General features: G+C 41.4%; 1 protein-coding gene across 11 annotated transcripts; it reads right to left on the minus strand.

Annotated features, from left to right (window-relative positions):
• Window positions 1–4,216: 4,216 nt before the first annotated feature.
• MAPK8 (mitogen-activated protein kinase 8) lies at window positions 4,217–139,383 on the minus strand. 11 transcript variants are annotated; one of them, XM_064269882.1, is made up of 13 exons: window positions 139,261–139,383; window positions 93,287–93,340; window positions 58,349–58,519; window positions 54,185–54,314; window positions 49,257–49,315; window positions 49,028–49,166; window positions 32,531–32,696; window positions 30,407–30,478; window positions 28,446–28,628; window positions 28,043–28,167; window positions 27,249–27,312; window positions 20,395–20,472; window positions 4,223–13,092 (listed from the first exon to the last, which is right to left on the minus strand). In XM_064269882.1, exons 3-13 carry the CDS (start codon window positions 58,468–58,470, stop codon window positions 12,947–12,949), a joined length of 1,284 nt encoding a protein of 427 aa, XP_064125952.1. In that variant the 5' UTR covers window positions 58,471–58,519; window positions 93,287–93,340; window positions 139,261–139,383; the 3' UTR covers window positions 4,223–12,946. The 11 variants fall into 11 exon arrangements, with proteins under 11 accessions (XP_023402950.1, XP_023402949.1, XP_023402948.1 ...); XM_064269879.1 differs by lacking the exon at window positions 30,407–30,478 and adding an exon at window positions 29,967–30,038 and having other exon boundaries at window positions 4,224–13,092; window positions 93,134–93,340; window positions 139,261–139,382; XM_064269880.1 differs by lacking the exons at window positions 30,407–30,478; window positions 139,261–139,383 and adding exons at window positions 29,967–30,038; window positions 96,876–97,224 and having other exon boundaries at window positions 4,224–13,092; window positions 93,134–93,340.
• Window positions 139,384–239,334: the final 99,951 nt, after the last annotated feature.

The raw sequence follows: 239,334 nt of genomic DNA on the forward strand, positions 1-239,334 counted from the left end.
TAGACACCTGCCCTCGCTCCTCCGAGCCACCCAGCCTCTGGCCGTTTGTGTTCTCTCACCTTCCGCATCACCTGCCTTCCTGGGCTGTGCCACGTGTGGGGGTGGGGCTAGGGGCATGGTGGGAGCCGAGGTGGAGAAGCCCACCCTTCACACTGTCCCACTTCCCTTCCAACTGCCAAGCTCGACTTATATCCCCTGTCCATGGCCATCTGCCCCCAGTGTCCTCAGCCTGGCAGCCCTCCTCCCCTCAGACTTCAGCATTCCACTAGGGTATGTCTCCAGACAGCCTTTCCCAGCCACCTGACCCAGCAGGCCTAGGCCAGAGCTGGGGCTGAGCCTCTGTGGTGACCAAGAAAACACTGACAGTGTCAGCCTGAGCAGTGACCTGCAGTGGACTTGGGGGGCTGGGGGAGGGCTGTGGGCGGGCTGTGGCCACCTAAGCACCTAGTTTTTAACCACTGTCTCTGGAGAAGTCCTTCAGGTCCAGCCACCTGTCTACCTAGTATCAAATATAAACGATCTCACCACCTAATGGTGCTTAGCGGCCAGAGTCTTGGTGCTCCCAGGAAGCACTAGCTGCATCGCATGAAGTGCAAGGCCACGGGCCAGAGCCAGACTGGTAGATCCTGCAGTGGTTGGGCTGCCTGGCCCTCCACTGTTCACTGCACAGCGGGCTGGCCTCTGGCCCTCAGTCCTGTCAGCACTCAGCTCTATCGGGGGTGGGAGGCCAGGTGGAGAGCAACGTGGCACCCGCTCATGGCCCCTGCAGTCACACGGCAGCCATTTGGGTGACCAGAGTTTCCCCCAAAGGTAAGATGCTGCCCTCCCTCTCTATTCAAGGAGAGAAAAAGAATTCTTCACAACAGCCCAGTAAGATAGGAATTGGTCCCACTTCTCAAAGGAAACACTGAGGCTCAAGAAGTTGTTAGGCAGGTAGTATGTCTATGCTTGGTTCCATTGAGACCCCGCGTTGCTGGATCTTAGAAAGATGCCACCAGGCTATCAAGGGAGCAGAAAAGACCAAAGAGTTTCATATGATGAAAAGGGGGTTAGTGGCTTGACCGGGGGTAGAAGCCAAACCAACTCATGAGCTGCCTGCCACCTGCTGGGGAAAGGAGGCTCTGCCAAGGGAATTTTCACCTGACTGAAAACTGCCAATATCCAGTGGAAGTTGTTCCAGCCTCCCTCACCGCACTCTCCACGTGGTTCCTAAAACTTTCTGACTGAGGGCCACAGCAGGCCGAGCAGTCTCCCTCACCGCACTCTCCACGTGGTTCCTAAAACTTTCTGAGGGCCACAGCAGGCCGAGCAGTCTCCCTCACCGCACTCTCCACGTGGTTCCTAAAACTTTCTGACCGAGGGCCACAGCAGGCGGAGCAGTCTCCCTCACCGCACTCTCCACGTGGTTCCTAAAACTTTCTGAGGGCCACAGCAGGCCGAGCAGTCTCCCTCACCGCACTCTCCACGTGGTTCCTAAAACTTTCTGAGGGCCACAGCAGGCCGAGCAGTCTCCCTCGCCGCACTCTCCACGTGGTTCCTAAAACTTTCTGACTGAGGGCCACAGCAGGCCGAGCAGTCTCCCTCGCCGCACTCTCCACATGGTTCCTAAAACTTTCTGACCGAGGGCCACAGCAGGCCGAGCAGTCTCCCTCGCCGCACTCTCCACGTGGTTCCTAAAACTTTCTGACCGAGGGCCACAGCAGGCCGAGCAGTCTCCCTCGCCGCACTCTCCACGTGGTTCCTAAAACTTTCTGACCTAGGGCCACAGCAGGCGGAGCAGTCTCCCTCACCGCACTCTCCACATGGTTCCTAAAACTTTCTGACCGAGGGCCACAGCAGGCCGAGCAGTCTCCCTCACCGCACTCTCCACGTGGTTCCTAAAACTTTCTGAGGGCCACAGCAGGCCGAGCAGTCTCCCTCACCGCACTCTCCACGTGGTTCCTAAAACTTTCTGACCGAGGGCCACAGCAGGCCGAGCAGTCTCCCTCACCGCACTCTCCACGTGGTTCCTAAAACTTTCTGACCGAGGGCCACAGCAGGCCGAGCAGTCTCCCTCACCGCACTCTCCACGTGGTTCCTAAAACTTTCTGACCGAGGGCCACAGCAGGCCGAGCAGTCTCCCTCACCGCACTCTCCACGTGGTTCCTAAAACTTTCTGACCGAGGGCCACAGCAGGCCGAGCAGTCTCCCTCACCGCACTCTCCACGTGGTTCCTAAAACTTTCTGAGGGCCACAGCAGGCCGAGCAGTCTCCCTCACCGCACTCTCCACGTGGTTCCTAAAACTTTCTGACCGAGGGCCACAGCAGGCCGAGCAGTCTCCCTCACCGCACTCTCCACGTGGTTCCTAAAACTTTCTGACCGAGGGCCACAGCAGGCCGAGCAGTCTCCCTCACCGCACTCTCCACGTGGTTCCTAAAACTTTCTGACCGAGGGCCACAGCAGGCCGAGCAGTCTCCCTCGCCGCACTCTCCACGTGGTTCCTAAAACTTTCTGACCGAGGGCCACAGCAGGCCGAGCAGTCTCCCTCGCCGCACTCTCCACGTGGTTCCTAAAACTTTCTGACCGAGGGCCACAGCAGGCCGAGCAGTCTCCCTCGCCGCACTCTCCACGTGGTTCCTAAAACTTTCTGACCGAGGGCCACAGCAGGCGGAGCAGTCTCCCTCACCGCACTCTCCACGTGGTTCCTAAAACTTTCTGACCGAGGGCCACAGCAGGCCGAGCAGTCTCCCTCACCGCACTCTCCACGTGGTTCCTAAAACTTTCTGACCGAGGGCCACAGCAGGCCGAGCAGTCTCCCTCACCGCACTCTCCACGTGGTTCCTAAAACTTTCTGACCGAGGGCCACAGCAGGCCGAGCAGTCTCCCTCACCGCACTCTCCACGTGGTTCCTAAAACTTTCTGACTGAGGGCCACAGCAGGCCGAGCAGTCTCCCTCGCCGCACTCTCCACGTGGTTCCTAAAACTTTCTGACCGAGGGCCACAGCAGGCCGAGCAGTCTCCCTCGCCGCACTCTCCACGTGGTTCCTAAAACTTTCTGACCGAGGGCCACAGCAGGCCGAGCAGTCTCCCTCGCCGCACTCTCCACGTGGTTCCTAAAACTTTCTGACCGAGGGCCACAGCAGGCCGAGCAGTCTCCCTCACCGCACTCTCCACGTGGTTCCTAAAACTTTCTGACCGAGGGCCACAGCAGGCCGAGCAGTCTCCCTCACCGCACTCTCCACGTGGTTCCTAAAACTTTCTGACCGAGGGCCACAGCAGGCCGAGCAGTCTCCCTCACCGCACTCTCCACATGGTTCCTAAAACTTTCTGACCGAGGGCCACAGCAGGCCGAGCAGTCTCCCTCACCGCACTCTCCACGTGGTTCCTAAAACTTTCTGACCGAGGGCCACAGCAGGCCGAGCAGTCTCCCTCACCGCACTCTCCACGTGGTTCCTAAAACTTTCTGACCGAGGGCCACAGCAGGCCGAGCAGTCTCCCTCACCGCACTCTCCACGTGGTTCCTAAAACTTTCTGACCGAGGGCCACAGCAGGCCGAGCAGTCTCCCTCACCGCACTCTCCACGTGGTTCCTAAAACTTTCTGACCGAGGGCCACAGCAGGCCGAGCAGTCTCCCTCACCGCACTCTCCACGTGGTTCCTAAAACTTTCTGAGGGCCACAGCAGGCCGAGCAGTCTCCCTCACCGCACTCTCCACGTGGTTCCTAAAACTTTCTGACTGAGGGCCACAGCAGGCCGAGCAGTCTCCCTCACCGCACTCTCCACGTGGTTCCTAAAACTTTCTGACCGAGGGCCACAGCAGGCCGAGCAGTCTCCCTCACCGCACTCTCCACGTGGTTCCTAAAACTTTGACTGAGGGCCACAGCAGGCCGAGCAGTCTCCCTCACCGCACTCTCCATGTGGTTCCTAAAACTTTCTGACTGAGGGCCACAGCAGGCGGAGCAGTCTCCCTCACCGCACTCTCCACATGGTTCCTAAAACTTTCTGACTGAGGGCCACAGCAGGCCGAGCAGTCTCCCTCACCGCACTCTCCACGTGGTTCCTAAAACTTTCTGAGGGCCACAGCAGGCCGAGCAGTCTCCCTCACTGCACTCTCCACGTGGTTCCTAAAACTTTCTGACCGAGGGCCACAGCAGGCCGAGCAGTCTCCCTCACTGCACTCTCCACGTGGTTCCTAAAACTTTCTGACCGAGGGCCACAGCAGGCCGAGCAGTCTCCCTCACCGCACTCTCCACGTGGTTCCGAAAACTTTCTGAACGAGGGCCACAGCAGGCCGAGCAGTCTCCCTCACCGCACTCTCCACGTGGTTCCGAAAACTTTCTGACTGAGGGCCACAGCAGGCCGAGCCTTGGGCCTCCAAGCTCTGGCCAGGGCCCCCCATCCACCTCTGCCGTCCCCAACTGAGTTACACTTACCAACCTGTTGCCAAGCCAGGTAATTCCAGCTGTGATGACGTCGTTTAATGCTCAATAGATCAATGAATTATGAATGTGGAAAGGTAGGGAATTAGTTCTTTGAAAATCTACTAAGAATACCTATTTGAATGCTTTAGCAACTGCAAGTTAATGAGTCAGCTATTCAATAACGGAAAATTGGTAAAAATCTAGACGAAATTTGCTCTCAGGTTACTTCAAGTGCGGTTTGAAATTTGTGTGACTTTAAGGAAAAGACTGGAAATTGGAAAAGATGAACTATGGTACAGTTTATACACTTCTGTTGGCGATCTTGTACCAAAAAAAAAAAAGAGTTGCCTGACATTAAAAGACGGACAAATCCATGTACTTTTTTTTAAGTAAGAATATACTCTCAAGAACGTGTGTGATTTGTTTTAAATGGCTATTGAATGATGGGCCAGCTACGGAACAGCGTATTGCCTAAGGCACCTGAATGAACGTCACCTACGTCTCCGCACTTCCACAGCCTGTGGTACTACTCTGTCCTACAGGGTCGCTATGAGTCGGAATCGACTCGACGGCAGTGGGTTTTTTTTTTAGTCACAGTGATCACGTGCTCACTGGGTAAAACCCCTCCTCTTGAAGCAAAGCCCCAGCCTCCTCCCCGCAGTCCTCCAGCAGTTCCCACGTGGGAGGCGTCTCAGGAGTTCTAACTAAGTAGATATGACAGTTGCCCTCCCCCATGCCTCGGGCACTGGAATCTCTCCTTCCACCCCATCAAATCCAGAAAGAAAGCAGCAGTATACGGTTATGATCCAGCTCTTCTGGGTATGTTTGCCTAAAGACGCAGCTGTGATTCAGAGAGACAGGAGAGGGATACTTCATGTTAGATTTTTAAAACCAGGGTTTCAAACACCTCCACAACCAGAATGTCTAGTGAGGTTGGCAGAAAACGGCAACAACATTCCTGAGAGCTCACTAGGCCCTGCCTACATATATGAACACCCCCATGAAGTTACAGATAAGAAAACAGAGCCACAGAGTGCTCAGGCAACTTAGCAACTTGGGTGCCTTGCTGTGGATGGGGGAGCTGGCAGAAGGCAGGGTTCCACTCTGGTTCTGGCAATAGAGCCCCTACTAACTTAATGTGCTAGATGCAGATCCCTTGTACCATTCTGAGGGCCGCGAATACTGTGTTTTCAGAGGATGGCAAAGGTGTAGAAGTCAGGCCCCAGACGCTAGCTAAGCCAACCGACCTTTACTGGATGCCTACTTCCCAGGCATAGTCAATTACACACTGTAACGGTTCTTCCACCCATCAGAAGCCAAGCACATACCAACAGTACGAGGCACACAACATGCCATCTTCAGTCCTTCTGTGGAACAAGGTGGGGAACGAATGAATGAAGCAAGCAAGCAAGTATGCAACGGGCATACAAGAGAAAAGGTGACTGCAGAGGTGGTTCATCAGAGAACAGACGATGTAAACTGGGCCTTCAACAACCCAGATTTAAGGCAGGCCAAACAACACAGCTGTGAAGATGTGAGTGCGGGTGGTGGAGGGATTGCCTGGACTGGTTAGGGCATGGCTAGACAACATGATTTATTTGTTTGGAGCCCTGAGCCTACCCCTTTCTTCTCAAGACACTGTCATGATTCTTCCATTTCCTGCCAAATTTCTGAAGTTCTTTCTGCTGCCTGCTTTACCACTCACTGCCTCCTCAGCCGTCAGAAATAGGCCCCCTCTTCTCTAGGCACCTCTCTCTAGAAGTCTAACGTGTTACAGCCAACAAGACTCTTTCTCCTATCTTCTTCCTCTGTCCATGCAATGGCACTGTGGACAAAACCACACTAAGGGAAGTGGTGCATGGGCAGGACGAGAGAGTGATGAGACCTCGAGAAGGACAGGCAGTTACCAAGAGCAAATCAACCGTTTCTTTTCTCCCACCCTTCAGCAGCAAGTGACACGTAGGCGCCACACTTGATGCGTGTTGTGTCATGGACACCTTCAACCTCGATGTACAAACCAGGCAATACACTGGACGTGTTTTCCCTGCAGTCTCATGTCTGTCTCCCATCAAAACCTGCCCCCAGCCCCAGATGCTGACTTGTGGACTTCACCTAGGAATGGCAGCATGTCTAAACGAGTCCCGTCTTTCCCACTCCACTGTGTTCTCCACCTAGCGTCTTCAGCCTCCCAGGCACCCATCTCCTCACCTGCACTAGCCTTCCGGCCTTTTCACTGCTGTCCGTGACCCTCCTGGATCATCACTCCTCTCACTAACTAAAATTGAGTTCCTACTGTCTACAAAATATAGAGAACTCCTTCAAAATGCTTCAATTCTGATCTTGACATTTTCAGTTTTATCTTCCATAATTACCTCTTCATACTCCTACACCCATACCAGCCATTCCTCATTCTTTGTCCATATAGCTTTAGGCCTCCTCACCATTCCCTTAGCCCAGAATACCCTTCCTCTCCACACGTTCTTTGTACTAAGGTTCAAGAAACGCCTCCTCCAGAAAACCCTACTCATGTCCTCTCATCAGTCACTCCCGCCTGGGTTACTTCTGTGCATTCCTCAGTCCTCTACACAACACTGAAGCAGGACGACCAGACTCTGAGCCTACTAAGGCAGGACAGTGTCACCCAGTTCTGTCTCTCACCTCACTCCGAGCTTCCAGCACAGGGTCTTAGACATACATGCTTTCATTAATTGATAAAATTAAGTGAAACACATGTTAGGAACTTAACATTTACAAAGCATTGTTAAAGTTTACCTTTTAGTTTCAAATGAAGCCCTAAGATAGATTGGTGTGTGTGGTCTGACTGAACTGTGTCCTCCAAGAATGCGCGCCCACCTGGCCAGGCCACGATTCCCAGTGTTGTGTTGCAGCCATTTTGTCAACTGATGGAAGTTCCCTGTGTGTGGTGAATCCTGCTCGTATGATGTTGGACGCAGTTATGTCAACGAGGCAGGACTCAGTCTAAAACGTTAGGTTGTATCTTGAGTCAATCTCTTTTGAGCTATAACAGAGGTGAGCAGAGAGAGTGGGGTACCTCCTACCAGCAAGAAAGCAGAGCTGGGAGCAGAGCGTGTCCTTTGGACCTGGGGTCCCTGCGCTGAGAAGCTCTTACACCAGGGGAAGATTGACGACAAGGACCTTCCTCTAGGCCTGACACAGAAAGTATTCCCCTGGAGTTGGCGCACTGGATTCAGACTTCTAGCCTCCTAGATTGTGACAGAATAAACTTCTGTTTGTTAAAGCCATCCACCTGTGGTATCTCTGTAATAGCAGCACTAGATAACTAAGACAATATATAACCTACAACAGCTTAAAAAAAAACCACAAAAACCAACCCTCGCCCCTCCACAAAACCAGTATAAATCAACCTTCTTTTACATAAAGTTAATGGGCCTTTTAAGGGAAGAGTGCTAAAATAAATTCAATAACTAAATTAACAAAGATAAATTATTTCATTTTATTTGGTATCTCTAGGGTATTATCACTGAGAGGGAAGAAAAGAAAGAGAAAAAAACATTACAGTAAAGACAACTTTAAACTACGTTCTGATGTCTCCTTTTGCCACTGAGTTTCTTTTCGGAGACTTCTCCAGCCACAGTGGTAGAAAAGTGCACGGGTCAGCAACCTCACCAGCTGACCACGCAGAGACGTCAAGCATGAAGCCTGCCCATCCTCTACTGTCTCCCCAGAGAAGGCGAGCGTGAGTGCGAGATGACATGGAGACTAGGGTTATCTGCAGCCAGAGTCGGGGAAAAGATGAGCAGTGTCACCGTAGAGAGGCTGGGATGACAGGCAGACAGAGTCCCCGCCCCACACACCCACGTGGCGGCATGCCCAGTGCCGGTTGAGGAGAAAATACACATGCCAAAAACTGGAAACATGCTCAAGGCTGAAAGCCCCTACTTGCTTCAAAAGAGACACTAGTTTTAAATCACTTCTGCCAAGTGGTTACGATGGCTGCTCTCTTATGTGATTCCCAAAAGCCAGGATAAGGGCACTGAAGCAAACTCCTTTTTTTAAGATAGTTTCTCCAGTGACTTCAAACACCATAAATGTAAGACCAGATAAACCAGAAAACCAGGGCAATAGTTCGGGATCTTCCAAGTCTGTGAAGTCCAAATCTAGTAGCCTAGGGATACCCCTTCTAACCCAATCCCCACGAAATCCTACTACTGCCAACAAAAACTTTTCACCATAAATTTACATTTTATTTTCAATAAAAATACTCTTAATTTCATAATTTTCATACCACTTTTTTTTCTTTTTTATTTAAAATATTATAACCAGCTGACATACTAGATAACATAGTTTACATTCCAGTGGTGCAAGGTTAATGACCAGGGCATAAGCAATTAAAAACCACAGTAATTATCTCAGCATTCCCTACAAAGTGCCCCATTTTGTCTTGTCTAGAGGAGGGGAGGGAGAGGAACGAAGAAGGAACAGCACTGTACAAGCAGAAAACAGATGTCAATTATCAGAGTTAGGACTTCCAGGTTTTCAAACCTGCTGAACAGGTAAGCTGTCCTGAGAAAACAGACGTCGCAGTCCAGGCATACAGCTAGTTTAGTTTAGCTTCACCACTCAGCTAAAAGATTTTCTCAAAAATATACCAAATATCGGGCCTACAAAAGTAATTTATTTCTTTGTAAAATTTACTATGATTTATTCCTTTTGTAAAATGTAAAGACTGGGCTGATACCACGAGCAGGTTCCTACTTACAAAAACAGACAGTAATAATTTCAATAAGTCTATCTAACACAATTTTCCAAGATACACAGTGAAAGATTTTACAGGTGAGTACCTCTTACTGATGCAAGGTGTATTTCACATACTCACTGGCGCTGTGTCAACACTGGCTATCAAGTATTTAACACAATGTATGACTCACACTCAGTGAGGGCTGAACAGTAAGGGCAGCAGCTTCCTTGGGAGAGCATACAAAACTAGTGCGAGGTAGTTCGATAAAAACCTAGTGTTATTTGTAAGTCATCGTGAGAACAGAACATTGTGCAAAACTAGTCCACAGGCGCATTTCTCAACCGTTTCCGTAACAGAGAATCTATACCACAATGGTCAGGAAACTGTTGCTCTTACTAGACTCTCCTTAAGAGCACTTAACTAAGAGCAGTTAGTTTGAAATTAGGACTTTTGTTTTCTGTATGAGTTTTCTACTTGTAACCCAAACTATACATTTCTGCTTCAATGCCCTTTACCTCTTCAGCTTTCTTGCTATGAAGGAAACCTCCGTTTCCTCTAATTAGGAAAAAACCTAAAGGGATCACAGAAACATAATGTACACTAAAATGGAAAAGGGGATGGAGGACAACACTTACGAGGGCGCTAGTGACAGAATGGCGACCTATATTTCCTATGGGTAAGTGACCTTTATCGGGGCCCTGGGGCTTCATGCATTCACTCCACAGCTAGTGTGACTAAGGAACACCACACACACGAACTACAGCAGCATTTCTAAAAGGTACAAGGCTTTTACCTCGGAACGTTGTGCAGGCCTGTGCCTAGGCAACACCGAGTGCTTGAGTCTTCATGTAGGTAGCAGGTACCGGCCGGTAGTGTCCCCCAGGTCTCATCTGTGACCATGGAGGCAGCTTCACTTGCCTGCTGCTGCTCTCACTTAGACAGTGAGGTCCTCTTCACCTTCATCTTCTCAGACAACAGAGCAGGATCAGAATGGAATAGAAAAATGAAAAGGCTTACAGGAGAGTTTGTTACTTTACATACAATTGAGCTTCTCTATCCATCAGAGAGGTTGTGTGGTGGCCTTCTCACTGAAGGGCTGGTGAGGAAGCCGGGGTGAATGAACTGCGCCTTCACCAACTCGGAAGAACAAGAACCAGGAACGATCAGCAGCCACAGGTGCACAAGCAAAAACCATTCAGCCAGTGGTACGGAAAGAGTTGCGATGCTCTATTTATGTGTATTATAATTAAGAGATCTCAACCACACAGTCATTTTACAAGTGGCCAGTATACATAAGAGGGTAAGAGAACAGTAACCAGTAAGACGTACGTAGGAAGAATTAGTGTCCCTTCCCTAGCCTACAAAGTTGAACAAAAAATCTTAGCCAAAAGAATTTTCTGACAGTAAGATTATAATTACATTAAGCGTGTAAAGTTGAAAAACTTACAAGATAAGCAAGGTGGCTTTACCTAAGTTACTGCTTGATAGAAACCTTATTTGTAATTACTATTTAAAAAACAATATTTAACAGGCTTTAAAGATTCAAAAAACTTCTAAATATATACATATATATACACACACACACACACACACATATTCCCTTAACCAACTTAAGAGGAAAAGTTGTATTTAGACGCTGTATTTTAAAAACCTAGGGCACACAACATTTAACAGCAGACTTGGTTTTCAGGATACAATCTGATAAATATTTTAGTCTATATTAAGAAATAAGAATTCATTTTCTCTGAATTTGAATGAAACATGCTGGTGGCAAGTGGCAGCTGGCGTTTACAACAAATGATACAAGAAGAACACCTGGTTTTCCTTGTTTAACCAAAACCTCTATCAGTGGAGATGGCTCTTCAACCATCAAATATAGGACGCGGAACCCTCTGAAAGTGTGTGACTGTTAAAGTGCAGCGGTGGGACAATCTGCCCTAGAGCAAATCACGCTGATTAACTGACAAGCTAATGTAAACTAAGAACACAGTCAGGCTCAAATTTTTGCTAAAATCACGAATCCAATCCTATTTCTCAATTCAAGAGGTGTTATAGTCTCAAAGCTCTAACTGGCCTGAAAAAATGAACGCACCATGTCATTTGAGTAGGAAAGGGGTGGATAAAAAGACTAACAACTTCAAAAGAAGCTGGAACTCATGGCTTTAAGACATCAGAAACAAACTACTATTTCAAAACATACAAAAAAGCTAATGTATTTTAACCTTAAATATTGCACATTAACATCTGCAGTCAACGCGCGAATCCGTGCCACGTGAACTTCAGGTGGCACGCATTGGGCTGTGCCTGCTCTCGCTACTACTGGTCGCTCATTTCAATGGACTTCTGCCCAGAGCCTGGCCACTGACTTAATTATGCATTTCTCAGTTCACTGTGTCAAATCCTCCTGTTCCAAAGATAACAAAAGGTGCCTGGGTCACTACAGATGATGTATCTCAGAGACAATTAGACTTCAATGACATTTTACTTAGGAACAATTTAGTTATAGAGAAATAATTCTGCAGATATAAAATGTAAACAGTTAACATATACTTGTCAGGCGCAGCACCATTCTTCACTATTCAACACCCACATTGCGTGTTGTACTGAAAATCAGTTATAAAAAAATGAAAGACTCAGACTAAATAACCACCATTTACGCCTGCTTTGCTCAATGTAAAAAAGCAGTCCTTAGAAAATGATATCCTAGATATGGCTGTGTGCTACTATTTTCCGATGAACGGTATATTGCTCACTTGGTACATCACCTACGGAAATCTGAGTAGGCTTTGGGACCTCCCGACAGCTAGTATTTTATGACTATGCTACAACTAGAATCAGATGGCCACAAGACCCGGAGAACTGGTGCTCCACTGACACTCCAAGTAACAGGCAACCAGAAAGGTCTCAGGGCCCGAGGCTGCAGGAGACGAAAGACCATTGCAGGGACCTACAGCCTGAGCAGATTAACTCAGTGTGTACAAAAACAGGCTCGTAGCTAGAAGTGAACCATCTGTTTATTTGCGTTGAAAGGTATTATTCATGAAGTATCCTCTTGACTTCAGGTGATCATAAGCTATGAGCATGCCACAAATCTGCAGAACATACCATATTCTTCTTACTTTACTTTTGTGGGGTGGGTGGGGGACAGGTGAGTAGTGGTTGACGCCCAGCATCTAGGAAGACATGCTCTGAGCTACTCTGCCAATTAGATGACGGGGACTTTGTGGGAGAGTCTACCAAATGTTGTAGCTAAATTAGGACTGGCAAGTAGCGAATGTTGGAGGTTTCTTAACACGTTCATCATTTACAGTAGTTATTCCTGAATATAACTGGCTACAGGTTATTTTCCCTCACTCCTCTTGGGTTATTTCGTTGATAAGCACATAACCCTGAAGGATAGTATCATGAACAAAACTTCTGAAATAAATTCTTATTAAAAAAAACTATAAAAATCTTAAATAATTCATGATATAGGCAAGTCACCACATAATAGTTGCTTTGATAAACAAATCTTACAAAATTCAGTAAAAAAAAAAAAAATCAGCAGCATAAGATAAAGCAAATATGTAAAAATTTAAACCATAATAAAATAATTAGGTTTACATTATACAGTTAATTACAGAAAAAAATACAACACAGTTTGGTTGCTGTTTTTAAACATAAGTTTTAAATTACAGCACTTGAAATTAAAAAAAAAAAACTATTACAAAATGAATTCTACATTTTTGAAAATCACTCAAAAATAAGACCACTGAATTGTTTTCAAAGTAGTTCTATAGACAACTAAGTGATTCCCCACCATCCCTCCCCCCCAAGGCCCAAGTAGTCATCTACAGCAGCCCAGAGGTCCTGATGATGCTTCCAGACTGCTGTCTGTATCAGAGGCCAAAGTTGGGTCTGTTGACATTGAAGACTCGTCATTGGCCGATGACGACGACGATGGGTGCTGAGAGCCGTTGATCACTGCTGCACCTGTGCTATGAGAAACAAAACAGCAAATCAGTCGCAGACAGAGTCACAAACCGAGCTGCTTGCACTGCGCTGACTGAGTCAGTGGTCAGTAATTTTTCTCTTGGGTTAGAAGGCTCACTAAAGATACTCACAAATGCTATTCCACACAACACCAACTTACAAACACTCTTCACTGCCAACTGTGAGGTGAGATCTGGAAAATGTTTAAATATTTGGAGCTTTGTTCTTTCCTCACAAACAACTAACAACTAATATGTTTTCAGTTCAAGACAAGACTTTTAAACCTAAGTTACACTTAGGAACGGTCCTAGAGAAGACCTATGAATGGGCTTCATGCTGCCTGTGAGCACCTGAAAACAGATGCAAAACTACCCGTCTTTGCACTTTATTTGAGAGAAGATCTCAAAGGGCTATCTATAAGACTCAAAAAGTTAAAAACTACTGCCCTGTAAGATATAACTTATATTTTACTTTATCACTGTTGTTGTTTAGAATATATACAGCAAAACATATACCAAACTTGACCATTCCTACCTGTACAATCATTGATTATATTCTCCGAGTTGTGCAACCATTCTCAACTCCTTTTCTGTCCCTCCTCCATTAACACAAATTCACTGCCCCTGAAGGTTCCTATCTAATCTTTCAAGTTGCTGTTGTCATTTTGGTCCCATATACACAGTTCTTAAAAGAGCATAACGCTCAAGGTAGACATTTTTTTACTATTTAAGCTAAACTATTGTTTGGTTTTAAGAAGACTTCAGGGGTATTTTTGGTTTAAGGTTTAACGATTATCTCAGGGCAAGCGTTGCAGGGGTCCATTCACCCGCCATGTCTCCTCCACGGACACCAAGAGAATTTAACATTCTGTTCTGCATTTTCCCCCTTTTGGTCAGGGTTCTGCCCAGAATCTTTGATCAAAATGTTCAGGAACGATAGCTGGGCACCATCCTGTCCTTCTGGTCTAATAGAAAGGAGGCAGTTGTTCATGAAATTTTAAATCTTTTTACTGAAAGGACACCCTGCGGGGCAGTTCTACTCTGTCCTATAGCGTCACTATGAGTTGCAATCAACTCAGTGGCAACGGGTTTTTTTTTTTTTTTTTTTTGCTGAAAAGGAGAAGTCTAAACGATACTTATGGTACCTCTTGTTTAAAGTAAAAGTCAAGACAAAGAATAAAATCCTGTGAATTCAAAGAGACCTTAGTTCGACTACCCTAGGTTATATGAGGTTACATGACCTGCCTGGGTCACACAAGTGGCCTAGTTTGGAAAACTCGGGTCTTGTTATTTCTATTCTAGCATATTCTTGATAAATACAAATATGGATTTATTAACACAAAAAGTGGAAGCAGACTGTTTCCTTTATCAAAAGCATGTCCCAGATTTTAAAAAGTAACAGGAATATGAAGGCAAAGGACCATAGACTTGGGGGACATCTATGCCAACTGGCACAACACAGTTCATAAAGACAATGTTCCACAGCCTACTTTGGTGAGTAGCATCTGGGGTCTTACAAGCTTGTGAGTGGCCATCTAAGAAACAACCACTGGTCTCTTCTAGTCCAGAGCAAAGGAGAGGGGAAAAAAAACTAAAGACACAAGGGAGCAATTAGTCCAAAGGACTAACGGACCACATGAACCACAGCCTACACAACCCCATGACCAGAAGAACTAGGCTGTGCCCAAGAACCACTATAGACCCCTCTGACTGGGATTACAAACAACAAACGGATCTTGACAGAGCGGGAGAAAAATGTAGAACAAATGATCAAATTCACAAAAAAGACCAGACTTACTGGTCTGACAGAGACTGGAGGAACCTGAGACTATGGCCCTTGGACACCCTTCTAACTCAGACTTGAAGCTACTCTTGAAGTTCACCTTTCAGCCAAAGATTAGGCAGCCCTATAAGACAAACAACAACAGGTGTGAGGACCGTGATTCCTAGATCAATCAAGTATATGAAATCCAACGGGCAACACCTGCTCAGGAACAGGGACGAGAGGGTGGGAAACGACAGCAAAACTGGAGGAATGGGCATGGTGAACCTGGGGTGGAAAGGGAGAATGCTGACATAATGTGGGACTGCAACCAATGTCATAAAACAATTTGTGCATAAACTTTTGAATGAGAAACTAACTTGCTCTGTAAACGTTCACCTAACTCATAATTAAAAAGAAAAAAAAGTAACAGGGATGCTTAGTCTAGAGAGAGAAATCCTGTATTAGGAGTTGAAGCAGGAAAAGGGAGGGGATGTCCTCAAAGATGTCCTTTGCTTCTTAGTTTATAAAAGAAGAATCTGAATCCTAGACAACACTGGCCTATAGTCACAAAATCAGTCAATGGAAAATAAAGGACTTCAGGTTTCTAGACACTTACAATGGAATATGCTAAAGGTGACCCACTCACTAGGTGAGTTTTCAACCACATAATCATTACAGTATTTTTACAAAAATAACGGGGTGCCTGGGATATATGTTTGTCTGCCAACTGCCCACCCCCCAGGTATTTTTGTAAGCGCTATGCTAATCTTTAAGCGCTTAGCTGTAAAAAAAAAAAATTAGCATAATACCCTCAGGAAACTACCTCAAGGTGGAGGGAGCAGTTGACAGACAAATACAGAATGCACACGTTATTTGTGTAAAAACCCAGTAAACAAGGGTTGTTCCGAATTTGACAGCATTAAATAATGCAATTTATACAAAAGTTGTTAGGAACACATTTATGCAATAAAACAGTGATTTCCAAACTGTGCACTGAGAAGAATTTCTGGGAGTGAGGTCCAGGCTGAGAACCACTGTTCCAGAACCCAGCGTATCAGTGTTGGAGACTGTCCCTTGGCTCTCTTGGAACGACTAGCAATAGAACACTTCAATAGGAAAGGTCCTCTCCGAGAATGTCTTCAAAGGCAACAAGGAACCAGGCAGGGTAGTGCGGACAGGCAGATCTTCAGGGCGCTGAGGAGGGGGATGGGAGACAGAAAGGAATGGGGCCACGAGGGGCAGAAGGGATAATGGGAGCTGACAAGAGAAAGCAAAGCAGGCTTTCCTATTTTAAGCCTAAAAGAAGAGTGGAAAAGGAGAAATGTGGTATTTCCTAGACCCAAGAAAGGCCCATTAGATTCTCAGCCAGAGTGAAATTAAGACAGTATAATTTTTTTAAAAGTTCAGTGAATGAGAACTTCAAACACACTATGAAAAGTACCTATTCTGACTGAACATTACAGAATACCTACACCACCATAAATAACTTCTAGACTTGTATTAAAACACTCAAGCCATAAAAAGGTCCACCATACCTACTTTCTTGTGCTTTTAGTTCAGAACTGATTTCATTTTATCCAAATTTCTTAATCTGGTGAGCATTAACTTTTAAACGCATCATAATTAGTTAACTTTTTAATCCAAAAATCAAGTACCTAAGAAAAGAAAAATACTGTTTTCTCTGAACTTTAAAGCAATATGGTAAATTCCCAAACATCTGAAAGGCAGTAATACAGAAAATCTCTACTCTCACATATTTGGGTCATTCCCCTCTTAAGGCATGTGAACTCGTTTTAGTATCAGCCAAACCAAAATAAAGACAGGAAGGCAATCCACTCGGAAAAAGATGATTCATTTAAAAAACAACGAAGTAGAGATGGTACCAAAACTGTTCCTTCTATTTTTATACATAATCAAAGCTGCATATTTTATAACAGCTCTTTCATTGCAAGCTATGAATTGATAATCCAGAAAATGTCTAGTAACCTAAGTCCTGTGCTTTCCAGTGATCGGTTTTGTAACCACAGGCAAGGACGGTCTAGGATTCAAATTCCTCACTTACAAGTTAAATACAACTGCTCTATTATTACACTTACTCAAACGTTACGATACGCTGAAGAATACAACTCTCCCCAGTAAGAGGCTCTCAAATCTCACCTAGGCCTCCATTACGAACAAGCAGGTTATTGTTAAACAGGAGCCCCGCCGGTGTCGTGGTTAAGAGCTCCATGCTAACCAAAGGTCAGCAGTTCGAATCCACCAGCCGCTCCCTGGAAACCCTACGGGGCAGTTCTACTCTGTCCTATAGCCCTGGTGGTATACTCATTAAGTGCTCCCCTGCTAACTGAAAGGCTGGCAGTTCAAACCCACCCAGCAGCTCTTCAGCAGAAAGACCTAACAATCTGCCCCTGTAAAGATTAAAAACCCCATGGGGCAGTTCTACTCCGTCACATGGGGTGACTATGAGTCAAAACCTACTTGACAGAACTGAACAACAACTATTAAATATCAATACAAAGCTAATTAATTAAATATACTATTAAATATTTATAATATAGCTTTTAGTTTGTTACAACTCAACTGTGGAGAGAAGGCCATTTCCAAGATAGACAGCCCTTGTCTTAGTCCATTAGGTTCCTAAAAGCTTTCAAAAATCAATCTATATTTTCAACAGGATCTGTATTAAAATTTGGAAGGTCACGTTCCTAATCAATGACTTAAAAAACAAAACTCAAGTATAACCAAAAATGTGATAAGCAGCTACAAAAATTATTTAAGCAAATATATGTCTATAGTGTAAACCCTGGTGGCGTAGTGGTTAAGAGCTACAGCTGCTAACCAAAAGGCCGGCAGTTCAAATCTACCAGGTGCTCCTTGGAAACTCTATGTGGCAGTTCTACTCTGTCCTATAGGGTTGCTATGAGTCGGTAATTTGACTCAATGGCAGTGAGTTGAGAGTTATGTCTACAGTACAACGAAACAGGCATCTGAAACTACACCGCCATCCCTCGGTATCCACGGTGAATTGGTTCTAGGACCCCTCAGATACGACAATCCGGGATTGCACAAGTCCCTGATATAAAATGACACAGTATTTTCACATAAAGCTAGAGCTGGGGCGAGGACAGCGAGGTGCCCACGGCACATGTGTGCCTACTCTGGCAGGTTTTGGTTTCCATCCAGGTGGGGTGTTGAGGAGAAAGGAAGGCTTTTTTCTTCCTGGGTGCCTCATTCCTGCTTGAGGAAGGGATGCCCAGCCTGCCCTTCCTCTGGGACTCTCCCTTGGGGACCCGCCACAGGTGCTCGGGCTGGCTTTCCTGGTGAAAAAAGGTGGACAAATCCTGATTTCAAGAGAAGGTGACTTCTAAAAATTTTGAAGGATCTAAAACTTTTGTACCTGCAGACATCAATAAAGATGAAGAATTTTTACAAGAGTTCAATAGATTAAACGCACTTGCTAATTTTCCAAGTAACTTTGTGGATCCCCCCCTCCCCCCGCCAAATATTTTCAATCCATGGTTGGTTAAATCCGCAGATGTGGAACCCGCAGATAGGGAGGGCCGGCTAGTTTAAACATCTTATCCATAAATAAGATGCTAGATATGACATCCATTTTTTGCTCAGAAGGCAAAAGAGCTTTAGAGGGATGATTAAAATGGCATAGGTCACTCAAATTCAAGAACTATCTGTTGAAATATTACTCAGCCTTCAAGGCCCACCTCAAGTTTCACCTCTTCCATGAAACTGTCCTGAGTCTTGTTGCCGGAGAAGTCCCACTGCCAGCCTGAGGTAAGACAAAATGCTAGAACACCAAGCACTCTGAAGGTATGACAAGCTTGGTTTCAAGTATTAGCTTTTTTATATATTACACTTGTAACCTTACGTTACTTAATTTTTCTGAACTTCTGTTTCCTTATCGGTGATACGTGCACAACAATCCCTATCTTTGTGTTATGGACTGAACTGTATCCCCCCAAAATATGTGCTGTAAATCCTAAACTCTATGACTGTGGTTATAATCCCATTTGGGATTGGGCTGTTTTGTTATGTTAATGAGGTGGAACTAGCGCAGGGTGTGTTCTGAGTCAATCTCTTTTGAGATATAAAAGAGATTAAACACAGGAGCAGAGCAAAGATGGGGGAAAGATAGATGCTAAGCCACATGGAGCTCTCCAAGGAACCAGGAAGCAGAAGCTGAAGAGATAAGGACCATTTCCCAGAGCCCCCAGAGAGAGAAAGTCTTCCCCTAAAGCTGGCACCTTGAATTCAGATTTCCAGCCTCCTAAATGGTGAGAAAGTAAATTAAAGCCACCCACTTCTGGTATTTCTGTTATAGCAGTACAAGATAACTAAGACACTCAGGGTCTTGGGAGCAGAATAAAGTCTATAAACTACCTAAGTGTCTGTCATGTAGTATGTGTTTAAGATGTATATGGTTCCCTGTCATTTAAATTTCACCCTCAGCTCTTTACACTTTCACAAATACTACAATTAAATACAAGGTCAGCTTATAATAAAAGAAAGTTATTTACTCCCTCAAACCAGTTTTCTTCTTAGGGAATGAACATTTTCTAATGGTGGTTTTAACGTTACTGCCTTAGTTCAACAAATCAAGAATACCAAAAAGAGATAGATGGTAAGCTGCCATCACAGGTACCAAATTTTGCAATGAAGGTATTGCTTATTCATCCAAAGTAAAGAGTGTTAAGATCATAGAAAGGTAAATATATTGAATTTTGAGAATTTTTTTCTTTAAAGACAGGGTAACAATGCCAATGAACAAGGGTTTTAACCCTTTGGTGACCCAATTATTTTCTGCTTTGAATTTTTTGTTGATACCATGCGTTTCCATTAATGGAAGCCTCCTGAATCATTTCTTTTTTTTTTTTCCTGAATCATTACGTGTGTCTGAAGTTTTGGTAGGCAGCATGGCTTTTTTCCTGTCTCTTCTCACAAGTCTGCCCTAAGTGTTCAGTGGTGCATAAGAAGTACCACAAATTATACCCCAGAGTCCCCACCAGGGTCTATTGGTACATGCGTGTAACAAATAAAAATTTTCAAAATTTCTATTTTTCCTACCGAAAATGTGGATACCTTATACAATACCCCGTAAAAATAATCATTTGCGGTACACACCCATTTCTTCGGTTTCAAACAGTCATAAAGACTGACACGCACTGTCAGTGGTACAGCAGCTTCCCAATAAACCCCAAAGGCTGACAAAGTTCATGGCTGTTGTATGTACCACCAGGCATGAAACGGTTAAGTTTCTGTTCTTTAAGGGGCTGTCAGTATCAAACAAAATGATGTGTATTTTATGAAGTAGTTACTAATATATTAGTACTTGTGTTAGTACAATTCATTGGTATAATGACGCACTGACGTCTTTCTAATTTAACCAAATTGTATTCCTTACAGTTATTAAACTTCAAATAACAATGGTAGTAAATATGGAAAGAACTGTAGGTTTCAGGTCCACTGAAGATTACAATGCAGTAAGTAAGCTGCAATCTTAACCAAGCTTATATTGTAACCAACCTAAAGGAGAGGGCTGACCCCGTATTACTCCATTCTTGGTTCTCTCCTCCAAGTCCATAACTTCCTTGTATATCAGTTCTGAAAAAGAGATGAACAAAAATCAACTTTTCGAAGTCTAAGAGCCAATCCCACAGATTATATGTTTTAAGTAAAAAACTTTACACATGTTAAGTACTTCAACAGTGCCCTTACAATGGCAGAGGGTCAGCCTAAGATTCACAGGTGTTAACAGCAATCCTTGATCCTCAACTGTGCATTATACTGGAAGAAACTAGAATCTCTGCTGTAGCTACTGTTTCTAAAGTTTAAGGACAGAGCTAGGGTTAGAAGCTTTGTCTTTTTAATCCTGTAGTAACCCACATAACACCATAACGCACTACGTACTATTTGGTAGTACAAATGCTTGTTTAGTTCTGTCTCTACGAGGGCTTGAAACACACATGCTTATTAATTTCTAGTTCCTGAGCCCCCGGATTAGTGCTTAGTACACCGTAGGTGCTCGACAGATATTTGTTAAAAGATTTAAATCAAAGAGTATGTGGAAGCTTGCTTTAATCAGAATAGAATATAAGCACCTTTTCTTAGGACAAGAAAACTGGTAGCCACACTTCTACTCCTTACAAGTACCCTAGCATGACATTCTATCACTGTTGAGAAGATTTCTGCACTTACACGTAACAATCTGATTTTATCTGTTCGTATTTTCTAAAAGGTAAATCGTCACAGGCTTTCCGTAAACGTGAAGGAAGGAAGTAAATGGAGATGCAGGTATAGACTTAGCACCCTTTAGCAGAGAAAATCCCCAAGTCTGGAAGTTCACACCTACTGCCAAAGCACGGGAATCATGCTCAGGATACACAACCTGAATCATCTCCACTCCAACTCCTAGTAAGATTTTTCACGGCCTTAACTTACAGACTAGTGAGCGACAGTGTACACAGTTACAACAGGGGAATAAACTCTGGGAGAAGTGAAGTGCTAAGTACGTCTTTTAAAATTCAGGTCATCACGTTTATGTAAAGCACACGTGCTTGTGCAGAAGAGAGATCACAAGGCTGGCCTGAGCCTGCTGTCCTTAGAAAGACCTGCTTGCAGGTTAGTTCTTGGCTGGCTTCTGGGAACCTGGATTTCAGGAGGGTCCCCACATTAACTGTGCAAACAGTATGGGTTATGCGGAACACCTGCTTCCTTCTGGGGAGTCTGGAATTTCGGTTCGTCTTAGGCAGAGGGTGACTACCGACCAACCCCAACTAAAACCCTGGGCACTGATTCTCTGACAGGCCTCCCTCACAGACGTTTCGCTTGGGCTGTCACAGCTCATTGCTGGGGAATTGTGCATCCTGTGATCCCACAAGGAGAGGGCTCTTGGAAGCTTATGCCTGGGTTCTTCTGGACTTAGCCCCACAAGCTTTTTCCCTTTGCGAATTTTGCTTTGTATTCTTTCACTGTAACCAGTCAGAGCCACGAGGACGACCATACGCTGAGGCCCACTGAGTCTTCCCAGTGAATCATCGAACCTGAGGGTGGTCTCGGAACCCCGAACACGATATACATTTGTTTGTATATGCATACAGTGAGAGGTCCAGACACCAAACTATCGGGGCTGCGGGTGGAGAAAACCTTGTATACTTGCATATATTTCCTATTCTTCTACAGTATTTGCATTTTTTAGTAATACTGACATTCGGGGAAGAAAATGTTTTATATTTTGTACTTTCTGTATGTCTATATAATTTGAATTTTTAACAAAGAGAAAGAAATACTGTCATAATTAATAAAACTGACAAAGTTACCTTGGTACAGGCCATTTTAAGACATGAGAAAGATGTCTGTGGCGTTCCTGACTCACATTACGCGATGCAAGTCAGGCTACAAAATGCAAAGGTGCACGGCCGAAGCCGACAAATCTCACTCGAAAAATCAACTTAAAATCTGTTTAAGGCCTCTTCATGAAATTATGCTTTAAAAAAGCTCTATTCTCGTTCAAATTAACAGTGACTTCTCATGAAATAGGTTATAAACTGAGAGCAGTCGCAAGTGGCTTAAAAGGCAAGTTTTACTTTATGATTATTTTTGAAGTGTTGTTTTTTTACTATAAAATATTCAAAGCAGAAAAAAAGTAAACTCTCTCCTCCCAATAAAAAAGCAACCACTGCAAACATTTTGTCATATATTCTTCTAATTTCTAAATTTGCACCTAGATTTTTAAGTTAATTGCATTTAAACCATACTGTTTTTATACTGCTTTTTTCACTTAATTTCAACTATTTTCACGTCATCATACAGCTTCATAACATTAATAAACACAATATTTCAATGAGTAGATGTAGGACAATTGATTAGTTTTTTTTTTTTTTCTGTTATTAAACATTTAGATTTTACCAATTACCTTCCTATCATAAAGAAGGCAGTAACTAACATTTTGGTACATAAAAGTTTTCTGGTACTTAGCACTATTTCCATAAGAATTAAGGACACTTTAAGGACAAAAGCAACCATTTGATTTTGTAGTTCTGCTTCTCTTGAAAAACTGAAAAAGACAGAACTTCAGACTACACAGAGCCCTGGTGGCACAGTGGTTAAGAGTTCCGCTGCTAACCAAAAAGGCTGGCAGTTCGAATCCACCAGTTGCTCTTTGGAAACCCTAAGGGGCAAGTTCTACCCTGTCCTATAGGGCTGCTATGAGTCGGAACCAACTTAATGGTAGTGGGGTTTTTTTTTTGTGTGTGTGTGTGTGGTCAAACAACACTGTTTATTATAAAAAAAGATCCAACTAATAACTTACATCTGGACTGAAAGACTATAAGCAAACTACATGCCTGAGAAGATGCTGCTGTTTCCCTGAGAGCAATGACTCTCTAATAGGGTATGTCCCTTGCAGGGACTCTTTGGAAGCTGTGCCTATGGAACTGTTATAACAGATACTTGGTCCCACTTCGGACACTGGACTTCTAAACCAGGGTAACTCCACACCCACCCCGGAAATCTTGTTCTCTCACTAGGAGGCCAAAGAGAAGAGCTGCTGGGCAGCTGTGTAGAATGCTGGGAGGGCTACTCCCACTGAGGAGAACCATGGGACGCCATCCTGCTGACACATGGGCTTCCTGCCCTGTACTCTTCTAAGTGTATATGCTGTCAAATGGGGCCTGTTCAAACCTTGTGAGTCTGAATGCCCACTTATGAACAGCCTTCTGATGAATGTTACAGACATTCATCATCTTCTCTGTGTCACGGAATCCTTTCAGAGTTTCATCAAAGCTATGAACCCTCTAAATGGACAAACAAAAATGTGCATAGAATTTCAAGGGGTCCTTGTATTTCCTGATGAATAAACTTATGATTAAAAATCCCTGATTACAGGGGAAAAGGGTAAGGTAACATTTATGTTACAAATAAAGTAACACAGAAATGGAATTCCTTTGAATGAGTAGGAGCTAGAGACATCTACATTTGCCTGCTACAGTAACCTTCTTGGGCTTCCAAACAGAAAGGTATGAAGTCTTGATAGAATTAAAAATACCAGATGTTTTTTTCTCAAAGAAACAAAGAGGAATGGTAAGCATTTAAGACAGGAAGAAAAGAAAATAGCACCCCTTTGTGAAAAGGGATTAAGGCAGAACCAGAGATAATTAAGGGTGCTAACTAGGCAAAGTAAACTGTAGTTAGTTAATGGCTTTGGCAATGGGTTTTTCTTTCTGCTATGACACTGAAGGGTCACTACAGGGTCACTACGAGTCAGAATTAACTCGACAGCAAAGAATTTGGTTTTTTGGTTTTTATGACACTAAAACTCTTAGGCATATCTTTAAAAAAGGCAGTTTGTGGGCAATTACAGAACTGTACTTGGGGCTAGGAGACAAAGATGAATAATAAAGGTAAACATTTTTAAAGAAATTAAAAAAAAAAAACCCAAATACATCCTTATAGAGACAAAAATACTGTATTTTACTGATTTTAAGATGTACTTTTCTCAGTTTAAAATCTCTGAAATTGGGCTTCATGTTATGATCAATGGCACAGTGCAACTGGCAGTATTTTCTCTTAGTGGCACATAATGGTGTGTCTGAACAGCTGGTGGCATATTCAGATTTTATGAAACACCGTAAATGTCTGCTTTAACTGTAGTGGCATATACAGGCACTAGGTTGGACATTTTAATTCGCTGGTCCACAGTTGTATCTGTGTATATTACTTATTACAGATAGAGATGCAATTCGATCATTCCGTTGGGCTCTGGAGAGTCTAGCAATGTGTTTCCCAAAGTCAACTTGGAGAAAACTGATCTCTGGTTATTCCTAAGAATACATAAATTTAGAGATTTATAAACCTGTTTAGGTTTATACGTTACCAGTGCCTTCTGCCTAATACTTTGACAAGTATCCCGTGTGTATTTGTGTGTGCACGTGCACCCATGTGCTGTAGGTGAAGGTTTTACAAAGCTAATTAGTTTCCCATTCAATAGTGTATATCCGAATTGTTTCATGACAATGGTTGTAATCACCCCAATTTGTCAGCAGTTACCACCCTGAGTTTCCTGTTTTTATTTGTCTAGTTTTCTTGCCCTTTCCTGCCTTCTCATCTTTGCTTCTGGGCAGATGTTGCCCTTTTGGTCTCACACAGATGACTGTTCTAAGAGCACTTTGCTCGCAGATATTGTTTATTTTATAGGCCTGTCTATTATTTGGCTGAAAGGTGATCTCTGGGAATGGCTTCAGTTCCAAGTGAGAAGGGTGTTTAAGGGTCACAGTCTTGGGGATTCCTCCAGGCTCTCTTGGACTAGTAAATCTGATCTTTTTTATGAATTTGAATTTTTGTTCTACATTTTTTCCCCCACTCTAACCAGGTCCTTCTATTGTGATCCTGGTTAAAGCAGTCAGTAGTGGTAGCCAGGCACCATCTAGTTCTTCTGGTCTCAGCCTAGTGGAGGCTGTGGTTTGTGCGGGCCGTTAGTCCTTGGGACTAATTGTTTCCTTGAGTCTTTGGTTTCCTTCCCTCTCCTTTGCTCCAGATGGAAAGAGATCAATAGTGGTATCTTAGATGGCCATTTGCAAGCTTTTAAGACCCTGCTAGTTACTTACCAAAGTAGGATGTAGAATGTTTTCCTTGTGACCTATGTTATGCCAACTGACCTAGATGTCCCCTAAAACTATGGACCTTAAACCTCAAGCCCAGTAACTCAGTCCCACGAGATGTCTGGTTACATCTAAGATGCTTCCATGACTGTGCCCCTTGTGTACTCTATTATAGATATGAATATACATGCAGCACATACAATATGCATGTAGAAACATCCACAGGCCAAATGTGTTCATGCACGTGGGGGTGCTCCCCACACGCCCTCCCGCACCTATTCAGTATACATATCTACCTACGTATCCACTCATAAATTGTTATTACTGTCATCACAAGATTGTATATGTTCTAGTACTTACCTTTGTTGCCTTTTATTCTTGCTTACCTCTGTCTTCCTTGCCTTGGCTACGCTGTGCTGACTTCCACCATATCGTGTAGTGCCTTTCCCTTCACCAAAGTTAACATGTGTCTACTATCTAGTTAGCGGTTTTCCCTCCCTCTCCATCCCATTCCTGGTAGCCATCAAGATTTTTTTCTTTCTGTGTGTAAACCTTTCCTTGACTATTTATAAGAGTAGTCTCATATAACATTTGTCCTTTTGTGATTGACTTATTCTACTCAGCATAATGTCCTCCAGATTCATCCATGTTGTGAGATGTTTCACGGACTCATCGTTATTTACTGTTGCGTAGTATTCCATTGTGTGTATGTACCATAGTTTGTTTATCCATTCATCTGCTGGGGGGCACTTAGGTTGTTTCCATCTTTTTGCTATTGTGAATAATGCTGCAGTGAACATGGTGTGCGTATGTCTATTTGTGTCGTGGCTCTTATTTCTCTAGGATATATTCCTAGGAGTGGAACTGCTGGATTGTATGGTATTTCTACATCTACCTTTTTAAGGAAGCGCCATACCATTTACATAGTGGTTGTATGATACTTATCTCTTAATAACAAGTCTTCTGTCTCCACTTTAAGACAAGGTAAATAAGGGGCCTTGTGATTTGCCCAAAGCCACCTAGTTACAAAAATGGTCAAAACACTAAATGTCAACAACGCACTCGGTGGTAAACAAGATCTAAAAATGACCTGGCCCAAATGTCTCAGAGGATCTTCAAAAAAGAAAGAATTTACTGTTAGTGAGGGTGGGGCTAAGCAGGGCTCCCATACAATGTGATGGATGTGTGAATGGCTGTAATTTATCACACTCGGAGAGTAATTTGGAAGTAACTGCATTTTCTCACACGTGCACAATAACACTGCAAGGGCTGTCTGTGATAGAAACAGAACTAGACACAACTTAAAATACTCTTAAAGAGGGAACACAAAATAGAAACTGTGACATGTCCATGTAGCAAAACACTAGCCAGCCATTAAACCAAATGAGGCAGATACATGGATCAAGAGAGAATAATCTCCAAGGTACACCGTTACATCAACAAAGCAAGTGCACAGAGTATGCAACCACGTGTGGTTAAAAAGGTGGGCACAGAGAGGAGGGAAACACTAAACACACACATTTGTGTTTGCATATTCCTAGACTATGGAAGAATATAAAAGAAACCTTGACAGTGTCTGTCTCTGGGGTGGAAACTTGGGAGATTAAAAGTTAGGAAAGGAAGGAGAATTACTCTCCACTTTTATAAAAATACTAACAATCTTATTACCAAACAGCAGCTGTGAATAATAGAAAATCTTTAATTTCCCTAATGTGAAGAATAAACCAGCAAAACCAGCCAGCAGTTCTTGAACGTCTTCCCTAAGAGCTGGGTGAAGGCTACCTTTCCACTCCTCGATGGTGTGCTCCCTTTCGTCTAACTGCTTGTCGGGGATCTTGGGTGGTGGCTGAAAGACACAAGGCAACGACTAAGTTCAGCTTACTGAGAATAAATACACTCTTACAAGTACTTCAACCATTAATCAGACGGGGGAGTTGTAACACGCATCAGCGGAGTCAGATTGATCAACCGACAACCTTCTTATGCAGAGAGACTAGTTCTGGAAGGCGACTCGCTTCAGGGAGAAAGGGTGCTTAGCCATCATTGTTTTTTTTTACTTCTTGCTTCTGAAATGGTCACATTTTATTTATATCATGGAAACAAAAATTATTTGTTTTATAACTGAATTAGGATGTTCCTCAAAGCAGCTCCTCTAGTCAGGTTTCAGGGCAAGAAGGCAAGGATCAATGGGAAGCAACTTTACTGTGTGTACAAAGACGCCTGGAATCTCTGAGTGATGCAAACGGTTAGTGCTCTTGGGTGTTAACGGCAAGGCTGACAGTTCAAGTACACCCAGAGGCACCTCAGCAGAAAGGCCTGACGATCTCCTCGTAAAAACGAGCCCCAAACACCCTACGGAGTACAGCTCTACCCTGACGCGCAGGCTGGCACGTGTCAGAGCTGACTCCCTTGGTGGAGGAGAAGGTGCTCCAATGTGCTCATCTGCTTAAGGCACTCCGAAAAACACCACCATCGTTTATCTGCACTTTATTTAAGTTTAAAAAGTCTCCTCAACCTAGCTTTATTCTAACTTTAAGAATGCAATATATTCCCCAAACATGAAGAAAAGCACTTACAGCTTCTGCTTCAGAAGGGTCATACCAGACATTGATGTACGGGTGCTGGAGAGCTTCGTCTACAGAGATCCTCTTAGATGCATCTATTACCAGCATTTTGGATAACAAATCCCTTGCCTGACTGGCTGCAAAGACAGGGATGTTAATGTACACACAGCGTGTAAAGGTTTTCAAGTTATCATTAAGAGACTACAATTAATTTTTGAAGTATATGTTTTTAAAAAAATACGTTTTACTACAAAATCAGGTCAAATATACGATTAAAATACATAAAATTAAGAATAACTAAAACCTCACATTGTTCTACCACCCAGAGGTAACCATGGGTTATTCCCACAGGAATTTGAATGAACGCACACACACACACAAAATGAGGTTAAATGTATATATTTATAAAAGGTACCTTTAAGTTTGTTGTGTTCCGAGTCAGCTGGGAAAAGTACATCGGGGAAGAGTTTCTCAAAGCTATATCCAGCATATTTAGGTCTGTTTTCAACATAAGTCCTTACTGTTGGTTGCAGTTTCTTCATGAATTCAGGACATGGTGTTCCAAGCTGTTCAATAACTTTATTCCACTGATCAATATCTAATATCAAGTTGCTAAGAAAAATACTCCATAGCTAATGTTCAACATATACATCATAACCATATTAAAATAACAAGAAAATGGCTCTTTTAAAAAATCCTAAGAAAGAATGTGGCAGCTATCAATTATATGTCTTACAGCCACACTGCAAAAGGCGGAGACTGCAGGTGGACAGAAAGGATCAATAAATAAGCCCGGTTAACTTTATTTATTGTGTGTGTACGTGTGGGGGAGGGGCTACTAATACTGATCTTACTACAGAAATGGAAGCGAAAATTCAGAAATTTTAAGTACAAATTATAAGTGACTCAAAGAATAATGGTAATCATCACCCACGGGACACTAAATGCAAACGGCACACAATTCCGGCCTACAAAACCTGCCTCCTCTTCCAGCTTATCAGAAATGTGAATGCATCCCCTGGAGAGTAAGGACTGTTTCTGCAAGTCCTGCCCTTGAGTTTCCTACATCAACAGCGAACGCGCAGCAGGAAGAAAATGACAGCTGTGGAGAAGGTGGCATTTTCTTTTGCCACTCTTTATGTAGCTTACGTTAATAACTTTTATTTTTTTAAAGCTCTGAGACTTCTTTGAAAAAGATCAACACTTGGCTAAGTTGTAAAGGTTAGGATTTTCTGATCTCCTTTCTCCTAGATTTTACACTCCAGGCCCTTGAAGAAGAAGGCCTATTGTAACTTAGCGAATATGGTGTTTCCATTTCTTCCTCCTAAAACAACTCTAAGTAACTCTTACTAGTTGATAAACACATGATGGATCACTGTTAATATGAGTATTAAAAATAGTCAGATGAACAAAAAGCACGAACCCAAATCTAATCATCACCATATAAAACAATTACTGTTCAAGTTCTCAGATGGCAGGATTAATGTTATGTTGTGTAATGAGACAACAAGCGAAAGACAAAGCACACAGAACATAAACAATGAAAAGGGGGGAAGGAAAACAAAAGTGTGACCAAAAGCACCAGACAGCTCCGAAATCTGTATCAAATCCGAAGTACCTCTAGACTTACTCAAGTATATAACTATTAGAAATTCTTAATGCAAGCTATGATTAATGATTTAGGTTAAATAAATCAATTCAAAGCCAGCAAGTAACTGGATAATTATAATTGAGCAGTTTTCTGAATTGACATATGAAACAACCAATAAATGAGGGGAAGGAAGGTCTGTGTTAAATAGCAGGTGGTATTTTCAAAGCGTAATTTAACATTATTATTTATTAGGGAGAGACAAAATACATTATACCTGACCAAGCTGGAGTGCTGTCATACATTTTGACCTTTAGAGGCTACATTTTAGGCCAAAGATAAGGATACGATCTGTACCTGGGAACAAAACACCACCTTTGATCATTTCTCCCATGATGCACCCAACTGACCAAATGTCAACTGAAAACAAAATGCAATGACATTAACATAAAGGTTTTGGTTAAAATAAAAAAAAAATATATAAACATTAAAAAAACACACACACACACACCATGTACAGTTTAAAATGATAAAAAGCAATATAAAAAAAAAAAATGAGTGACAGTGGATGGGCTCTGACTACCAGCAGAGACTGTATGTCCTACTGCCAGGTGCAGCCTAGAAACATTCCAGCTTCTTACCCACATAATTTTTTGAACTGTAACAGCCACAAACTTCATGTCTCTTAAGTAAAACACAGCTATGAATGTGCCGTGTTCATTTTCTTCAGAGAACACACAGAACTTCGTCGCCTCGCTAACTGAACTGCTGCAGCAGCACAAGGATACAGTCCCTTCCTGGAAAGAGGATTTTGTGGCAAACCATTTCTCCCATAATGCACCCCACAGACCATAAATCCACTTATGTTTGCAGCACAAAAGAAGGAAAAGCAAAGCAAAAGGTCATTTAAAATCAAAGAAGCATAGTATGACTGCATTATATAATATTATATAACATTATATAACAGCTGCAAAAACATCAGAAAAAGAAAAAAGTGATTTTAATTTTAGCTAATGGAATAAATTTAAAACAAAATATTTTCCAAAAGGCTTTGATTCACAAAAGAAAACAAAGTGTGGTCATTTAACTACACATCTAATTTTAAAGTGAGAGCAATGCACAGAATTACATAATAAGAAAGCCTATCTATTTTGTACCTAATAATTTGTTGATAAAGTATGGAACAGAACCAGACACAAACTTTGAAAATAAGGCTAAAAACGTACATGAGGTAGCGGGATTGTAAACGTGAAATCTTTCTGTGATTCTGAAGCGCCACTGTGCATTATACTCTTTCTTTAAGTCAAATAAAAGCAAAAAGCATGAGCAGAAAAAATTTAGCATATTAAAATATTTAACACATAGATTGTATCTCAGTAAAAAGTTAAAGCTCTTCAAAATTTTCCAAGCTAGATTAAACATATTTATTTAGCTGAGACATACTGTGTTTATTCTAAATTAAAAGTCAAATTACTTTCTTGGCAACATCACACTACATTTACCCTACTATCCCAAAAGAAACAAGAACACAGAGAATAAACAACTAAGAAAAGTTAGTAACAGCAGTGTATCTCCTATGTCTCCTACAGAAAGCCTTTTAAATCCCTCAACAACACTTCTTTTTGTTCCGGAAGTCAGTTTTGGCTGGGTGCGGCATGGAAGTTCCCACAGACTCTTTGCCAGAGTCTCCCAGCAAACTTACTCACTCTCCCAACTTCAAACGGAAGCTCTGGCCAGTGCTGAAAAGGATCTGCCAGACAAGGAACAGACAATTTGGGGATTTCCACCTGCTTTATTAAAACTAACAACATACCCTGAAATTCACACCTTTGGGTTAGAATAGCAGATAAAAAGGGGAGAGTTATGGCCACAGTTCAGGAGGAGAAGGGGGAAGAGTAAGTAATTTAAAAGGAAAAGCCTCAGAAACTCGCTTTGGTTCTGAAGTTTGAACGCCCAAATTCTTTAAGGGCAAGAATGGATGTTAGAGAGAAGTACACCCTTTACCACGTCAGAGCCCTCGGGAAGTTAGCGTCTGTACTTTCTGCTACTTCACTGAAGAGTCTTAAGAGTGAAACTGGAAATAACTTTTGGAAAACCTAAGGAAATGAAGTTTTCCTAAAATTTTAGACCAACCTTTTTGTATATTTTGGTATGATTCAACATTCATGAAAATTTAATATTCATAAATCAGTCCATTAGAAAAAATTTTTTTCCAAGAATTTTTCTGGCAAAAAGCTATTACATTAAGTCTTCCCCTACAGATTGGTAGAGAGTCATGAACTTTCATTAAATATCCATGACACAACTTCTGTACGTAATCTTAACAAAAAGATTTTAAAAGCCGCAACGAGGAGAAGAGATACCGTCAATTTCAGTGAAGGCTTTCTAAGAACATGGTAAGCCTTATTCATATACAAAACTAGCTCTAAAGGGCTCTGCTGCTTCCTCCTCCAACAGGCCACCTTAATTACCCTGGCTCCGAAGAATGACCTTATTGTAGCTCTGCAGGTTTACACCAAGTGCTATGGCTATTACTTGACAGTAAGTCACTCAGCTGACAACTCTAAGTTCAATAGGAAAAGGTGAATTAACTCTCACGTTTTATGCTGGTACATAGGAAAACCAATAATCCTAGGCAAGAAAATAGCATATATTCAGTTTTAGGGGCCACAGCAGCAATTTCTTTAGTTAATGGTGGTATTGATGGTGTGTGTATTTGTATTTAAACAGGGCCCTGAGTTTTTCCAAACATTTCGGACAAAATGTGTAGTTACTTTCAAGCTCCTGATACACATTTAAATCAGTGATACACATTTACTTGGGGACTTCAGCTTACACATTTCGCATAAAAAACCTGGTGAACAAAAGAACATAAATGAGAACTGTATTTCAAGTAAGTGAGGTTTGCTGACCGTTTTCTTTGTAGCCCATCCCCAGGATGACCTCGGGGGCTCTGTAGTAGCGAGTCACCACATAAGGTGTCATCATGAAGCTCGTTCCTGCAGTTCTGGCCAGTCCAAAGTCAAGAATCTTCAAAGTGCAGTCTGATTTTACTACTATATTACTGGGCTTTAAGTCCTTTAAAAAAAAAAAAAAAAAGGCAACAAAAAAACCCCTGCTATGATATATACGAACATCTTGCAGTTCCCAGTTGTTACCCTGTTGTTTGCACAATGATTCATGTTGACTGTTCATCTCTCTCACTGTAACAGATCTCAGTGCAGAGACTCAGCACAACTGAGAAATTAGCTTTGTGGACTTTTTTTAATTTATAAATATATAGAGTTGTTAGAGAGCTTAGTAATATTTTATTTACTAGCAATTTGATTAGCTAGAAATTTTAGGTGAAATGGAGTAAAAGATTTAAAAAGGCATCCCAAAGCTCACATAAGAGCTATTATGGTAAAAGAGAGGTGGTACTTACGGTCATCTACATATTACACTACCAGTATTTTTTTTAAACCACAATAAGCTTTCTACAGATACTATGGACCAACAATGGGTTATCCTCTGCCTTTTGTATTGTCTAATGTCCATTTATAAAATAACAGAATAGTCATTATTAGTCTTTCCATTATTAATTTCCCATGTGAAATCACACAAATTTGCTTAAAAAATTTTGTCTGCCTGTAGAAGCAGGACGTCATTATCTTAGTGTCATAATCCATATAATTACTTGCTGTTGAAACATCTTGGTGAAGAATTTTCCACTTGGCCCACTGAAAAGAAGGCAGCAGCATGGGCACTCATGGCTCATGCTCAAAGCACTCTGCCTTTAGCTCCAATGAACCCTATTATGAACCAAGGGACCAAAGAAGAAAGCAAGCATATACCCACAGCACAAATATACCCCATTGTCTGTACTGGGGTGCAGTATTTAGGACTTCGGCTCATGTGTTAAGTATCAGTGATTACAAAGGAAAAAAACACTGGCCTTAAAGACAAGATCTCTTTTGTAATGCTTGTGGTCAGGAAAGCATGTATGTTATCTTTAAGATATTCTGTCAGGCCATCATGGATGGCTTGAAAACATATATCTAACAGTTTTGTGAAATTAAACATAAAAAGATGTAAACAGGCTTTGTTTATTGTTGTTGATTTTGACTCATAGCGACTGTCCCATAGGGTTCCCAAGCAGCAGCTGGTGGACTTGAACTGCTGACCTTCTGCTGAACAGCTGTAGCTCTTAACCACTGTGCCACCAGGGCTCCTGCATCAACATGCTTAGTGAAACAAAATGAGGATTTTCATTATTGCCATTCTGTAAATGCAAAGTTGTCAGTATTTCCAAGATACATTATTTCACCAAGCTAACACTGCATGTTCAAGAACAAATATTACAAACTTGGTTACTTTTGCAATGTCTATGGTGACAAAGATCAGTGGTTTTTTGCACTAGTACATTTTGGTCTAGAAATAAGGCTCCATTCCGAAATACTTCATTTCAGAGGAATTAACAGCAACACAACTATTTTAGGAATAGATGATGTTGTTAAGAAAAAAACTATGAAAAATGCCTCAGAGAATACGAACTAAAATTCACCCTTGAATGTCGGCGTGAGTCTTCCTAAAGATGCCAGTAATGCTGCTGAATACATATGAGAATAATTCCGCAACTATGAATGTGTGGAAGAGGCTGTGGAGCTAAGCTAACAGTCTATCCCCTCCCTCCCACTCTTCCAGCCCCTTACAGTCAGGCAAGGGCACATGATTAGTTCTGGCTAATAGGATGTGAGCAGGAACAAAAACTAGAAGGGCTGGCATACAGCCTCCTGCCCTCCCTACTCTGGTGATCAGTCACGTTTCAGAGAGGGAACCCTCTGTCACTGTGCATTGCTGAGCGTCTACGTAAAGCAGAGTCGCAGCCCCGTACCCACCCTGCCATGACCTGCACTGGACATGTGGTGTGGGAGCCATACCCACCCTGCCACGGCCTGCACTGGACATACTGTGTGGGAGCCGTACCCACTCTGCCACGGCCTGCACTGGACGTACGGTGTGGAGATAGCCCTTTGTTGAGTTGAAGCCAGTGAGAATTCTGGTTTGCCTGGCACCTCAGCATATCCTAGCCTACTGTGACACTGTAGTTTTCTATGTAATTGCTGTTCCCATTATAAAACCATGTAATTGCTGTTCCCATTATAAAACCACGGGATCATGGGGCTGAGCAGCAGGTAGTGGGGAAACTAACATCAAAGACCACAACGGTGGTAGTGCAGCTTAGACAGTAGCAAAATATTTCATGAAGCTGTCGCCTGCAATTATTAGGAGGGCAGAGCACTTGCTTCATGAGCTTTGAGCTCTAGAAGAAGATGTGGCAAAAATGGCCTGGCTGTTTTAGACAAAGAGTTTTACTGGAACACAGCCATGCTCACTCAATTACCTGCTCCCTAGGGCTGCCTTCCTGTTACAACAGCAGACTTGAATAGCTGTGACAGAGACTATTGTCAGCAAAGCCTAAAATAGTTACCTGGCCTTTACCAAAAAGATCTATTGACTCTTGCTCTAGAAGATGTTAGAAGGCAAAACCTTCGAGTGTGTGTCAGTGACTACTGGCTGCATTTTTTGGCAAGGCACTATAAGAGACAGACATGGATGGACTTCAAAAAGAATCGGCCACTTTAAAAGTAGAAATAAAAGGAGACAGAGAATTCAGAATTCAGGGTAGTGTGTAGCAGAGAGAGCAGTGCTCACCAACATGCTAAAATCTGCTCTCCCTCAAGTTCCCTCATAGCTCCTATGACTAGCGTAGCCAACAGGCTTTGAGCAGAAGAGATGTGTGTCACCTCCAGGCTGAAGCTCAGAAGAGACAGTATACACCATTCAGCTTTCTCTTCCCTTGCCACAGTGACCAGTAACTACATAGATGGTGGACCCTCATTCAGCTTGTGTCTCTGAGCCCCGTCCCCAACACTGACTTGCACTGGACTCCGAATGGATGAGAGTTCAAGTTATTTCACCAGGTACACAGTCTCAGACCAACAGAAGTACAGCCTAGGGTGAAGGGAATCCAGAATGAACAGCAGAGCGGACAGATGAATATCAACTGTGGCCTCAAGACCAGCTGCAAAAGTAGGCTCTGTAATTCATTCCACGAAACGTCTTATGCTATCCCAGAAAAGAAACCAAACAAAATCCTGGAGAAAGTTTTCAGAACTTACTCTATGAAGAAAGCGGGAACAAGTGGTGTAAGGCATGGCCTGTAGTGGGTGCTATGATGCCTGCTCAGATCCTTGCTTCAAAACTGAAGCACTCCTTCTTCCAGCTTGGAGACTGCTGGAGGCTGACAGTTTTCAGCAAATCTCTCTCCAGGAACTGCCCTCAGACACCAAGAATCACCTTCTCCAAGGACATACCCCTCCTAGGACCAGCATGAACGACCACTGGAAACATCAGCTGAGGCCTCTGAAGTAGCCGCATCTGAGTTAGTTTTTACTGCCCAATTTTACTTCCTCTACTCCCTCAAGATGGTGATCCTGAAAGCACGCCCCAAAAAACTTTTAACATGTTTAGCTCCATCCTAGAGTCTATTTCCCAGCAGCCTGACCTAGAAAAAAACCCTATTCTTTGTCATCAGTAACAGATTCCAGTACGTCTCTTATTAGCTCAACATCATTATACTATATGTGTTTTCTATAGTTGTACTTTATTTTTACTACATTATCTGTCGGCACCGAGGGACTGTATTAAAATCTTCTAATGCTATTGTGTTTGTCCAGCTCTATTTTCTGTGGTTTTAGCCCATATATACTTGCCTATGTGTATCAACATATACATAATGGGAGTCCTAGCAGGAGAAGAGACAGAAAAAGGGGCAGGAAGAAATAATGGCGGATAACTCCCCAAATGTGAAAAAAGACACAAATTTACACAAGATGCACTATCGTAAAACTGTCCAAAGCCAACGAGAAAATCTTGAAAGCAAGAAGAGAGCAGTAAAAGGGATCCTCAATTACCAGAAATCATGGAACCCAGGAGACAGTGGGATGATATATTTAAAGCACTGCGAGGAAAAGATGGTCAACCAAGAATTCTATATCCAGCAAAACTATCCTTCAAAACTGAAAGAAAAGCTAAGACATTATCAGATAAACAAATGGTGAGGGAGTTCATTGCCAAAATACCTGCCCTGTAAGAAATGTCTAAAGTAACCAACTCAACGGCAACAGGTTTAGTAGAGGAAATTATAGAGGTAAATACAAGTCAGTATTACCATAATTTTACTTGTAACTCCTCTTTCTTTTCCTATGACTTAAAAGACAAATGCATAAGGCAGTAATTACAAATCTATGTTAATGAGCACATAATGCATAAGAACGTTAATTTGTGACAAAAAAAGAGCAGTGACATCTCTTCTGCTCAAAGCCTGTTGGCTGCATTAATCATAGGAACTATAAGGGAACTTGAGGGAGAGTAGATTTTAGCATGTTGGTGAGCACTGCTCTCTCTGCTACACACTACCCTGAATTCTGAATCCTCTTCTCCTTTTATTTCTACTTTTAAAGTGGCCAATTCTTTTTGAAGTCCATTCATGCCCCTCTCTTGTAGTGCCTTGCCAAATAGGAGCAGAGATTTCATATATTATTGAAGCTAATGGTTCAGTGGTTAAGTGCTCAGTTGCTAACTAAAAGGTCAGCAGTTCGAACATACCAGCTGCTCCACATGACAAAGATGTGGCAGTCTACTTCCATAAAGATTACACACTTTGGAAGCCCTGTGGGGCAGTTCTACTCTGTCCTACATGATCACTATGAGTCGGAACTGACTCAAGTGCAACGGGTTACTGAAGGGAAGGTGGCATTATTCAAATTCCATTGTTACAGAGGCGGGGCCAGATGGCAGAATAGACAGATGCTTCCGGTGAGCCTTCTTACAACAAAGACCCGAAAAAACAAGTGAAACAAGTATATTTATGACAAGCTAGGCGCCCTGAACATCAAAGGCAAAGTTAGGAAACAAACTGAGGGGCATGGGAGGAAGAAACAGTTCAGAAGTGGAGAGGAGTTATCAGACCCGAATCATAGGGAGCCCTCAGGCACCATTCCCGGGAGCAGCTGCGACGGGCTGGTACTAGGGTTCGGCCACAGTTTCCACAGGGAGCAGCAGCCACCCACACAGCCTACTCACACCTCCGGAACTAGAGAAGAACGGCGCTCTCGGCAAAAGGTAAGTACTTGTGTATATTTTACTGCACCCACCACCCCTAAGCTGGCTCAGCGGCTGTTGATTTCCCTGGGCCTGAGATACACCAAGATGAGCTCCTAGGGCCATCCTCTTGGCCCTGGAGAAGGAATAAACTCACAATTAGGGGAAAAGATAATCTGCGAGCTCCACAAACCAGGGGAGCTCAGGACAGAAGTGGCTCCTATCCAGGCAAAAACGCTCCGTGGACATTGAGTAGATGTCCCCCCTGCATAGACCTGTGTGGGCCTGTTTCAGAACAGGCTCTTCTTGGCAGACTACGACTGTTTCAGTAGTGCGGTGGAGAGGTGGGTGTTTGCTGTTTGACTCCATGCTGTCTATTAAACAGGGTCCTCACCTACCCACATCAGGAGCCTAAGGACTTGTGGATGCACTCGGGTCGCCCAGGTACCCGTGACAGGGGTCCCAGGATAACTGGTATCTCCCAGTCCCTACAATTAAAAACACCAGGTGCCCATGGTCCATCTGCAGAACCCACACACCTGTATGCCCTAGGGAACAGGGACATGTTTTCCTCAGAGACATCTGGGGGATGATTCTCACCTCCCTTAGGGCCTTGTTCAGAGCGTGACCCCCTGCTGCAACCAGGTACCAGGCCTACACCAATCACCCCTGCCCCTCTAAGACTGTAGGACAGAGCCTGTATCACATACTGATGAGCAGCTACCTGGACACCTGGGCTCAATTCATACAAGAAAAGTGAATGGACTCCTAGACTGATATACCTGATAAAAGCTCTAGCCATCTGGGGGCAGGACATCACAGCTCCAAAGGACGTCAAGCTAGCTCACTCAAGCAACCCATTTGGGCATATCAAAACACAACAAAGCAAGAAGCTACAATGCAATAAGCAAACATGAAATAAACTAATACAATAACTTATAGATGCCTCAGAGACAACACTCAACATCAAGTCACATAAAGAAACCGACCATGATCGCCTCTACAAACTCTCAAAGCAAAGAACCAAGGAATCCTCTAGATTAAAGTGCCTTCCTGGAATTATTGGAGGCAGAATACAAAAGATTAATATACAGAACCCTTCAAGACATCAGGAAGGAAATCAGGTAATATGCAGAACAAGCCAAGGAAGACACAGATAAAGCAGCTGAAGAAATTAAAAAGGTTGTTCAGAAACAATGAAAAATTTAATAAGCTGGAAAAATCCATAGACAGCAATTAGAAATTCAGAAGATTAACAATAAAATTTCAGAACTAGACAGCTCAATGGAAAGTCAGAAGAGCAGAAATGAGCAAGTGGAACGCAGAATTTATAAACTTGAAGATAAAGCACTTGGCACCAATACATTTGAAGAAAAATCAGATAAGAATTTAAAAAAATGAAGAAACCTTAAGAATCATCTGGGACTCTATCAAGAGAAATAACCTACAAGTGATTGGAGTTCTAGAACAGGGAGGGATAACAGAAAATACAGACAGAATTGTTGAAGATTTGTTGGCAAAAAACTTCCCTGATATCGTGAAAGATGAGAAGATATCTATCCAAGATGCTCATCAAACTCCACATCAGGTAGATTTTAAAAGGAAGTCACCAAGACGTATTATAATCAAACTTGCCAAAAGCAAAGATAAAAAAGCAGCTAGGGATAAATGAAAACTCACCTACAAAGGAGAGTCAATAAGAATAAGCTCAGACTACTCGGCAAAAACCACGCAGGCAAGAAGGCAAAGGCATGACTTATATAAAAGATTTAAGGAAAAAAATTGCCAGTCAAAAATCATATATCTAGCAAAACTGTCTCTCAAATATGAAGGTGAAATTAGGACATTTCCAGATAAATGGAAGTTTAGGGAATTCATAAAAACCAAACCAAAACTATAAGAAATATTAAAGGGAGTTTTTTGGTTAGAAAATCAATAATATCAGGTATCAACTCAAGACTAGAACACTAGGCAGAGAAATCAGAAGTCAACCCAGACAGAGAAGTCACAAAAATAAATCCAGATTGAAAAACACTCAAAACAGGCAAAAAGTAATGTTATGTAAAAGAAGATAACATTAAAACAATAAAGAGGGACTAAGAAATGTAGTCATAGATCTTCAATATGCAGGGGAAGATCAGGCAATACAAAGAAATAAAAGCTAGCTAGGTTTAAATTTAGAAAAACAGGGGTAAATAACAAGGTAACCACAAAGGAGACAAGCTATCCTAACAATTAAGATAAAAAAAAAAAAAAGACCCAGCAGAAAGAAAATCAACATCAAAAAATATGAGGAAAGGACAATATATCATCTACTCAGCACATAAAATTAAGTGGGAAAAAGAAACCATCAACAACACAAGAAAAAAGACATCAAAATGACAGCACTCAATTCATACCTATCCATAATTATGCTGAATGGAAATGGACTAAATGCACCAATAAAGACACAGAGAGTGGCAGAATGGATAAAAAACATGATCCATCTATATGCTGCCTACAAGAGACTAAAGACACACCTTAGACTAAGAGACACGAATAAACTAAAAGGATGGAAAAAAATAAATCAAGCAAACAATCAAAGAAGAATAGGAGTGGAAATATTAACTTCTGGCAAAACACACTTTAAAGTTGCATCCATCATAAAGGATAAGGAAGGACACCATATAATGATTAAAGGGACAATACACTAGGAGGATATAACCATATTAAATATTTATGCACCCAATGACAGAGCTGCAAGATACATAAAACAAATTCTATCAGCATTGAAAAGTGAGATAGACAGCTCCACAATAATAGTAGGAAGACTTCAACACACCACTTTCAGTGAAGGGCAGGAAATCCAGAAAGAAGCTCAAAAAAGAAACGTCTAAATGCCACAATCAACCAACTTGACCTCATAGACGTATACGGAACACTCTACCCAACAGCAGCCAAATATACTTTCTTTTCTAGTGTACGTGGAACATTCTCTAGAACAGATCACATATTAGGTCATAAAGCAAGCCTTAGCAGAATCCAAAATACTGAAATATTACAAAGCATTTTCTCAGATTATAAGACCATAATAGGAGAAATCAGTAACAGAAAAAGCAAGGAAAACAAATCAAAGACTTGGAAACTGAACAATACCCTGCTCAGAAAAGACTGGATTATAGAAGACATTAGGGATGGAATAAAGAAATTCATAGAGTGCAATTAGAATGAAAACACTTCCTATCAGAACCTTTGAGACACAGTGAAAGCAGTGCTCAGAGGGCGATTTATATCCATAAACGCACACATGCAAAAAGAAAGGGCAAAAATCAAAGAATTATCCATACAACTTGAACAAACAGAAAGAAAGCAACAAAAGAAACCCTCAGGCACCAGAAGAAAACAAATAATAAAAATCAGAGCAGAACTAAATGAAATACAAAACAGAAAAACAACTGAAAGAATTAACAAGACCAAAAGCTGGTTCTTTGAAAAAATCAACAACATTGATAAACCATTGGCTGAACTGACAAAGGAAAAACAGGAGAGGAAGCAAATAACCCGAAAAAGAAATGAGATGGGCGATATTACAACAGACCCAACTGAAATTAAAAGAATCATATCAGGTTACTATGAAAAACTATACTCTAACAAATTTGAAAACCTAGAAGAAATAGATGAATTCCTAGAAACACACTACCTACCTAAACTAACACAAACAGAGGCAGAACAACTAAATAGACTCATAAAAAAAGAAAAGACAGAAAAAGTAATCAAAAAGCTCCCCCTCCCCCCAAAAAAGCCCTGGCCCGCATGGCTTCACTGCAGAGTTCTACCAAACTTTCAGAGAAGAGTTAACACTACTACTACTAAAGGTATTTCAGAGCACAGAAAAGGATGGAATACTCCCAAGCTCATTCTATGAAGCCACCATATCCCTCATACCAAAAACAGGTAAGTAAAGACACCAGAAAAAAAGAAAATTACAAACCTATATCCCTCATGCACTTAGATGCAAAAATCCTCAACAAAATTCTAGCCAATAGACTTCAACAATATATCAAAAAAATAATTCACCATGGCCAAGTGAGATTCACACCAAGTATGCAGGGATAGTTCAACATTAGAAAAACAATGTAATCCACCACATAAATAAAACAAAAGACAAGAATCACATGATTTTATCAATTGATGCAGAAAAAGCATTTGACAAAGCTCAACACCCATTCATGATAAAAACTCTCAGCAAAATAGGAATAGAAGGAAAATTCCGCAACATAATAAGGGGCATTTATACAAAGCCAATAGCCAACATCATACTAAATGGACAGAGTCTGAAACCATTCCTCCTGAGGTCGGAAACCAGACAAGGATGCCCTTTATCACCATTCTTATTCACACTGTGCTGGAGATCCTAGCCAGAGCAATTAGGCTAGACAAAGAAATACAGGGCGTCCAGATTGGCAAGAAAGAAGTAAAAGTATCTCTATTTGCAGATGACATGATCTTATACACAGAAAACCCTAAGGAATCATCAAGAAAACTACTGAAACTAATAGAAGAGTTCAGCAGAGTATCGGGCTACAAGATAAACATAAAAAAATCAGTTGGATTCCTCTACACCAACAAAAAGAACATCGAAGAGGAAATCACCAAATCAATACCATTTACAGTAGCCCCCAAGAAGACAAAATACTCAGGAATAAATCTCACCAGAGATGTAAAAGACTTATACAAAGGAAACTATAAAACGCTTCTGCAAGAAACCAAAAGAGACCTACGTAAGTGGAAAAATATACCTCGATCATGGATAAAAAGACTTAACATTGTAAAAATGTCTACTCTACCAAAAGCGATCTATGGATTTAATGCAATTCCGATCCAAATTCCAATGACATTTTTTAATGAGATGGAGAAACAAATCACCAACTTCATACGGAAGGGAAAGAGGCCCTGGATAAGTAAAGCATTACTGAAATAGGAGAACAAAGTGGGAGGCCTTACTCTACCTGATTTTAGAACCTATTATATCGCCACAGTAGTCAGAACAGCCTGGTACTGGTACAACAGATACACAGACCAATGGAACAGAATTGAGAATCCAGACATTTATCCATCCACATATGAGTAACTGATATTTGACAAAGGCCCCAAAACAGTTAAATGGGGGAAAGGACAGTCTTTTTAACAAATGGTACTGGCGTAACTGGATATCCATCTGCAAAAAAATGAAACAAGACCCATACCTCACACTATGCACAAAAACATACTCAAAATCTATCAAAGATCCAAACGATAAAGATCATGGTAGAAAAAATAGGGACAACGGTAGGAGCCCTAAATACATGGCATAAACAGAATACAAAACATTACTAACAATGCAGAAGAAAAACTAGATAAGTGGGAGCTCCTAAAAATCAAACACCTATGCTCATCCAAAGACTTCACCAAAAGAGTAAAAAGATTACCTACAGACTGGGAAAAACTTTTTAGCTATGACATTTCTCATCAGCACCTGATCTCTAAAATCTACATGATACTGCAAAAACTCAACTACAAAAAGACAAATAACTCAATTAAAAAATGGGCAAAATATATGAACAGAGATTTCACTGAAGAAGACATTCAGGTAGCTAACAGATACATGAGGAAATGCTCACAATCATTAGCCATCAGAGAAATGCAAATCAAAACTACAATGAGATTTCATCTCATTCCAACAAGGCTGGCAATAATCCAAAAAACACAAAATAATAAATGTTGGAGAGGTTGTGGAGAGACTGGAACACTTATACACTCTGAAATGGTACAACCACTTTGGAAATCGATTCAGTGCTTCCTTAAAAAGCTAGAAACAGAACTACCATAGGATCCAGCATTCCTACTCCTTGGAATATATCCTAGAGAAATAAGTGCCTTTACACAAACAGATATATGCACACCCATGTTCACTGCAGCACTGTTTACAACAGCAAAAATGGAAGCAACCAAGGTGCCCATCAACGGATGAATGGATAAATAAATTATGGTATATTCACACAATGGAATACTACACATGGATAAAGAACAGTGAGGAATCTGTGAAACATTTCATAACATGGAGGAATCTGGAAGGCATTATGCTGAGTGAAACTAGTCAGTTCCAAGAGGACAAATACTGTAGAACACTATTATAAGAACTCAAGAAATAGTTTAAAGAGAGAAGAAAATATTTGATGGTACGGGAGGGGGGAGGGAAGGAGGGAGGGGAGTGCTCACTAATTAGATAGTACAGTAAAGACAACACACAATACAGGTGAGGTCAGCACAACTGGACTAAACCAAAAGCAAAGAAGTTTCCTGAATAAACTGAATGCTTCAAAGGCCAGCGTCGCAGGGGCAGGGGTTTGGGGACCACGGTTTCAGGGGACATCTAAGTCAACTGGCATAATAAAATCTATTAAGAAAACATTCTGCATCCCACCTTGGAGAGCAGCGACTGAGGTCTTAAACGCTAACAAGTGGCCATCTAAGATGCATCAATTGGTCTCAACCCATCTGGACCAAAGGAGAATAACAAACACCAAGGACACAAGGTAATCACAAGCCCAAGAGACAGAAAGAGCCACATAAACCAGAGACTACATCAGCCTGAGACCAGAAGAACTAGATGGTGCCTGGCTATAACCAATGACTGCCCTGACAGGGAACACAACTGAGAACCCGTGAGGGAGCAGGAGACTAGTGAGATGGAGGCCCCAAATTCTTGTAAAAAGATCAGTCTTAATGGTCTGACCGAGACTAGAAGGACCCTGGTGGCCATGGCCCCCAGACTTTGTCGGCCCAGGACAGGAACCATTCCCAAAGCAAACTCTTTAGACAGGGATTTGACCATACAATGGGATAGAAAAAGATGCTGGTGAAGAATGGGCTTCTTGGATAAAGTAGATACTTGAGGGTATGTTGGCATCTCCTATCTGGAGAGGAGATGAGAGGGCAGAGGGGGTTAGAAGCTGGCAGAATGGAGATGAAAAGAGAAAGCAGAGGGAAGGAGCAGACTGACTCATAAGGGGGAGAGCAATTAGGAGTATATATCAAGATGTATATAAATTTTTATAAGAGAGGCTGACTTAATTTGTAAACTTTCACTTAAAGCACAATAAAAGTTAAAAAAAATATAGATTGTTATAAGTTTAAGAGGATGATTGTAAAACGGAGGGTAACCACTAAGAACGTAACTTAAAAAACACACACAGAAAGGAAATGAGAAAGGAATCCAAATAGTATATTATAAACATCAATTGAACATAAAAGTACAAAAAGCAATTAAACATAAAAGAAGGCAGTAAAGGAGGAAAGAAAAAACAAAAATGGTATAATGCATACTGAAAACACACAGCAAAATAACAGAAGTCCTTCCTCTGAGCAATTACTTTCAATGTAAATGGATTAAACTCTCTAATTGAAAAGCAGAAATTGGCAGAGTGGATTAAAAACATGGTTCATCTGTATGCTGTCTACAAGAGATCGGCTTTAGAAAGATACAAGTTGAAATTAAAGGGATGGAAAAAGATATTATAGGCAAACGTTAACCAAAACAGAGGTAGGGTGGCTATCCTAGTATGAGACAAAGTGGACTTCAAGCCAAAATTGTTACGAGAGAGAAAGACGGATATTACATATCGATAAAAGGGTCGATACATCAAGGTGTAACAATTACAAACACACACTCACCTAACAACAGAACCCCAAAATACATGGATTCAAGGGAGCAACAGACAGTTCCACAATAGTAGTTGGAGTCTTCAATACCTCACTTTGAAAGACATAAGATCAATAAGGAAACAGAACTTGCACAGCAGTATAAACCAATTAGACCTAATAAACAGAGAACGCTCCACCCAAAAACAACAGAACACACATTTTTCTTCAGTCCACATGAAACATTCTACAGGACAGATAATATGTTAGGCCACAAAATAAGTCTCAATAAACTTAAATACACTGAAATCATTGAAAGTATCTTCAGCGACCACAATGGAGTGAAACTAAAAATCTGTCACAGAGGGAGAACTGGAAAATTCACAAATCTGTGGAAATTAAACAACATACTCTTAAACAACCAATGCGGTCAAAGAAGAAATCGCAGGGGAAATTAGAAAATACTTTGAGATGAGCAAAAGCACAACACACCAAAACTTACAGAATGCAGCTAAAGAAGTGCTTAGGGGGAAGCTTACTGCTGAAATGTCTGCATTAAAAAAGAAGAAAAATTTCAAATCAATAACCTAACTTGACACCTTAAAGAACTAGATAAAGAATAGTAAATAAAACTCCGGGCAAGCAGAAGGACCCCCATGTGTCTGTCAGCTTGTCACACTGTGGGGGCTTGTGTGTTGCTGTGATGCTGGAAGCTATGCCACAGGTATTCAGATACCAGCAGGGTCACCCATGGAGGACAGGTTTCAGCTGAGCTTCCAGACTAAGACAGACTAGGAAGAAGGACCCAACAGTCTACTTCTGAAAACCATTAGCCAGTGAGAACCTTACGAATAGCAGCAGAACACTGTCTGATACAGTGCTGGAAGATGAGCCCCCCAGGTTGGAAGGCACTCAAAAGATGACTGGGGAAGAGCTGCATCCTCAAACTAGAGTTGACCTTAATGACGTGGATGGAGTCAAGCTTTCGGGACCTTAATTTGCTGAAGTAGCACGACTCAAAATGAGAAGAAACAGCTGCAAACATCCATTAAAAATCGGAACCTGGAATGTACGAAGTAAGAATCTAGGAAAACTGGAAGTAGTCAAAAATGAAATGGAACACATAAACATCGATATCCTAGGCGTTATTGAGCTGAAATGGACTGGTATTGGTCATTATGAATCTGACAATCATATATGGTCTACTATGCCGGAAATGACAACTTGAAGAGAAATGGCATTGTATTCCTCGTTAAAAAGAACATTTCAAAATCTATCCTGAAGTACAATGCCATCAGAATGCTCCTTAGAAGCAAGGATGGTGAGACTGCGTCTCACATACTTTGGACATGTTGCCAGGAGGGATCAGTCCCTGGAGAAGGACATCATGCTTAGCAGAGTACAGGGTCAGCGGAAAACAGGAAGACCCTCACCAAGGTGGACTGACACAGTGGCTGCAACAATGGGCTCAAGCATACCAATGATTGTAAGGATGGCACAGGAGCGGACAGTGTTTAGTTCTGTTGGGTCTCTATGACTTGGAAACAACTCGATGGTTCCTAACAACAACCACCAGAAGGAAAAAAATAATGAATATTAGAGACCAGATCAGTGATACAAAAGAGAAAAATTAACAAAACCAAATGTTTTTTTAAAAAGATCAACAAAATTGACAAACCTTTATATAGACTGGCTAAGAAATAAACAAAAACAAAAACCAGAAAAGACCAAAATTACTGAAATCAGAATGAAAATAGGAACATTACTACTGATCTTATGGAAACAGAGAATTGTAAGAGAATATGATGAAAGCTGTACACTAACAAAGTAATTCAGAAGACATGGAAAATTTCTTAAACATAAACTACACTAAACCTGACTCAAAAAGAACAGAAAATCTGAACAGACTATATAAAAGGTAAGGAGACTGATCAGCAATCAAAAATTCCCAGCAAAAAAAGTCTTGGACCAGATAGCTTCACTAGTAAATTCTACTGAACATTTAGAGAAGAAACTCCTCAAAAAATAAGAGAGAAGGGAGTATCTCCCAACTGATTCCATGAGGCTGGCATTATTACCCTGATGCCAAAGCCAGACAAAGACATGACAAGAAAAGTAGACCAATACCCCTTACAGACACAACTTGATGCAAAAATCCTCAACAAAACACTAGCAAAGCAAATCTGATACCATACTAAAAGCATCATATGCCATGACCAAATGCGATTTTTTCCAGAAAGGCAGGGGTGATTCAACATAGGAAAATCAATTAGTGTAATACATATTAATTAAAAGAACAAGGCGGGGGGGGGAGGGGAGACCCACATGATCATCTCAATTGATGCAGGAAAGGCATTTGGTAAAATAGGAATGAAAGGAATGAAGTGCCCTTTCATAATAAAAACAGTTAAAACATATGAGCAAAGGACTTGAACAGACATTTCTCCAAAGAAGATATATACAAATGGCCAACAAGCACTTGAAAAGATGGTCAGCGTCATCAGTCACTGTTGTTGTTGTTCTGTGCACCAAGTAGATTCTGACTCACAGAGACCCTGCGTGACAGAGTAAAACCATCCCTTAGGATATTCCAGGCTGTCATCTTTACAGAAGCAGATCACCAGGTCTTCGGCCAACCTTTTGGTTAGCAGACTAGAGCTTAAAATCAACCATTGCAACACCAGGGCTCCTTTCATTAGCATTAGGGAAATGCAAATCATAACCACAATGAGAAGTTTTTGCTTAGGGTGCACTGAATATATGTCAATGGTGGTGGAATAATGCAGAAAAGTCTAGCGGCAATGGCTGCACAACTTGAAAAATGTAATCAATGTCACTGAATTATGGTGTAGGAATTGTTGGGGGGAAAAATGACACCACAATAAGAAACCACTTTACGCTCATTAGGATAGCTTTCATTTAAAGAAAAAAAAAAAAAGGAAACAAGTACGGGGAAAAATGTGGACAAACTGGAACCGTCATCCATTGCTGGCAGGAATATAAAACTGTGGAAAACAGTTTAGAGGTTCCTCAAAAAGTTAACACAGAATTACCATGTGATGCACCAATTCTACTCCTAGGTATATACTTAAGAGAAATGAAAATAGGCAGTCAAACAAATAATGGTACACGAATGTCCACGGCAGCACTATTTACAACAGCCAAAGGTAGAAACCTATATGTCTAGCAATGGATGAATGAATAAACATAATGGGATAGATGAACAACCGAGGATTACTCAGTTATGAAAAGGAAGTACTGATACATACTACTACATGGATGGCCTTGAAAACATTATGCTAAATCAAGGCAGCACATCTTGGATGATTCAACTGATATGAAATATCCAGAAGACATAAGCAGACCAGGGACAGCAGGCAGACTGGTGGTCACCAGAAGCTGAGGCAGAGGGGAAAGGAGAAGTACTGCATAATGGACACAGTGCTTGGAGTGTGAGAATGTTCTGGAGCTGGACATAGGTGGTGGCTGTACAACATTTGAATGTACTAAGTATCAGTAAATTTTACACTTTAAAATGCTTGTTCTGAATTACGTGAATTTCCCCTCAATGACAACAGAATATGATGATAGTTTTTTCTACTAACCCGATGAATAATTCCAGCCGAGTGCAGGTGCTTGATTCCACACAGCATCTGATACAGAAGGTAGGACATTCTTTCATGGTCTAGTTCCATTTGAATCACTTGGCAAAGATTTGCATCCATGAGCTCCATGACTATGTAACTTCATGGGTGAAAAGAGATGACAGCTAAAGTGTGCAGCAACAATCTAAGAATAGTGTACTAATAATAACATTTTAAATATCATACTTACACATCTTGAAATTCTTCCAGGGATTTCTGCGGTGTAAACACATTCAGAAGGCCAATTATCTGTGGTAAAAGCAGAGACGGAGAAATCAGAAACTACTTTCATTTGGGAACTGCAAATACATGGGTTAAAAAATTCTACCACCAGCTTAAAATCTTTCAAATGTTTAACTTTTAAACTCATGTAATTTCTTCCTTGATTTTATATGTTAAAACTTTATAAACAGAAGCTTCACACAATCCATTCTATTTATGAAAATATTCAATTATTAAGGACCATGCTCAGATGCTGACTGAAAAGCTGGAGGTTCAAGTTCACCCACAGGCATCTTAGAAGAAAAGCCTGATGACCTACTGAAAAAAAAAAAAAAGTCACTGAAAACCCTGTGGAGCAGGTGGTCAACTCGACAGCAACTGCTCGTTAAGTTATAAGTTATGTAAACTTCTATATTATTTGTCAGCAAATCTTAAATACCTCTCACCAGTTCTTTATCCCACTCAGTATCTCTCTATAACCTCAGGTTTTTCATAGTGCTACACACTTTGCCAGTATTCCTCATTCCCAGTCTCTCCTCACTGTTCTATCTTCAACCCTCCTCTTTCTCTGTCTGTATTTTTTCCCTGATTGGTGTTACCTATGTCTTTTTCTCCAAACATCTCTATGTGGATAATCCCCAAACATCCATTAAAACCCCGTACTTAGTTTATGAGTCTCAAATACAAATTGCCACTTCACATGGATGTCTACAAACAATATAAAGGCGAACTCATTATCATTCCCACGAGAATCCCTTAGTTGTCCACTGTGCCTTCTCTTCCCCTTTACAACAAAAGAATCAGAGGGATTTCTGACTCCTTCTTCATTATCCACACTGTAACTCAAAATAACGCTGGCCATCCTACTGTTACCATCTGAACTTCATCTCTTCTTTCTAGTCCCTGTGTTATTTGCACAGAATTTCCTGTAAGAGTCATGAACTCTAACATCTCATTTAGGTTGTTCATGCTATAATTACTTCGAAGTTTCCTAACAGTAGTTTTCTGTAAATCCAGATAACATTTTATTACCTATAATATAGTGAAGGAGCCCTGGTGGTACAGTGGTTAAGAGCTCAGCTGCTAACCAAAAGATCGGCAGTTTGGATACAATCACCCCTTGGAAACCATACGGAGCAGTGCTATAGGGTCGCTATGAGTCAGAATCAACTTGATGGCGATGGGTTTGGTTTTTTTGGTTTAATATAATAAAAGAAAAAGCTGATCGTATTACTCACCTCCTCAAAAACTTCAAGTCAACAAATTTGAAAATTCTCTAGCAGTACATTCAAGACTTTCCATGATATTAACCCACTTATTCTCCTGCCAAGGCCTCTGGTAAATTTTATAGCTTGGCCATACTAAATTCATTTCAATAGTGTTTTTAAAAACCCTCAACACCTTTAAAACATTCGATTCCCTATACTTGTGATTTACCTACTGAACTTCAGTTATTTTCTAGATCTCTTTTATAGAATCTGACAACCCCTAAACCCTTGACAGAGCTGACTATTCTCTCTACTCTGTCTCCACAGTACTTATGTTATTGTAGCATTCAACACACTGTAGTATAGTCGTATTTTCACAACAGTCTTGTCCCTACCAGGGTCCTTGTTAGAAAGGATTAGGTCTTATTCACTTTCATAGCCCTACTATATGGCATGATCCCTGACACATATTTTGAAAATGATTGCTGACGATTATATTTAGGGATGAGAATGTCTCTCTAGACAGAAGCTGTAAGAGAGTAGAAGCTATGTTATTCATCTAAACATAAAACTTTGCTTAAAGCAGCCATCCAAATATTCGTTCAGTTAATAAATTCAGAAAAATGATATCAAGACTGGAAAGGATAAAACAAATTTGTTTAAGATATGGAAAGTAGCTACTCTAAATGAACTCAAGTCCCCCAACCAGATACACTTCACACTTGAAGATTTAGAGAAGTAGGAAAACTACTCTCATTAACATCTGGGAAACACCTGAATTGAAGAGAGTTTTAGAGATTAAAGGCATATTGAGATAGGGAGTAAATTAGTGTTTGCTCAGGACTGAGGGGCACGGAGATGATAGCTAAACGATATGGGGTGTTTCTTTCTGAGATGATGAAAATATTCTAGAATTAACTGTGGTGGTGGTTACATCTATCTGTGATTATACTGTAGACCACTGTACACTTCAAATGCATGGATTTTATGGTATGTAAATTATATCTCAAAAAAGCTGTTATTAAAAAAAGATTAAAGGTAGTCAGTTGTCTCATTTTTCAAAAAAAAGGAAATAAAAAATTATATCAATTATAGATTGAATAGCCAAGCCAAAGTCAGGAAGTGATTACATGGGTGGTATACTACTACTTTGAAAGAAGTAATAATTACCAGGAGCAGATAAAAATGTCTTGAGAAATTTTATTTCCTTCTGTAGAAAAAAAAAGAGTAATAGCAGTAGATCTAAGAAATGCAGTAAGACACAGTCTATGAAGATGTCAAGATTTCAAAAAGGCTTTTTGAAAATATCTCTAGCAATAACACCCATGTAAATAAGATGAAGAACTGGGGTGAACTAGATAATTTTCATAGTTAGATGCATATGTAATTTTTTGAAATATACCCAAAAGTCGCTAACAAACTATGCCAAATATTATGAAGGCATCCTAAAGAGAACTGGGAGGTGAAGCCAACAAGTGAAAGTCAGAACAAAGAAGAAAAAAACAATCCTAATAGTCCAGACGAAAAACAAACCAAACATGTTGCCTTCAAGCTGATTTGACTCACAGTGACCCTAGAGGGCAGAGCAGAGCTGCCCCATAGGGTTTCCAAGGAGCGCCTGGTGGATTTGAACTACAGACCTCTTGGTTAGAACCTTAACTCTTAACCACTTCGCCACCAGGATTTCCAATAGTCCAGAAGAGGAACCAAATCTCCCATGTGAAGTGTAAAAGGGAGAAAGAGAAAGTACCCATGGGGGAAGAGGGGGACAGACCCCGTTGCCTTTAAGTCGATTCTGCCTCAGAGCAACCCTATAGGACCAAGCAGACCTGCCCCATAGTGTTTCCAAGGCTGTAATCTTTACAGAAGCAGATTGTCACATCTTTCTGCCACAGAAGGCTTAGTTGATTAGAACTGCCAACCTTTTGGTTAGCAGCCAAGTGCCGAAACAAAACAAACAATAACAAAAACCTCAAAACCATTTATGGAAGGAGAGTGGGAAAAACCAGCGATGTTTGGACTAATGAAGAGAGATGTGCAAAACATGAAATTGTTTAAAAAAATAAGACATTACAAAAACAACCATCAGAGAGTGGAAAAAACTGTTACCATTCCTGGTTCCCTCAAGTTTAGTTTTACATTCAGTCACTGAGCACCCACTCTGTGCCAGCACCCTTCTAGGTGCTGAGGGAACTGCCTGGGTAGATCTGCATCACCCACTACAGGGCTAATCACGTGGCACGTGCTTCCACACCGTCCATTTAGCTGATGTCACCCAGGCTCCAACTAAGCCAGTGCTGCCACTGCAGTCAGCATGAACCCAGGTCCACAGGTAGCAACAGGCACGAGCAGCTCTATCCAGGGCAGGAGGTCATCAGCAAAACCTGGAGAAGCAACACGCCTGTCTTCCACCTGGAACAAGAATGGCCGCTACAGGTTTTTCCCTCAATGCAGCTGTCACTGACTGACTTTAACCTCCACTCTCCACCATGGACATTTTCTGTTTCTCTGTCTTTTTTTATGCTACTCTATCCTTTCTGAGAGGCCCCTCTCCTTCAATAACCTAATTTTTACCCCAACTTTAAGAGTTAGCCTAGGTCCACCCCTTCTTCAAAGCCTTCCTATTTCATTCAACGCTCACATCCATCTTCTCTCCCATAGATCTTAGCATTTATCGTCTATCCATTATTATTTGGCAATTAAACTTCTATTGCTTTGTGACATTTGGTATTTAACTCTTTAAGTATTTGTTTTATCTTCAAAAGAACACTGTAAGCTTCCAAATAAGGAGCCTCAACTTGAACTTCCATCAATTTTTCCCTTCAGTGACTAACCTAAAGATTCAGAAGCCTGCATATAGTTGGCTGGCAAAATGCACTATCTGCAGTCAGAACGTACTGAGCTCATTCTACTCTATAAACTCCTTTGGACAAACAAAGCGAAATGTCTCCATACAACGGTCCCTTACACTATTCATTCCTAGGTTATTGCCTCTCAGCTTGGAGAAATCATTAAAATAATTATAAATGTATCAGTATGCTTAATTTAAGGTGAGTTAAAAATGTATAACTATTTACTCTCAAAATGAGTAAAAGTTTTAAGTTTATAATCACATCAGAGGAATATTCACTGAATTCCACTGAGATGTTTTCAGGAAGGTTTTGCTACACTACTTTATAATCACTGGCTCTCCTCAACCTTAAGTGACAAGTGAGTACTGTCGTCACTTAAAGGGGCAGAGGGAGGGTAGGGAAAAACAATTTCAATTTTATATCTAACATTATTAAATAATAACTAATAAAGCTCCAGTGTCAAATCATAACGGGTAAAATTTCACCTCTGTGCTAAGGCTCAAGTCTTCTGAAATTTCGGTTGGACAGAAAACCAAGCAGAAGATGAGAGCAAGCCCAAATAAAGTTCTGCTAAACCACTTACCTCTTTAAAGCTTCTTTTGCAAATTAAATGTCAGAAAATTACTCAGTCTAAATTTCAGAAGCCATTTTTCTTCTGCTATAACTTAATAAAGTTGAGAAAATATTCACACTGTAAATACGTATCTCTTGAAAACAAAGTTTCAATCCAGAACAATTTAAAGCCCCTAATATTTAAAAATAATCTTTAATATTCATGTACTCATGAATAAATCTTGATTTCATTTATACTTAAGAAAACTAAAACGTTCACTTACATTTTTGTGATTAACACATTTCATAAGAACTAGTTCTCTGTAAGCCCGCTTAGCATGAGTTTGATTCTGAAATGGCCGACTCAGCTTCTTGATCGCAACATTTCTTTCAAGAATGGCATCATAAGCTGCACTGTAATTAGAAATTTAAAAGCAACTAAAAAATATTAAGCAAAATCTGTAGAACTCCCCCAAACATGCCTGCAGATATCTTACTTTCTCAAAGATATACACAATAGGATCTATTTCCTGGTATGTGGTGCTTAACATGTTTCTTCTAGATCTCTATTAGAACATTCTCCAATAACGCTTCTTCAAATGTTTATGGATGCAGAAAGACAACAGACTATGAGGGCAGAGACCCCGCTTGTTCTCTGGTATCTTCCAAGATCCACCTGGCATACAATGGGCACTCAATGTACATGTCTTAGTGAGTGTCCAAGACACTAGATAGCTTAAAATGTAAATAAATCCATCACCCTGCACCTACACAGAGGAAGGCAGAGTAAAGATCACGTTGTCATGAGTCTCACTCAAAATATTTCCTGAAGAAATCTACGAAGTATGTCACTTTATCCTCTTTGGACACAACAAAATGAAGACAAAGAGGAGAGTGTACAGAAAGGTATCTATACTGACAGATTCTTTTACAATTCAGAAGGTAAAGCCCTTAAAACCTTGTTTTGAAGGAGGAACTAAAAATCTAGGTTTTTAAATATGAACATCATACTTCAGAACGTCAGAAGCTGCTTTGTAACTGCTAATGAAACACCTATAATTCTCGGTTATATAACGTCGTATTCATTACTTTTCACATCTTCATCTACCTCATGACACTGAACAAATGGCACGGTTTGCATGTGACAGAGCAGAGAAACTGAAGCACAAATAAGATAAAATCATTTAAAATGATAAAAGTTTATGATCCAACCCACCAGTACCCACCGCCATCGAGTCGATTCCGACTCATAGCGACTCTACAGGACAGAGTACAACTGCCCCATAGAGTTTCCAAGGAGCACCTGGCAGATTCAAACTGCCAACCTCTTGGTTAGCAGCCAAAGCACTTAACCACTATGCCACCAGGGTTTCCATAAAAACCAAACCCAGTGCCGTCAAGTCGATTCCGACTCATAGTGACCCTATAGGACAGAGTAGAACTGCCCCACAGGGTTTCCAAAGAGTGCCTGGTGGATTCGCACTGCCGACCCTTTGGTTAGCAGCTGTAGCACTTAACCAGCAGGCCACCAGGATGGAGACCTTAATAATCATTTGGATGTAGTACTGCCCAATACAGGGCCAAAGGTGAAGTGTTCTGCACAGGTTAGCCAGAAAGTTAAAAGCAAAGCTGAGGCTAGAAGACTAAGACACATGGCCATGCTTTTCACACTCAATCGTGTAATATACTATAAAAGTATATGTTTCTGTTATGTAATATCTGGGAAGCTACCATTATTTATTAAACTATTCTCTCATCTAACTGAAACTTGAATCTATTTTGTAGCTATCTCACCGTATCATATACAGTGTAGAAATGTATATATTAAGAAATATGTGCTGTATACATGGATACAACTATACATTCTCTACATTCCTTAACTATTACGACTATAGGGTTGCTCTGAATGGAACCTGGCTCAACAGCAATGGGTTTGGTTTACTTCATACACATACCAAAATACAAATACATAAATCTTATAACCCCTACTCAGAAAATGTCATACTTACAGGTTATGTTCTGCTCAAATTAAAAAAACAAAAACACATTAGAAGTCATGCAAACTGATTAAGATTTTTTATTGTCTTCAGATAAAGCAGGTGTTATTTTCAAATTCATTCTATTAAAATTTTGATCTGCCAAATCAAAGTAGTATTTAAAATTCTAGAAGTTTACAAGTAGCTGAGTGGATTCTGCTACTCTGTATCCAAAGAAATTTGTCTTCCCTTCCTCCCTTTTCTTTCTCTTTTTGACAAATACTTTATTGTACTCAGATGAAGGTTTACAGAGTAAAACAGAATCCCATTCAAAGATCTGTACACAGAGTGTTCCGAGACATTCGTTGCAGCCCCTCCACCTGTCAGCACTCTTCTGCTTCCACCTGGGTTCCCCATTACCTTTCGTCCAGTTTTCCTACCTCTTTCTGCCTTCTTGTCTTTGCTCTTGGGCAGATGCTGCCTTCCTGGTCTCATATAACTAACTGTCCTAAGGAACTCATTCCTCTCGCAATGAGTTTACTGTTGGGCAGAAAGGCAGTCTCCACGAATGGCTTCAATTCTATATTAGAAGGGTGTCTTAGGGCCATAGTCTCAGAGGTTCCTGTGGTCTTTATCAGGTCAGTATGTCTGGACTTTTTTATGGATTTGATTTTTGTTCTACATTTTTCTCCTGCTCTGCCCAAGACCCACTATTGTGATTCCAGTCAGAGCAGTCAGGAGTGAAAACGAAATTTCTAATGGCTGATTCCTAAATATGCACAAACCAGAATCACCCGGGAAGCCAAGAGCCCCAATTCAGACCCAATGAACCATTCTATCTATGGTTGGGGCCTCATAATTGTCCTTTTTTTTTTTTTTTTTAAACTTCTTCAGTTGATTCAGACGGTAATACAAGAAATTTAAAAAAAAAAAAAATTTTTTTTTTTGCTTAATATTAGTCTATTTCATAGTATTTTTTAATGGAAATAATTAAGTGAAACTTTGAAAGTATTTTATTCCTTAGGACAGGCATTGGTCAAGTGGGTTTAAGGTCCCTTCCAAAGCAATTTTTTTTTAAGAATTCTGGTCTTATCTGAGGATAGGTGAAGGTACAGAAACATTCATACATTTTTTAAGTATTATTAAATATTTCATAAATAATACAATCTTCACAACAATTTTGTAAATTAGGTGAGAAAACAGGCTTCGAAGTATTAATTTGGAAAAGTCACAAAGCTAGTAAATCACAGAGCTGGAATATGAATGAAGAGTTGCTTCAGAATCCTGTGATTTGACTACATTATTTTCTTTAAATTCAATTTGTGGTTACTGTTGACCTTAAAACAACAACTAGACAATACCAGTTTATAAAACGATGCTAGTTTCCACAATTTTTGGTATTATGAATTACTTCAGGAATACAGAGAAGAGGATAAAATGAATTCCAGTATTCTACTTTTCTACAGATGTATATATCCCATAAATATATGGCATCATTTTATATATCTTATATCATATATAAATGCATATAGGTTCTATACCTTTCTTTTAAACTCAACACCACCTTTCTGAGATCATTCATATCAGTACGTACAGATCTAGTTTGTTTTAAATGTTGTGACAGCATTTCACTGACTATATCACTGTTTTTCATTCTTCTGATCAGAGATTTGATAACATTTCCTATTTTGCTATTACAAACAGTTCTGCAAAGAGCAGCCCTACATGTGTCTCTTTGTGCACATACACAAGAGTTTTTCTGGAACCTTGGAGAACTGGTAAATGCTCATGATTTTTTAAGACTGAAACAAATCTAGTTCTAGACAAGGTAGTAAAACGTAATTATGCCTGAATGAGGCCCAGGATCCCCCCAAACCTTAGCTTATTGTGCTAACTTAGTGATCTAAAATCATTAGCAGAACCGTTCCAAAGAGTGTTTTGCATTTTGATTTATAAGGAATTATGCTGATCTACACCTGGGCCTTTCGTAAAAATCAGCTTGTAAATCAATTTAAAAGATAACACATGAGCTTTGAAACACATAGAGCAAGATGATATTAGCTGACTTTATTTCCCAGTGTAAAATAAGATTTCTTAAATTCCAGAGGTTCGCTGGAGTGTGAAGCTGATGGCTAAGTGAAGCTTCTTACTAAACAATCAGCTATGGGAACAGACGTACACAGGGAATTAAGCACGTCACTACCCTTTCTGATACAGGTACACATCTCAACACGGTTTAAGACCAAAAACTTAATCACTGTTTATACTGGAAGATGGCAGTATAAAGTTAAATTTTAGGAATAAAAGTAAAAAGACATTAATCCCTGAACAAAACAACTAACCATGTTACTGTTTTATTTTTTTTACTTAATTTTTTGAGGCAAGTTAAATGTTTACAAGGTATCCACATTATAAAAAAAGAAAAGGTAGCAGTTAATGATTCTTGTCTACTTTTTGGAAGTAAAAACTTACCATACAATTCCTTGAGCTCCTGAGCCTATAGGTTTTAAATTCTGGTATCGTTTCAGGACTGTGAATGTAGAATCTCCAATCTCTACGCTATAAAAATTGCTGTCACGTTTGCTTCTGCTCATGATGGCAAGCAATTAATTTGATGGCTTCATCCAAAAATTCACTAAGTAGCTGCAAAATGGAACAAAATCTGATGTTAATAAAATGAACTGAACTGAGTTACTATGAGTCAGAATCACCTCGACGGCACTGGGTTTTCTGGTTTTAACTTAAAATCTTTAAAACTGTTCATTGACGATAACATAGACAAAACTAAGTCATGTTAGAAAAGCTGCATTATTAAGAACAAAAACAGAAAGAAAAAATACCACAGAGCCTGGCAAGCATCTGCCATGCTTAAAGAAACAACTGATTGCTTAAAAAAATCAATAAATACACTTTTACTAGAATGAACAGTTTCTCCAATCTAATACAGGAAGACAGTAACAAAAGAAAACAAATAATTAAAATTAAACATGTTTTTAAAATCACCTCCAGAGTTTAAAATTTAAAACCAATGTGTTTTACATATATACATATACATATACTTATTTGAGAACTCAGGTGCATATGACCAACGCTATGGTATTTTCAATCACCTCATATGCGCCTGAAAACTAGACAGTGACTAAGGAAGATTGAAGAGAAGATGCCTTTGAATTAAGGTGTTGGCGAGGAATACTGAATATACCATGGACTGCCAGAAGAATAGCAACATCATGACAAACAGAAAAAAGACTGAAGTTGTCAAGGATTTCATTTTACTTGGATCCAACAATCAACAGCCATGGAAGCAGCAGTCAAGAAACCAAAAGATGCATTGTACTGGGCAAATCTGCTGCAAAGGACCTCTTCAAAGTGATGAAGAGCAAAGACGTCACCCTGAAGACTAAGGTGCGCTTGACCCAAGCCATGGTATTTTCAATCACATCATATGCATGTGAAACCTGGACAATGAATAAGGAAGACCTAAGAAGAATTGATGCCTTTGAATTGTGGTGTTGGCAAAGAATATTGAATATACCATGGACTGCCAAAAGAACGAACAAATCCGTCTTTGAAGAAGTACAACCAGAAAGCTCCTTAGAAGCAAGGATGGTGAGACTGCGTCTTACATGCTTTGGACATGTTGTCAGGAGGGATGAGTCCCTGAAGAAGGACATCATGCTTGGCAGAGTACAGGGTCAGCGGAAAAGAGGAAGACCCTCAACGAGGTGGACTGACACAGCGGCTGCAACAATGAGCTCAAGCATAACAAAGGATCGGGCAGTGTTTCGTTCTGTTGTGCACAGGGTTGCTACAAGTCGGAGACGACCCGACGGCACCTAACAACAACAAGCCAGAAGAACGAACAAATCTGTCTTGGAAGAAGTACAGCCAGAATGCTCCTTAGAAGCAAGGATGGCGAGACTTTGTCTCACGTACTTTAGACATGTTATCAGAAGGGACCAGTCCCTGAAGAAGGGCATCAAGTTTGATAAAGTAAAGGGTTGGTGAAAAAAGGGAAGACCCTCAATGAGATGGACTGACACAGTGGCTGCAACAATGGGCTCAAACCTACCAACTCTGAGGACAGCACAGGACTGAATTAGGGTTTTGTTCCACTGTACACAGGGTCACTGTGAGTCAGAACAGACCCAATAGCACCTAACGACAACATTAGAGAGTACCTAAATCTTAACTTTTGTGGGAAATTAACTTTCATTCAAAGTTAATTAATATTCTCATTCTAAGTGTCAACTAGAAGGAACAACAAATTAACAGACTTGGAAGTTGACTGGCACATACCACCTCCACCTACCAAATAAAGGGATCACAATGCTTTCACTGTAACAGACAGAGGCCTTTTATCCCCTCGCTCCCAAAACATCCTGGTATAACGTGTGTGTTGAGGATGCAACGGCTGAAGGGCCCGGGAGCAGGGTAGGAAACCAGAAGACCACGAGATGAGAGAGCATTTAGAACATCAGGCTAGGAAACACAAAACGTATCCTGTTCTAAGCTGTTTGGGACACCAGCAGTATAAACTAAGTGTCATGGATTGAGTTGTGTCCCCCCAAAAATATGTGTCAACTTGGTTAGGTCGTGTGTGGTTGTCCTCCATTTTGTGATTTTCCTATGTGTTATAAATTATAACCTCTGTGGTTAAAAGGATAGGGTGGGGCTGTTTAACACCACTTACTCAGGTCACCTCCCTGATCCAATGTAAAGTGAGTTTCCCGGGGTCCCTGTGCCTGAGAAGCTCCTCGACCATGGGAAGAATGAGGACAAGGACCTTCCTCCAGAGCCGAAAGAGAAAGAAAGCCTTCCCCTGGAGCTAACACCCTGAATTTGGACTTGTAACCTACCAGACTGTGAGAGAATAAATTTCTTTGTTAAAGCCAGCCACTTGTGGTATTTCTGTTACAGCAGTACTAGATGACTAAGACACTAAGTTCTGACCACAGTTCTTTACCATCTGTCAAATTAAGACTCAAGGCAGTTGTTTTCTAACCATTTAAGTATTGGTTATTTAAAAGTCTGTTACCCATCCTTACTAGCTGAAAATACACACAAGATTGTTCTACATACTCTTCTCCCCCCAGTAAACCATGAAACCAATTAAGTCTAAAGAACTGCTGGGTTTTTTTTGTTTGTTTGTTTAAGGTGTGCATGTGATCATAAGGCGGTGCAAACTGTAAAGTGCTCAACTACCAACCAAAAGCTTGGCATTTTGATCCCACTGAGAGGTGTCTCGAGGTCAGGCCTAGCAATCTGCTTCTGAAAGGTCACGGCCTTGAAAACCCTATGGAGCAGTTCTACTACGCTCATGTGGGTTCACCATGAGTGTAAATCAACCCTACGCCAACTACCAAGACAATATTAACATTAAAAAAATTATTGAAAAAACTTATATTAAAAAACTGCAAAGGATTAATTCAATAAATATTTATTAAGTGTCTACCCAGGAGCCCTGGTGGCACACTGGTTAAGAGCTCGGCTGCTAACCAAAAGGTTGTGAGTTCAAATCCACTAGCAGTTCCTTGGAAACCCTAAGAGGCAGTTCTACTCTGTCCTATGGAGTGGCTATGAGTCAGAATCAACTTGATGGCAACAAGATTTTTTTAACGTGCGTCCGACAGTGTTTTGTGCCCATAGACGGTTGTGAACTATGGTAAGGAGCTGGAAACTAATCCAGTAGGATGTAAGTCACTAGAAGGTGGAGAACAAGAGAGTGCAGTGACCAGATCCCTAGCTGTGATGTGGAGATTATTCTGCAGGAAGGAGGGGATGCAAAAGTAGAAAGAGTAAAACCAAAAAGCTATTGCATACATCCAGATGAGAGAGGTAAAATTCACGAGGGTTCTAAGATCTGATAGAATTAAAATTTTTTTTTTAATGTATAAACAGTGTAAGTTTCAAAATAAAATAAAAGATAAATATAATGAAAGCAGTTCAGGAGTCAGATAAATGACTAGATAAATTAAAGGCTCAGAGAAATATTTCCAAAATCAATAACTGAACTAGTCATGTAATCCTCCAGAGAGGCAGAAAGGCAGAATTTTTTGAAACGACATGCTTCATAAAATCTACCTGTATGGACAGAGTCCAGGTTTAAAGAAATGAGTTCTGGTAATTTAACTACTCAGCTACATTCATGGGATGATAAATGCGATTATTCGTTATCCAAACCAATCTTCTACCTTACCTTGAATTCTCTCTTCCCTATTACAGTAGGCAAACAAGAGGCAAGAGAAGTGGGAAGGGAAAGAGAGGGAAGGGTTGGGTATCGCCCTTCATTAAATATTCTACATATTTATCCTGGCAACTGGCTTGCTCAGGCACGGAGGCGGTAACAATTACCTCGGGAATCTGAGCATACCTCAGTGGCTAAGCACAGGTGACAGTACTCTCACCCGCTGGAAGGTTAAACAGGCTTCTACTCAAGTAGTCAAACTATGACATTACATTTCCTAAGCCTACGTGACCACGACATATGTCGGTTTGTCTGCTGTGGTGGCTTCTGTGTTGCTGTGATGCTGGAAGCTATGCCACTGGCATTTCAGATTCCAGCAGGGTCACCCATGGTCGATAGGTTTCAGCGGAGCTTCCAGACTAACACAGACTAGGAAGAAAGACTTGGTGGTCTACTTCTGAAAAAACTGGCCCGTGAAAACCTTATGAATAGCAGGAGAACACTGTCTGATACAGTGCCAGAGATGAGCCCCTTGGGTTGGAAGGCACTCAAAATACAACTGAGAAGAGCTACCTCCTCAAAGTCGAGTTGACCTTAATGACGTGGATGGAGTCAAGCTTTTGGAATCTTCACTTGCTGATGCGGAACGACCTAAAACGAGAAGAAACAGCTGCAAACCTCCCTTAATAATTGCAACATGGAATGTACAAAGTATGAATCTAGGAAATTTGGAAGTTGTCAAAGATGAGATAGAACGGATAAAGACTGATATCCTAGGCATTAGTGAGCTGAAATGGACTGTAAAAAAGCAAAATTTTGCTGAAGATCATTCAAAAGCGGTTGCAGCACTATATCGAAAGGAAACTACCAGAAATTCAAGCCTGATTCAGAAGACGACGTGGAATGAGGGATATAACTGCAGACACCTGATGGATCTTGGGTGAAAGCAGAGAATACCAGAAAGACGTTTACTTGGGTCTTACTATGGTAAGGCATTCAGCTGTGCGGATCATAATAAACTACGGATAACACTGCAAAGAATGGGATTCTAGAACAGTTAATTGTGTTCATGCAGAACCTGTACATACACCAAGAGGCAGTTGTTAGAATAGAACAAGGGGATATCGCATGGTTTAAAATCAGGAAAGGTATGTCTCAGGGCTGAATCCTTTCACCATACTTATTCAATCCATATGCTGAGCAAATAATATGAGAAGCTGGACTACATGAAGAAGAACATGGCATCAGGAGTGGAGGAAGACTCACTCACAATCTGCAATATGCAGATGATACAACCTTGCTTGCATAAAGAAAAGAGGACTTGAAGCACTTACTGATGAAGATCAAAGACCACAGCCTTCAGTATGATGACACCTCAACATAAAAAAACAAAAACCCTCACAATGGACCAATAAGCCACATCATGATAAACGGAGAAAAGACTGAAGTTGTCAAGGATTTCATTTTACGTGGATCCACAATCAACACCCACAGAAGCAGCAGTCAAGAAATCAAATGACCTATTGCACTGGACAAATCTGCTACAATAAGACGTCTGTGAAGTATTAAAACGCAAAGAGGTCACTTTGAGGACTAAGGTGCACCTGACCCACGCCATGATGTTTTCAGTCGTCTCATATGCACGTGAAAGCTGCACAACGAATGAGGAAGACCAAAGAAGAATTGACGCCTTTGAATTAAGATGCTGGTGAGGAATACTGAATATATCACGGACTGCCAGAAGAGCGAACAAATCTGTCTTGGAAGAAGTACAGCCAGTATGTTCTTTCGAAGCAAAGATGGCAAGACTTTGTCTCAGATACTTTGGACATGTTATCAGGAGGGATCAATCCCTGCAGAAGGACATTACGTTTCGTAAAGTAGAAGGCCAGAGAAACAGAGGAAGACCTTTAACAAGATGGACTGACACACTGGCTACAACACTGGGTTTAAGCATAACAATTCCAAGGATGGTGCAGGACCTGACAGTGTTTCAGTCTGTTTTACATACGGTCCTGAGAGCAGGAACCCACTTGACGGCACCTAACACCAGTAATACGCCTACTTGGAGCAGTGGTATTTCCCTCCTTAAGAAAGTTAAGAATCAGGAGAGAGAGAGGTACTCAATGTTGCTTCACAGGCATTGACCGAAACAGGTAACAAAAAGACCACGTTTCAGAGTTTCTCAAACTGCTGAAAATCAAAGCAAAAGGTGATCCAAGAACATGCACCAAGGCAGGTTTCCCTCTTTCCTAAAAGAATAATGGCGAGGAAAGGCTTCTCCCTATTCTTACAACAGGGTGGCCCAGCAACAGGAGTGGGGACTATGGTGCCCACAGGAAGTCCGAACAAAGCTGTGGCACATTGGCTGAGCAGTGTTAGCCACTACAACTCCCAAGAATCTGTGCCGTGGCAGCAGACAGAGGCTGAAAAATAGGCATTCCCAGCCAGCAGTACCTTCCGTGAACCACTCCCATAAGTTGGAGACAAAGGTATCTCTACTCCCTTATACTCAGTTGTGGATTATTTATTGAATACCTGAATCAAGCATTATGCTAGATACTATGACTACAATAAAAGTAGCCCTAGTGAGGCAGGGCCCTATTTACAACAAAGACCCGAAAAACAAGTGAAACAAGTGTATTTATGACAAGTTAGGCAGCTTAAGCATCGAAGGCAAGCTTAGGAAATGACCTGTAGGGCAGGGGGAGGACGAGATGGTTCAGAAGCAGAGAGGAGTTGCTGGACCTGAATCGCGGGGAGCCCTCAGGCACCATTCCCCGAGCCAGGGCGGCAGGCTGGTACTAATGATCGGCCGCAGTTTCCTCAGGCAAAAGCGGCCACCCACGTAGCCTACTCACACATCTGGAACCAGAGGAGAACAACGCTCTTGACAAAAGCTAAGTACTTGTGTATATTTTACCACACCCACAAGCCAACTTTAGCGGCTGAATTCCCTGGGCCAGAGACAGGCCCTGTTGAGCGCTTAGAGCCATCCTCCCTTCCTTGGAGAAGGAAAAAATTTGAACCTGGGGGAAAAGATAATTTGCCACCTCCACTAACCAGGGGAGCTCAGGACAGAATCAGCTCCTGTCCAGGCATAAAAGGTCCATGGACCTTGAATAACTCTCCCCTCTGCATGGACCTAAGTGGTGCCCATGGTCTGTCTGCAGAACCTGCCCACCTGTATGCTCTAGGGATTAGGGACATGCTTTCCTCAGAGACACGTGGGGGACGATCCTCAGCAACCTACCTTGTTCAGACTGTGACACCCTGCTGCAACCAGATACGGGTCCCTACACCAATCACCCCTGCCCCTCTAAGACTGTAGGACAGAGCCTGCACCACACACCTGATGATCAGCTACCTGGAAACCTGAGCTGAATTCATACAAGAAAAGCGAATGGACTCCTAGACTGATATACCTGATAACACCTCTAGCCATATGGGGATAGGATGTCAGAGCTCCAAAGGCTAAAATAATCAAGCTAACTCACCCAAGCAACCCACCTGAGCAAATCAAAACAAAACAAAGCAAGAAGCTACGATACAGTAAGCAAACATAAAATAAACTAATACAGTAACTTATAGACGGCTCAGAGACAAGAGTCAATATCAAGTCACATAAAGAAAAAGACCATGATTGCCTCAACAAGCTCTCAAAACAAGAATTAAGGGATCTTCTACTACATGAAAGTGCATTCCAGGAATTACCAGAGGCAGAATAAAAAAGATTAATATACAGAGCCCTTCAAGACAACAGGAAGGAAAAGAGGCAATATGAAGAACAAGCCAAGGAAAACACATTTAAAGCAACTGAAGAAATTAAAAATATTATTCAGGAACATGATGAAAACTTTAATAAGCTCAAAAAATCCCTGGACAGCCATCAGAAATCCAGAAGATTAACAACAAAATTACAGAAGTAGACAACTCAATAGAAAGTCAGGGGAGCAGAATAAAGAAAAGTAGAAGCCAGAATTTCTAAAATGGAAGATAAATCACTTGGCACTAATATATTTGAAGAAAAATCAGATAAAAGAACTTTAAAAAATTAAGACACCTTAAGAATCATCTGGGACTCTATCAAGAGAAATAACCTAGGAATGACTGAAGTACCAGAACAGCGAGGGATAACAGAAAATACAGAAAGAATTACTGAAGATCTGTTAGCAGAAAACTTCCCTGATATCATGAAAGATGAGAAGATATCTATCCAAGATGCTCATCAAACTACATATAAGGTAGATTTTAAAAGAAACTCACCAAGACATATAATCAAACTTGCCAAAAGCAAAGATAAACAGAGAATTTTAAGAGCAATTAGGGATAAAGGAAAAGTCACCTACAAAGGAAAGTCAGTAACTACAAGCTCGGACTACTCGACAGAAACCATGCAGGGAAGAAGACAGTGGGATGACTTGTATAAAAAATTGAAGGAAAAAAATTACCAGCCAAGAATCATATATCTAGCAAAACTATCTCTCAAATATGAAGGTGAAATTAGGACATTTCCAGATAAACAGAAGTTTAAGGAATTCATAAAAACTAAACCAAAACTACAAGAAATATTAAAGGGAGTTTTGTGGTTAGAAAATCAATAATATCAGGTATCACCCAAAGACTAGAATACTCGGCACAGAAATCAGATGTCAACCCAAACAAGGAAATCAAAAAAATAAATCAAGATAAAAAAACGCTCAAAACAGGAAAACAGTGATGTCATTACATAAAAGAAGACAACATTAAAACAAGAAAGATGGACTAAAAAATGTAGTCATAGATCTTCCATACAGAGAGGAAGATATGGTGATACAAAGAAATAAAAGTTAGGTTTAAATTTAGAAAAACAGGGTAAATAACAAGGTAACCACAAAGGAGACAAACTACCCCACACATCAAAATAAAATACAAGAAAAAATAGAGACAAAATTAACAACAAATATGAGGAAAGGACAATATATAATCTATTCAGCACATAAATTAAGTGGGAAAAAGAAACTGTCAACAACACACAAAAAAAGACATCAAAATGATAGCAATAAATTCATACCTATCCATAATTATGCTGAATGGAAATGGACTAAATGCACCAATAAAGACACAGAGAGTGATACAATGGACTTAAAAACACGATCCGTCTCTATGCTGCCTAAAAGAGACACACTTTAGGCTTAGAAACGCAAACAAACTGAAACTCTAAGGACGGGAAAAAATATATTAAGCAAAAAACAATCAAAAAAGAGCAGGAGTGGCAATATTAATTTCTGACAAAACAGACTTTAAAGAGAAATCCATCAGAAAGGATAAGGAAGACACTATATAATGATTAAAGGGACAATATACCAAGAAGATATAACCATATTGAATATTTATGCTCCCAATGACAGGGTTGCAAGATAGATAAAACAAACTCTATCAGCACTGAAAAGTGAGATAGACAGTACCACAATAATAGTAGAAGGCTACAACACATCACTTTGGGTGAAGGACAGGACATGCAGAAAGAAGCTCAATAAACACATGGAAGATCTAAATGCCACAATCAACCAACTTGACCTCATAGACATATACAGAACACTTCACCCAACAGCAGCCAAGTATACTTTCTTTTCTAGTGCACATGGAACATTCGTAAAGCAAGCCTTAGCAGAATCCAAAACATTGAAATATTACAAAGCATCTTCTCTGACCATAAGGCCATAGAAGTGGAAATCAATAAAAGAAAAAGTAGGAAAAAGAAATCAAACACTTGTACACTGAACAATACCCTCCTCAAAAAAGACTGGATTAAAGAAGACATTAAGGATGGAATAAAGAAATTCATAGAATCCAATGAGAATTAAAATGCTTCCTATCAGAACCTTTGGGACACAGCGAAAGCAGTGCTCACAGGTCAATTTATATCAATAAATGCACATACACAAGAAGAAAGCGCCAAAATTAAAGAATTATCCGTATACCTTGAACAAATAGAAAGAGAGCAACAAAAGAAACCTTCAGGCACCAGAAGAAAACAAATAATAAAAATTAGAGCAGAACTAAATGAAATACAAAACAGAAAAATTAACAAGGCCAAAAGCTGCTACTTTGAAAAATATCAACAAAACTCATAAACCATTGGCCAAACTGACAAAAGAAAAAGAGGAGAGGAAGCAAATAACCTGAATAAGAAATGAGAAGGGCGATATTACAACAGACCCAACTAAAATTAAATGAATCATTTCAGATTACTATGAAAAATTGTAGTCCAACAAATTCGAATACCTAGAAGAAATGGATGAATTCCTAGAAACACACTACCTACCTAAACTACCACAAACAGAGGTAGAACAACTACATAGACCCATAACAAAAGAAGAGATTAAAAAGGTAATCAAAAAACTCCCAATAAAAAAAAGCCTTGGCCAGGAAGGCTTCACTGTAGACTTCTACCAAACATTCAGAAAAGAGTTAACACCAGTACTACTAAAAAGTACTTCAGAGCATAGAAAAGGATGGAATACTCCCAAACTCATTCTATAAAGCCACCATATCCCTGATAACAAAACCAGGTAAAGACACCACTAAAAAAGAAAATTACAGGCCTATATCCCTCATGAACTTAGATGTAAAAATCCTCAACAAAATTCTAGCCAATAGAATTCAACAACATATCAAAAAAATAATTCACCATGACCAAGTGGGATTCATACCAGGTATGCAGGGATGGTTCAACATTAGGAAAACAATTAGTGTAATTCATCATATAAATAAAAGACAAGAACCACATGATTTTATCAATTGATGCAGAAAAAGCATTTGACAAAGTTCAACACCCATTCATGATAAAAAACTCTCAGCAAAACAGGAATAGAAGGAAAATTCCTCAACATGATAAAGGGCATTCATACAAAGCCAAGAGCCAAGATTATCCTAAATGGAGAGAGCCTGAAACCATTCCCCTTGAGGTCTGGTGATGCCCTTTATCACCGCTCTTATTCAACATTGGGCTGGAGATCCTAGCCAGAGCAATTAGGCTATGAAGAAATAAAGGGCGTCCAGATTGGCAAGGAAGAAGTAAAAGTATCTCCATTTGCAGATGACAGGATCTCATCATCAAGAAAACTACTGAAACAAGAGTTCAGCAGCGTACTGGGATATAAGATAAACATACAAAAATGAGATGGATTCCTCTACGCCAACGAAAAGGACATCAAAGAGGAAATCACCAAATCAATACCATTTATAGTAGCCTCCAAGAAGATAAAATACATAGGAATAAATCCAATAAATCGTACCAGAGATGTAAAAGATTTATACAAAGAAAACTATAAAACACTTCTGCAAGAAACCAAAAGAGACCTACGTAAGCAGAAGAACATACCTTGCTCACGGATAGGAAGACTTAACATTATAAAAATGTCTATTCTACCAAAAGCCATGTATACATTTAATGCAATTCCAATCCAAATTCCAACGACATTCTTTAGTGAGATGGAGAAGACGAATCACTAACTTCATATGGGAGGAAAAGAGGCTCCAGATAAGTAAAGCATTACAGAAAAAGAAGAACAAAGTGGGAGACCTCACTCTACCTGATTTTAGAACCTTTTATACTACCACAGTAGTCAAAACAACCTGGTAGTGGTACAACAGATACATAGGCCTATGGAACAGAATTGAAAATCCAGACATAAATCCATCCACATATGGGCAGTTGATATTTGACAAAGGGCCCAAAACAGTTAAATGGGGCAAAGACAGTCTTTTTAACAAATGGTACTGGCATAACTGGATATCCATCTGCAAAAAAATGAAACAAGACCCATACCTCACACTATGCACAAAAACATACTCAAAATCTATCAAAGATTCAAAACGATAAAGATCATGGTAGAAAAAATAGGGACAACAGTAGAAGCCCTAAATACATGGCATAAACAGAATACAAAACATTACTAACAATACAGAAGAAAAACTAGATAAGTGGGAGCTCCTAAAAATCAAACACCTATGCTCATCCAAAGACTTCACCAAAAGAGTAAAAAGATTACCTACAGACTGGGAAAAAGTTTCTAGCTATGACATTTCCGATCAGCACCTGATCTCTAAAATCTACATGATACTGCAAAAACTCAACTACAAAAAGACAAATAACTCAATTAAAAAATGGGCAAAAAATATGAACAGACACTTTACTAAAGAAGACATTCAGGTAGCTAAGAGATACATGAGCAAATGCTCACAATCATTAGCCATTAGAGAAGCGCATATCAAAACTACAATGAGATTCCATCTCACCCCAACAAGGCTGGCATTGATCCAAAAAACACAAAACAAATGTTGGAGAGGCTATGGAGAGATTGGAACACTTATACACTGCTGGTGGGATTGTAAAATGGTACAAACACTTTGGAAATCTATTTGGCACTTCCTTAAAAAGCTAGAAATAGAACTACCATACGATCCAGCAATCCCACTTCTTGGAATATATCCTAGAGAAATAAGAGCTTTTGCACGAACAGATATATGCACACCCATGTTCACTGCAGCACTATTTACAAATAGCAAAAAGACGGAAGCAACCAAGGTGCCCATCAATGGATGAATGGATACATAAATTATGCTATATTCACACAATGGAATACTACACGTCGATAAAGAACAGTGAGGAATCTGTGAAACATTTCATAACATGGAGGAATCTGGAAGGCATTATGCTGAGTGAATTAGTCAGATGCAAAAGGACAAATCTTGTATAAGACCACTATTATAAGAACTTGAGAAATAGTTTAAAGAGAGAAGAAAATATTCTTTGATAGTTACGAGAGGGGCGAGGGAGGGAGGGTGGGAGAGGGGTATTCACTAAGTAGAAGATAAGAACTACTTTAGGTGACAGGAAAGACAACACAGAATATAGGCGAGGTCAGCAGAACTGGACTAAACCAAAAGCAAAGACGTTTCCTGAATAAACTGAATGCTTCGAAGGCCAGCACAGCAGGAGTGAGGGTTTGGGTCCATGGTTTCAGGGGACATCTAAGTCAAGTGGCATAATAAAATCTATTAAGAAAACATTCTGCATCCCACTTTGAAGAGTGGCGTCTGGGGTCTTAAACACTAGCAAGCAGCCATCTAAGATGCATCAATTGGTCTCAACCCACCTGGATCAAAGGAGAATGAAGAACACCAAGGACACAAGGTGATTACGGGCCCAAGAGACAGAAAGGGCCACTTGAACCAGAGCCTACATCATCCTGAGACCAGAAGAATTAGATGGTGCCCGGTTATAACCTATGACTGCCCTGACAGGGAACACAACAGAGAACCCCTGAGGGAGCAGGAGAGCAGTGAGATGCAGACCCCAAATTCTCATAAGGTGACCAGACTTAATGGTCTGACTGAGACTAGAAGGACCCCAGTGGCCATGGCCCCCAGAGCTTCTGCTGGCCCAGGACAGGAAACTTTCCCCAAGCCAACTCTTCAGACAGGGATTGGACTGGACAATGGGTTGGGGAGGGATGCTGGTGAGGAGTGAGCTTCTTGGATCAGGTGGACACTTGAGACTATGTTGGCATCTCCTCCCGGGATGGGAGATGAGAGGGTAGAGGGGGTTAGAAGCTGACAAAATGGACAGGAAAAGAGAGAGTGGAGGGAGAGAGCGGGCTGTCTCATTACGGGGGTAGTAATTAGGAGTATGTAGCAAGGTGTCTGTAGCAAGGGTTTTGTTTTTTTAGCAAGGTGTAGGAAACCCTGGTGGTATAGTGGTTAAGTGCTACAGCTGCTAACCAAGAGGTCAGCAGTTCAAATCTGCCAGGTGCTCCTTGGAATCTCTATAGAGCAGTTCTACTCTTTCCTACAGGGTCGCTATGCGTCGGAATCGACTCGATGACAGTGGGTTTTGTTTTTGGTTGTTTAGCAAGGTATGTATTTTGCTGAAGATCATTCAAAAAACGACTGCAGCAGTGTATTGACAGGGAACTGCCAGAATCAGGCCGGTTTCAGGAGAGGACATGGAACCAGGGTATCATTGCTGATGTCAGATGGATCCTGGCTGAAATCAGAGAATACCAGAAGGATGTCTACCTGTGTTTTATTGACTATGCAAAAGCATTCGACTGTGTGGATCATAACAAACTATGGATAACACTGCGAGGCATGGGAATTCCAGAACACTTAATTGTGCTCATGAGGAACCTTTACATAGATCAAGAGGCAGTTGTTCGGACAGAAAAAGGGGATACTGATTAGTTTAAAGTCAGGAAAGGTATGCGTCAGGGTTGTATTCTTTCACCATACCTATTTAAATCTGTATGCTGAACAAATAATCTGAGAAGCTGGACTATTTAAAAAGAACCAGGCATCAGGATTGGAGGACGACTCATTAACAACCTGTGTTATGCAGATGACACAACCTTGCTTGCTGAAAGTGAAGAGGACTTGAAGCACTTACTAATGAAGATCAGAGACCACAACCTTCATTATGGATTACACCTCAACATAAAGAAAACAAAAATCCTCACAACTGGACCAATAAGCAACATCATGATAAACGGAGAAAAGATTGAAGTTGTCAAGGATTTCATTTGACTTGGATCCACAATCAACAGCCATGGAAGCAGCAGTCAAGAAATCAAAAGATGCATTGCATTGGGCAAATCTGCTGCAAAGGACCTCTTCAAAGTGTTGAAGAGCAAAGACGTCACCCTGAAGACTAAGATGCGCCTGATCCAAGCCATGCTATTTTCAATCGCATCATATGCATGTGAAACCTGGACAATGAATAAGGAAGACCTAAGAAAAACTGATGCCTTTGAATTGTGGTGTTGGCGAAGAATACTGAATATGCCGTGGACTGCCAAAAGAATGAACAAATCTGTCTTGGAAGAAGTGCGGCCAGAATGCTCCTTAGAGGCAGGGATGGCGAGACTGCATCTTACATACTTTGGACGTGCTGTCAGGAGGGATGAGTCCCTGGAGAAGGACATCATGCTTGGCAGAGTAGAGGGTGAACGGAAAAAAGGAAAACCCTCAACGAGGTGGACTGACACCGTGGCGGTAACAATGAGCTCAAGCGTAACGAGCATTTTAAGGATGGCGCAGGACCGGGCAGTATTTCGTTCTGTTGTCGCTATGAGTCGGAACCGACTCGACGGCACCTAACAACGTAACAGCAGCCCGGTGTATATAAGTTTTTGAGTGAGAGACTGACTTGATTTGTAAACTTTATCTTAAAGCATAATAAAGATTTTTTAAAAAGTAGACCTGGTGGGGCAATGGTTAAGCGCTAAGCTACTAATTGAAAGGTTGGTGCTTATAACCCACCCGGCCACCCTATGGAAGGAAGACCTGGCTATCTGCTCCCACAGAGATTACAGCCTACAGAACCCTGTGGGACTTCGAGCCCACCTGGCCACACTATGGAAGGAAGACCTGGTGATCTACTTCCACAGAAATTACAGCCTACAGAACCCTGTGGGGCAGTTTTACTCCAGGACGTGGGTCACTGTGAGTGAGAGTCGTAGAGCTGACACTTAACAACATGAACACAATGGCGTCTCCTAGTGGTGCAGTAAATGAGCTCAGCCTACCAGCCAGAAGTCTGAGTCCACGCGCCTCAAAAGAAAGGCCTAATGATCTACCTCTGAAAATCAGCCAGTGAAAACCCTGAGGATCCCAACGGTCCAATCGAGAACAGATCACGGGAAGGCGAGGAACACGCAGCTCTCTGTTCCTCTGTGCGTGGGGCACCACGCGTCAGGGGCAGACTCCACCGCGCCTGACAAATACAGCAAGCAGGTATGTAAGTGTATCTTATCCTGGCTTTAAATTTCTCTAATAGAAGCTATTGAACACTTTTTTACACGCTTATTTGCCATCTGTATATGCCCTTTGGTGACAAGTCTGCTTTCTAACTGAATTGTCTGACTCTCCACTGTTGGGTTTAGAGAGTTCTTTATATATATTCTGGATACACATCCTTTGTCAGATACATGATTTACAACTATTTTCTCCCAGTCTGTGGTTTGTCTTTCCAGCCCATAACAATGACTTTCACAGAGCCAAACACCAGAACAAACCAAACCCAGTGCCGTCGAGTCGATTCCAACTCACAGTGACCTCAAAGAGCAAAAGTTTTAAATTTTGATGAAGTCCAATTTATTAATTTTTCCTTCACTGATTGTATCCTAGGTCAAGACAATTTTCTCCAATGCTATCCTATAAAAACTTTATAGGTTTACATTTTACATTTAGACCTTTGATCCATTTTATGTTAATTTTTATGTAAGGTATGAGTTTTAGGCCATGATCTTTTCTTTTTTTACTACGAATATCTAATTGTTTCAATACCAATTGTTGTAAAGACTATCCTTTCTCCATTGAATTGACTTTGTACCTGTGTTAGAACCAAGCTGGCCATATTTGTGTGGGTCCCTAAGTGGCACAAACCGTTTGCACTCGACTGCTAAGCTAAAGATTGGCAGTTCAAACGCATTCATTGGTACTACTGAAGAAAAGCCCTGACGATCTGCTTCTATAAAGACTACAGCCAAGAAAAGCCTGTGGAACAGCTCTATTCTGTAACCCATGGGGTCGCCATAAGTCAGAACCAACTCAACAGCACCTAACAACAACATATGTTTCACCAATCTATCCCTCGGCCAATACTATACTACCCTGACTACTGTAGCTATGTTAAGTTTTAAAATCAAGGGATTCCTCCAACTTCCTTCTTCTTATTCAAAATTGTTTCCAGTTACTTTGGCTCTCCATATAAATTTTGGAACAAGCTTGTTTAAAGCTATGAAAAAACACTGCTAGGACTTTGATAGGAATTGTGTTAACTATCTTTTAAAGAGCAAAGAAGTTCTGGATTCAGATTAGGCCCAACTGATCTATTTTTCATTTAAGGTTTGGCTTTGCAGGTCTTATCTAAGAAATCACGGCCTACTCCAAGGTTACAAAGATTTTCTCCTACACTTTCTTCTACAAGTTTTATGGCTTTAGCTATCACATTTAAATCTATAACTGTAGGGTATGGCACAGCGGTTAAGCACTTAGTTGCTAATGGGAAGGTTGGCAGTTTGAACCTACCAGGCGCTCCACAGAAGAAAGATGTGATGTAGCAGTCTGCCCCCATAAAGATTACAGCCTTGGAAGCCCTATGGGACAGTTCTACTCTGTCCTACAGTGTCACTAGGAGTCGGACAGCAACGGGTTTTCTAGGGTTTTCATAAGGCAAAGCATTGATTTTGCATATGAATATTCAATTGTTCCAGAACCATAATTCATTTACAAGATTAGATTGTATCTTAAACCAATCTTTTTTGAGATATAAAAGAGAAAAGTGAGCAGAGAGACAGGGGGACCTCATACCACCAACAAAGAAGCACCAAGAGCAGGGCTTGTCCTTTGGATCCAGGGTTCCTGCGAGGAGAAGCTCCTAGAAAAGGGAAAGATTGATGAGGAGTACCTTCCTCCAGAGCTAAAAGAGAGAGAAAGCCCTCCCCTGGAGCTGGCACCCTGAATTTAAAGCTAAAAGAGAGAGAGAAAGCCTTCCCCTGGAACTGGCACCCTGAATTTAGAGCTAAGAGAGAGAGAGAAAGCCTTCCCCTGGAGCTGGCACCCTGAATTTAGAGCTAAGAGAGAGAGAGAAAGCCTACCCCTGGAGCTGGCACCCTGAATTTAGAGCTAAGAGAGAGAGAGAGAGAAAGCCTTCCCCTGGAGCTGGTACCCTGAATTTAGAGCTAAGAGAGAGAGAGAAAGCCTTCCCCTGGAGCTGACACCCTGAATTTGCATGTCTAGCCCCCTAGACTGTGAGAGAATAAATTTTTCTTTGTTGGAGCCATCACTTGTGGTATTTCTGTTATAGCAGCACTACATAACTAAGACATTATGGCACCGGTATTTCAAACACCATCAGGGTCACACGTGATGGACAGGTTTCAGGGGAGCTTCCAGACCAAGAGAGACTAGGCAGAAAGGCCTGGTGATCTACTTACAAAAATGAGCCAATGAAAACCTTACAGAGCATAACAGAACACTGTCCAACCTGCTCTCCTCGGACACGTCATCAGGAGGGATCAAATGCTGGGGGAGGACATCACGTCTGGTGAAGCAGAGGGCCGTCGAGAGTGAAGGAAACCCTCAATGAGCTGAACTAGCCCAACAACTGCAACGATGGACTCAAACATGCCATCACTGTGAGGCTGACGCACCATCAATGACCGACTCAAACATGCCATCACTGTGAGGCTGACGCATCATCAATGACCGACTCAAACATGCCATCACTGTGAGGCTGACGCACCATCAATGGCCGAATCAAACGTTCCATCACTGTGAGGCTGACGCACCATCAATGACCGACTCAAACATGCCATCACTGTGAGGCTGACGCATCATCAATGACCGACTCAAACATGCCATCACTGTGAGGCTGACGCATCATCAATGGCCGAATCAAACATGCCATCACTGTGAGGCTGACGCATCATCAATGACCAACTCAAACATGCCATCACTGTGAGGCTGACGCACCATCAATGGCCAAATCAAACATGCCATCACTGTGAGGCTGACGCATCATCAATGGCCGAATCAAACATGCCATCACTGTGAGGCTGACGCATCATCAATGACTGACTCAAACATGCCATCACTGTGAGGCTGACGCATCATCAAAATCAAACATGCCATCACTGTGAGGCTGACGCATCATCAATGGCCGAATCAAACATGCCATCACTGTGAGGCTGACACATCATCAATGACTGACTCAAACATGCCATCACTGTGAGGCTGACGCATCATCAATGGCCAAATCAAACATGCCATCACTGTGAGGCTGACGCATCATCAATGGCCGAATCAAACATGCCATCACTGTGAGGCTGACGCATCATCAATGACCGACTCAAACATGCCATCACTGTGAGGCTGATGCACCATCAATGGCCAAATCAAACATGCCATCACTGTGGGAACGACGCAGTCCCAGGCAACGTTTCGTTCTGTTACACGAGTCGCCACGAGCTGGAGCCAACGCGAGGGCATCCATCTATCTATTGATCAGATTAATCGGTTGATCTTAAGTCTCAATATCAAGCAGTGTAACCCATTTACCTTTGTTCTTTCTCAAAATTGTATTGGCTATGCTAGGTCCTTTCATTTTCATATAAATTTTAAAATTAGCTTGTCAATTCCTTAAAAAAAAAAAAAAAAAGCCTATAGAGATACTGATTGGAATTGCGTTGAACGGTATACATCAATATGAGGACAAATTACATCAATACAATTGCTAAATATGGTATTCATCTCCATTTATTTGAGTCTCCTTTAAGTTATCTCAGCAATATTTTATAGTTTCTAATATATAGGCCTTTTCTCAAGTTTTGTTTAACTTATCCGTATTATTTTTGACACTACTGTAAATAATGTTTTCATTTATTTTCATTTCAATTTCAAATAGTTCATCGTTAGTATATAGAAACACAATTTCTGGATGATGATTTTGTATCCATGACCTTGCTAAGCTTAGTTACTAGTCCTAGTAGCTTTCTTGTGGGTTCTTTGAAATTTTCTACATACTCAGCAGCTTTATTGCTTCCGTTCAAATTTGGACACCTTCAAATTGCTCTTCTTGTACTACTGCACTAGTTATAATCTCCCACACAAAGCTGAATGACAGCGTTGCGAGTGGACATGCTTCTTTTGTTCCCTAACTTAGGGGGAAAGTATTCAGTCTTTGGCCATTAGGTATGATATAACTTACAAGATTTTACTAGATGTCCTTTATCAGGTTGAGAATGTTCCCTTAAATTCCTAGTTTACTGCTACTGAGAGTTTTTATCATTAATAGTATTAAATTTTGTCAAATCATTTTTTTGAATTTATAGAAATAATCATATAGTTTTTCTTTTTTAGTTAGTTCATATGGTGATTTACACTGATTGATTTTCAAAGTTAAACCAATTTTGCATTCCTGGGATTAATCCCACTTACCATAAAGAATTGTCCTTTTTATACACCATGGATTTCGTTGGCTAAAATCTCATTAGCGGTTTTTGCATCTGTTTTTATGGGGGATATTGATCTATAGCTTTCTTTCATACTGGGGTAATGCTGACTTCATAAAATGACTTAGGAACTTTTCCTCCTTTTCTTATTCTCTGAAGACTTTGTTTAGAACTGGTATAATGCCATCCTTAACTGTTTGATAGAATACCTCAGTTAAGCCTTCTGGGATGACAGTTTTTTTGAGGGAAGGTTTTGATTACAAATTTAAATTCTTTAATGGATGTAGAGCTAGTAGGTTATCCATTTCTTCTGAAATGAGCTCTGATAGTTTGTGTCCTTCAAGGAATTTGCTCATTTCCTCTAAGTTGTTCAAATTAATGTTTACAGGATCTGTTGTCATACTCTCTCTCTTATTCTTGGCTACTTTAATTTGAATTTTTCCTTCTTTTTCACCCTGATCAGTCTGGCTAGAATTTTATCAGTATTATTGATTTTTTTCAAAGAACTAGATTTAATTTTCCTGATTTTCTCTGCTGTTTTACACTTTTCTATTTCATTGGTTTCTGCTCTTATATTTATTTCCCTCCATGGGCTAGTGTTGGTATTGCTCTTCTCTTCCAGTTTCTTAAAATGGAAGCTTAGATTACTGCTTTGAAAACTACTTTTATAACATAAGCACTTAATGCTATACTTTACCTATTAAGCAATGCTTTAGCTTCATCCTATAATTTTTTAAATCATCATATCTGTATTTTAACAATAAAAGCGAGCACTTATATAGAGCTTACTTTATGTCAGGCCTCGTTTCAAGTGCTTTACAAATATTAACTCCTTTAGTCCTCGCAATAGTCCTACGAGGGTTTTCTAGATGCTTAAGGCTACAGTGGAAATCTAGTCCCTGTTAATACACCCTAGCTAGCAGCATGAATTCCACATTCTCATTTCGTTTAATGTTTCCTTACATTAACGTAGGTGCAAAGCTACAGTAATCAAAACAGTGTGGTACTCATATAAGGATAGACATGCAGACTCACAGAAAAAATTGAGAGTGCCGAAATAAACCCATACGTCTATGGCTAACTGATTTCCGACATGGGTGCCAAGTCCATTAATGGGAAAAAAGAGTCTCTTCATTAAATGATACTGGGACAATAAGATTTCGACATGTAGAAGAATGAAGTTGGACCCTACCTCCCACCATACACAGAAATTAACTCAAAATGGATCAATGACCTAAATATTAAGAGCTAAAACCATAAGGAAACATAGGGGTAAACCTTCAGGACTTTGTATTTGGTAATAGATTCTTAGACACAACACCACAAACAGCAGTGACAAATGAAAAAATTCTATCTATTGGACTTTGTCAAAATAAAAAACTTTTCTGCATCAAAGAACATTGTCAAGAAAGTGAAAAGATGACCTAAAAAATGGGAGAAAATATGTGGAAATCATATACTGATAAAAGTTTAATATCCGGGACATATAAAGAACTTCTACAACTCAATGACAAAAAGACAAACAACCCAATCAAAAAACAAAGGACTTGAGTAAATATTTCTCCGAAGGATATACACAAAGGGCCAATAAGTGCATGAAAGGACGCTCAGCATCATGGTGGCTGCCAGGGGCTGGAGCGGATGGGGAGGGGTCCTGCATCATGTACACTGAAGTTTCTGTTTGGAGGGACAGAAAGTTTAGGAACAGACAGTGGTGATGATTGTACAACACTGTAAATGTGACAAATGTTACTGAAATGTACACTTAAAACAGTTATAATAACCAAATTTATGTTATATGTATTTTACCACAATAAAACTTAAAAAAAAAAAAAAAAGACACTACTGTTTTTCCATCGTAACAGATGATAAAACTGAGTCTTAGAAAGGTTAATACCTTACAAAGCCTATTAAGGGGCGAAGTCAGAATTTGAGTCCTTCACCAATACACTACATTAAGTCCAAGAGACAACAAAACTTGGTGGTGGACAGGAAACGGAAGAGACGGAGACATCAGTCTTAAACACGTTCAGTGTGATCTATCTTTGAAATACCAAGTCAGTAGCTAGATATAAAATTGGACCTCAGAGGAGAGTTGTAGGCTAAAGACAGAAATTTAAGAGTTGTCATTATTATTGAAGCAATGAGAGAAAAAATTACTCAAGAAGAGTACATCGTTACTAGTTTCCATTGAGTCGGTTCTGCTGACTCACAGCGAATCTGTGCGTAACAGAATGAAACATTGCTCCATCCTGTGCTATCGCCACAATAGTAGGTATGTCTGAGCCCATTGCTGCAACCACTATGTCAATCCATCTCATTGAGGGTCTTCCTCTTTTTCGTTGACCCTCCACTTTACCAAACATGATGCCCTTCTCCAGGGATTGGTTCCTCCTGATAACATGTCCAAAGTAAGAGAGAGAAAGTCTCACCAGCCTTGCCTCTAAGGGGCATTCAGGCTATACTTCTTCCAAGACAGAGTTGGTCATTCTTCTGGCATTCCATGGCATAATCTATATTCTTCCCTAACACCATAATTCAAAGGCATAAATTCTTTTTCAGTCTTCCTTTTTTATCATCCAGCTTTCACAAGCATATGAGGTGAATGAGAATACATGGTTTAAGTCAGGCGTGCCTTAGTCAATAAAGTGACATCTTTGCTTTTTAAGATTTTAAAGAGATGTTTTGCAGAAGACTTGCTCAGTCCAGTATGTTGTTTGATTACCTGACCGCTGCTTCCATGGGCATTGACTATGGATCCAAGCACAATAAACTCCTGGATGACGTCACTACTTTCTCCATTTATCACGATACTGAGTTGTGAGCAGTGGTTAAGAAAAAAGGGACGTAGGATCTAGCTTTGTGAATACCCACATTTAATGGGGAATCAGAGAAGGATAAGCTGGCAAAGAAGCAAAGGCATACACAGAAAACTAGAACACACTGCAGAAGCTAACTGAAAAGAATGTTTTAAAGAACAGAGTGATTAATATATCGAATGCTACAGAAATGTCAAATAAGCTATTTGAGTAGTGATGGAGACAGAAGCTAGGTCAGAATGAGCTGAAGTATGAGTGGGACATGATTTTAGAAACAGGGAGAGTGAGTGTAGCTACCTTTTCAAAGAAGACAAGAGAGTCAGGAAATCGATCGAGAAAGGTAAATGGTCAAGAAAAGATGATGTGATTATATATCCACATAAAATGGCACAGCAAAGCATAACATATAACAAAGAGACACCCTGAACATATTTACATGCTCATGGAAAGGACCCAGTAAAGAGAGAAGGGTGAGAACTGGGAAGCAAGAAAGGATAGTGGAGAGTAGTAATAACTCTGACAAGACAGAAGAGAATGTGACTCAGAGCACACATGTGGCCATATGGATGAAGGTGCTAGTATGGCCTAGCCATAAGAAAATACCATTGAGAGACTGAAATAGGAGGAGCTAAAAAAAAAAAAAATTTTTTTTTTTTTTAATATCTAAGATAACAGCATCAAGGATACCGGTGAAATTTTTAGAGGAAGCACTTGGATAGTGTCATATACAAGATGAAGCTGGAATAGCAAGAGTGTGAGAAGCAAACGGTAGGGACTCTGATGACTCATTTCCCTATTCAGGAAGGCTCCTTCTTGGATTAAAAATGAAGGAACTATCGTTAAAGAATTTGGATGTGAGTGGTCACAGGGGTCACAGGAATCAGAGAAAAGACACGTGTTACTACCCCACTTAAGAGATGAGTATACTTAAGCTCAAAGAGGTTAACATGCTACCCAATGCTATGGGAATAGCAAGGTTCAGCTCTAGTTTTCAAATTTCCCCTCAATTCTCCTCTGACAAGAACTCTACACTCATGCCAACATGGCTTAATTACCATTCCTCCCAAATCCTCATGCATCTGATTTGCTCATTTCCCTTCCCATTTCATGAAATATTTTCACTCTTCTTTTGTGTCTACCCAAATTCTTATCATTCATCAAAGACTTCTTAAATATGATCTTCATGAAGGCTTTTCCACTCAAACCACCTTAATACCTAAATTCTCACCTAAATTGCTTTGATGTGTATTTATATATGTAGACTTTACTACTAGACCTCGGTCTTTCTGCGGAAAAGGATTGTGTCTCTACATTTTCAGATTTCCAAAATGCTTAGGTTCTTCATATAGAGTTAGAATTTAATACATAGCAGCTAAAAAAAAAAAAAAGTTAGCCCAAAATGTGAATCTTTTTAAAGTAACAAAAGAATTCAATAAATCGTTCTGGTTATTTTTCACCAGTGTTTTCTTAAATCAGCAAAAAAAAAAGATTGAATTAGGTTTTGATGACTCAAAGTTTATTTCTGCAACAAGACTCTACTATTAACAGGTTGGCACACACTAAAATGGTTAGACTGGCAAGCTTGAACGTGGAGACAAAAAACTTAAACTAAATAGCTATATAAAAAGCACTTGGGGAGAAAAGAGTAAGTTAGTGCAGCTATACAGCCAGGACAATGGAAAATAATTCAAACAATGCAACAAGGTTCAGGATTCAAGGCGGCTCTCATGATCAGATGACCCTAGCAATAATCCCATCGCTGGGGTGATTCAGACCCTCTCCAGCTACACTTCTGCCCCTGTGGCTATCAGCAGACCTCATCTCACTCTGTACTCTGGATACTTTCACCCTTCCCCCCTTCATTTTTCTTCATAGCACTGACCACAACTGACCTTCTGCTACATGCTTACTATCTGTCCCACTCATATGTAAATTCCATGAAGGCATGAACTTTGTTCTGTCCATAAATAAATCAGCAGAGCATAGAACAGTATCTGGCAAATAATGAGCACTAAAATGAGTGCTGAATGAATAAATGAACAGCAAATGAATAAACTAAGTTTCCATTACGAACTGCCCATCATACTCTACCTCTCAAGAAGTAATTTTGAGGGGGGAGAGAGAGAGAACGGGAGCAAGGAGGAGGAAGAGAGAGGGACAGGGCAAGGGAGGGGGGAGGGAGGGAAAGAGAGAGAATTGATTGATTAGATTAATCCCCATTATTTCTGTTTGTGCAGTTTTCACCAGGTCACCTCATAAGCCACTAGTCTGCTTATAATGGATGCCTGTCCTCGGGTCTGAGGCCATCCCTGGTCCAATCAGTTATGGCCAGGGCGACAAATCCATATGGTTCAGGATCCATCCATGCCAAGGAATTGCCTGGGGCTGCTTCCTCGGCAGGCAGGTAATAACCTTTAGAATGACAGCTCTGGGTATAGTGGTCATTAATGAAGTCAGGCTGAACTAATGAATTACTTCAAGTAATCTGCCACTATATTCTGAAATACAGTAAGAGTTTTTTAGACTCACAACTACTGCAAGTCACTGTTCTAAAACTCACTTTAAGTTTAATAAGCTTAAATTTAACATCACTCCTTAGAAGCCCTCAACTGGCCTTTGTAGCAGCTCTCAACTGCCACTGTGTAAATGTATCTATTTCAGTTTCATGTATTTTTCAAGGCTTATTTTTCAATCACATTTGAAGCAATCGATATAGAAACACCACTACATCATGCACCGGAACAGCCCACTCCAACACCAGATTTGTCCACAGTTTAACTGAGAGAGGAAAAAACAATACACAAAATATAAGCATGCATCCTAGGGTAGTCTTCCCTCCCTCCTTTCCAAAAAAATAAGTAGACCAATTCCAACAACAGATTTGTTCACAATTTAGCTGAGACAAAATATGAAGCAAAAAGGTGCATTCTAGGGTAATCTCTCCTCCTTCCTTTCCAAAAGATAAGTGGCTGACTAGCCCACATGTCTCTCATGACACAGGCTTACTTCCCTCCTGAGTAGAGTCCCTGCTCAGTGACGTGCAAGGAGTGCACAGTCTCGGACTCAGCAGTTCTTCTACAACAAGGCAGTGGACCCACATGAACCCACCGAGGTCTGAGCACACCCCAGAGGACTCAAACTGGGAGACAGCCTGATTATGCTTCAGTCACTGCTGTCACAAGCAGCAAACTAAGGCAAGCAGAACTTTACCCCCATTCTCCTCAGGGCACATTCTTAAAAGAAAATTATTTTATAATCCCTTAATTAAGACTATAAATTTAACAGACAGATGATAGGCAAGGGCATGGGTTATCTCCTTGCAACTGAGGGATGTGGGGTGGGAACAGAACAGGAAACAGTCCTAGAAAGAAAATGTCTAATTGGGAGGTTTCTAGCTGCTTGTCTGTATTTTTACTCTCTGGTGGGGCTCCCACATTGGTTCCCATCGCCACCACAAACCTAAAGCGGCATACACTTCCCTTTTTCACTCCAGCTCAATCAGGGATTTGATCCCAAATATCTTCCCCTTTGCTCCCCGCTTAGTAGAGCCAAGAAGCAGGAACTCTCAAAAGTGGTTTCATTAAAATACAAAGGGAAAAAAGGGGGGGAAGGATAATGAAAACTACAATAAGACAAAGTTGCATCATAAATCTATCTAATGGCTAACCTCAGAATTTAACAAATTGCTTCAGAATCCATCTCACAGAAAGGTGAGATCCCACTAGCTTCTATAATCCTTTTAATATATTAACCATTAATAGGTATTGAGATTTAGAAGCTTAATATTAAAACAAAGTAAGGCCAGCAGGCAAGAATGAACATTTTACAATTCTCCATCTACTCTCATCTTTGAAGCAGAATGGGTGTAAGTACAGATACCGGCATACTTTTCTTTTGCTCTTTAGTCTAGCTTAGTGATTCTTCAATTTAAATATGCATAAGAATTCAGAATTGTGTGTGTGTGCACACAAAAAAGATTCTATATTGCCTTTTATAATTTAAGGAACTCGGAAGGGTGATTCTGATTTTTCCACCTACATACTGACTTTAGATTCTAACACCAGTGTGCACAAGACACCACTCTTCTAAAACACCAGTGTATACAAGACACCACTCTTCTAAAACACCAGTGTATACAAGACACCACTCTTCTAAACAAACAGCAAAGTCAAAAATTCTTGAAAATTCCATTTAGTACAATGACATTTAGGAGCCATGTTTCTATCTAAAGTAGAGCCACACTAAATCTGAGGTGCTCACCTCACGTGAGATTTGCAGGGACTGGGCCTGAGATAACACTAAGATCACATCTCCACAGGCAGCAGCTCACTGAGATGGGCAGAACTATCACAACTGCTTAAACTGTCATTTCTCTCTTTTCATTTTTCCACAAGATGTGTGTAGCTGGATATTCAAAAGTTAAATTCACTACGATAGAATGTTACCATATCATAAGCATTAAAATAATCAGGCTTCCAGGAAGAGGTGGTTGTTATCGTGTGTCACTGAGTTCATTCCGACTCACTGCATTCCTACAGAACAGAGTAGAACTGCCCCATAGGGTTTCCGAGGCGGAAATCTTTATGGTAGCAGATCGCCAGGTCTTTTCTCCCACAGAACCGCTGATCCTTCCCTTGGCAGCCAAGCCCTTAACCACTGCGCCACCGAGGCTCTTGTAAAAATTAATTTATCTGACTCAGATTTTAAATACGGGCTCTTTCCAGATAATGCCCTTCTAAATTTGAAGTTCCTCCTTCTTCCTCTGCACCATTCTCTTAAAAAGAAGAGGTAGGGTCTGCTGATTAACCGTTAGTTTGGGCCTGGAGGACAATTATTTCACCTTGTGGCTCTCATCCTCTATATAGCCACACACAGAAGGGAGCAGATGGAATCTCTTCGGACCTGAAGAGATCCTTGTCTGGCCATGAGCCAGCACAGGACAGGGGCCCTGGAAGCCCTGTGCACAGCAGGGAGGACATGGGGTTCTTAGGGAGAGGAGTGACATGCATGTACGTAGGTAGTCTCCTTGTGCGCAGAGCACAGGATGCGAAGGGAGGCGGGGGCACCAGGTGGGAGGCCTGTGCGGGAGTCTGAACAAGACCTGTGTTGCGCTGTCCATACCTAACTTGCCTAAAACGGCTGTTTAATTAATTTCAGTTTTATTTAAGTTAAATTTATAAGTACAATTAAAAAAGAAAAAGAAGAGGTTAGAGTCCTCCTCCCCCAGGCCCTCTGTAAGAAAGGAGAGAGTGAACGGCTTAAGAGCAGTATAATTAGCATGCTTCTTTAGTAATCCACGCAGAAAGAAATTCCTCCAGCCAAGAGATAACCTGGGTGCCTGTACCACCAAGGCTTCCTTCTACTAGGTATGCCCTCCTACGAGAAGCTGAACCCTACCCACTAAGGTGGTGGGGAGCAGAGACGTCCCCACCCACGGGAGGGAAAAAGGCCTGGTTTGTATTTCTGCAGTTGGGTTCTCTAATACCTACTGATAAAAATCCATTGCCATCGAGTTTAGACTCACAGCGCCCCTACAGATAAAAGAGATTTAAGTCTTAATTGAGTTTACTTGAGTAGGTTTATTACATGATAGTCACAAAATAATACTAAGACAGTCATCCCTTCACAATTCTTGTATTTTAAGGAAAATGCTTTTAACGTAATAGGGACAGCCACATTAAGTTACTAAGCCTCAGAACTTGTTTCCAGGGCTTCCTTCAGATATTCCAGTTAAAGATCTCAGGACTTTGCAGCAATGGTCTTAGCAGTAAAAAACAAACCCACTGCCGTCAAGTCAATTCTGACTCATAGCGACCCTACAGGACAGAGTAGACCTGCCCTATAGGGTTTCCAAGGACTGCCTGATAAATTCGAACTGTCGACTTTTTGATTAGCAGCTGAGCTCTTATTCACTGTGCCACCAGGGCTCCTCTGAGCAGTAAAGGACAAAATTCTGGCTATTTTTTAAATAATGACAAACTTTAAGTAATAGAACCCAGTACTGGTGTGATATTACAATAATACCATAATTTGGTTAGATGGTACCTGTTACAGATTTAATTGTGTCCCCCAAAATGTATGTCAACTTGGCTAGGCCATGATACCCCGTATTGTGTGACTGTCCACTATTTTGTCATCTGATGTGCCTTTCCTATGTGTTGTGAATCCTACCTCTATGATGTTAATGAGGCAGGCTTAGAGGCAGTTATATTAATGAGGCAGGACTCAATCTAAAAGATTAAAGTGTGTCTTAAATCAATCTCTCTTGAGATATAAAAGACAGAAGTGAGCAGGGAGACAGGGGGACCTCATACCATGAAGAAACAAGAGCCAGGAGAACAGCATGTCCTTTAGATCTGGAGTCCCTGTGCTGTGAAGTTCCTCAGCTGGGGAAGATGGATGACAAGGACCTTCCCGCAGAGCTGACCGAGAAAGAAAGTGTTCCCCTGGAGCTGGCACCCTAAATTTGGACTTCTAGCTTCCTAGACTCTGAGAGAATAAATTTCTGTTTGTTAAAGTCATCCACTTGTGGAATTTCTGTTATAGCTGCAACAGATACTAAGATGGTACCCAAGATTCTAAAAGCACTTTGTATTCAAAATGGCAAAAATCTCAAAATATTAGAAAGTTGGCCCTGGGTCACTCAACTGTACCCAGATTATTAATGTTAGTGGCTAAAAAGCAGCACCATTTTTCTCAGTGACATTGAAGTCAACAAAAACAGAGGTAATCTAATTTGTAAGAAATACTATTTCCCTAAGTACTCAAAAGATACTCTAATTTTAAAGTTAAGAAAAAGTGATATTTGTATCATATAAACAAACTTGCTCCTTGAGAAAGATTCAAATGGTTGATATTTTCAAATATTAACTTTTTACCAAATCTTTTATTAATAAGATTCCCAGGCTCACAAGAGAAGAAAATGTTGATCACATTCAACCACAAATTAGGAATAGCAAATGAGAACTGTCCCAGATGTGTCTTATAGAGAACAATTTTACCCATATTAGTTAATTCTACAAATAACCTCCACTGGTTTAATCTTGCCAGCAATGCAATTATGATCAGAATTTTTAAGAAGTACTAGGCAGGTGTTAGAAGACAAAGATTCCATGACAAACAGCTTTCTGTAATTAAATGTGCCTGTTCCTGGCGGGGGGGGGGGGGGAGCGGCAAGGGGAAGAACTTCAGAATAAATTACACCATGCTTCATAATCTGAAAGCTTAGCAATATGGGGAGAAAAACAGCATTTCTATTTGATTACAATAAGCAGATATGACAAATCTAAGTTGAAGACTTACAAGATTAGTAAAAGATTTAACTGTCCAGCTACAAATCTATAATCAATCACTCAGAAACTGTTTCAATTTTCAGCTCTAACTCACCTTCAAGCTGCCCTTTACAGGATAAGGCCTACAACTTGGGCCATAAAAATCTCTTTTTTTTTTCACTACCAACAAATTAACAAAAGCCAGAGAATAAAATCACAGTTTTCCCATAAATCTGTAGCAGATATTAATATTTCTTCTCTAATCCTCTCCCACTCATACTCTCAAAAAAGATTTACGTCTTTCTGGAGTAGTTTCATAACCTATATATCAAAAGAGCTCATGAAATCACTTAAAAGGCAATTTAAACATGAACGTCGGACATTCCAAGTCGCAGCAGTGATGACACGTCTTGGCTGCCTTTTTTTTGGTTTGGATATTTTGATTCATGAATGTCAACGGTGCTAACTGAAGTTGAATGTATTTATCTGTTCCTAAAAGAGCCTCGGCGCAGTGGTTAAGACCTCGGCTGCTAACCAAAAGGTCGGCAGATCGATCTACCAGGCACTGCCTGGACACCCTACGGGGCAGTTCCACTCTGTCCTACAGGGTCACTATGAGTCAGAATTGACTCGAGGGCAATGGGCTTTTTTTTAAAGGAGCTTTCAACAATTTTGAACTACAACACAGTGAAGTGCTTCAAAGGAAAAAGATCCTTTAATAATAATGTTAAATGGCTTAATGCAACAAGTGAAAACAGAAGGCCTCTGAAAACACTGTGCACTGGAACCACTCAGTACAAGAACAATAGTCCTGACATTGCTCAGAAGGCCCCAACGGTATCAGATCCCTGTATATGCTAATATATAATTATGAGACCTCTGAGGCATTAAAAAAATTAAATGATCAGTGTACTCTAGTTTCAGAAAGCCAGGAGGACATGGTTAATAATCAAGTTATGTTTTTAAATTGTTAGGGTACAGAGGAGATAAAAAAAAAATCACAGAAAATATACATCATTCATTGGCAAAAAAACACGCTGCCAGGACAGTCACAGTTCTTCCCCAAACCCCTGCAATCTCCTTTCCTGCTCCACTATTTCCTGAACCTTCTGGAGAGCTGCTCACCACACCAGTGCCTGGTTATCAAACATGGTGGCCTCCTCAGGTTACTCCTCTTTAACCTCTTTTGAGTTTCTCTGAAATTGCTCAAACCTTGCAAGTGTCTTTTCTGAGTACCCTTCCACTTCCCAGCCCTTAAATACACACAGCACCTAAGAAGACCATACTCCTTCATGTATTTCCCTTCCTTAGCAAATTCGTGGCTTCAATTATGATCTCCCAACTTGTGTTTCCAGCCCTGACCTCTCTCCTATATTTTTAACTGCCTCTTGGTCATCTTGGGATGGGTGTCCCATAGGTACTCAAACTCAAAATAGCTAAATTCGAACTTTCTTCCCTCCAAAGCTCACTCTTCCTTTCGAGTCTATTTCTTTTATCACCACTAACATTCTTCCAGTTGACTCGACGGCGCTGGGTACTGGGTAACATTCTTCCAGTGAGCAGGCTGGAAATCTCCAAAGAAGCTCCTGGTTCATTCTCCTTCAGTGTCACCCTCATCTTAGAGATCGCTGCCATCCTTCATCTCTCACACTGAGCCACTGTCACTTCCTAACACACAAGGAGCACTCCACCCGCCCTTTCTTGCTTTCATTTCTCGGCTTATACCCCATGGCCTGCTACTCAGACCACCACTCTGCAAACATCTCTGCCCTGCTCTCCTCCTGACACAGCACAACAGGGACCAATCTAGCTGTCTCCTTTTAAATCTATACCTGGGCTGCCGAATAAAACAAACATAATGGTACATACTGCTGCTTTTAAACTCAAGGCCTCCAATCTAGACAGGCAGGATATCCTATGTTACCCTAAACCAAAACCAAACCCATTGCTGTCAAGTTCATTCCAACTCCTATGGACCCGACAGGACAGAGCAGAACTGCCCCAAAGGGTTTCCAAAGAGCTGCTGGTGGATTCAAACTGCCGGCCTTTTTGGTTAGCAGTCAAGCTCTTAACCATTGCACCACCAGGGCTCTGCTAAATTACCCTAGTGAGCTATATTCTCTAATTTCTATAGCAGCTATTTCAAACATTCCCCCCGCTCCTTAAATCTTTAAGCTCACCTTACTTGTAGATGATACCAGCCCTTCCTAAAGTCAGAAAATACCTCAACTTCTTTTCACTAAACCAGTAGTTTTCACATGCTCATTTTTAGTTCGTTTCACACTGTTACAATGTAACGGTGCTCTGTAACTCTTATGATGTCACTCAACCGATTATTACTCTTTCTCCTAGCACTCAAACATTATCATGGCCCTATTTTTAAGAATATATATACGTATTTAAAAACCCTACTTCACTATCATGACCATCTCTAACCACTGGAGCCAAATTTCTTAAGCACTGTTTATATTTACATTGCTATTTCAATCTCTTCGCCCCTATCGTCCACAGCCCCTTGCTATCTGGCTCATGTTTTTAACACTCCCATTAAACTGCTGCACCAAGGCCATCAACAATCTCCTTATTGTGAGACTCAACAGCATTTTAGCCTTTTTTATGCTGCTCAGCACCATCTGACACTGCTGGCCATCCTCCTGTCTGGAACACCCTTTCCTTGGGTTCCTAAGAACACTGCACAATCCTGATTTTTCTCACACCCTTTTGTCCTTCTCAGCCTCCTTGCAGGCTCCTTTTCCCCACCGGTCCCTCACACAGGATTCTCCTCAGGACTTGTTATACGCTCCCCGGGAAATCTCACCTGCCCTCGTGGTACTAAAGACTTTCAAACACTTATCTGTTCTTCAGCTTTTTTCTCTGCTGCAGATGCATACAGTCAACAGGCTATCGGACACCACCACCTGGATGTCTCAAAGCTACCTCAAACTCCGTGAGTCCAAAAACGAATCTTCATCATCAACGTCCTCACTCTTCGTCATCTCCCTCAGAGCCCAATAGATCTGTGGCCCCTTGTGTTTACGACCTCCAGCTCAGGGGCTGTATCACCATACACTTGGTATTCAAGCCAGCAACATGGACGTCATCTCTGACTATCCTCCTACATTCTGTTCTTACTTAATACCCTAACTCAGGCCAACATTACCTAAAGTCTAGATTACCGTGTTTTCCTCAAGGGAAACCCTGTCTCTCATCCCCTGTCCCCAACTGTTCACTCTGCAGCCAGAATGATCTTCTAAAGTAAGTTCTTTCTGGGAAATCGGCCCAGCCCACAACTCACTGCACCCCTTTAACTATGACAGGGTGGGCTCTGAAGCTGTTATGTTTATGGTATATGACTTTGCCCTCCTGGTCACAGCTGATTAGGTTACGGGTAAATAAGTGACTTGATGACCCAAGCAGATTCTATCCAGGAGACTGGATGTGGGACAAAAACTTAAGAGTCTGTGAGTTATCTATGTAGTTAGAGAAGCAGAGAAGCCAGTACAGACAGAATAAAGCAGATACATGAGAGAAAAGCAAAGACAAGAGATAATGTTAATGTTAAGAGAGAGACAGAACACAGCCTGGCCCACACCCATACTGACTGACAGCCCTGTCTGGTTCCAGACCTTTGTGAGAGGTCCAGCTGCCCTTCCTAGCCTTGGATATACTGCACTTATCTGTATCGCTGTCTTTGTTTTCTGCTTAAGTTTCTTATTTATAAGTAAAAAAAAAAAAACTCAACTAAAATAGTCCATCCAACATGCAAATTTGATCCTGAATTTCCCTTGCTTAAAATGAATGCTCGCAGGATAAAGCCCAAGCCTTTTTCTAGGGTTAACAGGGCTCTGGATGATTTGGCCGCAGCTTCTTCTCTTACTAGCCTCCCTCTCCTATCCCATGATCTAGCCACAAAGACTTCTCTCACAGTTCCACATGTACTACAATCTCTCTCACCTCCAGGTCAACATAGTTCCTTTTTGCCTGCAACACTGTTCTCCCCACTTGCTCCCCCCTAGTCAAGACCTACTCATCTGTCAGGCTTCAAGTTTAGTCATCAGTGCACCCACTCCCAGGGAGCACTGGTCCTTCTCCAGGGCAGCCTATGCATTATCCTGAATTGTGAGTGTCTGAGTTCTCCAGTGGAATAAAAGCTCTGTGAGAGCAAAGAGCACGTGTTCAGTTCATAGTTGAGTTCCCATAGTTGCACTGCAGAGCCTAAACATTTATGAACAAATTAATCTAATCATTTGCCAAATCATGTTTGATTTTACTCTAACATTCTGATAAATTCCCTCCTTTCTATTGCCACGGATGAAACAGTTCTCTGTAATCCACATGAGTCAGAATCAACTCAATAGTAACTAACAACATCCTTGTTCAAGCTCATTGTTTCTTCTCGAAACTATTTTAATGATTTCTTAACTAATCTCTCTGCCTAATTTCACTCCATTCAAATCCATTCTACTATCTCCTGTAGCACGCAGGTATTCAAGAAGTGTGAGTTTTTTTCCTCTGCTCAAAAATGCTTCTAGAACAAAGTCCTTTCAACTGGACTACTTTTTATTTCTTGAACATATCAACCTTTTCTGCCTCTATGGCTTTGTTTCCCTTATGTGAAATGCTGTTCTCCAGCATCTCCAAGTTTTTAAATAAAAGCCACAGTTTAAGGCCAGGAAATGCTAACTTTTCATCTGAATTTTATCTGCACTTCTCATGACACTTAATATTTTCTATGTTATATCAAAAGTTATCTATATATTTAACTATAAACGTTCATAAAGTGGAGTTCATGTCAAGTTTCTTGGCTTTGCAAAGATAAAATATGTAAAGCAATGCAACACAAATAAAGAAGTGACTGAGTTATTAATGTTCCCAAACTACTGGTTCTCAAGTATTTTTCATAATAATCGTGGTTACTTAAAATAAGGTTGTATCTGTCCACAATACATACAGACTTTTCACATTCAGAATGCTTTTATTACCAAAGGTTGACACTCTGTCCCAGGTAATGACATCCCTTTAAACAATTAACTTGAAGGTTATTTTCCACTAAATAAAATGGTCTTTTTCGGGAGGATCCACAGATAACCAAGGTATCTTAATCAACATTAAATCTTCCTTTGTGAGTCTGGTACCTCAGATGTCCTTGATCCAAACACCTTGTAATCATTCAGCTGAATTTCCAAGTTCTGAAAACAAGAATGAAATAACATTTGGTCATTATATAGCAGGGAGGATTCAAGAAAGCAAGTTTTTTTTTTTTTTTTTTTTTGAAGCCAGATAATAAATTGCAATGGAAAGGTTTTCCAAATATTTAAGCTGCTTCAGAATAATCAGCTGTTAATACTGAAGGTAAAAAGTTTATCTTTTAATCCTACATGACAGTGTTTTCCAAACCATGAGTCCCAACCCACTGATGGGCCATGAAATCAATTTAGTGGATTAAAACTTTTTTATATGAAATAGAAGAGAATAGAGAATGTGAGAATGTAGCTCATGTGGTACGGATAAGTATTTGTGAAAGTTTTGTCTCCAACATACACACATACAAAACACCTAAGAGGTACTGCATCACAATAGGAGTTATTTCTTCCTAAGGATCAAAGTTAAAAAAAAGTCAAAATAGCAAACCAATACTATTTATAGGATATAAACCCCCTGCCGTCGAGCTGATTCTGACTCACAGCGACCCTAGAGGACAGAGCAGAACTCTCCCATAGGGTTTCCAAGACTGTAATCTTTATGGAAGCAGACCACCACATCTTTCTTCTGCCGAGTGGCTGGCTGGTTTGAACCACTAACCTTTCAGTTAGCAGCCAAGTGCTCAGCCACTGTGCCACCAGGGTTCTTCAGCTACAGTATATAAAAAGCCCCACTGCCATCAATTCGATTCCAACTAATAGCAATCCTGTAGGACAGAGTAGAACTGCTCCATAGGGTTTCCAAGGAGCAGCTGGTGGATTCAAACTGCTGACCTTTTTGTTAGCAGCCAAACGCTTAACCACTATGCCACCAGGGCTCCTTTACAGGATATATGGAATTAAAATACATAGAGAAAAATATTCTTTTTTTTGAAACTTGCCTCATTTCCAAATAACAAAATGCTGCAGTGGGTTAAATATTTACATATATCTAGGATTCTCTTACTACAGGACTTTTACAGTCATTTCAAGTCATAGTAAACAAACCAGGTAAGTTGTATTCTAAAAGAATTCTCATTTGTCTTCTATTTCTTGTGGACTTTACTCATGAAGGGATTCTGGAAATTATTAAGTAAAACATACTAGCTATTAAATTACAACACAGTGTGACTTCTCAGTATTAAATCTGGAAGTGACTAAACAATACAGTATGCAATTAAAGTTTAGATGAAGTTGATTCAGCAAAATGTAATTGTTATCTAATTGTCATACCACAATCATAATTCACCAAACACGTTCATTCTTGGACAACTAAGTTACTTCCTTATACTCATACATCATAAAAAAATCATTTAGGTACATAACTGTCAATAATAAAACGGCTAGGAATTCAATATGCTTAAAAAAAAACTTTGCCCAAGATTTTTTTATAGAAAAATGAGTAATTTTATTTTTCTCTCAGATGACAGAATAAGAATCTCCCTGGTTTATTATAGGGATTAACGAGAGGTGGCAAAGCTTTGGACTTTCCACAGTAGGCAATACTGTGTAAATACGATAACGACACTGTCAACACCTCATGATACAAAACAAAAACAAAGAATAAAAATGCCAGTTTACACAGTATACATCTAGGCAACCTGTAGGACAGTTTTATAAAGTGGCACGAGGAATACGAATTTACTCTTGGTCACAGGAGGGTGACATTGTTTAGCTTAAATCTGAGGATATAAAATGACTTCTATAGGTTCAGCACTGAATACTTTTCATTTTAAGAGTTGTGAAGGTACAATCTCAAGTCTCAACTTAAAAAAACTTTGAACGAAACGTACCTGATGACTATTTTCTGATACAATGAAAAAGGACAGAGACTACAGAGCCAAGAAAATTGGTATCATAGCCAGAAAGAAATCAAGTGCTTCTCTGAAATACGATTTTTTAATTGTTTATTTCAGTCTTGTTTCCTTAAGAACACTAAATAGACCATATTTCCTGTTCTACACTGCTTGGCCACAGGACCTTTAACAATAAAGAGAACCTTAGAGAGTTTTTCTGAGAAGAAACGACTTGCTGTGACCTAGTTACAACACTAATAACAATCTTCCTTCAAATCATATACTATATTTTCAAACTCATGAAAGCAACTCATAGTTATTACCATTGGTACCAAATATATTTAAGCTATGCCTAAAAAAAAAAAAATAAGATTATTAGGTGTAAATAGTTTCTTTGGATGAATCAACTTTTACAACAACTTTGCTATCTTTTTAAGATAATTTGGTCAAAGAGATAAAATGATTGTCCTGGTTTGGCAAGAACACTTCTTTTAACACAAAAAGGGCTTTTAAAATCAATAATTGTCAAAGGCAATCAATTCATTATTTAGAGTTTTCTGCCTTCTGGATATGGAAGTATCCAGCTGATGTAAGTATTAAAAATGGTTCTGCCACTTCAGAAACTGTTTCTTCTTGGTCAAAAAAATAAAACCTGTAATATCCCAAAGTGGCCCAGGTTTCCCTTTCTGATGCAAAACCACCACCTTTTTATTATTATTTATTGTGTTGCAGGTGAAAATTTAGTGCAAATTAGTTTCTCATTCAAAAATTTATACACAAACTGTTGTGTGACACTGGTTGCCATCCCCACAATGTGTCAGCACTACCCCCCTTGCCCTTCACACGCCGGAGTCCTTATGTCCATTCGTCCAGGTTTCCTGTCCCTTCCTGCCTTCTCGTCTTTGCTTTTGGGCAGTGTTGCCCATTTGATCTCATATGCTTGATTAAATTAAGAAGCACATTCCTCACATGTGTTGTTATTCGTTTATGGGCCTGTCTAATCTTGACTGAAAGATGGATGTTGGGAGAGACCAGTTCTGAGTTAGCAGGGTGTCCAGCGGTCATAGTCTCAGGGGTTCCTCCAGTATTTGTCAGACCAGTAAGTCGGGTCTGCTTTTGTGAACTTAAATTTTGTTCTGTATTTTCTCCTGCTCTGTCTGGAAGCCTCTGTTGTGATCCCTGTCAGAGCAGTCAGTGGTGGCAGCCTGGAACCATCTACTTCTTTTGGGTTCAGGCTGATGGAGGCTGTGGTCCATGTGGTTCATTAGTGCTTTTATTTTCCTTGTGTCGTGGGTTTTCTTCATTCTTCTTTGCTCTGAACATCATGGGACCAATAGATGTACTTCAGACGGCTGCTCACATGCTTTTAAGACCCCAGACACTACTTAGCAAAGTAAGATGTAGAATGTTTTCTTCATGAATTATGTTATTCCAATTGACCTAATGTCCTCTAAAACCATGGTGTCCGGCCCTCAGCTATAGTAACTCAGTCCTTCAAGGTATGTGGATGTGTCTAGGAAGCTTCTATGTCTTTGCCTTGGTCAAGCTGGGCTAACTTCCCCCCTATATTGTATGTTGTCCTTCCCTTCATCAAAGTTAACACTTGTCCATTATCTAGTTAGTGCAAAACACCATCTTTTTAAAAGACACTTCAAGGCTGCCTGGAGGGAAGGAAGGCTTTCAGGTAGGTGTGATAGGGATTAACAGAGCAGATCTGATATGGATCCAAATTCTGCCTCTCAACTTACTAGTTGTTTGACTCCAGGCAACTTGATTTCTTAGTTTCTTCATCTGTAAAATACAGATATTTTTACTTGTCGTCTTAGGCTGGGTTCTCTAGAGAAGCAAAACCAGTAATGAGTATAAATAAATATATATATAGAGAGAGATTTATATCAAGGAAATGAATCACGCGGTTATAGAGGCTGGAACGTCCAAATCCGTGGGTCAGGCTGGAGGCTTGTTCTGATTCACGTAGCTGCAGGGGCTGGCGAACCCAAGGTCGGCAGGTCAGACAGCAGGGCTCTTGCTTGAAGGCTACAAAGATCGATGAATCACAAAATTGGCAGGCAAGCCTGCTAGTTCAGGTCCCAGGAACTGGAGGTCAGACAAAGAGAAGTCAGCCGCAGGATCTAGAGTGAGCAAAAAGCCCCTGAGCCTTGCCACAATGCCCACTTACATTCCATGCAGGCCACACGCCTGAGGAAACTCCCTTTCAACAGATTAGCTACTCACAGCAGATCCCATCATGAGGGTGATCACATATCAAATCTCTAACAAGGAAGTGATCACAACATTATACAACTGCCAAAACACTGAGAATCATGGCCCAGTCAAGTTAACACAATTCAATCCATAATATTCCATCTTTTGGCCCCCCAAATTCATGTCCTTGCCACATGTAAAACATATCCATCCCATCACATCACAGTAAAAGCCTTAACTCCAAGTCCAAAGTCCAAAAATTCCTCTTTATCTGTGAAATTGAGAATACAAGTTATCTGCTTCCAAAGCACAATGGTAGAACAGGCACAAGGCAGACATTTGCACTACAAATGGGAGAAATTGGAGGGAAAAAAGGCATAACACACACCAAGCGCATCAGCAGAACACATTACATTGGCCTTCAGGTTTGAAAATAACCCTCTGTTTCTCTGAGACCATTCATACAACGGCCCTGCCCTCCAGACTCTGGGTGTTGGCCATACTCTCCAGATTCTCAATGGAGGCGCCTCGGCCCTGGGCTTCAGCTCTGTCTTCCAGGCCCACTGGAATGGCAACTCTGCTCCATCGGTTTTGGGCAGCCCCATTCTCCTAGCCTATCTGAGTGGCAACTCCACCCTTTGAGATCCCAGAAGTCGTGGCCATACCCTTTGAGATTGAGGCAGCTCTGCTTCCTGTGTTCTTTGTCTCTTCATCTTCTGCTTCCTGGTTTCTTGGCCTCTTGGCCCCTTGGGCCTAATTGCCCATGTCTGTCCTACTGGGGCAAAGTGTTCCAAACTAGTTCTATCAATAAATGCCTGGAGGTACCCTGCTCCACCAGTAAACTCAGGCCCAAAAGGCACTCAGCTCTCTTCTTCCATGAGTCAGCAAACCTGGCTTTACCAGGAAGTACTCGGAGGCACCCCACTCCAACAGGAAGCCTCCTGTGCAAAGGCCCTCAGCTCTCTTGCTCCCTGGTTCGGCTCCAGCGCTGTCTTGTGTTGGTCTCCTGGTTCTGCTGCTGCAGTTTGTCTGTTGCTGCTTCCCACTGTCTGTGCCATCTCGACGGCAACAGCTCTCCTCGTTTCCTTCTGAGTGCTCTATCCATTTACAGTTGCAAAACCACTTCCACACTCTAGTATCTGTTAGAGCAGCACCACGCTCTCTTGGCATCAAATTCTTGGTTATTCAGTATTGCTGTAACAGAAATACCCCAAGTGGATGGCTTTAACAAAGAGAAGTTTATTCTCTCCAAGTCTAGGAGGCTAGAAGTCCTAATTCAGGACACCAGCTCCAGGGGAGGCTTTCTCTCTTGTCGACTCTGGGTGAAGGTCCTTGTCATCAATCTTCCCCAGGTTAAGGAGCTTCTCAGCACAGGGACCCTGGATTCAAAAGACACGCTAGCTCCTGGTGCTTCTTTCTTGGTGGTACGAGGTCCCCATGTCTCTCTGATCACTTCTCTCTTTTATATCTCAAATGAGACTGGCTTAAGACACAACCTAATCTTGTAGATTGAGTCCTGCCTCATTAAGAAAACTGTCACTAATCCCACCTCATTAACATCACAGAGATAGGATTTACAACACACAGGAAAATCACAGCAGATGACAAAAAATGGTGGACATGGCCTAGCCAAATTGATACACATATTTTGGGGGGATGGTTAAGAGCTACGGCTGCTAACCAAAAGGCGCTCCTTGGAAACTTTATGTGGCAGTTCTACTCTGTCCTTTAGGGTCACTGTGAGTGGGAATGTACTCGACGGCAACAGATTTCATTTTTTTCATTCAATTCATAACATTTGTCTTCCAGGTTAGTGGGAAAATAAAATTAGCATGGTACCAAACAGATAAACATTCATCGAATATTACTACAGGCTGAACTGAAGCGAGCAGCCTTATGTGTCTCAAAGCTTCTAAAAGTTACCACCATATCCTGCAAAATGACTGAGTCAGGAAGAAAAAGGTGTCCAGTTTGAGGAAATCTATATGTAGATTCCCCCACACATCTGTCAGTTTGTCATACTCTAGGGGCTTGCATATTGCTGTGATACTGGAAGCTATGCAATTAGTGCCAGGTATTAATCAAATACCAGCAAGGTCACCCATGGCGGAAGGGTTTCAGCTGAGCTTCCAGATTAAGACTTGGAAGAAAGACCTGGCAGTCTACTTCTGAAAAGAATTAGCCAGTGAAAACCTTATGAATAGCAGCGGAACATTATCTGACACAGCGAGAAGATGAGCCCCTCACGTGGGAAGGCACTCAAAATACAACTGGGGATGACTTGCCTCCTCAAGGTAGAGTCGACCTTAATGATGTGAATACAGCCAAGCTTTTGGGACCTGCATTTGCTGATGTGGCATGACTCAAAATGAGAAGAAACAGCTGTAAACATCCATTAGCGATCGGAAACTGGAATATACAAAGTATGAATCTAGGAAAACTGGAAATCATCAAAAAAGAAATGGAACACATGAAGATCGATATCCTAGGCATTAGTGAGCTGAAATGGACTGGTATGGGTCGTTTTGAATCAGACAATCATATGGTCTACTATGCTGGGAGTGATAACTCAAAGAGGAATGGCATTGCATTCATCATCAAAAAGAACATTTCAAGATCTATCCTGAAATACAATGCTGTCAGTGATAGGATAATATTCCTATATCTACAAGGAAGATCAGTTAATACAACTATGGTTGAAATTTATGCACCAACCACAAAGGCCAAAGATGAAAAAACTGAAGATTTTTACCAACTTCTTCAGTCTGAAATTGATCAAACATGCAATCAGGGTGCACTGATAATTACTGGTAACTGGAATGTGAAAATTGGAAATGAAGAAGAATGATCGGCAATTTGAAAATTTGGTCTTGGTGACAGAAATGATGCCGGAGATTGCATGACTGAATTTTGCAAGACCAACGGCTTCTTCATGGAAAATACCTTTTTTCACCAACATAAACGGTGACTATACACATGGAGGAAGCCCTGGTGGCGTAGCGGTTAATACTTATGTCTGCTACGCAAAAGGTCAGCAATTCGAATCCACCAGGCGCTCCTTGGAAACTCTATGGGGCAGTTCTGCTCTGTCCTATAGTGTCGCTATGAGTTGGAATTCACAGAAATCAAATCAACTACATCTGTAGAAAGAGATGATGGAAAAGTTCAACATCATCAGACAGAACAAGGCCAGGGACAGACTTCAGATCAGACCATCAATTACTCATAAGCAAGTTCAAACTGTAACTGAAGAAAATTAAAATAAGTCAACAAGAGCCAAAGTACGACCTTGAGTATACCCCACCTGAATTTAGAGACCATCTCAAGAATAGATTTGACGCGTTGAACAGTAATGACCAAAGACCAGATGAGTTGCAGAATGACATGAAGGACATCACACATGAAGAAGCAAGAGGTCATTAAAAAGACAAGAAAGAAAAGACCTAAATGGATGTCAGAAGAGGCTCTGAAACTTGCTCTTGAATGTAAAGCAGCTAAAGCAAAAGGAAAAAAATGATGAAAGTAAAAGAGTTGAACAGATTTCAAAGGTCAGCTTCTACAAGACAAAGTAAAGCATTATAACGACATGTGCAAAGAACTGGAGATAGAAAACCAAACGGGAAGAACATGCTCAGCATTTATCAAGCTGAAAGAACTAAAGAAAAAATTCAAGCCTCGAGCTGCAACACTGAAGGATTCTATGGGGAAAATGTTAAATGATGCAGGAAGCATCAAAAGAAAATGGAAGGAATACACGCAGTCACTATACCAGAAAGAACTGGTCGACGTTCAACCATTTCAGGAGGTAACATATGATTAGCAACCGATTCTACTGAAGGAAGAAGTCCAAGCTGAGCTGAAGGCATTGGCGAAAAACAAGGCTCCAGGAATTGATGGAATACCAACTGAGATGTCTCAACAAATGGATGCAGAACTGGAAGCGCTCACTCATCTATGCCAGGAAATTCGGAAGACAGCTACCTGGCCAACAAACTGGAAGAGATCCGTATGTATGCCTATTCCCAAGAAAGGTGACCCAACCGAACGCAGAAATTATTCAATGATACCATTAATATCACATGTAAGCAACATTTTGCTGAAGACCATTCAAAAGCAGTTGCAGCAGTATATCGATAGGGAACTGCCAGAAATTCAAGCCAGATTTAGAAGAGGACAAGCAACCAGGGATATCGTTGTTGATATCAGATGGAACCTGGCTGAAACAGAGAATACCAGAAAGATATTTACCTGTGTTTTATTGACTATGCTAAGGTATTCGACTCTGTGGATCATAATAAATTATGGATAACACTGAGGAGAATAAGAATTCCAGAACACTTAACTGTGCTCATGAGGAACCTTTACATAGATCAAGTGGCTGTTGTTGGAACAGAACAAGAGGATACTACACGGATTAAAGTCAGGAAAGGTGTGCATCAGGGTTGTATCCTTTCACCATACCGATTAAATCTGTATGCTAAGAAAATAATCCAAGAGGCTGGACTATATGAAGAAGAACGGGGCATCAAGATTGGAGGAAGACTCATTAACAACCTGCATTATGCAGATGACACAACCTTCCTTGCTGCAAGCAAAGAGGACTTGAAATAGTGATGACCACAGCCTTCAGAATGGATGACACCTCAACATAAAACAAAAACCCTCACAACTGGACCAATAGGCAATATCATGATAAATGGGAATGAGATTGAGGTTGTCCAGGATTTCATTTTATTTGGATCCACAATCAACACCCATGGAAGCAGCAGTCAAGAAATCAAGAGGGACTACTGCGGGAGGTGGAGCCAAGATGGCAGAATAGACAGACTCTTCCAGCGACCCCTCGTTAAAACAAAGACCCGAAAAGAAGAGTGAAGCAAGCATATTTATGACAAGCTAGGAGCCCTCAGCATCAAAGGCAAGCTTAGAAAACAAACAGAGGGCCACAGGGATGAGGAGATGCTTCAGAAGTGGAGAGGAGTTACTGGACCTGAAAAGTAGGGAGCATTTAGACCCTAATGCCAGAGTGGTGGCAGCAGGCTGGTACTAGCGTTCGGCCGCAGTTTCCTCAGGGAGAAGCAACCAGCCACACAGCCTACTCATACCTCCAGAACCTGAGAACAGCGCTCTCGACAAAAGCTAAGTACCTGCATATACTTTACCGCGCCCCCCACCCCCAAGCCAGCTTCAGTGGCTGAATTCCCTGGGCCTGAGATGGGCTCTACTGAGCACCTAAAGCCATCCTCCCGGCCTTGGAGAAAGAAAAAAATTGCAATTGGGGGAAAAGATAATTTGCCAGATCCACTAACCAGGGGAGCTCAGGACAGAAGAAGCTCTTGTCCAGGTATAAAACAATCCGTGGACTTTGAGGCCCTTTCCCCTCTACATGGATCTGTGTGGGCCTATTTCAGGAGAACAGGCCCTTGTTGACAGACTCCAACCATTTCAGCTGTGCACTGGACGAGTGGGTGTTTGATGTTTGACAATGTTTTTCCTATTAAACAGGGTAATCACCTACCCACATCAGGGGCCTAAGGACTGGTAGTTCCACTCAGGAAACCCAACCACCTGCAACAGGGATCCAAGGATAACTAGTACCTCCCAGTCCTTACAACCAAAAATACTGGGTGCTCATGGTCCATCTGCAGAATCCACTCACCTAAACGCACTGAGGAACAGGGATGTGCTTTCCTCGGGGACATTCAAGGGTCACTTCTCAGCCCCTTACCCTGTTCAAAGCGTGACCCCCTGCTTCTATCAGCTACTGGTACATACATCAATCACCCCTGCCCCCAAGACTGTACGACAGGTCCTGTACTACACACTTGATGATCAGCTACCTGGACACCTGAGTTCATACAAGAAAAGTGAATGGACTCCTAGACTGATATACCACATAACAACTCTAGCCATGTGGGGACAGGACGGCAGAGCTCCAAAGGCTAAAATAATCAAGCTAGCTCACTCCAGCAACCTACTCGGGCATATCAAAACAAAAAAAAACAAGAAGCTATGATAAGTAAACAAGCATAAAGTAATACAATAACTTATAGATGGCTCGGAGACAAAAGTCAAAATCAAGTTACATAAAGAAAAAGACCATGATCGCCTCAACAAGCTCTCAAAACAAAGAATTAAGGGATCTTCTACAAGAAAGTGCATTCCTGGCATTACCAGAGGCAGAATAAAAAAGACTAATATACAGAAACCTTCAAGACATCAGGAAGGAAATGAGGCAATATGAAGAACAAGCCAAGGAAAACACATTTAAAGCAACTGAAGAAATTAAAAACATTATTTAGGAACATAATGAAAAATTTAATGAGCTCAAAAAATCCACAGACAGACAGCCATCAGAAATTCAGAAGATGAACAACAAAATTACAGAAGTAGACAACTCAATAGAAAGTCAGGGGAGCAGAACAAAGAAAAGTAGAAGCCAGAATTTCTAAAATGGAAGATAAATCACTTGGCACTAACATATTTGAAGAAAAATCAGATAAAAGAACTTTAAAAAATGAAGACACCTTAAGAATCATCTGGGACTCTATCAAAAGAAATAACCTAGGAATGACTGGAGTACCAGAACAGCGAGGGATAACAGAAAATACAGAGAGAATTACTGAAGATCTGTTAGCAGAAAACTTCCCTGATATCATAAAAGATGAGAAGATATCTATCCAAGATGCTCATCAAACTATATATAAGGTAGATTTTAAAAGAAACTCACCAAGACAAATAATCAAACTTGCCAAAAGCAAAGATAAACAGAGAATTTTAAGAGCAGCTAGGGATAAACGAAAAGTCACCTACAAAGGAAAGTCAGTAAGTATAAGCTCGGACTACTCGACAGAAACCATACAAGGAAGAAGGCAATGAGATGACTTATATAAAAAAACTGAAGGAAAAAAATTACCAGCCAAAAATCATATATCTAGCAAAACTGTCTCTCAAATATGAAGGTGAAATTAAGACATTTCCAGATAAACAGAAGTTTAAAGAATTCATGAAAAAAAAACAAAACTACAAGAAATATTAAAGGGAGTTTTGTGGTTAGAAAATCAATAATATCAGGTATCAACCAAAGACTAGTACACTGGGCAGAGAAATCAGATGTCAACCCAGACAAGGAAATCAAAAAAATAAATCAAGATAAAAAAACGCTCAAAACAGGAAAACAGTGATGTTATTACACAAAAGAAGACAACATTAAAACAATAAAGATGGACTAAAAAATGTAGTCGTAGATCTTCCATACAGAGAGGAAGATATGGTGATACAAAGAAATAAAAGTTAGGTTTAAATTTAGAAAAATAGGGGTAAGTAATAAGGTAACCACAAAGGAGACAAACTACCCTACACATCAAAATAAAAAACAAGAAAAAATAGAGACTCAGCAGAAACAAAATCAACAACGAATATGAGGAAAGGACAAGATATAATCTATTCAGCACATAAAATTAAGTAGGAAAAAGAAACTGTTGACACACAAAAAAAGATATCAAAATGATAGCAATAAATTCATACCTATCCATAATTACGCTGAATGGAAATGGACTAAATGCACCAATAAAGACACAGGGAGTGGCAGAACGGATTAAAAAACATGATCCGTCTATATGCTGCCTACAAGAGACACACCTTAGGCTTAGAGACACAAACAAACTAAAACTCAAAGGATGGAAAAAAATATATATCAAGCAAACAACAATCAAAAAAGAGCAGGACTGACAATATTAATTTCTGACAAAATAGACTTTAAAGTGAAATCCATCAGAAGGATAAGGAAGACACTATATAATGATTAAAGTGACAATCTACCAAGAAGGGATACCCTGGTGGCGTAGTGGTTAAGTGCTACAGCTTCTAGCCAAAGGGTCTGCAGTTTGAATCCGTCAGGCGCTCCTTGGAAACGCTATGGGGCAGTTCTACTCTGTCCTATAGGGTCGCTATGAGTCAGAATCAACTCGACGGCACTGGGTTTGGTTTTTTTTTTTTTCGTATACCAAGAAGATATAACCATATGAAATATTTATGCACCCAAAGACAGGGTTGCAAGATACTTAAAACAAACTCTTATCAGCATTGAAAAGTGGGATAGACATCTCCACAATAATAGTAGGAGACTACAACACACCACTTTTGGTGAAGGAGAGTTCATCCAGAAAGAAGCTCAATAAAGACATGGAAGATCTAAATGCCACAATCAACCAACTTGACCTCACAGACATATACAGAAGACTCTACCCAACAGCAGCCAAGTATACTTTCTTTCCTAGCGCACATGGAACGTTCTCTAGAATACACCACGTATTAGGTCATAAAGCAAGCCTTAGTAGAATCCAAAACATTGAAATATTACAAAGCATCTTCTCTGACCATAAGGCTATAAAAGTGGAAATCAATAACAGCAAAAGCAGGGAAAAGAAACCAAACACTTGGAAACTGAACAATACCCTGCTCAAAAAAGACTAGATTATAGAAGACATTAAGGACGGAATAAAGAAATTCATAAAATCCAACAAGAATTAAAATGCTTCCTATCAGAACCTTTGGGACACAGAGAAAGCAGTGCTCACAGGTCAATTTATATCAGTAAATGCACACATACCAAAAGAAGAAAGGGCCAAAATCAAAGAATTATCCATATACCTTGAACAAACGGAGAGCAACAAAAGAAACCCTCAGGCACCAGAAGAAAACAAATAATAAAAATTAGAGCAGAACTAAATGAAATACAAAACAGAAAAACAATTGAAAGAATTAACAAGACCAAAAGCTGGTACTTTGAAAAAAATCAACAAAACTGATAAACCATTGGCAAAACTGACAAAAGAAAACAGGAGAGGAAGCAAATAACCCAAATAAGAAATGAAATGGGCAATATTACAATAGACCCAACCGAAATGAAAAGAATCATACCAGATTACTATGAAAAACTGTACTCTAACAAGTTCGAAAACCTAGAAGAAATGGATGAATTCCTAGAAACACACTACGTACCTAAACTACCACAAACAGAGGTAGAACAACTACATAGACCCATAACAAAAGAAAAGATTGAAAAGGTAATCAAAAAACTTCCAACAAAAAAAGCCCTGGCCCTGAAGGCTTCACTGCAGAGTTCTACCAAACTTTCAGAAAAGAGTTACCACCACTATTACTAAAAGTATTTCAGAGCATAGAAAAGAACAGAATACTCCCAAACTCCTCTATGAAGCCACCATCCCTGATACCAAAACCAGGTAAAGACACCACTAAAAAAGAAAATTACAGACCTATATCCCTCATGAACTTAGATGCAAAAATCCTCAACAAAATTCTAGCCAATAGAATTCAACAACATATCAAAAAAAATAATTCACCATGACCAAGTGGGATTCATACCAGGTATGCAGGGATGGTTCAACATTAGGAAAACAATATAATCCTTCATATAAATAAAACAAAAGACAAGAATCACATGATTTTATCAATTGATGCAGAAAAAGCATTTGACAAAGCTCAACACCCATTCATGATAAAAACTCTCAGCAAAACAGGAATAGAAGGAAAATTCCTCAACATGATAAAGGGCATTCATACAAAGCCAACAGCCAAGATTATCCTAAATGGAGAGAGCCTGAAACCATTCCCCTTGAGGTCTGGTGATGCCCTTTATCACCGCTCTTATTCAACATTGGGCTGGAGATCCTAGCCAGAGCAATTAGGCTATGAAGAAATAAAGGGCGTCCAGATTGGCAAGGAAGAAGTAAAAGTATCTCCATTTGCAGATGACAGGATCTTATACAGAAAACCCTAAGGAACCATCAAGAAAACTACTGAAACTAATACAAGAGTTCAGCAGAGTACGGGGATACAAGATAAGCATACAAAAATGAGATGGATTCCTCTACACCAACAAAAAGAACATCAAAGAGAAAATCACCAAATCAATACCATTTATAGTAGCCCCCAAGAAGATAAAATACATAGGAATAAATCTAACAAATCTTACCAGAGATGTAAAAGACTTACACAAAGAAAACTACAAAACACTTCTGCAAGAAACCAAAATAGACCTACGTAAGTGGAAAAACATACCTTGCTCATGGATAGGAAGACTTAACATTATAAAAATGTCTATTCTACCAAAAGCCATATATGGATTTAACACAATTCCAATCCAAATTCCAACGACATTCTTTAGTGACATGGAGAAACAAATCACTAACTTCAAATGGGAGGAAAAGAGGCTCCAGATAAGTGAAGCATTACTGAAAAAGAAGAACAAAGTGGGAGGCCGCACTCTACCTGATTTCAGAGCCTATTATACCCGCAACAGTAGTCAAAACAACCTGGTAGTGGTACAACAGATACACAGACCAATGGAACAGAATTGAGAATCCAGATATAAATCCATCCATATATGAGCAGCTGATATTTCACAAAGGCTCCAAAACGGTTAAACAGGAGAAGACAGACTATTTTAACAAATGGTGCTGGCATAACTGGAAAAACATCTGCAAAAAAATGGAACAAGACCCACACCTCACTCCATGCACAAAAACGAGCTCAAAATGGATTCAAGACCTAAATATAAAACCTAAAACGATAAAGATCATGGAAGAAAAAACAGGGACAATGTTAGGAACCCTAATACATGGCATAAACAGTATATAAAACATTACTAACAACGCAAAAGAAAAACTAGATAACTGGGAGCTCCCATAAATGAAACACCTTTGCTCACCCAAAGACTTTACCAAAAGAGTAAAATGATTACCTACAGACTGGGAAAAAGTTTTTAGCTATGACATTTCTCATCAGAGCCTGATCTCTAAAATCTACATGATACTGCAAAAACTCAACTACAAAAAGACAAATAACTCAATTAAAAAATAGGCAAAAAATATGAACAGACACTTCACTAAAGAAGACATTCAGGTAGCTAAGAGATACATGAGGAAATGCTCACAATCATTAGCCATTAGAGAAATGCAAATCAAAACTACAATGAGATTCCATCACACCCCAACAAGGCTAGCATTAATCCAAAAAACACAGAACAAGTGTTGGAGAGGCTATGGAGAGACTGGAACACTTATACACTGCTGGTGGGATTGTAAAATGGTACAAACACTTTGGAAATCTATCTGGCACTTCCGTAAAAAGCTAGAAATAGCACTACCATACCATCCAGCAATCCCACTCCTTGGAATATACCCTAAAGAAATAAGAGCCTTTACATGAACAGATATACGCACACCCATGTTCACGGCAGCACTATTTACAATAGCAAAAAGACGGAAGCAACCAAGGTGCCCATCAATGGGTAAATGGATAAACAAATTATGCTATATTCACACAATGGAATATTACACATTGATAAAGAACAGTGGTGAATCTGTGAACCAGTTCATAACATGGAGGAATCTGGAGGGCATTATGCTGAGTGAAATTAGTCAGCAGCAAAACAACAAATATTGTATAGGACCACTATTATAAAAACTGGAGGAATAGTTTAAACAGAGAGGAAAATGTTCCTTGATGGTTACAAGAAGGAAGAGGGAGGGAGGGAGAAAGGGAGGGAGAAGGGTATTCACTAATTAGATAGTAGATATGAACTACTTTAGGTGAAGGGAAAGACAACACACAGTGGAGGCATGGTCAGCACAACTGCACTAAACCAAAAGCAATGAAGTTTCCTGAATAAACTGAATGCTTTCAAGGCCAGTGTAGCAGGAGTGGGGGTTTGGGGACAATGGTTTCAGGGGACATCTAAGTCAATTGGCATAATAAAATCTATTAAGAAAACATTCTGCATCCCTCTTCAGAGAGTGGCGTCTGGGGTCTTAAATGCTAGCAAGCACCCATCTAAGATGCATCAATTGGTCTCAACCCACCTGGAGCAAAGGAGAATGAAGAACACCAAGGACACAAGGTAACTACGTGTCCAAGAAACAGAAAGGGCCACATAAACCAGAGACTACATCAGCCTGAGACCAGAAGACCTAGATGGTGCTCCGCTATAACCGATGACTGCCCTGACAGGGAACATAACAGAGAACCCCTGAGGGAACAGAAGAGCAGTGGGATGCAGACCCCAAATTCTCGTCAAAAGACCAGACTTAATGGTCTGCCTGAGACTAGAAGGACCCGGGTGGTCATGGCCCCCAGACCTTCTGTTGGCCCAGGACAGGAACCATTCCCAAAGCCAACTCTTCAGACAGGGATTGGACTGGACAATGGAGTAGAAAAAGATACTGGTGAAGAATGAGCTTCTTGGATCAAGTAGACTGTTGAGATTATACTGGCATCTCCTATCTGGAGGGGAGATGAGAGGGCAGAGGAGGTCAGAAGCTGACAGAGTGGATATGAAAAGAGAGTGGAGGGAAGCAGCAGGCTGTCTCATCAGGGGGAGAGGACTTAGGAAGATATAGCAAGGTGTATATAAATTTTTGTCTTAGAGAATGACTTGATTTGTAAACTTCACTTAGAGCACGATACAAATTAAAAAAAAAAAAAAAAAGATAAATCCAGTCCTTTAAGAAGCCTAGGAACTCATGCTGGATAAATAAAAGGAAATCTTCACTTAGGCTTGTTATAGTGGAACAGCAGAATATCAGAGCCAAGAAAAAGACCTGAAAGGTACCTGAAGAGGTAAGACAAATTTATCTTCAAAGGAATGTTGTTCTTTCTGTTGCTGTTGGGTGCCGTTGAGTCCGTTCCAACTCATAGCGACCCTATGCACAACAGAACGAAACATTGCCCGGTCCTGCGCCATCCTTATAATCGTTGTTATGCTTGAGCTCATCGTTGCAGCCACTGTGTCAATCCATCTCGTTGAGGGTCTTCCTCTTTTACGCTGACCCTGTACTCTGCCAAGCATGTCCTTCTCCAGGGACTGATCCCTCCTGACAACGCATCCAAAGTATGTGAGACGCAGTCTCGCCATCCTTGCTTCTAAGGAGCATTCTGGACGCACTTCTCCCAAGACAGATTTGTTCGTTCTTTTGGCAGTCCATGGTATATTCAATATTCTTCGCCAACACCACAATTCAAAGGCGACAACTCTTCTTCGGTCTTCCTTATTCATTGTCCAGGTTTCACATGCATATGATGCGACTGAAAATACCATGGCTTGGGTCAAGTGCACCTTAGTCTTTCGGTGACTTCTTTGCTCTTCAACACTTTGAAGAGGTCCTTTGGAGCAGATTTGCCCAATGCAATGTGTGTTTTGATTTCTTGACTGCTGCTTCCATGGCCGTTGATTGTGGATCCAAGTAAGATGAAATCCTTGACAACTTCAATCTTTTCTCCATTTATCATGCTATTGCTCACTGGTCCAGTTGTGAGGATTTTTGTTTTCTTTATGTTTAGGTGGAATCCATACTGAAGGTTGTGGTCTTTGATCTTCATTAGTAAGTGCTTCAAGTCCTCTTCACTTTCAGCAAGCAAGGCTGTGTCATCTGCATAACACAGGTTGTTAATGAGTCTTCCTCCAATCCTGATGCCCCGTTCTTCTTCATATAGTCCAGCTTCTCGGATTATTTGTTCAGCATACAGATTAAATAGGTATGGTGAAAGAATACAACCCTGACACACACCTTTCCCGACCTAAACCAATCAGTATCCCCTTGTTCTGTCCGAACCACTGCCTCTTGATCTATGTAAAGGTTCCTCATGAGCACAATTAAGCATTCTGGAATTCCCATTCTTTGCAATGTTATCCATAGTTTGTTATGATCCACACAGTCAAATGCTTTTCCATAGTCAATAAAACACAGGTAAACATCCTTCTGGTATTCTCTGCTTTCAACCAGGATCCATCTGACATCAGAATGATATCCCTGGTTCCACTTCCTCTTCTGAAACCAGCCTGAATTTCTGGCAGTTCCCTGCTGATATACTGCTGCAGCCATTTTTGAATGATCTTCAGCAAAATTTTCCTTGTGTGTGATATTAATGATATTGTTCTATAAGTTCCACATTCGCTTGGATCACCTTTCTTGGGAATAGGCATAAATATGGATCTCTTCCAGTCAGTTGGCCAGGAAGCTGTCTTCCATATTTCTTGGCATAGACGAGTAAGCACCTCCAGCACTCATCTGTTTGTTGAAACATCTCAATTGATATTCCATCAGTTCTTGGAGCCTTGTTTTTCGCCAATGCCTTCAGGGAAGCTTGGACTTCTTCCTTCAGTACCATCGGTTCCTGATCATATGCTACCTCTTGAAATGGTTGAATATCAACTAATTCTTTTTGATATAATGACTCTGTGTATTCCTTCCATCTTCTTTTGATGCTTTTTTGTATCGTCTAATATGTTCCCCATGGAATCCTTCACTATTGCATCTTGAGGCTTGAAGTTTTTTTTCAGTTCTTTCAGCTTGAGATATGCTGAGCGTGTTCTTCCTTTTTGGTTTTCCATCTCTTTGCACATGTCATTATAATACTTTACTTTGTCTTCTCGAGAGGCCCTCTGAAATCTTCTGCGCAGTTCTTTTACTTCATTAGTTCTTCCTTTTGCTTTAGCTGCTCGACGCTCAAGAACAAGTTTCAGAGTCTCCTCTGACATCCACCTTGGTCTTTTCTTTCTTTCCTGTCTTTTCAGTGACTTCTTGCTTTCTTCATGGATCACGTCCTTGACGTCATTCCACAATTCGTCTGGTCTGCGGTCACTAGTGTTCAATGCATCAAATCTATTCTTCAGAGGGTCTCTAAATTCAGGGGGGGATATACTGAAGGTCATATTTTGGCTCTCGTGGACTTGCTCTGATTTTCTTCAGTTTCAGCTGGAACTTGCATATGAGCGATTGATGGTCTGTTCCACAGTCGGCCCCTGGTCTTGCTCTGACTGATGATATTGAGCTTTTCCACTGTCTTTTTCCACAGATGTAGTCGATTTGATTTCTGTGTGTTCCATCTGGCGAGGTCCATGTGTACAGTCGCCGTTTTATGTCGGTGAAAGAAGGTATCTGCAATGAAGAAGTCGTTGGTCTTGCAAAATTCCATCACTCTATCTCCGGCATTGTTTCTATCACCAAGGCCATATTTTCCAACTACTGATCCTTCTTCTTTGTTTCCAACTTTCGCATTCCAATCACCAGTAATTATCAATGCATCTTGACTGCATGTTTGGTCAATTTCAGACTGCAGCAGCTGATAAAAATCTTCTATTTCTTCATCTTTGGCCCTAGTGGTTGGTGCGTAAATTTGAATAATAGTCGTATTAACTGGTCTTCCTTGTAGGCGTATGGATATTATCCTATTACTGACAGCGTTGTACTTCAGGATAGATCTTGAAACGTTCTTTTTGACAATGAATGCAACACCATTCGTCTTCGAGTATCTTTCCCAGCATAGTAGACAATATGATTGTCTGATCCAAAATGGCCAATACCAGTCCATTTCAGCTCACTGATGCCTAGGATATTGATGTTTATGCGTTCCATTTCATTTTTGACAATTTTCAATTTTCCTAGATTCATACTTCGAACATTCCAGGTTCCGGTTATTAATGGATGTTTGCAGCTGTTTCTTCTCATTTTGAGTCATGCCACATCAGCAAATGAAGGTCCCAAAAGCTTTACTCCATCCACATCATTAAGGTCGACTCTACTGTGAGGATGCAGCTCTTCCCCAGTCATCTTTTCAGTGCCTTCCAACCTGGGGGGCTCATCTTCCAGCACTATATCAGACAATGTTCTGCTGCTATTCATAAGGTTTTCACTGGCTAATGCTTTTCAGAAGTAGACTGCTGGGTCCTTCTTCCTAGTCTTAGTCTGGAAGCTCAGCTGAAACCTGTCCTCCATGGGTGACCCTGCTGGTACCTGAATACCGGTGGCATAGCTTCCAGCATCACAGCAACACACAAGCCCCCACAGTACGACAAACTGACAGACACATGGGGGTTCAAAGGAATAACACCCAGAAGACAGTGGAATGTTATCTTAACTAACATAAACAGCAAAAAAATTCTGTGTAACGAGGGAAAAAGAAATAGGAAGGGAAAATTCAGACATTTCAGATAAACAATACTGAGAGCATTTGCCATGAGCAAGTCTTCACCAAAGGAAATTCAGAAGAATGTACTCTAGGCAGGAGATTGATTCCCAGATGGAAGTTCTGAAATGCAAGAAGGAATAAAAAGTACAAAAAAAGTAAATAGCTTAGTAAAGCTAAACAAATGATGATTTTTATCAAATGGTAACCATGTCTCATGGGCTCTCAATAAATGAAATAGAATTCACATACAGCCACGCGCTGCATGATGTCCGTTGGGGCAATGTCCAACCACATATATGTCCACAGTCTCCTAAGGTTGTAACATACTTCAGAAATCCCCATCGGGGAACTGGACATAGAGGGCGTAACTGGAGGTAGTGAATGTAACAGCTTCGCACACACACTACACATATAATACAAAGCGACTGTACTGCCAGGCATATAATAGTACAGTATATAACCTGTAATAAAAAAAAAAAAAATACATATGTTTTAATAGTCTTAATAAATGGCTATGTTGCTGGTTTATGTGTGTACGGTACTTTCTATCATTATTTTAATGTGAACGTCCCCTACTTACAAAAAAAAAAAGTTTACTGTATAATAGTGTAATTATGCTTTGACTTACAGGCCACAGCATCTAGTCACGTGTATCACATGTGTCATGAGTGTTGTGGCGTTATTTCTCTGTTTAATTTTCTTTAGAAAATATTACCGTGAAGTGCATCATGGCTCCCAAACGCAGTAAAACCAGTGCTAGTGATAGAAGGGAGAAGCAAAACAGAAGTATCGATTTGGAAGTGAAACAAAAGGTTATTAAAAAACAAAAAGGTGAAAAATTAGTGAATGCTATTGCTCAAAATTTAGGCATGTTCATACAACATCCAAATCACATAACGCCCTACTTCACAGAACTTATCACAAACAGTAAGCAATACATGACTATATATGCCAATGACAGCATATAAATCAGGAGAAGAATGAATGTAGTTAGTACTCTCACGTACTTGTCAATGAGGAGAGTAAAAATACTTTTCAGAACTGCAAATCATGTAAGACTCAGCTGGTTGTTCCAAATTCTTAGCGGTGATCTTGTCTACACATTCACTCCAACAAAGATAATCAGCATATATGTTACAATAAATGATAGCAGTTAAGAATATAGAAATAGAAAGTATAACTTCTGAAATAACATGAGGCTAAAAAAGGAATAGTGCTAAATCAGTATAAAAGAAGCACAAGCAGAAAAAAAATATTAATTTGCAGAATAAGTAGAAAACAAATAAAAAGTATATAATTCCAAATATATCAGTTAACTACATTGAATGTAAAATAGGTTAAAAAGAAAAAAATAGGTTAAGCTCCTATTAATTAATACTGTCAGGATTAATTTTTAAAAATCTCATTATATACTGTTTAAAAAATACTGTAGAAAAAGAGGAAAGTAAGACAATGGAAAAAGATACACAAATACTAATACAGTTTTTTTCTGGGAGCCCTTGTGGCACAGTGGTTAAGAGGGTAGCTGCTAACCAAAAGGTTGGCAGTTGGAATCCACCAGGCGCTGCCTATGGGGCAGTTCTACCTCACCATATAGGGTCGCGATGAGTTGGAATCAACTTGACAGCAACGTTTTTTTTTTTCTTTTAAATGTAGATTTTTAACACAAAAAACTTAATTATAAATGAATAAGTCATTTCACATTGCTGTTGCTGCTGTTGTTAGGTGCTGTTGAGTCAGTTCTGACTCACAGCAACCCCTTGCACAAAAGAATGAAACACTGCCTGGTCCTGCACCATCCTCACAATCTTTGCTATGCTTGAGCCCTCTGTTGCAGTCACTGTGTCAATCCATCTCATTAAGGGTCTTCCTCTTTTTCACCGACCCTCCACTTTACCAAGCATGATGTCCTTCTCCAGCAACTGGTCCCTCCTAATGATATGCCCAAAGTACATGAGACAGTCTCTCCATCCTTGCTTCTAAGGAGCACTCTGGCTGTACTTCCAAGACAGATTTGCTCGTTCTGGCAGTCCAACGTATATTATTCTTCACCAACACCACAATTCGAAGGTGTCAATTCTTCTTCGGTCTTCCTTATTCACTGTCCAGCTTTCACATGCATACAAGGCAAGTAAAAATACCATGGCTTGGATCAGGTGCACCTTAGTCCTCAAAGTGGCATCTTTGCTTTTTAACACTTTAAAGAGGTCTTTTGCAGCACACTCGTTCAATGCAATAGGTCTTTTGATTTCCTGACTGCTGCTTCCGTTAGTGTTGATTGTGGATCCAAGTAAAATCCTTGACAACTTCAATCTTTTCTGTTTATCATGATGATGCTTACTGATCCAGTTGTGAGGATTTTTATTTTATATTGAGGTACAGTCCATAAGGAAGGCTGTAGTTTCTGATCTTCATCAGTAAGTGCTGCAAGTCCTCTTCACTCACAGCAAGCAAGGTTATCTGCATAACGCAGGTTGTTAATGAGTCTTCCTCCAATCCTGACGCTGCATTCTTCTTCATATAGTCCAGCTTCTTGGATTATGTGCTCAGCATACACACTGAATAAGTATGATGAGAGGACACAATCCTGATGTATACCTTTCCTGATTTTAAACCGTGCAATACCCCCTTATTCTATCTGAACGACTGCTTCTTGGACTGCCTCTTGGTCTATACACAGGTTCCTCACGAGCACAATTAAGCGCCCCGGATTTTCCATTCTTTACAGTGTCATCCATCATTTGTTATGATTCACACAGTTGAATGACTTTGCATAGTCAATAAAACACAGGTAAACATCTTTCTGGTATTCTCTGCTTTAAGCCAACATCCATTTGGTATCAGTAATGATATCCCTTTTTCCGTGTCCTCTTCTGAATCTGGCTTGAACTTCTGGCAGTTCCCTGTTAATGCACTGCTACAACAGCTTTTGAACGATCTTCGGCAAAATTTTACTTGAGTGTGATATTAATGAAATTAATCCATAATTTCCACATTCTGTTAGATTACCTTTCTTTGAAATGAGCACAAGTATGTATCTCCTCCAGTGAGTTGGCCAGCAAGCGGTCTTCCAAATTTCTTGACATAGATGAGTGAGCACCTCCAGCTCTGTATCCGTTTGTTGAAACATCTAAATTGGTATTCTGTCATTCCCTGGAGCCTGGATTTTTCGTCATTCCCTTCAGTGCAGCTTGGACTTCTTCCTTCAATACCATTGGTTCTTGATCATATGCTACCACCTGAAATGGTGGAATGTCGAACAGTTCTTTTTGGTACAATGCTTCCTGCGTCATTCAGTGTCTTACCCATAGAATTCTTCAATATTGCAATTCAAGGCTTGAATTTTTTCTTCAGGTCTTTCAGCTGGAGAAATGCCAAGCATGTTCTTCCCTTTTGGTCTTCTAACTCCAGGTCTTTGCACATTTCATTATAATACTTTACTCCATCTTCTCAAGCCACCCAGTCCAAAGTATGTAAGACACAGTCTCGCCATCCTTGCTTCTAAGGAGCATTCTGGTTGCACTTCTTCCAAGACAGAAGGATGGCAAGACTGCATCTCACATACTTTGAGCATGTTATCAGTAGGGACCAGTCCCTGGATTAGGACAGCACGCCAGGTGAGGTAGATGGTCAGTGAAAAAGAGGAAGACCCTTACGAAGATGGATTGATACAGTGGCTGCAACAATGAGCTCAAACACAGCAATGACTGTGAGGATGGCACAGGACTGAGCAATGGTATGTTTTGTTGTGCATAGGGTTGCTATGAGTTGGAATTGAAACTAACAATAACAACTCTGACCACCACATTCAATCCTTCTAGTTCACTTACTCACCTCCCTTCCAGCTACAATTCTAATTTAAACTTCTGATATATTGATCCTACACCTCCTTACTATCTGTCAGCACCCTTCACCACTTTCTTGTCCATGTTAGATTTCAGGAGTCATCATCACTCCCCTAAGCACTCCCTTTCAGAAGCCCTCATTTTCCTTGTCCCATTTTCCTTCTTAAACTCACTTGGCAAAAGCCCATCCTGGATGCATCCAGTGGTCTGCCTTATCTATACTTATAATCAGTGAAAAAAAAAAAAAAAAAGCCTGAGGTGGGTCACGAAAACCAGGCTCGCTGATTATCACTTTAAATTTAAGGTTTCAAACCTTAAATGAACAATCAATGCTTCTTGGTAAATTGCTTCAAACTTCCCACACTCACATTCCCTCTGCCAGTACCAATCTCATATTTCATTGCGAAAACAAACTGGGGGAGAAGAAACCAAGAGAATAAACCCTCATCGTTCCATCACCAAACTTCCTTGCAAGAACACACATCTTTTCGGCATTCCCTTCTGTTCTGATGGGAGACACCTCCCACCTCTAACAGAAGCCAATTTCTCAACCTGTGCTCTGCATCCCCTTTTCTGCATATTCTCACTTTTACTCCCTGACTCTCTGAACCTCACATTGTCCTTTGACTACCAATACTTTACTCTGTTCCACTTCACAGTCGAGCTTGAAAAAGTTGTCTATACACACTGGGTCTGTAATTCCTGGAAATATAACTTAGACTTCATCCAAGTATCTTCAATCAACTACCCCCGTAATTTCATAAGGATAAGCTACTTCAAACCCAGTAGCCAAATCAAACTTGCCTTCTTACGCCACCTCCATGCTTTCCCAACCTGTCATTTTAACTATGTAAGACAAAGAGATTATTTGATAAATGATGCTGCAACAACTGGATGGTCATCTGGGGGGATAAAAAAAGGTTAGATGCAGACATAATATCTTACCCCAGAATAAATTCCAAATGGGTAAAAGAATTAAATATAAAAGGAGAATGAGAATAACAAAGAAACCATAGAAATATTAGAAAAATAACATTAGGGGACTCTTACATTATCTTGAACTGGTGAAAGCCTTTGCTCACTATGACATACGACCTAGAAGACCATAAAAGAAAGATGGATAACCTCAACTATGGGGGGGAGGGGAAGAAGCTCACATGGCAAAGACCACCATAAACAATAATCAAATTACAAAATCAAACAGCAAATTGGAAAATAATGCTCCTAAAGAACAGCACAGAACTAATTTTCCTAAGAAGCCCTCGTGGCGCAGTGGTGAAGAGCTATGGCTAGCTGCTAACCAAAAGGTCGGTAGTTTGAATCCATCAGTCACTCCTTAGAAACCCTATTGGACAGTTCTACTCTGTTCTATACGGTTGCTATGAGTCTGAATTGACCCGACAGCAACTGGTTTGGTTTTGGTAATTTCCCTAACACAGAAATAAATCCTATAAGCCTACGAAAATAGGCAACAAAGCAATAGAGAAATAGACAAGAATATGGACGGTTCACAATAAAGAAATACAAAAAGCCCTTAAAAGATGAAAGATGTTTCATCTCATTCATAAGAGAAATGCAAGTTAAAACTATGCTGAGTTACCGTTTTTCACTTATCAGATTGACAAATACCAAAAAGTCTGATAAAATGCTGGTTGGTAGCCTTTACCAGACTTGGCTACCACCACCAACTGCTCTGACAAAAACCCGTAAACCCGTTGCCGTCGAGTCAGGCCCGACTCACAGTGACCCTATAAGGACAGAGCAGAACTGCCCCATACGGCTTCCAAGGAGTGCCTGGTGGATTCGAACGGCCGACCTTTTGGTTAGCAGCCGTAGCTCTTAACCACTACGCTACCAGGCTATCCACTGCTCTGACAAGGATCACAATACAGGGTCCTGGACAAAGCTGGAGAAGAACGTAGAACAAAATTCTAATACACAAAAGACCAGACTTACTGGTCTGACAGACGAGAAACCCCGAGAGTGTGGCCCCAGACACCCTTTCAACTCAGTACTGAAGTCACTGCTGAGGTTCACCCTTCAGCCAAAGATTACACAGGTCCACAAAACAAAACGAGACTAAATGGCCACACCAGCCCATGAGCAAGGACAAGAAGACAGGAGGGGACAGGAAACCTGTAAATGGGGAACCCATGGTCAAGAAGGGGAGCGTGTGGACATGTCGTGGAGTTGGGAACCAATGTCACAAAATAATATATATATTAATTTTTAAACAAGAAAATAATTTGCTCTGTAAACCTTCATCTAAAGTACAATTAAAAAAACGTTGGCTGGTTAGGCCATGAGGAAAGAAGCAGGCATCCTTACATAGTGCTGGTAGGAATATAAGTTGGAACAACCTTTACAGAAGGCACTCTGGCATTATCTATTAAAATTACAAACGCACATACACTCTCACTTAGCAATTCCACTTCTGGAAATGTAACCTAAATGTTTCTGTACAAGTGTGAAATTATGTAAGTACAAAGTAAATCCACTGTAGCATGGCTTTTGACAGCAGAAGACTGAAAAACCTAAATGTACATCAAAAAGAGTAGTTAAATTATGTTACTTCTATATAATTGAATACCATGAAGCTGTTAAGAACAAAAAAAAAAGGATAAGCATACTATTTAAGTACTGACATGACACAAGTAAAATGCTGTCGAGTTGTTTCCAACTTCTAGCGACCCTATGTACAACAGAACTGAACACTGTCCGGTCCTGCGCTATCCTCATAATCGTTATGCTTGAGCCCATTGTTGCAGCCACTGTGCCAATCCATCTCACTCAGGGTCTTTATCTTCTTCGCTGACCCTCTACTCTACCAAGTCCTTCTCCAGGGACTGGTCCCTCCTGATAACATGCCCAAAGTATGTGAAATAAAGTCTCGCCGTCCTTGCTTCTAAGGAGCATTCTGATTGTGCTTCTTCCCAGACAGATTTATTAGTTCTTCTGGAAGTCCATAATATATTCAATATTCTCTGTCAACACCCCAATTCAAAGGTGTGAATTTTTCTTCGGTCTTCCTTATTCATAGTACAGTTTTCGCATTCACACGAAGCGATGGAAAACACTATGCATACGACCCGATTGAAAACACCACCTTAGTCTTCAAGGTGACATCTTTGCTTTTCAACACTTCAAAAAGATCTTTTGCAGTGGATTTTCCCAATGCAATGCACCTTTTGATTCCTTGACTGCTGCTTCCATGGGTGTTGATTTTGGATCCAAGTAAAATGAAACCCTTGACAACTTTAATCTTTTCTCTGTTTATCACTTTGTTGCTTATTGGTGCAGTTGTGAGGATTTTTGTTTTCTTTATGTTGAGGTGTAATCCATACTGATCTTCATCAGTAAGTGCTTCAAGTCCTCTTCACTTTCAGCAAGGAAGGCTGTGTCATCTGCATAACACAGGTTGTTTATGAGTCTTCCTCCAATCCTGATGCCCCGTTCTTCTTCACATAGCCCAGTTTCTCAGATTATCTGCTCAGCATACAGATCGAATAAGTATGGTGAAAGGATACAACCTTGAAGCACACCTTTTCTGTCTTTAAGCCACGCAGTATCCCCTTGTTCTGTTCGAACAATTGCCTCTTGATCCATGTACAAGTTTCTCATGAGCACAATTAAGTGTTGTAAATTTCCCATTCTTCGCAATGTTATCCATAATTTGGTATGAAACACAGTCAAATGTTTCTGCATTGTCAATAAAACAAAGGTAAACAATTTTCTGGTACTCTCATTCAGCCAGGATCCATCTGACATCTACAATATCCTTGGTTCCACACCCTCTTCCAAAGCCAGCTTGAATTTCTGGCAGTTCCCTGTCGATGGACTGCTGCAGCCGCTTCTGAAGGATCTTCAGCAAAATGTTACTTGCATGTAATATTAATGATATTGTTCAGTAATTTCCGCGTTAACTACATAGTTAAGCAAAATAAATAAACGGCAATGTGTATGGCATGCTACCATTTACAGATACAAAAAAAAAAAAACAAAACCCAGTGCCGTCGAGTCGTTTCCAATGCACAGCGACCCTATAGGACAGAGCAGAACTGCCCCACAGAGTTTCCAAGGAGCGCCTGGCAGATACGAATTGCCGACCCTTTGGTTAGCAGCCATAGCACTTAACCACTACACCACCAGGGTTTCCCCATTTACAGATACAGGATATATATTGTATATCTAATACATATGTACGTAAGACCCACAATTCCTCATCAACAATTCCAAAATCCATAAAGCTCTGAAAAATAAAAGCTGTTGATAAGTTTAGTACAAACCCATTTGGTAGCAAAACCTGACAAGAATTGACATAACACTATAATCTTTATCCTACTTAATGCACTGTTTACACTTTTTGATACAAAAACATTAATGTATTTGATTATGGGATACTACCCTACAAGGGACTTTGGATAACACAGCGGATACACTATATTATTTTTCCACAACACAAAAAACAAAACTTACTTCTGAATACATCTGGACCAAGGGTTCTGGTTCTGGACAAGGGACTGCAGATCTGCTGTTGCTGTTAGGTGCCATTCAGTCAATTCTGACTGGTCACAGCCCTGGGTGCAGAGCAGTACCGCTCCATAGGATTTTTAGTCGCAGGCCTGTATTCCAAGGTTCGAACCGTCAACCTTTCAGCCAGTAGTCAAGTGCCTAACAATGTGTACCACCCAGGGACTCCAAAAAATCAGTTGTTATCAAGTGGACTTGATCCAAATCATGGCAACCCCATGTGTGTTAAAGAACTGTGCCCCATAAGGTTTTCAATCACTGATTTTTCAGATCACCGTGCCCTTTCTTCCGAGGCATCTCTAGGTAGACTCAACCCTCCAACCATTTGGTTAGCAGCCAAAAAGGGTGTTAACTGTTTGCACTACCCAACGACTCCCCAGGACAAATCACTGGGCAACTGTTGTTATTATTATTTCTCATTGAGTCTATTCGGACTCACGGTGACCCGATGTATGCAGAGTAGAACTGCTCCACAGAGTTTTCAAGGCTGTGACCTTTCAGAAGCAGATCCCCCCAGGTCTTTCTTCTGGGCTATCTCTAGGTGGGTTCGAATCGTCTTTCTTCCGGGGTATCTCTAGGTGGGTTCAAATCGTCTTTCTTCTGGGCTATCTCTAGGTGGGTTCGAATCGTCTTTCTTCTGGGGTATCTCTAGGTGGGTTCGAATCGTCTTTCTTCCGGGGTATCTCTAGGTGGGTTCAAATCGTCTTTCTTCTGGGGTATCTCTAGGTGGGTTTGAATCGTCTTTCTTCTGGGCTATCTCTAAGTGGGTTCGAATCGTCTTTCTTCTGGGCTATCTCTAGGTGGGTTCGAATCGTCTTTCTTCCAGGGTATCTCTAGGTGGGTTCGAATCGTCTTTCTTCCGGGGTATCTCTAGGTAGGTTCGAACCGTCTTTCTTCTGGGCTATCTCTAGGAGGGTTTGAATCGTCTTTCTTCTGGGCTATCTCCAGGTGGTTTCAAACCGTCTTTCTTCTGGGCTATCCCTAGGTGGGTTCGAACCGTCTTTCTTCTGGGCTATCTCTAGGTGGGTTCGAACCATCTTTCTTCTGGGCTATCTCTAGGTGGGTTCGAGTCGTCTTCCTTCTGGGCTATCTCTAGGTGGGTTCGAATCGTCTTTCTTCCAGGGTATCTCTAGGTGGGTTCGAATCGTCTTTCTTCCAGGGTATCTTTAGGTGGGTTCAAACCATCTTTCTTCCAGGGTATCTGGGTTCAAATCACCTACATTTCAGCTAGTAGTTGAGTGCTCCACCATTTGCACCACCCAGAGACTTCTGCATATCTGTACTTTCTTGCAAATACATAAACTCTTTGGAAGCATTCACAAGAAACTTAACACTGTTTACAGGTAGAGGAACTGGGTGGCTGAAGGGAGTGGACAGGACATTTTTTACTGTCTACCTTTTTAAATCTTTGGCATTTTGAATCAAAGTGAATGCACTACTTAGTCAAAACATAAATGAAATAAAATCTCTACGAACTTCTAAATTCTTAATTCTTAGTTCAAAAGTAACAAAGAAAGCTAGAAGCTTTGGTTTTTGTTTTGCTAGAAAGTGATGCTTTCTCAAGTCCCAGGAAAGTTACATAGTGAAACCTGTGAGAGCCAGAACTCGACGGGACTGCCTGGTTTCTCAAGCTTTCCACCTTTGGTAGGGTGTGGTCTTATTTTAGTGGAAAATATTTGTGTTTTCCTTCTCTGACAGGTTTCCGACTTGCACAGGTTCTGGCTTTCCCAGATTTTGCTGTATAACAGAAGCTTTCTTTTATCTCACCTTTGGTTGACCTGAATGGAATCTACATCAGAACTGCTCTTTGGAACAATTCAGGGAATGGTGAGCTTCCACTCAATTAACCAAAAAAAAAAAAAACAAAACCAGTACCCTCGAGTCAATTCCAACTCATAGCGACCTTATAGGACAGAGTAGAACTGCCCCCCATAGAGTTTCCTAGGAGTGCCTGGCAGATTCCAGCTGCCAAATCTTTGGTTAGCAGCTGTAGCAGCACTTAACCACTAAGCCACTCAACAGCTCTTAGGAAACAACTTCCCAATGTTTCTGATATGTCTTGCCCAGCAAAGCAGGTGTGCTTGGCTGCTCTTCCTTCGTAGTGTCCCCAATGATATGATGGCTTTAAGCCTCTCAGCAACAGAAAGCACTAAAGCCCAAACTTCTCAGTAGTGAAAAAAGATTTAAGAAGTGCTCCTCTGAGATTTAGTCTTAAGTTTTCAGTATTTCAATACGGAAAGGCTTGAAGATTCTAGTTCTTGAGTAGACCCTTTTCTACTATTTGCTTCTCATAATTTTCATATACTTATTTTGGAACCCTGTCATGTTATAAAATGGATTTGAGATGCCTACAAAGTCTGCTTTTTCTTGCAATTTGGATTTTGACTAATCTGTACTACACTCACAACTCTACCCAGAAATTTGCAGACAAGACATCTTGCTTTATACAGCTTATCTAGTGAGTGTGACTATAATTATTTGGGTATATTTTTTTAAATGCCCCAATATTCAGTTCTCAGGCCCGATGACAGAAGAAATACCCAATTAAATGCCTAATGATATTTGCGTCCTTACACTTATACTCATCCTTATCTTCCATTATACTCAAAGTATAAAAGGTAGAAAGTGACTCAATACAACTTGGAGCATCAGGAGAAGGGGTCGGCTAAGGGAAGTCTGAATTATAATACCATTCGGCAGTTAGATCTGTTTTGTAAGAAAGCTCCTAAGTGGGATGCGGTACCTTATGTTCAAATGTTCATGACTCTATTATAATCAGGGATTACAACAACAATGCAAATTGATAGCTCCAGTTAATCAGAAGTCTAAACAAGTTCTCGAGGCAAAAGCGTCCGAGGTTGTGTCAAGATCATCACCCCCATTGTCATGGACTGAATTATGTCCCCCCAAAAATCTATCAGTTTGGTTAGGCCATGTGTGGCTGTCCCCCATTTTGTGATTTTCCTATGTGTTATAAATTAAAATCTTTGCCTGTGGTTAAAAGGATTAGGCTGGGATCATAACACCACCCTTACCCAGGTCATCTCCCTGATCCAAGGTAAACGGAGCTTCCCTGGGGTGTGGCCTGTACCACCTTTTATCTCTCAAGAGATAAAAACAAAAGGGAAGCTAGCAGAGAGTTGGGGACCTCATACCACAAAGAAAGCAGCACCAGGTGCAGAGCGCGTCCTTTGGATCCGGGGTCCCTGCACCTGAAAAGCTCCTCGACCACGGAAGATTGAGGACAAGGACCTTCTTTCAGAGACGACACAGAGAGAAAGCCGTTCCCTGGAGCCAGTACCCTGAATTTGGACTTTTAGCCTACTCTACCTTGAGGAAATAAATTTCTCTTTGTTAAAGCCATCCACTTGCAGTATTTCTGTTATGGCAGCACTAGATAACTAAGACACCCATATAACCCTATTTACCCTCAGATTCCGCAACTGGTTCCCGCTGACCCCCAGCCCCGAGGTCTCGGGACAGGCCCCCGCCAATCCCGGGACCCCAAGAACAGGAATGGTCTCTCCACGTCACACCGACAGTGGTGTTGCATTTGGCCAGGGACAGTCCCTTTCCTCAACTAGCCAGAGTACTGATAAGGAGGGTGATCCAGAGGTGGGCCAATTCCCTTTAAGAGAGGCACTGGTCAGAACAGGAGCAGATGGGAGAACGAGGAACACTGGTGCATGTCCCCTTCACCACTTCAGATTTGTTTAGCTGGAAAAATAATCGCCCAATCTACCATCAGGATTCCCAAAAGGTGCACAACATGCCCATCAGCCCACCCGGGCAGACTGCCAGTCCCCGGTGGAAGTTCTTCTCTCTTCTGAAGAGAGGAGAACAGTCTTGGAAGAGGACAGACAGTATGCTGATAAGGAACATGATGAAACCCAGTAAAAACCCAGGGCCCTTGAGTCGATTCCGACTTATAGCGACCCTATAGGAAGGAAAAGAACATAATGAGGACCCATAAAATCCTGACAAACTGCCAGGCAATAACACAGTCCCTGGAGTTGATCCAAAGTGGGACTACAATTCAAAAGAGGGCATGAGTACGCTGAGGCACTGTAGCAAGTGCTTACTACAAGGCCTTAAAACTGGAGTACAAACATAGAAACACCTCTCAAAAATTTGTAAAGTAATTCAGGGACCTAAAGAAAAACCCTCTGAGTTTCTCGAAAGAATTTTTCAGGCCTTCTGGAGGCACACTGACATGGATCCGGAACCTACTAAGAACAAATGAATGGTTAATATCATCTTCACAGAACAAAGTTCTACAAATGTCCGCAAAAAACAACAGAAATTGGATGGAGGACCAGGTATGTCTATTTCTCAATTAGGTGCAATAGCCTTTAAAATTTTTAATAATACGAACCAGGAACAAGAGCAGAAGAAAACCCCCCAAACAAGACAACAGGCTACCCAGGTGGTGACGACCTTGACTGGGAAACCATTCCCCTCAGAACATCAACTAGAATCAAGAGAATGGAAAACACCCTGCCACCAAAACTCTTGCCCCCTGAAAAGGGACCAATGTGCCTATTGTCGGAAAAATGGACACTGGAAAAATGAATGCCCTGAACAAGGCTGGCCGGCAAAGCGGATGGTGAGTGACTCCCAACCATGAATAGGCTTCCCACAGACTGGCAGCAGGAGACACTGTCACCATCTTCCCTGAAGAGCCCCGGGTTAACCTAACAATTCAGGGAAGGCCAATACAATTCCTCTTAGGCACAGGAATCACTCACTCGGTTTTAAATGATACCCTTACCTTACCCTTGCCCTCAAGAAAAAACAACAAATTTAATGTACCAATAAAACCAGAGAAATACTACACACAAAACTTTAAAGATCCTATTCTAGATGTTACTTCTAAATAACTTTACTCATTTTGCTAAAGGCCTCTAGAAAAAGGTTAATGAACTATTGTGGTTACCAGGTCTTTTAGGCTGGGTCCTCCAGAGAAGCAATACCAATGAAGCGTGTACACACACACACACACACACATATGTGTGTGTGTGTGTGTATATATACATACACACACACACCCACAAAGAGGTTTATATCAAGGAAATGACTCATGCAGCTGTAGAGGCTGGAAAGCCCCAAGTCCATGGGTCAGGTTGGAGGCTTCTCCTGGCTCACACATCTAGCTGCAGGGGCTGGTGAAGCCAAGATCAGCAGGTTAGACAGCAGGCCTCTGGCTTACAGGCTGCAGAGGCTGACAAATTCCAAGATCGGCAGGTGAGACAGTAGACCACTGGCTCACAATCTGCAGAGGCTTACGAATCCCCAGATCAGCAGGTAGGCTGCTAGCTCAGGTCCCAAGAACTGGAGGTCAGACGAGGATCCAGAGAGAGCCAAAGCCAGGGAGCTTTGCCAGAAAGTCCACATACATTGGGTACAGGCCAAATCCCCAAGGAAATTTCCTTTCAAATGATTGGCTGCTCACAGCAGATCTTATCATGGAGGTGATTACATGGTATCAGATCTCACTGTGGAGGTGATTATATCACTAATAGCCGCCAAGCTACGTAACTGCAAAGTCACCGAGAATCATGGCCCAGCCAAGTTGATGTACAACCTTAACCATCACACCAGGTCTCTGACAAATTTGCAATCTTCACATAGTCAAAGACGCCAATGAGATTAAACTTAAAAGAAGCAACAGAATTCAATTTTTTTCTTCAAGTATAGCAAACGATAAAGCTATTTCCAGCTCCTTGATTCTCCTCATTCCTTTAGATTTCAGTTAAGATAAACCTAGGAAAGTTTATGCACTTCTCTACAGCGAGAAAGGCAAAAATAGAAAAACAACTTCGTCATTACAGAATATGGAAAATACTCCCTTTGATGTATGTTTCTGCAATATTCCCAAATTTTATGGCAGAGAGGATTACTGGGCCAAATGTTAACTTAAATCATCTCAGTGTATTCACATTAGATGTGATCATCAAATTTTAAATAAACTCCCCAGAGATTAGAGCAAAACAACTAGCATGCTCTGGAGAATTTGAATATACTCTGCAAGTGAAATTGGTTTTAAATCTAGTTGACATTTTGCATTTGTTCTAAGTTAAAGGTAGTGAGTGGAGGAGGCGGGGCCAAGATGGCACAGTAGTCAGACACTGCCTGTGGTCCCTCTTACAATAAAGAACCAAAAAACAAATGACTCAATTATGTATGATAATCTAGAAGCCCTGTGCATCAAAGGCAAAGTTGAGGAATCAGGCTGACTGGCAGGGGGAGAGTGACGGTTCAGAAGCAGTGAGGAGTTGCCAGACCCGACCCCGCAGGAACTGGCACCCTGCAGGCTGAATCAGCTGGCATGCGCAGTGAGGCAAGGAGTGGCACTCAGGATGTGTTTTCCACATAGGGAGAGACTGAGCAGCAGAGAGTCTGCTCAACCTTCCGGAACCTGTGAGAAGCAGCTATAAATCAGCAAAAGATAAATAGTACATGCGTCTAACCTACTGCATGGATGAAAAAACACCCCCTTTGGGAAGAACCTCTCTCCCATTTATCTGCCCCCTGCCCACTCTGCACCAGGTACAGGCTGGTTTCAGAGACTTCCACGTCCCCTGGACCAGAAGTAAGACCCATGAAGTGCCCTGAGCCATTCTCCCAGCTTTGGAAAGGAAACAAATTAACAAACAGGAAAAAATAATCTGCCAGCTCCCTTAAACCAGAAACTCAGGGCAGACACAGACACAGCTCATTTTACCTAGACAGAGGCACAAGGGGACCATAGACTCTGGATGCCTTTCACCACTGCAAAGACCTGTGTGGGCCCATTTCAACAGCATAGGCCCTCATTAGCACAGTACAACAGGGTATATGTGTGAAGCCTAACTTCACTGTATCAGCTGTAAGGTGGGTGGCAGGTTCATGACGTTTGACATCATACTACCGATTAAGCAGGGTCATCACCTACGTACATCAGGGACCTGAGGACTGGTGGCACTCCACCTAGCCACCTGTGACAGGGGTTCAAGAATAAGTGGTGCCTCCCAGTCCTTAACAGCCAACAGCATAGGGCGCCCAATGTCTGCAAAACCCATCCACCTACGCACTCTAGGGAACAGGGACACACTTTCCTCCCACTCGGGGGCACTCGTCGGCCCCCTGCCTTGCTCAGTGCATGACCCCCTAATGCAGCCAGATACCTGTGCTTACTCCAATCACCCGTGCCTGTCGAGGGCTGTAGGTGAGACCCTGCACCACATACTTGCTGACAGGCTACATGGACACCTGAACTGAATCCATGAAAGAAAAGTAAACAGACCCCTGGGCTCACATACCTAATAACAGCTCTAACGACCAGGTGACAGAATGTGAGCATTTCAAAGGCACCAATAATCAAACTAGCTCACATGAGCAGCCTATTTGGGCACTTCAAAACAAGAAGCTAGGACACAATAAGCAAACATAAAATAAATAAATATAATAACTTATTGATGTCCCAGAGACAACAGTCAATATCAAATCACAAAAAGAGGCAGACCTTGATGGCTTCAGTAAGCACCCAAAACAAAGATTCAAGAAATCTTCCAGAGAAAGAGAACTTCTTGAAATTACCACAGGTAGAATTCGAAACATTAATATACAGAACTCTTAAGAGATCAGGAAGGAGATCAGGCAAAAAGCAGAGTGGCTAGGGATAAACAAGAAGTCATCTATAGAGGAGGGTCAATAAGACTCAGCTTGGACTACTCAGCAGAAACCATGCTGGTAAGAGAGCGATAGGATGACATACAAAGAGCCTTCAAGGAAAACAACTGCAGGCCAAGAATCAGATATCCAGGAAAACTGTCTCTCAAATATGATAGCGAAATTAGGGCATTTCCAGATAAACAGAAGTCCAGGGAATTTGCAAAAACCAAACTAAAATTACAAGAAATACTAAAGGGAGTCTTCCAGTTGGAAAATCAATAACATCAGATAACAACCCAAGACACATGACAGAGCAACCAGATATCAACCCAGATACGGAAGTCACAAAAATAAATCAAAGCTAAAACAATGAAAAAAGGGAAACAGAGATGTCATTATGTAAAAAATGACAACATTAAAACAAAAAAGAACTAAAAAAATATAGTCATAGATCTTTCATATGGAGAGGAAGTCAAGGCGACATAAAAAAATAAAAGATTGGTTTAAACTTAGAAAAATAGGGGTAAATATTAAGGTAACCACAAAAGAAACTAACAATCCTACACAACAAAATAAAAAGCAAGAAAAACATAAAGACTCAGCAAATACAAAGCCAACAATGAAAAACATGATAAAACACATACAGAAAAGTGACTCAGCACAGAAAACTAAGTGGAACAAAGAAACTGTCAACAACACACACAAAAAAAAAAACCATCAAAATGACAGCATTAAATTCATACCTATCAATAATTATGCTGAATGTAAATGGAGTAAATGTACCAATAAAGAGACACGGGGTGGCAGAACAGATAAAAAAAACATGATCCGTCCATATGTTGACTACAAGAGACACACCTCAGATTTAAAAACACATACTAAAACTCCAACGATGTAAAAAATATATATCAAGCAAACAACAATCAAAAAAGAGCAGGAGTGGCCATATTTCTGACAGAATAGGCTTTAAAACTAAATCCACAACTAACGATAAGGAAGGGCACTATATAATGATTAATGGGTCATTTTTTTTTTTATACCAGAAGGACATGGCCATAATATTTACACACCCAATGACAGGGCTCCAAATACATAAAAGAAACTCTAATAGCACTGAAAAGAGAGATAGACAGCTCCACAATAATAGTAGGAGACTTCAACACACCACTTTTGGTGAAGGACAGAACATCCTGAAAGAAGCTCAATAAAGACACGGAAGATCTAAATGCCACAATCAACCAACTTGACCTCATAGACATATACAGAACTCTCCATCCAACAGCAGCCAAGTATGCTTTCTTTTCCAACATGCATGGAACATTATCCAGAATAGACCACATATTAGGCCATAAAGCAAGCCTTAACAGAATACAATGCATCAAAATATTATAAAGCACCTTTTCTGACCATAAAGCCATAAAAGTAGAAATCAGTAATAGAAAAAGTGGAAAAAAAAAAATCAAATGCATGGAAACTGAACAAAACCTTGCTCAAAAACTACAAGGTTATAGAAAAAATTAAGGACGGAATAAAAAAAATCACAGAATCAAATGAGAATGAAAACACATCCTACCAGAACCTTTGGGACACAATTAAAGCTCAGAGGTCAATTTATAGCAATAAATGCACACATTCAAAAAGAAGAAAGGGCTAAAATCAACACATTAACCCTACAACTCAAACAAATACTAAGACAGCAGCAAAAGCAGCCCTCTGGCACCAGAAGAAAGGAAATAATAAAATATTAGAGCAGAATTAAATGAAATAGAGAATAGAAAAACAATTGAAAAAGAGTTAACAAGACCAATGAAAAGGGCAACAAACCACTGGATAAACCATTGGGCGCACTGACAAAAGAAAAATAAGAGAGAAAGTAAATAACCCAATAAGAAATGAGATGGGCGATATCACACCAGACCCAATTGAAATTAAAAGAATCGCAACAGAATACTGTACTCTAACAAACTTGAAAACCTTGAGGAAATGGACAAATTTTTAGAAACACACTACCTACCTAAACTAACACAAACAGAGGTAGAACAACCAAATAAACCCATTAAAAAAGAAGAGATTGAAAAGGTGATTTTAAACCACCCCCCCTCCGCAAAAAGCCCTGGCCCTTACAGCTTCACTGGCAATTACCACCAAACTTTCAGAGAAGAGTTAATACCATTACTACTAAAGGTATTTCAGAGCATACAAAAAGATGGAATACTCCCAAACTCATTCTATGAAGCCAGCATAACCCTCATACCAAAACCAGGTAAAAACACCACAAAAAAAAGAAAATTACCGATATTCTTCATGGACTTAGAACCAAAAATCCTCAACAAAATTCTAGCCAACAGAATTCAACAACATATCAAAAAAACAATTCACCATCATCAAGTGGGATTCACACCAGGTACACAAGAATGGTTCAACATCAGAAAACCAATTAATGTAATCCGTCACATAAATAAAAGACAAGAACCTCATGATCTTATCAATTGATGCAGAAAAGGCATTTGACAAAGTTCAACACCCATTCATGATAAAAACTCTCAGCAAAATAGGAATAGAAGGAAAATTCCTCAACATAATCAAGGGCATTTATGCAAAGGCAACACCCAACATCATTCTAAATAGAGAGTTTGAAAGCATTCCCCTTGAGATTGTGAACCAGACAAGGATGCCCTTTATCACCACTCTTATTCAGCATTGTACTGGAGGGCCTAGCCAGAGCAATTAGGCTAGCTCTAAAGAAATGAAGGGCACCCAAATTGGTAAGGAAGAAGTAAAAGTATCTCTATTTGCAGGTGACATGATCTTATACACAGAAAACCCCAAGGAATCCACAAGAAAACAACTGAAACTAATAGAAGCGTTCAGCAAAGGATCAGGATACAAGATAATCATACAAAAATCAGTTGGATTCCTCTACATCAACAAAGAGAACTTCAAAAAGGAAATCACCAAATCAATACCATTAAAACTGCCACCAAGAAGATAAAATACTTAGCAATAAATCTAACCAGGGATGTAAAAGACCTATACAAAGAAAACTACAAGATGCTTCTGCAAGAAACCAAAAGAGACCTCTATAAGTGGAAAAACCTACCTTGCTCATGGATAGGAAGACGCAACATTGTGAAAATGTCAATTCTACCCAAAGCGATCTACAGATACAGTGCAATCCCAATCCAAATTCCAATGACTTTTTTAATTAGATGGAGAAACAAATCACCAACTTCACATGGAAAGGGAAAAGGCCCTGGATAAGTAAAGCATTACTGAAGAAGAACAAAGTGTGAAGGCTCACACTACCTGTAGTCAAAATAGCCTGGTACTGGTACAACAGATACACAGACAAATGGAACAGAAATAAGAATCTAGATGTAAATTCATCCACCTATAAGCAGTTAATATTTGATGAAGGCCCAAAGACTGTTAAATAGGAAAATGACAGTGTCTTTAACAACTGGCGCTGGCATTACTGGATCTGTTTGCAAAAAATGAAACAAGACCCATACCTCACACCATATACAAAAACTAACTCAAAATGGATCAAAAATCTAAATATAAGTTCTAAAACGATAAATATCATGGAAGAAAAAGTAGGGACAATGCTAGGAGCCTTAATACATGGCATAAACAGAACATAAACCATAACTAACAATGCACAAACACCAGAGGTGAGACTAGATATTTGGGAGCTTCTAAAAATCAAATACTTACGCTCATCAAAAGACTTCACCAAGAGAGTAAAAAGACAACCTACACACTGGGAAAAAATTTTTGGCTACGACAAATCCGTTCGAGGTCTAATCTACAAGACACCACAAAACCTCAACAACAACAAAAAAACCCTATTTAAAAATGGGCAAAGGATATGAACAGGCACTTCACCAAAGAAGACATTCAGGTGGCTAACAGATAAATGAGGAAATAGTCACAATCATTAGCCATTAAAAAACAAAACAAAACAAAAAAAAAACCATTGCTGTCAAGTCAATGCCAACTCCTAGCGACCCTACAGGACAGGGTAGAACTGCCCCAAAGGGTTTCCAAGGAGTGCCTGGTAGACTCAAACTGACAACCTTTTGTTTAGCAGCCGAATGAGATACCATCTCACCCCAACAAGGCTAGCATTAATCTGAAAAGCACAAAATAATAAATGCTGGAAAGGTTTTGGAGAGACTGGAACACTCATACATTGCTGGTGGGCATGTAAAATGGTACAAACCATTTTGGAAATCAATTTCGTGCTTCCTTAAAAAGCTAGAAATAGAACTACCATATGATCCAGGAATCCCACTCCTTGGAATATATCCTAGAGAAATAAGAGCCCTCACACAATAGATATATGCACACCCATGTTCACTGCATCACTGTTTACAATAGCAAAAAGATGGAAAAAACCTAGGTGCCCATCAACAGAAGAAGGGATAAACAAATTATGACATATTCACACAATGAAATACTACACAACAATAAAGAACAAAGATGAATCCTTGAAACATAACATGGATGAATCTGGAAGGCATTATGCTGAGTGAAATTAGTCAGTCACAAAAAGACAAATATTATATGAGACCACTATTAGAAGAATTAAAAAAAAGGTGTCAATGCAGGAGAAAACATTCTTTGATGGTTATGAGGGTGGGCAGGGAGGGGGAGAGGTATTGACTAGCTAGACAGGAGACAAGAATTATTTTAGGCGAAGGGAAGGATATCACACAATACAGGTGAAGTCAGCACCACTGGACTAAACCAAAAGCTAAGAAGTTTCCTGTATACAACCAAGCACTTTGAGAGATGGAGAAGCAGGGGCGGGGTTCTGGGGGCCATGGTTTCAGGGGACATCTAGGTCAACTGGCATAACAAAGTTTATTAAGAAAATTTTCTGCATCCCACTTTAGTGAGTGGTATCTGGGGTCTTAAAAGCTAATGAGTGTCCATCTAATATACATCAATTGGTCCTAAACCACCCGGAGCAAAAAAGAATGAAGAACACCAAAGACACAAGGTAAACAACAGCCCAAGAGACAGAAATGGCCACATAAACCAGAGACTCCATCAGTCTGAGACCAGAAGAGCTAGATGGTGCCTAGCTACCACCAATGACCATCCTGATAGGGAACATAACAGAGAGTCCCTGAGGGAACAGGAGAAAAGCGGAGTGCAGAACTCAAATTCTAATAAAAAGACCACACTTAACGGTCTGACTGAGACTGGAGGGACCCTGGATGACATGGTCCCCGGACTCTCTGTTAGCCCAAAACTAAAACCATTCCCAAAGCCAACTCTTCGGACAAAGATTAGACTGGACTATATGACATAAGAAAGCCCTAGCAGAGTAGTGGTTAAGTGCTACAACTGCTAACCAAAAGTCGGTAGTTCAAATCCACCAGGTGCTCCTTGCAAACTCTATGGGGCAGTTCTACTCTGTCCTACGGGGTCACTATGAGTCGGAATCAATGTGACCACAATGGGTTTATGGGTTTGATAAGAACATAAAATGATACTCCTGAAGAATGTACTTCTTAGCTCAAGTAGACACATGAGACTAAACGGGCAGCTCCTGTCTGGGGGTGACGTGAGAAGGCAGAAAGGGACATGAGCTGCATGAATGGACATGGGAAATCCGGGGTGGAAAGGAGGAATATGCAGTCACATTATAGCGAGAGCAACTAGGGTCACGTAACAACGTGTGTAAAAATTTTTGTATGAGAAACTAACCTGAACCGTAAACTTTCACTTAAAGCACAATTAAAAAAAAAAAAAAAAGTCGTAAATGTAACAATAGCTAACATTTCCTGAATACTTCTATACACTGTTCCAGGTACCACCGTACCAGTGGCAGACACTTTATATGCAGTACCTTATCTAAACCTTACAGCCCTATGAGATTATGTGTTATTATTCTCACTTTACAAGTAATAAAACAGGCCCAAAGATGTTATATAACTTGAACTAGCCTAGTCCACACAGTTGGTTAGATCTGGAGCATGGACTGGAACTCAGGGCTGACCCTAAAACCCATGCTAGCACCCACCATGAAGTTTAGGCTCCTTAACATTCATAAAGAACTAACATATTTTGATCAATTCTGATGTACTACTAAAGGTAACAGGAGACACAGACACCTGTTATAGATGTGATATCGCCCACCACTTTGAAAATGAATGGCAGCTAATATGCTTCCCAAAAGGCTTTACACATACTTACATACATACATACACACACGCGCAATTTTAAAAGCTGGATTTCATGTGAAATTTGGCTTGCCCAGGTATTTGTGGTGAGTTTTTGTTTGTCTTAGGAAGCTCTCTCATACACCTTTTAAATGAGCATAAATTCACTCTTCAGATATGCCCAAATCCCATTCCCAATCATAAACTTATTGAGGCTAATGAACTATTTATTTTCACACACTCCACAAAGCCTCTGAGAGCACCTAGTCTAGTTATAATAAGCATGGTGCTGTGGAATGAATAAAATCTACCATTCAAGGAAACTCTAGCTTAAGGCGAGGCCTTTTTCTTTGTTGCATAAGTCTCGATATTATAAAAATATCCAACTTAACAATTTTCTGTGCTTCTTAAAATTAGAAAAGCCTAACTTTTATTGCTGCTCTTGGCATGGGGTTCAGATTATAACCAAGAACTCTTTTTCTCCCAGTATGATTTTCTGAAGAACCACTTAGCTAAGGAACAACCCTTCCAATAAGGAAGCTTTCCAACAGCCTCAATTTCCAGTTCTAAAGCCAGAAAGGTTAAGCACTTTGCCTAAGGCTCCAGAGTTTGTTGATGACAAGGTACAGACGACAGAACTGAGGTAAGAACTACGTCTGACTCCTCGGCTATTCTAGCTCCATCTACTACCCTGACCGACAGGACGACTCTTCTTTCACTACTCCTGGACCCAGCCAGAGGCTCCACAGAAAGAGGGCCTGGCGAACTGCTTCCATTAAGACCACAGCCAAGAAAACCCTATGGAGCAGCTCCACTCTGTGATACAGCGCACGGGGCTCCGTGAGTCAGAGTCGACTCCACAGCAACAGGTCTGGGTTTGGCGGGTCACCTTTCAAGTCATAAATCCTGTTGAATCAGAACTCATCTGTGAAACCAAACTTCAAGGTAACCTGCGTTCAAGCAAAAACACAAAGCTTCTAAACGTTCAGGTAAGGAGCTCATGACTAAGACAATAAGCATCACAGCTTACTGAAACAGGCCAACGATTCATATCTAAAGCTGTGTGGTCATAGACTTCCTTGCACTATATGAGTCAGAAAGGGCACTACCCATACCACTCCTGACCAGAGGTCCCTAGAGAGCCGGCCTCTCAATGGTCAGCATGCTTTTATACCTCTACATGTGCAACAAAGCACCTCAACCATCCAGATGACTCAAGTATGTCAAAACTCAACTCGCCGGCAAAGCAGACTAACAAGCATCAGGCTTGGATTCACTCTTAATTACCACCACAATACTATGTGACTAGTCATTTAACAACAAATTACTTCAAGTTGTTTCACTGTGCACTGGGTATCCCCACGAGGTCATTTCCATAATATTAAGTATAAAGCAAATACTTAAGATTCTAACCTCTTCAATTTTGGTATAATTTATTCTTACCCTAATTTTCTTTCCAAGTGGCATTTCCCCCAGGATGTTAAAGGAATAGAAAGAATATAGCTTCCTAATCTACCAGGACACTTAGAGGGAGTCCTTTTCAAACCCATCAATGGAATACACCTACTAACAGAGTCAGTGCTATCTCTTCCTTTAAGACAGCGTTTAGCCGGCAGTGGACACTGACTGCCAAAGGGTATGGGGTCACTTCTTAGGGTGATAAAAACGCTCTGGAATTAAACCATGGTGATCAATACTCAACTTTGTAAATATACTAAAAAACCACTAAATTGTACACTCTAAAAGGGTCAATTCTACGGTATGGGTGAATTATATCTCAAAAAAGCTACCATTAAAAAAACAGAATTTAGAAAAACAAAACAAAAAACTTTCATTCTAAATGTAGCCTGACTGTGAGCTGCTGCCAAAGGATTTTTATCAGTAACCCTTACTGGAATCTGACAAATCTCAACTAGGTAAAGCAGTAAACGTTTGTATCTCAAAGTTTTCATTCCTCATCTTAATAAAGTATCATTTTCTAATTTTATCATTTCTACCCTACATTGGATAACAGAAGTTCGCCTCAAATCCTTTCATATCCAAAACTATGCCAGAATGTATTTAGTTAGTTGGAGAGAGACTGGGAGCCAAATGTTCTGTCAAAAGTGTAAGGACAAGGAATTTAAACATTTCTAATAAACATTTACAAAAATTTATTAGAAATAAATTAGGCACTCCTAATAAAACATTTGTGCAGCTTGTTTCTTTTGTCCTAGCTTTTCCACTTAGAGTCACCGAAAATCTTTCAAATAATATTCACAAAAGGATGTGCTGCACATACACATATACACACAAAACACAATCTACCTTACTTGATCAATCACACTAAAAAACCATACTTTAGACAAGGTTTATTTTAGGATATGGCCTAGAAGTGACAGGAAAAAATTGATGCTGGAGTGATTCAAAAGCCTCTATTGCCATGACAGATAATACGAATGAACCGATCAATTAGATATCTGGAAGTGACAGTCTGCATGAAGCCTCTGGAACTTTATGGAGAACATTAAAAGTTTTTTGGGTTTTTTTCAAAGACTTAATTTTAAATACTACCAATTATAAAGAGCGTTTCATCTGTCTGACTATTCGGCACTTGCTATATTGCAGACTAGGCTCTGAAGACACGGATGTAAGACGTTCCTGGCTTGGGGACAACACTAAGCGGTTCACTTCCGAAATCTGACCTCCTAGGCTTGAAGGTAACAGGGGAATCTGAGGTAACCATTACAAAGTGCCCTAGGAGATAAAACCTGAAATAAATAAAATCTGTTGTAGACTTACAGCAAATCTAACTCCAGTTCCTAATACCTATTGACATTAGAAGTTCCAGCCGTACTACAAAAACAAAAATGTGTAAAAACGCCCAGAGCACGACTCTCTCTTCTTTAACACGCACCACTCACGGGCCTCCCCTAACCTTCAAACAGATCTGCGTACAGCTCACGGGAGGAGCTGAGTGAATGAATGAACGACAGACAGACGGACGCTGGGACCGCCAAGGAGGCGCCTCCGGGACGCTCGCGTGGAGACACAGCGCGCTGGCCGTCCAGTCTCCCCGGAGCCCCGGCGCAGCGCCCAGAGGCGGACACGGAGCGACCCCGGGCACCGTCGGAGCGCGCGGGCGACGCGGCAGGGACCCGCGGGGCAGGTCTGACGGGGAGTTTTTCGCGATCCAGACGAAAGGCGCCCGTCAGATACGTTCAGACGGACTCGGCCCTGCCCCCACGGGTCGGGGACACAGCCGCAGACAAAGGGACGAGGGTGGGGAGAAAAGCCCTCCGGGGAGACGCGCCGACCGCGGACCGCGAGCCCACCTCGGGAGACCACCGCCCTCCGCCGGGCGCCCAGAGCTGGAGGCCCTTCCCGCGCGGCCGCCCGCGCCCGCCCAGAGCGTCCGCACAAAGAGCGCCGCGCGCCCCCGCAGGCCCCGTGGGGAGGCAGCCGGGGCCGCTCGGGGTCAGGCGGGGCGCCGCTCGGGGCGCCGCTCGGGGTCCGTCAGGGCCGCTCGGGGCGCCGCTCGGGCCCGCCTGCACCCCGGCCCGGCCCGGCCCGGCCGCCGCCTCCCGACCGCTATTGTTCCCGCGCCGCCCGCCGCCCGCCGCGCCCCCGCCCCCACTGCCGGGAGGGGGTCGGGCTGAGGAGAAGGCGGCGCGGCAGCCGCACAATAACAAACACCGAGGGCCGTCCGCCCGGCCGCCCGCTCGCCCGGGCCCCGAGGCGCCCGCCGCACTCACCCGGCAGAGGCGCGGACGAGGACAACGGAGCCGCCGGCGGGGACAGGCGCCGTCCCGCAGCGGCCGCGGCCGTTCCCCAGCGAAGCTCGCGGCTCCGCCACCGGGCCGCGTAGTCCGGCCGCCACCGCTCCGCTGAGTAACAGGGACGCGAGCCTCCACCGCGCAGGCCCGCGCACGTCATCGCGTAGGGCCCGCCCCCGCGCCTCCCGAGCGGCCCGCGGGGCCGGAGCGGCCCGGGGCCCGGATTCTGGGGGTGGAGCCCGCGGCCCGGGGGCGGGGCTACTCCGGGGAGGGCGCGCTCGCGGAGGCCGCCTGGAAATGGAGCTGCGGGAGAGGAAGGCCGGGGGACTGAGGGGCGTGGCCGCGGCCCGGGGGCAGGGCTACTCCGGGGAGGGCGCGCTCGCGGCGGCCGCCTGGAAATTGGGCTGCGGGAGAGGACGGCCGGGGGACTGAGGGGCGTGGCTGCGGCCCAGGGGCGGGGCTATTCCGGGGAAGGCGAGCTCGCGGAGGCCGCCTGGAAATGGAGCTGCGGGAGAGGAAGGCCGGGGGACTGAGGGGCGTGGCCGCGGCCCGGGGGCGGGGCTACTCCGGGGAGGGCGCGCTCGCGGAGGCCGCCTGGAAATGGAGCTGCGGGAGAGGACGGCCTGGGGACTGAGGGGCGTGGCTGCGGCCCGGGGGCGGGGCTACTCCCGGGGAAGGCGTGGAGCTGAGGGAGAGGATGGCCTAGGGACTGAGGGGCGTGGCTGCGGCCCGGGGGCGGGGCTATTCCTGGGAAGGCGCGCTCGCGGAGGCCGCCTGGAAATGGAGCTGCGGGAGAGGACGGCCGGGGGACCGAGGGGCGTGGCGGCGGCCGGAGGGGCGGGGCCCTGCGCGGGGCACGTGGAGGCGTCGGTTCCCAGCGCTCGGCATCTGCCTGGGGCTGTCAGCTAGTCTGAGAAAAAGCTTCCGGCCGGGCTTGAAGGTCAGGCGCGCTCAGACCAAACCCGCACCTCAAGCAGGCACCCCCACCCAGGCACGGACAATAAGTACCATTCTGAGGCACCTACCCGGGTCTAGCAAGTCATATTACCCGATTTGGGGCCCCACAAAGCGTGACACGAAATTAGGCAGCAAACGGTAGTGTTAAATTGGCAAGCCCTTAAATATCCAAAAATTGGTAGAAAGATATTTAAATTACCAGAGTTCCCAGGGAGCGGCTGGTGGATTCGAACTGCCGACCTCTTGGTCAGCAGCTTTAGTTCGCCATAGCTGTTAACCACCGGCCCCCAGAGCGCCACATCCATGTAGCGGAAGGCATTTTAGCAACCTGAAAGCCACGTGTTCAAGGAATTCTTAATGACATGGGGAATGTTCATAATCTGTCCTTAAGAGAAAGAAGCAAGATACAAGTCCACACCATATAACCCTTACCCTCGAGTCGATTCTGACTCATTGCGACCCTATACGACAGAGTGGAACTGACTTATAGGGAGGGTTTCTAAGGAGCTACTGGTGAATTCGAGCTGCCAACTTTTATATTTACCAGCCAAATCCTTACCCACTGCACCACCAGGGCCCCAAGTCTGTATGTCTATATATATGTATAGAATGGTCCCACTTATGTACTACACATACATAGAAACAAACCTGGAAAGAAATATGCCAAATTATTTTAGCAGTGACTTTTTTTTTTTTAACCACTGGATTTGGAATGAAAGATGATTTGTTTCTCTTCTATACTTTAGGTATTTTCCATGATTTCGAAGAGGAGCAGTTATGTTCATGTTGTTGTTAGGTGCCGAGTTGATTCTGACTCAGAACGACCCTGTGTACAACAGAAAGAAACACTGCCTGGTCCTGCGCCATTTTCACAATCATTGTTATGTTCGAGCCATCTTTGCAGCTACTGTCTCAGTCCATCTCATTGAGGATCTTGATGCCCTTCTCCGGGGACTGATCCCTCCTGATAACACATCCTAAGTACAAGTCTTGCCGTCCTTGCTTCTAAGAAGCATTTTGGCTGTACTTCTTCCAGGACAGGTTTGTTTGTCCTTCTGGTAGTCCATGGTATGTATATTCAATATTTTCACCAACACCATAATTCAAAGGCATCAATTTTTCTTCAGTCTTCCTTATTCATTGTCCAGCTTTCAAATGCGTATGAGCTGATCAAAAATATCATGGTTTGGATCAGATGTACCCAAGTTCTCAAATGTTCATAATTAGAAGTAAATGAGTTACTTGAATATTGAACGCATAAATATTCATCGAAGAGTATGAGTGACTGCTGATAGTCTATCTTCTCATTACATGTTGGGTTGACCTATTTCAAGTGATTCTGAAATGGTACATAAATGTGAACATTCATTCCTTCATTCATTGTTTCTTCGTTTTCTTCCTCCCTCAACAGTTGCCCTCGAGTTGATTCTGACACATTCCAACCCCATGTGTGTCAGAGTAGAACTGTGCTGCATAAGGTTGTTCTGTTTTAATAATATTGTTTTTGGTGAAAGTTTACACAGTAAATTAGGTACCCACTTGACAATTTCTATTCAGTTTGTTCAGAGACGTTGGTTACGTTTTTCACAAGGAGTCAACATTCTCTTTCACAGCGCTGTTTGTTCCATTTCTGGTACTCTATTTTCCCAGCCCCCTTGTCCTCTCATCTTTGCTTTAGAGTAATTGTTGAGCTTTAGATTTTTTTTTTTTAAGAGGACTGTACTCATGGCTTGTTGTTGTTGCTGTTAGGTGCCACCAATTTGGTTCCGACTCGTAGCGACCCTATGTACAAAAAACGAACCGCTGCCTGGTCCTGCACCATCCTCCCCGATCACTGCTATGTTTAAGCCCATTGTTGCAGCCAGTGTGTCCGCTGCTGCTTCTTATTTTGAGTAGTGCCACGTCAGCGAAAGCTTGACTCCATCCACATCGTTAAGGTTAACTCTACTTTGAGGAGACAGCTCTTCCCCAGTTGTCTTTTGGGTGCCTTCCAAGCTGAGTGGCTCATCTTCCGGCACTATATCAGACAATGTTCTGCTGCTATTCATAAGGTTTCCACTGGCCAGTTTTTTCAGAAGTAGGCTGCCAGGTCCTTCTTTCTAGTCTGTCTTAGTCTGGAAGCTCCGCTGAAGCCTGTCCACCATGGGTGACCCTGCTGGTATTTGAAATACTGGTGGCACAGCTTCCAGCATCACAGCAACACGCAAGCCACCACAGCACAACAATCTGACAGCTGAGTGGCTGATATCCTTTATTTTGCGTGCTGCTCTGTTATTTAGCTAAAAGGCGGCCTCGGGATCATTTCAATTCAAGATTTGAAAAGTGTCTCAGGGCAATAGTCTCAGGGATTTCTCTGGTCTCAATTAGTCCAACAGGTATGGACTTCTTAAGAATTAGAGTTCTGTTTCGTCTTTTTCTCCTTATCTATCAGGGTTCATCTATTGTGGCCCATATCAGAATGGTCAGCAGCAGTAGCTGAACACCATCTGGTTCTTGCTTCAGGGTAAAGGAGGCCATGGGTAGTGAAAACTATTAGCCCTATAGACTAGTTTCTTCTCTGAGACTTTGGTTTCTTTCTTTCTCTTTGTTCGTGATGAGTAGAGACCAATAACTGTGTCTTAGATAGCTTTTTGCAAGCTTTTAAGATGCTACTCACCTCACTAGGATGCTGAACATGAACTTTGTGAACTATGTTATGCCAATTGACTGAGTTGTCCTGTCACACTAAGGTCCTAAGCCTTCAAACCAAGAAAACCAATCTCTTTAAGGTGTTTGTCTATGTCTGAAAGGTGTCTGTAATTGAGTCCTATATGAATATATATGCCTGCACATATATACCTTTACTTTTTTTTTATACATATAGCTACTGCTATCTGTACACGTATATGTATACACCTGTACCTACTAATACACCTGTATGCCTACACACATACATATGTGACCATACACTCATTTTTTGGTCATTGTTGGTGTTGCCAAATTATATATGTCAATTTTTTTAGTACAAAAATCCTTCTCTCCTGAGCACTTCTTAGTGATACCATTTATTTTGATTGCTCCATAGGGTTTTCAGTGGCAGACTTTTCAGAAGTAGATTGCTAGACCTGTCTTCCAAGGAGCCGCTAGGTGGACTTGAACTGCCAACCTTTCAATTAGCAGCTGAGCACATTAACTATTAATACTACCCAGGGAGTCCCTCCCTCACAGCCTTCTTTATTTCCTTCCTTCATTTTTCTCATAAATATTTAGTGCATGCCCACTGCAAAATTGATGTGGAAGTGGCATCTGACCTCCTCTAACTTCACAAGAGGGAAGGAGAATCAAGATCAACAGCCCAAGGCTGATTCCTATGAGATGGAGATTAGACATGGCTCCTGTATCCACTATCCTTACCAATTCTAACACCAACTGTCCCTCCCACGGCACTCTCTACTTCTCTGCTGAGCTTGGTAACTCACTGCAATGGCGACACTGAACTCATGGACGGTACTCATGATTATGGGGTTTATTAGGTAAGTAATAGGTTACAACTCAGGTTCAGGAACAATCAGGATACAGCTCTTCCATCAAGACAGCCTCTTCCCATCTATGCTCACAGGCAGGTCTCTCTCTCACCCTCGGCCTCTACCCTGCTGGGGCAAGTGTTACAAAGTTCTTTTAGCTCTGCCAATAAGTGCCCAGAGGCTCCCTACTCTGCCAGCAAGCCTCCTGCCCAAAGGCACTCAGCTTTCTTGCTCTGTGGGCTAGGGAGCCCACTGTGCCATCTCCTGCTGGTCTCTCCTGCCACACCATTTCTTTGCCACAGCATCTCGCCATCTTCAGTTTTACATCTCTCTCTGTCTCTCTCTTAGTCTTCTGGTTCCAGGAGCTTCTCAGAGCAGAGATCCCGGGTCAAAAGGATGAGCTCTGCTCTTGGCTGTTTTTCTTTCTTTCATAAGGGGATCTTCTCCTTCCCACCCCTGAGATGGCTCATTTCAAGCCCGCTGGGATGACATAACTGACTAATCCCCTTGGAGGGCCACAATTACCCTACTTGCACAATCCCACCCAATCATCTGAGCAGGAGCTACAAGACCATGGCATTAAAGGCCCACAAGAAGTGATACATCACACTGTACCCACTTTGTACCAGGCACTGTGCTAGCACTGACAATACAATGGAGCTTACAGACTGAATCACTGTAATACGGAAATAATAGTAAACAAATACAAAATTATCAGTATATTATAATTCAAATTGAGGATACATAGTATTATGAAACCAGCTGGTATAATCAACAAAGCCAAGGAAGTTTTGCCTCGTGAACTGACAATTGAGCTGAGAAAAGGATTAACTAGGCAAAGAGAATTTCAGGGGAAGGTAACTTGGTGTGCAAAGCCCTGTGATGAAAGGGAACAGAGTGAATTGGAGAAACTGAGGAAAGACCAATGCTACTGGCACACAGAGTAAGGAAGGAGGAGCTATGAGATGAAGCTGGCAAGACTGGTAAAAGACCAAAGCAAGTGCAGTCATACTGGCCATGTTGAAAATCTTTATCTTAAGTGCAACATGAAGCCCCTGACAAAGGGGGTGTCATGGTCAGAATGGTATCTTGAAAATGTTCCTTACTGGAAGGAGCCAGGTGGATGTAAGGTTAGTCTAGATGGAAGATGGCAGAGTCTTGGACTAGAGTCAAAGTCATGGGGATAGTAAGAGGTGGAAGGATCTTAAGAACCATTTAGATTTAATGCATAGAACTTAGTGATGGATTAGATGGTGTGGTGATGGAGAGAGAACCTTCAAGGAAAACTTACAGGTTTTGGGCTTATGGCGGGGGAGGGGAGGAGGATGTTGGTATTGGTTCACTGAGATGGAGGACCTTGGAAGAGTACTAGGCTTGGGTGGAAGATCGTGAAACCAGGTTGTGTTTGAAAGCCTTTGAGATGCCCAAAAGAGATGCCAAATTAGCAGGAGGGTATACATAGCGGGGCTCAGCTAGAGAAGAGAAGAGTCATCCATAGAGAGTGATGACTTATAGCCATGAGTATGGATGATTTAGCCTAGGCTTGGGGGAGTGAGGGCAGTGAGCATGAAGAGAAAAGGTCCCAGAGCCAGGCTTTGAATGCTTAAGCCTAGAAAAGAGCTGCCAGGGAGGTAGAAGGAAAATCCGGAGAGAGGGGATCAAGAAGAAAGGAGTGATCGAGAATATCAAATACAAGAAGAGGCTTGAAAACCTGGAGCACTGGAGCCAGAACTGGATTAGAGTGGGCTGAGGAATGGGTGGGAGGTGAGAAAATGGAGCTGGTGAATAGAGATGAATCTGGGAGTAAAGAGAAAAAGGGATACAAGCGTATTTTAAATCTGATAGGAAGACTGTGGAGAAGGAGAGGTTGAACACAAGAAAGAGAAGGAATAGGCTTTGGTGTAAGGTCCTGGGAGAGCAAAGAGGGTACCATTGGACACACAAGGGGAGGTATTGGCAGGTACTCACATGCCCTACTACCCACCAGACAAATTAAAGACCTGGAGGTAACAAAAGACAATACGAACTTCCGAGCAGTCGTGAAGAGTTGCCAAGAGCCGAGCCCCAGGGTTTCTTGCCCAATTCTGTGATGCTGTTAACAACCCCCGCGTCTCTCAATGCGGAGGGAGAATTTTTTTTTTAATAATTTTTATTGTGCTTTAAGTGAAAGTTTACAAATCAAGTCAGTCTCTCACACAAAAACCCATATACACCTTGCTACACACTCCCAATTACTTTCCCCCTAATCAGACAGCCCGCTCTCTCCCTCCACTGTCTCTTTTCGTGTCCTTTTCACCAGCTTCTAACCCCCTCCACCTTCTCATCTCCCCTCCAGGAAGGAGATGTCAACATAGTCTCAAGTGTCCACCTGATACAAGAAGCCCACTCCTCACCAGCATCCCTCTCCAACCCATTGTCCAGTCCAATCCATGTCTGAAGAGTTGGCTTCGGGAATGGTTCCTGTCCTGGGCCAACGGAAGGAAGGTCTGGGGGCCATGACCAGTGGGGTCCTTTCAGTCTCAGTCAGACCGTTAAGTCTGGTCTTATGGGAATTTGGGGTCTGCATCCCACTGCTCTCCTGCTCCCTCAGGGGTTCTCTGTTGTGTTCCCTGTCAGGGCAGTCATCGGTTATAGCCGGGCACCATCTAGTTCTTCTGGTCTCAGGATGATGTAGTCTCTGGTTCTTGTGGCCATTTCTGTCTCTTGGGCTCGTAATCACCTTGTGTCCTCGGTGTTCTTCATTCTCCTTTGATCCAGGTGGGTTGAGACCAATTGATGCATCTTAGATGGCTGCTTGCTAGTGTTTAAGACCCCAGACGCCACTCTTCAAAGTAGGATGCAGAATGTTTTCTTAATAGATTTTGTTATGCCAATTGACTTAGATGTCCACTGAAACCACGGTCCCCAGACCCCTGCCCTTGCTACACTGGCCTTTGAAGCATTCAGTTTATTCAGGAAACTTCTTTGCTTTTGGTTTAGTCCAATTGTGCTGACCTCCCCTGTATTTTGTGCTGTCTTTCCCTTCACCAAAAGTAGTTCTTATCTGCTATCTAATTAGTGAATGCCCCTCTCCCACCATCCCTCCCTACCCCCTCTCCTAACCACAAAAGAATGTTTTCTTCTCAGTTTAAACTATTTCTCAAGATCTTATAGTAGTGATCTTATCCAATATTTGTCCTTTTGCAACTGACTGATTTCACTCAGCATAATGTCTTCCAGGTTCCTCCATGTTATGAAATGTTTCACAGATTCCTCACTGTTCTTTATGGATGCGTAATATTCCATTATGTGAATATACCATAATTCATTTATCCATTCATCCATTGACAGGCACCTTGGTTGCTTCCATCTTTTTGCTATTGTAAACAGTACTGCGATAAACATGGGTGTGCATATATCTGTTTGTGTAAAGGCTGTTCTTTCTCTAGGATATATTCCAAGGAGTGGAATTGCTGGAGCGGAGGGAGAATCTTTGATGTAGCATCAGCCTACCACTCTCAGCTTCCAATTATCTACTTCACAAAAGAATACCCCACATGTTTGTATGTGAGTGTGTGTGTGTGTGCACATGTGTGTGATTTTGCCACTTGTGTTTGACTGTAATTGTCTCTGATATTCTGTAAATTCAGAATGCCTTATGTAACCCAGATGTAGCACTGGGTTGCCTTCTTCTTTCTCATGGCGCTGTTTCTGGTTAACCTACTGGAGGCTGGGTCAGAAAAAGAAGAAGAGCTAAGGAATTAAATTAGAAGCTATTGCCTCTTGTGCCTGGGGGGTTGTCTTGGTGGCAGCTGATCCTGGGTCTCTCTGGGCCTGGCATGGGAGTAGGAGAGAAGGGAAGGCTGCAGGGCCTTTAAACCCAGAGCCCCCAAGGGATAGTCAGGCAGAGGTTAGAGCCCAGTCCAGAGTACCCCTCCTTGTCAGTCTTCCCAGCCCACACGCCCTGTATTCTGATGGCACAGTTCCTTTGGCTAAGGGACCAGGTGGGTCTCACCAAGCAGTTCAGGAAACAGAAACCGAAAGTTGGCTGGGGCGGGGGGGGGGGAGTGGGTGGAGGGTGCGGGGAAGAGAGCTTACTAATACTTCCTGAGGCATCATCAAGGACCTCCCTCTCTTCTGACCATGCCTCCACCACCGACCTTCTTTAGCCCCCCTTTCAAGCCTCGCAGTCTGGCTTCCCACCTGGTCAAGTCTACTTCTCTCTTCATAGGAGGGAGAGGCTTGGCACCTTGGCCAGCCACTCCCTGGATCTTTCCGATTTGACACCTCCAGCTAGGGGTGCTCTTTGAGGCAGGCATTGCCTGCTCCTGATGGAGAGGGACAGGCCCTAGTTGGTTGCATGAGTAGAGAAAAATAGATGTTCCAATTGCAAACTGTCTCTCTAACTGCAAGAATTGTGGCTGATTTCATTCAGCATCATGTTTTCAAGGTTCGTCCATGTTTTAGCATGCATCAGGACTTTACTTCTCTTTATGGCTGAGTAAAAGTCTCTTGTATATATATACAACATTTTATTCACCCATTCATCTGTAGATGGACACTTGAATTGTTTCCATCTTTTTGTCATTGTGAACAGTGTTGCAGTGAACATTGGTGTATAGGTTTTGGTTTGCATTCCGGCTTTCGACTCTTTGGAATACATACCTGGGGTTGGGATTTCTGGATCAACCGGCACTCTGTGTTTTAAGAGGCCTTTCAGGTATTTCCAAAGCCCACTCAAGTTTGAGAATCACTCACTGCTCTATGATAGTATACTCACTCGAATCACCGAGGGAGCTTTTATACAAACGGCCGAGCTCTATTCCTGGGGAGCCTTATTCAGTGGGATGGGGATGGAGCCCAGGCCTCTGTGGTTTTTTAAAATCCCTCAGGTGATTTTGATGTGCAGCCATGGTTGAGAGCCAGTGCTATAAGAAATTCAGCATATTTTCTGTTCTTCAAAATCTTAGAGTAAACGAGGCAGGTCAACCTGCCTCATTAGCTTTTATGTTTTAATTTCTCTCTTAATCCTTACTTGCATTACTGGTTCTTTTTTCTAATGTCTCCCCAAGCCCCACCTCCTACAACTTAGATACACCTGTGCTGAGCTGGCCCTTCTCCGTTTCATCCACACCCAGAGAGTAGGAAAAAAATAAAAGGAACTGAACAGGAGAGAAGGATATATTATTACGTCTTAATCTGATAAACATAATACTGGTAGTTGTTTTAAACAGATATTTTGGAGAGGGGCTTTCTTTTGCCCAACCTCTCAATATGGCTTTCTGTGCCCAATTCCTTGGCCCCAATTCCTTAGCAAAGAATTTCTCCCAGCCCAGTGTAATTCTGCTGTTTACAACTCCTTTACTGCAGGACGTTGTGTCTGGGCCCCATGTTGGAGAAAAGATAGGCGCTTTGTCCCCGGCCCCTTTCTGTTGGCCAGCTTTTGGGAGAAAGAGGTCTCCATGACCTCCACTCCACACCCCTCAGATGTAAAACTGGAGCTCACACTAGACTGGCTGGTATTCTGCAAATGGCCCAATGGCAGTGAGACCTCTATAACTTCCCAGCCTTTGCTAATAGTCCCATTCCTTTTCAGCTAAATTAAAAAAATCTCTTTGTGATGTTATCAGATAATAGGAAGGAGATTCTAGCATAACCATGGAGTTAAGAAATACAACCAGAATGCTCCTAGAAGTAAGGGTAGTGTGACTTCAGTTCACTTACTTTGGACACGTTATCAGGAGGGACCAATCGCTAGAAAAGGACATCCGCATTTGGTAAAGTGGAGAATCAGAGAAGGTGAGGGAGACCTTCGATGAGAAGGATTGACTCAATAACCACAACAATGGGCTCAAACATACCAATGACCATAAAGATGATACAGGACTAGACAACATTTCATTCTGTTGTACATAAGGTCGCCATGAGCCAGAGCCAATTCAACAGCAACTGAAAACAACAATAACTTTGGGTGGCAGGATTTTGAGCCCCTCCAAAAGCAAAAGCAGTTCCAGGAGAGGCTGTGCTCTGCCTGGGCCTTGCCAGGCCTTCCCATAGTGCTGGATTTCTCTCATTCGCCTGACCCCAGAGATGAGCCCCAAGCCCTCTGAGGCTCTGACAAAAATGCTCTTGTTCTGGGAAGCAGAGGCTCAAAGAAATTGTGGTAAAGGAATTTTCCATGGACCATTTATCCTGTTCCTGAAGCAGGTTCCCAGACAATGACTTTACTTCTGAAGGTTGACTTTATTTGTCCCTCCTACCAAAAATAAAAAAATAGGCAGGATTAATTCTCAGCTTAGTGTTGGCATAGCAGAGTAGGCCAGGCCAGCTTGGGGCTTGTGTGGGGCAGGAAAGAAGGGAGAATACAGTAGGCTTTCAGGGCCTTGGGAAAGAGTACAGGGAAGGGCTATAACCCTTCAAGGTGTGGCCTTTTACCTGAGGGACAACTCCACAGAGAAGTAAGTGAGCAAGGTAGTCCATGCTCCAACTGAAACTTGAGGAATAAACAATCCAGGCAAACGAGGGGATAACTCCTTCATGGAAGAGCTAAGCTACATCCCACAGCCCTTAGGGGAGATGGGACCATACAAATTCAGGGAGATGAGACCTTTCCCTGGCTTCACATCTGATTCAGTAAGCTGGCGCATTTTGCCCTCACAGCAGGCGAGAGCATCAGAGCCCAGGATATAGAATTTTCCAGAGATGAAGAGCCCCAGGAGGGAGACAGGACACAGCTAAAAGAGACAAGCAAAGAGAAAACTACCAAGAGTTTGCCTCTGGGACAGAGTGTTTTAACCAAGGGAGAAAAAAAAACTACACAGAAACAAAGTTCCCCTGAGGAGACCAGCCAAGGAACTAGATTTCTTCCCACATCAGTCTTCTGGATCTGGAGCCTGGTTATAAACCTATATCATCCAGTCCCACAGCTTATAGATGCAAGGAAAGAAGGTTAGGACCACAGAGGTAAACAGTGAGGTGAACAATGAGCTTAAGGATTATAGAGTGTTGCTCAGCTGAGATCAAAAGTACCTGTCGGAAATAACATAATTATGAACACTTTTCTAGAAGCTTTGTCAACCCAGGTACAGAAGCAGAGACAACACTTGGAAGGGTGTATCCGGGGGCTGGAGTCTTCCTGGGCATGGTAAGTCGAAAGGTGGGGATCAAGGAGGTTGAGGGTGCTCCTGAGAGGATGAGGGTAAGATCGCTGTAGCCCAGCTGGGCCGGAGGGCAGTGAGGCCAGAGAGGGCAAACGGTTTGGGGCAAAATTCACACAGGGAACAAGGATTTTTTGTTTCCCTGGGACTGAGAACAGTTGTAAATGCAGAAAAGGGCATGCAAGAGGGAGATGGACAGGGAGGCATTGGCCGAGATATTGCGGCTTCAGTTTCTGATGTGGAGCAGCCCCTGGGCATGCTCACAAATGGGAATGGTTGGGGTCTTCGTTTCCTAGGGCGCCGCCATAACAAAATACCACAAAATGGGTGGGTTTCAAAAATGGAAATTTATTTTCCCACCGTTCTGGAAGCTAGAAGTCCAAATCAGGGTATTGGAACTGTTGATTCCTTCAGAGGGTACCTGAGAGAGAAACTGTTCCATGCCCCTTAGTATCTGGTGGCTGCTGGCAATCTCTGGTGTTCCTTTGCTGCTTACAGATGCATCAGCTTCTGTCATCACATGGTATCTGTATCCCCTGTGTGTGACTCTCTTTCTGTGTCTCGTCTCCCTTTTTATAAGCCAGAGCTCAGAAGTGATTAGAACTAGGACCCACTCTGCTCTGGCCTGACCTCATTTAACTGACAATAAAATAAACAAGGTCGCATTCACAGGTACAGGGGTTAGGGCTTCAGCATATCTTTTTTTTGGTTTTTGCTGAGAATATACACAGTAAAACATTATACAAATTCAAGTTTTTCTACATGTAAAATTCGGTGACATTGATTATATTCTTTGAGTTATACAAACATTCTCACCCTCTGTGTCTGAGTCGTTCCTCCTCCCTTAAGAAACTCACTGCCCCATAAAGTTCCTATCTAATCTTTCCGAGTTGCTATTGTCAATTTGATCTCATATAGATAGTTCTTAAAAGAGCATAATGCTCAATGATGATATTTTTTACTAGTTAAGCTAAACTGGAAACCCTGGTGGTGTAGTGGTTAAGCACTACAGCTGCTAACCAAAGGGTCGGCAGTTTGAATCCACCAGGTTGCTCCTTGGAAACTCTATGGGGCAGTTCTACTCTGTCCTATAGGGTCGCTATGAGTCAGAATCAACTCAACGCCACCGGGTTTTGTTTTTTTTGGGTTTAAGCTAAACTAAAAAAAAAAAAATTTTTTTTTTTTTTATTATTTGGTTTTAAGAAGACATAAAGGGTTACTTTTTAGTTTAAGGTTTAAAGATTATCTCAGGACAAGAGTTTTAGAAATTCATCCAGCCTCCATGGCTCCAGAAAGTCTGGAGTCCATGAGAACTTAAAATTCTGTCCTACATTTTCCCCCTTTTGATCAGGATTCTTCTACAGAATCTTTGATCAACATGTTCAGTAATAGTAGCCAGGCACCATCCAGTTCTTCCACTCTCATGGCAAAGGAGGAAGTTGTTCATGGAGGCAATCAGCCACATATCCCATTTCCTCCTCCTATTCCTGATTTTCCTTCTTTGGTGAAATGTCTCTTCAAGTCCTCTGCTCATTTTGTGATTGGTTTATTTGTCCTTTTATTGTTAAGTTGTCAAAACTTTATGTGCATATTTTGGTTATTAGACTCATATTGGATATATGCTTTCCAAAGATATTCTCCCAGTCAGTAGCTTGTCTTTTCAATTTTTGGTAAATTCTTTTGATGAACAAAAGTTAATTTTTATGAAACAAAAACAAAAAACCAAAACCGTTGCCATCAAGTCAATTGCAACACATAGTGACCCTATAGGACAAGGTATAATTGCTCCATAAGGTTTCCAAGAAGCGGCTGGTGGATTTGAACTGCTGACCTTTTGGTTAGCAGCCAAGAGCTTAACCACTGAACCACCAGGGCTCCAATTTAAAAAAAAAAAAATCTTATGAGGTCTCACTTTTTTCTCTTTTGCTGTTTGTGCTTTCAACATATCTTTTTGGGGGACGCAATTCAATCTGTAACAGTTGATCTAGCACAGAAGACAGGCTTACTTAAAGTGAGTGAGTCAAGGAACTGAACCTTTAGTGTTTGACAGGTACGTTGACCAGATGTCCCCGTTTGTCCAAGAAGGGCCCAGTTTACACCTGTTGCCCAACGTAATTATTGGTAGTCCTCCCCACACACTCAAAGTATCCAGGTCTGAACAATAAATTATATGGGCTCTGTACTGATGTTGGAAACCCTGGTGGTGTAGTGATTAAGAGATATGGCTGCTAACCAAAAGGTTGGCAGTTCAAATCCACCAAGTACTCCTTGGAAACTCTATGGGGCAGCACTACTGTCCTATAGGGTTGCTATGAGTCAGAATTGACTTGATGGCAACGGGTTTGGTTTTTTGTTACTGATGTTGCCTCCCCTTAGGTCAGGGCTGGCTTCCTGAACATGTGACCAGTGCTATTGCACAGGGTCCCACTCTCTGAAGGGGTCCATCAATGGTTTAATGTTCTGATGTTGGAGGCTTGAAATTCTTAGTAATTTTAGCATTGGACTTTGTTTCCTAAGTGAGGTCTGATGGGACAATGCAGCACACATGTGGACATACCGGGCAGCAGCATGCACTTGGCGGAAGTGCCTGCTACACACACACAGACACACACAGACATACACACACACACAGACACACACACACACACATGGAGCAGTCTGGGGTACTGCAGGACCCTGAGGGACAGTCGAAGCCAGGACTCTGTATTTTGCCCAGCTTCATTGCCTCCAGGGCAGGCCTGAGTTTCTGTGTGAGAGGAGGAAGTAGGCAGTTCCTGTATTTTGTATGTTTGTGTGTAGGGGGGTGGTGGATGTGTAGGGTGAGAGTCCAGGGCAGAGGCCTAGGTCAAATAGCAGGGTATCAGGAAGCAGTTTGCAGAGGGATTTAGAAGTACCCAAATCCTGGTGGCATAGAGGTTAAGTGCTATGGCTGCTAACCAAGAAGTCAGCAGTTCGAATCTGCCAGGCGCTCCTTGGAAACTCTATGGGGCAGTTCTACTCTGTTCTATAGGGTAGCTATATGGTCACGATGAGTCAGAATAGACTCAACAGCAGTGGGTTTGGTTTGGTTTTTGGTTTAAACCCAAGACTCACTTGAATTTGTTTCCCATCTCTCTCAAAATGACCCCACTGAAAGCAAGATGAAACTGCTTTGCTAAGGTTTCGGGGATAATTTAGAATTTGTACCCCTGGGTTATCTTATCTTTATTTTTCTCTGTCCCTTTACAGCTCAGGGATCCTCAAATGCTTTTAATGTCCTGGCTCCAGGTGGATGACTTTCATATTAAATATTCAACCTCAAGGTTAGGCAACCTCTCTCTTCTTCCAGGCTTGTTACAGAGTCAAGAAGTAGTCAAAGGGTGAGCAAGGCATCCTGGGAAAAAAAGAGAAAATGTGGGTGAATGCCCAGTCAGTTGCTTCCATTTCCTCTCTAATGGGCTCAACTTCTCTCAAGTAAATCCCCTTACAACTTCAGCATCTAGAACTGATCAGTTCTCTCATGATCTGTCCAGTATGTCTGGGAAATACTATTTCCTAGTCTTGCTGGCTGGGGATCTTCAGAGTCAAAGGAGTACAGGTCAGAAAGAGAACCCTGGAATAAAGTCGGCAAACCTGCAGCAATACACAATGTTTGCCCACTGAGAGGAAAGGACTTTGCTCCTCTGTTGTGTACTCACCAGTGTTGGGAACCCCAAAGTGATCTGGAACTTGGATCCTGCCATTGTGACTGGAATGGATGATCTGGCGAAAAGGATTAAGTGTCCCTTGGAGCTGGACTGCAGTCATGGGTCTGTGTCAGGGTAACCACGTGACACAACTCCACTAGGGCAACTTTCAGAGCCATAACTCCAGCATGCGTGTTCATGTACTGTATTAAAAAAATTTTATTTCTAGATGTTTTATTTGTTTCTCTTCCAAGTTGGTAAGACAAATTTTTATAGTTCACTATTCCCTGTAAATATTTTCAAGATTATCTTTTATTTATTTAAGTCAAATTAAAATATTCTTTTATAATCTGTGTCTGATAACTTCAATATCTGAAATTTTCCTGAGTCTCTTTCTTTGTGTGTTGATTCTGTTGGTGACTTTGTGCTCTAAGGCCCTTATTAACATGGGAAGAAGGTAAAGGTAAAGGTCATGATTAACTTTAGACTTTGATAACTTCAGCGTGCATGTTACAATTTTTAGTATAACCATGAAAAGAAAGAATAGAAGTAGGGTATATAATTTCCAAACCAAATGAATGAAAAAAATCAAGTTATTAAAATATAAGAAAAAATGAAGCCAAAATGTTAGAAAAACTAAAGTTTAATATGCTGGATAAATTGAAAGCACAAACTAAGGTGATATATTTAAACTCAAACATATCAGTAATTACCTTAAATAGAAGTGGACCAAAATTTTGAGTTAAAGACAAAGATAATCAAAGAGAATTAAAGCAGAAAAAAAAAACACAATATGCTATTTATAACAGACTTATCTAAAGAAAGGTTGAAGGTAAAAGTAAAGAAAAAGATGTACCACACAACTGATAACAAAAAGAAAGCTGTGTAGAGAAGAGCTTACACCAGTACTACTCAAACTATTTCAGAACATAGAAAAGGAAGCGATACTTCCAAATTCATTCTATGAAGTCAGCATAACCCTGATACCAAAACCAGCCAAAGAAACCACAAAAAAGAAAATTACAGACCAATATCTCTCATGAAGATAGACGCCAAAATTCTCAAAAAAATTCTAACCAATAGAATTCAGCATCATATAAAAAATACACCATGACCAAGTAGGGTTCATACCATGTATGCAAGGATGGTTCAACATTAGAAAATCAATCCGCATAATCCACCACATAAATAAAAGGAAAGAAAAGAATCACATGATGATCTCAATTGACTCAGAGAAGGCATTCAACAAAGTCAAACACCCATTCCTGATAAAAACTCTCAATAAAACAGATATAGAAGGGAAATTTCTCAATGTAATCAAAAGGCATCTATGCAAAACAAACAGCCAACATCATTCTCAATGGAGAGAGGCTGAAAACATTCCCCTTGAGAATAGGGACAAGACAAGGATGCCCTTTATCACCACTACTATTTAACACTGTGTTGGAAGTCTTAGCTAGAGCAACAAGGTAAGAAACAGAAATAAAGGGCATCCAAATCAGTAATGAAGAAGTTAAACTGTCCCTATTTGTGGATACTAGACATAGAAAACCCAAAAGACTCCAGGAGAAAACTACTGGAACTAATAGAAAGATTCAGCAGAGTAGCAGAATACAAGATATAAACATAAAAAAGTCAGTTGGATTCCTATACACCAGTAAAGAGAACGATGAAAAGGAAATCAGGAAAACAATACCATTTATAATAGCCCTTAAAAAAAAAAAAAAAAACTTGGGAATAAATCTAACCAGGGATGTAAAAGACCTATACAAAGAAAACTACAAAACACTACTGCAAGAAACCAACAGAGATCTACATAAATGGAAAAACATACCACGTTCATAGATAGGTAGACTCAACATTGTGAAAATGACAATTCTACCCAAAGCAATTCACAAATACAATGCAATACTGATCCAAATACCAATAACATTCTTTAAAAAGCTGGAAAAACTTATCATTAACTTTACATGGAAAGGGAAGAGCCCCCAAATAAGTAAAGCACTACTGAAGAAGAAGAATAAAGCAGGAGGACTCCCACTACCTGACCTCCAAAACTACTACACGGCTATGGTAGTCAAAACAGCCTGGTAATGGTATAACAACTGGAACAGAATTGAGAACCCAGATGTAAATCCATCCACCTATGGTCACCTGATCTTTGACAAGGGCTCAAAGTCCATCAAGTGGGGAAAAGACAGTCTTTTTAACAAATGGTGCTGGCAAAACTGGATGTCCATCTGCAAAAAAATGAAACAGGACCCATATCTCACACCATATACAAAAACTAGCTCAAAATGGATCAAAAACCCAAATATAAAGCAAAAAACTATGAAGTTCCTAGAAAAAAAAATAGGATCAACACTAGAGGCCCTGATACACGGCATTAACAAGATACAAATCACAACCAACAACACACAAGCTCCAGAGGATAAGCTAGATAACTGCGATCTTCTAAAAATTAAACACCTATGCTCATCAAAAGACTTCACCAAAAGAATAAAAAGAGAACCTATAGACTGGGAAAAAACTGGGGCTCTTACAAATCAGAAAAAGGTCTAATCTCTAAAATCTGCTAGAAATCCAACACCTCTACAAAAAAAAGACAAATAATCCAATTTAAAAATGGGCAAAGGAAATGAACAGACACCTCACCAAAGAAGACATTCAGGTGGCCAACAGACACACAGGGAAATACTCACGATCTCTGGCCATCAGAGAAATGCAAACCAAAACCACAATGAGTTACCATCTCACCCCAGCATTACTGGCACGAATCAATAAAACAGAAGATAACAAACGTTGGAGAAGCTGCGGGGAGATCAGAACTCTTATGCATTGTTGGTGGGAGTGCAAAATGATACAACCATTTTAGAGAACAGTATGGTGCTTCTTTAGGAATCTAGAAATAGAAATACCATATGATCCAGCAATCCCACTCCTAGGAATATATCCTAGAGAAATAAGAGTCATCACATGAACAGATATATGTATACCCATGTTCATTGCAGCATTGTTCACAACAGCAAAAAGATGGAAACAACCTAGATGCCCATCAATAGACGAATGGATAAACAAACCGGTACATACATTCGATGGAGTATTATGCAATGCTAAAGAACAACGATGAATCTGTGAAGCAACACATGACATGGCTGCATCTGGAGGACATTATGCTGAATGAAATAAGTCAATCACAAAGGACAAATATTGTATGAGATCACTACTGTAAAAACTCATGAAAAGGTTTACATACAAAAAGAAATAACCTTTGATGGTTATGAGGGAGGGGAGGGATGAGAATGGAAAAACATAGACAATAGATAAATGGTAACTTTGGTGAAGGGTAAGAAAGTGCACAATACTGGGGAAGCCAGCACAGCCTCTACAAGGTAGGGCCATGGTAGCTCCACAGACTCATCCAAACTTCCTGAGGAAATGAATTGCTGGGATGAGGGCTGTGGGGACCATGGTCTCAGGGAACATCTAGCTCAATTGGCATAACAGAGTTTATAAAGAAAATTTTCTACATTCTACTTTGGTGAGTAGTGTCTGGGATCTTAAAAGCCTGTGAGTGGCCATCTAGGATACTCCACTGGTCTCATCCATTCAGGAGCAAGAAGAATGAAGAAAACTAAAGACACAAGGGAAGGATTAGTCCAAAGGACTAATGGACCGCATCTACTACGGCCTCCACCAGACTGAGTCCAGTACAACTAGATGGTGCCCGGCTACCACTACTGACTGCTCTGACAAGGATCACAATAGAGTGTCCCGGACAGAGCTCGAGAAAAATATAGAACAAAATTCTAACTCAAGAAGGAAGACCACACTTGCTGGCCTGACAGAGACTGGAGAAACCCTGAGAGTATGGCCCCTGGACACCCTTTCAGCTCAGTAATGAGGCCACTCCTGAGGTTCACCCTTCAGCCAAAGATTGAACAGGCTCATGGAACAAAACAAGACTAAAGGAGGGCACCAGCCCTGTGGCGGGGACTGGAAGGTAGGAGGGAACAGAAAGCTGGTAATAGGGAACCCAGGGAGATTGTTGACATGTCGTGGGGTTGTTAACGATTATCATACAACAATGTGTGTACTGTTTGATGAGAAACTAGTTCATGCTGTAAACCTTCATCTAAAGTTCAATTAAAAGAAAAACAAAGTTGTGTAGCTATCTTACTATTGGAACAAGCATTACTAGAGATAGACAGAGTCACTTAGAATGATAAATGATTCAATTCACCAAAAAGTTATAACTGCTTTAAATCTTTAGATACTTAACACCAGGACCAAAATCTATATAAAGAAAAAAATTGATAGAATTACAAGGAGTCCCTGGGTGGCATAAATGGTTAAGTGCTCGGCTACGAATTGAAAGGTTAGTGATTCAAATCCACCCAGAGATATCTTGGAAGAAAGGCTTGGCAATCTACCTCCAAAAAGTCACTTTTCCCCTTTCCTGTTGCTGTTGAGTCGATTCTGACTCATAAAGACACAACAGGACAGAGTAGAACTGTCCCATAGGGTTTCCAAGGAGCACCTGATGGATTTGAACTGCTGAACTTTTGGTTAGCAGCTGTAGCTCTTAACCACTATGCCACCAGGGTTTCCCCAAAAAGTCAGAGCCATTGAAAATCTTATGAAGTGTAATTCTACCCTGAAACACATGGGGTCACCATGAGTCAGTATCAACTCCAGGAGAACTAGCTTGGCTTGGCTGCAAGGAGATTTGGCTAAATCCATGTTCTCATTAACAACCTGCATTATGCAGATGACACAACCTTGCTTGCTGAAAGTGAAGAGGATTTAAAGCACTTACTAATGAATATCAAAGACCACAGCCTTCAGTAAGGATCGCACCTCAACAAAGAAAACAAAAATCCTCACTACTGGACCAATGAACAACATTATGATCAACGGAGGAAAGATTGAAGTTGTCAAGGATTTCATTTTACTTGGATCCACAATCAACAGCCATGGAAGCAGCAGTCAAGAAATCAAAAGACGCATTGCATTGGGTAAATCTGCTGCAAAGGACCTCTTCAAAGTGTTGAAAAGCAAAGATGTTACCCTGAAGACTAAGGTGCGCCTGACTCAAGCCATGGTATTTTCAGTCGCATCATATGCATATGAAAGCTGGACAACGAATAAGGAAGACCGAAGAAGAGTTGTCACCTTTGAATTGTGGTGTTGGCGAAGAATATTGAACATACCATGGACTGCCAAAAGAACAAACAAATCTGTCTTGGGAGAAGTGCGGCCAGAATGCTCCTTAGAAGCAAGGATGGCGAGACTGTGTCTTAGATACTTTGGACAAGTTGTCAGGAGGGATGAGTCCCTGGAGAAGGACATCATTCTTGCCAGAGCACAGGGTCAGCGGAAAAGAGGAAGACCCTCAACGAGGTGGATTGACACAGTGGCTGCAACAATGAGCTCAAGAATAACAACAATTTTGAGGATGGTGCAGGACTGGGCAGTGTTTCGTTCTGTTGTGCATAGGGTCGCTATGAGTCAGAACTGACTCAACGGCACCTAACAACAACAGTGGAAGATTTTAATATACCTGTCTTTGGCCGAGTTCTCTAGAGAAGCAAAACCAGTGATATGAACGTATATATAGAGACAGAGAGAGAGAGATTTGCCTCAAGGAAATGGCTCACATGGTTGTAGAGACTGGCAAGTCTCGAGACTGTGGGTCAGGCGACAAGTCTGTAGGGGCTGACAAACCCAAGGTAGGCAGACAATATGGCAGGCAGCTGGCTCAAGTCCCAAAAACCAGCGATTGGATGATGATGAGCCAGATGCACAATCCAGAACTAGCAAACAAGCTTTGCCAGAATGTCCATATATATATTGGATGAAGGCACACTCCTGAAGAAAATCCCCTTACAGTTGGTTGACTGATCACATCCAATCACATCACGGAGGATGACTACATCATTCCATAACTGCCAAATCACTGAGAATCATGGCCCACCCAATTTGACACACCCTCACAATCCACCCCTTGTCAACTTGGCACCCGTGCACATCTCTTTAAACTATACACAATCTCTCAATAAAGACAATTACAAAGGCATACTTGTGCCTAACATGATACAACTAACATGCATACAACTGAAAACACACTAGCCTCGGTTACATCTTAGAAGTGAAGAAAACAAAAATACTTAATGCACACATACAAGGAAGAAATACTCAACAATAATTGTCCTCATTTCTGCAACAAGTTACATGGTCATAACCGGTATTTGGAACTACCATCTTCCACCGCCCATTCGTATTCCCTTTACTTTCAGCAAATACCAAAGCTGGTCATGGTTCTTTGCCTGATGGGGTGACCCAAACCTTCATTCCTGAAGGGTCTGGGCCATTAGTAGTCATGTTGGAACTGGGTTGCTGTAGTTTTCCACTGACTTTAATCACACGGCATGGTAGTGCTTAAAAGATGCCCTAAGGGATCTCCTGTATTCCAGACATACTCTTTTTTACCTCCATTATACAACATCAATCTGATTTCTTCTTGGTAGTGAGGGTCAATCACACCAGCCAATATGGTAACTGCTTACTTTGTTGATTCAGAGGCCTGAGGAGCCCAAAGTGGCCCGGTGGCATTCTTAACATCAGTTCAAAGGAATCTGTGCTGTGTCGCCAAGTGGGAGCATTCCTTCTTTTGGAACAAAGACTCTAGACCTGCAGAGCATAGGATCATGGAGACAGGTAGCAAAAATGGTATAAGTGGGTCTAAAAGGGTAATAGTGAGTGGTGCCACTCCCATCTCCACCCCTTGATTCCTAGGACCATGAATCCTGGGTATGAGAGAAACAGCACCATGTATCGGATGCTGATTTAGAGAATATAAAGCCTCCTGGAGAATGTCACCCCAGCCCTGAAAAGTGCTGCCACCTAGCTGGTGTGTAATTGTGCCTTTAGAAGGCCATTTCATTGTTCTACTAAGCCAGCTGCTTCAGGATGACGGGGGAACATGGTAAGGTCAGTAAATAATTCTATGAGCATGGGTCCACTGCTGCACTTCATTTACTGTGAAGTGAGTCTCTTGATCTGAGGCGATGCCGTGTGAGTTACCATGATGCCATGACTATAGATAAGGCATTATGTGAGTCCATGATGTTAGTTTTGGCAGAGGCATTTTATGCAGGAAAGGCAAATCTGTAGATAGATTAAGTGTCTGTTCCACTAAGAAAAAAATGCTGCCCTTTCCATGACAGGAACAGTTCAATGCAATCAACCTGTCACCAGTTTACTGGCTGATCACTTTGAGGGATGGTGCCATACTGGGGACTCAGGGTTGATCTCCACTGCTGGCAGATTGGGCACTCAGCAGTGGCTGTAGCCAAGTCAGCCTTGGTGAGTGGAAGTCCACGTAGCTGAGTCTCCATCCCTACTACTGCAGCCACTTTGTTCACGAACCTATTGGACAATGACAAGATTGGCTAGGGAAAGAAGATGACTGGTTTCCACAGAACACGTCATTCTAGCCACATGATTGTTAAAATCCTCCTCTGGCAGGTGAGGCACAAATATGTTCACTTCTTGGCCCATTGAAAGAGGTCTATCCACATACCTCTTCCCCGTAAATCCTTGTCTCCAGTTTTCCATCACATTCCTTCTAGGTCCCTGACCATCCAGCCAAACCACTGGCCACAGCCTGTGAATCAATATACAATTGTACATATGGGCATTTCTCCTTCCAAGCAAAGTGAACAACCAGGTGCAGTGCTCCAAGTTCTGCCCCTTGGGAGGATTTCCCTTCACCACTGCCCTTCAGGGAGTCCCCAGAAAGGGGCTGTAGTGCTGCGGCTGTCCACATTCAAGTGGTGCCTGCGTATCACATGGAATCGTCTGTAAACTGGCATGAGATTTCTCTTCTTCAGTCAAATGATAACAAGGAACTCCCCATGAGGCCATAGGTGCAGACTGGGACATGGAAGGTAATGTGACAGGAATGGAGACCACGGGCATTTGGGCCTTCAGAGCCTACTTTGGCCTGATCTCATATATACCACTGTCATTTAATGATGGAGTGTTGCTGTGCACGTCTTACTTTATGATTCTGTGGGTCAGACAATACTCAGTTCATGATGGGCAGCTAAGGCTGCTTAGTAACTTGGTGACCCATGGTTAGGTGTTCAGTCTCTACTGAGGCCCAGTAACAAGCCAAAAACTGTTTCTCAAAAGGAGAGTAGTTACCTGCTGAGAATGGCAGGGCTCTGCTCCAAAATCCTAAAGGTCTGTGCTAAAATTCACCAGTAGTTGCCTGCCAAAGACTCCAAAAAACATTTCTATCTGCCGCTGATATTTTCAGAACTATTGGATCTGCCAGCTTATCTGGGCCAGGTGACAGAATGGCTTGCATGACAGCCTGAACCTGTTGGACAGCCTTCTCTTGATCTGGGCCACACTCAAAACTAGCAGCTTTTTGAGTCACTTGATGAATATTCTGGAGTGGCACACTCAGATGAGGGGTAAATTGCCTCCAAAATCCAACAAGGCCCACTAGGCATTATGCCACCTTTTTAGCTGTAGTGGGGGCTAGATGTACAACTTAACCTTCATGTTAGAAGGAATATCTCGACATGCCCCACACCCCTGAACTCCTAGAAATTTCACTGAGGTGAAAGGTACCTGAATTTTTTGGGTTAATTTCCCACCCTCTAGCACACAAATGTTTTAAGGATAAGTTTAGAGTCATTGACACTTCTTCCTTACCAGGTCCAATCAGCATAATGTCATCAATGTAATGGACCAGTGTGACATCTTGTGGAAAAGAAAGGTGATCAAGGTCCCTGTGAACTAAATTATGACATAGAGCTGGAGAGTTGCTATACCTTGTGGTAGGAAGATGAAAGTGTATTGCTGGCCTTTCCAGCTGAAGGGAAACTGCTTCTGGTGACCCTTCAACTGGAATAAAGAAAAGGCTTTGCCCAGATCAACAGCTGCACACCAGGTACCAGGAAATGGATTAATTTGCTCAAGCTATGAAACTACATCTGGAACAGCAGCTGCAATTGGAGTCACTACCTGTTTAAGTTTGTAATAATCCATTCTCATTCTCCATGATTTATCTGTTTTTTCAAGGGACAAATACCTAAGTTTCATGGGGATGTGGTGGGAATCACCACCCCTGCATCCTTCAAGTCCTTGATGGTGGCAGTAATCTCTGCAATCCCTCCAGAAATGTGGTATTGCTTTTGGTTTGCTATTTTCCTAGGTAGGAGCAGTTCTAATGGCTTCCACTTGGCTTTTTCTACCATAATAACTTACTCCACTTGTCAAGAATCCAGTGTGGGGGTTCTGCCATTTGATGAGTATATCTATTCCAATTATACATTCTGCAACTGGGAAAATCACTACAGGATGGGTTTAGGGACCCACTGAACTCACTGTGAGATGAAGCTGAGCTAAGACTCCATTAATAACCTGACCTCCATATATCCCCACTCTGACTGGAGGGCCACAATGATGTTTTGGGTCTCCTGAAATTAGGGTCAGTTCAAAACCAGTATCCAGTTATCCCCCAAAAGTCTGATTATTTCCTTTCCCCAATGAACAGTCACTCTTGTAAAAGGCTGAAGAAAGATTAACCATATAAATTTTTGGCGGTGTAGTGAGTACTTCCTCAAGGGGACCTGCACACCCCTTCATTCAAGAGGTTGTGTGTCTGCAAACTGACTCAAGTCTGGGAACTGATTGAGGAGACGTGACTCTTTTTTCTGGAGTTGTGAGTTAGACTGCCATTCACTTGACCTAGATTTCTTCCCTTTGTACAATTAAGTAAATATTTGGTAGATTTCCTATCTATTTCATTCCTAGGATGTCTTAGTTATCTAGTGCCATTATAACAAAAATACCACAAGCAGGTGGCTTTAACAAAGAGAAGTTTATTCTCTCAAAGCTTAGGAAGTTAGAAGTCTGAATTCAGGGTGCCAGCTCCAAGAGAAGGCTTTCTTTCTCTGTCATCTGTAGGGAAGTATCCTTGTCATCAATCTTCCCTTGGCCTAGGAACTTCTCAGCACAGGAACCCCAGGTCTAAAGGATGAAAATGCTCTTGGCTCTTCATATTTGGTGGTAGTGAGATCCCCCTGTCTTTCTGCTCACTTCTGTCTCTTATATCTCAAGAGAGATTTACCCAAGGTACAACCTAATCTTGTAGATTTAGTCCTGTCTCATTAACATAACTGCCTCTAATCCTGCCTCATTAACATCATAGATGTAGGATTTACAATACATAGGAAAATCACATCAGATGAAAAAATGGTGGACATTAACACAATACTGGGAATCATTGCCTAGCCAAGTTGGCCCACACTTTTGGGGGACACAATTCAATCCTCAATCCATAGCATAAGGATACCATGACTACACATCCAACGCCATAAGACCATATAAGTCAGACTATTCTGATTACTGCTTTGACCTGCTGTTCGTTACGGTAACCACGCCCAACATCTTTGTCAATTGAGTGCCTCCATTTGGCCCCTACCACCACAGGGTCCAATCTGCCCCATTGTAGTTAGGTATCTTAATTCAGTTGAGGCAGTTCCCATTGTCAAATCTGACTGACATAAAGTAGCAATCACAGTAATCTTCAAGGCTGCTGGGGCTCCCTTCACAAATTTGTTCCTAACAGTTTTGGTTAAAGGTGTGTCCTTTGGGCACTCCATGTGTGAGCCTGTGGATCTAACCTGAAAAATTCACTCTAAAATGCCAATTTCCCTAAGCATTTAGATACCTCTTCTAAACTATACCAAGGCAGGTCTGGTAATTCGACTTGATTTAGTATAGGCCACCACTCAATCCATGATTCAGTGAACCAACCAAATAAACTATTAGATCCTTTTCTAACCTCTTGAGCTGAAACACTGAATGAAGGATCAGTGCTTAGTGTGCCCATATCAGTAAACTCAGACTGATCAAACCTTATGTTCCTTGCACCATTTATTGCACATCGTTAATGTTCTTGTTGTTAGGTGTCGTTGAGTCAGTTCCAGCTTATTGCAAACCTATGTACCACAGAACAAAACACTGCCCAGTCCTGTGCCATTCTTATGATCATTACTATGTCTGAGCCCATTGTAGAAGCCACTGTGTCAATCCATTTTGTTGAAGGTCTTCCTTTTTTCCATTGACTTTGTACTTTACCGAGCACGATGTCCTTCTGCAGAGACTGTTCCTTCCTGACAACATGTCCAAAGTATGTAAGATGCAGTCTTGCCACCCTTGCCTCTAAGAATCCTTCTGGTTGTACTTCTCCCAAGACAGATTTGTTTGTTCTTTTGGCAGTCCATGGTACATTCAATATTCTTTGCCAACACCACAATTCAAAGGTCAATTCTTCTTCAGTCTTTCTTACTCCTTGCCTGGCTTTCACATGCATAGATGTGATTGAAAATGCCATGTCTTCAAGGTGATATCTTTGCTTTTCAGCACTTTAAGGAAGTCCTCTGCAGGAGATTTCCCCAATGCAATGTGTCTTTCAATTTCTTGACTGCTGCTTCCATGGGTGTTGATTGTGGACCCAGGTAAAATGAAATCCTTGACAACTTCAAAATTGTTTTCGTTTATCATGATGTGGCTTATGGGTCCAGTTGTGAGGATTTTTGTTTTCTTTATGTTGAGGTGTAATCCATACTGAAGGCTCTGGTCTTTGATCTTCATCAGTAAGTGCTTTGAGTCCTCTTCACTTTCAGCAAGCAAGGTTGTGTCATCTGCATAACGCAGGTTGTTAATGAATCTTCCTCCAATCCTGATGCCCCGTTTGTTCTTCTTCATATAGGCCACTTTCTTGGATTGTTTGCTCAGCATACAGATTGAATAGGTATGGTAAAAGGATACAATCCCAACACACACCTTTCCTGACTTTAAACCACTCAGTATCCCCTTGTTCTTTCTGAACAACTGCCTCTTGATCTACGTAAAGGTTCCTCATGAGCACAATTAAGTATTCTGGAATTCCCATGCTTCGCAATGTTATCCATGATTTGTTATGATCCACACAGTCGAATGCCTTTGCATAGTCAATAAAACACAGGTAAACATTCTTCTGGTATTCTCTGCTTTCAGCCACGATCCATCTGACACCAGCAATGATATCCTTGGTTCCACATTCTCTCCTGAATCAGGCCCGAATTTCTGGCAGTTCCCTGTTGATATATTGCTGTAGAAGCTTTTGAATGACCAGCAAAATTTTGCTTGTGTGTGATACTAATGATATTCTTTGATAATTTCTGCATTTGGTTGGATCAATTTTCTTGGGAATAGGCATAAATATGGACCTCTTCCAGTTGGTTGGCCAGGTAGCTGTCTTCCAAATTTCTTGGCATAGACATGTGAGCACTTCTAGCACTGTATCTGTTTGCTAAAACATCTCAACTGATATTCCGTCAATTCCTGGAGCCTTGTGTTTCACCAATACCTTTAGTGCAGCTTGGACTTATTCCTTCAGTACCATCAGTTCCTGATCATATAGTACCTCTCGAAATGGTTGAACATTGTCTAATTCTTTTTGGTATAATGACTGTGTATTCCTTCCATCTTCTTTTGATGCTTCTTGCATCATTTAATATTTTCCCCATAAACTCCTTCTCTATGGCAACTAGAGGCTTGAATTTTTTCTTTAGTTCTTTCAGCTTGAGAAATACCAAGTGAGTTCTTCCCTTTTGGTTTTCTATCTCCAGGTCTTTGCACATGTCATCATAATACTTTACTTTGTCTTCCTGAGCCACCCTTTGAAATCTTCTGTTCAGTTCTTTTACTTCATCATTTCTTCCTTTTGCTTTAGCTGCCCAATGTTCGAAAGCAAGTTTCAGCATCTCCTTTGACATCCGTCTTGGTTTTCTCTTCTTTCCTGTCCTTTCAACGACCTCTTGCTTTCTTTATGTATGATGTCTTTGATGTCATTCCATAACTCATCTGGTCTTTGGTCATTAGTGTTCAATGTGTGAAATCTTTTCTTGCGATGGTCTCTAAATTCAGGTGGGATATACTCAAGGTCATACTTTGGCTTTTGTGGACTTGCTCTGATTTTCTTCAGTTTCAGCTTGAACTTGCATATGAGCAACTGATGGTCTGTTCCACAGTCGGCCCCTGGCCTGGTTCTGCCTGATGATATCGAGCTTTTCCAACATCTTTTTCCACAGATGTAGTCGATTTGGTTCCTGTGTATTCCATCTGGTGAGGTCTATGTGTATAGTCGCCATTTATGTTGGTGGAAAAAAGGTATTTGCAATGAAGAAGTCATTGATCTTGCAAAATTCTATCATTCAGTCTCCGGCATTGTTTCTATCACCAAGGCCATATTTTGTTTCCACCTTTTGCATTCCAATCACTAGTAATTAGCAATGCATCCTGACTGCATTTTCGATCAATTTCAGACTGCAGACACTGATAAAAATCTTCAGATTCTTCATCTTTGGCCTTAGTGGTTGGTGCGTAAATTTGAATAATAATCTTATTAACTGGTCTTCCTTGTGGGCATATAGATAGTATCCTATCACTAGCAGCATTGTGCTTCAGGATAGATCTTGAATTTTTTTTTTGACAATGAATGCAACACCATTCCTCTTCAAACTGTCATTCCTGCAATAGTAGACTATATAATTGTCTGATTCAAAATTACCAATACCTGTCCATTTCAGCTCACTAATGCCTAGGATATCGATGTTTATGCATTCCATTCCATTTTTGACAATTTTCAATTTTCCTAGATTCATACTTCATACATTCCAGGTTCCAATTATTAATGGATGTTTGCAGCTGTTTCTTCTCATTTTGAGTCGTGCCTCATCAGCAAATAAAGGTCCCGAAAGCTTTACTCCATCCACGTCATTAAGGTCGACTCTACTTTGAGGAGGCAGCTCTTCCCCAGTCATCTTTTGAGTGCCTTCCAACCTCGGGGGGCTCATCTTCCAGCACTATATCAGACAATGTTCCACTGCTATTCATAAGGTTTTCACTGGCTAATGCTTTTCAGAAGTAGACTGCCATGTCCTTCTTCCTAGCCTGTCTTAGTCTGGAAGCTCCCCTGAAACCTGTCCTCCATTGGTGACCCTGCTCGTATCTGACTATTGCTGGCATAGCTTCCAGCATCACAGCAACTCCCAAGCCCCCACAGTAAAACAAACTGACAGACACATACACCCTTAATAGCCATTCCCAAACATATTTCACAGGTTTCTGCTTATATATATTAGAAAAGTCATGTTGTTCTTTTGGAGTGTAATGTAACTACTCCAGGGTCACACTTTGTACTTTACCTTTTGGGGCTCTCTGGGACTTAAGTCTAGTTACAGGTCTAGAAGCCAAAATGGGTGGTGGAGGTGGGTCCTGGGGACACTCAGCAATGTCTTGTAATCCGTCTGCCTTAGATGATGTCCCAGGTGTTGACTCAGACAATGCCCCAAGCAATATCTCAGACAAAGGCATTTCAGGCATAGCTGGGTTAATGTCAGCAGATGGTGGTTGTGGAGGGGATAATGATTTTACTGGGGAGGGTAGCTTGGCTTGGCAGAAAAATTTGGAATAATCACTTCAGATGGGAGTAGTAGAGCTGTTTTTGTTGGCAGGAGTGATTCAATGGAATTTAGGGGCTCAGTGTCCCAGCTGCCTGATTATTTGCCCATATGTCCCCAATCCAAGTTTCAGGATCCCATTTATTCCCAATCGATGCCCTCACTTTAACTTCAGACACCATTCAAGGTCGGCAATTCAGTTGGCATTGTAATTCAGTCACTGTTAGATAAGACTCTGGGTTTGGTTTTTGACAATATCTGCTCTGTTACTACAAGAAATAAGGCTTTCTTTCAGGGCATGAGTGGCAGCTTTGGTCTTTTGTGATAGAGGATCCAGAGCAAGAAAGCAAGCTTTGCCAGATGTCCATGTATATGTCGGATGCAGGCCACACGCCCAAGAAAACTCCCCTTACAACTGAGTGATTGATCACATCAGATCACATCAAGGAGGATGAGTACATCATTACATAACTGCCAAACTACATCATTTACATGCCTACCAAACCACTGAGAATCACAGCCCAGCCAAGTTGACATACAACCTTAAACATCACAATAATATTCTTAATAATTCATAGAATAAGCACACCAAAAACTCAGTAAGTCTGTAGAAGATTAAACAACTTGGCCTAACGGTCATATTTTGAACACTGACCCCTGTGTTCTAAACTATAGTATTCATACTCTTTTCATGCACAAGAAGAAAATTTATAAAAGTGATTTATAAAGCATGTCTTAAAAAATTTCAAATGATTAAATAATACAGAGCGTGTTCTCTCACCACATTGCTATTAAATAAGAAATCAATAACAAAAAGATAACTAGAAAATTTTCCTCTAGTTGGAAATTAAGAAACATATTTGTATTTTATCCTTTAAATCAAAAAATTAATCATAATGGAAATTTAAAAAGTTGTGAACTCAATAAGAATGAAAATAATACATAGACTACTTGTGAGCAGCAATCAAAGCAGCATTTACGGCAAAATGTCATAGCCTAAATTAAAAAGAGAAAACCATAAAACTTGATGGAAAGACATTAAAGAAGACCTAAATACATGAATTTTTACCATGGCCATCAACTGGGAGACTCAGTATTCCAATGGACAAGCTAAGCATCCATCTCAAGATGTCAGAAAAGAACAGCAAAAATAATTCTAAAGATCATAGAAGAGTAATAGTAAATATGAAAACAGAAATTAATGAAAGGGGGGGCTAGAGAGAGAAAGAGAGTAATCAGTGCCAGGAATTTAAAAAACATAATTTTATAACATAATTACAGATATAAAAGCTATCAAAAAGAAATTAAACAGAGACAAATTCCTAAAGATGTATTATCTATTAAACTTAATTCAAGAAGAAAGATAATATCTGAATAGTCTTAGGCCTTAAAGAAATTGAGTCAGTTTTAAGTAATCTTCACATAAAAAGCTTTAACAGAGCCAGAAAGCACATTCTAACAAAAATTCAAGGAACAAAGAATTCTAATTTTACATAATCTCTTCCTAGAATAGAAAAAGAGGGAGCACCCCAAATCATTTTGTTGAGATTATCCATAGCTGAGTGACTAGCCCCGCCCATCAGACAAGGAGGTGAAAAGTATCTTGACCACAGATGAATAAACAATAAGGAACGCACAGCCTGCCTGCACAGACATAATCAAATAAAAGAAAAAGCAGGACAAAACAAACAGATCTACAATCCATAAAAGAAGAAAGTAAGGACTGAATGTCCCTAAGACAGCAGAGAATCTCTATCTCTATCTCTATCATCTCTATCTCTATCTCTATCTCTATCTCTATCTCTATCTCTATCTCTATCTCTATCTCTATCTCTATCTCTATCTCTATCTCTATCTCTATCTCTATCTCTATCTCTATCTCTATCTCTATCTATATAAAAGGACAGGATGGTTCCAGTAGGCATCCAAAATGAAACACCAGATGACTTTCCAGTAGAAGAAAAGACACTAGAACTATCTGGTAGGGAATTCAAATCTCTAATATTCAGAGCTATCTGAGAGTTGAAGCAAAAAACAGACAAAAATGTGGAAAAAAATTGACAAAGTTAATGGAAAAGGCAGGCAAATTCATGGAAAATACAGACCAAAAAATGGAAGAATTCAGGAAAATAATACAGGAACCAAATGCCAAAATAAATTCACAACTAGAAATCATACAAAAACAATGATTAGAAACCCAAAAGATAAACAACAAGGTTTCTGAAGTGGACTGTGTCATAGAAGGGCTGAGGAGCAGGTTTGAAATGGTGGAAGACAGGATCAGTGAAAATTGAAGACAAACCCTTGGATACAACTCTGTTTAAGGAAAAATCAGAAAAAAGAATGAGGAAAACTGAAGAAACCCTGAGAATTATGTGGGATACAATCAAAAGCAAAAATTTGAGAGTGATCAGAGTTCCAGAAGAGGAGGAGAAAACAGAAAATACAGAGAGGATCATTGAAGAGTTGCTGACAGAAAACTTTCCTAGTATCATGAAAGATGAAAAGGTGACCATCCTAGATGCTCAACGAAACCCATATAGGATAGACTCCAAAAGAAAATCACCAAGGTGTATCATAATCACACTTGTTAAAACCAAAGACAAAGAAAAAATCCTGAGAGCAGCTTGGGAACGACAAAAGCTCACATACAGAGGAGAAACAACAAGACTAAGCTCTGATTATTTGGCAGGAACCATGCAGTCAAGAAGGCATTGGGATGACATATTAAAACCTTGAAAGAAATTACCAACCAAGAATAATATATCCTGCAAAACCCTCATTCAAATATTGTGGTGAAATTACGGTATTTCCAGATAAATAGAAATTAAAGGAATATGCAAAAACCAAACCAAACTTACAAGAATTATTAAAGGGAGCTCTCCAGTCTGAGAACAAACAACATGAGACCATGGCCTGAATCTGGGATGCAAGGTTGCCCCAGCCAGATACTGGCCTAGGAAATGAACTCTCAAGGACTATCCAAAACCAAGAGAATTACAACAGGGAACCAGATAGGTTAATCTGTAAATGACAAAAGTATCAGAACAATAAAAGAGGGGATAAATGGTGTAGGTATAGAACTTTCTAATGGAGAGGATGGCAAGGTGATACCAAGTAATAACAGGCTGGTTCAAACCTAGGAAGATAAGGGTAAATTTCAAGGTAACCACACAGAAAGTTAATAAACCTACTCATCAAAATAAAGAGGAAAAACATAAAGTCCCAATTAAAACAAAATCTAGAAAAACAAAAGAATTGCAAAAGAAATTCACAAATAAAAGGGTTTCAGTACAGGAACGTAAAAGGAACAAAGAAAATGTCAGCACCACAAAAAAAGCACTACAAGATGACAGCAATAAACACACCTACCAATAATTACACTGAATGTAAATGGCCTAAATACACCCATAAAGAGACAGAGAGTGACAGAATGGATTAAAAAACAGAATCCATCAATATGCTATCTACAAGAGATACGCCTTAGAAACAAAGATGTAAATTTCTTAAAAATCAAAGGATGGAAAGATTTATTAAAAATCAAAGGACATATCAAGCAAATAACTACCGAAAAAGAACGGCAGTGGCAATATTAATCTCAGATAAAATAGACTTTAAAACAAAATCCACCATAAAAGACAAAGAAGGGCATTATATAATGATTAAAGGGATGATCCATCATAAAGACTTAACCATAATAAACATCTATGCCCCAAATGACAAGCTCCAAAATACATAAAACAAACTGTAATGGCACTGAAAAGAGAAATTGACAGTTCCACAATGATAGTAGGAGACTTCAACACATCACTCTCAGTAAAGGACAGGACTTCTAGAAAGAAACTCAACAAAGATACGGGAGAGCTAAAGGTCACAATCAGACAACTTGATCTCGTAGACATATATAGAACACTCCACCCAACAGCTGCAAATTACGCATTCTTTTCCAACACACATGGAGCATTCTCCAGAGTAGACCACATTTTAGGTCACAGAGCAACCTCAACAAAATCCAAAACATTGAGATAATACAAAGCATCTTCTCTGACCACAATGCCATCAAAGCAGAAATTCACAACAGAAAGATCAAGGAAAAAATCAATTACATGGAAACTGAATAACACACTGCTTAAAAATCACTGGGTAATAGAAAAAACCAGAGATGGAATAAAAAAAAATTCCTGGAATCAAACAAGAATGAAAACACATCATACCAAAACTTTAAAGGCCACAGCAAAGGCAGTGCTCAGAGGTCAATTTAGAGCAATAGATGCACGCATCAAAAAAGAAGAAAAGGACAAAACCAAAATACTAGCTACACAACTCCAACAAATAGAAAGAGAAGAGCAAAAGAAGCCCCCAGAAGAAAGGAAATAATAAAGGTCAGAGCAGAAATAAATGAAATGGAGAATAGAAAAACAATAGAAAGAATCAACAAAACCAGAAGTTGGTTCTTTGAAACAATCAACAAAATCCACAAACTGGCCAAACTGACAAAAGAAAAACATTAGAGGACGCAAATAACCCAAATAAGAAACGAAATGGGGGACATTACAACAGACTCAACTGAAATAAAAAGGATCACAACAAAGTATTATGAAAAACTATTCTCCAACAAATTTGAAAGCCTAGAGGAAATGGATAAATTTCTAGAAACACACTCCCTACCCAAGCTAACACTAAGTGATACTGAAAATCTGAACAGACCCGTAACAACAGAAGAGATTTAAAAGGTAATAATAATAATAATGAAAAACTCCCAACAAAAAAAAATCCCTGGCCCAGATGGCTTCACTGGAGAATTCTACCAAACATTCAGAGAACAGCCTACACTGGTACTACTCAAACTATTTCAGAACATAGAAAAGGAAGTGATACTGCTGAATTCATTCTATGAAGTCAGTGTAACCCTGATACTAAAATCAGGCAAAGACATCACAAAAGAAGAAAATCACAGACCAATATCTCTCATGAATATAGATGCAAAAATTCTCAAAAACATTTTAACCAATAGAATTCAGCATCATATCAAAAAAATAATACACCATGACCAAGTAGGATTCATACCAGGTATGCGAGGATGGTTCAACATTAGAAAATCAATCCATGTAATCCACCACATAAATAAAAGGAAAGAAAAGAATCACATGATTATCTCAATCGGTGCAGAAAAGGCATTTGACAAAGTCCAACACCCATTCCTGATTAAAAAAACTCAATAAAATAGGTATAGAAGGGAAATTTCTCAACACAATCAAGGGAGAGAGGCTGAAAACATTGCCCTTGAGAACAGGAAGAAGACAAGGATGCCCTTTATCACCACTCCTATTTAACATTGTGCTGGAAGTCCTAGCTAGAGCAATAAGGCAAAAAAAAAAAAAAAAAGAAAGGGCATTCAAATTGGTAAGGAAAAAGTTAAACTGTCCCCATTTGTGGATGATAGAAAACCCAAAAGACTCGTTGAGAAAACTACCAGAACTAATAAAAGATTCAGCAGAGTTACATGATACAAGGTAAGCATACAAAAATCAGCTGGATTCCTAAACACCGATAAAGAGAATTACGAAAAGGAAATTGGGAAAATGATACCATTTATAATAGTCCCTACAGAAAAAAACAAATGCTTAGGAATAGGTCTAACTAGGGATGTAAAGAAAACTACAAAACACTACTGCAAGAAACCAAAAAAGATCTACATAAATGGAAAAACATACCAAGCTCATGGATAGGTAGACTCAACATTGTGAAAATGACAATTCTACCCAAAGCAATTTACAAATAAAAAGCACTCCTGATCCAAACATCAGCAACATTCTTTAAAAAGATGAAAAAATCTTATCCTTAACTTTATATGGAAAGGAAAGAAGCACCAGAAAAGTAAAGCACTACTGGAGAAGAAGAATAAAGTAGGAGGACTCCCACTACCTAACCTCCAAAACTACTATACAGCTACGGTAGTCAAAAAAGCGTGGTACTGGTACAAAGACAGACACATTGACCAACGGAACAGAATTGAGAACCCAGATGTAAATCCATCCACCTATGGTCACCTGATCTTCGACAACGGCCCAAAGTCCATTAAATGGGGAAAAGACAGTCTTCTTAACAAATGGTGCTGGCAAAACTGGATGTCCACCTGCAAAAAAGTGAAACAGAACCCATATCTCACACCATATGCAAAAGCTAACTCAAAATGGATCAGAGACCTAAACATAAAGTCAAAAACTATAAAGTTCCTAGAAGAAAAAATAGGATCAACACTAGAGACCCTAACACATGGCATTAACAAGACACAATCCCCAACCAACAACATTAAAATTCAAGAGGATAAGCTAGGTAACTGGGATCTTCTAAAAATTAAACGTTTACGCTCATCAAAAGACTTCACCAAAAGAGTAAAAATAGAACCTACAGACTTGGAAAAAAATTTTGGCTGTTACAAATCAGACAAAGGTCTAATCTCTAAAATCTACAAGAAAATTCAACAACTCTACAACAAAAAGATAAATAATCCAATTAAAAAATCGGCAAAGGAAATGAACGGATACTTCACCAAAGAAGACATTCAAGTGGTCAACAGACGCAAGAGGAAATGCTCATAATTACAAGCCGTTAGAGAAATGCAAATCAAAACCACAATGAGATACCATTTTACCCCAGCATTACTGGCACGAATCAAAAAAAAAAGGAAATAACAAATGTTGGAGAGGCTGCAGGGAGATTGGAACTCCTATGCAAAATGATACAACCATTTTGGAGAAGGATATGGTGCTTCCTTAGAAATCTAGAAATAGAAATACCGTATGATCCGGCAATCCCACTCCTAGGATTACATCCTAGAGAAATAAGAGTCATCACGAAAATAGACAGATGCACACCCATGTTCGTTGCAGCGTTGTTAACAATAGCAAAAAGATGGAAACAACCTAGATGTCCATCAACAGATTAATGGATAATCACACTGTGGTACATATACACAGTGGAGTATTACCCAATGATAGAGAACAATGATGAATCCGTGAAGCATGTCGTAACATGGATGAATCTAGAGAACATTATGCTGAGTGAAATAAGTCAATCACAAAAGGAGAAATACTGTATGAGACCATTATTCTAAAACCTCATGAGAAGGTTACACACAAAAAGAAACAATCTTTGATTGTTAAGAGGGTGGGGAGGGGTGGGGATGGAAAAACACTAAACAGACAGTAGGTAAGTGGTAACTTTGGTGAAGGGTAAGACAGTACATAATACTGAGGAAGCCAGCACAGCTTTTACAAGGCAAGGTCATGGAAGCTCCATAGACACATCCAGACTCCCTGAGGGACTGAACTGTTGGGCTGAGGGCTGTGGGGACCGTGGTCTCAGGGAACATCTAGCTCAACTGGCATAACATCATTATAAAGAAAATATTCTACATTCGACTTTGGTCAGTAGCATCTGGGGTCTTAAAAGCCTGTGAGTGGCCATCTAGGATGCTCCACTGGTCTCACCCCTTCAGAAGCAACGAAAAATGAAGAAAATTAAAGATACAAGGGAAAGATTAGTTCATAGGACTAATGGACCACGTCTACCAGGAACTCCACCAGACTGAGTTCAGTACAACGAAATGGTGCCTGGCTACCACTGCTGACTGCTCTGACAAGGATCACAATAGAGGGTCCCCGACAGAGCTGAAGACAAATGAGGAACAAAATTCTCACTCAAAAAGAAAGACCAGTCTTGCTGGCCTGGCAGAGACTGGAGAAACTCTGAGAGTATGGCCCCCAGACACCGTTTCAGCTGAGTAGTGAAGTCACTCCTGAAGCTCATCCTTCAGCCAAAGATTGGGTAGGCCCATAAGACAAAATGTGACTAAAGAGGCACACCAGCCCTGGGGCACGGACTAGAAGGCAGGAGGGAGCAGGAAAGCTGGCAGTAGGGCACCCAAGGCTGAGAATGGAGAGTGTTGACACATCGTGGGGTTGTTAACCAATGTCGTAAAACAATATGTGTACTAACTGTTTAATGAGAAACTAGTTTGTTCTGTAAACTTTCATCTGAAGTACAATAAAAAAAAAAAGAAACGAAAATTGTAATCTAAACTCACATTAACACAATGCAAAAATTTCAGGCAAATTATTTGCAATCCAAATCTTCTTCTTGTTACGTGCCTTTGCTTTGGTTACAACTCATACCGATCCTATGTACAACAGAATGAAACACTGGTCCTGCGCTATCCTCACAATCATTATGCTTGAGCCCGTTCTTAAACCCATAGTGTCACTCAATCTCATTGGGGGTCTTCCTCTTCTTCACTGACCCTCTACTTTACCGAGCATGATGTCCTTCTCCAGGGATTGGTCCCTCCTGATAACATGCCAAAGTATGCAAAGTCTCGCCATCTTCACTTCTAAGGAGCATCCTGATGGTACTTATTCCAAGACAGATTTGTTCATTCTTCTGGCAGTCCATGGTATCTTCAATATTTTTTGCCAATATCATAATTCAAAGACATTAATTCTTCTTCAGTCTTCCTTATTCATTGTCCAGCTTTTTCACGCATATGAGGCAACTAAAAATACCATGGCTTAGGTCAGAGGCACCTTAGTCCTTAAAGAGACATCTTTAGTTTTTAACACTTTAAAGGAATCTTTTACTACAGCAGATTTGCACAGTGCAATACGTCAAACCAAATTTAGCAATATATAAAAATGGTAATTCATCATGACTAGGTTGAGTTTATTAAGGAATGCAAGGTTGATTTAACATCAGAAAATCAATTAATCTACTACAATCACAGATTAAAGAAAAAAGCATATGCTCATCTCAATGGATTCTGAAAAAGCATTTGGTAAGTTCTATTCCACATTTTGCTCCCATTCTATCAGGATCCGTCTGTTGTGTTCCTTATCAGAACAATCAGTAGTTCTGGTCTCAAGGTGGATAAGGTCGGGGTTCATGCAGACTGTTGGTCCTGTGGACAAGTTTCTTCTATGAGTATTCGGTTCCCTTCTTTCTCTTTTACTCTGGACACATAGAGACCAATGGTTGTATCTTAGATGACCACTCCAAAGTTTTTAAGACCCCAGAAGCTACTCACTAAACTAGGGTGTATAACATAAACTTTATATACTGTGTTATGCCAATTGACTGAGCTGTCCCAAGAGACTATGATCCTAAGCCTTCAGACCCTGTAAACCAATGCCACTAGGTGTTTGCTTAAGTCTAAGAAGTATCTGTGTTTATGCCCTCCATGTGGTTTTTGTATATATGAATATATATGGATGCACACACACATATATATACATCTGCATATAGATACATCTATATTGGTGGCGTAGTGGTTAAGAGTTTGGCTGCTAAACAAAAGGTCAGCAGTTTGAATCCACCAGGTGCTCCTTGGAAACTCTATGGGGCAGTTCTCCTTTGTCCTATAGGGTCGCTATGAGTTGGAATTGACTCAGTGGCAACAGTTTTTTATATATGCCCACATAAGGGTAGTCCCTGACTTATGCATATTTTAGTTAAGACAAAGCACACTAAAAACTTCCCCCACCTTTTTGTACATCTTATAGTTAGTAATATGTATTGCAAACAATATTGAAGCGTGTAATTGGCTGATGTTATCATTCTTAGATGTTCAGTTTTATGATTTACTTTTCAAAACACTGCTATATAGCAGGCTATTGCTTGGTCTACTATGAAGTTGGTGCCATTGTCAGATATCATATCAGATAGAAAGTTGGGCAATGTTCAATTCTAATGACATAAGACAATTGAACTGCACACTCTGACTTCATTTATATGACACTGATGCTGACTTCTTCACAGACCAGGTGCATAGCCAGAAAAAAAAAAAAAAAACCCAGTGCCAGGTGTATAACATGATTTTATTCAGCATTTCATACCATGAGAAGCATCAGTTGTTAATTTGAAGCCGAATTGTTCAAGTTACTGTAATTGTAATGCCTGCACTGCTTATATCCCCAAAAGTATGTCTAGCAAAAGAAGTCAAGCCTCTGAAAGTTCTAATCCAAAAAAGGTGAGGAAGGCTCTAGACATGGATGTAAAGATAAAGATCATTCAGGCCTATGATAATGGAAAGAAAGTCAGCAAAATAGCAGGTGAGGAAGGGCTGTCTATTTTGACTGTTTTTGACAGGCATTAAGGATAAGAATAGGAATTTGGAGGCAGTTAAAACAGTGATTTGCATAAAATTGACAGTGTTAACAAAGAAGAGGAAAGGACCAATCCATGAGATGAAGACACTGTTCATGATTTGGATGGAAGACCAAATCCAGAAGAGAATTCCTATGAGTTTACGGATGATTCAAATGGAGTGCTTAAAGTAGTATGGGCTTGTTTCATCACTTCAAACACAGATGTGGCTTACATAACACGGAGTTGACTATGAATATTGAATATACCATGGACTGCCAGAATGAACAAATCTGTCTTGGAAGAAGTACAGCCAGAATGCTCCTTAGGTGTCTCATGTACTTTGGACCTGTTATCAGGAAGGACCAGAAGGACATCACGCTTGATAAAGTAGAGGATCAGTGAAAGAGGAAGGCCCTCAACGAGATGGATTAACACAGCGGCTGCAACAATGGGCTCAAACATAGCAACAATCGTGAGGACGGCGCAGGACCTGGCAGTGTTTCATTCTGTTGTACGTAGGATTGCTGTAAGTTGGAACCAACTCTGTGGCATCTAACAACAACTACGTGTGTATAACTTGAGAAGCAGAAAGCACCCATGTTGAAGCTGCTGAAAAAGTCAATGATGAGCTGGACAAAACAATACAAGATGAGGACTATCTACCAGAGCAGGTTTTCAACATGGACAAAACAGGCTTGTTTTGGAAAAAGACGTGAGAATGGAAATACATCTGCTAAGAGGCATAGTTGATGCCTGGTTTCAAGACACTTCAAGACAGAATCATGTCGCTGCTTGGAGGAAATGCTGCTGGATTTAAATTAAAACCTTTTCTTGTTTACTGTCCTGAAAACTCCTGAGCATTCAAAAGCATTGACAAAAATAAGCTGCCAGTCTACTACAGGAGTAACTCCAAGGTCTGGATGACAATTAGGTTATTTGAAGACTAGCTTTTAAATTGTTTCATCCCAGAAGTGCATTCCTACTACCTTGAAAAGATGATTCCTTTCAAGATCCTGCTGCTGCTTGATAACGCCCAGGACCTCGTCCACGTAGCTGATCTAAACCAAGACGTGGAAGTGCTGTATCTTCCTCCCAAGACAACAGCTGTGATTCAGCCTACGGATCAAGGTGCAACCACCGTCTTTGAGGCACACTACCTAAGCACTACATTTGCTCAGCCAACAGCTGCAGTGATTTCTGGAAGAATTATAATATTATTCAGTGTATCTGGAACATTGCATCTTCCTGGGAGGAAGTTATGGAAAATGCATGCAGGAGGTATGGAAAATATTGCTGAGTTATGTGAACATACTCCAAGCATTTGATGTGGATAATATGACGGAAGAGGTTAGTGGAAAAATCGTCCATATGGCAAGAACTTGATATCACCAATGTGGAACAGCTTGTAGATCATGAAGAAAGGGAATTGACAGGTCAGGACTTAATGGATTTCGAAGAGGAAAGAAATGCTGAAGAAGAAGAGATAAATAATGGGGAAGAGGAAGGAGAGAAGTTGTCAAAAAAATTTTACAGTGAAAGGAGTAGCTGAAGTTTTTTCTAAACTAAATCAGGGGCTTCAGTTGCTTGAAAACAGACTCAACACTGATTGCTTTGCTAAAGTCAATACGCAGATTTAGGAAGCAGTGAAATGTTATCACAAAATAAGTGAAGAAAAATAGAAAAGGACCATACAGACAACTCTCACCAATTTTCTGACTGGAAAGGCCATCCTCATTCCCAGGGATAATTGGGAAGATCCAGAACTTTCCACAAGCATAGTTATTACCGCAGCTGACAAAATGGCATCGTCCAACTCTTCTTTACGGTCAGAATAATTTTTTATGATTTGTGTATTTTTTATGCATGTATGTATTAAAATATATCTGTAAGTTTGTATGTTATGTTTCCAAATCCCAAAGACAAATAAAGATCTGATTTACAAAGATACCGATAATGAAAGGCAATAATAATGAAAAAAAAACAATGTGTTCAATTTACATCAGAACCAACTTAAGATGAAGTCGTCAGAATGGAGTCCCACTGTGAGTCAGGGACTACCCGCATATGCACACGTATACATACCGATATACTTGTATGCATACGTGCGTACATATGTAACCACCCTCCTATTTTTTAGTTGTTGCCCAGTAGTAAATTTCATAGTATTTACCAAAAATGTTCTTTTTTCTCGTGTACTTCTTAGTGACATCATTTGTCTTGGTCAAGCTGTGCACACTTCATCCACATTTGATGTTATATTTCCCGTCACCAGAAATAACAGGAGTCTACTATCTAAAGATTGATTCTCTTCCCCTTCCATCTATCTCTGGTAACCACCAGTGGTTGTTGGTTTCAATATGCACACCTATTCTTGTCTATAATAGCCAGATCATACAGTATTTGTCCTATTGTAAGTGACTTTTTCGTTCAGCATAATGTCTTCCAGATTCATCCATGTTGTATTTTAAGAACTCATCATTATTCTTTATGGTTGCATAGTATTTCTTTGTATGTATGTACCACAATTTGTTTATTCATTCATCCACTGATAGACACTTGGGTTATTTTCATCTTTTTGCTGTTGTGAACAGTGCTGCAATGAACATTGATGTGCATATGTCTGTTTGTGTCTTTGGTATTAGATGTCTAGCATATATGCCTAGAAGTGGGATTGCAGGATCATAATTTAGTTCTATTTCTAGTTTTTGAGGAGGTGCCATGCTGTTTTCCATAGTGGTTGTAGCATTTTACAACCCCACTAGAATTGGATAAGTGTTCCAATCTCCCCACATCCTCGCCAGCTTTTGTTTTGTTTTTTTTTTTTTTGGATCAGTACCATTTTAGCAGGGGTGAGATGGTATTTCATTGCAGTTTTGATTTGCATCTTTCTAATGGCTAATGATCATGAGCATCTTTTCATGTATTTGTTGGCTTTTTGAATGTTCTCTTAGGTGAAGTGTCTGTTCATGTCCCTTGCCCATTTTTTAATTGAGGTATTTGTCTTTTTGTTGTTAAAGTTTTCTATATAATTTAAAGATTAAACACTTATCAGATATGTCATTCCCAAAGACTTTTTCCCAGTCTGTAGGTTGTCTTTTTATTCTTTTGATAAAGTCTTTTGATATGTATAAGTATTTAATTTTATGAGATTCAAGTTATCTAATTTCACTTTTGCTGTTTGGCCATTAGCAGTTGCATTTGATTATTTCTTTTTTAATTAAGTCCCATAGTTTTGTCCCAGATGATGGAAAAGCTCAATAAAATTTTGTTGAAGATAATTTAAAAATTATTTCAACGGTTCATCAGCAGGGAACTGCCAGAAATTCAAGCCGATTCAGAAGAGGATGTGGAACTAGGGATATGATTGCTGATGTCAGGTGGATCTTGGCTAAAAGCAGGGAATACCAGAAAGATGTTTACTTGTGTTTTATTGACTATGCTAAGGCATTCAACTGTGTGGATCATAATAAACTATGGATAACATTGCAAAGAATGAGAATTCAAGAACACTTAATTGTGTTCATGTGGAACCTATACATAGACCAAGAGGCAGTTGTTTGAACAGACCAAGGGGATACTGCATGGTTTAAAGTCAGGAAAGGTGTGCGTCAGGGTTGTATCTTTCACTTTACTTACTCAAACTCTAAACTGAGCAAATAATCTGAGAAGCTGGACTATGTGAAGAAGAACGGGGCATCAGGATTGAAGGAAAACTCATTAACAACCTGTAATATGCAAAGGACACAAACCTGCTTGCTGAAAGTGAAGAGAACTTGAAGCACTTGCTGATGAAGATTAAAGACTACAGCTTTCAGCATAGATTACACCTCAATATTAAAAAAAAAAAAATCCTCTCAAGTGGACCAGTAAGCAACATCATGATAAATGTAGGAAATATTGAAGTTGTAAAGGATTTCATTTTACTTGGGTCCCCAAACAATGACCATGGAAGATGCAGTCAAGAATTCAAACAACGTATTGCATTGGGCAAATCTGCTGCAAGAGGCCTCTTTAAAGTGTTAAAAACTAAAGATGTCTCCTTGAGCACTAAGGTGCCCTGACCCAAATCATGGTATTTTCAGTTGCCTCATATGCATGCAAAAGCTGGACAATGAATAAGGAAAATGGAAGAATCATTGATGCCTTTGAATTAATTGTTGGTGAAGAATGTTCAATATACCATTGACTGCCAAAAGAATGAACAAATCTGTCTTGGAAGAAGTACATCCAGAATGCTCCTTAGAAGTGAGGATGTCAAGACTTTGTCTCACATACTTTGTGCATGTTGTCAGGAGAGACCAGTTCTTGGAGAAGGACACCATGCTTGGTAAACTAAAGAGTCAGCAAAAAAGAGGCAAGATGGATTGACACAGTGGCTGCAACACTGGGCTCAAGCTTGGCAATAATTGTGGGGATGGTGCAGGACCGGTCAGTGTTTTTGTTCCACTGTACATAGGTCACTATGAGTCAGAACCAACTTGAGGCACTTAACAATAACAATAGCATGTCTTGAGATTGGAGGGCTTGTGGCCTCCAACTTTGTTCTTCTTCAGTAATGCTTTGGGTATTCGGGGCCTCTCCTTCACACGGAGCCCTGGTGGCTCAGTGGTTAAGAGTTCACCTGCTAACCAAAATGTTGGCAGCCAGTTTGAATTCACCAGGTGCTCCTTGGAAACCCTATGGGGCTGTTCTACTCTGTCCTACAGGGTCGCTATGAGTCAGAATTTACTCGACGGCCATGAGGTTTTTTGTTTGTTTGTTTTGTTGTTTTCCTTTCCATATAAAGTTGGTGAACAGTTAAGCCACTAAGTTTCCGGGTGGCCTGTTAGCCAGCAAAACATAAATGAGACAAATCTATCCCCAACTGGGATTCACTTGAATTTCTGGAGTTTCAGAGCATCCCGACAGGCACATGAGGAAGGATTTACAAAAAGGAAGAAGAGATAGGCCTGGTTTGCAGGGCTCTGTAGCAGGACTGAGTGTCTGAACAAGAGAGTGGCTCTGAGTAGCTGGCTTTTCATGCCCAATCCTGGCAAAGAAATGTGAGTATGTGGGGACTGGGAGTCTCCACTATCCTGTGTCACTTTGGGAGTGATCGAGGCAAGCCTGGAAGGGCTGTCCCTTTTCATGCATGGTAGAACGGGGAGCTACCCTTTTTCAGCCTCCTGGCAGAGCTTACCATCCTAGGAGGGCAGGCATCAGGGCCCAAGGGATGGGAGGAGCCTGTGGGGCCAGCTTTGCGAACTTCTGCCACAAAGCTGTAAACGTGCGCTCCCCTTTATAGACAGCATGCAGAGGTGAGGTGCGCAATGTACGTGGCCCTCCGGTGGTGGTACCTGGGAGTGATTTGTGAGTATGGGTAGACATTCCTTGGTGGTCCCAGAAATGTGTGAGAGACACCAACTTTCAAGAATCCAAGCAAAAATGGCTTGTATTTAAATGAACTGTGTATTAATGATACTGAATCAGTGGTTAGGAGCCTGGTGGCATTTTGAGACAACCGCCCAGGTATCAAGCTAGCACGTCCAGAATTTTATGCCATCTGCATATAGGCTTTATGAGATGGGTGTCATAATGATGCCTGTTCAGAAGAGGAAATTGCTAAGAGAGGCTAAGGAACCTGCTCGAGGTCTCTCAGGATATAAATGGCAGAGTCTGGGGCTGGTAGTCAGATCTGGCTGACAAAACCACTATTACATGCTGCCCTGAGAGTGTGTTGCTTTTCTCTTTAATTTCTAATTGGTTGCCTTAATTGGGTAGCATTTGGCACAAACGGTTATATGCTTGACTATTAACCGAAAGATTGACCTTTCGAACCCACCCAGAGGTGCCTTAGAAGAAAGGCCCGGTAATTTGCTTCCGAAAGGTCACAGCCTTGAAAACCATATGGAGCAGTTCTACTCTGCAACACATGGGGCCACTATGAGCCACAATTGATTTGACGGCAACTGGTTCGGCTTTGTTTTTCTAACCAAGTAGCCCTCAAGCTCATTCCAGGTGGGATTTTTCATGATTGAGGAAGTTGACTCTAGTTCGAGTGGTGTCCACCAGGTGTCGTGGTCACTGTCACGTGCAGCACCCTGGGTCAGCTTTGTTGAAGATGAGACTGCCTTGTCCTTGTGTTGGAAGGCCCTTTTTTTCTGCAACTTGACAAGGGCAAAGGAAAACATCCCTGACCATGCACACCGCTCCCATCATTATGGCCTGCTCCCCATGTTTGGATGAGACCTTTAGTCCGGGAGAAGAAACTATAGTAATCGACAGCCACGGTGCAAGAGAATGTAAAGAATTTCTTGAAATACTTAAGGTGATTTTTCTGCAGGTCATGCACTGTAGAGGTAGGCACGTGTGGGACAGTCCTATGTACCATTCTTCTTTGTGTGCTCTGTAAAGTGTGCCTGGTGCAGAGTTGATGTCAGCAAATGTTTAACGTCATCTGGTTCACCAAGGGCAATGCTAGAGGGAGAAAGCAGCCAGAGGGCCCGCTGCTGCCTGAGACGAGGAAAGAACCGGAACTAAGGGTCTGTCCTCAGAACGCTCACCTCTCCAATGGTGAATAAACAATCACAGAATGGGACCCTTTCCTCAGCTTTACACTTCCTTTTCTGGCTTGACTCTTGAGAGATAATTCGTCCATTTCTAGCACCTTGCCAGCAGAAAGGCCATCGTGATGGTTAAGATTGTCCGGGGCATGATTCCCAGTGTTTATATGTAATCACTCCCATGACTGAATCTGCTATGAGTAGCCAATCAGTTGAAAGGGAGTTCCCTTGGGTGGTGTGGCCTGCATCCAAATATAAGCAGAGTTCTGGCTTCTTTGCTCACTCTGGGTCCTCTGCTGCCTCCTGTTAGTCTGACGGGGCTCTTGGGCCCTGAGCTATCAGCTTATCTGCAGATCTTGGGATTCAGATCCTGTGGCTGCCTCGTGTTCCTCTGACCTCTGGCTCTTGGAACTTGAGCTATGAGCTTATTTGCAAATCTTGGAATTCTTCGATCTTCACAGCCTGAGATCTCTCTGACCTGCCACCCTTGGGCTCGCCAGCCCCTGTGGCTACGTGAATTGAGAGAAGCTTCTACCCTGATACGCGGACTTGGGATGTTTCAGCCTCTACAATTGTGTCATCTGTTTCCTTGATATAAATCTCTCTCTCTATGTATATTTATACACTTTACCGGTTTTGTTTCTCTAGAGAACCCAGTCTAAGACAGCCACGGAGCGAAAGGCCATGGTGTCCTCAGCTTCGCCTGCAGCTGCCTTTGTCCCTCTCTGCCGGCTCTGTGGGCTGTTGGCCCTGGTTTGCTCCTCTTCCATCTGCAGGGCTGGCCCAGAGCATCCCTGATCCCAGCCCCAACTCACTGCCACATGGTCTCTGGGCTCCGGCCTTGGCTCTTCTTCCACTCCACTACACCATTGTTTCTGACAGGAGCGTCACCCACCCCAGCACATGTGAGGGAGGGCTGACCCCAAGGTGGGTGGCCCTGCTTGGCAGAGTGGACCCTCCTTCCCACTCCTGACTTCCATGGTTGGCTCACAGGACTTGACGTGGGGATCTTAGCAAAGCACATACTTTCCTATCGGTTACAATTCTTAGCAAAACAAAGCCCATGTCTAATCCAAAATGGTATCAGTAACACTAACTAAGGCCATTCATCCCAGATCATACACATTTATCAGCTGCTCTTACACCAACAGGTGAGCCCCACAGAGGTTAAAACTGCTACCCGGGATCTGGGAAGGAAAAATCAGATACCATGCTCACCCCTAGCATCTTTGGCTGGTCTACCAGATACTCAGCTTCCAGTCTCAGAGGACTTCATTCCCTCTCCCCAGATCCCTGCCCTCTCTGTCCTCCCTGGCCTCATACAGACCCAGGCCAGCTGAGCCCTCACCTCCCCAGCACTGCCTGGCCCTGGGCCCACCGTGGTTTAAAGGGATCCTCCTTTCTTTGTACATAAAGCCTCCTTTCTCCTCAGTCTTTTCAAACCTACCCAGGCACTGTCTGCTGCAGAATTGAAGCCTTGGTGACTGCCCTGCTCAGACTTAACCCCTTAGAAATCCCTGCCCTCGTCCCTCAACAGGACAGGTAGTATGAGACACTGAACCAGTCTTTGGTGCTTGTCTTGCCCTGTGCCCTCACTCTCTCCCCTCTCCTCCCTCTGGCCTTCCTGCTACTCTGACCCCTCTGCATAGCCCCCAGCCCCCGGGGCCCACCTGATGCCTGCTGTCTCTACAGCTCCTCTCAAGCTGATCACCATCTCTGTCTTCCGAGTGTTTACTCCAGATCATTTCCACTTGTAAACTTGAACCTCATTACACTCACTGGCAGATGACTTCAAGAGCTACTTTCCTGAAAAGACTGAGGCCTGTGACATGAGATTTTTTCCAGTTCTTTGCATGGGCCACAACATCCAGGTCGCCTCTCCCATCCTTCCTCTCTCCTCCCTCCCACCTGAAGGAAGGACTCCCTGGCTCTCTAAGGCTTTCCCTTGCTTTGGTTCTTCTAGTGGAATGAACACAGCTTTTGAAGTTTGACTGTTTTTGGTTCAAATCCTAACTCTACCATCTTTTATAGCTGTGTGTCCTTGGCCAAGTTATTTAAATTCTCTGAGCCTCATTTTTTTTTTCCAATTTTTTTTAATTAATTTTTATTGAGCTTCAAGTGAACGTTTACAAATCAAGTCAGACTGTCACATACAAGTTTATATACACCTTACTCCGTTCTCCCACTTGCTCTCCCCCTAATGAGTCAGCCCTTCCAGTCTCTCCTTCCATGACGATTTTGCCAGCTTCCAACTCTATCCTCCCATCCCCCCTCCAGACAGGAGATGCCAACACAGTCTTAAGTGTCCACCTGATATAATTAGCTCACTCTTCATCAGCATCTCTCTCCTCTCCACTGTCCGGTCCGTTTCATGTCTGATGAGTTGTGTTTGGGAATGGTTCCTGTCCTGGGCCAACAGAAGGTTTGGGGACCATGACCGCCGGGATTCCTCTAGTCTCAGTCAGACCATTAAGTATGGTCTTTTTGTGAGAATTTGGGGTCTGCCTCCCCCTGATCTCCTGCTCCCTCAGGGGTTCTCTGCTGTGCTCCCTGCCAGGGCAGTCATCGGTTGTAGCCGGGCACCATCTAGTTCTTCTGGTCTCAGGATGATGCAAGTCTCTAGTTCATGTGGCCCTTTCTGTGTCTTGGGCTCCTAGTTATCGTGTGACCTTGGTGTTCTTCCTTCTCCTTTGCTCCAGGTGGGTTGAGACCAATTGATGCATCTTAGATGGCCGCTTGTTAGCATTTAAGACCCCAGATGCCACATTTCAAAGTGGAATGCAGAATGTTTTCATAATAGAATCATTTTGCCAATTGACTTAGAAGTCCCCTTAAGCCATAGTCCCCAAACCCCGGCCCTTGCTCTGCTGACCTTCGAAGCATTCAGTTTATCCCGGAAACTTCTTTGCTTTTGGTCCAGTCCAGTTGAGCTGACCTTCCATGTATCGAGTACTGTCCTTCCCTTCACCTAAAGCAGTTCTTATCTACTAATTAATCAGTAAAAAACCCTCTCCCACCCTCCCTCCCTCCCCACCTCGTAACCACAAAAGTATATGTTCTTCTCACTTTATACTATTTCTCATGATCTTATAATAGTGGTCTTATACAATATTTGTCCTTTTGCCTCTGACTAATTTCGCTCAGCGTAATGCCTTCCAGGTTCCTCCATGTTATGAAATGTTTCGCAGATTTGTCACTGTTCTTTATCGATGCGTAGTATTCCATTGTGTGAATATACCACAATTTATTTAACCATTCCTCCGTTGATGGACACTTTGGTTGCTTCCAGCTTTTTGCTATTGTAAACAGAGCTGCAATAAACATGGGTGTGCATGTATCTGTTTGTGTGAAGGCCTTGTTTCTCTAGGGTATATTCCGAGGAGTGGGATTTCTGGGTTGTATGGTAGTTCTATTTCTAACTGTTTAAGACAATGCCAGATAGATTTCCAAAGTGGTTGTACCATTTTACATTCCCACCAGCAGTGTATAAGAGTTCCAATCTCTCCGCAGCCTCTCCAACATTTATTATTTTGTGTTTTTTGGATTAATGCCAGCCTTGTTGGAGTGAGATGGAATCTCATCGTGGTTTTAATTTGCATTTCTCTAATGGCTAATGATCGAGAACATTTTCTCATGTATCTGTTAGCTGCCTGAATATCTTCTTTAGTGAAGGGCGTGTTCACATCCTTTGCCCACTTCTTGATTGGGTTGTTTGTCTTTTTGTGGTTGAGTTTTGACAGAATCATATAGATTTTAGAGATCAGGCGCTGGTCGGAGATGTCATAGCTGAAAATTCTTTCCCAGTCTGTAGGTGGTCTTTTTACTCTTTTGGTGAAGTCTTTAGATGAGCATAGGTGTTTGATTTTTAGGAGCTCCCAGTTATCTGGTTTCTGTTTGTCATTTTTGGTAATGTTTTGTATTCTGTTTATGCCTTGTATTAGGGTCTGAGCCTCATTTTACAAATCTGTGAAATGGGGATAATACTCCCCACTTCCCAGTGTGTGTGTGTGTGTGTGTTGAATCATATAACACGTTTAAAAGGGCTCAGAACACGCTAAGGCCTCACTAAACTGAGTTACTCCAGGTTGCTCCCTCTGTAACCGACCGTCTTCAGTCATTCCCTCCTTTTGAATCTTTCATTTCTGCCACTTTTGGAACTTTCTCATGGGTTTGATCACCTTAGCTACTTCCCAGACTGATGATCTTGACAATTCAGTTAACATCTCTGAGTTCTAATCTCCTTTGAAATACAGGAACAAGCTGTCAACCTCACAGGGTTCTACAAGAGACAAACACAACTAGGCAGCAGAAGGCACATCTCGCAGGCATCGGTGTGGATGCTGTTTGGGTCCTGGGCCTCTACCACTTTCAGTCTGTTGTTGTTGTTAGGTGCTGTTGATTCAGTTCCGACTCAGAGCGACCCTGTGTACAACAGAACAAAACACTGCCCAGTCCTGTGCCATCTTCACAATGTTGCCATGTTTGAGCCCATTGTTGCAGCCACTGTGTCAATACATTTTGTTGAGGGCCTTCCTCTTTTTCACTGACCCTCTACTTTACCAAGTATGATGTCCTTTTCCAGGGACTGTTCCCTCCTGATAAGATGTCCAAAGTAGGTGAGAAGTAATCTCACCATCTTCGCTTCTGAGGAGCATTCTGGCTGTACTTCCAAGACGGATTTATTTCTTCTTCTGGCAGTCCATGGTGCATTCCATATTCTTCATCAGGACCATAATTCAAAGGCATCAGTTCTTCTTCTGTCTTCCTTATTCATCGTCCAGCTTTCACATGCATATGAGGTGACTGAAAACACCACCGCTTGGGTCAGGCACACCTTAGCCCTTAAAGTGACTAAGGCTTTTTAACATTTTAAAGAGGTCTTTTGCAGCAGATTTGCCTAGTGCAATATGTCATTTGATTTCTTGAGTGTTGCTTCTCTGGACATTGATTGAGGATCCAAGTAAATTGAAATATTTGGCAACTGCAATACCTTCTCCATTCATTATAATGTTGCTCATTTGTCCAGTTGTGAGGATTTTTGTCTTCTTTATGTTGAGGTGTAATTCATACTGAAGGCTGTGATCTTTGATCTTCATCAGTAAATGCTTCAAGTCCTCTTCACTTTCAGCAAGCAAGGTTGTGTCATCTGCATAATGCAGGTTGTTAATGAATCTTCCTCCAATCCTGATGCCTCATTCTTCTTCTTATAGTCCAGCTTCTTGGATTATTTGCTCAGCATGCAGAATGAATAAGTATAGTGAAAGGATACAACCCTGATGCATACCTTTCCTGACTTTAAACCATGCAGTGTACCCTAACTCTATTTGAGCGACTGCCTCTTGGTCTATGTACAGATTCCTCATGAGCACAATTAAGTGCTCTGGAATTCCCATTCTTCACAATGGTATCCATAATTTGTTATGATCCACATAGTCAAATGTATTTGCATAGTCAATAAAACACAGGTAAAATTCTTCCTGGTATTCTCTCCTTTCAGCCAGGATCCATCTGACATCAGCAATGATATCCCTGGTTCAGTCTGGAAAGGCGTAAATACTCTATCACCTGATCAACACATAATTTATTGAGCATCTACTCTAAGCCAGGTTTTAGGTGCTGGGGGTGCAGCATTGTGACATATGTTCTTGGTTTTTACCCAATAGCCACATAACTCTTTCTTCTTTGGTCTCAGGGAGCTTTAAACCAGGGAGCATGAGCTCTGGGAACATGGGGTCAATCTCCTATCCAGGGAGAACTCATGGTTGGTCAGAGCCAGTCACGACCATCCTATTCCACTTAGGTTTAGGGGTAGGTTGATGACCTCATTCTGGACAATGATATAAAAGTGGGAACTTGGCTAGGAGTTCAGGGAAAGATTCCAAAGAGATGGAATATGACATGGTTGGATGGTGATGTGAAGGCTGGAGCTGCAGCAGCCATTATTCAACATGAGAAGAACAAAGATGTCCACCCAAGGCTCTGACGTTGTTAAGCTTCTAAAAGTGAATTTATATGAGGATATAAATGTCCTTTATTGTTTACATCACTTTTCTTTTTATTTTTTTCTGTTACATGCAGCTGACAACATTCTGATAGAAACAGTAAGCAAGTTGGATAAGGTCACTGCTCTCATATAGTATATGTTCTGTTTTGTTTGTTAGTTTTTCCACTGACAGAAAAAAACAAACAGAAACAAACAAATTTTTTTTTTTCTGTCAGTGGGGAGATAGGAGATAACAAGTCAACAAATAAAAATGTGTTATTGGCATATTTGAGTATGTAAATATACACTGTCAAAGTAAAAAAAGGATAATTGTTATAAAGAAAAAGAAGGGAAGCCAGAGTGATGAAGGCATGCTATTAAAGAGACAACCTTTCTATGAAGGAGACACTTGAGTAGAAATCTGAGTGAAGTGAGGAAGTAAGAATAAGAGGACCTGGGGAAGAGCGCCCCAGGCAGGAGGAAGAGCAAGTGCAAAGGCCCTGCATGAGAATAAGCTCAACCCACTCTAGAATGGCAAAAATATCGGTGTAACTGAAGTGGAGGGGGTTGGGGGAGATAGAGGAGGCCAGGGTTAGGTCACAGGGGACTTTATGTGCCATGGGGAATATTTAGATTTTATGCCCTTCTGTAAAGGCAGAGCTTTAACAGGGGGTGCCAGTGAGAGGTGAGATGTGAAGGGCCTTGAGGAATCACAGATGACACTTAGATTTTGGGCTTGAACACTGGGTGAATGGTGGTGGCATTTTCTGAGATAGACTGGAGAGAGAGCAAGGATTTATTTTGGGGAAAAGAGGGGGATTTGGAAATCAACAATTCTGTTTCAGATGTGCTAAAAATTGGGTTGCTTATTACACCTCAGTAGGATTGGATCCACAATCAACACCCATGGAAGCAGCAGTCAAGAAATCAAAAGACAAATTGCATTGGGCAAATCTGCTGCAAAGGACCTCTTTAAAGTGTTGAAAAGAAAAGATGTTGTCTTGAAGACTGAGGTGCGCCTGACCCAAGCCATGGTATTTTCAGTGGTGTCGTATGCATGTGAAAGCTGGACAATGAATAAGGAAGACCGAACAAGAATTGGTGCCTTTGAACTGCGGTGTTGGTGAAGAATATTGAATATACCATGGACTGCCAAAAGAACGAACAAATCTGTCTTGGGAGAAGTACAAAGAATGCTCCTTAGAGGAAAGTATGGTGAAACTGCGTCTTACATATTTTGGATATGTTGTCAAGAGGGATTAGTTCTTGGAGAAGGACATCACGCTTGGTAAAGTACAGGGCCAGTGGAAAACAAGAAGACCCTCAATGAGTTGGATTGACACAGTGGCTGCAACAATCGGTTCAAGCATAATGATTTTAAGGATGGCGCAGGATTGGGCAGTGTTTCATTTTGTGGTACGTAGGGTTGCCGACTCAACGGCACCTAACAACAACAAAAACATTAGACCTCAAAATAGGCTAATCCAGAGTTTACTGGAGAGGCAGGGACTCCTTCTAAATAAGAGTTCGGGATTCCTAAGCCTATTTATGGTAGCTAAAGCCATGGAGCTTGATGATTTTATGTGGGGAATCAATGTAGGAGGAGAAGGGAGGAGAGCTGAGGAAGAAGCCCCAAGGTGTTTCAACATTTAAGGGACAGTAGAAGGAGGAGGTGAGTTCCTGGGTGGTGCAAACAGCTAACAAAATGTGCTCAGCTGCTAACCAAAAGTTTGGAGGCTCGAGTTCACCCAGAGGTATCTTGGAAGAAAAGCCTGGCCATCTACTTCTGAAAGGTCATAGCCTTGAAAACCCTACTCTGACAGTTCAACTCTGACACACATGTGGTCACCATGAGTCAAAATCAACCCCATGGAAACTGATTATTGGTTAGGAGGAGCAGGAGGCAGACATGGAGGTATGAGGAAACTCAGAAGAATTTGTTCTGGAATCCAAGGAAATAAAGCATTTTAAAGGAAAGGGGCTGATCCAATGCTGCTGCCAGGTGAAGTAAAATGAGGATTGAGACCGGATCCTTGGGTTTGACAAGCTGGACAAAAGTCCTTCGAGTGCCCTGAGGACAAAAGCCTGATTTGAGAAGGTTGAGGAGAGGTGAGGTGTGGACGTAGGTCCAGATGGTGCTGGAAGGCGGTAGATTTGGTATTGGGAGCACAAAGTAATTCTCCTCTGACAGCTTCTCCTTCCGCAGTGGAGCTGGAGTGTATCAACTCAGAGTGGAGAGAGGAGAGGTATGGGTTTTGGAACTGGCAGAGGGAGATGCAGTGGGATTATTGGGCAGGGTGGGAGCTGGCAGGAGACCTGTGGCTATGACCTTCCAGCATGACCAACTAACGCAGGTCTGTGCTTTTTCCAACCTGTTCAGCTGCCTGGATATAGGGGAGTAGGTGTGAAACTAAATTTAATCAGGATTTTTTTTTTCAGGAATATATGAGACAGTTGTGTTGAGGGCATAAGTAACAGTAGCAGATACACTATGCTTACTATGGAAGGTGTGGTTCCACACCCTGTAAACATATTAACTTGGTTAACTCTCAAAATAAACCTAGGAGTAGCTAGTAGCATTGTCTCCATTTTGCAGATAAGGAAACAGAGGAACAGAGAGAATAAGTAACTCGCTTAAGGTAGCAAAGTCAGAATATGGCAGAGCCATCTGGGGTCTTAAAAGCCTGTGAGCGGCCATCTAGGATAGTCCACTGGTCTCAACCCTTTGGGAGCAAGGAAGAATGAAGGAAACTAAAGATATAAGGGAAAGATTAGTCCAAAGGGCTAATGGACCACATCTACCATGGCCTCCGCCAGACTGAGTCCGGTACAACTGGCTACCACCACTGACTACTTTGACGGGGATCACAATAGAGGGTCCCAGGCAAAGCTGGAGAAAAATGTAGAACAAAATTCTAACCCAAAAAGAAAGACCAGATTTGCTGGCCTGACAGAGACTGGCAAAAACCTGAGAGTATGGCCCCTGGAACCCTTTCAGCTCAGTAATGAGGCCAGTCCAGAGGTTCACCCTTCATCCAAAGATTGAACAGTCCCATGGAACAAAACAAGACTAAAGGGACGCACCAGCCCTGGGGTTGGAAGGCAGGAGGGAACAGGACAGCTGGTAACAGGGAACCCAGGGTTGAGAAGGGAGAGTATTGACCTGTCGTGGGGTTGTTACCCATGTCATACAACAATGTGTATACGGTTTGATGAGAAACTAGTTTGTTCTATAAACCTTCATCTAAAATTCAATAAAAATATTTTATACTCTTAAAAAAAGAAAAAAGAGTATGGTAGAGCCAGGATTTGAACGCAGGCAATCTTGGTTCAAAGGGCCCTACGCTTAACCACTGCCATACTGTAGGTCACACTCACAGGAAAACATGCAGGTGAGTGATTTTATTGATGGGCTATATTAATGTAGGAGCCCTGGTAACACAGCGGTTATGAGCTCTGAGGGGTGTGGTAAAATATAAGCAAGTACTTAGCTTTTGCCGAGAGCGCCGTTCTTCTCAGCTTCCGGAGGTGTGAGTAGGCTGTGTGGCTGGCTGTTTCTCCCTGAGGAAACTGCAGCTGAACACTAGTACCAGCCCATCACCACTGCTCCAGAAGTGGTGCCTGAGGGCTCCCCGTGATTCAGGTCTGGTAACTCCTCTCTGCTTCTGAATGGTCTCTTCCTCCCCCTGCCCCTCAGTTTGCTTTCTAAGCTTACCTTTGATCCTCAGAGCTCCTAGCTTGTCATAAATATACTTGTTTCACTTGTTTTTTTTGGGTCTTTTTTTGTAAAGAGGGCTGGCCAGGAGCGTCTGTCTATTCCGCCATCTTGGCTCCGTCTCCACCAATGGTTAATTTCCTGGCTGCTAACTGAGAGAATGTCGGTTTGAGTCTACCCAGAAGCGTCTGTCTATTCCGCCATCTTGGCTCCGTCTCTGCCAAGAGTTAATTTCCTGGCTGCTAACTGAGAGAATGTCGGTTTGAGTCTACCCAGAAGAATTCCGCCATCTTGGCTCCGTCTCTGCCAAGGGTTAATTTCTTGGCTGCTGACTGAGAGAATGTCGGTTTGAGTCTACCCAGAAGCACTTTGGAACGAAGGCCTGGCCATCAAGTTCTGAAAGGCCACAGCCATTGAAAATCCTATGGGGCACAATTCTGCTCTGAGACACGTGGTTGCCTTGAGGCAGAGTTAACTTGATGGCAACTTTTTTTCTTTTTTTTAATTAATCTAACTGATGTATTAAAATTCATTAATTCAGACAAATAGATTCTTTTCTTTCTTACTTAACACTTCTGGGGAAATGTTCTAGGTGAGTGGAAGTTGAGGTTCCAGGATGAAGGAGACATCTATGAACTGTGGCTTCCAAGGTCACCTGGTGATCTTCATTGCCATTCTAGCCTACAGGAAGGAGCAGGAGCTGGTTTACGGGCAAGGTCTGAATGTGTAGCCACTCACATTCCATTGGCTACAACTCAGTCCCATAGCTACATCCAGCTTGTGTAACTGACAAGGAGTGTCCTTGTATGCCCAGGGCTAAGGGGAGCACAGGTTTTCTTGGAAGGCCACTTGCATCCTTGCCACATGGGTAAACTGGATAGTGAGGAACATAAATAAAACCAGTAGGTGATGAACAGTGACAAAGTGGGAGGGTCCATGGATAGATGGTCTTGATGGCCAAAAAATGGTGAAAGTGGGTGTAACTGGAAGGAGTAAGCTAGAAAAATACAAGTCAGTTGGTGGTCTGAGCCTAGGATATTTAAAATTGAAATTTTCGGAGATGTCACAAGTTGTCAATTCTCATCAATTGATGTGTTTGAATTATGGTGTTGGTGAAGAATATTGAATATACCATGGGCTGCCAAAGTATGAACAAATGAGCCTTAGAAGAAATACACCTAGAATGCCCCTTAGAAGAGAGAATGGTGAGACTTTGACTCACTTACTTTGGACACATCATCAGGAAAGACCAATGGCTAGAAAAAGACATTCTGATTGGTAAAGCAGAGGGTCAGTGAAAATGAGGGAAACCTTCAGCAAGATAGACTGACATGATAGCCTCAACAATGGACTCAAACATACTAATGATCATGAAGATGGTGCAGGACAAGGCAGCATTTTGTTTTGTTATATGTAAGGTTGCCATGAGTTAGAGCCAACTCAATGGCAAGTAAAAACAACAACAACAACAACAGTTAATTACAATGGCAAAGACCATGGGGTGAACATAAAAGTAGATGGCTGAGCTGGCATGAGGACAATATCACTGAAGTGAGGAGGCCAGCAACTTGAGAGGCCAAGGGTTAGATGGGTTGTCACTGTGTGTGCTGAAGTCACCAAGAACAATGCCGACACCACAATGAGTAGGGGCAGGCTCAGGGAAAGAATACAAGTGGAGGCCCACATATTCATGTCTAAATATTTAAAAGTTATAGGGCAAGCCACCAGGCTTTAAATGAAGTGCGACTGTCCTCCTACCTTGACAAGTGTGTACTCATATCTACCTGGAAGACTAAGTTGGGAATTACCATTCTCAGTCTCTGGATTTTATGAGGACCACTGGCCCTGTCCCTCTATCCCCAGCCAGTGGCCACTACTTCTTCAGCTCTGCCCCATACCGTGAGCAGCTTCTGCTCCTTACTTCCACGCTCCATCCACATCTGCTTGGGGGAGAGGCCTGTGCTGGCCCTGGAAGCTGGTTCAGTGCTGGTTGGGCAGGGTACTTGGAGCAGAGTCTAGGAGAGGAGACACAGGTGCTGGGTCAACATGGTCCCTGGACCATCCGGGAGAGGTACCTTCTGAGGAGTGTGGAGTGGGACCTTCTTGCATGGTCTACATGGGGTACTTCCTGGAGTCAGGGATGATGGCAGGAGGAGGGACAGGGCATTGTCTCTTGTCTCAAAGAAGCTCTGATATCAGAGGAAGGATGCAGCAGAAGGGGTTAGAGGAGAAAGGAAGATAGCACTGGATCCTGTGAAGTAGCCAGGTAAGCTGAGGCAAAGGGAGACAGACAGGTGAGGGGATTCTGGCGTGGACAGAGCTGTACATCCACTCCGTATGCTTGAACCCAACATGTCTCTGTTTCCTCCTATGGCCCTGGCCCTGTCTGTACCTTTTTCACTGCGTAGTATATAATCATTCTCCTCTGATGTGTCAGAAATCTTTTGGGCTTACATCTGTGCAAGACATCCCAGAAGCACGGAGTCATCTCTCAGGTCAGTGGAGCCTGCATTAAAGCCCCTGTGGGCAGGCCTGTGCCTCATTCATCTTTGCTCCCCATGGGGTGAGGTCCATGGAGGTCTCTCCATAAATGACTCCTCTTCAGTCCTGCAGGAAGTAGCTGGAGCAGGCCCAGGGCCTTGAAGTTACCCTCCCTCCCATGGAGTCTATATATTTTGTAACTTTTAATTTTGAGATCATTACAGTCATATACAGTTGCAAAGGTAGTACAGGAGGTTTCATGTCCCCTTCACCCAATTCCCCCCAATGGTTACATCTATACATTGTGTATAGTACAATATCACAGCCAGGAACTTGACATTGGTATAATGTATGTATATAGTTCTATGCCATGTTATCACTAGTGTGGATTCACTTACCCACCATCATGCTCAAGATATAGAATTGTTCCATCACCACAAAGGTCTTCCCCATGGTTCCCTTTGATACATGCACCCCCAATTCCTAACACCTGGCAACCTAGAATCTATTTTCCATCTCTCTAAATCTGTCATGTCAAGAATGTTATATAAATAAAATACTGTTTTTGATATTTTGAGATTGGCTTTTTATTGTTTCACTCGGCATAGTCACTTGAGATCTGTTTAAGCTGTTGCATGTATCAATAATTCATTCCTTTTTTACTGCCGAGTAGTACTCCTTGGTATGGATATACCATAGTTTGTATAACCATTATTGAAAAACATTTTTGTCGTTAACTTTTTTTTGGCCGTTACAAATAAAGCTGCTATGAACATCGTGTACAAGTTTTTGTGTGAACACTGTTTATTATTTAAAGAAAATTCCAAACTCTTTTCCAGAGTGGCTGGGCCATTTTACATTCTCATCAACAATACATGGCAGATTCTAAATTTTACTTTGCATAATAAAACTTTATTATTCCAGATTTAATTAATTTGCAGTTTATGAGAAGTTAAATATTGACATGTTCTTGATGTAAAGCATAAAATAAGGGGTCTAACAGGGCAGCCTACTTTAAGAACTACATGCAAATGTGCATAACACAATTTTTGAAAGTTAAAACAAATACGTTTTAAAAAAAGATATGAATTAAAAATGTTAGTAGTGGATTAGGATTTTTCCTTGTGTATTTGGAATTAGTTAAATCTTAGCAGAGATCATTGTAGAAGGGGATTATGACTGAATTATACTATTTCTAACAATAAAGGTGAAGGTGGTGATGACTTTACACAGATCGGCACTGGTGGTGCAGTGGTTAAGAGCTATGGCTGCTAACCAAAAGATCAGCGGTTCAAATTCACAAGCTGCTCCTTGGAAATCCTATGGGGCAGTTCTACTCTGTCCTATAGGTTTGCTATGAGTCAGAATTGACTTGATGGCATTGGGGTTTGTTTTTTGGTTTTATATAGCTTAGATTTGGTCTGTGTTCTATTACAGACCAGTTGTACAGCTGGAGAAGTTTCTGTTCGCCCTCTGGGAGTCAGTTTGTTCAACTATACATGACTGGCCTGAACACAGTACCAAATAAAAATTACATGGGCATTTGATTAAAATACAAATGTCCCTGGCTTTCCCCCAGAGTTCAGGTTTCACAGGTCTGGGTCCTGAGAATCTGCATTTTTTATCAAGCTTCAGGGTAAATCTTATGATTAGAAAAATTTGGGAGGAGCACAAGGTGGCCAAAGATGTTGTAAAATGCTTTGCTACTAGAGGGGAGTGCCAAGAAAGGTGACTTTAAGCAGGAGAAAGTTTAATTTTGCAAACCATCGTATGATACTATTACATTATGGTACAAGTGGAAAAAAAAAAACTCTCAAAATTGACAGTAACTTCCCTGACTAAATAATAACCCAAAACTCTCTTCCCAAGGCAACTACTATCAAGTATATGTTTTGGTTAAGATTGTGCGTCAACTTGACTGGGCCATGATTCTCAGTGTTTTGGCAGCTGTATAAGGTTGTGATCACTTCCCTGTTGAAATTTGATACGTGATCAACTCCACGATGGAATCTGCTGAGTGGTACTGGTGGGTGTGGGGCCTGTGGTGGCTCACTGCCCCCTCAGGCTTCATCTCTCCTCCCTCTGCTGCATACTTCCTTCCTGCTCTCGCTGCCAAAGTTTTTGGCTTGTTCTGGATCCTGCAGCTTCCTGTTGTCTTCTGACCTGTAGTTCTTGGGACTTGAGCTAGCAGCTTACCTGCTGATCTTGGGATTCATCGATCTTCACAGCCTGTGAGCAAGGTTCCTGCTCTTCTTGACCTGGTGATCTTGGGTTTGCCAGCCCCTGCAGCTATGTGAATTAGAAGGAACCTTGCAGCCTTGCCTGCTGATCTTGGGATTCCTCAACCTTCACAGCCTGTGAGCAGGAGCCCTGCTCTCTGACCTGCTGATCTTGGGTTTGCCAGCTGCGTGAATCGGGAGAGGCCTCTATCCTGATCCACAGACTTGGGACATTCTAACCTCTACAACTGCCTGAGCTGTTTCCTTAATATAAATCTCTCTCTCTGTATATATATATATTTATATGGTTTACTGGTTTTGCTTCTCTAGAGAACCCAGCCTAAGACAGTATACATATACTTGGTTCTTATTTATTTATTCACAATAAAAGGAATCATGCAAGACTATTCCATACCTTTTGTTTAAAAAAAAAATGTCTTGGCAGTTGTTCAATGGTAGCCTTTGAATGGCTTCATGTGCACCGTAATTTATCAGTTCACTGTTGATGGACACTTTGGTGCCTTTACATTTTGTGCTGTGATTAAAAAAATACTGCAATGAGCATCCTTTTTCATATGTTTGGGTGAACTTTTATATGTATATGCATGGGGTCAGTTTGTAGTAGTTGGAAGAGCAAAGGATATGTACATTCTTGATTTTAACGAATATTGCCAAATTCCCTGTCAGGCTGCACTGATCTACATTCTCACTAAGGACATATGAGAGTGCTCACTTCACCGTGCCCTCACGAGCACTGGGCTTCATCAAACTTTGCTTAATTTTTTTTGTTAATTTGTAAACACTCACATTTCCTTTTTTTATTAAATGACTCTTGGTTTTGAAACTGCCTGTCTTAGTCATCTAGTGCTGCATTAACAGAAGTACCACAAGTGGATGTCTTTAATAAAGAAAAATTAATTTTCTCAAAGTAAAGTAGGCTAAAAGTCCAAACTCAGGGCATCAGCTCCAGGGGAAGTCTTTCTCTCTCTGTCAGCCTTCTCATCAATCTTCCCCTGGACTAGGAGCTTCTCAGGAGCAGGGTCCCCAAGTCCAAAGGAAGTGCTCTGCTCCTGGCACTGCCTTCTTGGTGGTATGAGGTCCTTCTGTCCCTCTGCTCACTTCTATCTTTCATCTCAAGAGATTGCCTCAAGACACAATCTAGCCTTGTAGATTGAGTCCTGCCTCACTAACACAACTGCTGCCCATCCTCCCTCGTTAACATCATACCGTACCCATTGCCATCCAGTCGATTTCGACTCATAGAGACCCTATAGGACAGAGAAGAACTGCCCCATAGAGTTTCCAAGGAGTACCTGGTGGTTTTGAACCGCCAACTTTTGGTTAGAAGCCATAGCACTTAACCACTATGTCACCAGGGTTTCCATTAACATCATACAGACAGGATTTACAACATATAGGAAAATCACACAATACTGGGAATCCAAATTGCTACACACATTTTTGGGGGGACATAATTCAATCCATGACACTGCTATTGATTAAAGGTCTCAAAGATCTGTGTTATCGTTTCTGTCTCTACAGAGCAACGATCTATTTTTTGCTGTTCCCCTCCCCACTGGTTCCTTTCTGAACCGGAGTATCAGCGCAAGACTTTCTTTTCCCCTTTCTCCGCATACTCCTCATGCCCTCCCAGTGGCAGCTCGAGGCAATCCTTCCTCTTTTGGCTGGTGCAGACATCTATCCTGTGGGTGCAGGTGCATGGGAGACTGTTGAGTAAATGAAACCAAGACTGGGTTCTTGGGCAGGATCTCTGCTTCCTTGCAGGGATGTTTATTTTGACTGGACAGGAAGATAAAGTGACATCAGGGTAAAAGTCCCTGGTGAGCCTAAATCCCACTGCCTTCAGGTGCACCTAATCCAGCTGAGCTCTTACAGGCTTTCTCAGGGGTCACTGGCTTTGAGGACGCAGTTTGCTGGGGGCGGCTCTGCCTGCTACACTGGCTAGAGACTGCACAGGGCCCGGGGCGTGAAAGCACACCATTGGAAATGGGAAGGCTCCTTATTGAGTCACTCGCCTGGCAGGGCAACCAAGTGCTTGGTAACAAACAGTAAACAAAGGCAGCGGGGAAGGCAGCAGTACAGGGGCAGCTCCTAGAGAAACAGCCGGAGCTCCCTGCTGGGTGTTGGAAAGTTGTGCCGGGAAGAAAGCCTAGACCAGCTCACGGGGACTTTCAGATCCAGCCTTTGACAGAGGACACAGGTACTCCTCAGCATCGTTCACTTTCCTCCTGAAAATCTTGGTCAAGGGAAGGGAAAGCCCGTTCATTAGATCTGGGTATCGGGAATTAGGTCACTTCGTGTTAAGCCCTGCCCCAGGGGCTTTTTCCAATGGCCAAGGCACCTATTAGAGTGGGGGTTTTATTTGTTCCAGGTCACTGGTACAGCCTGATGCAGATACTGCACTTTTTAAAGTAGCAAAGCACAAACTCAGAAGAGAAAACAGACTGACCATTGTTTGAATCGCGGCTTTACTACTCAGCACCTGTGTGACTTCAAACAAATGTTTTAATTTCCTGAGATTCGGTTTCTTCATCTGTGAAATGGGGCTAACAGTACCCAGATGACAGAGTGGTTGAGGATTACGTCGCGTGACAAGTGGAGTGCACTTAGCATGTCCTTGGGGTGTAAGAGTAGCCCAACAAATGAGGGTTGTCAATTAGTGTTTTGGTTATTGATCAAGGTAAGGAGTCTTAGATTATGTCTAACTGACTTTCAGGAAACAAGGAACAGCAACAAAAAATGTCAGTGACTCACTTGGTTTTTATGTACGGTTATTTAAGGGAAAGAAAAAAACACAATTGAGTTTTTCAACAGTTTAAGCAACTTTTTTTTTAAAGCAATTAAATGAATTCAGAGAAAAGATGTATATTCCTGCAGCTAAATCCTGTGATTTACTATAGGCGATAGCTGAAAGCAATTAATTAATTAGTTTTTTAATGCAACGAGAACTTCCTAATTATCCCCTGAGTGCCGAGCCAGCTGCTAGGTGCAGAGGTCACCTCTCTCACTCAGAGGAGCTACCAGGCAGATGGGCAAGCCACAGAGGTGGGCCTGTGTGACAACTTCCTATGACAGCACGCTCTGGAAGGAGATGCTTGAGCAGGTCCCTGAAAGAGGCGTGCTGCAGCAGGGTGTGAATGCTGAGAATTAGCAGGAGATGGAGTCGGGGGGGAGTCAGGAAGGCATCCCAGGCAGAGAAAAGCTTGTGCAAAGACATAAACAAGTAAAGCCAACTCTGGGAACTGCAGGCAGTTTGGCCTGACTGTTGCAAACCCTGGTGGTGTAGTGCTTAACAGCTATGGCGTTAATCAAAAGGTTGGCAGCTCGAATCCACCAGGTGCTCCTTGGAAACTCTGTGGGACAGTTCTACTCTGTCCTATGAGTCGAAATAGACTCAATGGCAATGTTTTTTTTTTTTTGGTAGTAAAGGTGAATGTGGGGTTCTGATAAGGAAGGAGGCTGCAGAGGCTCCACAGCAGGGAACCTACGGCTTGGATTTCATGCAGAAGGCCCTGTCTGGGGAGCCGTTGAGAATTTTGAGGGCAGTGTCATGATTGTATTTAAATACTAGGAAGATTTTTCTGGTAGTGCTATGGGCGTGCATTGGGGGAAATGAAGCCTGGGGTGATGACAGACGGCCTAGCACAAGGAAACCACAGTGGGAGTGGAGAGAAGGGGAAGCCTTCAATCAGCGATGCACTGCTGGCCCCATGGGGAAAAAAGCGTATGTGAGCATAAAACAAACAAGCAAAACAAAAACAAACCAGTTGCTGTCCAGTCAGTTCCAACTCATGGTGACCCCAGGTGTGGTGACCCCTAGGTGTGGTGATCCCCAGGTGTGGTGACCCCAGGTGTGGTGACCCCAGGTGTGGTGACCCCAGGTGTGTCAGAGTAGAACTGTGTTCCACGGGTTTCTCGGTGGCTGATTTTTTAGAAGTAGATCACCAGGCCTCTCTTCCCAAGCACTCCCTATATATTCAGACATAATGTTATTTTAAATTTACTGAGATGAAGGATATATACTACACAACTTTCAAATATAATAAAACCCCTGGTGGCATAGTGGTTAAGAGCTGCGGCTGCTAACCAAAAAGGTTGGCAGTTCCAATCCACCAGGTACTCCTTGGAAACCCCATATGGGGCTGTTCTACTCTGTCCTATAGGGTCGGCTCTGAGTTGGAATTGATTCGACGGCAATGGGTTTTTGTTTTGTTTCGTTTTATACTATTTCTTGTGAATGTCATATTATGTTGTTGTTAGCTAACATTGTGCCAGTTACAACTCCCTGAGACCTCATGACCAATCGACTCTCACAGAATGCACTCATTGATTTTTGCTGAACTCTTGTGTCCTTAGTCAACCTGTGTTTGCAATTAATCAATGAGCACAACATGAATGTTTTTTTCTTTTTCCCATACTTTTTATTCATAGAACTTTTTTTTCCCCCAATTCACATGCAATAAATTCACTTTGGTTTTTTGGTGTAAGTTTCTGCAAGTTTTGACAAATGCATAAAGTCATGTCACCATTACCACCAACAGCATACAGAAAAATTCCCTCACCCCCAGAAAGTCCCTGGTGCTTCCCCTTTGTATCAAGCCCTTCACCACCAGCCCTCCCCTACCCGCCCACCAGCCTCTGGCAACCACTGATCTGTTCCTTCTCCATCTATATTTCCGTCTTCTCCAGAAAGACATAAATTGAAGCACACGTTATATAACCTTTTGAGTCTGGCTTCTTTCACTTCGCACAATGCATTTGAGAATCACGGATATTGTGTAGATCAGTATCTGTTCATTGTTATTGCTGAGTAATATTCCATTCAGTGGACGAACTGGTTTGTTTCTTCATCTCCCATCGAAGGGCATCTTGACAGCTTCTAGGTTTGGCCCTTATGAATAATGCTGCATAAAAATCTTGCTGTAGTTTTTTGAGTGAACTTAAGTTTTCATTTCTCTAGGGTAAACACCTAGGAGGGGGACTGCTATGTCGTCTGGTTTGTGTATGTTTTATATAATAAAAAATTGCCAAACTATTTCCCACAGTGACTATAGAGTTGTCCGTTCCTACCAGTGATGTACAGAAGTTTCAGGTGCTCTGCATCCTTGTCAACAGTTGGAACTGTCAGCTTTGTTTTTATTTGTAGCCCTTCTAGTAGTTGTAAAGTAGTATCTCATAGTGGTTTGATGTTGCATTTCTCTAACGATTAAATATATTTAATTGCTATCCATACACAGGAAACCCTGGTAGAGTAGCGGTTAAGTACTGTGGCTGCTAACCAAGATGTCAGCAGTTCAAATCCACCAGGCGCTCCTTAGAAACTCATGGGGAAGTTCTACTCTGCCTATAGGGTTACTATGAGTCAGAACTCGATGGCAGTGGGGTTTTTTTTTTTTTTTTTGGATCCTTGTACCTTTTTTCATGCAGTGTCTGTTCAAATTTTTTACCAACTTTTATTGGGTTATTTGTTTTCTTATTGTTAAATTTTAAGAGTTCTTTATATATTCTGCATTAAGTTCTTTTTGAAATTTTCGTTGTGCTTTAAGTGAAGGTTTACAAATCAGTCTCTCACACGAAAACTTATATACGCCTTGCTACACACTCCCAATTGCTGTCCTCCTAATGAGTCAGCCCGCTCCCTCCCTCCACTCTCTCTTTTCGTGTCCATTTCACCAGCTTCTAACCCCCTCTACCCTCTCATCTCCCATCCTGGGAGGAGATGCCAACATAGTCTCAAGTGTGCACGTGATCCAAGAAGCTCACTCCTCACCAGCATCCCTCTCCAACCCATTGTCTAGTCCAATCCCTGTCTGAAGAGTTGGCTTCAGGAATGGTTCCTGTCCTGGGCCAGCAGAAGGTCTGGGGGCCATGGCCACTGGGGTCCTTCTAGTTTCAGTCAGACCTTTAAGTCTGGTCTTTTTGTGAGAATTAGGGGTCTGCATCCTATTGCTCTCCTGCACCCTCAGGGGTTCTCTGTTGTGTTCCCTGTCAAGGCAGTCTTCGGCTTTAGCCAGGCACCATCTAGCTCTTCTGGTCTCAGGATGATGTAGTCTCTGGTTTATGTGGCCCTTTCTGTCTCTTGGGCTCATAATTACCTAGTGTCCTTGGTGTTCTTCAGTCTTCTTTGATCTGGGTGGGTTGAGACTGAATGATGCATCTTAGATGGCTGCTTGCTAGCATTTAAAGCCCCAGACAGCACTCTCATAAGTGGGATGCAGAATATTTTCTTAATAGATTTTATTATGCCAATTGACTTAGATGTCCCCTGAAACCATGGTCCCCAAACCCCCTCCCCTGCTACGCTGACCTTTGAAGCATTCAGTTTATTCAGGAAACTTCTTTGTTTTTGGTTTAGTCTGGTTGTACTGAGCTTGCCTATATAGTGTGTTGTCTTTCCCATTACCTAAAGTAGTTCTTATCTTCTATCTATATAGTGAATACCCCTCTCCCACTCTCCCTCCTTCCCCCCGCTTGTAACTATCAAAGAATATTTTCTTCTTTGTTTAAACTGTTCCTTGAGTTCTTATAATAGTGGTCTCGTACAATATTTGTCCTTTTGCAACTGACCAATTTCACTCAGCATAATGCCTTCCAGATTCCTCCACGTTATGAAATGGTTCACAGATTCATCACTGTCTTTATCGATGTGTAGTATTCCATTGTGTGAATATAGCCTAATTTATTTATGCATTCATGCATTGATGGGCCCCTTGGTTGCTTCCATCTTTTTGCTATTGTGAACAGTGCTCAACAGCCATGGAAGCAGCAGTCAAGAAATCAAAAGATGCATTGCATTGGGCAAATCTGCTGCAAAGGACCTCTTCAAAGTGTTGAAGAGCAAAGATGTCACCCTGAAGACTAAGGTGCACCTGACCCAAACCATGGTATTTTCAATCGCATCATATGCATGTGAAAGCTGGACAATGAATAAGGAAGACCGAAGAAGAGTTGACGCCTTTGAATTGTGGTGTTGGCTTGGCAAAGAATATTGAATATACCACGGACTGCCAAAAGAACAAACAAATCTGTCTTGAAAGAAGTGCAGCCAGAGTGCTCCTTAGAGGCAAGGACGGTGAGACTGCATCTTACATACTTTGGACATGTTGTCAGGAGGGATCAGTCCCTGGAGAAGAACATCATGCTTGGCAGAGTACAGGGTCAGCGGAAAACAAGAAGACCCTCAACAAGGTGGATTGACACAGTGGCTGCAACAATGAGCTCAAGCATAACAGTGATTGTAAGGATGACCCAGGACCAGGCAGTGTTTCGTTCTGTTGTGCACAGGGTCGCAATGAGTCGGAACCGACTCGACAGCACCTAACAACAACGACAAACAGTGCTGCAATGAACATGGGTGTGCATATATCTGTTCGTGTAAAGGCTCTTATTTCACTAGGATATATTCCAAGGAGTGGGATTGCTGGATCTTATGGTAGTTCTATTTCTAGCTTTTTAAGGAAATGCCAAATCGATTTCCAAAGTGGTTATACCATTTTGCATTCCCACCAGCAGTATATAAGTGTTCCAATCTCTCCACAGCCTCTCCAACATTTATTGTTTTGTGTTTTTTGGATTAATGCCAACCTTGTCGGAATGAGATGAAATCTCATTGTAGTTTTGATTTGCAATTCTCTAATGGCTAATGATTGTGAGCATTTCCTCATGTATCTGTTAGCTACCTGAATGTCTTCCTTAGTGAAGTGTCTGTTCATATCTTTTGCCCATTTTTTAGTTGGGTTATTTGTCTTTTTCTAGTTGAGATTTTTCAGTATCATGTAGATTTTAGAGATCAGGTGCTGATGAGAAATGTCATAGCTAAAAACTTTTTCCCAGTCTGTAGGTAATCTTTTTACTCTTTTGGTGAAGTCTTTGGATGAGCATAGGTGTTTGATTTTTAGGAGCTCCCACTTATCTAGTTTTTCTTCTGCATTGTTAGTAATGTTTTGTATACTGTTTATGCCATGTATTAGGGCTTCTAATATTTCCATAATTTTTCTTCCATGATCTTTATCATTTCAGGTTTCATATTTAGGTCTTTGATTGATTTTGAGCTCGTTTTTGTGCATGGAGTGAGGTAGGGTCTTGTTTCATTTTTTTTTTTGCAGATGAACATCCAGTTATGCCCACACCATTTGTTAAAGAGACTGTCTTTTCCCCAATTAACTGACACTGGGCCTTTGTCAGATATCAGCTGCTCATGCATGGATGGGTTTATGTCTGGATTCTCAATTCTGTTCCATTGGTCTATGTGTCTGTTGTTGTACCAGTATCAGGCTCTTTTGACTACTGTGGTGATATAATAGGTTCTAGAATCAGTTAGAGTAAGGCCTCCCACTTTGTTCTTCTTTTTCAATAATGCTTTACTTATGTGGGACCTCTTTCCCTTCAATATGAAGTTAGTGATTTGTTTTTCCATCTCATTAAAGAATGTTGTTGGAATTTGGATTGGAATTGCATTAAATCTGTAGATCGCTTTTGGTAGAACAGACATTTTTATAATGTTAAGTCTTCCTATCTGTGAGCAAGGTATGTTTTTCCACTTTATGTAGGTGTCTTTTGGTTTCTGGCAAAAGTGTTTTGTAGTTTTTTTGTATAAGTCTTTTACATCTTTGGTAAGATTTATCCCTAAGTATTTTATCTTCTTGGGAGCTACTGTAAATGGTATTGATTTCTTGATTTTCTCTTCAATATTCTTTTTGTTGGTGTAGAGGAATCCAACTGATTTTTTTATGTTTATCTTGTATCCTGATATTCTGCTGAACTCTTCTATTAGTTTCAGTAGTTTTCTTGAGGATTCTTTAGGATTTTCTGTGTATAAGATCATGTCATCTGCAAATAGAGATACTTTTACTTCTTCCTTGCCAGTCTGGATGTCTTTTATTTCTTTATCTAGCCTAATTGCTCTGGCTAGGACCTTCCAGCACAACGTCGAATAAGAGCGGTGATAAAGGGCATCTTTGTCTGGTTCCCATTCTCACAGGGAATGCTTTCAGACTCTCTCCATTTAGGATGATGTTGGCTGTTGGCTTTGTATAAATGCCCTTTATTATGTTGAGGAATTTTCCTTCTATTCTTATTTTCCTGAGAGTTTTTATCATGAATGGATGTTGAACTTTGTCAAATGCCTTTTCTGCATCGATTGATAAAATCATGTGGTTCTTGTCTTTTGTTTTATTTATATGATGAATTACATTAATTGTTTTTCTAATGTTGAACCATCCCTGCATACCTGGTATGAATCCCACTTGGTCATGGTGAATTATTTTTTTGATATGTTGTTGAATTCTATTGGCTAGAATTTTGTTGAGGATTTTTGCATCTAAGCTCATAAGGGATATAGGTCTGTAATTTTCTTTTTCTGTGGTGTCTTTACTTGGTTTTCGTATCAGGGATATGCTGGCTTCATAGAATGAGTTTGGGAGTATTCCGTCCTTTTCTATGCTCTGAAATACCTTTAGTAGTAGTGGTGTTAACTCTTCTCTGAAAGTTTGGTAGAATTCGGCGGTGAAGGCGCATCCAGTCCAGGGTATTTTTGGGGGGGGCAGTTTTTCGATTACCTCTTCAATCTCTTCTTTTGTTATGGGTCTATTTAGTTGTTTTACCTCTGTTCGTGTTAGTTTAGGTAGGTCGTGTGTTTCTAGGAATTCATCCATTTCTTCTAGGTTTTCAAATTTGTTAGAGTATAATTTTTCATAATTATCTGTTATGATTCTTTTAATTTCAGTTGGGTCTGTTGTAATATCATCCATCTCATTTCTTATTCAGGTTATTTGCTTCCTCTCTTGTTTTTCTTTTGTCACTTTGGCCAATGGTTTATCAATTTTGTTGATTTTTTTCAAATAACCAGCTTTTGGTCTTGTTAATTCTTTAATTGTTTTTCTGTTTTTTGTTTCATTTAGTTCTGCTCTAATTTTTATTATTTGTTTTCTTCTGGTGCCTGAGGGTTTCTTTTGCTGCTCTCTTTCTGTTTGTTCAAGTTTTAGGGATAATTCATTGATTTTGGCCCTTTCTTCTTTTTTATATGTGTATTTATTGTTATAAATTGACTTCTGAGCAATGCTTTTACTGTGTCCCAAATGTTCTGATAGGAAGTGTTTTCATTCTCACTGGATTGTATGAATTTCTTTATTCCATCCTTAATGTCTTCTATAATCTAGTCTTATTTGAGCATGGTATTGTTCAGTTTCCAAGTGTTTGATTTCTTTTCCCTGCTTTTTCTGTTATTGATTTCCACTTTTATGGCCTTGTGTCAGAGAAGATGATTTGTAATATTTCAATATTTTGGATTCTGCTAAGGCTTGCTTTATGACCTAATATGTGCTCTATCCTACAGAATGTTCCATATGTACTGGAAAAGAAAGTATTTTTGTTTGCTGTTGGGTGGAGTGTTCTGTATATGTCCATGAGGTCAAGTCGTTTTATTGTGGCATTTAGATCTTCCGTGTCTTTATCGAGCTTCTCTCTGGATGTCCTGTACTTCACCGAAAGTGGTGTGTTGAAGTCTCCTACTATCACTGTGGAGCTGTCTATCTCGCTTTTCGATGCTGATGGAGTTTCTTTTGTGTATCTTGCAGCCCCGTCATTGGGTGCATAAATATTTAATATGGTTATATCTTCTTGGTATATTGTCCCTTTAATGATTGTATAGTATCCTTCCTTATCCTTTCTGATGGATTTAACTTTAAAGTCTATTTTGTCAGAAATTAATATTGCCACTCCTAGTCTTTTTTGATTATTGTTTGCTTGATATATATTTTTCTAACCTTTGAATTTTAGTTTGTTTTTGCCTCTAAGCCCAAGGTGTGTCTCTTCTAGGCAGCATATAGATGGATTGTGTTTTTTAATGCATTCGGCCACTCTGTCTCTTTATTGGTGCATCTAGTCAATTTACTTTCAGAGTAATTATGAATAGGTATGAATTTAGTGCTATTATTTTGATGTCTTTTTTGTGTGTTGTTGATAGTTTCTTTTTCCCACTTAATTTTATGTGCTGAGTAGATTATCTTTATATAATGTCCTTTCCTCATGGTTGTTGTTTTGATTGTGTTTCTGCTGAGTCTATTTTTTTGTTGTATTTTATTTTGATGTGTAGGATAGTTTGTTTCCTTTGTGGGTACCTTATTATTTACTCCTATTTTTCTAAATTTAAACCTAACTTTTATTTCTTTATATCAGTTTCTTTTCCTCTCTGTATGAACGATCTATGACTACATTTCTTAGTCCCTCCTTATCATTTTAATGTTGTCTTCTTTTACATAATAACATTGCTTTTACCCCGTTTTGAGCTTTTTTTTAAATCTTGCTTTGTGTTTTTGATTTCACTGTCTGGGTTGACTTCTGACTGCTGTGCCCAGAGTTCTAGTCTTTGGTTGATACCTGATATTATTGATTTTCTAACCAAATAATTTGCTTTAGTATTTCTTGTAGTTTTGGTTTGGTTTTTACAAAGTCCATAAACTTCTGTTCATCTGGAGATGTCCAAATTTCACCTTCGTATTTAAGAGACAGTTTTGCTGGATATATGATTCTTGGTTGGCAATTTTTTTCCTTCAATTTTTTAAATAAGTCATCCCACTGCCTTCTCGCATACATGGCTTCTGCCAAGTAATCCGAGCTTATTCTTATTGGCTCTCCTTTGTAGGTGACTTTTTGTTTATCCTTCAAACCAACCACTGCAGTCGAGTTTAGGTGCTCTTAAAATTCTGTCTTTATCTTTGCTTTTGGCAAGTTTGATTATAATATGTCTTGGTGACTTTCTTTTAACATCTACCTTATGTGGAGTTCAAAGAGAATCTTGAATAGATAGCTCCTCATCTTTGACGATATCAGGGAAGTTTTCTGCCAACAAATCTTCAACAGTTCTCTCTGTATTTTCTGTTATCCCTCCCTGTTCTGGTACTCCAATCATTCATAGGTTATTTCTCTTGATAGGGTCTCACATGATTCCTAAGGTTTCTTCATTTTTTACTATTCCTTTATTCAATTTTTCTTCAAATATATTGGTGGCAAGTGCTTTATCTTCAAGGTCACTAATTCTGCCTTCCACTTGCTCAATTCTGCTCCTTTGACTTTCTATTGAGTTGTCTAATTCTGTAATTTTATTGTTAGTCTTCTGAATTTCTGATTGCTGTCTCTCTGTGGATTCTTGTAGCTTGTTAAACTTTTCATTATGCTCTTGAATAACCTTTTTAACTTCTTCAACTGTTTTATTTGTATGTTCTTTGGCTTGTTCTGCATATTGCCTGGTCTCCTTCCTGACATCTTGAAGAGTTCTGTATGTTAATCTTTTGAATTCTGTATCCGGTAATTCCAGGACGGCACCTTCATCCAGAAGATCCTTTGATTCTCTGTTTTGAGAGCTTGTTGAAGGGATCATGGTCTGTTTCTTTACGTGGTTTGATATTGACTGTTGTCTCCAAGCGATCTATAAGCTATTGTATTACTTTATTTTATGTTTGCTTACTATATCCTTGTTTCTTGCTTTGTTTTGTTTTGATATGCCCAAATGGGTTGCTTGAGTGAGCTAGCTTGATTCTTTTCGCCTTTGGAGCTCTGATGTCCTGTCACCAGATGGCTAGAGGTGTTATCAGGTATATGAGTTTATGAGTCCATTCACTTTTCTTGTGTGGATTCAGCTCAGGTGTCCAGGTAGCTTGTCATCAAGTGTGTGGTACGGACTCTGTTCTACAGTCTTAGAAGGTCCGGGGTGTTTGGTGCAGGTATCGGTATCTGGTTGCAGCAGGGAGTCACACTCTGAGCAAGGCAGGGGCTGAAAATCATCCACTGAGTGTCTCTGAGGAAAGCCCTTCCTTTTTCCCTAGTGTGTACAGGTGGGTGGGTTCTGCAGATGGATCACGGGCACCCGGTGCTTTTGGTTGTAAGGACTGGGAGGCACCAGTTATCTTTGGACCCCTTTCGTGGGTGGCTGGGTGACCTGAGTGTAGCCATCAGTCTTTATGTCCCTGATGTGGGTAGGTGAGGACCCTGTTTAACAGGCAAAGCAGTGTCAAATATCAAACACTCACATCTCCACTGCACAGCTTAAACAGTTGGACTCTGCCATCAAGGGCCTATTCTCCTGAACTAGGCCCACACAGGTCCATGCAGGGAATAAAGTTATTCAAATCCATGGGCCATTTATGCCTGGACAGGAGCCACTCCTGTCCTGAGCTCCCCACGTTAGTGGAGTAGGCAAATTATCTTTTCCCCCTATTATGAATTTGTTCCTTCTCCAAGTCCATGAGCATGACCCAGGGTGCTCAAATGGGCCTATCTCAGGCTAGGGAAATCAACAGCCACTGAAGTCAGCTTTGGGTTGGGGAGTGTGGTAAAATATATGCAAGTACTTAGCTTTTGCTGAGAGTGCCATTCTTCTCTGGGTCCGGAGGTGGGAGTAGGCTGTGTGGCTGCCTGCTTCTTCCTGAGGAAACTGCAGCCAAATGCTACTACCAGTCTGCTTCGGCTGCTCCCAGGAATGGTGCCCGAGAGATCCCAGCTATTCAGGTCTGGTAACTCCTGTCTGCTTCTGAACTGACTTTCTCTCACCTTGCTCCTCAGTCCATTTTCTAACTTTGCCTTCAGTGTTCAGGGCTCGTAGCTTGTCTTAAATGTAATCGTTTCACTTCATTTTTTTGGGTCTTTGCTGTAAGAGGGATCACCAGTAGCATCTGGCTATTCTGCCATCTTGGCCATACCTCTCTCATGGTGATTTTTAACCTGTTATATCATTAATCAGATAATGCAGATTTACAAAATCAACTTCGTAGCTAGAGGGGAGGGAACGTTCTTTTCGGTTATGCCCCAATCATCACAGGATTACTGTGCTAATTGACTTTGAATAAAGACACACAGGATTGTAACAGGATGGTCAGGCCAGCAGCTGAACAAAGGGTTCTTCTTCTTACCCTCTTTCTCTGTCCCCATGTACACTGAGGTATAAAACACCCAGGCTCCTTTATTCCATCATCTTTAGCCTACAATGTGTCTTGGGGCTGTATGTGTGTAGAAGAGATTTCCTATGTCAACTCATCCTGGGATGGGGGTCTGAGGGAGATTGATCCCATAATGAATCTCACCCAAATCATCTTCATCCTAACTGCTGTGTAAGTAAATCAAAACTTGTGATCTCATCACTGAGTAAATGCCGATTATTTACTGACAGCTATGGACCTTTTTTTTTTTTTTATGGCCCTATACAAGCCTATTTTTCATCATGGCTCACCATAAGGACAGAGAATGAATTGGGGAAATGACAAGACTGCATAAGGGGAAACCATCGTGGTCATTCAGGCAGGAGATGCTGGTGGCTTAGATGAGGACAGCAGGGCTGGGGAGATACAGATGGATTTGAGAGGGACTTCAGAGGTGATGGTTTTGAGCAGCTAAGTAGGTGGTAAGGCCATTTATTTGGATAGGGAAGTTTAGAGGAGAAGGAGTTGGAAGGAATATGGGTTCAGTATTGTGCATCCAAGTGGGGTTGTCTAGTAGGGAGCTAGAAACACTGAGCAGGAAGTCAAGAGAGAGCTCTGAGCTGGGCATACGGATGTGGAGGTGAATATTTTGTGATTGTTAACTGAAGACTGTGTGTAGTGATTTGAGGAAAAAGGCCAGGGCAGAAAGAACTCTGAGGACTACCACCATTTGGCATTTCATCTTTTCGTTGTTACAAATAATACCATGGTAAATATCATTGGGAGTCCTGGTAGCACAATGTTTAGGCACTTGGCTATGAACCAAAAGGTCAGTGGCTCAAACCTTTCAGCTGCTCTATGGGAGAGAGATGTGGCAGTCCACTTCCATAAAGATTACAGTCTTGGAAACCCTCTGAGGGTTTCTATTCTGTCTTATAGGGCATTTCTCAAGCTGAAAGAACTGAAGAAAAAATTCAAGCCTCGAGTTCCAGTATTGAAGGATTCTTTGGGCTAAAAATTCAACAATGCAGGAAACAAAGAAAAGATGGGAGGTACTGCACCAAAAAAGAAAAAAAAAGTCAGTATTCAACCATTTCAGGAGACAGCAAGGAGGGCATTGCATGGAGGGCGTTGGCAGAAAAACAAGGCTCCAGGAATTGACAGAATACCAATTGAGATGCTTCAACAAATGGGTCCAAAACTGGAAGTGCTCACTTGTCTATGGCAAGAAACTTGGAAGACAGTTACCTGGCCAAGTGACTAGAAGAGATCCATATTCATGCCCATTTCAAAGAAAGATGATCCAGTGGAACATGGAAATTATGAAACAATATCATTAATATCACATTCAAGTGAATTTTTGTTGAAGATAATTAAAAAATGGTTGCAGCAGTACATCGTCGTAGAACTGCCAGAAAACCAAGCTGGATCCAGAAGAGGACATGGAACTAGGGATATCATTGCTAATGTCAGAGGGATCCTGGCTGAAAGCAGAGAATACAAGAAAGACTTCTACCAGTGTTTTATTGACTATGCAAAGGCATTTGACTCTGTAGATTATAAAAAATTATGGATAACACTGTGAAGAATAGGAAATCCAGAACACTTAATTGTGCTTATGTGGAACCTGTAGGTAGATCAAGAGGCAGTCATTTGAAGAGAACAAGGGGATACTGCATGGTTTGAAGTTAGGAAAGGTGTGAGTCAGTGTTGTAACCTTTCATGATACTTATTCAGTCTCTATGCTGAGCAAATAAGCGGAGAGTCTGGACTACATGAAGAAGAATTTGACATCAGGATTGGTGGAAGACTCATTTACAACTTGCAATATGCAGATGACACAACCTTGCTTGCTGAAAGTGAAGAGGACTTGAAGCACTTACCAATGAAGATCAAAGACTACAGCCTTCAGTATGGGTTACACTTCATCATAAAGAAAACGAAAATCCTAACAACTGGACCAGTAAGCAATATCATGATAAATGGAGGAAATATTGAAGTTGTCAAGGGTTTCATTTATTTGGATCCACAATCAATGCCCATAGAAGCAACAGTCAGGAAATCAATGGCATATCGTATTGGGCAAACCTTCTGCAAAAGACCTGTTGAAAATGTTAAAAAGCAAAGATGTCATGGGTATGCCTAATCCAAGCCATAGTATTTTCAGTCACCTCATATGCATGCAAAAGCTGGACAATGAATAAGGGAGACTGAAGAAGAATTGATGCCTTTGAATTATGGTTTTGGCAAAGAATATTGAATATAACATGGACTGCCAGAAAAGCGAACAAATCTGTCTTGGGAGAAGTACAACCAGAATGTTCTCCTTGAAGTGAGACTTTATCTCATGTACTTTCTACATGTTAATCAGGAGGGACCAGTCCCTGGAGAAGGACATCATGCTTAGTAAAGTAGAGGGTCAGAGAAGAAGAAGAAGAAGACCCTCAAAGAGGTGGATTGATGCAGTTGCTACAAGAATGGGCCCAAATATAGTAATGATTGTGAGGATGGTGCAGGACTGGGTAATGTTTTATTCTGTTATAGGGTTGCTATGAGTTGGATAACTGACTTGACAACACCTAACAACAAATATCATTGAGCATACATCTTTATCAGTTATGTTCTTCTCATAAATTCCCAGAGGAGGAATAACTTGATGAGAGCGTTGGATGTTCCTTGGCTTCTTAAACATATTGCCATATTGCTTTACAAAACAGCCAGCCCAGTTGGCCATACCCCAAGTAAAATTTCAGGAATATTTTCACAGCAACCCCACTAGCACTGTCCTCATCATTGAAGACAACTCGGTAGATGAAAAATGGGCCTCATTATTGTTTCTATTTGCATCTCTTTGATTAAATGTAGGGGTGAACAGTTTCCCATATGCTTTAGTAATGAGTTGTAGTTTCTTTAATGATTTTTCATGATATCACTTTGGGATTCACAAGATTTTTGTCTCTCTCTGTAGACTGAAACAGTCACTTTCATCTTGACCTTCCTCCCTTATCCCAGTTCAGTGTATTGTACTTTCTAGGTGTCACTATGGGAAGCAACTTCCAAATTCAGGGACTGAGGGGGGTAATCTCATGGAGAAAACCCAGGAGAGGAGTTTTAGATCTGAGTTCCCTCCCTAAAACCATTCATCATGAAATGTGAGGAAACACCTCTGCTTCCTGGCCCTCAGCGTTCTCACATGCTTCTGGTGCTAAAATGATGTCTTTTGGATTAGTTAAGCTTGATACAGTCAGTTAAGGACTGTCTCCTCACTAACCACTATTTTTTTTTACACAGACTTTATTTTTTACACTAGTTTTAGGTTTATAGAGAAATTACGCAAAAGTGCAACGAGTTCCCATATACCCACTCTCCTCATTGCACAGTTTAACCTATTATTAACATCTTGTATTTGTGTGGTACATTTGCTACAATTGATGGACCAATATTGATAAATTATTATTAACTAAGGTCTATAGTTTACGCTGGAAACCCTGGTGGCGTAGTGGTTAAGTGCTACAGCTGCTAACTAAAAGGTCTGCCGTTTGAATCTGCCGGGCGCTCCTTGGAAACTCTATGGGGTGGTTCTACTCTGTCCTGTAGGGTTGCTATGAGTTGGAATTGACTTGATGGCAGTGGGTTTGGCTTTTGGTTTACAGTTTGTGTTAGGGTTCACCCTTTATGGTATACAGTCCTATGGGTTTTGACAAAGGCATAGTGTCATGTGCTCACCATTACAGTATCAAACAGAATAGTTTTACTGTCCTAACCACCAGAGGCGTAACTAGGGTGTGGCAGGTATGGCAGGTATTGCTCTGGCCCTGGGAGTGTGGTGCCACTGAGCATTTCTATTAACCAGGTACGGCCAGTGGTGTAATTACAGAAAATTGTGCCTATGGCAAGCACTGAAATTGTCCAAACATTTGACACCCCTCTCTGAGATAATTTTATTATAATATCGGCTCATCAATCTTTTATAATTAATATACTACTGTGTTTGACGAAGGACATTGGGCCATACTGGGTTAATGGAAACTGCTCAGTGGCACCATGTGCCCAGGTCCAGTGCAATCTCATAGATACACCACTGGAACCACTGATCATTTTAATATCTTTATAGTTCTGTTTTTTCCAGAATGTCATATACTATATGACATTATTCAAATAACACATGCCATGATAACATGTAAAAAAAATTGGCATGGCAGCACTTATGAAAATATCTCGAGAGGAGAGAGCATGGTTGGCAAACGAACGTAGAAGGTATGCATTATTTGTGTAAACAGAACAGTACTTGGAATCATACAGTATGTAACTTTTTCAGACTTGATGTTTCCACTCAGCAATAGGCATTTAAGTTTCCTCCATGCCTTTTCATAGTTCGATGACTCATTTCTTTTTATTGCTGAATAATATTTCATTTGGTAAATGTATCTCAGTGTTTACTCATAGGTTTAACCATCTAACATAATTTAGGAAACTCAAGAGGGGAGGGAAAGTCTATTGTATTTACCCATATTGTTATTCTTTTTTTTTCTTCCTGGTATTTCAAGATTCTTTCTTTTATCATTTCCCTTTTGTTTCAAGGCTTTCTTTCAGGGTTAGTTTGCTGACGACAATTCTCTTAGTATTATTACATCTGGCAGGAAAAGACAAAAAAAAAAAAAAACAAAAAACAAGCATAGAGAAAATCTTTGAAGATCAACTGGAAAAAAACTTCCCCAATATCATGAAAGATGAGATTTCCATCCAAGAAGCTCAACAAATTCCATACAGGATAGAACTCAAAAGAAAGTCACCAAGACATGCCATAATCATATTTTCTAAGTTCAAAGATAAAGAGAATTCTGGGAACAGCTCAGGAAAAAGAAAATATCACACAGAAAAGGACTCCAATAAGACTAAGCTCTGATTTCTTGGCAGAAACCATGCAGGCAAGAAGGCAATGGGATGACATATGTAAAACCCTGAAAGTAAAGAATTGCCAACCAATAATCATATATCCAGTAAAATTATCTCTCAAATACAGTGGCAAAATTAGTACATTTTAGGATAAACAGAAATTAGTGGAATTTGTAAAAATTAGACCAATCTTACAAGAAATATTAAAGGGGGTCCTTCGGATAGAGAACCAATGATATCAGACAACAACCTGGGAGTTAGCAACATGATGGGATCACCAAGATGCCAACCCAGATACAGAAATCTCTAAAGTAAATTAAAACTACAGAACTGAAACCAGAGATGTCAATCTGTAAGAAATGACAACTTCAAAATAAAAACAGGGTATAAATGGTGTAGATGTACACCTTCCATAGGAAAGGAAGTCATGGCAATATCAAAAATTAACAGACTGTTTTAAGCTCAGAAAGATAAACATCAGATTAACCACAAAGAAAGTTAATAAACCTACTTAACAAAATAAAAAAGAAGAAAACCATGACTCAGTAAACACTAAATCAACAATAATGAAGGAAATGAAAAGAAAATACATAAACAAAAAGAACTCAGCGCAGACAATTAAGCAGAACAATGAAAACGGCAGCACCACAGGAAAAACCATAACAAATGACAACAGTAAATTCATACCTATTGATAATGACACTGAAAGTAAATGGTTTAAATGCACCAATCAAGAGGACAGAGAGTGGCAAAATGGATTTAAAAAAATGACCCATCAGTATGTTGCCTGCAAAGACGTAAATGGGTTAAAGATAAAAGGATGGAAAAAAAAAATCATGTAAACAGTAACCAAAAAAGAGCAGAAGTCATCTTAACCTCCCATAAAATACTTTAAATCAAAATCCATCATGAGAGACAAGGAGCAGCATTATGTAATGATTAAAAGGACAATCGACCAAGAAGACTTAACCATAATAAATATCTACACACCTGATGACAGAGCTCCAAAATACATAAAACAAACTCTAACAGCATTGAAAATAGAAATTGACAATCTCACAATAACAGTAAAGAACTAAGCCAAAACCCATTGCTATCAAGTTGATCCTGACTCATAAGCGACCCAATAGGACAGAGTAGAACTGCCCCATAGTGTTCCCAAGGAGTGGCTGGTGGATTTGAACTGCCAAACTTTTGGTTAGCAGCCAAGCTCTTAACTACTATGCCACTAGGGCTCCACAATAATAGCAGAAGACTTTAACACACCGCTTTTGATGAAGGACAGAACAAATAGAAACACAAAGATACAGGAGACCTACATAACATGATTTAACCAAGTTGACCTCATAGACATATACAGAACATTCCACCTTACAGCAGCACAGTACATGCATTGTTCTCCAGAATAGACCATATTTTAGGCCACAAAGCAAGCCTCAAAAAATTAAAAAACATTGAAATAATGCAAAGCATCTACACTGATCACAACTCCATAAAACTAGAAAAAAAAAAAAAGTACATGGAAACTGAATAACACCTTGCTGAAAAAACCACTGGGTAATAAAAGAAATTAAAAAAGAAATAAAAAATTCTTAGACTCAAATGAGAATGAAAGCACAACATACCAAAAGTTGTGGGGCAGTGCTTAGAGGAGAATTCATAGTAGTAAATGCACACATCAAAAAAGAAAAAGGGCCATAGTCCATAGCTTAACTCTCCAACTTGAACAAATAGAAGAAGAGCAGCAAAAGAAGTACACAGTCACCAGAAAAAAGGAAATAACAAACATTAGAGCAGAAATAAATGAAATAGAAAACAGAAAAACAATAGAAAACATCAACAAGACTGTACTTGGGTTCTTTGAGAGGATCAATAAAATAGACAAACCACTGGCCAAACTGACAGAGGAAAAGAATGAGAAGATGCAAATAACCAAAATAACAATTGAGATGGGTGACATTACGATAGAACCAACTGAGATAAAAAAGGATCATAACAGAATACTATGAAAAACTACTCCAACAAATTTGATGAAATAGAAGAAATGGACAAATTTTTAGAAACGCAGTACATACCTAAACCAACACAAACTGAAGTAGAAAATTTAAACAGACCCATAACAAAAGAAGAAATTGAGGAGATTAAAAAAATAAAATAAAATCCTGTGCAAGAAAAAAAGCCCTGGCCCAGATGGCTTCACTAGAGAATTCTACCAAACATTCAAAGAAGATTTGACATTAATTTTACTGAAACTATTCCAGAACATACAAAAGGAAGAACATCCCTGAATTCATTTTGTGATGCCAGCATAACCTTGATACCAAAGCCAGGCAAAGACATCACTAAAAGAGAAAATTACAGACCAGTATCCCTCATGAATATAGAGGCAAAAATTCTCAACAAAATTTTAGTCAACAGAATTCAACGAACACATATAGAAAAAACTACACCACAGCCAAGTGAGATTCCTACCAGGTACGTAAGGATGCTTTAATATTAGAAAATCAGTCAATGGAATTTACCACGTAAATAAAACAAAGGAAAAGAATCACATGGTCACCTCAATCGATGCAGAAAATGCATGTGATGGAATCAAACGCCCATCCTTGATACAAAAACCTCTCAGCGAAATAGGAATAGAAGGGAAATTCCTAAACATAATTAAGGACATACGTACAAAACCAACACTACCAGAGTTTCCGCAAAACCAACAGCTAACACTATTTTCAATGGAGAGAGACTAAAACCATTTTCTTGAGAATGGGAACTAGACAAGAACGCCCTTTATCACTGCTTTTATTCAATATTGTACTGGAAGTCCTAGCTACAGCAATAAGACAAGATAGGGAAATGAATCCCAATTGGTAAGGAAGAAGTAAAACTATTCCTAGTTGCAGATGACATGATTCCATTCATAGAAAATCCCAGAGACTCTACAAGAAAGGTGCTCTTGTTGTTGCTGTCAGGTGCCATCAAGTTGGTTCTGACTCATAGCCACCCTATATACAACAGAACGAAACACTGCCCTAACCTGTGCCGTCCTCACAATCCTTGCTATGCTTGGGCACATTGTTACCGCCACTGTGTCAATCCATGTCGTTGAGTGTCTTCCTCTTTTTTGTTGACCCTCTACCTTACCAGGCATAATGTCCTTCTCCAGGGCCTAGTTCCTCCTGATAACATGTCCAAAGGGAGATATCCAATGGGAGATGAAGTCTCGCCATTCTTCCTCCCAAGAAGCACTCTTGGTTGTACCTCTTCTAGGACAGACTTGGGTCCTCCTTATTCACCATCCAGCTTTTGCATATATAAGAGGCGATTGAAAATACCATAGCCTGGGTCAGGCACACCTTAGTTGTCAAAGTAACATTTTTCCTTTCCAACACTTCAAAGAGGTCTTTTGCAGCAGATTTGCCCAATGCAACACATAGTTTGATTTCTTGATGGCAGCTTCTATGGACATTAATTGTGAATCCAAGTAAATGAAACCCTTGACAACTTCAATATTTTATCTGTTTATCATGATGCTGCTCATTGGTCCAGTTGTGAGGATTTTTGTTTTCTTTATGTTGTGGTATAATATATACTGAAGGTTGTAGTCTTTAGTCTTCATTTGTAAGTACCTCAAGTCCTCTTGGCTTTCAGCAAACAAGGTTTTGTCGTTTGCACATGGTAGGTTGTTGATGAGTTTCCTACATTCCTGATGCTGTGTTCTTCTACAGATAGTCCAGCTTCTTGGATGCATAGCAATAAGAAAGCTACTGTAACTAATAGAATAATTTAGCAAAGTGGAAGGGCACAAGATTAATAAACAAAAAGCAGTCAGATTCCTCTACAGTAATCAAGAAAACCCCCAAAAAGGAAATCATGAAAACAATACCATTTACCATAGTTATACCAAAAGATAATTACTCAGGAATAAACCTAACTAGAAATGTAAAATCGTATACAAAGAAAACTATGAAACACTACTTTGAGAATCCAAAAGAGACCTGCATAAATGGGAAAACATACTATGCTTTGGATAGGAAAATTTAATATTGTGAAAATGACAATACTTCCCAAAGTGATCTACAAATACGATGCAATCTTGATCCAAATTCCAACAACGTTCTTTAACGAGATGGAAAAACTAATCACCAATTTTATATGGAAAGGAAAGTAAAACATTACCAAAGAAGAACAAAGTAGGAGGTTTCACACTCCCTGATCTCAGAACCTACTATACAGTCATGGTAGTCAAAACAGCCTGGTACTGGTACAGCAATAAACATATAGATCAATGTAACAAAACTGAGAACTCAGAAATAAAACCATCCACTTACGAACAGTTAATATTTGACAAAGGGTTGAAATCCATTAAATGGGGAAGAGATAGTCTCTTTAACAAATGATGCTGGCAAAACTGGATGTCTATTTGCAGAAAAATGAAACAGGATCTATACCTCACACCATACACAGAAACTAACACAAGATGGATCAAACACCCAAATATAAAACCTAAAACCATAAAGATCATAGAAGAAAAAATAAAGAAAAACCAAATAGACAATTAAACATTACTAAAAATCACAAACAGCAGAAGATAAACTAGATGCTTGGGACCTCCTGAAAACCAAATACTTATGCTCATCAAAAGACTTTTCCAAAAGAGTAAAAAGAGAACTCATAGGTTGGGAAAAAGTTTTGGCTATAACATATCTGACAAGGGTCTAATCTCTAAAATTATGGAAAACTCCAACAACTCAATAACAAAAAGACAAGCAACCCAATTAAAAAATGGGCAAAGGATGTGAACAGACACTTCACCGAAGAAAACATCCAGACAGCCAACAAACACATGAAGAGATACAATCGATAGCCATTAAAAAACAAACAAACAAACAATCCTGTTGCCATCCAGTGAATTCTGACTCATAGTGACTCTAGACGGCAGAGTAGAACTACCCCATAGGGTTTCCAAGGAGCAGCTGGTGGATTAGAGCTGCCAATCTTTTGGTTAGCAGCAAAGCTCTTAAGCCACTGCACCACCAGGGCTTCCACTAGCCATTAGATGTATTTCATTGTAGTTTCGATTTGGATCTCTCTCTTAGCCATTAGCCATTAGGAAACCCTGGTGGCATAGTGATAAAGAGCTCAGGTTGCCAACCAAAAGGTTGGCGGTTGGAATCCACCAGGGCTCCTTGGAAACTTCATGGGGCAGTTCTACTCTGTCCTATAGGGTTGCTATGAGTTGGAATCGACTCGACGGCAATGAGACTGGTTTTGGGTTTTCATATTAACCTTTAAAAAAAAAATAAGGGCCAAGATGGCGGACTAGGTGGACGCTACCGCGGATCCCTCTTGCAACAAAGACTCGGAAAAACAAGGGAATCGATCACATACATAACAATCTACGAACTCTGAACAACAAGCACAGACTTAGAGACGGAAAACGAACAAATACGGGCAGACAGCGACTGTTTTCAGAACTAGGAGCCAGCGCACCAGGCAGGTGACCTTCGGAGCTCGATCGGGGGCAGAGCCCAGCGGGGCAGACGGCACAGAAAGGGGGCCCACCCCTTCCCCCCCGAACCCATCCCGGGAGGAAGCCTAGCAGGTTGGCGCGGGCGGCGTAGAGGCGCAGCCGGAGGGAGAAGCACCCGGGAGGCAGTGACTGATCTGGGAGGGGGGAGAACAGCGTCCCAGCTGGGGTGCCGTCCCGCCGGGAGTTAGGCGAGAAGCCGACGGGGCGCGAGCGGGTGGGGGGTCAACTATATTTCCCTAAAGTGACCCCAGGGCGGGGCCCACACGTTCGTGTGGGAGGACGCACACCCAGTCCGCGCGTGTGGCACGGCACACCAGAGGGAGAAATCCCCGGAAGTGTCTGGTCTCAAAACAGGGAAAGCAGCATCCCAGACGGGCAGCCATTCCGCTGGGATCTGGGCACGTGCACGCGTGGGCGGGGCATGAGCGCGGGGTCCATTTTTATTACCCTGAATTGACCCAGGGGGCGGGACCACCTGGTCGTGCGAGTGACGCCCTCCCAGTTTGCGCGAGAGGTGTGGCACACCGGAAGGAGAAGTCCCCGGGAGGAACTGATTGGTCCCGAAGCGCAGAAAGTAGCGTCCCAGACAGGGTGTCGTCTTGCCGGGGCTTGGGCGTGCGCACGAGTGGGGCGTGAGTGCGGAGTCCATTTTTATTGCCCTGAATTGACCCAGGGGGCGGGCCCACCGGGCCGTGCGGAGGAGCTGATTGGTCCCGAAGCGCAGAAAGTAGCGTCCCAGACGGGGTGCCGTCCTGCTGGGGCTTGGGCGCGCGCACGAGCGGGGCGTGAGCACGGAGTCCATTTTTATTGCCCTGAATTGACCCAGGGGGCGGGCCCACCTGGCCGTGCAGGTGACCCCAAACCAGTTCGCGCGAGAGGTGTGGCGCTCTGGAAGGAGAAGTCCCAGGGAGGAAGTGACTGGTTCCCGTACAGGGAAAGCAGCGTCTTAACCCGGAAGTCATCCCGCTGGGATTTGGGCGCGCGCACAGGCGGGGCGTGACCGCGGGACCTAATTATAATTGCCTGAATAGACCCTGGGGGCGGGCCCACCCGTTCGTGCGGGAAACGCCCACCCAGTGCCCACGAGCGGTGCCGCGCACCGGAGGAAGTCCCCAGGAGGAATTGACTAGTTTCCGAACAAGGAAAGCAGTGTCCTAGCCAGGGACCCGTCCAGCCCGGATTTTGGCGAACGGGGACGGAGCGTGAACGTGGTGTTCAGCTCTATATTCTGTGGTGCTACACTCCTAGCTCTCAGATCCCTCCCCCACCCTCCCCAGGCGACCCCATTAACATCCGAATACCCGGAGCCAGAGAGAGAATTCAGATAGGGATCTGACTGCATTTTTTTTTAGCTGACTACTTGGAAAATCTAGTTTCCCAGTGATGGCTCGGAGACAGCAGTCCATATCAAACCACATAAAGAAACAGACCATGACAGCTTCTCCAACCCCCCAAACAAAAGAATCAAAATCTTTCCCAAATGAAGATACAATCCTGGAATTATCAGATACAGAATATAAAAAACTAATTTACAGAATGCTTAAAGATATCACAAATGAAATTAGGATAAATGCAGAAAAAGCCAAGGAACACACTGATAAAACTGTTGAAGAACTCAAAAAGATTATTCAAGAACATAGTGGAAAAATTAACAAGTTGCAAGAATCCATAGAGAGACAGCATGTAGAAATCCAAAAGATTAACAATAAAATTACAGAATTTGACAACGCAATAGAAAGTCAGAGGAGCAGACTCAAGCAATTAGAATGTAGACTGGGACTTCTGGAGGACCAGGGAAACAACACCAACATAGCTGAAAAAAAATCAGATAAAAGAATTAAAAAAAAATGAAGAAACCCTAAGAATCATGTGGGACTCTATCAAGAAGGATAACTTGCGAGTAATTGGAGTCCCAGAACAGGGAGGGGGGACAGAAAACACAGAGAAAATAGTTGAAGAACTCCTGACACAAAACTTCCCTGACATCATGAAAGAAGAAAGGATATCTATCCAAGATGCTCATCGAACCCCATTTAAGATTGATCCAAAAAGAAAAACACCAAGACATATCATCATCAAACTTGCCAAAACCAAAGACAAACAGAAAATTTTAAAAGCAGCCAGGGAGAAAAGAAAGGTTTCCTTCAAGGGAGAATCAATAAGAATAAGTTCAGACTACTCAGCAGAAACCATGCAGGCAAGAAGGGAATGGGACGACATATACAGAGCACTAAACGAGAAAAACTGCCAACCAAGGATCATATATCCAGCAAAACTCTCTCTGAAATATGAAGGAGAAATTAAGATATTTACAGATAAACACAAGTTTAGAGAATTTGCAAAAACTAAACCAAGACTGCAAGAAATGCTAAAGGAGATTGTTTGGCCGGATGACCAATAATATCAGCTACCAGCACAATACAAGGTCACAAAACAGAATGTCCTGATATCAACGCAACTCAAACAGGGAAAGCACAAAAACAAACAAATTAAGACTAATTCTAAAAAATAAATAAATAAACAAAATAATACACACAACAGGAAATCATGGAAATCAATAGATAAACGATCAAAATAATCAAAAAGAGGGACTAAATATAGGAGGCATTGAACTGCCAGATGGAGAGTGATACAAGGCGAAATAGAAGGATACAAGTTAGGTTTTTACTTAGAAAAATAGGGGTAAATAAAAAGGTAACCACAAAAAGGAATATCAATTCCATAACTCAAGAAAAAAGCCAAGAAAAACGTAACGACTCAATAAACACAAAGTTAAACATTATGAAAATGAGGATCTCACAAGCTACTAAGAAAAACGTCTCAGCACAAAAAAGCATGTGGAAAAATGAAATGGCCAACAACACACATGAAAAGGCATCAAAATGACAGCACTAAAAACTTACTTATCTATAATTACGCTGAATGTAAATGGACTAAATGCACCAATAAAGAGACAGAGAGTCACGGACTGGATAAAAAAACACGATCCATCTATATGCTGCCTACAAGAGACACACCTTAGACTTAGAGACACAAACAAACTAAAACTCAAAGGATGGAAAAAAATATATCAAGCAAACAATAAGCAAAAAAGAAGAGGAGTAGCAATATTAATTTCTGACAAAATAGACTTTAGACTTAAATCCGCCACAAAGGATAAAGAAGGACACTATATAATGATAAAAGGGACAATTGATCAGGAAGACATAACCATATTAAATATTTACGCACCTAATGACAGGGCTGCAAGATACATAAATCAAATTTTAACAGAATTGAAAAGTGAGATAGACACCTCCACATATATAGTAGGAGACTTCAACACACCACTTTCGGAGAAGGACAGGACATCCAGTAAGAAGCTCAATAGAGACACGGAAGACCTACTTACAACAATCAACCAACTTGACCTCATTGACTTATACAGAACTCTCCACCCAACTGCGGCAAAATATACTTTTTTTTCTAGCGCACATGGAACATTCTCTAGAATAGACCACATATTAGGGCATAAAACAAATCTTTCCAGAATCCAAAACATCGAAATATTACAAAGCATCTTCTCAGACCACAAGGCAATGAAGCTAGAAATCAATAACAGAAAAACTAGGGAAAAGAAATCAAATACTTGGAAAATGAACAATACCCTCCTGAAAAAAGACTGGGTTATAGAAGACATCAAGGAGGGAATAAGGAAATTCTTAGAAAGCAACGAGAATGAAAATACTTCCTATCAAAACCTCTGGGACACAGCAAAAGCAGTTCTCAGAGGCCAATTTATATCGATAAATGCACACATACAAAAAGAAGAAAGAGACAAAATCAGAGAACTGTCCCGACAACTTGAGCAAATAGAAAGTGAGCAACAAAAGAATCCATCAGGCACCCGAAGAAAACAAATAATAAAAATTAGAGCTGAACTAAATGAATTAGAGAACAGAAAAACAATTGAAAGAATTAACAAAGCCAAAAGCTGGTTCTTTGAAAAAATTAACAAAATTGATAAACCATTGGCTAGACTGACTAAAGAAAAACAGGAAAGGAAACAAATAACCCGAATAAGAAACGAGAAGGACCACATCACAACAGAACCAAATGAAATCAAAAGAATCATATCAGATTACTGCATAAAATTGTACTCTAACAAATTTGAAAACCTAGAAGAAATGGATAAATTCTTGGAACAATACTACTTACCTAAACTAACACATTCAGAAGTAGAACAACTAAATAGACCCATAACAAAAAAAGAGATTGAAATGGTAATCAAAAAACTCCCAACAAAAAAAAGTCCTGGCCCAGATGGCTTCACTGCAGAGTTCTACCAAACCTTCAGGGAAGACTTAACACCATTACTATTGAAGGTATTTCAAAGTATAGAAAAAGACGGAATACTACCCAACTCATTCTATGAAGCTACCATCTCCCTGATACCAAAACCAGGTAAAGACATTACAAAAAAAGAAAATTTTAGACCTATATCCCTCATGAACATAGATGCAAAAATCCTTAATAAAATTCTAGCCAATAGAATCCAACAACACATCAAAAAAATAATTCACCCTGATCAAGTGGGATTTATACCAGGTATGCAAGGCTGGTTTAATATCAGAAAAACCATTAATGTAATCCATCACATAAATAAAACAAAAGACAAAAACCACATGATCTTATCAATTGATGCAGAAAAGGCATTTGACAAAGTCCAACACCCATTTATGATAAAAACTCTCACCAAAATAGGAATTGAAGGAAAATTCCTCAACATAATAAAGGGCATCTATGCAAAGCCAACAGCCAATATCACTCTAAATGGAGAGAACCTGAAAGCATTTCCCTTGAGAACGGGAACCAGACAAGGATGCCCTTTATCACCACTCTTATTCAACATCGTACTTGAAGTCCTAGCCAGAGCAATTAGGCTAGACAAAGAAATAAAGGGTATCCAGATTGGTAAGGAGGAAGTAAAGCTATCACTATTTGCAGATGACATGATCGTATACATGGAAAACCCTAAGAAATCCTCCAGAAAACTACTGAAACTAATAGAAGAGTTTGGAAGAGTCTCAGGATATAAAATAAACATACAAAAATCACTTGGATTCCTCTACATCAACAAAAAGAACACCGAAGAGGAAATAACCAAATCAATACCATTCACAGTAGCCCCCAAGAAGATAAAATACCTAGGAATAAATCTTACCAAGGATGTAAAAGACCTATACAAAGAAAACTATAAAACTCTGCTACAAGAAATTCAAAAGGACACACTTAAATGGAAGAACATACCCTGCTCATGGATAGGAAGACTTAACATAGTAAAAATGTCTATTCTACCAAAAGCCATTTATACATGCAACGCACTTCCAATCCAAATACCAATGTCATACTTTAAGGGAATAGAGAAACAAATCACTAATTTCATATGGAAAGGAAAGAACCCCCGGATAAGCAAAACATTACTGAAAAAGAAGAAGAAAGTGGGAGGCCTCACCCTACCTGATTTCAGAACCTATTATATAGCTACAGTAGTCAAAACAGCCTGGTACTGGTACAACAACAGGCACATAGACCAATGGAACAGAATTGAGAATCCAGATATAAATCCATCCATTTATGAGCAGCTGATATTTGACAAAGGACCAGTGTCAGTCAATTGGGGAAATAATAGTCTTTTTAACAAATGGTGCTGGCATACCTGGATATCCATTTGCAAAAGAATGAAACAGGACCCATACCTCACACCATGCACAAAAACTAACTCCAAGTGGATCAAAGACCTAAACATAAAGACTAAAACGATAAAAATCATGGAAGAAAAAATAGGATCTACCCTAGGAGCCCTAATACAGGGCATAAACAGAATACAAAACATTGCCAAAAATGATGAAGAGAAACCAGATAACTGGGAGCTCCTAAAAATCAAACACCTATGCACATCTAAAGACTTCACCAAAAGAGTAAAAAGACCACCTACAGACTGGGAAAGAATATTCAGCTATGACATCTCAGACCAGCGCCTGATCTCTAAAATCTACATGATTCTGTCAAAACTCAACCACAAAAAGACAAACAACCCAATCAAGAAGTGGGCAAAGGATATGAACACACATTTCACTAAGGAAGATATTCAGGCAGCCAACAGATACATGAGAAAATGCTCTCGATCATTAGTCATTAGAGAAATGCAAATTAAAACTACGATGAGATTCCATCTGACACCAACTAGACTGGCATTAATTCAAAAAACACAAAATAATAAATGTTGGAGAGGCTGCGGAGAGACTGGAACTCTCATACACTGCTGGTGGGGTTGTAAAATGGTACAGCCACTTTGGAAATCCATCTGGCGTTATCTTAAACAGTTAGAAATAGAACTACCATACAACCCAGAAATCCCACTCCTCGGAATATACCCCCAAAATACAAGACCCTTCACACAAACAGATATATGCACACCCATGTTTATTGCAGCTCTGTTTACAACAGCAAAAAGCTGGAAGCAAACAAGATGTCCATCAACGGACGAATGGGTAAATAAATTGTGGTATATTCACACAATGGAATACTACGCATCGATAAAGAACAGTGACGAATCTCTGAAACACTTCATAACATGGAGGAATCTGGAAGGCATTATGCTGAGCGAAATGAGTCAGTTGCAAAAGGACAAATATTGTATAAGACCACTATTACAAGATCTTGAGAAATAGAAAAAACGGAAAAGAACACATACTTTTGTGGTTACAAAGGGGGGAGGGAGGGAGGGAGGGAGAGGACTTTTTATTGATCAATCTGTAGATGGGAACTGCTTTGGGTGAAGGGAAAGACAACACTCAAAACATGGAAGGTCAGCCTAATTGGACAGGATTAAAAGTAAAGAGGTTTCCGAGATAAAATGAAAGCTTCAAAGGATAGCGAAGCAGGGGCTGGGGTCTGGGGAACTTGGTTTGAGAGGACTTCTAAATCAATGGGCAAAACAATTCTATTATGAAAGCACTCTGCATCCCACTTTGAATTGTGGCACCTGGGGTCCTAAATGCCAACAAGCAGCCATCTAAAATACATTAATTGGTCTCAACCCACCGGGAGCAAAGGCAAAGGAAGAACACCAAGGTCACACGACAACTAAGAACCCAAGAGACAGAAAGGGCCACTTGAACCAGAGACCTACAATATCCTGAGACCAGAAGAACTAGTTGGTGCCCGGCCACAATCGATGTCTGCCCTGTCAGGGAACACAACAGACAACTCCTGAGGGAGCAGGAGACCAATGGGATGCAGACCCCAAATTCTCATTAAAAGACCACACCTAATGGTATGATTGCGACTAGAGGAATCCCAGAGACAATGCTCCCCAGAACTTCTGATGGCACAGGACAGGAACCATCCCCGAAGACAAATCATCAGGCATGAAAAGGACTGGTCAGTGGGGGAAGAGAGATACTGATGAAGAGTGAGCTAATTAAATCAGGTGGACACAGGAGAGTGTGTTGGCAACTCTTGACTGGAGGGGGGATGGGAAGATAGAGAGAGAGGGAAGAAGGTAAAATTGGCACGAAACGAGAGACTGTAAGGGCTGACTCAATAGGGGGAGAGCAAGTGGGAGAAGGGAGTAAGATGTATGTAAACCTACATGTGACAGACTGATTGGAATGGTAAATGTTCACTTGAAGCTTAATAAAAATTAAAAAAGAAAAAATAAATAAATAAAACAAAGCAAACTCATTATGTTGAATTAAATAAGTCAATCACGAAAGGACAAATACTGTATGAGACCATTATCATAAAAAGACAGGAAAAGTTTTCACACAGACAGAAACTTTCTTTGATCGTTACAGTGGGGTGGGGAGAAGGGAAAACCACTAACTAGACAGTGAACGCGTACTACTTTGGTGAAGGGAGAGATAATACACAATACAGGGGAAGTCAGCACAACATAATCAAGGTAAAGGAAGACATTGAAAGGTACACAAGAGTAAAAGGTAACAATGGTAAATACGGATACTTATACAATCCTGCAACAACAATAATAACAACAATGTATGAATGGATACACAGGTAGATATGTAAACTGATCAGGGGTAGCATGGTGCACGGAACTACACTCGTGTATACATATGTGTGTACATGCTGCAAATATACCCACGTATGCAATAATGTCCACAGGGAACACAGTCATGAAAACTTCTTAGCTGTAACCACGTATCTCCTGCGACTGGGATATTAGGCTTGAGGGCTAGGGATTATAGTCTCGTGGGACATCTAGGGCAACCAGCATAATCCATATAGACAATATTCTACATTCTACCTTGGCGAGTAGTAACTGGGGTCTTAGAAGCTTGTGAGTGGCCATCTAAGATACAACAATTGGTCTCTTCCCATCTGGAGCAAAGAAGAGTGAAGAAAACCAAAGACTCAAGGAAATAATCAGTCCAAAGGACTAATGGACCACAGAACCACAGCCTCCACTAGCCTGAGACCAGAAGAACTAGATGGTGCCCAGCTACTACTGCCAGCCTCTCTGACTGGGACTATAATAGTAGGTCATGGACAAAGTGGGAAGAAATGCATAACAAAATTCAAACTCATAAATAAGATGAAACTTACACGTCCGATAGAGACTTGTAGAACCCCTGCGACTACGGCACCTTAGATACCCTTCAAACTTGGAACTGAAATCACTCTCAGAGATCACATTACAGCCATATAGTAGACAGGCCTACAAAATGAATAATAACACCAGTGAAGAATGTTTACCTTAGAACAATCAACTATATGACACCTAAAGGGCAGTATTTGCCCAAAAGCAAATGCAGAAGGCCTGTAGGGGCAGGAAAGCTGGGCGAATGGACATGGGCAGCCCAGGGAGGAAGCGGGGAGAGTGCTGACACATTGAAGGGTTTACAACCAATGTCACAAAACAAACTGTGTATAAATTGTTGAAGAGGAAACTAATTTGCTCCACATACTTTCACCTAACCAACAACAAAATGTTAAAAAAAAAAAGGCCTTAAAATATATGTTGATGAGGGAATGCACCAAATATATTAGAAAATGATATGTAAAAGATTGAAGATGGGAGAAATAGCTCTAAAATATTTTTCTGTATGTTGGTGTCCATTCTGCTACCTATAAATGCGAGGTTCCACCTCGGGGCACTGGAGAGGGAAGAGAGGCTCTCTGCCAGTTGTCTCTCTATATTAGCTTGTTCTATTTCTCACATCTCCCTTGTAAGTTAGAAATGATCATGTCCATTTTGTAGATGGGGGAAGTGATATTTTGAGGAGTTTACTTACTCAAGCTCTTGAGATGTAAGTGGTATGTTGTTAGTTGCTGTCAAGTTGGTCCAAATCATGGTGACCCCAGGTACAACAGAATGAAATGTTGCCTGGTCCTGTGCCACCTTCGTGATCGTTGGTGTGTTTGAGTCCATGGTTGTGGCCATTGCGTCAATCCATTTATCTCATGGAGGGTTTCCTTTGCCCTCTCTGGCCCTTTACCAAACATCATGTCCTTTTCCAGCAATCGGTCCCTCCTGATGATGTGTCCAAAGTAAGTGAGTTGAAGTCTCAGACAATATTCTGAATCCCCAGGGTTTTCACTGGCTGGTTTTTGGAAGAAGATCGTGAGACCTTTCTTCCCAGTCTGTCTTAATCTGGAAGCTCCACTGAAGCCTGTCTACTTTGGGTGACCCTGCTGGTATTTAAAATACTGGTGGGCATAGCTTCCAGCATCGTAGCCACATGTAAGCCACCCCAGTACAACAAACTGACAGACAGGTAGTAGGTAAGTGGAGTAGCCAGTATTTAAACGGGGTGAGGAGAGTCTGTGGAGCTGAATGGGAGAGTTCTGGGAGAGCTCTGACACTTTAACTTTTTAAATAGGTCACAGCTGAGGCAGAAGCCGTGTTTTCCTCCTGGGGCAGGGGTGCAGCTGGCCTTCAGGAGAGTTTTGCTCAGATCTTGGTCTAAGTGTCAGCAGATGGTCTTAGTGAATATACAAAGGCAGAAGGAAGGAAGAGAGAAGGAAGGAATCGAAGGAAGAGGGAGGAATAAGTCATTCAGAGAGCTTTGATTCCTAGGAAGGCCTGCATCCTTCTGTGGCTTCTCCTTAGGGTGTCTATTTTGGGGACATTGAAATATTTTAAACATTTTACTAAGGTTGAAATGGGATGTTTATAGCACCTCAATCCTAGCAGACAGATGGAAACAACACTATATCTTAAAACCCTCGTAGTTGGAAGTTGCTCAGCAGATCTGATGCTTAAAATTCCTCTCTGAATGGTTGTGCAGAGAAGGAAAGAGAAGGAAATAAGATGTATTTGGCACCTTTTACACGCTGAGCACTTTGATACGATCTTCTCAACAGGTCAACGATGTAGCTGTTACTATTAGCCCTGTTTTCCAGGTGACTTAACTGAGGCTTAGAGAGGCCCAAGTTCACACAGCCAGGAAGTCAGGCGGCTGGAATTCAACCTTCCAAAGCTTGTATCTTTTTAAAGCTACCATGTAGAGAGTGTTAGTAGGCTGCATAAGCACCGCCCCCCCCCCCGCCAAAAAAAAGCCACCTCCTGATCCCTGGAATCTGTGAAAGTTATATGGCAAAACAAGGACTCTGGGGATGTGATGAAATTAAGCACCTTGAGATGGAGAGATTATTTTGGATTATCCTGGTGGGCCCTAAATGCAATCACAAGTGTCTTATAAGAGAGAGGAAGAGGGAGACTTTGCACACACAGAGGAGAAGATGACGTGAAGACAGAGAAGAGAGAGAATTGAAAATGCTGGTCTTGAAGTTTAGAGTGATGCAGCCACAAGCCAATGAGTGCTGGCAGCCAAGAGAAGCTGGAAGAGGCAAGGAAAGGATTTGCCCTGAGAGCCTCTGGTGGAAGTGCAGCCCTGCTGACACCTTGACCCAGTGTGAAATCGAATTTAGACTTTTAGCCTCTACAACTGTCTGAGAATTAGTTTGTTGTTTTAAGCCACCAAGTTTATGGTAATTTGTTACAGCAGCCGTAAGAAGCTCATACAGGGCCCAAGACAGAATCCTGAGGGACAACATTTTAGGGACAGTGAGAGGGAGAAAGGAGATGAGAAAGTTAGGGGAAACCAGGAGCTTGAAGTAACAGTATTTCAAGGAGGGAGTTGTCCCCCAGGCCTCCTGTCCATAGGAGACAGAAGCCATGGTTACTCCATCCAGGTCTCCTCTGCTTCCCATCATGCCTTCTGTTTACCTTCATGCCTTCTGTTCCTATGGCACTTTGAACTTCAAAGCTAAGAAGGCCTTTGAGTCCCTGGAGACCTTGACAACTGAGAAGGTGCCAACCATGGGAAAACCTTTCCAAGCAGAGAGACAGCAGGCACAAGGTCCAAGGGCTGGGCAGATTCAAAGAACAGAGAGAAGCTGGGTGTAAGGGGAGCATGTGAAGTGAGGAGAGTGAGGCTGAGCAGGCCCTATTTGCCAGGCTTCTTAGATGAGAGGAAAGAGTTTGCATTTTTGCCTGGAGCCAGTAGGAATCTAGTGACCAGGTTTAAATCCAGAAGTAACTTGGTCTGTCTGAAAGCTTGCAGGACAAATGGCAACCCACCGTGTGCAAAGCCAGAGAGAAGTCTTTTTTATTTTACATAGTCATGCTGCTGAGTGTTGCACAGAGGTGGGAGGGACTTACAGTGCCTGTGGACCTGTGGTCTGCACACCTTAACTCGTTTAATCTCTCAACAGTCCTGTCAGTGGGGATGGGTTTAATCAAGGACAAGACTTGCCCTCTCCTCCCTCCCCCCAACCTTGTGTCCAAGTCCTCATGGCTGGAGCCTTCTCGATGTTCAGGTTTCAGCTCAAATGTCGCCTCCTCAGAGGGGCCTCCCCGACCACTCCAGCTACAGTGTCCCCATACCAAAGCCATGTTGTAGTCCATGACCTTGTCTTATTTTTCTTGTGGTTGTGTGGTTCTGTGGAATCATTTTATTTGTGTAACTCTTCACACTCTCTCTCTCCCTGGGTTCACTATTCCGTTCACAGCACAGAGCTTGAAATATGCTAGGACCTTGATAAGTATTTGTTACATAAGTGAGTGGCTGAGGCAAAGGTGTAGAGAAAATTCCACAGATGAAGCTCAGGGCCATTTTTGCCATGGCCCACGCGAGAGGGAGGCTCAAGGAGAAGCACAAGGAAGCAAGTGCGAGGTCAGGCTTGGGTCCCAGGCAGACCCAGGGGCGGGAGAGTTACAGGCAGCCCTCAGAAGCAGGGATGCTACATAGCAAGGAAACCCATCAGTGGGGGCCCAAGGGAGCACCCTCATGGACAGATGGAGCCTCAGAGGAAAATGAAACTTTTAAGCTGTTGGAGGATCGCAGTAGCCATCAGAGATGGAGTCAGCATAGAGGACTCAGCCCATGGAGGTGGGATTCACGAAGGTGGCAGGAAAGGGGGGAGTGGGGCAGCCGAGCTCCCCCACAGAAGCCTGTGCCCACGTGGCTGGAGCATCCCGTCTGGCTGGTGGACTGGGTTTACCTGTGTAATTTGATCCCTGAGTTCTTAAGATAGTTGATGATGCGTCTTAGACCCATGGCATAGTAATGCTTACCCAGGGTGGTTAGAAAAGCTTGGTGTGTGTGTGTTTAGCTTCATGCGATTTTATTGCATATGTAGATTACAGTATTCATCACCACAGTCAAGATATAGAGTAGCTTCATCACCTTCTATTGCTTTTTTATAACTACAACCACTTTCCTTCCCATCCCTCCCTTAGCCCTTGGCAACCACTAGTCAGTTATCCATTTCCATGATTTTTTTCATTTTAAGAATGTTATGTAAGTAGAATCATGTGATATGTAATCTTTTGTGATTGGCTTTTTCCCCTCCTTGTGATTCTCTGGAGATTCATCCAAGTTGTATGTGTATCAATAGTTTGTTCTTTTTATTACTGCTGAGTAGTATTCCATGGTATGTATGTACCACAGCGTTTAACCACTCCCTTGTTGAAGGACATCTGGGTGGTTTCTAGTTTTTGGCTATTACAAATAAAGCTGCTAGGAACATTTGTCTATAGATTTTTATGTGAACATTAATTTCCATTTCTCTGGGATAAATGTCCAAGAGTGCTATCGCTGGTGGTATGCGCATTCTAATCAGATTGTTTTCTTTTGGATGAGTTTTGAGAGTTCTTTATATAATCTGTATGTGAGTATTTTCTTAGATATGTGGTTTTCAGATATTCTGTCCCACTTGTAAAAATGGCACGGGGGCGGTATCTGACTTCCTCCAACTCCACAAAGGCGAAGGAGAACCAAGATCAACAGCCCAAGGCTGATTGCTATGAGGTGGTGGCCAGACACACTTCCTGTCTCCACCATCTTTACCAACTCTGACACCAACTTTCCCTCTCACAGCACTCTCTACTTCTCTGTTCGGTCCGATTATTCATTGCAATGGCCGCACAGAACTCAAAGACCATACTCACGATTATGGGGTTTATTATAAGGGAAGTAACAGTTACAATTCGGGCTTAGGAACACTCAGGATACAGTTCTTCCATCAAGATAGCCTCTCCCCAGCTGTGCTCACAGGCACGCTTCTCACTGGCCCTCAGTCTTTGCCCAAAGGCATTCAGCTTTCTCTCTCTGTGAGTCCGGTCCACTGCACCATCTCCTGCTGTTGGGTCTCTCCTCTCTTGGTTGTGTGGACTCCTCTCTGCTCTGGAATTGCCTCTCTTTTAAGGCAAAGCTGACCAATCACTTCGGTAAGCCACAACTACCCTATCCCACAGTCCATCCAGTCACCTGGGTGGGAGTTAGAAGACCATGGCTAGAAAGCCCACACCCAAAAGTAATTAATCCACAGCACACTCTATAACTGGTCTTATACTCTTAACAGAGTCTTTCTTGGATCAAAGGTTTTAAATTTTGAGGCGGTCCAAGTTGCTAATTTTTCCTTTTATAGATTGAGCTTTTGGTGTCAAGTCCAAAAACTCTGCTTAGTCCTAGATCCCAAAGACTTTCTGCTCTGTTTTTTTCCCAAAATTTTATAATTTTTGTTCTACATTAAATCTTCCACCCATTTCAAGTGTAAGATATGAGGTTAGGCCAATGTTCAGTTTTTTTCCGGTATGGATCGAGCACAATTTGTTGAAAAGTCTGTCTTTCCTTCATCACATTATTATATTGCAGTGATTGTCTTAACTAGCCACACCAGTTGCCTTAGTTTCTGCTAAGCTGGTATAACAGAAATACCACAATTGGGTGGCTTTAATGAACAGAAATTTATTTTCCCACAGTTTAGGAGGCTAACAGTCCAAATTCAGGGATCCAGCTTCAGGGGAAGGCTTTCTCTGTTAGATCTGGAGGACATTCCTTGTCTCAGCTTCTCTTCCTCGGCCCCTCAGTGATCTACTCTTGGCTTCAATCTTCCCCCATTTGTGCTTCCTTGCTCTGTGTGAATTTCCTGTTTGTGTATATATATATATTTTTATATCTCAGAAGTAACTAGTTTAAAATATGCCCTACAGTATTCCCAAACGGATTACATCAGCAAGAATAGGGGTTAGGATTTACAACACATATTTTGGCGGGGGACACAATTCAATCCATAATGCCAGCCTAGAAGGCTTTTAATGCAACTTTTTTCTCGATATAAAGCGATTGGGAAAAAGCCCCACACTTGACATTTCTGTGAGCTATTTTATTTTGAGATTCACAGATTTCCTGTATGAGAATCATAGTCTTGTCTTTTTTTTTTTTTTAGTCAGTCACCTTTCATTGTAGTGAAGGAAAGTTAGAAAAAATGTGGCAGAATGGAAATGCCTCATCTATAAGTCTTAGGCTAA

Source organism: Loxodonta africana, chromosome 16 (genome assembly GCF_030014295.1).
Source record: "Loxodonta africana isolate mLoxAfr1 chromosome 16, mLoxAfr1.hap2, whole genome shotgun sequence".
Taxonomy (NCBI): Eukaryota; Metazoa; Chordata; class Mammalia; order Proboscidea; family Elephantidae; genus Loxodonta; species Loxodonta africana.

Bases quoted from the DNA above. Each gene is read 5' to 3' on its own strand.
- MAPK8 (XM_064269882.1), bottom strand. From the start codon at position 58,470: ATGAGCAGAAGCAAACGTGACAGCAATTTTTATAGCGTAGAGATTGGA. The intron at 49,316-54,184 runs GTAAGTGAACGT...CTTTTACCACAG, and splicing joins AATGTGTTAATCACAAAAAT to ATAATTGGCCTTCTGAATGT. The intron at 49,167-49,256 runs GTAAGTATGATA...TCACCCATGAAG, and splicing joins CTGGAAGAATTTCAAGATGT to TTACATAGTCATGGAGCTCA.